We start from the raw sequence: 267,078 nt of genomic DNA, 5'->3' as shown, positions 1-267,078 counted from the left end.
GCACATCTGTCTCTTTTTGCCGTTCTATATAACCCCTTGCTTCTTATTACATATCAATTATCTGTAAATTAGACCAAAACTCCCACCTCTTCAACCATTCAGTGTGGAATTTGTTCTTCACACTCTGACTTAGAGGACAGCGAAATACATAATATATATGTCCTTGATTTCCCTGGTTCTATATAAAAACAGTGATCAGAGAGAGTACTTCTGATAGGGAGCTGAACAACTAGAAAGCTTTTCTGAAAATGAAATGCCTTGCAAGGTAGAGCCAAATACATGTGGCACATATGTTGTCCTAAGATGCATTAAATCAAGATGTGGCAATGGATTCAGACCACGCACATGGAAATTTTTATAGCTTTACATTGTACTGTGCAAATGCTAGGTGTTCCAAAACACTGTTGCAAAACCCTGGCCGCTTTCCATGTTAATAACTACTAAGGTGAGCATTTGTAAATAGCTGCTTGTCTGGGTCCTTCATTTTTCAGCAGAATCATAGAGTTGGAAGAGACCACAAGGGCCACCCAGTCCAACCCCCTGCCAAGCAGGAAACACCATCAAAGCATTCCTGACAGATGGCTGTCAAGCCTCTGCTTAAAGACCTCCAAAGAAGGAGACCCCACCACACTCCTTGGCAGCAAATTCTACTGTTGAACAGCTCTTACTGTCAGGAAGTTCTTCCTGATGTTTAGGTGGAATCTTCTTTCTTGTAACTGGAATCAATTACTCCGTGTCCGCTTCTCTGGAGCAGCAGAAAACAACCTTTCACCCTCTTCTATATGACATCCTTTTATATATTTGAACATGGCTATCATATCACCCCTTAACCTTCTCTTCTCCAGGCTAAACATACCCAGCTCCCTAAGCCGTTCCTCATAAGGCATTGAACTTATCTTACATGTTAACAGAAAATCATGGAGCCAATTCTTCATGAGCAGGACTTCTCTACGCCTGCAGGATAGGATGCCTCTCATTTTGCAAGTGGTTTTCTGGGCATATGACAGGTGAGGCGCGGTGGGATAGGGTTATATGAGGTATGGCTGAAATATGGATTGGAAAGTGCCGTAACTACCATAGCAGAGACATCATTGTCATCGCGACTGGAGGGAAATCGTCTGTAGCCTTTCCCCCTCAACTGGAAGAGCCGCCAGCATGTTGGGTATAAGCCCCTGGGGTATTGTGCAGCCTCATGGCATAACAGTTTGTGCTTTAAGACGCTTGGCACCTACCCTGCACACAATTAACAACAGATGTTTAAAGGGGTAAACAACACAAAGGAAGGGGAACGAGGTAGCAAAGGGAAGTTGGAGGGGGGGGGGGAGATAAATAACATAGAAGCCCAGAAAACTGCCACACACTGAGTCAGACCAATAGTCCATCTAATGCAGTACTGACTACATTGATTTCAGGCAGGGATCCCTCCTGGTCCTACCTGAAGATTCTGGAGAGAGAACCCAGGGCCTTCTACATGCAAAGCAGATGATCAGCCATTCCGTTAAGGCCCTTCTCCTTACTCCTTAAAGTAAGAGCACTCTGGAACGTCATTACAGTATTTGCATTTGATTTTTAAGGGCAGTAGGAAGGAACTGGCAGCTGTCTGGAGCTATTATTATTAGCCACTCTGGGCGGCTCCTAACAGAATATTAAAAACACAATAAAACATCAAACGTTAAAAACTTCCCTAAACTGGACTGCCTTCAGGTGTCTTCTAAAAGTCAGGGAGTTGTTTTAAAAAATTCCTTCCACCTTAAAGACCAACTAAGTTTTTATTTTGGTATGAGCTTTCGTGTGCATACACACTTCTTCAGATACACTGAAATAGAAGTCCCCAGATGCTATATGTAGAGAAAGGGTGGGGAGGGGGTATCACTCAGAAGGGTGGTGGAAATGGGTGATTGACTGACTGATAGCTGTTGATGACTGTAAACGACTGAGTGATGCGCCCTCTCCACCCTTTCTCTACATATAGCGCCTGGGGACTTCTATTTCAGTGTATCTGAAGCTTGCACACGAAAGCTCATACCAAAATAAAAACTTAGTTGGTCTTTAAGGTGCTGCTAGAAGGAATTTTTTAATTTTGTTTCAACTACGTCAGACCAACACGGCTACCTACCTGTAGATAGTTGTTTATTTCCTTGACATCTGATGGGAGGGCGTTCCACAGGGCGGCGCCACTACCGAGAAGGCCCTCTGCCTGGTTCCCTGTAACCTCACTTCTCACAGTGAGAGAACCACCAAAAGGCCTTCGGAGCTGGATCTCAGCTAAACGATGGGGGTGGAGATGCTCCTTCAGGTATACTGGGCCGAGGCTGTTTAGGGCTTTAAAGGTCAGCACCAACACTTTGAATTGTGCTCGGAAATGTACTGGGAGCCAATGTACCGTAGGTCTTTCAGGACTGGTGTTATATGGTCTCAGCGGCCACTTCCAGTCACCAGTCTAGCTGCCCATAATGACTGCTGTTGTGTGGCCATCCTGGCCGTCCAAGGCCAGTGCCGTGGTTGCTATTCCCCTCTGCAACCCAGCCCTAGCAAAAGTTTGATTCTAGGAAGGAGTATTATCAAAGCAGATAAATATAAATATACTGTATGTAATTATAACGTAAAGCACTGGGAATTCCCTGGCACAAGAGTCAGCTTTTGCAAGAAGAGACAGAGAACATCCAGTCCTGATAGTAACAAGTCAATGCATATTCATATGTCAACATAGATTAGATGCAACTTCTGAAGTGAAGTCACAGTGGGAACTGGGAAGAGTTTAAAAGAAAGGCCTTGCTGAAGAGGGGCACAGGGAATGTGCAGGGAGGGCATCCAAGCACCATTCAGCGTGAAGGAAGACCTTGTGTGATTAATCCTCATGAGTGTAAAATATCTATTCGTTCCCGATTTGATATCTGGCATGGGGTCCCTTAAAGAGAAACAGCTTTGACCCAGGAGACCAGCCCCTGGAGAGCCGTCTCAAAGGTGTGGTCTGGCTGGAGAAGTTAGCTTCTACTCTATGTATGCTCCAAAAAAAGAAAAAGGAGGGCAGAACAAAGCTTCATTTGCCATTAACTCAGCTCGTAGTGTGTTCATACCTAAACAACAGAAAACAAGACCTGTAAGAAGACAAGACAATTTGCCTGTTACGTAACTGTAACAAATGTGCTTTTGCTTAAAATGTGCACATGCTAATTTATGTGAAAAGATCCACATTTAGAAATAATTACCACAATTTGAATGGAAATATAATAGAAATACAGTTCTTCTCACTGTGGTGGGGAAGTCTGAAAGCCCACTCAGTCTGTTGTCCAGCTTCAAGGCCCCCTCACACTTTCCCTCCTTGTGACTCATTAATCTGACAGAGCACTTGGAAGAGATGGACAGCCTTTCAAATAGAGGAATGTCCTCTGTAGAGTAGGGCAAGTGTCCCCCTCCCCAACTGATAAGGAAAGTTAAGAGAGGCAGGAAGGTTGAGTGAGGAAACCATGAAGCTACAGGCAAAATGGTGGGAGGCCTCTGGTTTAAAACAATGGAAAATTGAACTAAAAAGGACTCTTGGCAAAAGACCAAAGGGGGTGCTTGAAGTTATTCATTTCAGTATGAAATTATATAAAAGAAGTCTATTCCTCTGAGGAATTTTCAAACCATTATTATTATAATAAAAAGTTTGGATAATGATTTGTGTAATTTACATTGGGTAGGGTGGAGAAGGCAGATCAGTGACATGGACACTTATTCACTGCTTTATTTGATGTTTGGGGGTTTTAAAGGCAAAAGCAACACAAGTTAAGATGTGTAATAAAGGTATAGTCTGAAATGAAAGCTGGGTTAAAATTAATGTTTTACCCCATTCTCTTAAAGGTAAAGATACCTGTAAGGGGGAGGGCTTATAGGGAACAGCCCCCCCTCATCAGGAGCAGCCCATCTCCCAGCAGTTATGAAAGCGAAGGGTCAGAAGGGGAAAGTCAGGAGATGGAGAGGGAGTGCCAGAGCTCTGGCAACATCCAAGAGCCACTGCTCCTCAGGCAGGAAGAGAGGGATGGGGAAAGAGAGGAGGGGACTCAGAAGGGCCGGAGACCTCCCCCCCCCACCGGAATTAAGGAGGAGGAGAAAGGGGAGGAGGTTAGCTGTCCCGCGACTCTTATGTTGGTCAAGGTCACGAAAAGGGGCAGTGCCGGATTCTGAATCGGACTGATGAGACATGAAACCAGCAGCTCAATTCACTGTAAATAATGTGCACCAATAAAAGTTCCTGAAAGACAAGCATGTGGAGGGTCGTTACTCAAGAGTAGTCACAAAAACCCTGACAATACCCCTGACCATTAGGTCCAGTCGCAGATGACTCTGGGGTTGCAGCGCTCATCTCGCTCTATAGGCCGAGGGAGCTGATGTTTGTCCACAGACAGTTTCCGGGTCATGTGGCCAGCATGACTAAGCCGCTTCTGGCGAACCAGAGCCATAGCTGCCAAGTTATCCCTTTTTTAAGGGATTTTCCCTTATGCTGAATAGGCTTCCTCGCGAGAAAAGGAAAAACTTGGCAGCTATGACCAGAGCAGCGCACGGAAATGCTGTTTACCTTCCCGCTGTAGCGGTACCTATTTATCTACTTGCACTTTGACATGCTTTCTAACTGCTAGGTTGGCAGGAGCTGGGACCGAACAACAGGAGCTCCCCCAAACCACCAACCTTCCAATCGGCAAGCCCTAGGCTCTGTGGTTTAGACCACAGCGCCACCCGCGCCCCTTCACCTCATTCTCTTACGTAGTGCTTAACCAGCAACAATGGTAGCATCAGGCATGGGGTCTCTTCTGCTGGCACAATGTCACACCTGTGACAGAGTATTGCAGAGTGCTGCCCTAACCCAGACCTGGTTCCCCGTTTAGTTTCCTTGCAGCCTCACTGCTGGCTACCCCTATTCTGGAAGTACCGTAGTATGCAGTCATCATGGCAAGTCGGCATTGATAGCCATACCCTTTGTGGATTTGTCTAAACCTCTTTTACAGTCATCCACATTGGTAGCCGTCACTAAATCTTGGAGGATTGTATAAATAAATCCTTTCTTTTGCTTGTCCGGAATCTTCCAACATATAGCTAGTCCCCACTGTGCAAGCAGAAATCCTTGCTCTGACAGGACATGGTAACTGAAGACCAACATGTTGAGGGTCTTTTAGCTTTGTTGGTCCAAGACAGCATAAGGAGTCTTAAATCACATTCAGGCCATATATTTAAAACGCCATTCTGCTACTTTAACAGTCAGGGCTACTCTCAAAGAATTGTGATGACTGTAGTTTGTTAAAGGTGCTGGGAATTATAGCTCTATGAGGCGTCTCTCAGCATTCTACTGTTCCCAGGATTCCTTGGGGGAAGTCATGGCTGTTAAAGTAGCAAAAAGATGCTTTAAATGTATGGTGTAGATTATATTAGTTTAAATTGTCAGCCGATGCCTTCAGTGTCAACGTTTAAGAAAGATATGTGGAACATTTCCAGCCCAGTTATATATACTGTAATGAGAGAGAGAGAGAGCTGTAAGGATAAAGAACACAGTCTTTGGCTGCATACACACCATATATTTATAACACAACTCTTCCCCCGACAGTGCTGGGAACTGTAGTCTACCCCTCACAGAGCGAATCTACAGTTCCCAGGATTCTTGGGTGAGCGGAGGAAATGTGATTTGAATGTATGTTGTGTATTGTGGATCCATATTTTGTAGAACTTTCTTTGGAGTTCCGTTTACATCAACGCTGTCTTCCTTGAATGGCGTTGGGCACTTTTTCCTACCATGCTTGGCCATGATGAACATCTCTAGCTCATTGCATTAAACCCGGCTACCCAAGAGAGCTCTCTGGTCAGTGGAAACTTCAAGAGAGTGAGAGAGCGGCATTCTCCAGAGGCAGGGGAGGGAAAGGGGAAGCCGCAGTCCCATTGGCTCTTGCGATGGGAAGAGCTGGCAGCACTTCGGAGTATCTTGTCCCGCTTGCTGCAGAGATTATTAAAGCCATTCTGTTGTGTCAGCAGATCCTCCATTTGTTAGTGCTAAATCTCAGCTGGCCATTGCCTGCCAGAAAGTGCAAAGGAAGCCTGCCAAACAGGCCGAACAAAAATGCAGCCTTAACTATAACAAATGAATCTGCATTTTGCTGTGGAAATGTTTTTATAGAAGGGGTGGGTCGGAAATCACATATATGCAGGCCAAAAACGCCATGCACTTGGGGCAGGGGCGGGGGGAGCAAGAGATGGTGGGAAGAGTCCTTGCAAGCAAATTGACAGTGTAGCTTTGTTCATCCAATGGCCAGTTTAAAAAATACGGCATTCCACCCATCCCAGATTGTACCCCAGGGAGTTTGGAATTTGGTCTCCCAGGCTTCTGCCTGTCCTCCTTGATCTGTCCGCTGCTTCTCTCCAATTTTCCTCTAGAATGTGGCATTGAACTTACAAGATCAAGAGGATCCTGTGAAGAAACAGAGAGAGATGGATGTAATCCAACCTCAAAAGCCAAAACAACAGCAAACAAGTTGGGAAATAAAATATGGATAGAGAAAAGACATCTCAAATACTGTACAACTAAATAAATTTTTACAACCATGTAAAACTCAAAACAAATACCTAGAGGCATGAAAATGAAAGAAAGCCACTAACAAACAAATGCTTATATATGATAAACACCAGTGTATAATAGAAAAGAGACAGACAATTTCCTTCTTTGGTGGTATAAGAGAATTGACCACAAGTCCAAACAGATATGTATGGATGAAGTAAACCTAGTCTATTAGCTTCATGTGCCAAATATAACCATGTAGCAGCGCTGTTACCACTTTAAAATGTCACATCCATATAATGGGCAAGTTTGAACACCACTGGAAATCCTTACATAATACAAAAATTTACACCTACACTCTCTAAGACACCATCGAAAATTCAGATATAGACATGGGCAGGCAGGGATCTCTTCAGTTCACTTTTATTCATGGTTGGAGAAGAAATTCATGAGAGAAGGTGCCACTACACCAGTGTGGTGTAGTGGAAGAGTGGAAGACTCGTAATCTGGTGAACCGGGTTCGCGTCCCCACTCCTCAACATGCAGCTGCTGGGTGACCTTGGGCTAGTCATACTTCTCTGAAGTCTCTCAGCCCCACTCACCTCACAGAGTGTTTGTTGTGGGGGAGGAAGGGAAAGGAGATTGTTAGCTGCTTTGAGACTCCTTAGGGTAGTGATAAAGCGGGATATCAAATTTTTGCATTCTGCATTTTTCAGATAATCAAAGGATCAGATAAACAGAAATGCTGTTTATGCAGGAATTACACTGGAGAGGGCCTTCAGAAAAGGTCATAGGTGAAATCTAGCCAAGCCAGAAGGCCAGGTCTAGCCCACGAGAAGTGCCTCTCATGAACATTAATTCCATGCATTTGCAGAGAGTTTGCAAGAGTATGGACACCTGCACTCATCCAGCCTGAGAAGAAGGGCCACTGTGATTGCTTCAGTCCACATTCTAACATTTTGCAACGGTGAGGTGAATCGATCAGATTTATGAGGCTTGGGTAATATGAGTTCCACAGGATTTCGAATCATTTTACCATGGAGGACACTAAACACACAGTATTTTATCTTACTTCAGTGACTATGAAACAGTTTTGTGGGCTTTTAAGCCAATGTTTTAGGAAATGCAGATTCATTATTCTTTTTTTAGAATCCTATATTTATTTCTCAGCAAGTAGTACTTGGGAATAGTTCTGCTATCAGTCTTTAATATACATCTGCTGGCTGGCAGCCAACTTCTCTGCTCGGTTTTCTGCTAGACGGCAAGAGAGAAACCAGAACTGCTGAGCCAAGAGAAGCAGACCAGGCAGAGATCTGAATACTGATCCCTCGGGCTTTCTCTAACCTTCTTGTCCCTGTTGTGTTATATGGAGCAGCAATGGGCTCTTACATTGCATGTTTATTTTAAGGGTTAATTCTGCTCCCAGTGTTAACTTCCCAAGAGCAGAGGGGTTTTTAGGGAAGCACAACCGGTTCAGCTGCACTGGGTGCTATGCTGCATGGGCACTACAACAATTCTGTAGAACAGAGCACGAGAAGCCGGGGGCGGCATTGAATTTTAGTGTTGTTCAGGGCGCCACTATAATTTGAGAGCCCAAAGTCTGCCACTGCCAAGGAGTGTGTGGAGGTGTTGCTTACCAACCAGGAGAATGGTATGATGCACACATGCTCTGGTTGCCTGTGCAGTTCTGAGACAGAGGATGAGATGGTTGGACAGTGTTTTCGAAGCTACGAACATGAGTCTGACCAAACTGCGGGAGGCAGTGGAAGAAAGGAGTGCCTGGCATGCTATGGTCCATGGGGTCACGAAGAGTCGGACACAACTAAACAACTAAACAACAACAACAATGTTTGTTCCAAAGTCTCTCCCTGCTATGTAGAAGGCCATTCTCCTCAAATTACACTCTGTGTCTTGTTGAGTTTTTCTCAGTAAAGTATTATCAGGATTTGTCTCTGGACTCCATCTGCTTGACTCTGCTAACATGAACTAGGGAGTTCAATCCAGTCCCGAACAGCAAGAGTGTCGTGTATTTTCAGTGTGGGACCGCAACTGCAACCAAATAATTTTACAAAATCTGGTCTGCAGAAATTGAACTGGAAAATGTCTGCTTTGCTGTTTTGAATCTGTCTCTGATTTGGTGAGTGGGGAGGGGGCATTCGAGAACTAATGTTCCAAATATAATCTCTTCCCCTAAAGCATCTACTTAGCAAAGATGCTAACAGCTTAGGCTCCAGTTCTGGGCCGTCACAATGGGAAAGCCCCCACCATGAAAGTCCCTTTACTTTAACAGTTTCCTTCTGTTCAGTTTTAAACAGCTACATTAACAAAATGTCATCTGCTTAGGGCAGCCCCGGCCTACTTTTATGCCCGGGGAGCGGACCTGAGGGAAGGCCTCAGGCCTCTGATTTGCCCACTTCTGGGATGGCTCTACAGACAGGAAAAAAGCTGCTATAAATAAGTCAGAAATTAGATCGTTATAACAAAGGGGGGGAGAAAACCCTATGGAAAATCGCATATAAAATTTGTTTTGCTCTCTGGCGCCATCTTGCGTTGCATGTTTATAGCGCATTCAAATCATTGTTTCTTTACTAATGTAGCTGAGTCCCAGTGTCAAGTATAGATAGATCATTCGATAGATCGATAGATCAATACTTTATTGTCATTGTACATAGTACAACGAAATTGAATGCCATCCCATAAAAACAAAAGCACAATTACAGCCACACATACACACACATCACAACTCCCCAGGATCATATTACAGTATTTAGTTACAGCATTTAAGATGGTTATAGCTCTTGGATAAAAACTGTTTTTTAATCTATTTGTTCTTGATTTAAGGATGTCGTGTTTGCTTTCCTTGTACAACAACAAAGAATGGAACTCCCATATGCTTGTGCCCAGTTTTCAGAACTGTGGCATTAAGCATGTTTTAAATACTCTAGATAATCTACTGTTCCTGGTTTTTCCTATTAGAAAAAGCTCCGTATCCCCACTCCGTCTTTCTAGTATGGTGAAGGGTTAGAATTTTGTATTGAAAACATTGGTACTCGTGTGTGTGTGTTTGTGTGTGTGTGTGTGTGTGATGCAAGTCCTAATTTTCTAAACTTCCCTCACCAAAGCATCAGTAATAAATGTAAACTATATGCTTCTTTTACAGTTGTAACAGTCAGCATATCTTACTTGCATTTAACACTGGGGTTTGGGGAACGAATGATTTTTGGCCTCATCAAAAGCTAAAACTCCCTTTACAGACTGTATTGATTTGGGAAGCTTCCCTGTGCTTTGTCATGGAAAGTACAAGGGCTGTATAATTCCTTTTCCCTCAAGGCTTCAGATCCACCCAGGCTTGCCTACAGTTCCCCTGGCATACAGCCTTACAAATCAGCCTTATGGTATTTGCTTAGTTTTGTCTGAGCTGTGATTGGTGTCCATGACTCTCCTCCTTCCAAGAATGTTTAACCTAATTGGGCTCCTTGTAATTATGAACTTTAAGAGGACTGCTAATAGCGAGGTATTTTTTCCGCACAGTAACAACATACTCACCCAAATGAACTTTTTGCATGCCACCTGGCGGGCATGCTAAAGTGAGCTTTTAAAGAAATGAAACTGTTCACATCACAAGATGACTGAGAACAGAACAGCAAAGTTACAAAGTGCCCTGCAGATTTTCTGGGGAAATAATCTCATACAGATTTGTTTTCCTTTTCAATAAAACGCCAACAGAAAGAAATATAATCGGTCCCAGGTTACAAATGAGTCAAATGGTCGGTGCTTGTTGCTAAACAGATGCAATCTGTGTGCGGATTCCTCGCATTTAGGACATATGGCTATCATTGTCTTAAATCATCATAACAACATGCTCTGTTCAACATGCCCATACCATCCAAATTTCGGGTAAACACTGTATTTTACACACCCCAGTCTGAAGAAAGTATATTGTGTTACTGGAGTCCTCTTTTTTCCCACACTTCACCAGCTGGAACGCTATAATTTAAACCAGCAAACCTCAAAACAGCTCAACAATCCATTGTGAAAGGGACGTGTTAACATGCTTTCTGTTGTGGTTTCTGCGAGAGAAAGAGTTTTAATTACACATTTATCAAAGGAGGTATGTACCAGGGTTGGCTGCCTGAATTATTTGGAACACTACTATCCATACTGCTACCACATTGGCTTGTATCCAAAAATGCTTTTGCACAAGTGAGGAGTACTTCTGTTCACGCAAGGTGGGGACCCTCTAAACCACCACCTATGCACAAACAGTAGCAACTCAGGGAGGATCCTATTGGTTGGGGCTTAGTGGGTAGCAGGGATCAGTAATAATCGGCAGCCTGCATTTTGCAAATGCAAGAAGGTGCTCCACTTCAGCAAAACCTCCTTTGGATACAAGCCAGTTCTTCACCAGCCACACAAAAAGGATTATTTAAATGTGTGTTAATTCATTGCTGCTTAATAATCAATGGAGGGCAGTAGTGTTCAGGCATCAACCAAATCAATGCTAGATTGCCGATTTAGAGCAGGAGGCGACTTCACTTTTAGGTGCTCTACTTCTTCCCCGCCCCCCAGGCTCCCAGCCCCCATAGCAGTGGCAGCTGGTACCAATTGGGACTGGTAGGGCAGGGACCCAGGTGGCGTTGTGGTTAAACCACTGAGCCTAGGGCTTGCTGATCAGAAGGTTGGTGGTTCGAATCCCTGTGACGGGGTGAGCTCCCGTTGCTTGGTCCCAGCTCCTGCCAACCTAGCAGTGCGAAAGCACGTCAAAATGCAAGTAGATAAATAGGAACCGCTACAGCGGGAAGGTAAACAGCGTTTCCATGTGCTGCTCTGGTTTGCCAGAAGCGGCTTTGTCATGCTGGCCACATGACCTGGAAGCTATACGCCGGCTCCCTCGGCCAATAATGCGAGATGAGAGCGCAACCCCAGAGTTGGTCACGACTGGACCTAATGGTCAGGGGTCCCTTTACCTTTAGGGCAGGAAGCAGGAAGACCAACAGTAGGGGGAGCCAGAGGCAATGACAGGCAGTGTCAACTATTTCTAATTTTGTCCTGATGAATTTTACAAGGGCTTGGTTCTTAGCAAGAAGGCGGGTAGGTAGAAGCTGGTCGAGGACAGACTGTGGTTGTTGGGGCACTGCTTATTTGCCCAAACAGATCAGCCTCTACTGCCTCAAGGTCTGATGAGGCAAGATTTAAATATTTCCCTTGCTGCACTCACAGAAACTATTTTGATTTTTTTCTCTTAAATTGTTGCATCCCTGTGATGAGCAGAGCAGGTCAACAGTGGTTGGAATAGTTTGAATCCAGTGAATACCACAGAAATATCTGCAGTGTTTCGAAAGCATTTTTGAAACCAGAAGATTGTATAATTTTGTCTCTCTTTCTTGGTAGGCTGAAACACAAATACAGTTCCAGTGGACAGGGTCCTCTGTTCCCAAGAATTACTGAGGACATGATGTCCTTCTGTTGTCGTACAGCAGGAGAAATTGGGGTGGGGGGGAGAGAGAGAAGAAGAAAACTATGTTTTAAAAGTATGTATTAATAACATTTCCCACAATATATATTCCATAAGACACATCCTTTAGGTATTTCAGGAATTAATGTCAGAATTAAAGCAGTCCAGATGCAATGGATGAATGTGCAGCACAGAGGAAAAAAGAGAAGTATACCAGGAAAGAAAACTTACTTACGGAATTATTCAGCTTTACTATAACATAGAGGTTTAAATTCTGCATCCTGTTATTAATGATCTCAGTCTCGCAAAATGGCTTAAAAGGAATGAAGGTCTACACAGAAAAAAACGCTTGCTACTTCATTCTTTCATTTACTCCGTTTAGAACCTGCCTGCTTTCCTATATACGTACAAATGTGAGGTGGCTAATGGTTGCTGCTAAGTGAGGAATGACTGGCTGGATGAGGCAAGCTATTTTTATTTATTATTATTTACGTCATATATATATATATATATATATATATATATATATATATATATATATAATTTTTATTTATACCCCGCCCTCCCCAGACATAAAAGAAAAGAAAACAATTAATTAAAATACAGATTAAAATACAATATTAAAATTTAAAATGCAGCCTCATTTTAAGTAGTCCATAAATCCAAACCATGAGGGAGGAAAACATAGGGGTCAGACTGAATCCAACCCAAAGGCCAGGCAGAACAGCTCTGTCTTGCAGGCCCTACGGAAAGATGACAAATCCCATTAGGCGCTGGTCTCCTGTGAGAGAGCGTTCCACCAAGTTGGGGCCAATACTGAAAAGGCCCTGGCTCTAGTTGAGGCCAATCTAGCCACCTTATGGCTCAGGATCTCCATAATATTGTTGTTTGTGGACCTTAAGGTCCTCCGCGGGGCATACCAGGAGAGGCGATCCCGTAGGTATGAGGGTCCCAAGCCACATAGGGCTTTAAAGGTCAAAAGCAGCACCTTAAACCTGATCCTGTACTCCACCGGGAGCCAGTGCAGCTGGTAAAGCACTGCTGAGGGTCTTGGTGGGCCACTTAATAACTTAACCTGCCCATTGTAGCAATTGGCATGTGCTATACTGTTGCTGTATGATTGCTAAATGTATTTTTACAGACAGGCCACGTACCATTTGAATGAAGCTCATGGGCAACTGATGGACCCCGGACCTCAATTTGGGAGCCCCTGCACTTTATGCACATTTTCTGGTTTTAAGTGTGAATTTTGAGGGATAACTGTCTTTTTGTTCATGTTACACCCATAAGTGTGTATTCAGTTTGTTTGTATTGAAATGTGAACCAAACTGAATTTATCCGCCATACCTAGTTGTTTGTTTGTATAATTCAACCTGATAGGTTTCTCTCTGTGTGTTTCTGTTGTTCCAGAATCAAAAAGGTTCTTGAAGTTAGCTTGCATCCTGCTGCTGCTTAGTCTTAGGGCAAGCAAACTGAAAGGTCACCTCACACAGTGAGTAAGTACTCTCCTCCATACAGTGGAACCTCGGTTTATGAACACCTCGGTTTATGAATTTTTGGTTTACGAACGCCACGGACCCATCTGGAACGGATTAATTCACTTTCCATTACTTTCAATGGGAAAGTTCGCTTCAGTTTATGAACGCTTCAGTTTAAGTACTCCGCGGACCGTCTGGAACAGATTAATCCACTTTCCATTACTTTCAATGGGAAAGTTCACTTCAGTTTATGAACGCTTCAGTTTATGAACAGACTTCCGGAACCAATTGTGTTCATAAACCGAGTTACCACTGTACTCACATCAGTAGAGGATACACTGAGAAGGAACATTCCCAAGCAAAATAGTCGTTCTTAATGCAGTGGTACCTCGGGTTAAGAACTTAATTCGTTCCGGATGTCCGTTCTTAACCTGAAACTGTTCTTAACCTGAGGTACCACTTTAGCTAATGGGGCCTCCCGCTGCCACCACCCCGCCGCCACACGATTTCTGTTCTCATCCTGAACCAAAGTTCTTAACCCAAGGTACTATTTCTGGGTTAGCGGAGTCTGTAACCTGAAGCGTCTGTTGCCTGAAGCATCTGTAACCCGAGGTACCACTGTATTTTGAACCTTCTTCAAAAGCCCCAACCAAATTGGAAATGTTTTTACTTTGGGATTTCTTGTGTTCTTTGTCTGCTTTTGTGTGTGACAATATGTGATATGAGGCAGGAGTTATAGGGATCTTACAGGGGGGAAATGGATATTGTTCAGAGTACTGTATGAAGCCAAGGAATTTCAGCTGCTTATCTAATAAGACAACACGTCTGAATGGTGTACGAGACTCATAATCCAAACACGCAACTATCTCTTCACTTTTATTTTTCTGTCTTTCTATTTACCAAGTAGTAGTTGTAGTAGTCTGCAGCAACAAAAACAAGTAACCCTGTGGCACCTTCAGAACCAACCAATTTAGTCTTGCGGACCAGAGACGACTTCATCAGACTCTACAAAAGCTAATATCATCATGTTAGTCTTCAAGGTGCCACAAAGAAATTTGTTGGTTTTGCTATTTTTCTTTGAGACTAAAGTTGTTTGAATCCATCCCTTTTGTCTCTTCATCTCTATCTAAAAGCTTGAGTCAGCTCAAGCATTGAATCTTGTTGACTACTTCACTATTCTGCCATAGATTTTGTACCCAGCAATTGATGTTATTCCATTACTTGAATGATGAGGTGTTGTAAGTAGCTCTTGCTAAACTGTTAAAACACATTCCCTCACTTGCCCCAAGCAGCTCTCAGATGTTCTGCAGGAACTCATTTTTAGGAGATGGCAAAACTTAAGAGCAGCAGCTGAATTAGCGACATTCTTTGGCTTCCTTCCTTGTTCAGGATTGGTCATCTATTCTAGACAAAACACCAGAGGGACTAACAGTAAGCAGAATGAGGACACTTTGGGCCCTGCCAGAGTGATGAAAATACCACTTCACCTCAAGACCATAACAAAATGGAAGTCGTGTCAGCAAAAGAACTTCATATATACAGTACAGCAACATCTGATTAGTACTCCAGTTCAGACAAAAGAAAGGGGAATTCAGAAAATGTAAACTCTGAAGTCAGCTCTTAGGAGGCTGTTTAGCACTGGATTGGAAATGTTAGTGAGCACAGTATTTAAATTATAGTGAGTGGTCTCTGGTGTCCTCTGAAGGCTGCTTCACACATGACATTTTTCCTATGCAAAGTCCATCTCCATATAGGGAAAGAAAACATGTACACCATCATATCTGAATTGATGGATGCAAATGTCAGTTTTGGCATTAATATATAGGTCAGGAAATCACACCTACTTAACTGGTACAAATTTGTGCATACTGCATTAGTTGCAGCTGCACTTAAAATACTGGTACCTCACAGCCCAGCAAGAGGTGAATCCATTTTAGGGCAAAATAGAAACTGGTACAAGGGATAGGTCTGTCTTATACTGAAGCCAGTGGGATCTGTGCCTATTTTATACCATTGCTAAATTAGCTCCCTTGTGGTTTCACAAAGGAGACATAAGTAGAAGCAATAGTTCGCAATCATGTTGTGCGTGATTTATTGCATCATTATGCTGAGGAGGTCGTTTTTGGCACCTTTCAAAAAACCTTTCACAATAGGGGAAAATGAATAATCTGCTGTTTGAGCAAACCATGCCCATCTGAGTGCAACTATCTGAAGAACAATGTTGCAGCCAAATAATTTAATATAGCTCCAGTTCTAGCTGTGCGGCAGTCAGAGTGAATGGCAGAAGTGTAAAGAAGAAGAAGAAGAAGAAGAAGAAGAAGAAGAAGAAGAAGAAGAAGAAGAAGAAGAAGAAGAAGAAGAAGAAGAAGAAGAAGAAGAAGAGTTTGGATTTGATATCCCGCTTTATCACTACCCGAAGGAGTCTCAAAGCGGCTAACAATCTCCTTTCCCTTCCTCCCCCACAACAAACACTCTGTGAGGTGGGTGGGGCTGAGAGACTTCAAAGAAGTGTGACTAGCCCAAGGTCACCCAGCAGCTGCATGTGGAGGAGCAGAGACACGAACCTGGTTCCCCAGATTATGAGTCTACTGCTCTTAACCACTACACCACACTGGCTCTAAAGAAGTTAGAAAGACTGGATACTTGATGCCCTCAAATCAAAAGCAGAAATAAATTAATAGTCAGAGACAAACACACAGTATGCAGAAGATCAGCTTTCCCCAACCTGGTGCCCTCCAGACTGGGGCTGATGAGAGTTATAATCCAGAACACTTGGAGGGAATCAGGCTGGGGGAGGATGCAATAGATAGTCACTTCATTCATCTCATTCGTCTACTGGATTAAATATGTATCACAAAGCCTACGTTTCAATAACTTTGCAATGAGATTTAATGAGATCAGGCACCATCAGTTTAGGATACTGTAGAGCAGGAAAAGAAGTGCAACCACTAGAGAAAACTGTTTTCATCAGAAGTTCACAACCTAGTCTAGCCAACCTGGCGCAACGTGGGGTGTTTCTAAATAGGCAAGTCCTGGTGAAATCCTTTTCCATTTTGTTTGGTGTTGCCTCATCAACTTGTTGTAGGTCTGGGAAATTTTAAAACACCAATCCAGAAATGGGAAAGTGTATGTGCTGGCAGGAAATCTGGCTGCCACCATTTGTGCCTATTTTTCACACACAATGGATGATATTATCCATAGAGAAAGTACCCTCAGGTATTTAGCTCTTACTCCATATGGGGTATGATAGCCTCCCGTTTCACAGCCAGACAGATGTAACTTCACATATAAAATACAGAAGACTTCTGAGCTGTCACCGAAAGGATGGTTCCCTTTGTGACAATCCCAGTTAAACAAGATTATGGCAGATGTTTTGGCCTCTTTTGCAGCAAACAACCTCTTGTCTTAAATGCAGTCAGCAATAGAGCTTCCTCCAAGTGCCAAGTCAGTATCCCTATGTTTTGAAATCGGGTGTTGTGGCAACATCACGCTTCATAATTTATCACATGTCTGGGTGCTTTTCAGAATTTAAGGAAATAAATAAGCACATGACAGAGGCTGCCTCTTTTCTTGAGATAGGAATGCCTACATGTCCCACTCGGGAGCTTACTGTTGGGGAAGATTGATTCCACTATTAATGCTCTAGTTTTTTTAGTTTAGTACAGAATCATAGGAGCAAAGGTCCTGTGCCAGCTCAGTTAAACTCAATGGAAGCCTAAGAGGAGCAATGCCTACAGCGGCACACACACAGAACAAGAAAAGCTGCTAGCACCTATGAATCTCTTGAAGAATTCCCCTCCCCCACACAAAATTGCTGAAAATTGTTCATCTGCACACACACAAAAAACACCCCATAGTTTGCTGGGTATGTGGAGGGTCACTTTCACTCAATTTGTTATTTCCATTTGTTCAAAGTGGGCACCTTGACTTTGTTGAGATATGTGTCTCGGGGGTGCAAGTGTTGTCCAACAGCTGCAACAACAAAATCTCATAAAGTAGGCAAAGTGTTTTAAAATTATAGCAAATAAAGACAAACAATAGCATAGAGTTATGTGCGTGTTTTTAGTAGCATGAGATTAGTAGCACCTCTTGTTTAGGCGTTTAGAGTGATACAACTCAGCCACAGACTTGGTTTGTTATGCCTTCATCAACTACCTTCCCTTGAGCTACTTCTGCAAATACTATTTCATGCGTACGTTGCAGAAGTGATAAATGATGGATTCCCTGATATCATATTCAGTTTTCCAAGTTATTTTCCATCCTTGGTTAGTAGAGTACTGTTGGGGGAGTTATTATACATTGGTGTGAGGTGGCAAAGACTAAACAACTGCCCTTTCCTTGATTTTTTGTTGTTCAAAATAAACACGTGTGGCATTATCTGGATGGAAATTTTGGGCTGGAGTCTAAATTGCCTTGACTAGTTCTGGGTTCTGGCTGGTACTGACATTCACCTTGAAACAGTGACAGAGCTGTAAGCAATATGAACAGTAGTCTTTTCCACTTGGTCTGTCAACTTGTGGGCTAGTGAGAATACTGGCCTTGGCCCACCAGTGAGAGATTATGCAGGTATCTCTTTAAAGCAAGTGTGCAGAAGATATGGAGTCCCAACTCCCTGAGAATTTTCATCCACTTGTTTTAATAGGCTTAAGAACAATTAACTGTGTTGGATTCTCTTATTAATGAGAAAACTTGGTATACTTATTTGTATAACATTATTCCTGTTTTTGTTGTTGTTGTTGTTCAGTCGTTTAGTCGTGTCCGACTCTTCGTGACCCCATGGACCATAGCACGCCAGGCACTCCTGTCTTCCACTGCCTCCCGCAGTTTGGTCAGACTCATGTTCGTAGCTTCGAGAACACTGTCCAACCATCTCATCCTCTGTCGTCCCCTTCTCCTTGTGCCCTCAATCTTTCCCAACATCAGGGTCTTTTCCAAGGATTCTTCTCTTCTCATGAGGTGGCCAAAGTATTGGAGCCTCAGCTTCAGGATCTGTCCTTCCAGTGAGCACTCAGGGCTGATTTTCTTCAGAATGGATAGGTTTGATCTTCTTGCAGTCCATGGGACTCTCAAGAGTCTCCTCCAGCACCATAATTCAAAAGCATCAATTCTTCGGCGATCAGCCTTCTTCATGGTCCAGCTCTCACTTCCATACATCACTACTGGGAAAACCATAGCTTTAACTATACGGACCTTTGTTGGCAAGGTGATGTCTCTGCTTTTTAAGATGCTCTCTAGGTTTGTCATTGCTTTTCTCCCAAGAAGCAGGCGTCTTTTAATTTTGTGACTGCTGTCACCATCTGCAGTGATCAAGGAGCCCAAGAAAGTAAAATCTCTCACTGCCTCCATTTCTTCCCCTTCTATTTGCCAGGAGGTGATGGAACCAGTGGCCATGATCTTGGTTTTTTTGATATTGAGCTTCAGACCATATTTTGTCCTGTTTATAAAACCCAATAGTAATAAAAACAACTAAAACTGTGTTGGATTGTGATATGTCCCTATACTACTGTATCTTCAGCAAGTAACAGTGGGGAAACAGAGCTGGTAGAGTTTGCTTACCTAGGAGTAAGTCCCACTGGGAGTAAGTAAATGGGGCTTACTTCTGAGCAGATAAGTATAGGATTACACAGTTAAATATATTACATTTGAATTAATACCATGGATGTTTTTATTTTGTTCTGTACATACCTGCCACCCAAAGTCATGGGCTGTTAAATGGTGCCTATGTGGCATTTTCTTCAATGAGCATCTGCCAAGTTTTCATTGCCATGATGTTTAGCCAAGACATGTAAAGGTCAGTCGCCATCTATGGCTAATATTAGCAGATGCATTATTTTTGAGCAAATAAAGCCATCTGCCTTACTGCTAGTCACAATGCAACTTTTTAATGTCCTATATATGTGGTGTCTCTCATTGTTGTTAGCATATGATTCATGAAGGCTGGTTCGCTGCTTAATTCCCTCTCCTGTTATTTCCAAAGGCTTCGTTCCAAATTGTTGCACCCTGTGCATTCCAATGTGTGGGCTAATGATCATTTTGTTTCCCTGTGGGTGGGTATTTAAAGTAAAAAAAAACACGCGGGCATTGGGGGTGGATGGGGAGGAATTTTCCAAGAACATTCCGATAATGCTCATCACGTACCAAGAAGCATGTTGTTTTTCCAAGAGACCACATGATTATGACATTTTTCCAAATGCCAATGAAATCCAAAGATTGCCCATGGAGCAAAAGAAGGTTTTAAAATCCATGAAAATATTTGTACTTTCAATGTCATGATGTGACCACAATGTATGGGCAAATTCATTCTAATGAGAAGATACCTTGGGGACACCATATACAGTGGTACCTCGGTTTATGAACACAATTGGTTCCGGAAGTCTGTTCATAAACTGAAGCGTTCATAAACTGAAGCGAACTTTTCCATTAAAAGTAATGGAAAGTGGATTAATCCGTTCCAGAGTACTTAAACTGAAGCATTCATAAACTGAAGCGAACTTTCCCATTGAAAGTAATGGAAAGTGGATTAATCCGTTCCAGACGGGTCCGCGGAGTACTTAAACTGAAGCGTTCATAAACTGAAGCATGGGTGTAATTGGTTCCGGAAGTCTGTTCATAAACTGAAGCGTTCATAAACCGAAGCGAACTTTCCCATTGAAAGTAATGGAAAATGAATTAATCCGTTCCAGATGGGTCCACGGTGTTCATAAACCGAAAATTCATAAACCGAGGTGTTCATAAACCGAGGTTCCACTGTACTATGAAATGGGAGGGCGAAAGGTGCATTGGGATCTACTCGGTAGGAGATTGCCTGCATATGCCTTGCTTAGCTTCAAAAATATTGTATAGCTGCATCATACCGGTATGTCTTTCTGTCCCCCAACCAAGGATAGGTCTATCTATCAATTTCAGTTTCTCATTTTTTTCCAATCTTAAATTGAGTATGCCAGATTTCCACATCAGTTTGTGGATTTCCCCCCGAAAACATCCTCATTCAGCATTTTACTGTGAATGTCTCCTAAAATACACATTTCTGCAAAGCAATCTGCCTAATATAATGCATTCTTATGTTATTTTCACTCATTTTTATGCATAGCTTAACTAAGCATATGGAGTTTTGTAAACATGAATTGGTTGGAGAACTGCATTGCAAAATTCTGAAAAGTGCAAAAAGATGGCTGTTTCAGCCTGCATATTGTTTCAGAAAGTATGAATTCAGTAGGCTTGCCTTTTAAAAGGAACTGAATAGAAATTTGCCCCATCCATATTCCCAATAGTTTAACAATAACTACATTTATATAAAAAATTGTAGACTGGCCTTGTGCGAATTGCTTCTTTGTCAACCCCTGTGTTTCTCCCTATAAAAGGCCTGCTTTTGGCACAGAAACTATTTTAGCCACCCTATATGATGACCTAATTGGAAGAGAGAGAGGCGAAATGTGTCCCTGTTAAGTTACCTTGACCCCTCAGTGGCTTTTGATACCACCGACCATGGTATCCTTCTAGAGCGGCTCCCTGAGTTGTGGGTGGGTGGCACTGCTTTGTGACGATTCCAGTCCTACTTGCAAGGCCTTTTCTAAAGGGGAATGCTCTGTGGAGCAGAGGGTGAAGGCTCTGTGGAGCCTTCAATGTGAGATTCCTCAAGGTTCAATTGTATTCCGCCATGAAACCACTAAGTGGGAGTTTTGGAGTGTCTTGTCAGCAGAATACTGATGGCACAGTGCTCTACTTCTCCTTTACATCTGCAGGTGTGGCAGTGGATGTGCTGGGCCGCTGTCTTGCCTCAGTAAGGGACTGGGTGAGAGCCAATAAACTGAAGCTCAATCCAGATAAGACTGGGGCACTGAGGGAAAGAAAGCACACATCACAGAGCAACTGTAACCTTGGAAGCAGTTTTCCACAAAAGGTGTATTTTTGTGAAGTTGTCAAGTTACTCTAGAGAGAGAGGACTATTGGCCTCATATCCTGATTGTGGGCTTCCTATGGGCATTTGGTTAGCCACAGTGGTGGTATACTCTACCAGATGGTTCTTCCTGTATCTTACACACACATTCACATCCAGGGTGGCGTGTTCCATTTCACTGCTCGAAGTGAAATGGGAACATGCTGCCCCCACCCCGCTGCCGCCCCCTAGTTGCTGTCCTGACAGTAGCGCCGTACCTCTCTTACCTGTGTTGCGTGGCACTGCCCGCGAAGCACCGGCAGCAGCGCTGACTTCCAGTGAGAACTTGCAAGAACTCGCCGGAAACCAATGCCACTGCTGCCGCTGCTTCTCTGCTGGTGGCGGAGGCAGCAGGATGGGCAGGAGAAGCGAGGCAGGCACCTCACCCTGCCTCATCAGTCGGCCAGGCCTATTTGCATCTATTATGTGCAGTAACTTCAGCCCCTAAGATGCTGAAGTGTAGTGACTTTGGCCAAAGTCACACAATGAATCAGTGGCAGACTACAGGAAAGTATCCAAGCAGATAATCCACTGTAAGAGCTTCCCCTGAAGCAGCCCCACTGAGATGGGTGGCAGCAAAGCTAAAAAATGAGGACATCTGAGTGGCTTGTGTTCCAGGTGCCATTAAACTTGCCCCAGTCTCTGTCTGCTGCTCTGTCAGGCTGCCTATAAATAGCAAACTGAGAGGGTGTCAGACATGTAGTGGCCTTATGAAAAGATATCGGCGAGAGGCTAGTGACCTTACATAACACCCAAAAGCTGTTTGGTATTCGGAGAAATCCAACCAGAACTCAGACAGAGTGCAGTAATTGATTCACTATATAATGTTGACTCAAGGGAATCATGCGCCTAATTGCAAAAGCTGATTCAATCTGTCTCAAAACTTACAGCCAGAGGTTTTATTAGCTGCTAGTCCTTCTTTTGCCTACTAATACACATTGTTGACATCAGGTTATCATGTGATAGCCATGCCATTTGCACGTGTTGCAACAGTGCATTTGACAAACTTCACAGTCAGATGGTTAGGTAAGGGGCTATTTAAGGTTGCCCTCCCTAACCAAATATTAACAGACATGAACTTTGCAGTCTTCTGTATAATGGGATTCCGCCCCCCATCCTTACTTGGTCAATTATCGGATTATTCCCAAAGTATTGCTGGCTAAAGAGCTGAACAATAACTTCACCAAAACCTGAGATTTCAGAGTGATACTTTCAGGTCAAGCTATTTGGGTAAAGAAAATCGTTTGTGTAGCAATGCCCTCCGATCAGTGTAATAATAATGACACGTGACACAGAATTTAAAGGTTAAATTGGGTGGTTCAGGCCACAACTTTATTAAATATGCATGTTGAGCGGAATTGGCTTAGGCGTTGGAACCTATCAGACTAAAACCGACTCCAACCCGTGTGTTGAAGTCCGTGAGAAGTTAACCACCAGTAAGGAACCCGGCGATGCCGATCAACCGGAACTCCTTCTGTGGCCACCGAACGGGGCGTGCCTTACGGCCCTGGCTACTCCCGGCTCTGGACCAAGCCTCGCCCCCGGAATCCTTTAACGGAATTACTTCTCCAAATTTGGGCAGGTGATGACGCAATCTGCCCCTCCTCCATCCTATTGTTATGCAAATTTCCAACGCCTAACCGCCACTCGAGCCCCCCCCAGGCTCGCCGCCAATCCGCTCACATGTTCTACCAACCTAGGTATTAATTTCAGCACAACCCTAATTAGAGGTTTTGCACTCTGTTAATTCGTCGTAAGATATTAATTAAATTATTACCGGGGGAGTGTGACCCTACTCTCTTATTCGCCTTCGTCGCCAGTGAAATATACTCGGAGTCGAGAGTGAATTTCATGCTCTTTATTCAGCTCATAGTCATCAAGGAGGAGAAGAGAAGACGAATACTCTTTTCCCAAAACCATCTGCTTATATACATTATTTACACAATGGGCCTTGCGTGATTGGCTACTGGCACCCCTTGTGGGCCGACAGTTCATGTTTGCGGTTTGTGTAGCCAGCGAATTCTGGCCCGGGGCTGCTGCTGGGCCATCCTCGCCACACCCAGTCCAGGACCCGGGAGATGACCCTATCTTTTGTGGAATGGTGCGCAACTTCTTGTGCCTGAATGGGTCGGTCGGGAAGCAGCTCCAGGGTCATAACCTCTTGCGCAGGCGCTGGGTCGGGGCCTGTTTCTGGTAGTGGTAGCCTGCTGAGGGCGTCTGCGTGGCCCATCGCCTTCCCAGGGCGGTGGATTAGTGCATACTGGTAGCCGGCAAGGAAAATTGACCACCTGAGGACACGTGGAGACAACACTTGGGGGGTCTGCTTCTCAGGGGCAAACAGGCCAAGCAACGGCTTGTGGTCAGTCACTATGGTAAAGGGCCGCCCGTACAAGAAATCATGGAATTTTTTTACGCCCTTCACGATTGCCAGACCCTCCTTGTCAATCTGTGAGTAGTTTCGTTCGGCTGCAGCAAGCGTCTGGGAGAAGTATGCCACCGGCACCTCTCTTCCATCCGGGAGTTGGTGTCCCAGGACAGCGCCGATGCCATAGGGAGAGGCGTCGCATGCCAGCACCACTGGCAGCCTCTCGTCGAAGTGTGCTAAGACCGAGTTCGAGACGAGCAAGTCCTTGACTGCCTGGAATGCGGCCCTTTGTCGCTGGCCCCACACCCAAGGGGCCCTTTTATCTAGGAGTCTGTGTAGGGGCTCCGCTACCGCTGCCTTATGGGGAAGGAAGGCATGGTAAAAGTTCAATAGTCCCAAGAATGACTGAAGTTCGGGCTTGCTCTTGGGCGCTGGGGCCTCACAAATGGCCCGTACCTTGTCACCGGTTGGATGGACCCCTTCTGCGTCCACCTTAAATCCCAGAAAGTCCACCTGTGGCACTCCCAGTAAACACTTTTCCCGCTTCACCTTGAGGCCCGCCGTCTGGAAACGGTGCAGGACGGAGCGGAGGCGGTCCTCAAATTCCTCTGGTGTGGGCCCGGCGATCAGTACATCATCGAAGAAGGGGGTGACGCCAGGAATCCCTTTAAGGAGAGAGTCCATTAGATTCTGGAATATGCCTGGTGCCACGCTAACGCCAAATTGCAGCCGCTTTACTCTGAATGCCCCTCTGTGCGTCACAATCGTCTGAGCCTCTGCTGTGGCTTCGTCCACAGGCAACTGTTGATACGCTTGGGCCAAGTCCAGTTTGCCAAAGATTTTTGACCCAGCCAGGGTGGCGAGGACATGGCTGACCACTGGCACTGGGTATGCATGGGCCGTGAGAGCCTTGTTTATGGTGCATTTGTAGTCTGCACAGATGCGGACCGAACCATTAGGCTTGACGGGTGTGACAATTGGAGTTTCCCAGGGGGCGTTGGGCACCGGCTCCAGCACTCCTTGCTCCACGAGCCGGTCCAATTCCTCGTCTATGCGGGGTTTCAGGGCGAACGGGAATTTCATGCTCTTTATTCAGCTCATATTCATCAAGGAGAAGAAGAGAAGACGAATGGCTCTTTTCCCAAAACCATCTGCTTATATACATTATTTACACAATGGGCCTTGCGTGATTGGCTACTTCAGGGCTACACCTGTGGGCCAATTATATTGTGGATTGACTTCTGCCTGCAGCCTGATTGGCTGCTCCTACAGGCCAATCAGGTAGCAGATTCACTTCTGCCAGCCGCCTGATTGGCTGCTCCAGCAGGCCAATCAGGTTGCGGATTCACTTCCACCTGGAGTTGGATTGGGTAGCTCCCGCTGATTCTGAATCCTATTGTTCTAGGATTCAGCTCAGTACATAACACCCCTCCCCTCTAAGTTCCAGTCCTGCCCAGGAAGTTGCATTCGTAGTCCCCAAGGTCTGCTGGCCGCCTCCGTGTGCGTTGTGGCCTGGGGTGTTCCTTGGTCAGGGGTTCTGGTTCTGGCTCGTGTTCCGAGGCTACTGGCTGTGCCGGGGCTGTCTGGTCTGGCGCCACTGAACCACTAGGTTGTGACTCTGGTTCCGGTGTCCTTCCAGCCTCGGGGCGCCCCTCTGTGCCTACTGCTTCTGCTTCCCCTGCCCACCCCTCTCGCTCTACAGGCCTCACTGCCCTGCTGTCCCCTTGGGACCCCTCTGTCCCGCTCTCCTCCCGGGTTCCTCCTGGGAATCGTCGCCGTAGCTGGTCGCAGTGGCGGCGCCAACATTGCCCCCCTTCCGTTAGTACCTCGTACGACACGGGACCGGTCACCTTGGTGACTGTGGCGGGTACCCATGCTGGGCCTGCCCCAAAATTCTTTGCATACACTGGGTCCTGGGCCACAAATGTCCGGGGGTTCCTGCCTTTCCCCACCACTACCTCATCCTGAGCTCTGTCAGGGTGAAGTCGGTCCAGTCTAGTTGCAAGGCGCCGGCCCATGAGTAGTTCAGCTGGGCTCCGGCCCGTCGTTGTGCTTGGGGTGCTGTGCTGTGCTAGAAGAAATGCGGCAAGGCGGTATTCCCAGTCCCCTTGTGTTATGCGGCGGAGGCTGTCCTTGGTGGTCCGCACCATGCGCTCCGCTTGGCCATTGGTGGCAGGGTGGAATGGTGCTGAGCGGATGTGGCGGATGGCGTTCTGCGCTGTGAAGGTCTGGAACTCCTCTGACGTGAATGCGGTTCCATTGTCCGAGACGAGGGTGTCAGGGAGCCCGTGGGTTGCAAACAGCTTACGTAGTACCCGGATGGCTGCCGCCGTAGAAGTGGACGGTACCAGTGCGACCTCCAGCCATTTGGTGTAGGAATCCACCACTATGAAGAATGTTTTTCCCTGGAAGGGGCCAGCGAAGTCCACGTGCAAGCGTGACCATGGATGTCGGGCGGACTCCCAGGGCTGGACTGGGGCCCTTGGGGGATCCGGGCGGGATTCTTGGCAGGTCTGGCAGTGTTGGACCCAGGCCTCTATCTCTCTGTCAATCCCCGGCCACCACACATAACTCCTGGCAAGGGCCTTCATCCTCACTACCCCTGGGTGTGTCTCGTGTAGGGCTGTGAGGACCCTTTTGCGGAGGGGCTGGGGAACAACAACCCTGCTTCCCCATAACAGGCACCCCTTGTGGGCCGACAGTTCATGTTTGCGGTTTGTGTAGCCAGCGAATTCTGGCCCGGGGCTGCTGCTGGGCCATCCTCGCCACACCCAGTCCAGGACCCGGGAGATGACCCTATCTTTTGTGGAATGGTGCGCAACTTCTTGTGCCTGAATGGGTCGGTCGGGAAGCAGCTCCAGGGTCATAACCTCTTGCGCAGGCGCTGGGTCGGGGCCTGTTTCTGGTAGTGGTAGCCTGCTGAGTGCGTCTGCGTGGCCCATCGCCTTCCCAGGGCGGTGGATTAGTGCATACTGGTAGCCGGCAAGGAAAATTGACCACCTGAGGACACGTGGAGACAACACTTGGGGGGTCTGCTTCTCGGGGGCAAACAGGCCAAGCAACGGCTTGTGGTCAGTCACTATGGTAAAGGGCCGCCCGTACAAGAAATCATGGAATTTTTTTACGCCCTTCACGATTGCCAGACCCTCCTTGTCAATCTGTGAGTAGTTTCGTTCGGCTGCAGCAAGCGTCTGGGAGAAGTATGCCACCGGCACCTCTCTTCCATCCGGGAGTTGGTGTCCCAGGACAGCGCCGATGCCATAGGGAGAGGCGTCGCATGCCAGCACCACTGGCAGCCTCTCGTCGAAGTGTGCCAAGACCGAGTTCGAGACGAGCAAGTCCTTGACTGCCTGGAATGCGGCCCTTTGTCGCTGGCCCCACACCCAAGGGGCCCTTTTATCTAGGAGTCTGTGTAGGGGCTCCGCTACCGCTGCCTTATGGGGAAGGAAGGCATGGTAAAAGTTCAATAGTCCCAAGAATGACTGAAGTTCGGGCTTGCTCTTGGGCGCTGGGGCCTCACAAATGGCCCGTACCTTGTCACCGGTTGGATGGACCCCTTCTGCGTCCACCTTAAATCCCAGAAAGTCCACCTGCGGCACTCCCAGTAAACACTTTTCCCGCTTCACCTTGAGGCCCGCCGTCTGGAAACGGTGCAGGACGGAGCGGAGGCGGTCCTCAAATTCCTCTGGTGTGGGCCCGGCGATCAGTACATCATCGAAGAAGGGGGTGACGCCAGGAATCCCTTTAAGGAGAGAGTCCATTAGATTCTGGAATATGCCTGGTGCCACGCTAACGCCAAATTGCAGCCGCTTTACTCTGAATGCCCCTCTGTGCGTCACAATCGTCTGAGCCTCTGCTGTGGCTTCGCAGTCAGATGGTTAGGTAAGGGGCTATTTAAGGTTGCCCTCCCTAACCAAATATTAACAGACATGAACTTTGCAGTCTTCTGTATAATGGGATTCCGCCCCCCATCCTTACTTGGTCAATTATCGGATTATTCCCAAAGTATTGCTGGCTAAAGAGCTGAACAATAACTTCACCAAAACCTGAGATTTCAGAGTGATACTTTCAGGTCAAGCTATTTGGGTAAAGAAAATCGTGTCTCCTCCTCCTCCTTTCTTAATGCTGTTGTGGATATTACCTGCTTTCAGCAGCACTCTAAAGCGCCTTTTCCAGCACAACGGCCTGATACCCTTTTGGGCAACCTTCTGTGTACTTCATGCCCATGGCAGGGAGGGTGAGAAGTATAAGTGAGGCACAGCAATGGATGTGACTCTTGCCATTGTATAATAGGCAATATTCCTGCTAGGCAAAAGCCAGAGATTTCTACACATCCACCTCCGCTTAGGCAAGCAAGAAACTATCACCATTCAGAAACACATTCCAGCCAGGCAAAAGGCCAGAGTAAGCCAGCGAGCAGGGCCAACGACGGATGAAGTTGCATACAAAACTCCAGAAGGGTGTTTACACACACAATACATACATTACATGATATAGCCACTGACCCTTCATGGCTTTTTTTAAAAAATGTTTTAATATATGCTGTAAGCCGCCCAGAGTGGGTGGGGAAACCCAGCCAGATGGGCGGGGTATAAATAATGTTGTTGTTGTTGTTGTTGTTTTTGTTGTTGTTGTTAGGACCAAGTACTTGAAGGAATGCCTTCCCTGGTACTACCTAACCCATGTTTTTCCATCTGCAGAGGAGACCCAGTTTGTGGTAGGCCAAGTAATATGGCTTGGGGGAGGTCACCACAACAGACCTCAGTGGCAACACCCAGGTTTGAAATTCCCTCTCTGTAGATATCAGAATGTCCTCGACTCCCCCACAATATTGTTATGAGTTTTTTTCTGGAGGGCAGACCTCCATACACGCATGAATTAGCTAACTTCCTCATGGGGCAGCCTGGTGATGACTCGCGGTGGGGGGGGGGATTGTTGAAGAAGTAATAGCAAGAAGCAATGGCATTGATGGCCAGCTATTAGCCCCTCAGTGGAAGTCATCAACCAGGAAGAAGGCTCTGCCAGGCACAGAGGGAGAAGTTGCCAGGCCAGTGTAACAGTAAGAGGGGGTTCAGGAGGCTTTTGAAATGGAGGTTACAGGGTGGTGGGGAAGCAGAAAGGAAGGAGTTGTTTTTTCTGCAAAGGCTGCTGGGAAGGAAGAGGAGGAAGAGGAGGAGGAGGTAGGCAAAAGTTCATGCAGGGATTGGAAGGCAGCAGACATACTGGCTGGCTGTAGCAGGCTGCAACAGAGAGACATGGAAGGTGCCTCTGAACCCATTACTGCACTTCCTGGGATGCAAATGCTGTGAACTTTCCCTCCATAAAACTCAGGTGTAAATATGTGCGGATGGACTATATTTCTCGAAGGTACTCGTGTCTGCTGGGCCTTATTTTTCCTAAAGAAACACAAACCCTGGTTAAGTGCCAGGACCCTTGGTAAATATTGCTACCGCTCGGCAGAGATTGGGGTGGCCTGTAACAACATTCATTCAGACAGCATGTTGTTTGTGTTTAGTCGTTTAGTCGTGTCCGACTCTTCGTGACCCCATGGACCATAGCACGCCAGGCACTCCTGTCTTGCACTGCCTCCTGCAGTTTGGTCAAACTCATGTTCGTAGCTTCGAGAACACTGTCCAACCATCTTGTCCTCTGTCGTCCCCTTCTCCTAGTGCCCTCAATCTTTCCCAACATGAGGTGGCCAAAAGTATTTCCCAACATGAGGTGGCCAAAGTATTGGAGCCTCAGCTTCACGATCTGTCCTTCCAGGGAGCACTCAGGGCTGATTTCCTTAAGAATGGATAGGTTTGATCTTCTTGCAGTCCATGGGACTCTCAAGAGTCTCCTCCAGCACCATAATTCAAAAGCATCAATTCTTCAGACAGCATCTTAAGACCTATTTGTTTCGGCATGTCTGTGGAGCACAGCACGAGTGACACGATTTATACAATATTGATTATCATTGTATGTTGTATGTTCTACTTTTCTTTTTAATCCTGTGTTTTTATGGTCAGCCATCCTTGGCACTCATGAGAGGATGGGTGGGGTTTAAATAGTGGTGATTATGGTGTTAATAATGAACTCCCTCCCCACAGAGGTATCATCATGCAGTTTCTGTCATACATTGAAAACAAACCTATTCACCCTGGCCTTTGGCACCTGAAATATATATGCTTAGGATCCACTCTGTTCTCTTGGTTGCAATTTACTTTAAACTAATTTTAAGATCGTATTTTAAAATTTTATTTGTTTGTTTGTTATAAGATTTATACACCAGTCTTCCTCAGAAGTTCTCAGGGTGATTCAGTCAGGTGGAAGTGGGAATGGAGTATCCAAAACAGAAATAGGTTCCACTTCTTCTACATCTATTCCCAGTTTGTCAAACTGTGTTTGTATCAATACAAAAAGGAACACTCACAGGGACAACGTGGATAATTCAGATTAGAGATCTTAACCATACCTCATGACTAATCAGACAGTTAATCAATTCAGTAGCACAAAATGTGTCTTAATATGATGAACTGCTCTGGCAAGAGTGGCAGCATTCAGTTTCTGCCACCTACACTCCCTGTCTGCCTTCATTTTGCTTTCCTGCATTTGTAGAAGGAATTTCTTTGCCAGCCATCAATCTGAAGAGGGGTAAAAATAAGCTTAAAAATAAGCTTTCTTTTATAATGAGACTTTGGCCTGAAGGAAGTTTCTTTTTATTTCTGTGGGTCCTATTCAGTGCTTTTTTATATATAAAAAAGGTACCCGTGCCAGAACTGTGTACCCTTGAGTCCCTCCAGAAAAATAAAAATAAAATTCCTTTTTTTTGCTTCGACTCAGACCAACACGGCTACCTACCTGTCCCTCCAGAAAAATAGCATTGGTATCACATCTTTCCATAGACTCCAGAGAGTCCCTTCTTCTGGTATAACATTTTCCTTTACAAAAGTCAATATACTGCTAACTTAATTCCAATGTTTGTGAGTTCTCCAGAATCACAGCTTCCTTCCCAGGAATAAAGGCACACAGTTCCTGTGTTTGTATCATTCCCACAGAACATGTGGTTGCCATCGAAGGGATTGCATTGGAAATAATGTAGCAGGAGTTTCCAAGTTTTAAGGATTCTCCATCCACAGGGAAAAACATCTAGCCCTACAAGTAATGATGAGAAACCAGTTCTTGGAAGAACTGAATAAAGTTCACTGAACTAGTTGAAATCTCTGAACTACATCTGAAAGCAATTATGAATTGCAAGATGAACTAAAGCTGAATTGAGTTCATTTTGGGGTAGAATACTGAATGAGTTCATCCTCACATTTATTCCCTTCTCCTTCCACTTCCCCACCCCCAAGCAGGAGGCCTTAGCTTTCATCTTAAAAAATGTTAGTCAAACATACATTTATAAAGAAAGTTAGAAAGCAAACCATGGAGGCAACAATCTATGGCTTACTAGGAAAATAAGGACGTATTGCTATTGTAAAGGACACAGTCGCTTAAATCTGAATATATTTTTCGCCACCATTAAATGATTCTTGTGAATAACTACTTGCTTTTGTGCTTATTTAAATGGCAAGTTATACGAACTTTCAAAGAAGTGTTAGCTTAAAATGTGAGTAGATGTTGAACCTTCTTGACATGAATGAGGTGTATATGAATTTGCATTTTAGGGAGGCTTTATAAAGACTATTGTAGGGACGTGGGTGGCACTGTGGGTTAAACCACAGAGCCTAGGGTTTGCCGATCAGAAGGTCGGCGGTTCGAATCCCCGTGACGGGGTGAGCTCCTGTTGTTTGGTCCCTGCTCCTGCCAAACTAGCAGTTAGAAAGCATGAAATACAAATAGATAAATAGGTACTGCTCCGGCGGGAAGGTAAACAGTGCTTCCATGCGCTGCTCTGGTTCGCCAGAAGCGGCTTAGTCATGTTGGCCACATGACCTGGAAGTTGTATGTCGGCTCCCTCGGCCAGTAAAGCAAAATGAGCACCGCAACCCCAGAGTTGTCCGCGACTGGACCTAATGGTCAGGGGTCCCTTTACCTTTAAAAAGACTATTGGAAATTAGAGAGATTACAGTTTGGAAATGAAGAGGAAGCAGAGTGCAGAAAAATAATTGATGAACCAAGAAATGAAAATTGTCAGGGAAGAATGTGAAACCAGAGTGCTCAGGAATAAGGGACGAGTGGCTTACTAGTTTATGGGAAACAGTTGTTTGCATTTGCTTGCTCATAAATGTATTTTAAATAAACAGATCACTTCCTAGTATAGGCCTTGGCGTGCAGCATTTTACGGTTAAAATAATAATAAAAAAGGAATATTAAGATGCTGGTATGTCAAATTTAACAAAGGAACAGCAAACCTTTTCCTGTTATGGAAAAAAACGGAAAGAAAATATTAAAGTTTCTCAAGAGGATGTTTTTTAGTTTATTTTTGTTTGAAGAAAAGACAACATGTGTTTGGCAGAAAATTAGGGGTTTTTTGCTTTCGTTCCATTTAAGAATGTGATGATTTAGGGCAATTATCACATCTTTGGGAGAGTGAAGGATCATAATTTGGGAAGCCTCTTAATATTTTTTTTTACATTTCAGACAATAAACAGGCACCAGGTCAACATGAATCTTAAGCATGTGCCAGATTCATAACACCGTAGACAATGGATCTATTAAAAGAAAGCCCCATTAAAGCATGTATTTGATTGCTGTACCTTGCTGAATCAGGTCCATGCATTGTTTTTAAAATTCCTGCAGAAAAGAAAAGACCAGAGGCCAATTTTATTCTGAGGTAAAAGGAATGCAACTTGAAGAGCTTTTCTGCCAGTGCTGAACTGACGCCAGAAATTTATATTGTCATTTCTTAAACCAACTTTTTATTCTATTCTGATCCATCCTTACTGCTGTTTCCATCCTTACTGCTAAATGTTTCAGTTCTAGCCCATTCACCAGGTTTGGTTCAGAGCTAAGGTAACAGGAATCCCATTGTCTTACTGAAAATGTTTCTGTGAAGTTTTGAGCTTATTCTGAAGCAACTGAACCATCAACGCCATAGAACAAACTAAGATCTTCCAATATTTAGGCATAACCTTCTCCTACAATGCCAAATTGTCAGCACACTTGAAAGCATCAGCTACTTCAGCAGGAAGAAGTGCAAATGCCATCCTTAGATTATTCAGAAGGAAAGGCGCCGGCTTCCTTCCTATGGCCCTAAAAGTCTTTCAGGCAAAATCTTTAGCCCAGCTCCTGTATGGCTCTCAAATTGGACTTTCTGGCAATCTTAAGACCCTTGAAACAGTACAATCAAAATTTTTAAGATCACTATTCAGTACCCCAAAGAGCACACCTAATGCAGTGTTAAGGCAAGAGGCAGGACTTCCCAGAGTGGAATTAAAAGTCTGGGAGCAAACAATATCCCTCTGGTTGAAAATCCATTATAATCCAAAGGGAATGCTACCTCATTTTCTGGCCGCAGTTCCCTATCCACCCTAGCTTTTGCAAATAACTAACAAGATCAAACAAATTGGCCTAAATCCTGAAGATCTTTTTAATGGAACTCTGAACAAGGCAAAAATAATTATTACTCAGAGACTTTACGATGTCGAATTACAACAAGAAGATGCCTTACTCCCGGAGAATTATAGATGTCTAAAATCGTGGCCTAATTTTACAGCTGCCCCTTACTTATCTAACATCACTAACAAAGCTTATAGATGGGCCTTCTCTAGAGCCCGCTTTGAGGCAATGCCCTCAGCGGTGCTGTACGGTAAATTTATGCGGGTATCAATTCATGAGCGCCTTTGCCCTTGCATGTCTAACAAGGTAGAATCTGTGACTCACATTCTTTTATTTTGTGAATTTTATAGTGAAGAACGAGCTCGACTTATTTTACCCCTTTTATCAAAATTTACACCCTTGCAATATTATTTGGAATTTCCCCCCGAACTCTTACGGAAATTCCTTCTGGAAGATTCCTCAAGCCCAGTGTCATATGACGTGGCTAAATTCTGCACTTTAGCTATGAAGAAACGCAAATCCCTTCTATTGAATGACACATTGCAAATTCCCTTTGTGTAATTCTTTTATTTCTGGTGATGTTATTGCTGATTTTCTTTTGTTTGGAATTATGATTTTCTGTATTGCTGGCTTTTGCTGTAATAAAAATTGAAATTGAATTGAATTGAAATTGCAACTGAACCATCCTTCTAGTTTCATAGATTTTATAGAATTGTAGAGTTGGTGAAAAATCTGCTCAAGGACTATTTATCAAATACAATTGCCAGGGCTCCTCCAGACTTGCTTACTGAGCCTTCATCCTGATTTTCTTGCACAAACATTGCATGGAGGTTAGGCAATGTCTAGTCTTTATTGAACATTCATTCGGATTTGTTCATGGGGAGGTACGTATGCTATCCTGATTTGCTTGTTTGGTGGTTGTAGGTCTTCAGTCATTTAAGCCACACTTTTTAGTGCATTTCCCCATCACTTTCCTACCCTTTAATCCATGTTAATTGCATAAACCTAAATTTTCCAAGATGTGATTGAATCCCTTCCACAATATAATGGCTGTCTGGAGGCAACCTTCTGCAAATGGGTGGGCTCCAAGGGCAAATTTAGATCACATGCAGCCTTTTAGAAAACCCAGTGCTATGTATTTCAGGTTTCTCAGTCTCGCCAAATTTGCAACCTCCAGCCCATGCAGCTAACAGTAATGCAGTCGGAGATCCTGGCATGTACCAATCACGCAGTGGGGACTGCATTACTGTCCATTTGTCTAAAATTGCCGCAAATAATGGCTTTCTTGCACCTTTTTTTAATGAAATGAGTGAAGATGGTTAGACACACAAGTTTTGGGGGGCTATTAATTACATATTGATCGGTCATAAATCCTGAACACCTGTCCTTTTGAAGAAGTTGGAGGGAAGAAAAGGATCAAGGGCAAAAGTGACAATGTCAGATTCCCATATTTCTGCAATGAGAAAGTGCAAACGAGGACCTTTCCCCCTCCTCACTCTGCTGCAATTTGTAGCATCATAACACCGGGCTACGCTGCTATTAACCACCTTCCATATGTTCCAAGTGAGGATTATAGCAGGCAGCAGAAGGGTGTTACAACTGACACACAGCAGGTTGGGTACATGACTTCAAAATGACACTGGCCTGCAGTTAAAGTCTAGTGTGGACCTGTCCCAAGAATCAAACATTCCTTTGATGTTGCTGGTTTTACAAGTGTAATCAGATTGAGGCTATTCCTGGAGTTTTGTGTGATATTTAATGGCATTCATTAATAAATAACTTGGCGTGCCTCACCTTGTGTTGACATTTTCAACAGGCTATAAAACGTTGGAACGGCTCTGCAGGAAAATGCACTCTTAATTCAGAGCCTTCTAACAAAATTTGCTAAAATGTGGACATCTAGTGGCTCCACCTATTATTGCAGTCTTCTTTCAACAGGCAACGTATTGACAATATTGAGGATTGATTTGCTGCTGGGAGTCTTTGATTGCTTGTTTTTTCCTCATTGGCTCAGTGGATAAGCAGGGTGTGGTGGTTATTATAGCATTGCTTGAAGGGCAGAAAGTCTTGTGCCGTTTAAGAACCGCCCTGCAAAACAGATCAATGCAACACATGGCTAATAATGTTCTAACAAAATATATGTAACCGCCCTGCAAAACAGATCAATGCTGCAGGATTATTATTTTTAATACTCATCTCAGAGATGTGCAAAGAGAGATTCAATGCCAAATGCAGACGCCCATTTATTAGCAGCAGTTAACCAATCACAGGACAAGGTTGTGCTGAAATAACAACAGCAGCTCCCAGTTCAGTTGCAGGCATACCTGGTAATTTAAAGTGCTGTTTTTAACCATTAAAGCCCTTAACAACTTTGCTCCAGGTGATCATAGCAACTCTGTTCCAGTGATGCTTGGTAGACCAGCTCCAACACTACTTTTAGGAAACTGATAAAACTTTTTTATTCCATCAGAAATTTTGGGGGAGGAGACAGTGAACCAGATTAAATTTCAATAATCTGAGGCCATTTTATTTGCCACTCAAATTATGATTCTAATTTTTTAGGCTTTGTTTTTCTGGCTGTTGAAGTTATTGTGCAATGTTGTAAGCCTTCCTGAGGACTCTGTAGAGTTATGGGGCGAGATATTTTGGCATATAAACTATACATAAATTATAGAATCTACACTTTGGAACTCCCTGCCTATTGACATTAGCCATGCTCCTTTGTGGTACTGTTTTGGGCACCTGCTTAAAACATTTTTGTTCACATAAGCCATTTAGACACACAGTTGTTGATGTTTTGTCCACTCTTGTTTCAGTTTAAAGCAACCTATTCTCATTCTCAGTCCAATTCAGTGTACATATTTCTATAGCCCACTGTAATAAAATTGGGGAAGTTAAACTTGTCAGATCTGACCTGGATAAGTAAATTCATATTTTATGCCTTCTGCCATTGAGAGTTCTGAAGGGGAATGTAATTACTCTTGACAATGGCTTTTATTACTTTGGAAGGAAGCAAACTCATGGCATAGAGGTCAGTGAACTGCTGTCAGCCTAAAGTGAATTTGTTGACACATGTCTATTTCCAGCAACAAATGGGCACTTAACATTTTAGAACTTACAAAATCAGATTAAATTGCTAAACTTACTGTATCTAAAACAACTCCATCTTATCATTTTCCAAGGCATTTCAACAATAGGGAGAAGGGTAGCTTTGACCTGTAGGACAACAATCCTGACACCTATTCAGAATGATTATCCCATTCTCTGAAAATAGCTAGTTGTTATTAGTATGGCTGCAAGTGAAAAAAATTACTTCAGGGTTAGAGAGAGAAAAGCCATGTCCTCATTTCCTCTTCCCTTCCCTCACCTACCCATTTTGAAAGCCTTTGCTTTTTTCAGTTTCACAGATTGATAAATTGCCAAAGTGGTAAGTATAACTGCTATTTTTCAGGGTTTTAGAGCGATGCGGGTCATATTCACATCACACATTTAAAGCACATGGCTTACCTCCCAAATAATCCTGGGAACTGTAGTTTATTAAAGATGCTAGGAACTGAAGCTCTGTGAGAGGTAAATTACTGTTGCATGCCATCCCAATCTCCAAGCAGTGCGAGATTCTAGGAGTTCCAGTCAATGACCCAGGGTTTGGTTTCCTTTGAATGAGGGACAGTGGAGACTGTGATCTTTAAGATACGTGGTTTATTTACCCCTATATACAACCTGAGCCAGGGACGCAGGTGGCGCTGTGGGTTAAACCACAGAGCCTAGGGCTTGCCGATCAGAAGGTCGGCGGTTCAAATCAATGCGACGGGGTGAGCTCCTGTTGCTTGGTCCCAGCTCCTACCAACCTAGCAGTGCAAGTAGATAAATAGGTACCACTACAGCAGGAAGGTAAACGGCGTTTCCGTGTGCTGCTCTGGTTTGCCAGAAGTGGCTTTGTCATGCTGGCCACATGACCTGGAAGCTGTACGCCGGCTCCCTCGGCCAAAAACGATAGATGAACGCCGCAACAAATTTAAGGAAGAATGGAAGATGTTTATTGCATATTTACAGAGGTTAATACAATGTACACAGGTTAATACATTAGCAGGGTTTTAAAATCACTTGTAATTTTGTTATAAATGGATAATAGGGATTTTAATAGGTTAAAATTTAACAATCGACATGCAGTATGTTGATAAATAATAGAACAAAGGAAGGGATTAGAGGGAAGTCAATTTGTTGTTTTGTTTTTGTATTGTTTTTATTTTTGGAAAATCAACAAAATGTTATTTAAAATATATAAAAAGGATTAAGTTTATCAAGCAGTAATACTATACACAATAGGAAAGTCCTATCTTGTCATAGAATCTTAAGAGTTGGAAGGGACCTCAATGGTCATCCAGTCCAACCCCCTGCGATACAGGAATCTCAGCTAAAGCATCCATGACAGATGACCAGCCAACCTCTGCTTTAAAATCTCCAAGGAAGGAGAGTCCACCACCTCTCGTGGGAGCCTGTTCCACTGCTGAACAGCTCTTACTGTCAGAAAGTTTTTTCGAATGTTTAGTTGTACAGTATTCTCCTATCTTGCAACTTGAAGCCATTGGTTCAAGTCCTACCCTCCAGAGCAGGAGAAAACAAGCATGCTCCCTCTTCCATGTGACAGCCCTTAAGATTACATATTTGGAGATGGTTATCCTATCTCCTCTCAGTCTCTTTTCCAGGCTAAACATACACAGCTCCTTCAAGCGCTCCTCATAAGGCTTGTCAGTTGCCCAAGAATCCAGAGAGAGGCCTATGCTGAAAAGCAGACTCCTCCAATAAGCAAATGTAAGAAGTGCTGGTTTTGTTTTTCATTTGCCCTGCACTGCACATTGTTCCTTAACCGACATGGTTGAACAGGTTGATGTGGAGGAAGAAGAGGGAACTCCCTTGGAAAATGGAGGATTCTTAACTTAGCTGCCACCTTTCAAAAATAAGGTCTGCCACTTCTGCCACGGAACGAGAGGAAGTGGGGGAGAGAAGAGGGGCATGAACACTGATGCTGCCATTCTTTTACACCCAGGACTGAAGAGCAGACACGCTTATCTACACTCACGCGGGAGCAAAGCCCACATGGCAGGCATGTGCCGCATTGGCCTAGCCAGGGACACTTTGGAATAATCTGCAACAGAATCCCACACTTCTCAGACGCAAACCCCACTCTCTTCAACGGGGGCTTATTCTCAGGTGAATAGGCGCTGGGGTTGCAGCCTACAGTCTTCAGACACCAAGTGGTGTCCCCTTTCCAGGATTACACAGCGCATGCGTTTTGTTTTCCCCACCCCCCGCCCTCCTTACGCGTGGCCGATTGGCTGCCTAGTTTTCGATTCGCCCTATTGCCACAGCCCATAAAAGCGCAACGAGCCAACGTTACGACGTTCCTTTATGTAGTCCTCCGGTTTCCAATCGCAGCGTGTAGAGTCTGCCATATGCGGGGAAACGATTGCGGGGATTAGCGCAAGAACCGAAGAACGAGGGGAAGGTTGACACCCTGAACGTTCTAAGGCAGGACTTTGGGAGAAACAGCTAGAGAAAGAGATACTCACTCAGTGAGCAGCACTGCCTAGATAAACATGATGATGATGACCATTTTACTTTAAAGTCTGAATTTATAGCTGCATCTCTTCTACCTCTTGCTTCGCATATGGAGGACGCGAGTAAGAACCGGAAGTGATGGTTACATGGCACGCTCGGTTTTATTTTAACCTCTTTGGAAGCGAGAGGCCTTTCCTCCTTCCGAGGCCCTTTCTGCATGTGCGGCGGGGATACAGCCGCTTCCATCCTTTCCGCTGCTCGGGTTAAGTTCGTTGCTAGTGACCAGAGAGGTGCTTTGGTTAACCTTCTTTGCAAGAGGGAAGAAGAGCCAGCCAGTTAACGGCGAGCTTTGTGCCGGGAACTGTCGAGAGCTTTTCCTCCCTCCCATTTGTCTCTTAGTCGCGTGGCAGAACTGGGGCTTGGCTATGCAGCCACCCGCTTCACAACCACAGTGTTTGAAAAGGCTGTGTGGAAAGCCTCCCACCCCAGTGCAGCAAGGGGGCTAGCCAGAACTGCCTCCCTTTTTGGGGGGGGGGTGCCGCAGTTAAGGGAAAGGAGCTGTGAATGTGCAGAGTCATGTATGGTTGAAATTCCTGCATTGCAGGGGGTTGGATTAGATGACCCCCAGGGTCCCTTCCAACTCTGCGATGCTATAAGGACTACACAAACCATCCCGCTTCCAGAACTCTCTCGTTGGGTGTGCTTGTACCGTGGAGGGTGTCCCTAGTGTACAGTGTCCCTCTTTGCCTTTTATCCTCAGGAATGGGAGAGAGGGACTCAAACATCCTGGGGTCCTTCTATGTCCTCTTTCTCTCTCTCTCTCCCCAAGTCCAAAGGGGCCACTGCTTTCTTTGTAATTTTTATTGTATACTTTAGAGGCATAGCTGTCAAGTTTTCCCTTTTCTCGCAAGGAAGCCTATTCAGCATAAGGGAATTTCCCTTTATAAAAGGGAGAACTTGACAGCTATGTTTAGAGGAGGCATTATTTTGTTGAGGTGCTCAACTTGCATGCCACTTTCCCACTTTAAAAAAGCCTCTCTGGGTGACTTACAAGGTAACTGAAACCATCAAGAGAATGAATAACATATTTTAAATTTCTGCACAATTTTGGAACTAAATTAGCACAATAAAAACCTATAGTTGGCAGATCTCAGAAATCTGGCAGAGCCAGTGGAGTGGGTCTGTCTTGGGAGAGAATTCTACAACATATTATTATTATTATTATTATTATTATTATTATTAATGCAGGCACAACCACAAAAAGGCAGGTCGGTCGTGCCCCAGTTGGTGATGGTGGAGGCATTGGCACCCAAAGAAGTGTGTCTCCAGCTAATTATTCAGGGAGGGGAAAATAATGGAAGACAGTAATTCTTTATGCAGCATGCCAAAATGTATTTTACCCATAAGCTCTCTTTGTGTGATAACATCTTTTGGGGGGCGTGGGTAAAGGCAAGGCAGGAGATGGAGCTTAAACTACCACCACTTTTGGGGACTGCCAGTCCCTGTTGAGAAGGACTATCAAGATACCCCATGCTGGAAAGTATTTTTCAGTGTAGAAACAACTAAATGAATACACAAAGAAAGCTCAAGAAAATGAGCTAAGAAGACACTTGGTACAGAAGAGAGTGTAAACATTCCCAGAGTCTTTCCCGAATATGTGTGTTGTAATTTTGTTTGGTTTTAGTACTTTGAGTTCCTGATAAAATACTACCTTCATATTCTGCCCTTTCCAGCTCTTATAGTCTTCCAATGTGTTAAGCCTTTTTGGCCTGTGTAACCCAAGGTGAACCCAAGGCCAGGTACTATCTCGCTGCTCACCCAGTAAATTGTCTTGCGTTAATCTGGAATAACGGATGGGAGGAGGCTGTTTCTGCAGGAATATTAAGACCATGAATCCCATGAGTTACTATGTATGTTTTAGAATCAAGGTATATATACAGTATATGAGTATATATATATATTTCCAGAAAGAGTTTGAGTTGGTGTCCTGCTTTTATGCCACTGAAATCAATTGTTCTGACCAATTCAAGGGAAATAATCTTACTTTAGTGGTTCATCAAGCATACCGTACCTAATAAGTGTCTGGCTTTAAAAAATATTTCACAAGTTTTCCTTCCTTTTCTGTTCTTTGTCCTTAGATGACTGTTGTTAAAGTAGAAGGATAATACAAAATGGCAGAAGCAATTTTCCATCCCCCAAGAAGGAAGAGAAGAGTATATGAATCATATAATTCTCCGTTTCCTATTTCTTCCACCGGAGAGGGAATTTACAGAAGAGATTACAAAATATGCCAGGCTGAAATTATAAATAACAATGTAATTGTGAAGAATCCTGAAGATATAGAACACCTATATAGTATGGTATTCTTGACTGTTTTGTTTATCTGTCTAATGCATGACGCTTCTGACATTGAAAAGATTCACCTTGGTTGCTAACACAGTGGATTTTTAAAAATGTAATTAATATTCTGAACCAAATAATTGTCAATCTAGGTAAAATTCTCTCTCTCTGTGTGTGTGTGTGTGTGTGTGTGTGTGAAGGTGTGAGGTGGGGAGGGGCAAATCAGTCAAATAATCACATAGGTCCTGTATTTCTATCTGGAATGGTTGAGAAAGCATCAAGAGCAAAATAAGGTTTATATTCATGAGCACTATACTGGATTGTGTGTTTCATAGAAACTTGCTAGTGTGGGCTTCTCTTTTAAAGCCATCCCCGCTGGTGGCCCTCAGTACATTTTGTGGGAATGAATTCCATAGCTTTTATGCACTATATGCATATCTATTTTGCCTACGCTCAAAGAACTTGTGTTTATTGACTGACTTTCATACATGCTGGAAGCTTTCTAGTTTAAAAAGATACGACAGTGCGCGTGATCAATAATGCAAAGAATATCAAATGCACAACTGTGGAACTGTTGGTAACACAGATGTCTCATTTTTCTAGGGATTTTTTGGGAAAGGTATTCTTTCCAGAAGTCGGCCAGAATACAATATTTCAGATCCTATGTTGGTTGCTAAGTGGCAAGGTAAGCTAGTCTGAAACTGAATTAAAGGCATAAAGTGTGCATAATGAACCCTTTTGACCTGGCTCAACGTTTGGTCCTTAAACCCTTAAGTGCCTGGAAAACAGTATTTGCAAACACAATATTGCAGCAAATGTTGTTTGGATTCCTCTTATGCAGAGAGGGTGGCCAGGAAGACAGATTTATTTTTCTGCAGGTATCTTAGTATGAATGCATTATTTGAAGCAAAATCCAAACTGTCAGTACAATGCTACCCCCCTTTCCACGTAGATAGCTTGGGGAGGTGGGGGGAACAGGGGAGACAAAATGGCCCATAGGTGTCTCTCCATCACTACTAGTGGAGATAAGCGCTGCTGATGGGACAGGGAGGGAGGCTGTGCCACAAGGGCTACCCAAGTTCCACCCTAGTGAATGGAAAGCTACCAGGGCTAACAGCTTTAGATCCAAAATTGCATGGATTCCCTGAAGGGTCCCATTTTTTTGTTCCCTTATCTGTGCCAGCCTGGAGCTGCTGCACAAAAAAAAAAGGAAATCTCCTTTCAGCCTTCTGCCCAGAAAGCCGCAGGACTTTGAATGTGGTAGTAATGGTGCGCTAGGGAACGGATCGCGGAGAGAAGAGCTCCGGCAATCGTGGAGTTCTAAAAGCAGACAAAGTACGCTTTGGAGGGGGTTGGCGCCTAAAAAACCCCTCCAAAAGAAAGGTGAGGGTACGGGTCCCTCACTGAAGTTGAGAAAAGCGGCGTGATTTTGGCAGAACTCGGCGGCGACACCTTCTAATGGTGAAAGTCGCTGAGAGGAGCCGAACGCAAAAGCTACACAGTGTCTGCTGCAGCGGCGCCCGAGAATCTCCGCTCCTAGAAGGCATCAGAGCTCTTCGACAAGATACATCTTAACGATACGCCGACCGTGAGTGTTACAAAGCTGATATAAAGACTATAAATTTAAGACCGCGGTCGTGAGGTTAAGTCGAAGGAGTCATAAAACGCATCGCTGTTTAATTGCGAAAGAGCCCTCTGACAGAATAAGAGCTGCTTACTGAACGGGTCACTTTTAAACGCGCCGGGGAAGTCAGAGAGACTGAAAGAGACAGGAGAACTGAGCGCAAGAGTAAAAACAGAATTTAATTGAATAATAGATCACTATTCCTCATTCCAAGATGGAGATCGGGAGGCTTGAAAAGCCATTCTGAAAAGGTTTTTTTTTTCGATACGAAGGGCAAGGAGAAGGAGGAGGAGGGGAAGCGGAGAGGAGGAGGAGGTGGAAAGGAGAGAAGGGAGATCAAAGACACCGCAGCTGCAGCTGTCGTATCTACGTGCCGAAGAGAAGAAAGCTGCAAGCTGCAAGTTGGCAGACTGCCAAGACATCGGAACCTAACAAACCTTTAAAGACCATAGAGCACCCCCCCTTCTTTTCGACTTCTTTCTCTCTTCTCTTTCCCTTTTTTTTTTGAAGAGACTGCTGTAAAGAAAGAGTGATGACAGACTGAAAATACAGAAGGATACTCCCAGAAAGGGAAAGAAAAGGGGAAAATTAGGACTCTGAGCATCTATCCTCAAAGAATAGAGGAATAAAATGCCCATAAGAAAATTTAAGGAGAATTCAGCTAGTTCCACTGCATTGGCAGGGAACCAACTAAGAAGGCAATCAATGTCAACTCCAAACCCAGAAAGTGAGTCTTTGGCAGACATAAAAGAATTGATAATAGGAATGAATAAAACTTTAAACGAAAAATTGGACTCAGTTGAAACTAAAGTGGACTCAGTTGAAATCAAAGTGGGTGAAAACACCAAGATGATAGCGGAGTTGTCTGGGCAGATGAGAGAGCTGTATAATAAAAACAAAGAACTAGATAAAGCGGTGAAAGATATAAATGTGAAAATAGGAAAACAAGAGGAGGCAATAAAAAAGATAGCCGCAGAAAACAAAGATCTGAGATCAGTAAAGGAGAAAGAAGATGAAACGACACAAAGATTGAAAAAGAAGCAAGAGGAACTTGAGGATCAGATTGCTCTCCTCGAGATGAAACAGAAGGAGCTGGTTTTAAGGATGAGGGGTGTCCCGGAGTCGGCAAGAGAGCAAATAGAAGAAAAAATGATCAAAGGACTGGCAACATGGTTGCAAGTGAGAGAAGAGGATTTGATGCTTGACATAGACAAGATTTATAGAGTAAGAACGGACAGGATAAAAAACTTCAAGGGACCGGGAGATGTGATGATTTTTTTGAATTCAATGCTCCTTAAGGACAAAATTTTGCAGAAGAAGAAAGAGGAGAACTTGGTGATAGAAGGAAGAACAGTAGCCATCTTTAAAGAAATACCGAAGAGATTTAGGCTCAAGAGACAAGGCTACAAAGCAGTGACAGAGACCCTAAGTAAAAATGGAATATGGTACATATGGGAGTATCCTGAAGGACTGACTTTTACTTTCAAAGGCAAGAAAAAGACCTTCAGATCGGTGGCGGAGGCGGAAAGATTTTGTAACAGGAACAAAAAGGAGCTGCTTAAAGAATCGGAGGAAGACAGAGAAGACGAAGACCCTCAGCCTAGTGGAAGCTCTTAAGGATTGCCGTATATATAAGATTTTCTGGGGAGACTGATCTTTTCTTCATTTTTTCTTAGGGGGAGGGGGAGACCTTTCTCCTTTTGGATTAAAATTTCTTCCCCTGCCTCTCCTGCCTCTCCCTTTCTTTCTTCCTCCTCTCTTCAAAAATAATAGGAGGAGAATATAAGATAAAGAAACTGGGATAGAGTCTCCCTGCATTCTCTCCAGAAGGAGTGGAGGAAGTGAAAAGTACAGACACACTTTTGCCAACCAGAACTCTCAAGTGGAGGGGTGGAAAATTTAGATTTTGGAAATAATTTACATATATTTAGCCTATTTTCACCCCTCCCTTTCTTTAATTCCTTTATTTCGGTTTTGAAGTTTGTAAATTTGCTCCCCATTTTATTTTTGTTCAATTGGAACGGATTTAAATAAAGCAATGGATTTAAGTATTATATCTTGGAACGTGAATGGTTTAAATAATAAATTGAAAAGAAACAAAATAGAACATATAATAAAAAAAGGCAACTGGGACGTTGCATGTTTCCAGGAATCTCATGTATCACAAAATCATGAAAGGGTATTGATAAACAAGAGAATGGGAAATGAATTCATATCATCAAACAAAAAGAAGAAGAAGGGAGTAATAATTTACGTTAAACAAAAAATTAAGGCAGAAAAGTTATTTCAGGATGAAGAGGGGAGAATGGTTGGGGTGCGTCTGTACTTACCAAAAGGAAATGTATGTATTGTAAATATCTATGCACCTAATGGATGCAAAAAGGAATTCTTTAGGAAATTGGGAGAGAAAATGGGGGACTGTATAACAGATGAAGAAATAGTACTCTTAGGAGACTTTAATGGGGTTATGCAAGGGGAGGTGGACAGAACAGGGGGGAGGAGGGGGAACAGGGGAAGATTGCCAGAGGTTTTTCGAAATTTGGTACAGAATTATAATCTAGAAGATGTATGGAGAAAAGAAAATCCAAATGAGAAAAAGTTTACTTATTATTCTGGGGCAAAAAAATCAGCCTCTAGGATTGACATGATATGGCTCTCACCGAAATTGGTACAGATGATGGGGAAAACCGAAATCCTGACCAAATCAATCACAGACCACAATCCAACAATGGTGAAAATCAAAGGGAAAGATATAAAAAACAGTAGGTGGAGAATGGATGAAAGGATATTAAATGATGAAGATTTTATAAAGAAAGTCAAAAAATTATTAAAGGAATTTTATGAGAAAAATATATCGGAGGAAGTAGAGCTAAAGACAACTTGGGATGCGGGTAAAGCCTTCATAAGGGGATTATATATACAGCAAAAAAGCAGAGTAAAAAAAGAAAGGGAACATAATATGGAAAAATTACAAAGGGAAATTAAGGAAAAGGAAAGGGAATTGGCGGATAATCCAAAAAATGAGAATTTGAAAATGAGAGTGAAGGTATTACAAAAGGAATTGTCTATATTGGTTGGACAAGAAATTGAGAATAAAATAAGATGGCTTAAACAAAAAACGTTTGAATGGGGAGATAAAGTAGGAAAATTATTAGCATGGAAATTAAGGGAAAATCAAAAAGAGAGATTAATTACGGAAATAAGATACAAAGGGAAAAAATTGAGAAGACAAGAGGAAATACAGAAATGCCTCAATCATTTTTATAAGAATTTATATGAGGAAAAGAAAATAGATAAGGGGAAATTAGAGGAATATTTTTCAAAAAGGAGGAAAGATAAAATAACAGAAGAAGAGAGAGAAATATTAAATAAATCAGTGTCAAAGCAAGAGATATATGAGGCCATAAATAAATTAAAAGTGGGGAAGTCACCCGGAACAGATGGCTTGTCGAGCCGACATTATAAAGTGTTCAGAGAAGAATTAGGAGAAATTTTACAAAAAGTGATGAATGACATTTTAGAGAAGGGAGCCATACCTAAGTCATGGCAAGAAGGTTATATAGTATTAATCCCGAAAGGAGAGCAAGAGGAAAGACAGGTAGGGGATTTTAGGCCAATTTCGTTACTTAATGTTGATTATAAAATATTTACGGATATTTTAGCGGCTAGATTGAAAAAAATATTAATTAGGATTATAGGGCAAGACCAACAAGGATTCCTACCGGGAAGAAAATTGGCAAAAAATGTGAGAGTGGTACTGGATCTATTGGAATATCTGGATTGGTTTCCGGGGAAGAGGGCAGCCTTTGTCTTTCTAGATATAGAAAAAGCCTTTGATTCTTTATCTTGGAAATTTATGAAAAGATCATTAAAAGAAATTGGAATCGAAGATAAATTTATGAGAGGAATTAATTCAATATATGATAACCAAACGGCTAAATTGATTTTGAATGGAGAGGTATTAGAGGATTTTGCAATAAAGAGGGGAACAAGACAGGGCTGCCCTTTATCCCCGTTGTTATTTATATTGTCAATAGAATTTTTATTGGTGGATATCAAAAATGAGGAGGAAATTGAAGGAATTAGTGTGAAAGATAAAAATTTGAAGACAAAAGCTTTCGCGGATGATATGATTGTAATGTTAGAAGAACCAGAGATTTCAATCAAAAAATTAGAGGAGATATTAAATCTTTTTGAAGAAATATCAGGATTAAAGATTAATGAAAAAAAGACAAAAATGATGCTGAAAAATATGGGACAATTGGACAAGAGCAAATTACAACAAATTTCAAATTGGGAAATTGTGAATAAATTTAAATATTTGGGTATTACAATTAGCACAAATAATATAGATTTATATGAGAATAATTATGGAAAATTATGGAGGGAGATAAAGAAAGATTTGGCGAGATGGAGGGGTTTAAATCTCTCCTTCTCAGGTAGGATAGCAACAATAAAGATGGCAATTCTACCAAAAATTCTATTTTTATTCCAAATGTTACCTATATTAGGGGAAAAGAAGATTTTTGAAGAATGGAGGAGAGATTTAAGTAAGTTTATATGGTTGGATAAGAAACCAAGGATTCAGTACAAACTACTCACGGATGTTAAAGATAGAGGGGGGTGGGGGGTCCCAGATTTGAGACTTTATTACGCATCGTCGTGTATGTGCTGGCTCAAAGATTGGCTAATATTAGAAGATGAAGAATTATTAGAGGTGGAAGGATTTAGAAATGTTGGGGGTTGGCATACATATTTATTAGAAACAGAGAAAGGGAAAAATAAACAATTTAGTAATCATGTGATTAAAAAATCAGTATTCAAGATTTGGAAGGAATTTAAAAATTTAATGGAACCAAAGATACCGTGGTGGGCCTCACCTTTCGAGATGACAGCCCTAGGGAGAAGGTGGAAAAAAGGAAGTTGGTTGACGTACCAAGAGATTTTGGTGAGTGAAGAGGGACAATGGAAACTAAAACCATACGAAGAGATAAAGCAATACTGCAACAGTTGGTTGCAGTACATGCAGATTCAAAGTCTTTTTCAGGAACATAAAAAAATAGGATTCACAATTGGAAAGTCAAAATTACAAGAATTATTAATAGAAAATAAGGAGAAGCCATTATCAAAAATATATAAATTTTTGTTAGAATGGGAGCTAAAAGATGAAGTAGTTAAAGAGGTAATGACGAAGTGGGCACAAGATTTAGGGAGGCCGATCTATGCGGCACAATGGGAGGGTATATGGAAAGTTTCAATGCGATTCACAGCTAGTACGAATATAAAAGAAAATATATTAAAACTCGTCTATAGATGGCATTTGACCCCCAGTAAATTAGCCAAAATTTATAGGAATGATTTAGATAATTGCTGGAAATGTGGTGGAAAAGGAGGAAATTTTTTCCATTGTTGGTGGGCCTGTGGAAAAATGCGTAAATGGTGGGACGAAATCTATGAAGAAATGAAAAAAATGTTGAGGTTGACTTTTAGAAAAAAACCAGAGTATTTATTATTGAGCATTATCCCAGATAATATTCCTGAGAATAAGAGAAATATATTCTTATATGCGAGTGTAGCAGCAAGATTAGTGATTGCTCGGAAATGGAGGAAAGAAGATCTACCCACAATCCAAGAATGGCAATTAAAGCTAATTGAATTCATGAACCTAGAGAGAATGACAGCAGCAATTCGAAATACCTCTAAACAGAAATCTAAATTGGAATGGGGAGTGGTAGAGGAATATTTTAAAAGAATTGGTGTTAAAACAGAGTTGATGATCTGTTTAAATTAGATTGTCATGAGGAAAATTAGAATTTGGAAAACAATAATATGATAAAATAAAATAAATCAAAATTAAGACAGTTATAACAAATGAAAGTAACGCAATTTTAAAATATATTCAGAAGGTAAGCGGTGGGAAATGACTCGGAAGGTAATTCTTTTATCCTTCCTTTTTTCTTTTTTCTGTTTATTCTTTCTTTTTCTTTTGATTAGGAATATGTGTATATAGTATTATATGTGTATTATAGTATTATATGATTCATATTCAATATTATGGCTTTACGATTTTAAATTGTTATGTTTTATGAAACCTAATAAAGATGCTTTTTACAATCAAAAAAAAAAAAAAAGAATGTGGTAGTAGAGCTGCTGATCCACTCCGCTTTGCTGCTCCCAGCCAGGATTTGGATTGCCATGTGTGTTAACTTTCCAATACAGTGGTGCCTCGCAAGACGAAAGTAATTTACTTCATCTTGCAGTAATTTCGTCTTGCTATGCGCGGTTTGCTGCTAGCAAAAAAAAAAAACGCCGAAAAACTTCGTCTTGCGAAGCGCGGCCATAGAAAACTTCGTCTTGCGAGTCACCAAAAACATCGCAAAACGCTTTCATCTTGCAAGTTTTTTATTGCGCAAGGCATTCGTCTTGCGAGGTACCACTGTACTTTGAATATTTGTGCAGAATCAATAGCTAACAATTCTGCTTTTATTGTAGATGTCGGGTTAAACATGCCGATAATCTCATCGAAAAAGTAAGTGCAGCACCCCCCTTTTTTTGCTGTGTCTGAAGCTTGAACTGCAGTTCCTTGGTACCAGGGAGGTTCGACTGGCGCCTTCATTATACACCTTTAGGTGCCAAGCGAAGATGTTCCTCTTTAACCAGGCCTTTGGCTGATTGACATCCAGTGCCCTTTTAAATCTGTTGTGGAAGGGAGGGGGGCGTTACTGTTCCTTGTTTCTGTTCCTATTTTTGTTGTGTAGTTTGTGTTTTCTGTATTGTAATTTTGTCCTGCGAACTGCCCTGAGATCTATGGGCATCGGGCAGTATACAAACTTAATAGTTATAATAATAATAATAATAATCAACAGTGAAATTGAAGTTTGTTAGGGGTGACTAATGTGGTGCTTGAGGGTGCAGTGGGCCTGCAAGGAGCCCTCCCCCTGCTGAAATTAAGCGCAAAAGAATCATTATTGTGTAGCCAACAGAAAATGTATTGGTGTGTGCTTGGTTGGGAGATGTCTTATGTGGTACCAAAAACAGTTTCTCCCATTTGCAAGTGTGCCCTTTCCAGGCTCTGGAAAGGTTGGCAACCCCTGATTTAAGTACTAGCATTCTGAAAGTGAGAAATGGGAGGCAAAGTTAAAAAATAAATAAATAATCTTGCCTGCAAAAACAAACAAATAAATTTGAGATATAATTAATAAGCTGGCTACTGCAAATCTTCTGTGTTTCCTTTTTTTTTATTCCAGATACCAGCATCATGTAGAATGGGCTAAAAGCCTCATGCGGGAGCAAGGACTGGATGACATCACAATTGATGCAGCCATTCTGAATTTTACCCAGCCCATTAATCTGAGAGAAGTTGAGCAAAATAGTGAGGCTGGGGAGACTATCAAAATGGAGACGGCTGAGGATGAGTCAAAGCATGTAGTGACTTCTTCTGAAACAAATGGGGATAAAGTAGCTGGCCTGGAAGGTGATCCATTTTTGGACCCACTAGCCGAGAATGACTCTAATGAATCAGATGCAACAGGATCTAAACCTTTAGCTAAAAGACACTTGGCAAAACTGTGTGCAGTCGGTGCGCATCACAGCTGCAAGCCAGAAGATTGTATTGATCAAGACTATAATAATGAGTATGTGTTAATTCAAGAAGGAGGAGGAGAAGAAGAAAGAGAAGGAGAAGAAACAAATTTATGTCTGAAAAAAGAGGTAGGAAATCACATGTAAGGTCACAAATTAGCCCATTGCTGTTTTTGGAGGGACAACTTTTGTTAACAAATTATTAAAATAACATTTTGCCTTTTCAGCGACATGTATCTGACATAAGCAGTAGGTGTCATCGTTTATACCTTTCTGCTGAAAGAAATCACTCAGCTGATCTGCATCAGCAAGGTGTCATTTGAAAGCCATTATGGCATCTATGAAGTAGTGACAGGTCAGTTTAACACAGGCATCCCCAAACTGCGGCCCTCCAGATGTTTTGGCCTACAACTTCCATGATCCCTAGCTAACAGGACCAGTGGTCAGGGAAGATGGGAATTGTAGTCCAAAACATCTGGAGGGCCGAAGTTTGGGGGTGCCTGGTTTAACAAGTAACATGTGAATCTTGGAATTTAAGTTCTAAAGTTTTCCTGCCCACGGCACATTGGGACATGGGAGAAGATAAGCCAATGCCATCAAATGAGGTGTGCTAAGCAGAGAGAGAATTTTTTTCGAGAACGAAGAGGCATGTCAGAAGGAGATTTTATGGGAGAAAAGGAATACAAAGTATCTTGCTGGCAGGCTCTTAGCTAGGTAAATAAATAGCTTAGAGTTGTGACTGCGTCTTTGTAACTTGGGTGTGCTACTTTTCTTGCAGTTAATCAAAAAAGAAAGGTTAGTGTGCAGAAGGAATCCATTTAGGATCCTAGAATATTTGCAACTCAGTCTAGAAGAGGTAAGTTTGGAAGACTGTCATACTTAGTAATTTGCCAATGTAAATATATAACTTTTTTAAAAGTCAGGAAAAAACCAATAAAATTCCTTCCAGTAGCACCTTATAGAGACCAACTAAGTTTGTCATTGGTATGAACTTTCGTGTGCATGCACAGTATTTGCATGGTTTTTGTTTTTAAGAAAGTATGGATAAATTTTGGAAGAGGAGAAATTATAAATTCAGTCTTGCAGAATTCTGACGTGATTGGCCTTTCCAGGTGGATTTGTACTATTGGGAGGGGGGGTCCACTAGAGCAGCCACATGATATTGCCCACCACCTGCTTCCAGTTGGATTCATATTTAATATAGCACATAATTCTGATAAACTGTGATAGCTGCTAAGGCTGTTGCAGGTCCTTTTTGACTCCTCCAGAGGCATTCCTTGATGGTGCTTAGGACGTCACTGCCCAAGTCCCTCCTCACTTCACAATTGATCATTTGTACCTCTCCTTTCATTTTGGAAAACTTGTTCCCTGCCATACTTGCCCTCCGCCCCCATTTCTTCAGCAGTCTACTCCTCTTACCTAGCACTAACGTACACACTTCCTGGTGGTGATTTTTCTTTCTTTTAAGAACTGCTTCCATCCCAAGGCTAAGCTCTTTTCCCTTCTGTTGCTAGAATTGACATGAAAAATGAAAGTCATATTCTATTGAAGGTTTTTTCCCCTCTCGAAAGATTCTGAATAATCTTGTTGCTCATGCTCAGTTCCTCTGTTTTCAGTGGAATTTATTTAGGTTAAATTATTGAAGGATTGTGCTCATTGGTTAGATGGATTGCAGCAAAATCTTTTGTCTGTCTCCTCAGAAGCAAGCATGTAAATGACTGCAACCTTGGGTGTAAATGGGAGGGCTTTTATTATTATTATTTGAGGATTCAGCAGTCCTGTTTGTACTGATGAGAACTTAGCTCCTATTATTTGGTGAAAAGTATGATTGTCTTTAAATATGATTTCCTGTGAGCAAATGCCTTGTTTGACTTTTCCCACTTCCCTTTCCACACACACACCCCACCCTTGCTATGCAGAACATGGCGGTGCCAGTACTCTCTAATAATATACTGTATATACCCAGTAACATACACAAAATAATTCTAATTACTGTTGTTGTTTTTTAGGCTTTTTTCTTGGTCTATGCTCTGGGATGTTTAAGTATTTATTACAATGAGGTAAGATGGTGCCTTTAGTCAATACAATACAAATCTTTATTACGGTCATAGACCAGCATAAAAGGGTGGGATACAGTCATTTACAATCTGAAAAGCATTTTGGAAAGCTAAAAGGTATTAAAACAGAAGGTGAATATAAAAGTCTATTAGAAATTAAAAGAATCTAAAAGAAGGGACAGGAGCATTGGACAGGTGTGGAAGGGCATAAAAGGTTTATTTATAAAAGACTTTAACTGTTAATTTACGGAGCACTCTGATATGTTCGTTAAATCTGGTTTGTGGCACAGGTCATCCTCCGACAAATTTTGAGCGCTGCTGTGCAGAATCTAGCAACATTGTATGTTGTAGCAGGATTGGTATCTGAGAGCAACAGGGAAGTATAGAATTGCCCTGTGCGCCCTGGGTACTTAAGTAGTAGTGGGGGAATCAGGCTAATACAAATGTCTCTGTAATACATGCACTGGAGAAGGACATACTCTGCCATTTCCTTTTGTCCCGAGTCACAGGGACATTGTCTCCCGGGTAGTCAATCTTCCTGTATTGACGTTCAATGACAGCTGAGGGGAGGGCATGACATCAAGCCAGGGTAAAAGCCCTTTCGGCGTTTAGGGACTTTGAGTTTAGTTAGATATACCATAGGGGAGGCAAAGTACCTGCTGGATTCCTTGGTAATAAAAGTTGGGAGTCCTGGCTAGATCCAATTGGTGGCTAGATCCAATTGGGTGCCTTTAGTCTGTAGTAGTAAGCTGTGTGTGAGTTAACCTGTTGCATGTTCATAAAACAACAAACACTTTGTAATAGTTTCCAAGGCAACTTGCACCATGGGTGTGTAATTTTTCCTTCTTGTATAATCTTATGTTCTAAATGTAGACAGTCTTTGGTTACAATTTTGCATTAGCTGCGTATGCCCTTTGAACTCTGTGGGTTTTAATTCCCTGTAAACATGCATAGCATTGGATTGTAAGTTCCATTCATTTCAGTGGGCTTAAGTGGGTATAACAGAACTCGGGATTTTGTATAATGCTATGAGAATAAAGCTTTATCCTAAACGGTTTCTGCATTGTGTAGTTGAGTATACCGTTTGGTGTTCCATTTCTGACTGCTGAGTTCCCTAGACTAGATGCCCTGGAACCTATACAGCTCTGAGGGTTTGGATAGCTTTAGCTACACCGCAGTTCAAAAGCTAGGTGGCATTTATGCTTAGACTTGCATGACAAACTTCACTTTTGGCTCCTCTCCTCTTTGTGCCTTCTCCCAACTTGAATAAAAGATAAAATACACTGCTCTAGAAGTGGCTAAGATTGTTTACTTAGCTGCCAATAATAGTAGGTTGCTTTTGTACACTGTAATTATAGAAGAGCATCTGGTTGTGTTTTTAGGTGCCTTTATCTATTCTGAAGCTATGGGAAGTTTTTAGCGAAGCACAACCCAAATTTAAGGCTACATACATGGCATATCACTACTTCCGTAGTAAAGGATGGGTCCCTAAAGTTGGCCTGAAATATGGGACTGATCTCTGTGAGTATTTTCCTTTCATTGATTATAGTTTGCAGCAGAGGCTGGTGCACACAATGCGGATCCTGTCCTTTTTATGGGGTGATGCACTGTCCCCTCCCATTTCCACAAGGACAGGTTTTCCAACTCATGGCCTGCAAGCACAGGCCATAAGTAGGGAATGGTGCAGTCAATTCCCCTGGGGACCAATTTTGACCTGCATGCGTTTGATGTTAGACATGCAGGCTATAATTAATCTGTGCCATCCTCATACTGACGTGCAGAAGCAAGAAAGTGTGCTGGAAAGAGGGGTGGGCAGGTACTTTCGCATTCCCCCTCCACATGGTCACTAGATTGCTATCACCCAAACCGACCCATAGATAGCCTTTATGATATCGTTTTTCCCATTATTTGATAACAAAGACCACTGGACCAAATATGGTTAGTACAGATTGCAGAACGCAAGAGAGGCCACACACTGGAACTGTGTGATGAAATGGATATTGCAATGATGAAAGCTGGTGGAGTTTTGTGGGGTGGGGGATTGACTCAGCTAATTGTCTTACAGTGCAGAAGAGCGCTAATGTCTTGGTGTTCCCATTCTTTGTTGCCTCCTTTGAATAATACATGTGCACACAGCAGTATTTTTTTAAAGAAATGTTTAATTGATGGCCTACTGTCATCTGTAGGAGGGAAAAGCTTTTTACCCTAGGCAAGAAAGAGTCTGGTAATCTCCTGGGGGTGTTTATTGTCTTGTGGAGCACATTTAATATACAGAGCTCTTTATAGTCATTCTTCAGTTCCTCTCTTCCAGTTGCCCTTGAGGCCTATGAGCATGGGGAGTGAGACCCCAGCCATTTACCTGGGCAAGTCCTGATGGGGATTTGCCTCCCATAACCTACCCTCACCACCTCCTGTCTAAGAGGAACAGACCCAGCAAGGTATTGGCTTGCCTGAGCATGCAAGAAGATTAATTACACCATTGCCCCTCTCTGAACGCAAATGATGATAACATAATGCAACATTTTAAGTAATTAGTTTTCCCAATAAAAGAATGTTTCACTTCTCTTTTAGTCTGGGGGACCAACTTGCTGTTAATTACGCTGGTCATCACTTGGCAGCATCAACTGCGGTCCATTGGTTACTGCTCCCGATTCCTCTTGGTCCACATTCAGTCTTTTGAGTGGAGCCAGTATGATTTGGTTCTCTGGACCATTGGCATCTCTCTTGAGTAAATAGCTCTGCACATTACATCCCCAAATGCTGTGCATTCAGCTGTGAACTCTGCGTGTGTTTTCCTAGACTGAGAACTTCATCTAGGAGCAGGTGCAACCTTGGTAAGATTGTTGGCAAGCATGGGAGCAGCCGGAGGCTGGATTTAATCCATCTCTCTTTGAATAGATCACTCTGTGGCTGTTTTTAGATCCACAATTTTTTCCTTAAGGTGGCACTGTACAATAGTCAAAAATATCTTTATTCCCAGTTACCTGATTAGGATTTTTATTTATTGTGAGCAGCTTCAGCTCCCAACTGTTGTTAGAATAAAAACAAACAAACCCTGATCCTATTATATTATGGTTTAGATTTTCAAAGCTGAGTAATGGGAAAGCGACACGTCCTACCTTAATATGATTCAAAATGAAGAAAGCATGATATTTCTAGTAAGCGCTTGTCTTGTTTCTTTTCTTCCCGTTGCAGTGTTGTATCGAAAAGGTCCTCCTTTTTACCATGCCAGGTATAGCATTCAGATTTGGATATTATAGACAGACAGAGAGACAGACAGACAGATGTATATGCTTAGGTATTATGCTTAATTCTTGCATCATTAGCACTGAAGGAAATATGATTGCATTGGGAAGGGACAGGAGATTGACATTTTTAATAAGCACTTTGGGGTACAAAGCAAGTTTGAGTACAGGTTTTCATTAGAGGACTCGTAAGATATCTAACAGAGTGACTCTGGAAAGGCGCTTTGAGTTGGGGTAACTTGATGGAGGGCTAGACAAAATAGCCTGCCAGGTGCCTGTATCTTGTAGTAACAGAAACTTTTGCTAAATGGTACACTTTAAAAGTATGGGAAATGCACTTGTTGCTCTTTTTGTTCACTCTGCTAAAGTGAAGCTTCAGCTCTTAAGTAAATTTTAGCTGAGGACTAGTGGACTGTACATAGTTTTTAAATGCCAGTTTCACCCCAGCACCCTAAAAAAGTTTCACTTTGCTTTGTCTTCCAGTTACTCTGTCATTGTGGAATTAGTTAACAATGACTTTGAAGGCTCACCACACAGACCTTTCAGCTGGAAGTCTTTGTCTGGGTTGAACAGGACTACAGCAAATGTTTCCAAGGTAACACATAGAATCAACTAAGCATTTCAAAGCTACAAGGAAAAGCATTGTGGAGCGAAGGAAAGGTGCTACAGTGGGGGCACAAAAAGAGATAATGTGAAGTTGTCAATTATAGCCATATTATTATTGTTGTTGTTGTTGTTGTTGTTGTTGTTGTTATTTATTTATTTATTTATTTATACCCCGCCCATCTGGCTGGGTTTCCCCCGCCACTCTGGGCGGCTTCCAAAAAATACCAAAATACATTAAAATATCACAGATTAAAAACTTCCCTAAACAGGGCTGCCTTTAGGTGTTTTCTAAATGTCAGGTACTGTAGTTGTTTATCTCCTTGACTTCCGATGGGAGGGCGTTCCACAGGGCGGGCGCCACTACCGAAAAGGCCCTCTGCCTGGTTCCCTGTAGTTTTGCTTCTCGCAGTGAGGGAACCACCAGAAGGCCCTCGGCGCTGGATCTCAGTGTCCGTGCTGAATGATGGGGGTGGAGACGCTCCTTCAGGTATATAGGACTGAGGCCATTTAGGGCTTTAAAGGTCAGCACCAACACTTTGAATTGTGCTCAGAAACGTACTGGGAGCCAATGTAGGTCTCTTAGGACCGGTGTTATGTGGTCTCAGCGGCCACTCCCAGTCACCAGTCTAGCTGCTGCATTCTGGATTAATTGCAGTTTCCGGGTCACCTTCAAAGGTAGCCCCACATAGAGCGCATTGCAGTAGTCCAAGCAGGAGATAACTAGAACATGCACCACTCTGGTGAGACAGTCTGCGGGCTGATGATCTCTCCCAGCGGCTTCATATAGATGTTAAAAAGCATGGGGGAAAGGACGGAACCCTGAGGCACCGCACAAGTGAGAGCCCAGGGGTCTAAACACTCATCCCCCACCACCACTTTCTGAACAGGGCCCAGGAGGAAGGAGCGGAACCACTGTATGACATAAATAAGATAAATGACACACTGATCAATTGCAGTTTGGTTTGATTGATCCTCCATGTGTGTGACCTATCCTGGGTTCAGCTGTGTTTCTTAATGTCACCTAGGCCACTTCAAGTGCAGTCACACCTTGGAAGTCGAACAGAATCGGTTCTGGAAGTCCGTTCGTCTACCAAAATGTTTGGAAACCAAAGTGCAGCTTCTGATTGGCTGCAGGATTGCAGCCAATCAGAAGCCGTGGAAGCCCCGTCGGATGTTCGGTTTCCAAACATAGTTTGCAAACCAGAACAGTCACTTCCAGGTTAGCAGCATTCGGGAGCCAAAACATTCGAGAACTAAGCTGTTCGAAAACCAAGGTACGACTGTATTTGCATGGGAAACTCTTACATTCTCGGCCATCTGCATCTTTTCTCATCCAGTGCTAGCCACTGATAAGAGTCAGTTCAGAAAACCTCCCAAGTTTCAGGGAAGAGAGAAGAAACGCCCAATTCCAATAATCAGGGTGTCTTAAGTCCTATGTTCATTTATCGCAAAGTAAGGCTCCAAAAACATAATGGGACTTGAGTCTGACCAAACTGGGGGAGGCAGTGGAAGACAGGAGTGCCTGGCGTGCTCTGGTCCATGGGGTCACGAAGAGTCGGACACGACTAAATGACTAAACAACAACAAAGAGAGGTGTAAGTAAGATTGTGGGGTTAGTGTACATACATACTGAATTTCAAATTTCTAGCTGACGGGGAAGTATTTTAAATACTTCAAGGGAAGCACATTCAAATTTCCATTTTAACACTTATATAGTAGCTGGGATGTGCTGGAATACTTGCTTATCAGTTCTCCACTTTTTATCTGAAACCTTAAACATTTTAGTAACCTATCTAGAACACACTTACTTATTTATTTTTGTCCTACACAGCATTCTTTTAATGGGTATGATCCTCATTATACACACTGGGAAGGGTACTTTTCTGGAATCATGCAACAGAGTAATAAGAACTGGAGATAAAGTACGTATGCCTAGTACTTCTGATTAGAGTTGCCCATACATACACAGTCATGTCCCATTGCTGCAGTTTCTTGTGAAATTTCACTTCACAAACTCGAGTTTGAGGCTCTTTGGAGCTCCCCCCCCCCCAATGCAGCAAGAAGAATTGCCGTAGGTAGGAATACAAATGGTGTCCACTGAAGCTTTCCACAAATGAACCCTGGTCTTAGAATCAGGGAGCAAGCGAGTGACCTGTACATTGCCATCCATCCAATAGCAGACCACACCCAATGTGACTGTGGTTGGATGACAATTTGAACCCAGAGCTCCTTGATCCACATTAAGCGTTATATTCATCGAAGCACACTTTGCCTTATTACCACTACAGATGTAAAGAGCAAATCTTACACTGCATGAATTTCGTACATTTTTAATGGATTTTTTTTAACCACCCAGGAACTCATGTTCTGCTATTTGATTCAGCCATCTGATATGACTGCAAAAGAAATGTTGTCACCAGAATGTCTCAAAAGAATTAAAGTTCAGGTATGCACGTCCTGCTCTGATTTGTTCTCTGAAGTCACTGACTGCCTCAAGGTATCCAGTTCTCTGGATAGAATGTAGATAATATTTTAATAATTTATTTTGTAACATTATTTGAACATTTCCTAATTCAGTAGATCTATGTAGTAACTAGAGCTGGGTATACCACACATGGCAATCTGATTTGAGAACCTAGGCTTAATATCTGGGAATGCAGTAAACATATTTTTGCTTGTGCCTGAATTGTTAAGAGTAATTGTTGAGCAATTGATTATTCAGGCTAATTTATATGTATCTCAAAAGAGCAGAATGAGATACAGGTGCATCATAATATAATAATAATAATTTATTACTTATACCCCGCCCATCTGGCTGGGTTTCCCCAGCCACTCTGGGCGGCTTCCAACAGAAACATTAAAATACACTAATCATTGGCCTAACTTATGAGGCTTCTTCCTATAGATGTTACAGGAGCGATGAGGCATCTAGTTACATCAATGTGCTTTCTATGCCATTTCAGTAGCAGGTGAATCACTAGTAAGAAGTAATGCTCTAGTGTGGTCAGAATCCTAGAAAACTACAACAAAATGCCCAGGATTTGAAGTTTCTAATCCAACACTCCCAAGGGAACTTCGGGCTTCTGGATCTTGAACATCAGCCCACTATGCCACATAATACACCTCTTTCACTGATATGGGAAAGATAGATAAAACACCAAAATCATATTGTACATGGCTCAGCTATTGGCATGCTGAAAACAGAAGGTATGCTGACGTAGAATCATAGAATTGCAGAGTTAGGAGGGATCCTGAGTGTCTTCTAGTCCAAACAGCTGCAATGCTGGAATCTCCATGATGGATAGCCACCCAGCCCCTGCTTAATCACCACTCGTGAGGCCACCACCTTCTGAGGGAGTCAGTTCCACTATGGAACAGCTCTTACCGCCATAAGGTCTTCCTGGTATTTAGTCAGAATCTCCTTTCTTGAGTTAGGGTTAGAAATGTATTGAAACAATAGAGACCAAAGTTATTTGTTTTTCCAATGGATGTGTGTGTGAGTGATTGAGGGAGAAGGACAAACAAGGGGAATGGGACTGGGGGTGCTACTGTGGTGGACATGCATGTACATTGATGAGCTGCTGCCTTATCCTAGTGGAAAGCCAAAAAAGCACTTCTGCTACAGTTAATTCATACTGGGTTAACTAGGGACAAGATCAGTGAACATACTTTCCCCCCATTTTTTCCTTTTTAGTCAATAATCAATGACTTTTTTTTAGGAATTGATTCTAAACCGTTGGGTCTCATCCCATGAACGCAGTGAACAAGAAGAGCTGTGATAAAATGGATTGCGGAAACATGACAACAAACTAAATAAAATGTCAAATGTTTACTCTTGTAGATCTGTCTGTGCATGTTGAATTACACACACACACATATACACTCAGGGTTTTTTTTAAAAAAAATTAAAACCTAGATGGATACTGAGTGATATTCTCTGAACCCCCAAAATGTATTTTCTGTAGTTAAGTTTTTACCTCTATCTTCAGTACATTTTATTTTATTGCTATGGCTAGTGGCTGATGCAAATAAGATTATTCTTCTTCTGAATCTATTTTGTCCATGGAGAACATTAAATTTGTGTTCTTGGTCTACCTTGTCTTGATATTTCTGTAAACCTTAGCCATTCTGCTACAGGTAATTAACCAAACTTAAGCTCAGGGATGGGCAAGTTATAGCTCTCCAGAGGTTGCTGGACTATAGCTGACTATTGGCTATGGTATTGGGGACCAGCAATATCTGTAGAGCTACAGCTGCTCCACCCCTGCCTTAACTCCTGGAAGATAGTGTGCATGCACACGAAAGCTCATACCAAAATATAAACTTAGTTGGTCTTTAAGGTGCTACTGAAGGATTTTTTTTATTTTCCTGGAAGATAGTTATAATTAATACACTGCACACTGGACTCCCAGTTTCACAAACTACAGAGCATCAAATTGCTTCTTCCTACTTTGGAAGCAAGAGATGTTTGGAGAATGCAGATCAATAATGTTCAGAACGGCTTAGAGGAATCCTATTATGCCTGTTTAAAGGTAAAGGTAAAGGGACCCCTGACCATTAGGTCCAGTCGTGACCGACTCTGGGGTGGCGGTGCACATCTTGCGTTATTGGCCGAGGGAGCCGGCGTACAGCTTCCAAGTCATGTGGCCAGCATGACAAAGTCGCTTCTGGCGAACCAGAGCAGCACACGGAAACGCCGTTTACCTTCCCACTGTAGCAGTCCCTATTTATCTACTTGCACTCTGACGTGCTTTCGAACTGCTAGATTGGCAGGAGCTGGGACCAAACAATGGGAGCTCACCCCATCACAGGGATTCAAACCGCCGACCTTCTGATCGGCAAGCCCTAGGCTCTGTGGTTTAACCCACAGCGCCACCTGCGTCTGTTATGCCTGTTTACTCAGAGGTAAATCCCAGTGATCCAGTGGGGCTTACTCCTAAGTAAGTGCACATAGGACTGTAGCATGAGTAAAGCTGTGTTTGTTTCGAATCAGAAACACACCTAGGATGGATTCTCCTCCCCCCCCCCCATTTTCTACCTACCATCCTTTGTAAACGAACATTGCTATAGAGTAAATATGCAATGAAAGCTTTTTCTGTTAATGATTTTGAAGGTTACTTGCAATATGCAAAAAAGGAAAAAAATCAGAACATGCAAGAATGCAGATAATGTCTTAATTTTATTTCATTATTCCAAATGTCATTGTTTAAAAAAGTAGAAGTTTATTGGAACAGTCTCAAGGTTCCATAGTCTTATGCAGGGGTCAGCAAACTTTTACAGCAGGGGACCGGTCCACTGTCCCTCAGACCTTGTGGGGGGCCAGACTATATATATATATATATATTAAAAAGAAGAAGAATGAATTCCTATGCTCAACAAATAACCCAGAGGTGCATTTTAAATAAAAGGACACATTCTACTCATGAAAAAACATGCTGATGCCCAGACCGTCCGGGGGCCGGATTTAGAAGGAGATTGGGCCGCATTCGGCCCCTGAGCCTTAGTTTGGGGACCCCTGGTCTTATGGATACTTGAGATTAATCCTCAATCTCTATGGGACCGCCTTCTGAGTAAATGTGCAGCAAGAAATATAAGTGCCTTAACATAAGGAATTTACTTCCAACGCTATCTAGTTCCCTCATTATAAATTCAAATGGCAGTGCCCTCCTGAGCAGGAAGGTCAACCGCATAGAAGCCATTCTTGCATATTTCCTTGTAGATGGTGATATACTTGGAAGCTTTCCTTGTTCGCGGAATCACAAATCTCTCTGTAAATTCACTTTTATTCATTTGCTGCTTCTTTTGGGCGCTAAGCACACAGTTAATAAATGTTAGTGCATAGGTGTAGCAGTTATGGAGATGTTCTTCATACCTATTAAAGAGAGAACCAGAAATGAGCATAAGAAACCAATGTGATACCTGACTTATTAAACATTTTATTAGATTACTGTATGATGATGGTGTACGCTGGCCATTATGCCAGAGCAATCCTTGACCAATGGAAACATGCACCAGCAGAAAATCATTTATGGAAGGGTTTTTAAAATGGCGGAAATTGGGGATGTGGTGGAGCAAAGCCACCATTGGTTAGTGTCTTATGTTTGCTGAGGTTAGTCACATTCATTTTGTCTATACCAGGGGGCCCAATCACCTTCTAAATCCGGCCCGTGGGCGGTCCGGGAATCAGCATGTTTTTACATGAGTAGAATGTGTCCTTTTATTTAAAATGCATCTCTGGGTTATTTGTGGGGCATAGGAATTCATATATTTTTTTCAAAATATAGTCCGGCCCCCCACAAGGTCTGAGGGACAGTGGACTGGCCACCAGCTGAAAAAGTTTGCTGACCCCTGGTCTATACAATGTTACACATAGAAATGATGGAAAGATGCAGGTGCTAATATCACCTCCCCACCCCCCACCTAGACAAAACTTTCATGTCATGACATGTGCCATGTGAGTTACATCACACTGCCCTCATATATATATATATATATATATATATATATATATATATATATATAAAACAACTACATAAGTGGAAACTTCTGCTTTCTATTTAAAGTTCTAAATTTCAGTATGAGGCTTAATTTTCCTTCAGTTATATTTGGTTCACCCATAAATTTATCTTGGACGTAGTTCTTACCACCTTTACATTTTACTCTTCTTGGAAAGCTGAATTTAGCAATAGCATTTAATCTCTTTTTGCATATTGCCATGTGCCCAAGATTCTACTTGTCCTGCGATTCTCCAGTGGGTAACAAAACAAGCATATATGGCATATGGAGCTGTAAGGAAGGATGTGGTTTGCATAGGCTAACTGAAGTGTAACTGAGGAACTCTGTAGTCAGGTTAACTTTGCAATGTGTTCCTCATTATTATTATAACAGTGCTGATTCATTAAAATTGTCAAAATACCAAAAAAAAAAATGCCAGGGAATGTCATCCTTGTATGATTTTTTTTTGTAAGTTTCTCACTTTGAAAACCTATTTTTCTAAAATTGAAAGTAAGTATTGAGTTAATTTTTATGAGATACAAGTTTAGGTTTCTTAAAAGGACAGAATGGCTCTGAATGCTTTTGCAGCCTATTCTTAGGCGACACACTACTGGGTGGGCTTTGCTTAAAACAAAAACAGATGATGGGCTCAACCGCAAATTTTATGACTGCCTGTTTAGGATCCAGAACAAAAAGGGTGGTTTTTTAAAATAAAAAAATAAGATTTATGTCTTTCTTTCCTTACCGAACTGCAGTAAAATTACAAATCTCATGGGAGACACATGCTCTCATCACCAGCATTTCTTATGTCACACACTCTTAGCAAAAAGAGTGCTGTAATTTTCAGAGTAGTGTCTTTGCCTGTAACTTTTCCATAGCTTGGGGATGCCAATGAGTCCCTTCTTGAATTACTTGAAACCTGCGCAAAGCTCTTGTTCAATTAAAGAAAGAAAGAATATATTCTACGTTTACATTAATTTTTTCATAATACCAGAACTTGTAAGTAATCATCAGGTCTTTAACATTTGTTGGTCCTTTTTGGTATTTGTAATCATCACTGTATATATTATGCTGGGTTGCAGAAAAATAGCTTGACTAAAGCCTTTATAGGAATGACATTCCTGTCCCTGGAAGTACTTGAAAAGCAAACATAATATGTTTTGTTTTCCACACTGAAACTGAAACCATAGGCTGTACTTGAGGGACTATTTGGAATATACTTCAAGAGAAATCAATCCTAATAATCATTGGATCAGTGAAAATGGACACTGAAATGTTGCTAAGGCCTAGATTAGTCTTCTGGTACTCTCTGGAAATTTTGGACTACAACTCCTATCATTTCTGACAATTGCCTATGCTGACTGTGGCTGATGGGAATGGTGGTTTAACGCAGCTGGAGAGCTGACATAAATAATGAAAGCAGCAAAACCTGCCTGTATTCAATTTTGGGTTTGTTTGTTAATCTTCCGACAGAAGTGCAATTCTGTACATGCTTACATCCCGTTCCCTCTTGATCAGTGTATCAAACGGTCATGTACATTCCACTCAATTCCTGTTCCTTATGAAACACATCTGACAACTTTGAACAGAAGTTAAAGCCAGCAACAATATATTTGGTTGCACAGATGAGCTTTAACTGAGAATAGGATGGAGTCCAGTGATAATTTATTCTGCAAAACCATAACACTACAAAGTTACATGGAACTGCTTGCGATGTCTCGAGTCACCTCTCCCTCCTAGTATTGTTCACACAATACATACTATCAGAATCTCTCAATTAAACCCAAAATATACAGAAATGGTTAAAGAAGGGTTAATGAAGATATAGGGCTCAGAGTGATTTTGTCTAAAGCCATTTCTCCAAATGACTACGTCAGATCCTTCTCTGAGTTGCCACATAGGCAGAGTCCCAAAACAAAGGATGTCTGGTTTAGCTGCCTTTAAACATACATGTAGTCACATCTGTCTATTGAGCTTCTTACCTGTGTGGAAGCCAGATTTCTGCCGCAGAGAATTGTTCTAGGTATTTATCCCATTGGTTAAGCAGGCCATACATGTCAGGCTGGACTAGTTGAACACTTACACATTGTTCCCATCCATGCTCAGCTATGTTAACTCCAGTTTCATTGTAATTATACACTAAACCTAAATACACAACAGCAGGACACATCAGAAATGCAAAATGCCAAGATTAGTTATGACATGTTGACCAATAGTAATTCATTCCATTCTGTTAATTGTTGTCACTTGCAACATCATTCCCATTTCTTTTACAGACCCCTCTGAACAGTAATTCTAAAAATCTTGGTTATATAAACCCTGAGTATGTAGTCCTATGAATTTCAATGTAATGGCATAATTAATTATCTAAATTGTGTAATTTCACCACAGCAGAAAGCAAGACAAGTAACATTTTTGGCAGAAGACAAACGGTGGTAGAATGGAAGCAGTGCTGCATAAAATCAATACAGGTGGAACAAAAAATTATGCCTTCTTACATCCCTAGGCACAACTGAAAAGAGCTCTAGCTACAGGCAATCACATATGTGACTCTCTCCAGCAAAAATGGTTGTGTAGACTTAGCAGAAAGGGGATTGGTGGTAGAAGGACTGCAGTTCACATAAGGAGCCTGAAATCTTAGAAAAGGAAGAGAAATCAAGGGCCAGAATGCCAGGAGGCTGAAGGGGGAGACATTGTAGGCAACAGGCAAAGGATGAGCAACCTTAGAGAAGGAAAGGAGTCCAATAGAAATATATGTTTCACATAGAGAATCTTAATTTAGAAAGTGAATTACAAATGTCTCTTACCATTAGTATTGGTTATTCCAACATGGAGATCAGAACTTCCATCATACCCTCTGAAAGAAGACATTTAATATCTTTTCATGTTGGAAAACAATCCAGTTATTGATGAGGGAAATGCTATATTTTTGCAATATAGAGAAATGTCCTGTTCCCTCTCTCTGCCCTGAAAAGACTGACTACAATCTTATCAAATGTAATTACTGTTCCATTTAATTAATTAAACTTCTAAATGAGTAGAAGGCTGCCTCAATCTGGCAGCAAATTAAACATAATATACAAACAAAAAAGCACTTATAAAAACTGCAGGTGGTTAGCACCATATTAGAAGAGGTATCAACAACAATAACAAGTTTATTTTGGGAATTATTTTTATCCTAATGCAAATGTTATTGATAGATTACTTAACTAAAACACATGCAAGTAATTGATCAATACTTTTCATCAGGTTGCACCCCATGTTCTGTGGGTTTTATAATTCCTCTAAACCAGGCATGGGGAACCTTTAAGCTCCCCATTGTTCCTTTGCAGCTATGTGGGTACCTGTCCCATGGCACCACATATGACCACAGATGTGGGATAGTTGGGTGTGGTTTGCAAGGAATGGCCTCATATATTGAAGGAGGACTCTCGTTGGCCCAAATCTGGCCTGAAGCACAAAAGGTTCCCTACCCGTTCTCTAAATCAGGGTTTCCCAAACTCTGGCCTCTAGCTGTTTTGGGACTACAATTCCCATCATCCCTGACCACTGATCCTGCTAGCTAGAGATGATGGGAGGTGTAGTTCAAAAACAGCTGGAGACCTAAGTTTCAGAAACGCTGCTCTAAACTGATTGTGGGATTTGTAACTCTATAAAAGTTGTTGTTGTTTGTTTTCATTTCTATACCGCTTTATATTTTTAAGAAAAAAATCTCAAAGCGGTTTATGGTTGATCACTAAATTAGACCTCCTGACCCGTCAATTTGGTTTCAAAATACATTTTGATTCACTTTAGTAAATTATGCAGAATTTACTCATTTCTACACCAGAGCTTAGAATAAGACCACATGGTTTGTCTGCAGACGGTGCCATGTTTATTTCATTTTTAAAATTTTACAAACCATTTAATCCAAGAACTCTCTAAGCAGTATACATAATAAAATTGTAGGTAATACAGCCGAAATCCACTATTAAGAAACATATACATGAAATAATAATTATTAAGACACAGGTGAAATCCATAGAACATCTAAAACAAATATAGGTAACTAAATCATATGTCCAGGTAGGCTGGCTAAAATAAAAACATTTCAGTGCATGTCCGAAATATAGTGAGGGTGCTGCCAAACTAAATGATTGACTCCTCGCAAAGGCAGAGCAGACATTACCGGTATATGGCACTTGTAAAAGTGCAAGTTCCTCAAGATCAAAGCAGTCAAATTGGCACACGTAGGGCAAGACAATCCCTTAAGTAAACTGGTCCCAAGCTGTTAAGGCCTTGAATGGCAGAACCTTGAACGTCGCCCAGTGACAAACTGACAACCAATATAGATCTTTGAGCAATGGTACCATCATGCTGGCAAAATCCCACTCCTCTATCAGTCATCATGCTGCAGCATTCTGCATGGCACCTCTAATCCTGCTGCCACATGGAAAGGATGAGAGAGAATTTAGCCCCAGATCTTGGGAAAACATTGCTACCCATCAGTGGACTGCGGCAGATGGACTGATCTAATCCATCGTAAGGTAGCTTTCATATGTCTTCTTTCTGAGCACACAATCAAGCAAAATGAACATAAATACTAAACATAACATTGTTGTGCAGAAAATCCTACCTCAGAAAGGTTCCTGTAGTAGGTTTAAGTAAAAAAGAACATCTTTCTCTGTGCCCATTAACAAATGGGCTGGGGATAGTGACAGGTGCTTCTTCCAGTTTCCTGTAGTACAGGCTCTGCCCACACAGGGGACAATGCTTGGGCACAAAGGAACCAAAGATGTCTCTCTTACAGTGGCTGATTTTGATTAAGCCCCTCTCCGAGTCCAAAGGCTGCATGATTTCTGCCTCCTCCTTGTGCAAATGGTCTTCTACCTGGCACAGGCTTATGGGTGAAAGGCAGAGCTTAACTACTGAAATGGGCATGGGAAAGTGGATGGGATTTGTTAGCTGTGCAGGTGAGAATGACAGATCAGAGAGCCAATTACTCCTCTAACAGAGAAGGAAGCAGAGAAGGGGGCAGGGAGGGAGGGTTTTCAGGTGGACATTCCCTTAAAGAGCCAGTATTCGTTTTTTCACATCATGATGAGGTTATTCTGCTGTAGATTCACATGGTATGGCAGCTGTGATTTGTCCACTCCCGTGGTCAATATTGGCTCAGTTCCTGCTAGCGGCTAGCCTTTTTTTTTTCTGCATATAAAACCAAAACCCCAAAGCTATGTTAACTAATGTTAAACAGAAAGTCCCCTGTATTTTCTCCTTTGCAGAAAGAAGACTGTGAATTGGACGTTTGGGGCTGGCACCTGCTTCTCCGCTACCATAGCAGTCGGGCAAACCTAGCAGCATAATACAGTAAAGCTGTTTTTACTGACCACATTCTAATATAACTGAAAGCAGCTCCAAACAAGAACCAAAGCAGTAATCAGAGCTAAAGGACCACCCAGGAATGCATCTTACTAGCTGCAGGAAGCAAGGTTGCTCTCTCCATGTGAGTTCTTGTGAGGAATTAGGACTCTGTTCTAGAAAACCCAGGGGCAGATCTACTATGAAACTAATGAAGCTTAAATTTCAGGGCCCCTAATCCCAGACAGGCCCCTTAAGTGACTTCAGTCCACTTTGCTTAAAAGTTTTTTGGGGGGTCTAGTAGACTCAAATTGAGTCACACGACTCAAACTGATTTTTTGTTGTATATATTTCAACAACACCAACGTTTAAAGTCTGTAGTGCAGATGCTGCAAAGGTCTTGGCAAGTTGGCTGTTCTGCTGAAGAGCACTTAAATTCTTTCTGCATTACTTCCGAGGACTACAAACCTAAGCACACTAAGCAGAGAATAGCCTTACTTCTGATTAAATCTACTTAGCCTTGTACATTGCATCTATATTTGGAGAGGCAAGAAAGCAAAAGAAGAAAATATATTGTCTCTCGACAGAACATAAGACCCTAGGGTCATGGGTTTGAGTCCTGTGTTGGCAAAAGATTCCTGCATTGCAGGGAGTTGGACTAGAAGATGACCCTCGTGACCCCTGCCAACTCTACAATTCTATGATCCCTGGTGTTTGTGACGTTTTCCGCCCTCCTTGCTAGATAGGGCGATGTGCAGCTCCCAAACAATTCGGCGCCACCGTGGATTGAGAACGACTGTCTGGTTCAGAGGCGCCGCTAGAGGGCACGCCGCCTCGCTCTCGCGTTGGCGCTTCAAGCGCGCGGCCGCTCTAGTCCCACAGGCCGGCAAGGCGCTTCAGCAAGTCTCCGTGGCCGCCGCCGGCCTCCATTTCCGCCACAGCCAAAAGCATCCGGCCTCTAATACGGCCGCGCGTACCTCACCTAATGCCTTCCGACCGGAAACCAGTTCCTGCAAGAAGAGGCCGGGTAGCTTTGGCAGGGCTCCCAAACAGCTCCTCCTCCTCCCTTCGCCCGCTGCCTTAAGCTCCTCAGGGCTCAGCGGAACCAAAATGCGAGGAGCTGCGCCGGGAGGGGACGCCGAAACGGGAGCGGAGTCGGAGGAGACATGAGCAGCACTAAGGACGTGACCTGCAGGTCAGAGCCGCCGAGCACTGCGACCTCTCCCCTCCCCTCCCCCCCCACCCGCCGCCCTACAGCGCGCGGGCACGCTCCGCCCCTCGCCGGGGTGGGGTCGAGAGGCGGCCGGGCTCCCTCCCTCCCGCCTCTGGCCCGTTAAACTCCCGAAATCCCCCTCCTCCTCCCCCACCCAACGGAAGGGGAAGGAGAGGCGGGCGTCGCTGCTTCTGCTTCCTACCTTTGTTCCATTGCCCTGGTGACAGGCGGACACTCCCGCCTGCAGCCCTGGTGGTCCCAAAGCCCAGCAAGGGGACCCTCGTAGGCCTAGAAGCCACTAAGTGTATAGGAGGCCCTTTAGGATCTGGTCTCCTTGCGAGGAGAGGTCGAGGCAACTTCTGTGATCCTGCCCCCCCCCCGCCATTCCCTACCTAGCTCGTCTCCGCGCGCGCCTGTGCGTATCTTCTTGTTTAGCTTGCTTTTTAGCAGCTGAAGTTCGCCCCAGTAGGGAAGAGAAACAGAAACTTAGTTGTGCGAGAGGGGGAACCCAAGAGCAGCCCTATTAGATCAGATCTGTGGCCCTTTCTGGTCCAGCATCTCGTTATCAATAGTGCGCAAGCGGACACGGAGCCATAATAGGAGCACAACAGCGCTCTCCTCACATGTGAATTCCGGCAATTGATATTCAGAGGCATATGCTGCCTGGGATGCTGACCTTCATGACCCTGATTGCTGGTCCTCACCGTGTTATGTGGCAAGACATTCCATAGTTTAGCTATGCTCTGAAAAGAAGCATTTCCAGAGATTTTGTATGTCCTGAATCTCCTTTGATTCAGCTTCATGGAATGTGCCAGTTTCTAGTATTACTCAAATAGAGAGAGAATTGTTGGTGTTTTTTTTTAAGTAAGCCTTTAAAAGAACATAATCTGTCAAGTGCATTTTCTGCTATTTATTTAGTCAGTTGCTTTATATTGCCCAGGGCAATCCAAAGATACATTAAAACCAAGAGGAAAAAAGAAATGCTTTAAAAACATCCCACCCAACTTCTAAAAGGCCACAGATAGTTAAAGGTCAAAGGCCTTGTTACAGAAGAACTTTTTTGCCTGGTGCCTAAAGCTATACAGTATAATGATGGTGCCAGGTGAACCTCCCTGGAGAGAGCACTCCACAAACGATGCCCATTCTCCTGTTGCCATTTTCCAGACCTCTTGTGAAGGAGGCATAAAAGAAGGGTCTGGGTTGGTTCATATGGGGAGAGGCAATCCTTAAAGTATTGCAGTCCTGAGTCATTTAAGGCTTTATAGGTCAAAAGCAGCACTTTGAACTGGGCCTGGAAACTAATTGTCAGCCAGTAGTGTTATGCCAGGATTGGTGTTATATGCTCTTGTCCTGTGATTCCCAAACTTTTTCTGACCGTGACCCCATTCCCGACCTTCTTTCCTCCTTGTGCCCCCATGGGTATAGCCAAGGGGGATGAAGGGGAGCAGCTGCCCCCCAAATCAGTAAAAATAAATACACATCTGAGGTTCTGCTCCCTTGCCATTTTTTCTAACTAAAAAGGCTCTAAATCTGGCATAGGCAACCTCGGCCCGCTAGATGTTTTGGGACTATAATTCCCATCATCCCTAACCACTGGTCCTGTAAGCTAGGGATCATGGGAGTTGTAGTCCCAAAACATCTGGAGGGGCGAGGTTGCCTATGCCTGCCCAAAATATTACTTTTCCTTATAGCATAGCTGCCAAGTTATCCCTTTTTTAAGGGAAATTCCCTTATGCTGAATAGGCTTCCTCGTGAGAAAAGGGAAAACTTGGCAGCTATGCCTTATAGAAGAGTTGCTCTACCTCTTGATTACTTATGTTTTTACTAAGTTCATTTCATTTTTGAAATTGTGCTCTAATTTCTGTCTCACTTTTCTGGTTTCACATTATGGTGCATGTAATAGTTGATGCATAATGTTTGCTACTTGATTTTTCGCTCATGTCTGAACAACATCAAGAAATAGCTTAAAAGCCTGTCATCTGTTGGTATTTTTTCTTTGTCACTGCAGGTATTTTATGCAAGGGGTATGCCGTGAAGGAAGTAGGTGCCTATTTTCACATGATTTGTCTACAAGTAAACCATCTACTATCTGCAAATTCTACCAGAAAGGCCAATGTGCCTATGGAACTCGCTGCAGGTATGGGCTGCTAGTTTTTAAAATAAAACATACAGGTTTTTTTGCAGGGGTGTGTGTGTCATGCCAATGATATTTCCTAAGCTGTTGATCCTCTAGACTTGAACAGCTTGTGGCTTGGCTTCTGTTTGGTTTGTAATTTCTAGATTTTTATTAAAACCAGAGGAAGAGCTTAATGTTCCAATATCCTGGTTGCAGCTGGACAGTTAGTTCTTAGAATCTGTGCTGCTGCTTGTTTTATAAAAAAAAAGCTTGCATGATTAAAGCTTGCATTGTGTGGAGCCCAGCTGGTTGATCTAAAGTTACAATCCCATATACACTTTCTTGGGTGTATATAGCATTGAACTCAGTGCATAGAACTGGGATGTTTATGCTGCAATCCTAAATATTAAGTAGAAGTAAGTTTCTTTTGAAATTGGCAGCGCTCTAAGTAAACATACATAGGATTAGGATCTTAGTTTTACTGTTAAGAGTACTTTCTGGGCTTAACCAGATGAGGGGTGTAGTCTCTCCTAAGGGGATTTTAGTTATGCTGTAGAACGATTAAAAAGTCAATTTAAACTGCAGTCCTTACCCCACTAAGGCCCATTGAATTCAATAAGACTTACTTCTGAGTAGAATTCTGCTGTAAGACTGCAACCCTGCCCCTCACTTAATTGAAATCAGTGGGACTTATTCTTGCATAGGATGGTACTGTGAATACGTTAAAAGTGCAGTAACTCGTACTCATTGTATGTTCAGTATAGATTTTGCTGAATTCATACAAGCAGTGAGTGACACTCATTCTTAAGAAGCCACTTGCTTTTAAACAGCCTGCCTATTGAAACAAGTCCCTTTTTGCAAGGGTGGCTAGGCTATCCCCCCCCAAACCCTACAAAGTAGGGTAATTGTACTAGCACAAATGCATTGAAATAAATGTCTTCTGCAGTTAATATTTGTGGTCTTTTTATTTGTTCTTAAGATATGATCATGTTAGACCTTCTGCATCAGGTGCCATAGTGAGTACTAGGACTCTTTGCGCTTCTGCACCACCATTCTACAGCCTTAACACTCAGCCGGAGCAAAATACACCTATAACAAAAAGTAAAGTACATGAGCCTGGAAAACGTGAAAAGAAAACATTAGTGCTCAGAGACAGAGGTAAGAGTAGGGGTTTTCTTTCTATTTTTCTAATTCTGTTGACACTTTGTTGTTTTGCTTATTTGCTGCTTTTTATTTGGTCCTAAATGATTCCAAGCATTTGTCCTTACATAAACAGACTCACACACTGCAGCCAACACACTAACATGTCACAATGCACAGTTTGGAAAGCTCTGGCCTACAGTGACCAAGAAACAGGCCCCAACTTTGGACTATGCAGATAGGAGCAGACTTGATTCTTAATGGCTGGGGTTTAAAAAGTTGGTTTCGAGTGTGTGTGTGCGCGCGCACACACACACACACCATGATGTTCCTGAGTGCACCTTTTTGCATTCTCCCATGTCATGTCAATGCATGGCTGCCATTCACTCGTATGGAGAAAGATACAGCACTGTACTTGGGGAGACTGTTGCTGTGAAGGGAGGGCAAGAGCTACTCAATCTTCCCCTCTAGGATCCTGGAAACTTGCAAGCCCACCCTTCATGCACACTGTGCCTGCTGCCATGACTGGCATTTTGTAAATTTGCAGTTATTTTTCACCCGTTCTTTAATTTTAGATGCATGTTTTTCTGGTGCTTGTTCCAGAAAGAATTGGCTGTGAGTAATTAAGGTGCATGACGAGATGATAAAGCTTTCTACGATCTTAAGATGAAAGTAGGTTCCCTGTGTTTAGTGGAGGCAAGTTGAATTAAATTACAATTTAGAAATGCCTGCCAGCTGCTTTATTACCTTATAATGGGAGATTTCATGAGCAGCTAACCGTAGCTTTTCTGTTTCACATGATCACATGCTATTTTTTCCTCTCCCAAGATTTATGTGGCTCAAATGAGGAAAGATGCGGCGCTCAGAGTGATTCAGCATGTTGCAGTGTTTCAACAGATGCTCTAGAAGCAAAGCCCCATTCATATTTGGAAGCTATCCGCAGTGGGCTTGAAGATGATTATGCTGAACCTGGAAGTTCATACACTGATGGCGAACAGTTATGTCCTTATGCAGCAGCTGGCATGTGCCAGTTTGGTGACAGATGTCTCTACCTCCATGGGCAAGTGTGTGAAATCTGTGGCTTGCAAGTACTTCATCCCTTTGACCCAGAACAGAGAAAGATGCATGAAAAGGTAAACATGACTAAAAATAAAACTAATTTCAACCTGATTCTGTATTTCTTGAAATGTCTTGTAGATCTATGTTATATTTGGTTTTTAGAGTCCTCCTACAGATCTAGCTAGAATTTATGGTTTGCTGCCATGAGAGTGAGCTGCAGTGAGCTTAGATCTCGGGTTCCCTCTTCTGCTCTTTCATGCCTTCATCAAGTAGACTGGAATCTTTGGCTTCTGGTTTGAAAGTAACCACCGCTCCCTGTGTCATCTGAACTTGGTGGTTTTGTTTATGCTGCAGCTGACTCTCCCCCCCCCCCCCAGATCCTGACTTGGTCTTGATAGGCATAGTTTGAACAAGCCACAGATCCTCAAGTTCAGACATTGTGGGGGACTGTGGTTAGTTGGAAAGCTTCCACTTTAAATTTACTCCATGTTGATTAATAATGTGATTCACTATTGTAGTAGGAAGCCATGATAATGCTATTCTGTCAGTGTAGCCTTTACATTTTTGCTAGCATATTTTGCTCTAGTTTATTGGTAAGCTTCATTTTAAGGTATCTACAAGTATGTTTTTGTCACCTTCCATGAGTAATCAAGTGGCTTAAAAATATATAACTTGAGTGAATTACTGCAGAAAGTATGGTATGTAAAATTGCATTGGAAAATAATACTTAAAATATAGTATAATCAGTGTGTGAAGCTATAAAATATAATTTTCAGATATATTAAAATATGTCTATTGTAGCATTATCAGAATCTAAAACCAAAGTAGGTGTTGAATGCATTTACCAGTCTCATGAAACTAGCTTTAGAATTCAACCTGCTGCTAAATTCTTAAGTGTAACTGATTAGGAGTAATGAAATTCCCTTGAGCTTCTCATAGGTATGCTAATGCCGTACTGTTATTTTTAGATTTGATTGATGCTTTAAAATTAATTGTCTTGTATTTCATTTGAATAATATAGTTCAGTAACTCAAATATTTAACGTAGAATGTATCTATAAATATTCTTGCATACTGTATTCTATACATTGCATATCTGGGAATGTTTCCTGTACTGTTTCCATTCTTCTTAAAAATGATTGATAGTACAAAACCATAGCCTTCACACTCTGCCCTTACTTACTGGGTTGTATCCAACGGTAATGCTAAGTGAATGTTCCATCAGCCTAACAATTTCTGCTTTCTCAATGGAATGTTCCCCCCTCTCTCCCTCTCCACATGCCCCCTTAAACATTTCTAGGAGTTCCCCCAACCCTCTAAAACAGATTTGGGAGAACGTGGTACATTCATGGAAGGAGGAAATGCCCTGTAGCACAAGCAGTAATCCTTGCACTGATGGAACGCAGTAGTGGAATACTACGGTAGTTCCATTCTTCTTTTTCTGGCCCTTCCTGTCTGATGGCTCCTACAATATGCTGTGCTAAGGCAACGGACAATCTTTGTGTTAGCCCAGTGCTCAAATGGGGCGGAATCCTATGCCACTTCTTTCCAGACAGAGATCATTGGGCCTGACCCAACATACCCCACTTCCTCTTTTGTCCCATGTTAAAACCAAAACCTACTTCCTCTCCCACCCCTCACCCTCTTCAGACAGATTACTCATCAGTATTAAATCAAATGGTGTTAAGTTCTCATATATCAAGACTGTTCAACTTGTGACCCATCATGCCAAATTCAGCTCACCAGCTGTACACTGTGATGTGATCACCAGGTGCTTGACAGCTAACCTACCCCCCACCTCCACCTCCTGGTCTGTGAACATAGGGCATTTACATAGTTACTGGTAGGCTTCATTAAGCTTAATGGGTCTGAAATTGTGTGGGCCTCATCTGTAAAAATTTACTGTCACATAATTGTATCCAGTTGCCATTTTAAATCCAAGGTCAGCTGCATGCTTAATTATAGCTTAATGCCAGTCCCTTGGCTGTCCAAGGCCTTTATGCTGGTGGGTTTGGTTTAGTTTAGTATTTATGGTCTTCTTTTTAAACAACAACAACAACGCAGCTACTGTGTTTTTGGTGAGGTGGTTCTTAATTATTGTTTGATACAAGTTTCCCTTTGTAATAAAACAATCTAGCAAGGGAACTTTTGTCCCTCTCCTCTCCCTCTACAAATCTGCTTTGGAGGGTTAGTGGAACCCCTAGAAAAAGCTTGATTTAATGGAACTTAGGCTGCAATCCTACGTTCCTGGCAGGTGGCAGTGGGACTTGATGGAGCAGCAATGCCAATGCCAGCACTGCACGTACAGGCTGGTGCTTGGGGCAGGAGGGGGAGGCAGAGAAAAGCTCCCTCTGCTGTGCCAGCTCCCAGGTTGCTGTAGTGAACAGGCCCACATCTGACCCATTTGCCATCACACTGACAACAGCATGGTCTGCAAAGAATCTAGTAGATCCAGGACCAGCCCAGTCCTGCTCCCTCCCACTGGCTGTCGCCATCTGGGATGCTGCTGGCAGTAACTTGCACCTGCTGTGTAAGTGGACATATTCAAGTGCTGCTCATTGGTGGAGCTCCTCCACCATCTGAGGCTGACAAAACCAGGCAGGACTGGGTGGAGGGAACCTCTACTCCCAGTGCAACCCCCAGCAAGGCATATGAGGGGTTTGAATTGCTATGCCAGTTCTAAATTGACAGGTTTAGGACTGTACTGTCAGAACATTGTAGTGGCTATACCTATAATAGTAGTCCTTCCCCCTGCTTCCTTTAAAAATATATAATATATCTTGGGCTTTTCTTTCATATATAGATGTGCATGGCTACGTTTGAACACGAGATGGAGAAGGCCTTTGCCTTTCAAGCAAGTCAGGACAAGGTATGCAGTATCTGCATGGAAGTGGTATATGACAAACCATCAGCATCTGAAAGAAGATTTGGAATCCTTTCCAACTGCAATCACACATACTGCTTGTCCTGTATCCGCCAGTGGAGGGGTGTCAAGCAGTTTGAGAATCCAATCATAAAGTAAGTTCCTAACAACCTTCACTTTTAGAATACAGTGCATGATATTTTTCTTATTCCTTTCCTTTGTACCTTCAAATGAGGTGTAGTATAGCTGAGGATTGACTAAGGAAAGTTTTGCTTACGGTTTTTTGTTATTGCAGTGTGTTACAGGAATTTTTTCGATTGATGGGGAAACGCCCATTTGTAACAACCACCAAAATATCTTAGGGAATATGTAAGGGGGTTATTGATGAGAACAGAATATCTTGTTTGTTGGCTTTGGTATGAGCCTCAGAAAATGAAGGGGTGTGTGTGTGTGTTTGTACAGAAAATGCTGAAACCTAGCATTTTAAAAAATTGGTTCCTTGGATAAGACTGATTTTTTTTGTTTTGTTATTGCCATCCCAACATTCAGCATACTGTAGCCACTGAGCATGTCACTGAATGCGGATAAAAATTAAATAGTGGGAAAGAATCTTGCCTGGATCAGCTCTGGAAGTGGGAGTGAAGGCAAAAGAGTGGGGAGTATGAAGTCATCTCTTTTTAATACAGTGGTACCTCGGTTTATGAACACAATTGGTTCCGGAAGTCTGTTCATAAACTGAAGCGTTCATAAACTGAAGCGAACTTTCCCATTGAAAGTAATGGAAAGTGGATTAATCCGTTCCAGATGGTCCGCGGGGTACTTAAACTGAAGCGTTCATAAACTGAAGCATGGGTGTAATTGGTTCCGGAAGTCTGTTCATAAACTGAAGCGTTCATAAACTGAAGCGAACTTTCCCATTGAAAGTAATGGAAAATGAATTAATCCGTTCCAGATGGGTCCGCGGCGTTCATAAACCGAAAATTCATAAACCGAGGTGTTCATAAACCGAGGTTCCACTGTACTGTGCTTTGAATTGCTGTGACCTGCATCAGCTTTGAGAAACAGAAGTTTGCATCCCAATTACTACATTGATGTGAGCAGAGAAGCTGAAATCTCTGCTCATATCAGCTCTTACTATGAAGCCCATCATCTCCCTAAATGGCCTCGGTCCAGTATACCTGAAGGAGCGTCTCCACCCCCATCATTCTGCCCGGACACTGAGGTCCAGCACCGAGGGCCTTCTGGCGGTTCCCTCGTTGCGAGAAGCCAAGTTGCAGGGAACTAGGCAGAGGGCCTTCTCGGTGGTGGCGCCTACCCTGTGGAACGCCCTCCCAACAGATGTCAAAAAGGAAAACAACTACCAGACTTTTAGAAGACATCTGAAGGCAGCCCTGTTCAGGGAGGCTTTTAATGTTTAATAGATTATTGTGTTTTATTCTTCTGTTGGAAGCCGCCCAGAGTGGCTGGGGAGACCCGGCCAGATGGGCGGGTATAAATAATAAATTATTATTATTTTTATTATTATAAGGGCAGAGGTTGAAACATCTTTTCACCCCAGTGTGAGATTGGAGCTCAACACTGCCCCCTCCTGCCCTGCTAGGTTTACTTTTTTTAAGCTCCCCCATCCTCAGAAAAAAACTTTTTTTAAGTTAGGTTTTTTAGGGTGGGGAAGTTTTGGGAGCTGCCAGAAATCACTTTGGGTCCTAGATATTGCTTCCCGCTCCACCGATTTGTACTTCAGAAGTGCTTGGTGTTGCTCTTGAATTGGATGAAACTGCTTCTTCTCAGCAAACTACACATATACTTTTTAAATTTCATCCAAGGTCCTGTCCAGAATGCCGTGTGATATCAGAGTTTGTAATTCCCAGTGTGTATTGGGTGGAAGATCAGACTAAAAAGAATGAGCTGATTGAAGCATTTAAGCAGGGAGTGGGGTAAGTATTATGATTATTATAATGTGAGACCAGAGTTGTTTGATGAGTAGTTCAATTAAATAATAATAATTAATAATAATAATAATAATAATAATAATAATATTGTGTTATTGTCTCAATCTAGAGCAGCATGCAGTATACAGAATACTTCTGTAATTAAAAAACGTTTCTGTGAATATGTCTATCAGACTATTAAACATAATAAAAGTGGCAATCGGTGGGATGAAATAGCTTCCCCCCCCCCCAAAAAAAATTAAAATAACTCCAGGATGTGTTGGTTAAGAGTTTGGTAACATGTCTATGCTGCTCCAAATAGTACTATTTTTTTCACCCTTTAGCACGCTAGTAGTTTGATTCAGATGAAAGGCAAAGTCCTGTTTTGCATGAAGACGCACCAGGCTCTCACACTCCGTCCTCCTATTATGGCCTTCTGTTCTTCATCTGTCCTTCAATTCTGGTTTGTAGGCAAACTAGTTTCTGCAAACCATAATTTGCAATTCTGTCTTCTAGGCAAAATTGGTTTGCCAGCAGAGCAGGTGTAGGTGGGGGTATGCAAATAGAGGCCAATGTGAGCCCACTACATGTTCCCAATCCTTTTGGTTTGGGGTTCTCGAGCAACATTTATGCCCAAATTGACCCATGGCCTTTGCACAAGAATTTTATTGATTTATTTAGTTCTATTTATAGATCATCCTTCACCAAAAGATCTCAGCACAGTTCACAAGATAAAAACGCAAGAAGCTGTGTGTCCTGTAGTGCAAGATTTGCGAGTTACAAGTGATCACTGGTGATCCACCTACCCCTATTTAGTTTTTTGTTTTACTAGCATTCTTCCACTTGGCCAGGCTCACACTCCCCCCCCCCTCAAAATGAAAGTGAGTATTGGCACCTGGAAAAGGCCATCTTTTTTCTTTTTTTTAAATGTACAGTATCTCATATTGAATTCAAGTGGGGACTCTTGATGATGATTATTTCCATCGAGCTGCACTTCAGGCCTCAGATAGCTTGGCCCAGGGACTTTGCTACTGTGTCTTTTTGGAGAATGCAGTTCTCGGGTTGCATTAATTTTCAATCTCATATATAGAAATTTATGGCCTCATTTCTGAGGTTAATGAAGTGGAATATCTGGAAATACTTGTTGACTATTTGCATTTAGGCTGTAACTTGGTAATAAGGTCAGACCACAAATCATTTCAATATCCATTTTCTCTAAAATTGCTAAAGGCCCTGATTTTTTTTACCCATGGTGGGGTGGGGAATACATCAGGAAATTTAAGAAGTCTTTTTCTACTCAATTACTTTGCCAGGACAACATTTTTAAGTGCAGCAAATCTAGAATGAAAGTGTGTTTTCAACCTTCTCACACTATTTTGATCAAACTGTCCCCTTAAAATTTGTGAAAACAAAACAAAAACCCACATGTGGTGAATAATTCATTTTATGTGAGCCAACAGTGAATTGTGTACATATCTTACTAATCTATCTAGCATTTGGTTAAATGCTTGTTGTAATTAACCAAATGCCAGCTGTGTCATTCTGTGACCTTCACTGTTGGTCTCTAATTGTTTACATTGTGTTGCTCTTTATTTATGCAGTGTTTATGCTTATCAGTCACATCAGGGGCTGTGCTATTAATACATCTAGAGCTGAAATCTGCAGCTGCTGATCAGAACAAGCAGTTTGAGCCTATGATACGGTGTTTTGTGTCTAAAGGCTATTAATTATATACTTCTGTGGAAAATCTAAGCATGACAGCTCCAAAAATGGACTATATGCAGGAAGGGAAAGCACTTGGCAGTAAACCTCCTGACTTTGCAGCTCTTTTATGGAACAAATCCACCCCAAAAAATCATTTTGGATTTGTCTTGATAGAGGAATTGAGAGGAATGGGAAAAAATACATAATAGCAAAGTTACTAGCATTTTTGACACGGTCTCAAGCTGAAATCTTTTCCGTCTTTGACCATCTTTTATAGAATAAGAATCATGGAATTTTAGTTGGAAGGGAACCCAAGGGTCATCTAGTCCAACCCCCTGCATTGCACAAATCTCAACTAAAGCACCCAAATAGGACTTTCAAATTGCAGTAACTGCATAACATGGAGTTTGAAAGATCTGCCCTATTAAATATAATTTGAAGCAAGTTGCACTCTGCCTTTCTCAGGACAATGAGCTTCCTTAATGCAGATCAATGGAAAGTACAGTTAATATGCTTTTGTGGTCTCACAGGCTTGGATGGTTGACCCATCTAAGTGACTGAGAATGTAAAATGATGTCTGAACAGAATTTTTTTGTCATAAATAAAACTGATTTTGTGAGTGGGTTTTTCTCTCAGAAAGAATCTATCCCCTTTGTTCTTGCTTCGGATTTTAACAGTTGAATTTAATAGCTTGTTAAAGTTACTGTGTTACGCTGAAATGTACATACTGATTTGGCGCAATATGGCTTCAGATTGTTCTGTCAAATTTTACTTAATTAAAGATTTTATAATAAGAAAACAAGTCTCCTATAATGTAACAAGTTATGGCTAAAGCCACATGTCTTACATTCTTGCCTACTTCCGTTTTGTTCTAGTAAGAAACTAAAGCGTGCCATTGGGTCAAGAAAGATCACGATTCCTTAACGTTGTCCTGAGCCTCTTTTACCACAACACTCCAGTGAAGCTTAAGTCTCCAACACTTTCCAGTGAAACTTAAGTCTCACATTGGTGTACTACAGTCAGAACAGGACCAGAAATAAATGCACACATCCACTGCCATATCATACCCACTTTCTTTCTTTGAAGATACATGGGAGAAAGAGTGGCTGCAAAGGGTTGGCGACCTGATCTTCACAGGGACTGTCATAGCCAGGGACTGTACATCACTGCTCTGCTCCAGTAGAGATTGATGGAGAAGCATTATATTCACCTAAATGCCTGCAATAATGCCACTGACCATCTCCCCACCCCTTGCATCAAAGTGTCTTAGGTGCCTTTACTTTGGGTTTTCATTCCTGTATTTACTTTTATTTTCCCTTGTTCTTAGCAACATTAGCCACCTTGAGATTTAGGGTATAAATGAATGTCCTTGTGTTTTGTGTTCTCTCTCTCATATGTTCAGGAGGAAGGCCTGCAAGTATTTTGACCAGGGTAAGGGGACCTGCCCATTTGGGGGGAAATGTCTGTACCTGCATGCCTATCCAGATGGGAGACGGGCTGAACCAGAGAAACCACGAAAGCAGCTTAGCTCTGAGGGGACTGTCCGGGTAAGATATCCAGCCATGTTTCTTCTCTCAACTAAACTGCAGCACTGGGCTTCAGTGATCCGACACATTCTTCCACTGAAGACTTTGACACTTTTATACATTCATAAAAGGCTTCAGAGTATCAGCTGTAGCATAGCTGGCCCGTTTGGGGAACAGGGTGCTCTTTTCCTAAGATCCTGAGTACTGCATCTCACATTGACAATGGAGTTCTTTCAATTTCAGAATCTAGTTTACTTGGCATTTAAAACACAAATGCTTGAGTGTACTTGTTCGTTTTTGCCTAGCTAGCAAGTGTGGTTTTAAATAGCCCTGAAAATTTCACATTTATATGTTTGGATCATCTAAGTAGGCTTCTTTTAGTAAAGGCTGTTGTATTTCTAATAATAGTGCACTTGTTGCTTATAACCTTTACGGTAAGCTTAATGGTGTTTTGTCAGATCAGTACAGATACCTACACAGCTAGTGCTGTAGCCCTTGCTGGCAGCGCAGGCACAGCAGCATGCTTTGAAGTCCTGGACTTCAGAGCTCTTTTTTTGTCTACTTTTGCTATGCAATTGGATAGGAAGGGAAAGTTTGCATTTTGTGTTTACATGCACTAGTCACTTGGTTTGAGCATGATACAGTTGCTTGGTACTGAATTCGTGCTCCACTACAGCCTCACCCCTCTGGCCATGCAGCACTCTAAGAGCCTCTTTGAACCTTATTTTTTCAGTCTACATGACAGAATAGACTCAGGCCATAGTGTGCATGAAAATTGTAATTGCTATTTTACCTCTCCAGCTGAAATCTGCACAGCTAAATGCTATATACTCTGTTCTGACTACTGATCACAATATGCCTACTTGTATTTCTGAGGGGAATTGTTGACTATTGGATGAACTGAACTGCAAGACACAGGTTGGCTTCAGTATTTTGGAACTGGCACTTTACTGTATTAAACCTATGCCAGCCGTGCTATTACTATGACATATGATGGTGCAGCAAAAATCCCTGAGATGTTACAAGTTGCAGTGCTGATGTAAGAGGCCTTAGGGTCCAGTGGGGATTTAGAGTAGTAGTAGTTACAACACACACTCCCATCAGCTAGACCCAAGAGCTGTAAGGTCTTGGAAATACAAAGGCCAAGATCACAAGCTTGTATTTACAGAAAGGCCCTTCCTAGGGCAAGCACTGATAGCTCACTGGTCAAGCACATGCTTGCACAGAGAAAGGTGCCAGTTTCAAGTGCTGTGAAAAATCTTTACCCGAGTCTAGTGGGTTAGATGGGCAAATAGGGGGACTGTAGCATCCAAGAAAAAGTAACTCTTCATACGCTTCAATGAAATTCTGGCAGTGACCCATGTGCCTTTCTACAGCTGGCATCTTTTTGGTACCAAGGGAAGTAGGCCTCATCATACTGCACTGAGGAGGATGTTGTTTTAGCTGCAGCAGTAGCCTGCTTTTCAGTTCAGGTGTATGCAGTATTTAAGCAGATACCTTCTTCGGTATGAGTCATTAGTGAGCACTGTATTGTTGTTTTTTATTCTAGTTCCTTAATTCTGTTCGCCTCTGGGATTTTATTGAAGATCGAGAAAACAGAACACTGCCAGCTGCTGACAATGATGTAACAGAGATGGGAGAGCTTTTTATGCATCTTTCTGGAGCAGATGCTGAACCTACTGCTCCTCCCTAAGCCACCACAAGATCTCTACCATGTACTCTTCTGTATCAGTCTTTCTGTTCCTTAAATAACTTTGTACTGTTTACCACTTTAGAATTACTGTGCCATGGAGACTGAAGTCCTGGTGAAATTCTAGTATGAGCCTGACACTGTAGAGCAAAACAATTGAAGCTTAATAAAATGATTGCTTTAAATAAAAATGCCAGTGTATAGTCATAAGTAGAAGAACTCGTGTTTTTCTGAAATCAGAACACCAGTATGTTCCCCAAAGTAAAGGAAAGCGTCCAGATTTTGAGAGGTGATTTTTCAGGAAACAAATCATAAGTAAAGCTAGGGGCAGGAAGTAGTGAACATCAAGCATCTTCATGTAACGTTCTGCCTGACTCAAACCAGCATACCCCAGTATAGCTTAATGTTGTTAAAGGTTGTTGGTTTGTGTGTTTTTTACAAGAAAAAAGGTTAGGAAAATTATATAGGACTAGTCAAGTGTTAAAGCAGTACAGTTGATCAAATGTTAAATACTAAATGGATCTTGTTTTTGAATGCCTTATTTAATGCTCTTTAAAATTTGGTTATGAGCAATAGTACAAGGCTCCATTTCATAAGCAATATAGATATTTTAAGAAAGTAACACACCCATCTATGCTACCATTGTTTTGACTGTACTCCTTTTACTCCTAATAATGGAAGTCCAGTCAAAATAAGCCAGCAGTTACATGCAGATGGAGCAGGCAACATCTCTTTGGTACAGAAATATCACTTATAGAATTTCTACACTACTCAAGCCACTGCACGTCTTAGACTATATTCTATTGAAATATATATATTGATTATATTCTATTGAAGAAATGACCAGTTCATAATTTTAATGGTAGGTTTATTGTAGCTGTGAGAGACAGAACAACAGGGAAAACCCCAGAAACCCAGAAGACAAAAGTCAGAGATTGATGTGCATTATAAAGAGTGAAATAAGCATTTGATCCCCTATCAACTAGCCAGATGTCAGGCTACCTGGTATTGTCACTGTATATGAGTAGAGATTAGAAGCACCTGCTGTAAGGGAGAGGTCTTACCTGTAATCCCAGCTTGTTACCTGTGCAAGATACCTGTCGACATAAGCAATCAATCCAGCAGATTCCAAACTAGCCACCATGACCAAGACCAAAGAGCTGTCCAAGGATGTCAGGGACAAGATTGTAGACCTGAACAAGGCTGGACTGGGCTACAAGACTATTGCCAAGCAACTTGGTGAGAAGGTGACAACAGTTGGTGCAATAATTTGCAAATGGAAGAAACACAAAATAACTGTCAACCTCCCTCGGTCTGGGGCTCCATGCAAGATCTCATCTCGTGGAGTTGTAATCATCAGGAGAACGGTGATGAAGCAGCCCAGAACTACAAGGGGGGAACTTGTCAATGATCTCAAGGCAACTGGGACCATAGTCACCATGAAAACAGTTGGTAACACAGTACGCCGTGAAGGACTGAGATCTTGCAGAGTCTGCAAGGGCCCCTTGCTCATGACAGCACATGTACAGGCCCGTTTGCAGTTTGCCAATGCACATCTGAATGACCCAGAGGAGAACTGGGTGAAAGTGTTGTGGTCAGATGAGACCAAAATCGAGTTCTTTGGCATCAACTCAACTCGCCATGTTTGGAGGAGGATGAATGCTGCCTACAACCCTCCATCAAACATGGAGGGGAACATATTATGCTTTGGGGGTGTTTTTCTGCTTAAGGGAACAGGACACCTTCACCGCATCGAAGGGATGATGGACAAGCAAACGGGCAAATTTAGCAGGGGATCAAATGCTTTACCCCCTCACTGTAACTAGGTCAATACTGTGCAGAAGAGTTCACAGCTCACTCAAGAGCAGGCATCCCCAAACTGTGGCCCTCCAGATGTTTTGGCCTACAACTCCCATGATCCCTAGCTAACAGGACCAGTGGTCGGGGAAGATGGGAACTGTAGTCCAAAACATCTGGAGAGCCGAAGTTTGGGAATGCCTGCTCAAGAGGCATCATGAAGATACTGAAAGGATACAGGGACCCCCTGCAGGACCACATAGGATTAATGGCATGATGGGGCAAACAGCCCTTGCCCTATCTTCTGAGAGCAGCTGTCCAATTCAAGCACAACTACTGAAACACTGCCTTCAAGCTAGAAGCTTGAAGGATACCACGATTTTAATTTTTATTAAATTTGTATACCGCTCTATACCCATAGATCTCAGGGTGGTTCATAACATGCCATCAAAGGCTACTGCAAGGTCCAGCAGAATGAGCAGGGGCACACACACCCCTGTGGTCCCCCTCCTTGCATCATCCATCAAGGTAATACGATAAAACCAGGTCTGCAATCGGACTGAAATTGGCAACCACATAGGGTAATTGAGCACCTTTCCAGGAAGGGACTATTAAGCAATGCTTGGTCAGCAACTACAGCAGTGACATTTGGGGGGGAAGGAGAGAAAAATGTCTGTTAACAGCAGCTTACCTCTTGGAGAGTGGCAAGAACTGCAGCAATTTCTGTTTCTGTGGTTGTGTGGTCCCCCCCTCCCCCAAAAAATGCTGCTTGGGAGGCCAGATCCATCTAGTCTAGCTACAATTTATTACACAGCTAATTGTTAAACATTTGAGTAAATACATGAATTTAATGTTACTAAATGTCAGCTGCACCTAGACTATCCTTACTTTATTGGACAAGGGAGTAGGAGATAACGGGAGAGGAGATTTCGATAAGGCCACCCAGAGCTACACCAGGACTCCCACCATCCACATGCAGCAGTGGGTCAACAAGACTAATCTGGCTTGTTACTATGGAAAATGTTATTCCTACAGTGTAAAATGTATTGGCATTGCTCTCTAACAAGGTTGGGAATAGCTTTAAAGAAAGTTACTTTACCAGCAAACGAGGCAAAATGAATCCCATAATTGCTATAAAAATAGCATTCATTTCTGGCTAAGCCAGACCGTGCTGCAGTGTTTTAAGGTGTGCAGTGTATTTGCAGAATGAATTACTCTTCCACTTACATTTATGTAGAACATGGGTGGGTTTAAATTTCAGATCGCATTTCTAAAACTGGAAACATGCCAGACTGTTGCTTTAAGTATCTTTTTTGAGTGGCATGCATATGACTTGCACTCGAGAGGAGAAACTAAAAGCTTAAAGCAGGCAGTAATTTTAGCTTGGACAGCAGCCAGTCGGGTTTCAGAGAAGATGAAGCAGGCTTTGCCCAGTCTGCTTCTGCTAACTCTTCAAATTCTCAAATTACACCTCCAACTTCCAGAACCTGAAGGAACTGCATTTTCAGTTTTTGCTTCTACATTACAGTATATATTTAAATGAAGATAACTCAGTATTTGCTAAGGGGCACAAAACAATGCTTTCCTTCTCTCCCCATCCTTAGAGAAAGTATCTAAATCCAACACACCATCTTATAGGTAGAGAACGTGTTTCCTCCTTAAAGGATGCCGAAGTTAAGGCACTCGTGTAATCATGTGGAAGCACACTAACTCTTTGCTTAAACTGTGACTTTCATACTAGTGTTGAAAGCAGTTTTACACAGTATCTCAGTACTCTTTACATCAAATATGTAATGGAAGTTTCATGGGTCAACTATCGCACCTGGCATACTATGCTGTGCTCACATTGCATGCTAACTGCACCTCAGCTTTAGCCCATTATTGCTTAGCCACTAAATAATGGGGCTAAAGTTAAAGCATTTGTGCCCAGAATGTAGTCCAGACTGTAAATCAAACGAATCCATGTGGAGATCTCCAAAGAAACCCAGAAGAATTCATTGCAGAATACCACAACGCAACCCACAATATGGACTGTACAGTTCAAAAGCTGGGTTGGATCCAGAAAGTCATGATGCAGCTACTCTAAGAATGACTAAGGCTGCAACTCTAAACCCACTTACCTGGGAGTAAGTTCCACTGAGGTCAACAGGATATACGACATGGTTATGATTGCCCCATAAATAAGGATCAAGCCCAAGGTATTGGGAGAAGGCAGAAAATACATACTGAAAAAAGCTTGCTTTTCATGCACTATACTTCAGTCATTCTTAACATATGAAGTTTGATCAGAATATGCACTTTACCAGGTACACTTTTCTGATGCTGTAATGCTAATGTAAAACACCAACAAATTCAGACTTCAAACTGTGTAAGTCTTATAACTGTATAATACACGTTCATTACAATACTGGGCAAGAACAAGTGCCAGCAGTGAGGAATAACAAGAAAGAATTTGAAAATCAACAGGCTTAAGTACACCCAACCCTGTTTAGGATTTGGATGCTGTGCGCACACTTATCCTCTCCATTGTTTACTCCTGAAACCCTAAAAGCACACAAAATGCATTAGCTTAACTCCAGAAACAAATATAACTCACTCAATATTTGCATTGTGATAGTGAATACAGAAGCGCCAAGCATTCAAAGCCACTGCAGTAGAGCTATTGTGGCACCTGAATACATTTATTGTAGGGGACATTTTTGAATGTGTAGCAGAAAATACAGAAAGGGTGGATGTTCCTTGGAAAGCAGGGGTGCTTTTCAGTTCCTTGGTGTTATTTCAGCTGCAGCTGATCAGAGGAACTGAACAGCTCAGCATGCACTACAAATGGCAGAGGCTTGCAAGCAGCTCATGGAAAGTGACAGCCAGTGTTTATGAACAGCAAAGGAACATTGGCACGAGGACAGTCTTCGCAAACTGAACTTAATACTATTAAGGAGAGTGCAAGCTGAAAGGCACGACTGAAATTATGTTAGCAGTGATGCAACGCAACCCAGGGAAATGACGTTCTTTACCTTTGCGTGGATTATCAATCAGAAAGTTACCTCTCACTCTTAATCCCTGAGCAGTTTTCATTCATCACTATTTCCTGAGTAACTGACATCCTTTATGCCTTAAAAAGAAAGCCTGCTGCATACAGCTGGTATACAACTTCCTAGTGAGTTGCCTAACATGATACTGTGTGAGATCAGTCAACCGGAGATCTAACACCCTCATTTATTACACACAGGATTGTCAATTCGCCTTTAAAAAAAATCTTAAACCCTATTCCAAAGAATCTGCAGATTTGACTACCGGTATGTCACCTCTATGAACTACCTCTAGGAATCACCTGAGGGCCAAACTGCATGTCTATAGATCTTTTAGTAACACAGCCAGTATAGATCCCCCCGCCCTCCCCCGGGAAATGCTAGCTTCAGGGGAAGGAAGGGTCAAATTTCCCTTCACAATCCCAATAATTATCAAGTGTTCACCCAGCTGATGCTATAAGCATCTTTTAAACCTAGAGTTAAATACAAAGATGCATTTAATATCATATCTAGCTTGGCTCTTTAGTGAACTCGGTTACTTCCATTCCAGGCCTGTGGACAAGAGGCAGAGGATGTATTTGCATGATTTCTTCTTTCTCTGTAAAGTGAGTCTTTCCGCCACTATGTAGAAATCCATGTGGAACTAGATAGTAAGGTTTTGCTCAATGTGTGGTGAACTAAATGTATTTATCTGAGAGCAACCCGCAACTGCAGATGCACACCTACACTTACAGTGGTGGAGGTTCAATATGGGAAATATAAGTCTATGGGTCAAAAAACAGCTTGCAGTACCTACATCTCCAAGGGGCACTTTGCTGTGCCTGAAAGTGATAAACTTGCTCTGGAAAACTGCGTCACACCTAAAGATCACTCAAAAGGATGCTGAAGCTACAAAGCATACTCTACAGAGAATATAATGGTACGAGGAAATACCGTGTTTCTCATATTTTAAGACGTGCCTATAAAATAAGCCATGGCACGATTTTCTGAAGCCTAAAAAATATAAGGCACCCCCCCAAAATAAGACATGCTGGACCCGGCATGAACCAGCAAAGGCAGCAGCCCGCTGGGCTGGGGTTTGCCTTCCTTGTGAGTCTGTTCTTTTACCTCTTGGCGTCACTATCACTCACTCACGTCAGTCTCTCTTTCTCCTCCTCTCTCTCCTCCCGCTTTGCGTCGGAGATCTAGGCTTCAGGGGCTTCTCCTCCAGCCGCGCTGCAGGCTATTGTTTCGCCCTGGTTCACCCCAGGGCTTTTAGGGGGTCGCTTAGCCTCGCGTTGCCCCTAGACCCCTTAGGCAGCAGCTTTGTGCATGGAGCTTTTCTCGGAGCTCCCGCAGAGCGCGTCCGATGCGAGCGCGAGGAAACCGGAAGTCGGCTCCCGCGCGCTTTGCCGAGCTCCAATGGAGCGGGAACCAGCGAAGGCAGCAGCCCGCCGCCGGCTTGGAGCTCGGCAAAGCGCGCGCTGCTGCCTTTGCCGGCTCGAGCTCCAAGCCGGCGGCGGGCTGTGCTTTTGCTGGTTCCCGCTAAGTCGGGGCTCAGCAAAGCGTGTGCTGCTGCCTTTGCCGAGCCCCGACTGAGCAGGACTGAGCGGGAACCAGCAAAGGCGGCAGCCCGCCGCCGGCTTGGAGCTCGAGCTTTTGCTGGTTCCCGCTAAGTCGGGGCTCAGCAAAGCGTGTGCTGCTGCCTTTGCCGAGCCCCGACTGAGCAGGACTGAGCGGGAACCAGCAAAGGCGGCAGCCCGCCGCCGGCTTGGAGCTCGAGCCGGCAAAGGCAGCAGCGCACGCTTTGCCGAGCTCCAAGCCGGCGGCGGGCTGCTGCCTTCGCTGGTTCCTGCTCCGTTGGAGCTCGGCAAAGCGCGCGGGAGCCGACTTCCGGTTTCCTCGCGCTCGCATCGCACACGCTCTGCGGGAGCTCCGATAAAAGCTCCATGCACAAAGCTGCTGCCTAAGGGGTCTAGGGGCAACGCGAGGCTAAGCGACCCCCTAAAAGCCCTGGGGTGAACCAGGGCGAAACAATAGCCTGCAGCGCGGCTGGAGAAGCCCCTGAAGCCTAGATCTCCGACGCAAAGCGGGAGGAGAGAGAGGAGGAGAAAGAGAGACTGACGTGAGTGAGTGATAGCGAGGCCAAGAGGTAAAAGAACAGACTCACAAGGAAGGCAAACCCCAGCCCAGCGGGCTGCTGCCTTTGCTGGTTCCCGCTCAGTTGGGGCTCGGCAAAAAATAAGACACCCCCGAAAATAAGCCATAGGCTTATTTTCTTGAGTTAAAATTAATATAAGACGTGTCTTAAAATATGAGAAACACGGTACAGTTAATAGCTCTACAGTTCTTTCCAAAATGGTATTTTAGAGGGGAATCGCTCCAGTATTTTCTTTGCTTTTATGCACATAGTGAACTAGATATTGCAGACAGGGCATCACGGCTACATAATATACACATTTAAGAACATGAGGCACACACATCAAATGTGGAAAATCGGTTAAAAAACCGACTGAATGACAAACTTAAATTTAATTTATTTTATTAAAATAAGATAATCAGAAGAACCTGGGTTTACAATAAATGCTTTTATCTGAGGGGCAATGAAAACAAAATTAAAACCCAAATCAGCAATGGAAAACCTGTATATGCCAAGTTTCTTTATAGTGCAGCTCAGAAAAAAAGTTTCAAAACAGACTTTATCTTGCAGAAATTTACTAGCAGAATTACTTATTTTGCCTCTTCTCCTCCCAAAAAACTATAGTTTCTTACCAGACCCTCAGGGCGCCGCAAGAAACAAGTCTGAAGTACCCAATAAGCTTCTTATGTTACTGTTAGATGATTGTACGAAGATTGTGCTAGCTTCTTTCTCTGGACAGTACTAGTTATAATATATTCCTTGCCTCAAAATTAGCATTTTCCACATGTGCAAAACTGTTTTGTGTTGACTTAATATTGGTGTTTAACGTTTCATGATCTTGAGAAATGCTTAGAAGTGGAAACTTTCCAGAGCTTGAATTCCCTTCTTCCCTTAAGTCTTCTTTGTGGATGACCATTTTAGTTAAAATTCCTCCAGCCTGAATGGCACAAAAGTCTTAGAATATCAGAAGAACAGCACCATCTGCATTGACTTTCCTCAAATGCTAAGCTATTATTTTGCTATAGAAAAATACCAGTCTATTTCAGCATAATGCAATTTCAAAGAAACCTGTTTTCTTTCTTTTTTTCCTTTTTCTGTTTTTTTGCATATGAGATAAAGTAAGGCTCAAGTGCATCTATAAAAAATAGTAATAGGACCTCTTGTATACTGTCTCTTAACTATTTCAATATGATAACCTATAGAAAAAGGCAACATGGAGTTTTTTGTCCCTGTAGGATTAGAACGGTAGAAATTCATAGCAGCTCATTCTCAAAACTGGCATCCAGCTGAATCCCATTGCTGGCTCTGCAATCCTGTAGACTGAGGCATTCAAAAGCACAACTGCTAGAACTGTTATTGGAGAGCAGTGGGCAGCACGCAAAGATCTCCTAAAACACAGGTAGCTTTGTCGAAGTCAACGTGCACGAATTTATGTCCTGTGTGTGAGTTGCACGATGCAGAGAAGGTTCTGAAGCACTTCGGTTGATTTTGGGTAAAGAATGCTGCAGCAATTCAATGGAAGACAATATCTAAAGTAAAGAGGGAAGGAGGGGGAAAGGAAATTATAATGGCCTGTCCAATTTCTGCGCAAAACTATCTTAATTACTGACAACTTCCTAGGTCTAGACAAGGCTACAAGTGCAAATTTCATGGAAGCTCTTGCCAGCCCCACCCACTGCCCTGTGACCATTTCCTGTTTATAAAATAAAGAGCAGGAGGACAGTGTTTATTTTCTGCCTTGTGAAAAGCGTGAGTGGCTCACATTACACACCCAAAGCACAAATCTATGTACAGGGATACCCACAGGTTCCTGGCAATAATAACTTGGGAGTTACAACGCTACAACACAAATACCCAGTTTTAAAACACATCCTTTAAAAAATCAATTATAGTATCTCAGCGTTACTGGAAAATAGTAAAGAAAAGTGAACATAGTTCTCTGAAAAACTGTTTCATTATTTCCCACTAATGAAACATTTTGGTCTTATCAGAGGCAGGAAATACCAAGAAACATAAAATTGAGAATTTTAGTGCCTCTCAGGAAACAGGTAAACAGAGATATAAATCTGTCTTTCTATAATTTGTGTGTGTGTGTGTGTGTGTGTGTGTGTGTGTGTACGTATGATTAAACATAATACGCCTGTCTCCCCTCCACCCTCCATCTGCCTCTCTCATAAATGCAAATATACACATGAGAGGATAAAATTTATATCTGTCTTGTCGTTTATGTATTTTATTATTACCTTCTCTTGTATATATTAAATCATATATAATATTATCTAGACACAGCTGTATAATGTGTCCATCTTGCCCCGAGGGAAGGGGAGAAGCAGCAGAAACGGGTTAGGAAGCTGCCAGCCCCATACTCCCCATGGAGACCTCTCTCCCCACTCCAAATGCCACCTGAGGGACTTCTGAAGAATCAAGAGGGATGGAGAAAAAAAAGAGGCAGCCTTTGCAATGACAGTTGCTTGTCCTTTCTCTTTCATCATATAATTTCTATCGACACTTATTTTAAAAATAATTTTATGTAAACTATTTTGTGAAGTCCATCTGATAAGCAGTACCTATAGGTTTTTGTTTTTAATTATTAAAGATTTTCCTCGTTTACAAAAGCACATGCATTGTCTTTTTCTTCAGGCTGTGTTTTCTACAGGTCAGTTACTTTTGTCGTGAGGTGTTATATGCAGTATAGGGTTGGGAAGAAAAGAAGGGGGCAGGAGAAAGGGGTGGGGTGGTAAAGCTTATATTATTTTACTTAGTGTATGTGTAGGGTTTTTGTGTCAGAGTCACTTGAGTAGGCTCTCTTTCTATTCGCTTGTTATGTTTCCTTGATGGTGGGAGAGGTTGAGGTAGCCTAGGGTGTGGTTGGTCGTCTTTGGTTGGCTGCAGTGGGATCTGTTTCTGTGTGTGAGGACGGTGTTGTTGGGTTAAGTTAATACATACCTATAGGTATACCTGTGTTTGTGCATGCATAGGCACATGCAGGCATGTCTGCATGCCTGTGTGTAATTCAGTCATGGAACTCATTGAGTCCCCTTGGACCACTCACTCTCTATTAGCCTAGCCTACTTTACTGAGTTGTTTGCAAGGATAAATTATGAGGTGTGAACCATGTGCTCTAATCTTGACTTCTATGGAGTATAAAGGTAATAAAATAAAGTAATAAAACATTCTCTTGCCTGCAGTTTAAGAGATTAGTTTCCCCATTATTTTTCACTATTTGAACCAACGTGTTCTCTCTCTCTCTTGCTTTATTCAAACACACACACACACACACACACACACACAAGTTTATTCGTTTTGTAAATCTCTAAAATCAAGCTTAATTCTTACCTGGGGGAAGAGAGGCCTTTCGTCCCTGACTTTCTTCACACAATCTGCTACGAGTCTCTTCATAGCTTTGGGGCAGTTTTTGTAGAGTTTGCTGAGGTCTGGTGATGCATAACCACGACCAACCATGAAAATGATCTAAGAATAGGCAAACAAGCAAACCTTAGAAGTTTAGAGAGGCAGCATCTATGTTGAAAATAGTTTTAATGTAAACTATTCACTGTTCTCATGGAAATATGGAGGGCAGCTGCATGTGGTTTCAAGGGGGAAGGGGACATCACTCATAAGTGATACCATGGAGGGCTGGGAAAGACTTCTGTCCGACAATCGGAAGGGCTATGGTTAGATGGCCCACTGGCCTGGCTTGGTTTAAGGAAGCTTCCCATATTCTCAAGACCCCCCACACTCTCTGCCAACTACCAAAATTAATTGCCAGAATATACGCACATGGAAGCTGCTTGCCAGATGGGAACCTCCTGCAGACTGGTGAGGGATCTGCATTGTAATAAACAGGCCATTTTATCTAATTTAGTACAAATTATAGCACATGTCATTGTATCTTCTTCCACAGTGCTTCCAAAGTAGTTGACTTACAAGAAACAAACATGTGTAACCTTCTAATGGCTCTATTTATCTCTTAAGTTGAGAAGCCAGCCCCAGAAGCCTTTCCAAGCACCCACCACCACCACCACAATCCTGTGAGGGAGAAAGTGGAGATGCACTTGTTGGCCTTAGCCCTTCTACCATGTTCCTGTTTGCACTTTCAGGAGGGTCATTTATGCAGGAAGCAGCTTCTCCTTGTGGAGGGAGGCTCACTGCACAATCAAAGCTTTCTGCAGGCTTCTAAATCAGCCATGAAGCCTCCAACCTTTTCTGTGAGAAAACTTCCAACTTCACCCAATGCTTGGCATTGCCAAACAGCAGTCCCCCTTTGCTCCCCCATAATAAAAAAGGGGGTGGGGGCTTGCCAATTTGGCTGCCTAACCACTCCCAGCATCCTTACCAACTTCAGTGCTGTGAGAGGGCTGGGACCACCATACAACTGCTGAGACATGTCTGCAGCTTCAAAGTTTGGCAGAAGGCTAATTGCCCACCATGCTCCCCAGAGGGTGGTGCCACACTTGCCACAGTGAGTGGTAACTGCCTCTAAGGTAGCACTGAGCACACACTACAGCTACTAGACCAGTTAGGAACCTTGTGCTTTCCACTTTAGCATGTCAGATTATTTTAAAGTTCAGGGCACTTCTTTCATCTAGCATATAACAATTATTTCCATCTGGGCAAATAGGCTTAAGAAACAATGAAGGCAGAGTTCACAAGCAGTGTTAGCCTATCCTGCCTTCGATCCTCAGGTTAAGGCTTTCCTAATGCGCAATCCAACCCTTGAGAAGACACAGATCGTTGGAGACCAATGGGAACTCCAAGAACACACAACCCAGATTTCACAAGGGAATTACGGTGATGCCTCGCTTAACGAATGCCCTGCTTAACGAAATTTCCGCTTAACGAAAGGATTTTTCGAGCGGAGGTTGCCTCGCTAGACGAATGCGTTTTACGAAAAATTCGTCTAGCGAATCGCGGTGTCCCATAGGAATGCATTGAAATTCAATTAATGCATTCCTATAGGCCAAAAAACAGTTAAAAAAATCAGTGCATTCCTATGGGATTCGCTAGACGAATTTTTCGCTATAAGAAAAGACCCGTGGAACGAATTAATTTCGTCTAGCGAGGCACCACTGTAGTTTATGAACTGACCCCTGTATCAAGTGTTAACAATGTAGTTTTTTTTAGACCTCTAGAACTCTGACTCAACATTCCAACCAGCCTGGTGCTAACGAACCCTGCACTAGCAAATAAGCAGTTTGGGCGAAGTACACATGATATTATACTGACATTTCAATGTTACTGCAAACAGATACCCTCTGCAAAAGCTTTTATATGGGATGCTTATCTGCTTAGATACACACAAGCCAAGATCTAATTCTATAATTTGCCATCTTTGCAGTAGACTGGATAAGGTGGAATATAAATTACATGGTTCCTTGCTCTGTAACCTTCTAAATAAAATCCAGAAACCCTGAAAATTTGGAAATACAATGCATTGCATTTTTAAAATGATCGTTTCTCACCTGGTCTCTATTGTTAATATGGGAATAAGGTAGCTCTCCGGTCATCAGTTCATAGAGTACAATTCCATAAGAATACACATCTGATTGGAAACTGAATGGATTGCTATCCTGCATTCGAATCACTTCTGGTGCCTTTATTTAAAAAACAAAACAAAACCAGATTAAGAATTCATACATGGAGGGAAAAAGAAAACAGAGTCTAACAGCATTAAGGCCACAATAAAAAAACAGAATTAAGCCACTGAATTAAATTTATTTCCTCAAACATTCAAATTGGTGTTGGAAACAATGGAATGAAAAATGTGGGTTTTTTAAACTCACCACCACCAGGCTGCAGCCTCAGCTTCTTAAAAGCTTAATATATACATTGGCCTAGTACAGAAACAAGTAACTATGGTTTGTCATTACAAGAATGAGCCTGCACACATCTGACTTCCTTGCTCCCGCTGCCCCCCACCACCACCTTCCTACGTACAAAGGAGATCAAAAGCTTCCATGTTCAGTTTGATATCCTGGCTTCTTTTAACTACCTAAAGTTCCCAAACTTTGGTGTAATTGGAATATGTGGTTAGTTCAAAAGCATATGTGTTTGGCTTGCCACCTCTGGTAAGACCTGACGTGGGGTGGGGTGGGGGGAAGCCTGAGGTTCACACAGGCTCATTCTCATATCAAACCCTAATTTGTTTTGAAAGGCCATGTATCCTGAAGTCTAGTCAAAAAGCCTATCTGCAGCACCTACCCACTCAAAGTTTGCCCCTCCCATGTTAAAAAGAAAACTGCAGCTCTAAAAGCACACACAGATATGCACCTTCTTTTGCAACACAGGAAGCAGCTGTGCCAATTGTAGAATAGCAGTACTGTATGTTAGTTCTCTGGTACTAAAGCAAGGATGAGGAACTTTTGGCTCTCTAGATATTGCTGCATTCCACTCTCCTCAACCCCGGCCAGCAGTCAGGGATAATGGAAATTGTAGCCCAAAAGCAATCCAAAGGTTCCCCACCCCTGGATTAAAGGATAAGAAACATGTTTTTGTCATATACTGCACATTAAAAACACAAGTTAAAAGGAATAACTTTAATGTCAGACCAGCTACAAGCAACAGCTCCGTTGTAAGTCACTTACCATCCAGAGAACGGATCCAGTAGGTTGTTCTACCTGTTGAGAACCACTCCACCTAGATTTGACTGTTGCCAGCCCAAAGTCTCCAATCTTTACTGTGCGGTCTTCATGAAGAAATATATCTACATAACTCTTAAGGAACACACATGGACAGTCACTTGAGTTACCAAACACAGTCATCCTTGCATCCAAGCCTGTTTCCAGAAGATATTCTACACTAGTTTTAAGAACACAAGATGGATCAGACTGGATCAGGCCAATGGCTCCACCTAGTCCATCACCCTGTTCTCACAGTGACCAACCAGGTTTATAAAAATATTGTAAAATATTCAGTATTAAAAGAAAGGTGGTAAGGCGCCAGACCCTACCTAGGTACATCCTTTCTTCTCCCACACCTTCCCCACTCCCCAGATTTTTATTATGCTCAGCACTGAGCTTCCATCTATAGGTAAAAGGGAGGTGCTTGAGTCCATCAGCAGACTGCTACTATTTTTAAGTTCTCTCAAAACACACAATTTGGTTTCTTTTAATTAAGTTTCTGTGTATCAGCTGCACTTTATAGGGTCCTGTCCACTGAAAGCTCCAAAAGACATTGAGCTTTCCAGAGACAGGACCTGTAAAGAATGCAGACCATAGATTATAAGGTTTGTTTTTTAAACAATAAAATAAAATTATGTGTTATGAATTTAGAGATCTTGAAAACAGCCCCCATTTTCAACTCAGATCTGCAAATGAAAGACAGCTAATGAATGCAGAAGTAACCTTCAATATTGCCATTAACTAACAGGTCTTCATATCAATTAATCACCAAAAAAACCTAGAAGTACTATGCCCCATGTTCCATATTGATCTAATGATGGCAGGCCGTCAGAATTCCACCCAGTAAGAAAAGGATACTATTTGATTTCATATCTCTGTGTATTATATTCTTCGCATGTAAGTAGCTGTAAACAAAATTTGAGACATGAAAACGTGAACATATTTACATGTCAAAAGTCAAGTTACAAAGCAACAAACTACATCCTTAATCAAACACAATGAAGATCATCATTTCCTCAGTAGTTATCTACTGTAGCTAGAAAGCTTTCCTTTTTTATCAATTTAGAATCAGACAGTGCTATTTTTGTATATCAGGAAAACATCTTTGCAACTTTCTCTACTTTCTCTGGAAGACTGCCTGATGTTTTTATATTTCAAGTTTTACAGGCACTATCAAGGTCTGCCTGGACCCAAGACAGCACTACCTTGATTTTCTCTAGCACTATTTTGTCTTTGGAGTAGTCAACGGCACTTCCATAGCTACAATTATTCAGTCCATTCTTTATTCAACAAGTTCAGCCACTGCAGGCAGATTACTCACTCCATTCCTTGTGCCGTCTGTCTTGCAATATCAATACGTTGTAACATCTGAAACTTGGTCTCCTGGACATGCAGGTGTTTATACAGACTGCTTCCTTCACACCACTGTGTGACGATGGCCAGGTTATCTTTAGTCATGTAGCCCATGAATAGCAAAATATTAACATGCCGGGTTTTCCTAACAGAAACAAACAGGAATCAACATATGAACACGGAGTGTGTGTTTAGCTTTGTAAGTTAAATAAACATGTGAAATTTAGATCTCCATGGATTTAGGGGAGTGGATTTTTTCCCCTGATCCAAAGCTTTCCGAAAAACTAGTACCTCTGAACCCAAGCTGAAGCTCAACTGCTTTTCTTTATAGCAAAGGTTTTGCAGGGAGATGTAAATTTAACAGAGAAAGAGAAATGTCTATTTATAGAAATAAATGTCTTTTACTAATGACAGAATAATGAATGAACCTGAATTTCCCTGTGCATATGTAGCTCTTTGAATTTTGGCTATGCGGTCTTTCCTGCTTGGATTTGAAGGTGAATTTGAGCTGCATCCAAAATAAACTGTGTATGTGCTTGCCGGGCGGGTGGGGGGTGGGGAGCTGTTCCTCTTTAGCTAGTTAGGCAAAAAACCCTGGAACACTGTTCTGAAGGCTGGCATATCCTATAGTGTAGACTGAGACACAAGCAGCTGCTGCCAGAAAGGGGATCGGGGGGGGGGGGAATCAGCAAACCCTTCCCTTTGCATGCAAAGGAGTGCTTTGTGCACACTTCTATACCAGTCTGTTGCCCAGTGAATAGCTTCGAGGACTAACAAGCAGGACTAACCCAAAACAGTTTGCTGTCTGAGGCAAAGGACAAGATGACACTCCCTTCACATTCCATACACAGATGCTGACTGGGCTGACAACTGGCTCTTTCTTCAAACTGGTAAAATGATAGCATCCTCCACCGCACTTGAGTCAGAAGGCTACTTTTTAGAGTGGTCAGGACATGTCATGAAGAATATATAGGCTTGCCCTCCAAAAGATAGGAATGATTGGGGGGTGGGGAGCATAGGGAGGAATGGCCAAGAGGCTGCTGCTGCCCCTCAGCATCTGCTACCTGAGGCAGTTGGCTTATGTTGCGTAATGGTAGGGCTGGCCTTGACAAGTATTGATCACAGCTCCAGCCAACAAGGAATTCTAAGCTAACAAACTGAATATTCCTGCCTCAGGATAGTCTACAATTTGGAGGCAGCAGCATGAGAGTCTGGTAAATCTTCCAGTTCTATTTAGTTTACTATCCTTGCGATAACCTCACACAATAAAGAGTTCTACTGAAAACACAGTGAGCCTGTGCACCCAGCCACTTTAGACGAGACAACTTAATAAAGTACCAGACAAGTATTATAAAGTCACCATATTGGCTTACCTTAGCACAGCCACTTCATTTCTGAAGGCCTGAAACTGCTCTGGGGTTGGGTCAACCACCTTTAATATCTTTACTGCTACGTCTCCTGCAAACATAACGCAACAATTGTGTCTCAAGCACCATGCCAACATTCTTACAACAATGACAAGTAGTCCACTGATGTCCGTACACCAATTACATGCAGGGAGGAACCAGAGCTTCAGCAGTATGGTCTGCATGCGGAAAAACCCAAGGGCAGACCCTGCCATAAGTAGGAACTCTGGGCCACTAGTTCTACAAGCCCAAAGGACTTTAGGATATGATTGAGTTCACCGTAGTGCTATTACGAACATTCTGTCAGCACAAGCATTTCTGCTTGCCACACAAACAATCTGCCTGTCTCGTTCCCCCACACATTGTTCTGGGGTTCTTCCTAAACCCCAGAGCCAATTTGGGAAGCATGGGGCATGCAGGGGGAGGAGGATGGAAAAGCCTCATTGTGCTAGCAGGACTCATTGCACAAGTTCTCACTAGCGCAACTGTTCGGCTCAATCTGGGCCACATTGTTTAATAAGCAGTAGGCACCCACACCCATCCTGATTATCACACTGTAAACCAGGGAACTCTCTAAAGGGTCACACTGTGGCACAGAGGTCTGTCTGCTCAAAGGGAAAGGACCAAGGCAGGACCAAGCATTTGAGTAGTTCTTTGAATCTTGGCCACTATTTCCAAATATCCACTTCCCTTCCACCAATGCAAACGCACCTTTTAAGAATAATGGAAAATGGAAAGAATAATGGAAAAGCTGTTTATAAACATGATAATAGTAAAGATGATGAAATGCGGCTTCTATAGTTTGCTCAGCATGGCGTGGGCGATGCCACCTCCTGACGAGCAGGACATATGGCTAGCCTTTCTCCAAATTTTGAAACTGAATGAACATGATTGTAATTTGATGTACTGGGTTGCTGTTATTTCATTCTGCAACTCTATACAGTATCTTTTTTCCTTTACTTTTTTTTTTACCTACCTGCTTTATTTTGGTGTCTACATGTTTTTGTACATAACAAAAATTCAATAAAAACTTGAAAATAAATAAATAAAATGACAATATTTCAAAAAATAAAAATGGAAAAACGAAACTATAGAGGTGAGAGAGGATGGTCCCTGCAGCTGAGCAGCAATTCCCATCACCTCCCCAGTTCCAAAGTTGGAATGAAGGGTTCTCTGCCCATATAGAATTATGGAATCAGTTCTTAGCAGATATCTATGAATCAGAAATATTAAACCTGTAAGGTAAAAGTAAAGGGACCCCTGACCATTAAGTCCAGTCGTGACTGACTCTGGGGTTGCGGCACTCATCTTGCGTTATTGGCCGAGGGAGCCAGCGTACAGCTTCCAGGTCATGTGGCCAGCATGACAAAGCCGCTTCTGGCGAACCAGAGCAGCGCACGGAAATGCCGTTTACCTTCACGCTTGGAGCAGTACCTGTTTATCTACTTGCACTTTGACATGCTTTTGAACTGCTAGGTTGACAGGAGCTGGGACCGAGCAACGGGAGCTCACCCCATCGCGGGAATTCGAACTGCCGACCTTCTGATCGGCAAGCCCTAGGCTCAGTGGTTTAACCCACCCGTGCCACCTGTACACAGGGCCAAATGTATATATTTTCTACTATGTTAAGCAATTTTAATATTGACATTTCTCAACAAGGGTGGTAGGAAGGCTTGATACTTACCGTGCCACTTGCCCTTGTAAACAGTCCCAAAAGAGCCTGACCCTACTCTGGTAGAGAGCATAACTTCACTTGCTTCTATTTCCCAATAATAATTTGAATCTCTCTGTCCACGAGATCTCTGAAAAGCAAGTAAATATTTACAATACAGACAGCATGGCCTGGAAACCAAGTTTCACAGGTTCAGATTAAAGCTTGCCGCAAGTATGATTAATGATATTTGGAAATAATCTAGATCTGACTACGCAATACATACACAGTTATAATGTAGACTTAACAAAATGTCAACAGGAAATATGTTTAAGCAAATTAAGGACTGAATGGGCATCTGTAGATTTCTAAATCTGGAAAATAATCTATGCCGTAACATCACTCCCAATAACTTTTTTCTATTTTATGACGATTAGATTTCCCTCTTATACAAATGTGGTCATATTCTCATCTCCATGCTAACAGCCTGTTTCTAATACTTCCTGTGCCAGCAGACAAGAGCTTACCAGCTGTAACAACACGAAGTCAGAAATCGTCTTTTAGAGGACATCTGAAGGCAGCCCTGTTTAGGGAAGCTTTTAATCTTTAAGAAATTAGTGTATTTTAAAATTTCTGTTGTAAGCCGCCCAGAGTGGCTGGGGAAACCCAGCCAGATGGGCGGGGTATAAATAATAAATTATTATTATTATTATTATTATTATTATTATTATTATTATTATTATTATTGTAATTTTTTACTGGTTCAAGGGGCTGATGTAAAGATCTAGGTGCTGTATTATGATACTGAGCAGAGTAATATGGAAGCCGGTGCTATTGCAAATTGGAGACTAAGGATGGGGAACCCATGGTCCTCCATGTTGCTAGACTACAACTCCCATCAGCCTTAGCTGGAACAGCCAATGGTCACAGATGAAGGAAATTGTAGTCTAGCAACATCTGAGAAGGCCCACAGGTTAGGCCACCTCTGCCGTAGACTTGCATTGTGTTTGTAGAATCAGGGTGAAGGCATTAGTGAAGAATATTGACAAACACTTGGGCTTCTTTTAGAAGCTCACACACTATTCAGCTATGGCAGCAACATAAAAAGTATGACACAGAATACATGCAAATCCTAGCAACAAGCTTTAATAAATCCTACTGCAAGATTTAATAAATTTGAAAATCACATTGTATACTCTGAGTATCTTTCGGCTGCAAATACTCTGATACATACGATTTTTTTTTCTTGCGAATTACATCCTGCAGCTCTCTCTCTTGGGGCTGGAACTGGTGTTTTAGGCTGGGACCACCCTGTTGGACTTGTATTGTTGGGGCTTCCGGATATAGCTGAGGGTGATGCTTCACATGTTTGAAGAAAGATGAAAGAGACACTTACTAACATTAGACAACCCCCGTACCAGAAGCAAGAAAAACACGCAGGAACTGGTATGACACCATGTTGTGCAAAACCCTTAAGTGTGTTTAACTACATAAATGATGTTCTGTGCTCCAGCTGCATGCTTATTCTAACATGGAAGCACTTTTTATGTAGAAAAGTTCGTAATATGAATCATCATAATTCAGTGGTAAGGCACAAGCTTTCCCTGCAGAAGGTTCCAAGTTCAATCCCTGGCATCTCCAGGTAGGACTGGGAAAGACCTCTTGATGAAACTCTGGAAAGCTGCTGCCAGTCAGAGAAGACAACATTAAGCTAGATGGTCTGAATCAACATAAGGCAGTTTCCTAAGTGGCCCTCCCAGTATCCCACATATTATTAAGTAAACACTCACCAGATTCACTCTGACTACGTATTGCATCCTGAAACAAAAAGAACAGGTATCAACACTTCAGCATAATTGGTCTTGAAGACGGAATAGAGCAGAAAATTTCTCGCTAACGAGAAACTGACTCAGCAGCTTTAATTGTAGACACCAAACCACCACAACATTTGGAGATGCTGGCCATTTAAAATGCAAGGAAACTTAAGTACTACTAGCTTTTAAAATGAAGTTGTCGAATTAATTGTTGAAGTATTCACAGGAGCATTCAAGTTAACGTTTCATGAAAGGCCACCATTAACCAATCAAGTCAGTGGTGTAACATGTATTTTGCATAACCTATTACATATAGAGCAAGTCCAGTTCCATCTGGTCATATTTAAACATAGCGATGAATTGAATCTGTAAAAGTGGAAATCCACACGGCCCCCACTGTACCACTGCTGCAGCTGAGCTCATTTCTCCTTCTCTCACTTCATGCCACACATGCTACCCTGTGTAAACATGCACAGCTCTGATATAAGGCAATTTTAGAATGGTTCCCATTTGTCCAGCATTATCCAGTGCACAGTTTGTATAGTGGATAGAAAGACACAAAGCAAAATGCAAGGTCAAAAGAAAGGCCAGAAAATAGCCAGAATGCAGTTTTTCTGCCAAAGCTAAACTGGCCTCACCCTGTGAACTGTCCATAAGTCAAATTGAGCTACTCTGAGCTCTTTGAAGGAAAAGTAGTGTGTAAGCACGTTCAACGAAATAAAAATAATGAGGATTCAGACAGATTTCTAGTCAAGACAGAAAACACACTGGGCAAGATGAAACACTGAATAAGAACTGTAGAAGTATAGCTCAGTGAGAATTGCTCATCACCTTTCATTCGAAGGAGGTTCATTTGGAAATGGGCAATTGGGAACAGTTCCTGGAATCCCAAGAATTGTGTGTGCTCACGCAAGAGAAGTGGGGTGGTGCTTTCTGCTTGCATTTCCTTTTGCCACATAAAATCCTGCTCCAACGGGTCTCCTGACCTTCAGAAGCAGCTCTACAGAGACACAAGTGGCTTCAGCAGGAAGGGAGGAGGATGGGAAAATTCCCACACAGGGGTATTCGGCACATAGGCCTTTGGATCCCTGCCAGCTAAGCTAAAATATGGACTTTACAGGAACTTTCATGCACTTGCTGTGGCTTGGATGTGGCCACAGAGGCACAGGCTGTCCTCTGTTTTGTTTTTTTTTAAAAAAACATAATCCAAATCCTGAATTTCTAAGAAGAAGAAAATATTCACTGCATTTCAAGGCTGGGTGTTCCCTCCTCACCCAATTTCAAATTAAATAAAGTACTCATCTCCACCAGGCAAAGTATTTTTGAAGTACTGCTTCTGCACTTTCTCCTATAATCACAAGCTTTCATTTACTGAATGCTTGCTTTATATACAGCTAAACTATTCAGATGTCTGTGTAGCTTCTTGTTGAGAACACACTTTAATCCACCAACCCTAGAAAGCAGTTTACAGAATGACATTTCTGGTTTTTTTTATAATAAAAAATATTCAACCAGCATGCCCATTTACTATTTTAACATACAACCACATCCATGGGGGCAATGCTGAAATGAACAGGTTTACTCCAGAAGCTATGGATTTTGCTCTGTACCACTGAATGCTTCATCTGTGTAGTGCAATTTCTATTTTGTATTACGAACTCTGGGTTTTAGTGCTTGTACTAAACAAACATGCCACACTGGTCTTTCCAAATGCAACTGTTAAGCTACAGTTATGTTAACTCACACTAATTTGGCCAACTCTCTTAGCAATCCTGTTAACTGAAGAAAGCAAAGGCATCCAGATAATACCTACTCTTCCCCTTAAACAGAATCGTCTGCACCAGGACCTGGGAGAAGCATTCAGGCTGTTATTCTAATTCAAAGCAATGAGAAATAAGAAGAGAACAGAGGAAGTAGTAAAAAAATAGTTTTCAGCTGCTAAAAAGGAAAGTAGTAACAACAAGGAAAGAAGACAACTTGAAAGAAAAGAGAGTTAACACATTAGCTATGTGAATGTTATTTTATATAGGAACTGCAGATTAAAACTGATGCAAGAGTGCTCAATAACACTTAAGGTTAGGCAGGCAGACATTCCATCAACCATGAAATATGCTCCAGGGAAAGTTTTCTAAATCATCTCTCCGCATTTTCAAAACTTGATAGTATTCCAGTTCTGTCATAAGTAGACTCACAAGAAAAGAACAGTTCAAGAGGGGCAATGAGATTCTAATCTCTACAAGGCAGATGTGTAGAGAATCTGATTATGCCTGATACTGATCCAAGCAGAGCTAATCTAATCAAACAGATTTGCAATTCAACAAGATGCTGGATGCCATTCTATACAAAGGGTTTATTATTCTAGGATAAAATCCAAAGAGAGAACTCTAGGACTCAGGAGCCTGAGATGCAACAACCACCACCACCACCACCATGGTTTTCTTCTCTCCAACTCAAAACACAATTCCAGGGAAGATTTCCTAGCCTGGTTTGAGACACCAAAGGTATTGCCACTATCAAAAACCTAAACTATCCTAAACGGTAAGTATGTACATAAGAATCATTGGGAGCCCAAAATAAAGTTCATCCCACTCATCCTATCAGAACATCCAATAAATTAAAGTGGGAGAACAGAAAGCTAGGGGCTACAGATTTCATGATACTTACAGATGAGGCAATGAACACCAGAATTCTGCAGCTAGGTAACAAATTTTATACAAATAAAACTATATTTGCATATATAAATCAAATATACCCATCTTACTTTGCAGAATTTCTTCTACTAACAATGAGAAAGGTCAAAAGCTATCAGAAGCACTCAAATCCTTCCTTTGCTCATTAGAAATCTTGCTCAACCTCTCACCATTCCTAGTCACTCAGTCAGTATCTGCAGTTTTCAACTCAGCACTTTCTGAATTTCATGTCCTAAACCAGCCTTGCCCTCTAAATGGCCACAGTAGCTGGAGATTATGAGAGTTGTCAGGAGGACCATACACTGGTGAAGGCTACTCTGAACCACTTTCTGAGATATCACACAACTGTGCAATCATGGGATAACATCCCTGATGAAAAGAGTGTTGCCACATTACAAAACTTCAGCTGGAAAATGGAGTTTACTTTCTGGCACACCGAAAGTCAGCTGGACCAGTAAGGGAACTCCAATAATGTAGGGTGGTTCTCTAAAAAATTCCTGGAAAAGAACTTTACCATCAAAGCTTTAATGACTCTACCAAGTGATTTTATCTTCAAACTAGTGATAAGCTCCAGAGTTCAAAAACAGGGGTAGGGGTAGGGGAGGGTCAAGCAATGATGTTTCCCAGCTCAAGAACCCGCAGGCAAGTCCATTACAAGTTTGGGTCCAGTTCTTAAAGGGCTTAGCCTAACACCATCCCTTGTAACGATCTGCCACTTCCTTTTCTATTCTGATTTACCAGCATGCTGGGGCAGGAAAGTCTCACTTTAGTGCCCCATTAAAATTTTAGCACTGCCATGGAACCATCCCTGGCACAAGGATTCATGGAACTCACTAGGATGATGAAATAAATTTTGAGGAAGGAGGTAAGAGGAAGAGGAGGTGCCTCAGGCTTGTCACATTGGAAGTGTGATGGAGCCTTAAACTGAGGATAAAGCATAGCTTGATTTGGGGTCAGTGTGACTCTGACCCAAACTAAATTGTTTGGTATCATTCCAAACAGAATTTGAGTGAGTTTATCCATCACTACTTGCAGCACCTACTCTGTGCTACATGTTATCAAGAACATACTAGTCACGCTGTCACCTACTATTTTGCCATACTGTCTCTGTAGGAGGAGAAAAAAAGCAATAGAAAAAAAAATATAGAATTACTGCTTATAAGGGGGGAGCTACACACAATGGAATCCTCAAGATCTTGATATTAAAAGAAATCTGTTTAAGGAAATGTGAGTGGATCTTTTGTTCTATTCAGTGAGATACTGTAAACTGTTATATTTTGTAGCACAGAAACCCACTGTTTTAACTGGATTAACTTTCCACAGGCCATACTTCTATGGAAATATTAACTGATTAACATAGGTGATAGCAACAGAAATAATGGGATGTCACTAAGTTGGTCACATATTGGCTACAAGCATCCTGTTCTCTGATCCTTCAAATCATAGTAAAGAATTGGTAACAAACTATGGGGAGTTAGAACATCAGCTGAGAACTGCTGTTTGGCAAACAACTGTGTTCTATGAAAATAGGTACATAAGGGAATGAGGAAGAACATGCAAAACAGCCCATTCCCCATTCTCCAATGAATGTAACAAAGGAATGCGGCCATTATAACCTGCAGTAAGTATTAAACCAATATATAATTCAGAAACAACTGGCTAAATACCCAGAAATAGGAATACCTCAATTATTCGGTTATCCACGGGCATAGTTGTGCTGACCATGTGGACATTTGGTGTTGATGTAGATCTCTGTCTTTGAGAAAGGGAGCCCTCCGGTGATGGATTTGATGTGCTGAATGTGAAGGCATGAGGTGTAGAATATCTGTGCTGAGAACTAAAGGATGGAAACAAACATTTTTAATTTCTGCTACTAGAAAATGGTGATTCATTGTTGAGCATCAGAAAAGCTGTTCTCTAGTAGATATCACTGCTGTAGAGTCTACTTCTCTTGAAATAAAATTCATATATGATCAGATTAGTCTGGTTCAGATGTAACTATCTCAGTTGAACAAACCAGAGTTTAAATGGACTGGGAACCAGGCATGTATGTGCCCACACTCTTCCATCTCATCCCTCCAGTCATTTCCTCCCACTTCTGTGCCTGGCTTTGGTAAAGCCTTCCCGGGTTCTTAAAACAGGGGTCCCCAGACTATGGCCCGGGGCCCCCCAAGGCTGTTTTATGCGACCCCCAGGGACCCCCACCGCCCACTGCCGCCACCCGCTCTTACCGGTGCAGTGCGGCGTGGCTGCCGACTTCTGACCCAGAAAAGCAATGGAAATAGCTTGTGAACATGCGCAAGCATCATTTTCGGTGTACTTCCAGATCGGAGGAGGCTTTTGCACATGCGCACAAGCTATTTCTGGCACTTTCCAGGTCAGGAGTGTGCCAGAAATAGTGTTTGCGCATGCGCATGGGCACACACAGCCGCGTGCTCCCGTTAGTGCTCCCGGGCATCCGGCCCAAAGCCGGTTAAGTTTGGGGACCCCTGTCTTAAAACAATGGTTTCCCATGCATCCAAACTGAGAAACCGCTATCTCTAAACCAAGATATCAAACCAGATCAGTTCGTTAAGTTTTCTTCAATTTGCCATCATTAAGTGCCATTCCAAATTACTACTAAGAAGCAGTTGCAAAGTGAGGAGGATTCGCACAACCTTTCCCAAAATCTCTGCATAATGTTGTCCATCCCATAAGCAGGCACTTAGCTTGCCTTCAGATGTGAGGATGATTATAGGAAGGAATTAGCCATCATTGAATAAACCCGCTGGATGAATGCTTCCCAACTATTGATCTGGTTACAGGTAGGTAGCCGTGTTGGTCTGGATCGAAGTAAAATAAAAAAATTCCTTCAGTAGCACCTTAAAGACCAACTAAGTTTTTATTTTGGTATGAGCTTTCGTGTGCATGCACACTTCTTCAGATACAGTGAAATGGAAGTTTCCAGGCACTTATGTAGAGAAGGGGTGGGGAGGGGTGGGGATGGGGAGGGGAGATCACTCAGAAGGGTGGTGGAAATGGGTGATTGACTGACTGATAGCTGTTGATGACCGCAAACGACTGAAAATGGTTTTGCATGAAAAAGCAAGGGTTGAGATGGCTGAAGATCGCTTATCATGTATAATGAGATAAGAACCCGATATCTCTGTTCAAACCAGGTCCCTCCATGGTTTTGAGCTTGGTGATAAGTTGCAATTCAGCAACTTCTCTTTCCAGTCTATTTCTGAAATTCTTTTGTAGTAAGATAGCTACTTTGAGACATCCCAGGACATTCTATACAAGATCTCAAAGTAGCTGTCTTACTACAAAAGAATTTCAGAAATAGACTGGAAAGAGAAGTTGCTGAATTGCAACTTATCACCAAGCTCAAAACCATGGAGGGACCTGGTTTGAACAGAGATATCGGGTTCTTATCTCATTATACATGATAAGCGATCTTCAGCCATCTCAACCCTTGCTTTTTCATGCAAAACCATTTTCAGTCGTTTGCGGTCATCAACAGCTATCAGTCAGTCAATCACCCATTTCCACCACCCTTCTGAGTGATCTCCCCTCCCCATCCCCACCCCTCCCCACCCCTTCTCTACATAAGTGCCTGGAAACTTCCATTTCACTGTATCTGAAGAAGTGTGCATGCACACGAAAGCTCATACCAAAATAAAAACTTAGTTGGTCTTTAAGGTGCTACTGAAGGAATTTTTTTATTTTATTCCCAACTATTGAATTATTGTATTTTAATATTTTGCTGGCAGCTGCCCAGAATGGCTGGGGAAACCCAGCCAGATGGGCAGGGTATAAATAATAATAATAATAATGATGTACTATTATTATTATTATTATTATTATTATTATTATTATTATTATTATTATTATTATACTATGAAATGGTATTGACAAAATACTACCGGTAACAGGTCTGGTTGTTAAGTCCAAGCACTGAGGTTACCGCACCTTGTCCTCTGTTCACACTATCCAGCTCCCAGTCTGAATTCTGGGTTCAAGAAAACTTTGGTTTGGTTTGCCCTGACTCTCCAAACCCAGATTTAAGACCATTGCTTGAAATGGTCTTCCAGTTCTCCTTTCTAGGATAAGCATGAACCACAGTTTGCTAATCTGCTTGTTACAGCCAACTATGCCATGCAGAGACCAGGAAGTGAGGGAGAGGATCAGAGTACATGACACACAGGACGGCCAAACCATAAATGTATGTGGATTTCTAAGAAAATTAACTAAAATATTAATAAATTAATAGCATTTTAACTTTTAAAACACTAAATCCTGGTGCTTAGCATGCAATAAGGAGAGTTTTGTCCAAGATATTCATACCAAGCTGCTTTTACACATTGCTACCCAGGCTATTACAGCACTACTGTTATGAATTACAGTCGTACCTTGGATGTTGAACAGAATCCGTTCCGGAAGTCCATTCGACTTCCAAAACGTCCAAAAACCAAATCACAGCTTCTGATTGGCTGCAGGAAGCTCCTGCAGCCAATCAGAAGCCGTGGAAGCCCCATTGGACGTTCAGGTTCCAAAAGAACTTTCGCAAACCGGAAGATTCACTTTGCAGCGTTCGGGAGTCAAAACGTCCAAGTTCCAGGGCGTTCGGGATCCAAGGTACGACTGTATAGCAAAACACAACAAAAACCAAAGTTCAACTCACTTAACAGGTATCCGGGACACGGACTCCCGCATTCGCCGAGTCGTTAAGGGAGGTAGCGCAGGGATACCAGTATCACCAACATTTGGGTGTGGAAACAATCTGAAATCAAAAGCATGCAGCTGAGCAAAAAAGAAAAAAATAAGCAGATTTTTACTATATTCAATAGGCCTTTATGTTTGAACCAGTGCACTTATTCTAATTTTAAAATAGCTGCATTTTAATTTTATTTTTAAGTTAAAAATAACTCTTACAAGAGTTGCCGGATGTTGCTCCAGTCCACACACATGGTAGGAACTTTTGTGCTGCAGTGTTCATGGAATTTATAACCGCAGGTTTGACACCGGAATCCATTTAGTAAAAACTTCTGGCAGATGTCACAGTATGCAAGCTTTAGAAAGGTCTTCCGTGCCTGGAAAATAAATTTCGCATCTAAGTTTGTATGAGGTAGCCAAATTATTAAGCTTCTTACACATTTGTTTCAAATTGCTTGTTACCACATTATCATTAAATATTTCACATTTTACCATTGGAATTAACCTTAATGAATAAAGCTGCAGCTTTAAACATGCTTTGCTCAAAATATACTGTCTCACAAACAGCCAACATTAATATATTTTAGTTTTCAAAACACAGGTGATTTTCAGCAGAAACTTTTTTTTGGGAGGGGGGAATTCAGATTATTCATGTTTTCAGAAATTGCTTTATTTTCACTTGCAACCATATACATTAGACTAGAAAGAAACCAAAACCTGGTATTTGGGTAAGTTTAAATGAGCGGTTTTGTAGCCACAGTGTTATTTGACCAGAGAACTACATTTATAGTTCATGTCCATAGGAGCAGAAAGCGAAAACAAACTCCTAATCAAAACTCACCTTCTCCATGAAAACTGTTCCTTAACCTTAGTTCTCCCTCCCAATTTAGACAGTATAGGCAAGTGCATTCGCTCACAGTGTTACTCTTGCTCTCCTCCCCTCTCATGATATTCCATAGTGGACCAGGTCATATGTCATGGGCAAACCAAACTACATTTTGCTGTAAACAAGCAAATATGCTGGTGTATGCTGCTCAACTCTACTCACCCATCCTGCAGGAAACAGCCCCCGGCACTAGTTTAGTGTCACATATGAACCGGCACTTATGCTTTATTTATCCCTCTTGTGGTTTGTTTAGAGAGAGGCAAAACACACAGCACTAAAAAAGCGCTGCGCTTTGTTTCCTTCTGGCTTGGGGAAGGGAGGAGCAGGACAGCCATGCTTTGAACAGCATGCACCAGCATGTTTGCTCATTCACAGTACAGTCACAGTTAGGTTTACCATGATGTGTGAACCAGGCCAAGAAAGGAGATGCTTTTAGTCTTGACCTCCCAAGCATTTGGATTCCTGATCTCAGAAGAATACCTCAGTGTCTACTGCCACAGGAGCAACAAAAGAACAAAAAGCTAAAGGATGTTAACTGAGGCAGCCTTTGCCAACCCAGTGCCCTCTGCATGTTTTGGACTACCATTTCCATCATCTCCAACCAATAGCCATGCTGGCTAATGGGATTTTGTAAAAAATAAATAAATGGAGGGGACTAGGTTGAGGAAGTCAATGCCATAATGGTCTGGACTGCTTTTAAAAACGCCATTGATTTTCTGCCAAGATTGGAAAGGTAAGAACACTTCAATATATTGCAACACTTGCTTTGTGTGCTGTTTTGAGATCAAAGTATTATGAAGCCTTTTGAGCACTACTGTTGTATAATTTCTTATAAAGTCTTGTCAGCTGCACTCCCATGAGGTGTATCCAAATATTTTATACATACAAAAGAGATCAACATACAAAGTTGTGTGTCGTAAGCGGAACATGATCCAGGAAATCCACTTGCAATTCCTCTCCAATCAAGGATGCAGCATCTGTACCCCAATCCAGCCGTGCTTTTTTACTGAAAAGGTGGAGAGTGAATATGCTGAATGAATTCAATTTTCAAAGTATATGAGAACAAAAAAGCTAACAGTGTGAACATAAACTAGTTTAATAAGTAGCAACATTGAAAATAAAAGAAAGACGTAGATACCAAAATTTTAATGGCAGTCTTAATGATATGTAAGTTTTTATAATGGATTTGAGCCCTAAAGTTGTCTGAAATTAACAGATTCAAGTGCAAAAATAAAATCTCACAAATAATTGATCCAGGACTGTGGCTTAATACCAGCCATCAATAGTGTGAAGTCAATTAAGTTACCTTCACTCCCTCAACTTGTTAAATAATCATTTGGTATTTAAAAATAGTACACACCTGGCCCTATAAAAAGCAGAGGGTGTGTGTGTGTGTGTGTGTGTGTGCGCGCGCATTCATTTATTAATGAATGAATTATTTCCTTCAAAGTTCAGAATAAGCAAAACAAATTGATTTCACTTAGGACAATGCAACCACTTTAAATACTCTGCATTCCCGCTGACTTCAATAGAACAGTTAAGCTTATACTGAATTCTCTCCATTAGAATCTATGCAACACCAACTTTGGTTGGTGTGCCCTTTGTGATTTTGTACTGTTTGAATCACTGAACATTATAAACATGAAGCAAACAAAATACAGGGAACACTATGGGAAGGAACTGCTTGAATAGTTTCGTAAAACGTGCTATTTCAGTTCTTACCCTTTGTGTTCATTAAGTAATCTAAAAACAGCACAGCATTCCGGCTGCAGGCCTCTGACTTTGAGTGCTTTCATGAGACAATCATGAAGGGTCATTCCATTACGCACATTCACCTGTTAAAAAAGTAGTAGTTTTAATTCTGAAACATTTTCATTCTTCAGTCATGGAGTAAGAATTAAAGTGTTGTTATCAAACTCTGGATGACTACAATTACACAGTACTATCATAACTGAAAATTGCCATTATGGAGTTTTACACTTGTAATGCTGCTAATTCTGTGATCAAAATCTGAAGCTCCACCTATGGCATGATGGATAACAGCACGTCAGGTGCAAGTAAACGGCAGGAAGGTAAACAGCGTTTCCGTGCGCTGCTCTGTTTTGCCAGGAGCAGCTTAGTCATGGTGGCCACGAGACCCGGAAGCTGTCTGTGGACAAACACTGGCTCCCTCGGCCAGTAAAGCGAGATGAGCACTGCAACCCCAGAGTCGTCCACAACTGGACTTAACTGTCAGGGGTACCTTTACCTTTTTACCTTTTTAATTGAAAACTAATAAACATTATTTTAAAAAACTGAAGCGAAGGGAATCAAGTCTCCAATACTTATTCACTGAAGATTCAGCCTACATTTTCCTTGTTTGCCTGAGGCTGCTGTCTTAAACCTAACACCTGGAAGTAAACCCCACTGACATCCACAGGACTTCATTCAGAGATGTAAATAGGATTGCACTGTAGACATGAATGGCATTGCCTAAAACAATTAGTCAGGTTTTTTAGTGTCACAGCTGCACTGGCACTCGTCATGGTTAGTTACTGCTAACAAGTGTTCCCATCAGTTGAAACACTGAATAAGTGGGAACCATGGTAAGGCAACAAGGAAGAATGTTATGGGCGGGAATTGGGAGTGAATCTGCTCCTACTAGTTTAATCTTGATAAATAAATTAGCAGCAATGTATCTGCACTGTAAACACTCACCTGGTAGACATATCCAACGTCCAGGAGGAAAGTGAGCAGAATGACAAAGGCTGCATTCTCCTATTCTATATCTAGCAAAGAAATCAAGCAGACTGCCAAGAAGGGAGTTTCCCTCCTATGCACTCAACATAGAAATGCAGCAGGCTGCTGGGGGGGGGGGGGAGTTCGAGCTCTCCATCCATCCTCTGCTAGTAGGCCAGTAAATGTTTTGTAGACTAATAATTTTTGTGGGCTTATTTACAAGGCCGGTGAAAGCAGTACCTTTAAGCAAGGACAGAAAGTCATATGATAGCCTTATCGAAACGTCTGACGGAATCCAATCTAGGCCTGCTGCAATTAACCTGAGCTGATGTAACTTGTGCTGCTGACATTTAACAATCTGCATATTGATTTTATGATTTTAATACAATTCTGCAAGCCTTTAGGCTACACTTATGAATCACTTTAAAGTCAGAAGCAAAAAGAAAACCAAGATGCTTTTTTCTGGCTAACACTGCTTTAGTATCCAAAATAATCCATCAGCAGAGGGTCTATTCATAAAAGACAGGATCACATATTCATTGAAGTGATACAAATCTCATTGCTCTTCCCAAAATTATGCATGTGTACAAAACATCACTGTATCCATCCTGAAGCATCTACATTTAAAGATTATTAGCCCACTGGGGAACTGGAATGTTTATGCACTAGTGGGGGGAAACAGCCAATCTTTCATCTTGCACAAAACAAGAAACAGACTCACCACTGTGCGTTGCTTGTTAGGCAAGAAAACACGAATGGTATTGCTTGTCTTGGAAGAATCTGAAAGTTTCCCATCATCAGATGCTCTACGCTGATAGCTGTACTGCTGGACAATAGTAGGTGAAATACAGTTGGATCCATTGAAGACAGAATCCTTTAATCCAATTCCATCAGTTAGAGCCTTCCAAGCCCCATGAATGTGGTCCATTGAAGCAGTCGAAGCAGTAAAACCTTTTAAAAGAAGTACAAACACATTCTGAAAACAAGTCTCCTTAAGTGCAAAACCCAAAACAGTTAGATTGTTCAACTATAAATGAAACATTTGTGGTACTCGGGTATAGGCCAATGAATTATAATTTGTACAGTCAAGGGCAAGAAAACCTTGTCAACAGCTATGCTTATTTTTCTTTTGTTAGTGTTCATATGCACAGATATACACCTGATTTTCTGCAACCGCATGCTGTGTCCATCAGTAAGGAAAACTGTGCAATACATATGTGACACAGCACAGATTCTTAGACTCTGCACGTTAGAAGCCTTCACTCACTGAACAGCTAAAGGGATGCCAATCCCGAGACGATGTAACTTTCTCTAACCCTCCATAGAATCAAACAGGTGTTCAGATATGTATATGAGAGTTAAATACTGTATCAATTTAATGTTTTATTTTAATTAATGTAAACTACTTTTCTCCCAGAAGTCTGCATTTAGCAGTACCAAGAAACATTGATTCACAACTACATTGTGAGCAAATTTACATATTTGCTCAATTATAACTCAATTAATGTGCTACTTGCATAAAGGGGTGGTCATGCAAGGTGTAACAGGGCCACACTACTGGCCCACCCCAGAGGTCACATGGCTTTGCTCAGCCCCACCCCTGTTATCCTCACATTAGGTGTGGATGTCTGCAGGTGGAAAGCCTACATATACAGATGTACACACCTAATGAATAGACAACCGGGGAAGCCAAACAAATTCAGAAGAGGGGTGGCAGTCAACAATGTAGCTGTGCTTTCACTTTAGTGTGTAAGTACACCTTCATATACATAGAGTGTCTATGTACAATATGATTGCAAATTTAGTAGGCCATCAAATATTTTTTAGACTGTGGACCTACATGCTTACAAGGTTAATAAGCCCACTGAACATAACAGGAATTACTTCTGTGCAATCATGCATAAGATTGAGCTGCCAGTTGACTAATTATTTAATTATTTAAGTAAGCCTGCATATAAAAATTTCAGGATACTTGTCCTTTTCCCGATGCTGGTCTAATTCGATTTACAACTTAACAGAAGTTCCCATTTACTGTCGGAAAATTATTGTATATTTTCTTTTTCAGTCCCTATTACAGTAACATGCTAAAATCAAACCAGACTAAAAAGAAAAAGAGCCTTTATCCCTCAACTGCGTCAATCAAAAATGGGTCCTGACATTTAACTGGTTAAAGCTGAAGTAGATTACGGTAATCAACTGATTAAACATATTGAAGCTAGCAGATGTAACATTTAGATTTCCCTCCCACTATTTATAGGGTGATAAATAAATCATTTAATTGTATTACCACAACCTATAGGTTAAAATTGAGGCACCATTATTTCCCATGGTCACACAATGAATTACATGGTTGATCTGGGATTGGTCAAACATATTGTATTAGATTCCAACTGACTTATATTGGAAAGTTTGGAGGAAATTTTCCATTTCAAAACATTCCAAAATGCACATACCTGTCCAGAATTACATAAATAAAATAATGAGGGATCCCTATCATGAGCAGAGGCTCATGAAGAATGCAGAAGAAGAATGCAGGCAAAGGGATACAGTTGGAAGGAAAAGAGGCAGTGATCTGTAGGAAATCTGAAGTGTAGTTCAGAGTTGTTGGTAAAGTTAGTATTTAGAACTCATTTTGTACATTTCAAGGATTCCAAATGCATCCAATACAATAAGCCATTAACTACCTGCATAAGAAATGTACAAAAAAAAGATAGAGACAAATAGCCGCCCAGAGTGGCTGGGGGAACCCGGCCAGATGGGCGGGGTATAAATAATAAATTATTATTATTATTATTATTAGTTGGTTCAGGCTAGGATAAATGTTTATCAGTTTCTTGAGAAGTGGTGTCTCTCTTTGGAGATTCATTTGGTAGATGCTTCCTTGTATTGTTTACTTCCTTAGAGAGACCAAGTTCCTGTGACAACAGAGCCAGCTAAGTGCAGTTTAAAAACTCCCTACAAACCAGAACTGAATCCAGGCACACAAGAAGAGGGCAAATTGGAGGGGAGGACATGCCTGGGCACAAACACCTTTCATGCACCAAGAAACCAGTCGATGGAGACAGTTTTCTTGTCCAATCAGGTACTTAATTAGGAAAGTACTTAATTAGGAAAGATTCAAGACGAAAGCAGCTATGCAAAATTTCCCATTGCCATGTTGCCACTTATGTTCCTTGCAATGCAAATCTCAGAAGTGTTTGCAGATCAAGGAACTTGTAAATTTAGATCAGGGTTTGGGAATTTGTGGCCCTCCAGATGCTGCTGAACTACACCTCCCATCATTCCTCACCACTGGGCATGCAGGCTGATGGAAGTTGAGTCCAACAGCATCTGGAGGGCCACAGGTTTCCCACTTCTAATCTAGATCCTGCACATACCTGCAAATTGTGTTTACTGGAATAGAAAACCAACTAGGTGTGTTTTTTGCCCTTGCCAGTGTCAACATTTCTACAGGTCAAAATAGTGGACAACAAACAGTAGTGCTTTGAACTGCCGGCTCTGACCACTTTCCTTATCAGGGTCAGCAACAGAGGTAGAACATTATCAATGTTCAAATGTCAACTTATTACTACAGTGTGTGAAGGTATCAACTCTATTTGTCTCCTGCTCCTTGCTTGTTTGGTAGATTCACATTCCATCTTTCTTTTAAGGCACTCACAGTGGCATACATGGTTCTCCCCTAATTTTATAGTTCTCAACAACTCTCTGAAGAAAGGTAGGCTTGGTTTCAATGACCATCATCTCAAGGCCATCATCCAATGAAAGGGGATTTAAACCCACATCTCTCTGGCCCTAGTCTTGAAACTCTAAGCACTAAATCATATTGTACCATTAATATTACAAACATAATTCCAGGGCTCCCGTCATATATGGGAATATTTCAATTCAATCTCAAAAGCCTAGCAGGTGGAGGGAGGAACTATTTAGCTTCATGGTTGTGCTGGCTCATTCAAATGTATGAATCTGCAGTTCAAATCCTGATTGATATAAAACCACTGGTCTGGGATTCAGAGTTGCCTTTCCTTCATGAAAGGGCCTTTGATGCAGCAGAGGTTCCCGTGGACAGGAGGAGGAGGTGGCAATTTTCACCAATACCCTTCCCACATACAACTCTCCCATACTAATCCAGAGGGTTCCCCAACCAGCCAGAACAAATTGGGGGGGGGGGTGGATCCATGCAAGACAAATCAGCAAAAAAGTATCACTTTTCTTTTACGATCTCTGGATTGAATCCACTGTGTGGCTTTTGGAGAAGTAACTCATAGTCTAACCGTCCTCAGTGGGCTGTTGGGAGGTTAAAACGGTATTCTGAGTCCCTAAGCGGGAGCATAGGACCCAAATGTAACAAAACACAGCTGAACAGGGATTTCACCTCCCTACTTGAAACATCACATACTCTGGATTAATTTAGCGATTACTCATCCATGACACCAGTTTAAATGGAGTCTGATATGCTATTTTTTAATACAACAGAATAATCAAGCAAACAGTTGGAATAACTTAAAGTAATGACAAGACAAAGAGTTAGCTGTAGTACTTTGTGAATCCTAAAATATGATTTTTGTTGCAATTGTGATGTTTAGCTTATTTTTAGTAGTTTGGTTAACAAGTGTTTCGTAGATGGTAATTGTTTTGATTATTTGTAATTGTTTTACTGGTTTGTTACTTATTCTGTATGATTTCTGCTGTATTTATGGTGCTTTATTATGTTACTGTTATTTATTGTTTGTAAGCCGCTTTGGAATTAATTTGAATGAAAAGTGGCAGAGAAATATAATCAAATATAATCAATCAATCAATCAAAGGTCTCAGACATAGTGATAGGAAAGCATTGACTGCTGGGCCAATTTCAATCTATTACAGACCGCAATCCACTGACGGAGGTTCTTTTCTTCATTGCCCACCTAAGTTCTACTCAAGAGTAAACCCATTGAAATTTTGCCAACTGGACTAACAAGCACCAAAGACACTGTATTTTCAAGTGGTGGTCCCTAATCTATGAAACTCCCACACAAGGGATGTGAATTGGCACCATCCGTTCTAGCCTTCAAAAAGGTTTTGAAGGCCTCTCTCTTAAATGGCCTTCAACCAAGATTATTTTATTTAGCTGGTGCTGGCTTTTAGACTATTGCTTGTTTTATTTATGGGTTTTGATTTTACATCATGTAACCAGTTTCATACTGTGTTATATTGTAATTGTAATTTTCTTGTGTTTTTTATTCCGTAAGCCACCTTCAGTGGACTCTGTCCTGAAATGCAGCCAATATATATATATATATTCAAAATAAATAAAGCAGACAGCAAGAACAGAAGGTCAAAAGAAGAGGGACAGCTACTTTCTCATTCATTCATGTAATCTTGACTCTTTTCCCCACAGTACTGCAGAGGGAGGAAGTAGATTAGCACAGAGAGTTATTGCTAGACAACTGGCATCTATAATTCCTTTCCCCATGCCATTTCTCAACCCTCCATGTCAGAAACTGTACCAAGGAAAGAAAAGTAAGATTAATCCATGCCAAGGGAGAGCAGAAGTTGCAGCAGCTACTGTGTGAGGAGGATGCTTGAGAACAAACTCACATTGAGAGTATGACACTTGGTTCTCCATCAACCCTACCCCTTTTCCCTGAGAAGCCAACCTACCAAGCTAGTTGTAGAGCAGGACTCCAATGTACTAAGAATGCAGAGTCTACTCCTTTCACTTATGAGTTTTCACCTCAAGCAGGCTCCTGTCAGTATGCACTTGGGAGACTGGTAATTTTTTTCAATTCTGCATTTAAAAAGGTTAGATAACGTCAATGTTGAGTCTTGTCAAACACACATGAGTTAACTGAGCACAATGAACGGAGCCAGGCAACAGTCCCCATAAGAAGTCATGCAAGTTCTGAAAAAAAAGTCATTGTAGCCAGTATAGAGGCAGTTCTTTGATCATTGCAATCTACAAGACTATGGCATCTCCAAGCATCAAGGCTACAAGCATCAAAGCTGCAATTTTCCTAAGACAAAAGCACATCTTAAAATGTTCAATCCTGGCACATTGTCTTGTTTAAAAACTTCCTGTAGACTACTAGTTTGGTTGCATTATGCAAAAGAAACTATTTCTCTTTTACAGTTCTTTGTGTACACCAGAATTTCCTTGCCACCTTTTCCTTTGCTACATTATTTCTTATTGTCATTTTTGTATGGTGATATGCCATATATAGGATATATTCCCTTTGAACTGCTACTGATATTACAGTGGTACCTCGGTTTATGAACACAATTGGTTCCGGAAGTCTGTTCATAAACTGAAGCGTTCATAAACTGAAGCGAACTTTCCCATTGAAAGTAATGGAAAGTGGATTAATCTGTTGCAGACGGTCCGTGGAGTACTTAAACTGAAGCGTTCATAAACTGAAGCGAACTTTCCCATTGAAAGTAATGGAAAGTGGATTAATCTGTTCCAGACAGGTCCGCGGAGAACTCAACCTGAAGTGTACTTAACCCGAAGCATGGGTGTAATTGGTTCCGGAAGTCTGTTCATAAACTGAAGCGTTCATAAACTGAAGCGAAGTTTCCCATTGAAAGTAATGGAAAGTGAATTAATCTGTTCCAGATGGGTCTGCAGCGTTCGTAAACCGAAAATTCGTAAGCCGAGGTGTTCGTAAACCGAGGGTCCACTGTACTAGCACTTCCAAGCAACCATGGGCAGGACTGGGATAAAATTTTAGCTAGTATAAGAATTGTTCCATGAGGGTAGCTACTGAGCAGAGTAAGAAACGTTTTATTGAGGAAGAATTATCCAGATTATTTATTACTACATCACAAATAAATTCACTCATTAGCTAAATGTAAAATAAGCTAAATTCTGCAATATTTTATAGGCAGAAATTCAAACTTGACCAATTTAAATTTAAAGTTTTTTTTATTTTGGTCATGTGTATTTTATGTTTTCTGTTTGAACCTTTAAAAATGCTTAAAAGTAAGAAGCAAAAATGACACAAGAGAACCTGACATGCATAAACAAAAAGACACCTTTGATTAGACAGGGGGGAAATCAAAGCACCCTGTCTTCCTCAGGTATATAAATATGTGATAATGACACATTCAAATATGAAAAATTTTCAGCCCTCCCTTTTTCTCATGTACCAAAAGAAAACTCACAGCACTTGCTCAACTCCATAATATGCCAATTAAACACTCCGAATTAGGACAAATGGTTGAGGAGTGCCCCATGGGCTGGATGGCAGGAACAAGGATCAGTGTGCTAAACCCAACATTTTAAACCTAAACAAACTTGCAAACAGAGCCAAAGAATGAACTAGCATTTTGTTAAGCCTCAAAATCATGCACTTTACACATAAAATATACACCACACAAAATACACCTAACAGTAATCCGATGGCTCTTTTAGAACAGAAAAACCTCCAATACACATACAGTATGGAGAAATGCCAAAGCAGGAAAACTAACTGGAACAAGGACAAAGTTAAACACTCCTGCCACTTTTCTGCTCCTGATCATTCTTCGAAAAAGTAAAGCAATTTCCAGCAGGAGTTCTGTCATACTTGCATGTAGTTTGGGGAAGCATGCAGATCTTCACTGGTTTAACTCTAACTGCAACACCTACAAGCTAATTTAAAAGATTTGTGGCGAGGTTTATGTGTGTATGTCACTGAGGTGTCAGCTAGCAATTCTACAGTGGGGTCTACATTGTAAAATACAACAAATATATTTCCCTAAAAGCTGTACAGAACTCTTATAGCAATCTTAGTCTCAGCTTACAAACAAACTATAAACAGAACTATAAATAATGACTAGTGGGAAGAAGTACTGGTATACATTTTATCCTACACACTCACACACACCCTTAATAAAACCACACCACCATCTCTTGAGAGGTACAAGTAGCTAACAAACAAAATCACTAAAATGAACAGACTTAAATGTGGCAGGCAATCTAATGAAATCCAATGACACTACTACTACGACTACGACTACGACTACAATTTGCATACAGTGCATAGCTGTCAACCCTCCTGTTTTTGGCGGGAAACCCCCGGATTTAAATCAGTTTCCCCCCGCAACCCCGGATTGCTAAATACCCTGTAAATTTACTGGATTTCCAAGGAAGCAGCTTCTCTCCCTCCTCCCTGCGGGCCAGGGAGGCTCCACTCGCCCCCCCCCCCCGGAGGGAGCAGCCAGCTGCCGCCTGGTAAAATGCCTCGTTCGGTGGCTGGCTGCTCGCTTGCTTGCCGAATGCTGCTGAAAATCGCCTCTGCCCATGCCTGGGCATGCGCAGAACCGATTTCTGGTGCCGTGCGGCTCTGCCCGTGTCTGGGCACCAAAGGAAAATCGCTTCTAGAAGCGATTTTTGGTGGCCAGACATGCAGACACAGGCAGCCGGCACCGGAAGTCGCTTCTGTGCATGTCCAGACATGCACAGAAACGACTTCTGGTGCCACGCCGCTGGGTGAGTCTGCTGATCCCTTATTTTTCAATGCAGAAGTTGACAGCTATGATTCAGTGGTATCTTGGGTTACGAACTTAATTCATTCCAGAAGTCCATTCGTAACCCAAAGCGTTCTTAATGCGAAGCATGCATTCCCTACACAGGCTTCCTGCGGCCCCGGAAGCAAATTGCGTTCATATCCCAGGGTAAAGTTCGCAACCCGGGACACCTACTTCCAGGTTTGTGGAGTTTGTAAACCAAAGCGTTCGTATGCAGGACTGTTCGTAACCCAAGGTACCACTGTATCACCCTTCATCCATATATCTCAGGGCAGTTCACAATATATAATTACAACATAAAAAACACAAAAACATAATAGGATAGGGTTTTAAAATTTGAAAGGTTTACTGTTAAACAGTGGAGAGAGGCACACTTACACACACACACACAGTTAAAGAAGGTGTGGAAAACAGGACAGTATGCAACAAGGTAGTTACCCTGTTTCTCCTATTTTAAGATGTAGTCATAAAATAAGCCATAGCAGGATTTTTAAGCATTCAAGGAATATAAGCCATACCCCAAAAATAAGACATAGTGATAGGCGCAGCAGCAATGCCGGCCACGGCAAGAGGAGGAGGGAAAAAATAAGACATCCCCTGAAAATAAGCCATGGTGTGTTTTTTTGAGGAAAAATAAATATAAGACGGTGTCTTATAATATGAGAAACACGGTAGCTGAGCAACAGAACTCCCTCTCTCTCCTTTCCCTACACCAGGCTTCCCCAAACTAAGGCCCACGGGCCGGATGCTGCCCGTGAGGCTCTTTTATGTGGCCCCCAGCAACCCCTGCCGCCGCCCGCTCTTAATGGCGCGGCTGCCCACTTCCAGGTGGCTGGAGCATCGGAAACAGCTTATGCGCATGTGCATCATTTCCGGCGCACTTCTGGGTTGGAGAAGCATTGGAAACAGCTTGTGCGCGTGCACAAGTGTCATTTCCAGCGCACATCCGGGTTGGAGGAGGCCCGTACGCATGCGCACAAGCTATTTTCAATGCTCCTCCACCCCGGAAATGCGCCAAAAATAGTGTGTGTGCGTGTGTATGGGCGTGCACTCCCGCACGCTCACTTGTCCTCCGGCCCGCCGCGCAATCAGCGGGGCGGGCACCAGCCCAAAGCCGGGTAAGTTTGGGGATCCCTGCCCTACACCTTCCCAAATTTTCTCCAGAGGGTTGGGGAAACCCCTGAACAGATTTAGGGGTGATGAAGGAGAGGGAGGAGATACTGGCTGTATAGCTCATTGTATAGCTGTATAGCTCATTGGATACTGGCTGTATAGTTCAAAGATCACATATAAACTAATATTGTATCTTTTATTGTAACCCCTGCATGTCAAAGCATAACAACCCAATAATTGTACTAAATTTTTAAACTCTCCTTCTTATGAACATGGCAGCACATGAAAACAGTTGAAAATCCAACACATGAAAAAAGCCCGAGTTCCTTTTCAACCCTCACTATATTCAACAGCTAACAAATGTTTCACAACTGAGGTAATAATTCCAGATTAAGGGCTGGAGTACACGTTACGTTTTGCCACTGGGATGCTGCCAAAACCATCATCCTGCTCATAGCATAGAGAAGTACTTACTGTGTGGACCTCCTCGATCATGTTATGAATTTCCATGCTCCTGTTTTCAGCAGCATCACTGCCATGGCAAACGTAGTTATGTGCTCCAGCCCTAAGAACACCAAATGCAATATGTCCATCATAACTAGGCTCACACCAGATACATTAAGTTCATATACTATAGATAATATTCTGAAAATATACAAGTTGGCTATATTCTTTAGCACATAATTCTCAATTGCCCTTCATGGTACATACAAAGCAGCCAAATTTTCTGTTATGGACTCATGTTCAATGACAATATTTGATAATCATCAGCACATAATGAAACACAGCTTAATTTTGATATATATGTATGACCTTAAGATCAGATCAGATAAGATATCTTTATTGTCATTGTCCCCTTGCGGGAACAACGAAATTACTCGGTTGCTACATCCACTCAGATAAAGCATTCCGCATAATCCAAAATTACAAAACCTAATTAAAAACAGTAAATATAATACAAATAACAAGTAAAATAAGATGACTTCAAAGTCCAGGCTTTCCATTTAAGGCCAGAATCGCTCTAGAGAAGAAACTGTTCCTGAGACGGCTCGTTCTTGCCTGCATAGTTCTATATCTCCGTCCCGATGGCAGGAGCTGAAACAAATGGTGACCAGGGTGCGTTGGATCTCTTGATATGTCTAGTGCTTTTCTTAAGCTTCATTAAGAGTGCAACGGGGAAGTTACCTCTATATGAATTTTTTAAAACGGTAATATGATAATATACCATAAAGAAGGCTGATCGCCGAAGAATTGATGCCTTTGAATTATGGTGCTGGAGGAGACTCTTGAGAGTCCCATGGACTGCAAGAATATCAAACCTATCCATTCTTAAGGAAATCAGCCCTGAGTGCTCCCTGGAAGGACAGATCGTGAAGCTGAGGCTCCAATACTTTGGCCACCTCCTGAGAAGAGAAGAATCCTTGGAAAAGACCTTGATGTTGGGAAAGATTGAGGGCACTAGGAGAAGGGGGCGACAGAGGACGAGATGGTTGGACAGTGTTCTCGAAGCTACGAACATGAGTTTGACCGAACTGCGGGAGGCAGTGCAAGACAGGAGTGCCTGGCGTACTATGGTCCATGGGGTCACGAAGAGTCGGACACGACTAAACGACTAAACAACAACAACAATATGATAATATACACATTTAGTTTCTAGATTCTAGGCAGCTCCATTTAACTAAGATCTTTGATATATGTCAAGATGTTATATCAAGAAGCTTGAAATAAATTTGCTCAGCTCTGGGGTTGCAGACACTTAACTGAAAGGGTTCCAAAACCAAACACAGCTAGAGTTACCATTTCCCACCTGAATCCTGATCAGACACACTTTTGGAAGATTCAAGGCCAGTATAGTGTAGTGGGGAACCAGATATTTTGGACTCCATCCCCCCCCCATTAGATATCAGTGACTACAGAAGACCCTTTGTATCCACAGAGATTTGTATCCACAGACTGTATCTGCATTAGATTTCAATTGTTTTCATATATGATTTGTTGAAAAAATATTTTTATAGATGAAATTGGTTTGCTTTCATCGCTGATGGGATTCCAGTCATAACGGTCAGTAATAGTCGATCAGAGCCAACGTACACAGCGATTAGGGTTGAACTAGGACCTGGGAGACCAGGGCTCAAATCCCCACTCATCTATGAAGCTCAGTGAGTGACCTTGAGCCAGTTACAATCACTCAGTGCAACATACCTCGTATGAGGCTGCTGTGAGGATAAAATGGAGAAGGGGGAATCATGTTCAACACCTTGAGATCCTTGAAAGAATGGTGGGGTTGTAAATGTAATATACAGTAAAAAATATTCACAGTCTAAGTGTATAAAAGTTAGCCTCACTCAAGCTGAGCCAAAGACAAAACATCCACACTGCCAAAGTGATGACAGATCCCTTAGTCACCTATTTGTAGGCTTTCAAATAAGATTTTAATAGATGCATAAATTAGCATGTCCAGAAGAAGTCTGGAGAAATTCTTTCAAATCCTCACTGTATACGCATACAACTATTCAGAATTGAAGGCCTGTATTTTAAATGTGGGACACGGGACAAAGCTTAGGGCTTGCCGATCAGAAGGTTGGCGGTTCGAATCCCCGTGACGGGGTGAGCTCCCATTGCTCGGTCCCTGCTCCTGCCAACATAGCAGTTCGAAAGCACGTCAAAGTGCAAGCAGATAAATAGGTACCGCTACAGTGGGAAGGTAAACGGCGTTTCCATGTGCTGCTCTGGTTCGCCAGAAGCGGCTTTGTCATGCTGGCCACATGACCTGGAAGCTGTACGCCAGCTCCGCTGCAACCCCAGAGTCAGTCACAACTGGACCTAATGGTCAGGGGTCCCTTTACCTACTGTATTTTAAATGTATTTTTTCTATAGAGAAAAGAATTGGTCTTAGTGGACAGATTTAAATATACTGTACAGTAATTCAAAGGTACTATAGAAGCCTTTCAGCACATTCACATTTTACATGCAACACTACACTGAAAAACTTGTATAATTCAATGTTTTACCGTGTTTCCCCCTTTTTAATACGTAGTCATGAAGTAAGCCAGGGCAGGATTTTTAAGCAGTTGTGAAATCTAAGACACCCCCTGAAAATAAGCCATACCTTGTTGCGTTCCTTTAGAGCGCAAGCGCTCGCCTGGCAAGGTAGAGTTACACGGAGGGATGCGGAGGAGGGAAAGCGCTCCCCCATCCCCCATCCCTGCCAGTTTCCATGTCCTGAGGCTGAGCGGCGGCGGGAGGCCCGCGGGTCCTTCCGCGCCGCCGGGGCGACGGACGCCGGCGAGAGCGCTGCTGGCTCCTTCTGCGCCGACGGAGTGTCGTGGGCTGCATGGCCCAAAGCTGAGCGGCGGCGGGAGGCCCGCAGGTCCTTCCGCGCCGCAGGGGCGACGGACGCCGGCGAGAGCGCTGCTGGCTCCTTCCGTGCCGACGGAGTGTCGTGGGCTGCATGGCCCAAAGCTGAGCGGCGGCGGGAGGCCCGCAGGTCCTTCCGCGCCGCAGGGGCGACGGACGCCGGCGAGAGCGCTGCTGGCTCCTTCCGTGCCGATGGAGTGTCGTGGGCTGCATGGCCCAAAGCTGAGCAGTGGTGGGAGGTCCGCAGGTCCTTTCGCGCCACCGGGGTGACGGGCGGCGAGAGCACTGCTGGCCCCTTCCGCCGGATCAAGGAAGCGGCCTGCCGGGTCGGTGCCCAGCAGCGCCGCGCGGAGCAGCAGATCGAGTAAGCGGCCTGCAGAGTCAGCGCCCAGCAGCGCTGCACGGAGCACCGCCTCCTCAATCCAGCTCGGGGCTGCTGGGCACTGACTCGATCTGGTGCTCCGCGCAGCGCTGCTGGGCACCGACCCGGCAGGCCGCTTCCTTCATCCGGCTGAAGGGGCCAGCAGTGCTCCCACTGCCATCCGTCATCCCGGCGGCGCGGAAGGACCCGCGGACCTCCCGCCGCCACTCAGCTTCGGGCCATGCAGCCCACGACGTTCCGGCGGCACGGAAGGGACCAGCAGCGCTTCCGCCGGCGCCCTGGTGGCAGGGAAGGACCCGCGGACCTCCTGCCGCCGCTCAGCTTCAGGCCATGCAGGCCAACCAGACCCAGTAGGCCGCCTCCGGGATCTGGCAGCAGCAGGAGGCGGCTTGCTGCGCGTCCCGAGCCCTGAGCCAGCAGGACCCAGTAAGGAGGTACCGTACTTATAGTAACAATAAAAAAGACACCCCCCGAAAATAAGCCATAGGCTTATTTTCTTGAGTGAAATAAACATAAGACGGTGTCTTATAATGTGGGAAACACGGTACTTCTCTAGAGTAATTTCCAAATAATGTAGTCATGAAAATATTTTAATTAGATTACTATTTCTGCCATAAAATTATGACCATTCACATCAACTTTACAATGAAATCCTAAACGTGCTAGACTGCAAGTTCCCCTCAGTTATACAGCCTTCATTATGTACAAGTATAGATTTTGCATTAGTTACTAATGAGCTAGCTATAATATATTTAAGGTTCAGAGGAATTTGTCTTTCCAAATCAGAATGAAAGATCCTGTATAATCCTGTATAAATATTTTTTTCTATATCATGTTATTGTAATAGTAACAATCATAATATTGCTAGAAACATATTGGGTTGCATCCTGTGAGCAGAACTCTGTTCAAAGGACACTTCTATTTAGGTGGGGGTGGGAAGAGGTAATTTTCCTCCTTTCCTTTCCACTCCTTTCCACAGGAGAGAAAGAATGAGGGACCAGAACAGCATGGGAGGTGGCATGGTGGGGAGCTGGGGGGCTGCAGGGGAAATCAGATAAAATTGCCTTCCTTCTCTTCAGCCTGCATAACCCTCTGCTGGATCTTTGTCCCAAGCCTGGATCCCTCTCATGATATTTATAAGGTGTGAAAGAGCCCTTGTTAGCAATAGCAATAAGGAGATGAGTGGGACAGCTTCATTGTAAATGCTACATGGAATGGCCTTTGCTGATTTGGAAAAGATCTACATCTCATAAAAGACTAAGGAAAGTTAAATATTACTGTTTAGCACAGGGGTCGCCACAATGGTGCCCTCTGGATGTTGTGGGCTACAACTCCCATCAGCACCAGCCAACATAACCAATGGTCAGGCATGGTGGGAGTTGTAGTTCACAACATCTGGAGAGCACCATGTTGGCTGCCCTGGATCTGGAGTACTTCCACCATAACCTCTTTCTTATGCCAGTAATGGATAGAAATGAAAAGTTAAGACATAGGCATTATGCCACTGACACCAGTAATTGCTTACCATGGCATTCCTGGTGGGAGACCCAATAAAGTATAAATAAATCTACTCTGTACTCCCTCCAACTAATATGGTTCCGAAATGCCCCAGATTTCTATCTTATATGTAAAACTGAGGAATAACCTAATCAGTAAAAACTCCTAAAAACCAGCACCACAAAATTCACACTCTTCATTCTGGCAAATTTTAACACTGGCTACATTGAACTTTCAATTTATTCACCTACCAGTTCTATAGGCTATTAGTGCAAAACATTTCCCCAGATTATTATATCTATTAGATCAGGCATTCCCAAACTGCGGCCCTCCAGATGTTTTGGCCTACAACTCCCATGATCCCTAGCTAACAGGACCAGTGGTCAAAGATGGGAATTGTAGTCCAAAACATCTGGAGGGCCGAAGTTTGGGGGTGCCTGTATTAGATCATTCCAGTTGATTACTGCCTAGTTGCCATTTGTGTTTAACTGTTCAATTGCCAAATACCATTGCTTTAGTCTTGGCAAAATTCACACATAACGGTAAAGGTAAAGGGAACCCTGACCCTTAGGTCCAGTTGTGACCGACTCTGGGGTTGCAGTGCTCATCTCACATTATTGGCCGAGGGAGCCGGCATACAGCTTCCATGTCATGTGGCCAGCATGACAATAACTGTTCCTTATTGCATACTTCCCCAAATGATTTCAACAATATCCTTGTGTCAGTTAGGGTCTGGGATAACAGAACCACATTGTCTGTGAATAGCAATACATTTAGTTTCCATGTGCCAACAACTGCTAAAAAGTTTGATTTATCAGCTAGTTGATCAATGATGCCATTCACATATATGCTGAGCAAAAAGGGGGCTAGTAAATTGTTTTGTCTTACCCCTCTGGTTGAACCAGTTTCCTCTGACAACTGGCATTCTCTGTCTACTCTGATATGAACTTTGGTGCCTGCATAAAAGTTTTTAATTAGAATCAACAGGTGTCTTGTACATCCCAACTCTCCATAAAATCTATTTATTTATCCTGTCAAGGACTGAGATCAGATCAACAAAAGCAGCATGTATATTTCCTAGGGCCACCTACATCTCTCTCTCTCTCTCTCTCTCTCTCTCTCTCTCTCTCTCTCTCTCTCTCTCTCTCTCTCTCTCTCTCTCTCAAATGACTAGTTACAGGTAGGTAGCCGTATTGGTCTGATGTAGTCGAAACAAAACAAAAAATTCCTTCCAGTAGCACCTTAGAGACCAACTAAGTTTGTCATTGGTATGAGCTATCTGAAGAAGTGTGCATGCACATGAAAACTCATACCAATGACAAACTTTGTTGGTCTCTAAGGTGCTACTGGAAGGATTTTGTTGTTGTTGTTGTTGTTGTTTCTCTCTAATGATTTAGAACAAAGCACTGATCTATGATTGGCTTCCCATGCCAGAAGCCTGCTTATTCATCCCTAATATTATTATCTGCCCAATCTTCAGCCTTGTCCAATAGATAGTTTGTGGGTAATTTGGGGAAAACATCCAAAAGGCTCACTGGGTGGTGACTGACTAGGAGAGGTTTGCCCCCTTTCTTAAAAATTGGGACCACAATATTTTGTTCCCATTCCTTTGAGCAATCTACCAGTGCAGTTAACATATGTAAGGGGTTTTGCTTATACAAGGGCCCATCAGTTTGAATTATCCAGAAACATCTCTGGCAGGAGCATAGCTTCCCCAGAGGTTTTGTGTCTACACAGGTAAGATATTTATATATATTTAAAATATATTTATAGAGCACTATTCTATAAAAAGGGGGACCCAGGTGGCGCTGTGGTTAAACCACTGAGCCTAGGGCTTGCTGATCAGAAGGTCAGCGGTTCGAATCCCTGTGACGGGGTGAGCTCCCGTTGCTTGGTCCCAGCTCCTGCCAACCTAGCAGTTCGAAAGCACGTCAAAATGCAAGTAGATAAATAGGAACCGCTACAGCGGGAAGGTAAACGGCGTTTCCATGTGCTGCTCTGGTTTGCCAGAAGCGGCTTTGTCATGCTGGCCACATGACCTGGAGGCTGTACGCCGGCTCCCTCGGCCAATAATGCGAGATGAGCGCGCAACCCCAGAGTCGGTCACGACTGGACCTAATGGTCAGGGGTCCCTTTACCTTTATTCTATAAAAAATATCAGAACATAAAACCATACAGTAGAAGCATATTAAAAAGTTAAAAATTGCCTATTCAGAGACACCACACTAAGTTATGCCTACCCTTGATTAATAAAACTTATGGATATTTCATCCAACAGAGCAACCAATGTACACCTCCCTAAATTCTGCCTAAATTCATTCACCGCCATATTATACTGAGATTGTAAACTAGCTGGGAGTGTAAGCCAGGAAGGCCACCCGCTCCACCTAAAGTTCACCTCAGTCATGATAGCCCTAGGGTGGCCTTGGTAGCCCACCATCTCTCTTGTAAAATTTCTGAGATAATGTATGCAAAGTATCTTGTATATTAATCATAATCCAGAGTATACAAGTGTTATAGCTTGGTCTTTAAACCTCTTTTGTTGTCCACCAGTACAGTGGTACCTCACAAGGCGAATGCCCTGCAAGACTAATTTTTCGCAAGACAAATGCGTCTTGCGATCTGATGGTGACTCGCAAGACGAATTCGTTTTGTGAAAAATCCATCTTGCGAATCGCGGTTTCCCACAGGAATGCATTGAACTTTAATTAATGTGTTCCTATGGGCAAAAAAAGAAATTCAAAAGCATTCCTATGGGAAACCGCGATTCGCAAGATGAATGTTTCGCAAAACAAATTGACTCGCGGAACGAATTAAATTCGTCTTACGAGGCATCACTGTATTTTGCTTTCCATTCCTGACTAGAGCAATGCCAGCACCCATTGTGGAAATATGTATTCTTACACCATGTCTAAAACAATCATGACAGACAGACATTGGATAATTTCCTTGCATAATGCTGAGCTCCATATGCCAATAGACAGCGAAAGTTTAACATTAATATGTGAAGGTATCTTAACCTAATGACTAACCAACCTCTCTGAAAAAAGTCAATATATTATGACTAATCAACCTCTCTGTTTCAGCAAGAGTAATTTCAACTGGGTTTTTATTTTTGACCTGCTTAACATAACAAACACATTCCATTCAAAATACCAAGTAGCAAAATTTACAAAAGGATAAAATCATATTCTGCCCAATCTGGTCACGCTGCTTAATTCTTTCTGCTTGGTACACACCTAAAAAGTTTGCCTAAAATAGCCTTTCCAATTATGCCCAGCAGCAGAAGACAGAATAACTCCATCTTTCACCCAGATTTCAAGGGACCCATAGCAGTATCAAGAGATGTATAGAGTGCTTTAGAATCCACTTTTTGTTCTTGACTCAACTTCTCATCATTCACAATACAGTCATACAGTACCTTGTTTTGCGACCGGGATCCGTTCTGGAGCCCTGGCCACTAGCAAAAAAGGACACAGGGTCTGCGCCTGCGTGAAGTGCAATTTGCGCTTCTGCGCATGCAGCAAACCCGGAAGTAACCCATTCCAGTACTTCCAGGTTTGCCACGGATGTTCACCGGAATGGACGCTAGACGAGGTGGACATTCACGAAGGTATTACTGTATCAGTAAAGAAAAATAATCCTTGGGGTTTTTTCCCCGGAGGTGCATGCCAGTAGCAGGCGTGGCCAGAGGTAAAAATGGATGGAACCAGAGGCAAAAGTAGGTGGGGCAACAGATGCACCTTGTGATTTTTACAGTAGGTTACACAAAAACCAGATGTTCCAACACACCACCCCCTCCCCTTCTCCATCCAGGCAAGGAAGAGGCACTATCACAGTTCAATAGCATATTCCAACCTGTTCAAGAAGGGTGTGACCTGGGGAAAGAGGTTGTTGCCAGGGAGAGTAGAGTCCCTATGACCAGATAGAGGACCAGAGAGCCACATTTGTGCCCCCAGGACTGAGGTTCCACACACAGGGACTAAAAGTAACACATCACAAGCCTAGCTCTATCTACTGTACTATCCCATGTTGCTGCATACCATGAGTGGAGCTTGCTGAAGAATGTGGTTGCTGGTACTAGGAAATAAAAACATCAAAACAAGGTCAATAGGACAGAGAGCTACATGCAGTACAACCTCAATTATAAAGTCCCTAGTCCCTGTCCAGCCATGCAACTAGTCTTCTTCTTGCTACTTAGAAGAAGCACAATGTCTGGTGGTCATTTATTACTGCAACAAAAGCTTCTTTAATAAATTCAGTGAAGCCTTGTAAGTGGGAAAATCCATTGATATAAGCAAGCCATCAACACTTAAAAGCTTTTACTTAGCTGTTGGATCATCATATTTCCCACAATCCTCAGTTAGAGCAGGTCTTAATGAGCAAAAAACATTCAGCATATGCTTATACTTTGTAGTTTTCTGGCTACCCCAGTCATATGGCAAAAGCCTATATGAACATATGGGAGACAGCATAGTGTGCAAATGTGCTCATTTATCTTTGAAGCTAAAGAATTGTTTCAGACCATTAAAGCTTCTAGAAAGAGACTACAAAACAGGTGTGTCTAATTCAAACAAATAAATGGTTCAACACAGATTAAAATAAAATACAGGAAAGATCTAAAGATAATGCTGGTATGTTCATTCTGTTTTTAAAGTTATTCCTTCTATTTAGTGTAAACCATAAGATATGGGATCTGCTATGGGTCCCAAATGCACTTGAGCCAAGTCCAGTCCAGAAATCAGTTAGGTGTTTTTAGAAGACATTCTGTAGCACTTGACTCAACTAAACTACTCATTCCTGCAACAGCACTCTAGACAATGAAATGTTTGGAGCTATGTACAGCATATACTATATGAGCACGTGATCACAGGGCATCCTACACAGAAGATCCATGCAGCTGTTCTCTTTAAACATCAAAAGATACCACACTCTAGTAAAACCCACTGGATAAAGTGAACATGCCTAAAGCTAGTATGAAATCAAAATAATCTTTCAGTACCTACCGAAAGCTAAACTGAACAGTTTTCCATAATAAATGAACCAGTTCATAAATGAACCAGTTCGTAATATCCCAAGCAGTGCCAGCAAATAAAAGTGTTCCTTCTTATTCCACAAAGTTTGTGCTAACTCACACAACAGATTTCTCCAACAACACATCTCATCTTTGACACAAGTCCTAGGGATAAAAGTAACAAGTGAAACAGGAAATCAAACTGCTAAAATCTGTATGATGAATGCAGCATTTTTTCTAACAGCTGCAAATCACATGAATTGCTGCCATCCATAAATATAATCACCCAACTTGTAAGCTGTCATCCATATTAACAAGTGGAATGACTGGGACCACACACATGTATGAACACTAATGTGCACTGCACACATTCTAAGGTACTGCTAGAAGGTCAACTTCTAATTAGCAAATATAAATTACAAGACACTCTTGGAAGGCACCAAGGTAGGTCCCATTGTTGATTGCATCTACAAGGAAATGAATTACACAGGGATATTAGATAACCACACTGCACAACTAAGAAAAAGAAAAGGAATTAAACTAATGACATATACAAGGAACTAGCTGGCAAAAAAAGAAGCTAGCTAGTATTAAAGCGGCAAGAGACAAGATTTAAGACAAGTCAATCCAGAAATAAATGCATCGCAAACACATTCCAAAATCAAGTCATACTTCAAAAGTCTCTAATTAATTCAATATTTTCATCCAACAGAGCAACCAATGTACACCTCCCTGCATGTCTGCCTAAATTCATTCACCGCCATATTATACTGAGATTGTAAACTAGCTGGGAGTGTAAGCCAGGAAGGCCACCCGCTCCACCTAAAGTTCACCTCAGTCACGATAGCCCTAGGGTGGCCTTGGTAGCCCACCATCTCTCTTGTAAAATTTCTGAGATAATGTATGCAAAGTATCTTGTATATTAATCATAATCCAGAGTATACAAGTGTTATAGCTTGGACAAGGATTCTTTTAGTGTTGCAGTACAATGCTGTTAAAACAAAACAGATTTCAAGAAAGTTATTACTAATCAACATGGTTAACAGGTAAAAAGGAAACACATAAATTATGTCAGCAACACAACAAAATAAAAATCATTTATCACTTTACATCGCCCTATGCAACGTTTACAGATATGAAAAGGTATTTAGTAGCCATATTCTTTTCCTCCTCTGTTTTTTTCTGGTTGCAATGCAAATAAAACTTAGTTTCAGTTACTGTCCTTTAGCTCAAAATCACAAGGACAGATCTATTGGAATAGGTAAAAATAGCACTACTGAAGATGCCAAAGGAGAATCTTTCCACTATATGGCCACTGCTTAGACTGCAACATCAGCTGGCTTTCTTTTTATAACCCTTTGGCTACATATACCGTATATATGAACTACAGCTAACACTGTAAATTTGTGAAGGTTGAGAAGGAAGACTCAACTCTGCATCTTCATTCAACTCTGCTCTTTATATTTTCCAAGATTAAGTCCTATTTCAGGACCCATTTGTTTGTATGATCTTTGGAAATAAACATGCATGTAAAAAAAACAAACCCGTGTTTCTTGTCTGATTCAGGCATACCATAGCTAAAATTCACTTCTACAGAGCCACAAGTGCTTCCAAATATTGATGAGTGTGACACCACTTGTGATCCTCCAAATTAAATGCAACTAAAGATGCACAATAAACTTTGTGTTTCTCCTAGGATTTCAGTAACAAGGGAGCTGTCATTCACCACAACTGGTGGGACCCATATATAGTTTGGTTGGGTGGGGAGAGGAAACTATAACTTATTCTACTGCAAGACATCAGTATGAAAGACAGAAGTAAAGGAAAGAGCAAAGTTTCTCCAGTTCATGAGTTGAGCATCCTCTTCCTCACCTACAGCAAGTTTCCCAACAGTGTTTCCTAAGAATATGGCTTTGGGGAAACTTTGTACCCTCCCAAATACTCATTGTATAACCACTAGAAATTGAAATAGTATCAAATCACACAGAATACAGTATGTAACAGATTTCTCATGAGCTACTAAGTATATTTGGGGGAAGGGATATTCCTCAGTACTGCTCCATAAATATGCCACTGTCATGTTTTCATGGTGGTAAAAACCAAAGCTATTGCAGCAGCTGAGAAATCAAATGCAGTATTTAGGATTGCTGGCACAAATGTGAGTCCACTTACTTGTATCCACAATTACCTAGGATAGATACATCTTCTAGCCACCAAAAAAATGTTTCTGTGTTTTAGCAAAAAGCTCTATGATTTACGGTATGCTGTGGTTAAGCCAACAGTAGAAAGTACACCTTAAGATAAAGGCTTTGATACCATATCTATACTATACCTCGTTACGAAATTAGTTTAAGCATGTAAAGAGAACAATCTCCTTGCCCTTCCCAAGCCACTTAACATTAAGAAACAAAAAGATGCAATTCTCCCTCTCCCTTCTTCTGTTTAGTTCCCCCTTCACCACTACTATTCAGCTAAGCAAAGTCAAGACTGATTTCAAGATTTTAGCTCACTCTCTTCCCTTTGAAAAATTACAAAGTAAAATGCCACACTGAAGCCCTTGGGTCTAAAACCCTAAACCAGATTTAATTACTGTTAGTACCACACCCATCTGGTAACTCAGTGAACCAACCTCACTCAGTTCACAATCTAAAAATATACAAGATGTCCCAAGTGTTCTAAAGTGATACTATGTGCAATGAATAGAACACATTACTTATTGATATAATTTTATTAGGATTTGCCAGATCTCAAGCAATTTTGGTTATACCACAACTGCACTGGAACACCAAGTTGCACACTAAGCAACAATACTGTCATACACTTAAAATAATTCATGCAGCACTGAAAAGCCTAACACACAGCAGCAGCAGCATCTAACAAAGTGACTCTATAGAGTAACCTAAAATGGAATATACAGTGACTGAAATGCCAATTATCCACAACTTTTCACAAGTTAAAGCCAGACTTATTTGATTTGATTTTGATCATATTTATATTTCCTGCTCCATCTAAGGAACAGTCAAGGCTTTGCCTTAAAAAATCCAAAAAAACGCTGCTCCAAAAGTACAGCAGCAGGACACAGCGTCACTTATAGCTGCAAACAAACTTAGGGATCCATTTGTTATTGCACTTCTCAAAGGAGCAGTGAGATATATTTGCATTATAATCAAAAACTTCAAAGATAACTTTTGCAATAAACCTCCAATGTTAGGTTGGCAGCAACAATATTCTGTAATGAAAATATCAGCTACTGTCAAAAGAGGTTATTAACCAATTCTCAACTCTGAAAAGGTATTCATCATACTACAGCATATAACTTCTCATGCTTAAGAAGGTTTTGGAATAATATAAAGTGGTTTTATTGCATAGTTCCAGTAAAATAATTTCGGCATGGTATACAAATCATCTAGCAACATCACATGCCAGTTACTGAAACATTTTACATCTGTATAGCAGCAGCTTTCCAAACAAAATAGCAATGTACAAAAAATAAATTATTCAAGAAGCATAACCAACACCACTTGAAATTAAAATCTTAACTATAAGTTAAATCTTAATTTTGGACCAGGATGACTAACCTATGGCCCTCCAGATGCTGCTGGATTACAACTCCAACCATCCCTGACCATTGGCCTGTTGGAAAAACGCACTTGGGGAGACGGCGACCCCCCCAGGACCATGCTGGCTAGGTTGATAGGAGCTGCGTCAAACAACCTCTGGAGGTACACCAAAACAGAAGTCACCAGACCCTTATATATAGTGAGAGGGTGGGGAGGGGTATTACTCAGAAGGGTGGTGGGAATGGGTGACCCATTCCCTTCTGAGTAGTACCCCTTCCTACCCTCTCACTATATATAAGGGTCTGGTGACTTCTGTTTCAGTGTATCTAAAGAAGTGTGCATGCACATGAAAGCTCATACCAATGAAAAACTTAGTTGGTCTCCAAGGTGCTACTGGAAGGATTTTTTTTATTTTGTTTCGACTACAGCAGACCAACACGGCTACCTACCTGTAACTAGAACCTGTGGAGGATCACAGATTCCACACTCAATTTCAAAACAGAAGAATACATGATTAACAGTGTAATTAATCCTAACTTTGTCTACTTAGAAGTCCTACTGAATTCAATGAAGCCTATCCCCAGGTAAGTGGAAATAGGATTGCAGGCTAATTCATGCAACGTTGGAATGTGCTACACAGTTAAGGACACTACAGCATGTATCAACTTCAGGCAGGCAAACCAATGGCCTAGCCTAGGACTATCTACTTTGGCATCACATCTACCAAGGTTTCTAGAAGAGATTTTTTTAAGCCCTTCTATCTAAGATACTCTGATCAGTGATTCCAGAGATTAGACTTGGCACTTTATATGCTTGTAAACTGCCAAGAATTCTATTTTGGCATTTAGCTATGTACAAAATAAACAAACAAATACGCAAAACATTTGATAAGGTATCTTCTGAAAAGCTATGTTCTCTCTTAAAATAGATGCAACACATTCAAAAATATTTGCTTACCTAGGATTGCACCATTTGTGTGTTTTAAAACTGGAAATTTCCCAAGTCTACGCTATTTCCCAAGTACTGTAGGTTACAATCCTATGGACACTTACTTGGAAAGTAAAGCCACTTTCAAGTAAACATTGATGACTCAGCCAATACTCATTAGAAATAGTCTGTAATAGACTACAGAAATAGAAATCATGTACTTTCCCACTCCAAGCCAAAACAACCACCGCCAACAAAAGGAACTCAAGACAACCCTGCTTATCACTGACTTGATTTGCATTACTTAACTATGTGAGATACACAAATCAATGCCAGTTCATGACAAAGAAAATCTAAGTAGGCTCGCATAAAGACTCCTTGTCTCCTACCTCTACAAAGATAGCCAGAAGACTGATGAAAGAAGTTCTCCCCAGGTGTTTATGTCTTCACCTTCACTTACCCGCACAGACTTAAGCAAGTAAGCTGTGATATAGCCTCCTCTTTTCCACCTTTCTTAAAGCAACCAAGAACACATCTAGATCACACACGGGGAAAATATGGGAATCCCCATTCCGCAACCTCTCCTCACTCCCTAGCGATGACCTCATTTCTGAAAGTTTCTAATCGCGCGTTTCAAATTATTTCCAATGCAATTCAGAGACTATCCAGGACGCAAAAGGCTCCGTCCAGACTCCAGAGGATGCTGCAGCTACGACGGAGGCAGGCAAACGCATTTCAAACCACACCGGCTCCGGATAACTAACCCACTGCCCAAATCGACACAAACTTCAACTCATGGCAGAAAAAGACGAAGCGCTGGCTACTTTTGAATCAGCAGGCGTTTTAGTCACAACAGGAGCCCGAAGACCCAGCCTGAAAGCATCAACCCGGCAAAAGAAAAGCACCGACTCGCTGACTTGCGCAGCGACGGCAGCAGCATCCATTCCTACCCTTGTCAACGTCGCGAAGGAGCCGCTGCTGCATCACATTATTGGACGCCAGCAAAAGAGAAGCCTGCGCTGCTTGCCTCATACCCCACACCCGTTCCCTGAAGGGGCAGGACAGCACGCTTTCCTCACCCGAACCAAATTTTTCAAAAAAAAAAAAATGAGGAAGGAGAAAGCAAGCGAGAAACAAACAAACTAAAAGTGGGTAGGGCCCGACAGTCGGGTAGCGTCAAAAGCTGACTACGGAGGCAGTTTTAGCAGCTGCAAACTGAGCGCCCCGTCTAAACTGCCGGAGAAAAGCGACGCCTATGCGAGCAGCGGGGAATGGGGAGAAGCAGCCCAGCGCCGAACCCGAGCGAGCGCGCAGCATCCCCGTCTCAGTCTCGGGACAGGCGGGACTCGCGGGCGGACACAGCCGTCCAACCTGGGCGGCTCCGTCCGCACAGGGATCCAGACGCCGAGCACAACGGAGGCTGCTGGAGCAGCTCCTTCGCGGCCGCCCCCTTCCCAGTGTCTCCGGGCTTTCCTAGCCCCCCGCTATACTACTCTCTCTCTCTCTCTCTCTCTCTCTCTCACTCTCTCTCACACACACACACGCGCCTCGACAAGACGGCGCCTTCCGCATCTCTTTGGACAACCTCAGCTCTTTCCCGGGGCTCCGGCTGCGACACTCCCGCCCTCCCAGCCGCGAAACCAGTCCGGTACCTGTCCGCCTCTCTCGGGTGCCTTCGCCGCCGCCTCCGCCGCCGCCGCCTCCTCCAGCTCCGACTGCTCTTCCCTCACTCCCAGCCGCCCACTCCGCTCCCCATCTAAAATGGCCGCCTTACTAACACCGAGACATTTATTCCAAAGCCATCCAAGCTCTCGGAGCTCGAGTCCTCGCGCCTGGAGTGCCGAGTCCTCGATGGCTGGAGCAGCCTCTCTCCCGGCCCAGCCCCTTTTCCTCCTCCCTAGGATTGTCCGCCTGTCTCGCCGCCGCCATTTGAAACGCGTGCTTTCAAATGGGCATCGCAAATGCCCTTGTGAGGCGGGGGGGGGCGGGGGCGGCTTCCCAGGCCGGGATAAGCACAGCGGATACACGGTGCTCTCCCCAGCCCCCGGAGTTGGATCCGTGGCATCTCCCCGGTCTTGTCTAGACTAGGATTAAGCTCTCCAGATGTCCCTTGTTTGCAAGGATTCCTCCTTCGGAGCATCCCAAGGAGCATAAGAGAGCGGAGCTTGCTATCGCTCTTCTTTTCTAGTTGAATTCAGGGAACGTACCGCTCCCTACCTCTGCATTATGTCTCCCCCTTAGTTTTATATCTGCTAAAAAATGGAAGATGTAAGAGAGCAGCGTAACCAAAACTGGCAAAGAGCTGAAGTGGGTATAGATGCAGAACTACTACTTAGCGCACCAGCTGAGTTTTTAATCAGCAAAGTGGCCCCATGCTGCGTTTGTCCTCCTGCGAACTCAATTCAGTAGCAAGATTCTGCTGATTCTCACCTAGACTAAAGAGGATAAGTGTGATCGGCCAGAAGGAGCTCTGAGTACAAAGTGTTCCCAGTCATGTAGAAGAGGCTATGGCTATAGAGCTCTCTTGACATCTCCCGTTATCCCCCTATATGTCCAATGCCCTTGCAGAAATACAGGAGGGCTCTTTCAGATCTCATGAACATGTTGGCTAGACTGCCAGCTCCCATCATCCCTAACCATTGGTCATGCTGATGGGAGTTGTAATTCAGCATCTGGAGAACTACAGTTTAGACATCCCTGCAGGGTTGCTGGTTGTATTGAAACAAATGCATGTAGGTTGGGCACAGAGCCTACCATCAAAATGTCATGTCTCTCCTCTATGTTCAGAACATTTGTAAGGAGCTGGTTTGAAGGCAGTGATGGGCCGCTAAGCTGACTTCTTCAGTGTCATACAACAGACTGTGGGGAAAATAGGGTTTCAACCTGAACTTTCCAGAAACATACTATACACTATTCCACTCTTCCTCCTGGACTGCAACTGCAAAGCATACATAAATAGCTTAACACAGGTTCATTACTCTATGTGTAATGTGTAACCATCATATACTTGTAGTCTGCCTATTGTCTGGTTGCAGGTGCACAATCAAGGATGTCAGTTCAGAACTCCACATTCCATTGTTAAATATGCATTAGCCTTTTCTTTAACCTATCCATCCTAATTGTTAGCTTTGGAGGTAAATAATCCACATCAGATTAATTTGAATAAGCACATGGAATGTTAAAAAGTGTGATAAAATGTTATGGAGATTTTTCACCTTCTAAATGCAGGTTTATGAGGAAATATCTAAATAGCACGTATTTTTTAAAAAAGAAAAAAAACATTTAAATCGATCTTTTAGCAAGTACTGTACAACTTTTTACTGCAGCCATGGCAGTCCACAATAATACGTAATTAAAGCAACACCAAGGATAGTAATCAACTAGGTTTTACTCAAAGTAGACCCACTGAAATTAATGAGCATGACTGGTCCACTAATTTCAACAGATCTACTCTGAGTAAAACTTAGTTGACTACCACTGCAACTTAATAACACATCAAAAGCTAACAATAAAATATGTGTCCTAGCAACCGACAGCAATGATTTATGTACACTAAATCATCAGATACTTTTCTAATTGCTAGACACCTGGCAGAATAAGAAAATATTCACCCTCTGAATCAATACAAGAACAAAACTAGAGAGGTATTCCTGCAGAGCAGGGGTGGGGAACTTTTTTCAAGGGCGGGGGGGGGGGGGAGAGAATGTGCAGGGAATGAAAAAGCCTGAGGAAATGTAAATGTCTTCACCTGGTGCCAAAATGATATCCAAGTAGGCTCCAGATGAACCTCCCTGGGAGAATGAATCATGGTCAAAAGTACCACTGCCACACCATGTGGTCCCTTTCCCTTGTAGCCACTTTGCACACTTAGAAACCCTGAGATTCTTCTGAATATAGAGTGATTAAGACATTTTCTAAATAGGTGAATAAATTTGAACTTGTTTAGAAGCAGATGCTTGGACCGGAGCTATGCAATTTCCCCCTTCATAGCTTGGGCAATGCCTTTTCCAGATATTCCTTGTGTTCTATAGCTTATCTAACAACTAGTTAACCCCAGTAAACTGACATCTTATTAAAAAACAGAGAGCTCAAGCATGTCCAAAATCTTGAAGAACTACAGTTTTGCATGTAGGGCACATTTTGCATCTTTAACTGGCCACTCAACATGGCTGTAGTTGGAGCCAGGTTATTTGAAGGATTACTTACATCCATATGAACCAGGCCAGGTTGCAAGTTTGTTATCAGAGGCCCCATTTATTGGACCATCAATAAAACCAGATAGCTTGGTGGGTGCAAGAGACATGCCTTTTCAGTCGTGGTCCTGGCTTTTAAACGGGCTTTGAAAGCCCATTTGTTTCAAATATGCTTTATCTAGTATGTGGGCTGGCTTTGAATTATTAATGGTTATTTTTATTAGCCTTAAATTGTGATCTTTAATTAATTTTAGGGATTACTAGGCTGGAATTCTTTTAAATTTTATCAATTGCTGGTTTACCTAAGTTTTAGTCTTTTAAAATATTGTTGTAAATTTCTTTTTATGTTGTAAACTGCCACAGGTTACGTGTATGATTTTAGATGATAAAATAATATCCCCAGTTTCCTTTTATTCTCTGTAATGCATTGTAAAGGGCTTTGGCTATATACAATAAAAATTGATTGATATTAATTAAGAGATAGACAAAAGTCAAATGTTGGACAATTTTAGAGTAATTAGTGTTTCATAGGTTTTTCTCCAACCAATGGGAAAGAAATGCAGAGAAGAAAGGGTATAATGAGTAGATCAGGAATATACTAGCCAGCTGGTATGAAATAAAAACCAAGATTCCAAAGATATGCTTGATAATTGTAAACTGTAAACTATCCTCACTAAAATATATACACATTTGATAATAATATTGAATCATTCCTACTTCAACAAGTAGAATGTTTCATTAATGTTTAATATTCAAGCACAGGGGGATGAGATATTTCACAATTTTCTATTTTCACTAAGACAGGAATGAATAACTTGTGGTCCTCTGGATGTTGATGGAATCTAGTTCCCATCAGTCCCAACCAGCGTGGTCAATGATGAGTGATGATGGAAGCTGTAGTCCAGTAACAACTGGAGGGTCACAAGCCATCCCATTTCATTCTTAGGTTAAGTGTAGGCAATACAGTTTCTGGATTTACAGTGATGTCATCTAGGATTGTTGATGGATGGTTATGTTTTGGCTCTCACAGTACCTTATGTAACTTCAGAAGTTGGTGGAAGGCAATGAAATATGTTGGGGACAGCACAAAATGTGCCTGGGAGCCTGTGCCATAAGTAAATATCACTATGCTTTCTCTAATACTATTTATCCCTAGTAAAGGACAGGACTCTTAAGCTTCCCATTGAATATACTAATTTGCAGATGGTATGGAAACTCTTATTGCTATGGAGTAAATAAATTCTTGCTCTTCCTTCTTTTGTTCTCCGACAACACATGCTTGCAAGGAGATGCAGGAAAGCCTTTTATTTTCTAGGCCCTGGATACGGCTTGGGAATGGACTAATCTAGATCCATTTCAGTCCGGCTTTCGCACTGGTCATGGGACCGAGACGGCTCTGGTCGCCTTAACAGATGATCTCCGTAGACAGCTGGATCGAGGTGGGTCGGGACTGCTGATTCTTTTAGATTTGTCAGCAGCCTTCGATATGGTCAATCACGAACTTTTAGACCACCACCTTGCCGACGTGGGGATTCAGGGCATGGTCCAACAATGGCTGCATTCCTTTATCTTAGGTCGGGGACAGAGGATGGCACTAGGGAGGGAGTTGTCGCCGCGGCACTCCTTGGTGTATGGAGTCCCGCAAGGCCCAATGCTTTTTAATATCTTTATGCGCCCCCTTGCCCAGATTGTCCGGAGTTTTGGGCTGGGTTGTCATCAATATGCTGATGACACCCAGATTTATCTGTGGATGGACGGCTGCCCTGCCTCAGCCCCGGACACACTGACCAAGTGCTTGGAAGCTGTGGCTGGATGGCTATGTGGGAGCCGGTTGAAGCTAAATCCTTCGAAGCCAGAGGTCCTCTGGCTGAGTCGGGACGACATGGGGTTGGGGGAGCCAACCCCCATCTCTTGCAGGGGCTCAATTAGTGCCAGCGCCTTCTGTCAAGAGTCTGGGTGTAACCTTTGACGCCTCTCTCTCCATGGAGGCACAGGTTGCAGCCACAGCTAAGGTGGCATTTTTCCATCTCCGCCGTATCAAGCAGTTGGTCCCTTACCTCTCTCGTCGTGATCTGGCCACAGTGATCCATACGACAGTCACCTCCAGGCTTGATTATTGTAACTCACTCTATGCGGGGCTGCCCTTGAAGCTGACCCAGAAACTCCAGCAGGTGCAGAATGCAGCGGCGAGGCTCCTTACGGGGTCCTGGCCGCGGGATCATATTCATCCAGTGCTTTACCAGCTGCACTGGCTCCCGGTGGAGTACAGGATCAGGTTTAAGGTGCTGGTTTTGACCTTTAAAGCCCTATGCGGCTTGGGACCCTCGTACCTATGGGATCGCCTCTCCTGGTATGCTCCGCGGAGGACGTTAAGGTCCACAAACAACAATACTCTGGAGACCCTGAGCCATAAGGTGGCTAGACTGGCCTCTACTAGGGCCTTTTCAGTATTGGCCCCAACTTGGTGGAACGCTCTTTCACAGGAGACCAGGGCCCTGCGGGATTTGTCATCTTTCCGCAAGGCCTGCAAGACAGAGCTGTTCTGCCTGGCCTTTGGGCTGGACTTAGTCTGACCCCTGTGTTTTCCTCCCTCATGGCTTGGATTTATGGACTACTTAAAATGAGGCTGCATTTTTAATTTTAATATTGTATTTTAATCTGTATTTTAATTAATTGCTTTTTATGTTTTGTTGTAATTTTATTGGTGTTAGCCGCCCTGAGTCCAGTTTTGAATGGGGAGGGCGGGGTATAAATAACATATTATTATTATTATTATTATTATTATATTAATCACAGTAACCTACCCTCCTGGAATAGATTCTGTGTGTCAGGAGTATGGGCAGGAGTCAGGCTCTGGGGCCTGTAGTGCTTTGCAGGACTGGGGCCTGCCTCAGCTTGTGCTGGAGAAGCAAGGAGTGGCCACTCAGGTGAAGACCTCAGCTTGTGCTGGAGAGGCAAGGAGTGGTCACTCAGGTGAGGCCACTTGATACCTCACTGCACCTGGTGGCAGGAGCTGGGAGGGATAAAAGATCAGCATTTCCCTTCAGCTCTTTGCCACAGCAACACTATCCCTGCCTGGTTGCCTCTGGCCTCTTGCTCCTTGGACCCTTGCCTTGCCAACGCCTTGCTCCTTGGACCCTCGCCTTGCCAACGCCTTGATCCTCGACCCTTGGACGTTCGCCCTGCTGATGCCTTGCTCCTCGACCCTTGGACCTTTGCCTTGCCAACGCCTTGCTCCTTGACTCCCAGACCTTCACCTCTGCCTTGCTCCTTGACCCTGTGACTGCCTGCTGCTGGACCCTCAGCCCTGCACCTGTTCCTGCTTCTACATCACCATCTTGCCTCTGGTCCCGACGTCCTCAGTCAGGGCTTCAACCACCCGCCGACCTGACCGTGACACTGTGACTTTGGATCCCAACTGAACAGAATAGAAGCCTACCTTGGCTCACTCTCTTCCCAAAGTCATTTGACTATCCATGACTATCCATATAGAACATTTGACTATCCATGACTATCCATAGTCATTTGACTATCCATGACTATCCATATAGAACAGTAGCCTCAAAGTTCACCTGTACAAGTAAATTGTTCACTCTAGCAAAAACAACTAGCTCTTAGCTCCCACTGAGGAAATGACCAATCATCCCGAACAATTAGCAATCAATCAATTTAACAAAGGATGGTTTCCCAGCAGCTGTAACTTCATATTTAGAACTGGGAAATAAACATGAGCTCTTTGAAAAAACGGGGAGGGATCCCAAAATATGCAAATGGATAGATTGATAAACATTAATAATCTATATCATAGGGTTATTTTGAGGATAGCTATAGCAAGAATTGCAAGCTACATTGTAAACATTACCTCTCTCTCTCTCTCTCTCTCTCTCTCTCTCTCTCTCTCTCTCTCTCTCTCTCTCTGTGTGTGTGTGTGTGTGTGTGTGTGTGTGTATTACTGTGTATGTATGTATATGTATGTGTATATATATTATGTACACACACTGTATAGAGAGAGTGCTATTCTCTCAAAAAATAATTATAACTGCACTGTTAAATATTTACTTATCTCATAACCACTAAGCTTAATGAACTATACATTTACAGCCCAATTGTATCTGTGTTTGCATGGAAATAGGTCCCATTATGTTCAATGGGGCTTGTTCCCAAGGAAGTGGGTTCAGGATTGCAGGCTAGGGCTGCAGTCCTATGCAAACTCCCATAGCAAATAGTTCCATTTAATCTACTTACTTCTAAGTAAACATATTTAGGTTCAAGTTACACATTGGTTAAAATATGTCATGTTTGCACTAGCTCATGATATGTGCAGTATCTTTAAAGCCTATTATATTAAACAAAACAAAGAATTGTAATGTACCGGCAAACCTTTGGTTCTTGAATCCAACTCCCTTTGTAGCATTTTGCCCACACCTCTCTAGAGGCATTACAATTAACTGCTCTGATATCAGGCAGCACAGTTTACATTTTGACAAATCTGAAAGCAACTGTGGCAAACAATGCCTACCGAAGATCATGTGAATTCCATGCAAGTTTTTATCACTATCAAAACTGTTATTTCAGTCGTTGCCTGATGAAGGCCTCCCAAATTGTGCAACAGTTCTCATGGAGCTGAGCCAGACTGTTCCATGCAGCTCCAGCCTGCCACATCAGCTCATCTCTCCATCTGGCCCACAGCCATCTTCCTGCTTCGCTTGCAGCATTCTCAGACCTTCAGTCCTCAGTATTGACTCTTCTGTTTAAATACAAAGTTTGCCTGCTCCACAGTCTAGTTCAGTCACTAGGTCTTTTCTTTTGCCCTGGGCATATCTATCTAGAACTAATTTTGTTCTCCAGCTCTGGCAACATAAAAAAAACCCCAAAGGGTTAGTTTTGCATTATCCATACTGTATATGTCACGGCTTCTGTGGGACTGGAATGGTACCAGAGATTGCGGAAAATGCATTACAATTCCTCCCCCCCCCAAAAAAAAAATTATTTCCCTTGCTGGGAAAAAAAATTACTTTGTCTCATGCAGTGTTGGTGTAACTGAATTCTTCCAGGAAGGCTGGGCTGTTTATAATCCTATTAACTGCTGCCATGTTCTGTTTCCCTTTGTTCTTAAAGGCATATGACACAGGATGGGTTACCATCAGCTAGAACGTTTTTATTTGATATTTGATTAATATCACTAAGCTTTTACTTTCATTTCTCCTCTTAAGCCAACAATATGTGTTTTTAAAACTCCTGTCCAGTGTTTGTTTAACTTACCTGATGTGATTGTCACATTCACTCTATGCTCATCTCAACAAAATGGTGTGCTGTAGTTTTTCTTACATTGGTACACTGTAGAAAAAATGCTTTGTGTGACTACAAAGAAGAGTTTTGTAGCACCTTGACTAATATACGATGTTTTGTTGTTTCTTTTTCTGCCTGCAACAGGTTAACACACAACTACCTTTTTGGATATCTTTCATGAAGCAGTCCTAAGAGAGACTGTGTGGGTACAGATTTTGCTCAAAACTGGTTGGGATTTGAGGATATATTATGTGACAACCTTATGTTGCTGTGGATCTCACAGTGTTTGTGTGTTCCAATGTTGCATCCTGGAAATACCTTATCTACTTGTATATTTCTACACAACTGTTATAATGCCATCAGTTTCCAATGCTTTTGCCAAAAAAGTTTTCCCTAAAATCCCTGCTTATCAGAGAATTAGTCTGCAAATAATGCTAAGCTATGGCTTTTTAAACTACATAGTTTAAACCATAGTTTATTTGACTGTCTAAATCCCAGTAGTTTAACTATGGTTAGCATGCTGTGAAGAAACTATGATCTCAAGCTATGGTTTGTTATTTGCATATGAACCATTGTTTGTTTTAACAATGACTTGGTGTTTTGTGAGAACCAAACCCCTTTCCATAACCATGGTTTGTTTGGCCATCCTATGTCACATGCTTGCCAAAGCAAGAAGCATGAAGCTAGGAACAGAACCGACCAAGCTCTGGATAAATAAGTCATGGCTTGTTTTAAATTATTTCTATGGGACAATCCATGGTTTATTAAACAAACCATAGCTTAGCATTACATGCAAACCAGGCCAGAGAAGAGGTAGAGCCAAACTCACACAGGTGAAAACTGATTTGGTTGGTTAGTGATGAGAGGTAGTAACACAATATTCCATCAGCATGGTATGCTGTTCTGCAGTACACACAGAAATTAGGCAATACCCCCACAGCAATACATTAATACTTCTTGTGACCTTTAGTATGTTTGTGTAATGTGGAACAGATGCATATTAACCTTCACCCAGAATATGCATTCTAATTAGTTGTGGGGAAGTCATTGCTCATGGTAGAGAGCTTATTTTTAAACACAAATGGTTGCGATTTATGTTCACCTAATTAAAGCAGACTAAACTGAAAATGTATATATAATCTATGGTAAATTGGTTCCCAGGATGACGACATATTGGTGGTAGGCTTGTACTGTAATTATATAACATAGCCAAGTATATGGGGTTGGACAGGGAGAAGGCGTGGTCTCACACCAGAGCTTGTTGAAGTTCAACTCAATGCCAAACCTAAGATTCAACTTCAGATAAAGCAGCCTCACTACCTCATAAAGTTATATATCTATATCTGGTATCCAGCACAGATAGAAAGGGCCACAAGTTGGTCCTTCCTTGTATAACTAAGATTAGTAAATAGGATAACTGTTTCTGCAAGTTTCTTGCAGGGGTGGCCTTTTATTGTTTCCTGTCCTTGTTATCACCATCCCAACTCCTATCCTGCTACCAGTTTCTGTTTGGACCCCCACCACATTTTTCCAGTTCTCATTGGTGCCCTGCCCTGCCTTCAGCTTCTTTTCTGTCTATAGGTTACTATTTTAACCCATGGTCTGTCCATTCACCCATAGTCAGGAATTTGGACTTCAGATATCACTCTACCTATTTTATAAGCCATTCAGACACTGTCTGGTCCTACGATCTAGATTCTGGCATGAAAAGCCTGGCTTGATATCAGTACTTACTGACTTTGGATCCCAATCTGGATCAAGCTTGCCTACTGCTAGTCCTGTTCCTGGCATGGCTGCCCATACACTCTCATCCATAAGGACAAAAGTGCAGATTCTGAGCAGGATTCACCTGGCAGCATCAAGAGATTGTACCAGGCACCAAAGCGGAGAGTGGAAGGAAAAGCCAAGGGAGGAGATTTTCACTACGGTTATCCCCACCACAGCACACACTTCTTTTCTCCTGTTTGTCAATCACCCCAGAGCTCTAGTATGTGTATGGGAGGAGGAGGAATCACATCCAAGTTTCATGAAGAAACACCAGTAGCGACAACAAATGGCAACCCTCCTATTTGTATGCATGTAGTATATAAACGGAATGCAGCAAATCAGAGGTGTGGAAACTATAGCCTCCAGGTGTCAGTCCCAGCCAGCATGGCCAACGGTCAGAGATGATGGGAGTTGTAGTCCAACATCATCTGAAGTGGCACAGGTTCCTCATCCCTGCAATAAACCCTTCTGCAGAAAACAGCTTATGTATGCAAGTTCATTCCGCAATACATTTTTCTTCAAGTTTCACCATAGAAACCAACAAAGGACAGCAATGTTGGTGTCATGCTTTTCTCCTGAACAATGCAATCAACTGCTTATCAAGGTTAAGATAAAAAACAAATCATTTGTTTTCTTTATAAATGGAAAACATGTGCAAGCCATTTTTTAAATCCCGGCTTTCTGTTTAGAATGTTGGTTACTTGTTTTTGTAGGAAGTGTATAGTTCATTAAGGAAAGTGCTAAGATGTTTGTTTTGCACTGTGAACTATGGGAAGAATTTGCAACAAAGCCAAACCAGGCATTTGCTGAAAAGTGGCATGGAACAGTAAATATGAAGGGTCAACAAGCCGCTAATAACTGTAGATTGCTAATCTTGACATCTGTCAGTTGACAAAGTGCTACCGTAATGTGGGCTGCGTCAAATACTAGCAACCCTGCTAGCTGAGAAGTATTTTTCTAACAGCAGTGGAAGGGAAAGTGGTACAGTACAAGTAACTCACCACTGTTATCTAGCTCAAGCTGTTCAGTAATCATAACTTTATCTACAGCATCATAAAACAGTGCCCACATATTTCTCGTACTGGGAGCCATTCAATGCCATTCTACGGCATGAGGCAATAGACCGAAGTGCCACAACTTTAGATGCTGATTTCCAGGGATATCTCATCCGAATCACACAAGATCTCATGCAGCTTGAGAGATCTCACAAAATTTCAGCGAGATCTCGCCAGAAATCAGTGTCATTGCCAGCAGCGGAGCAGGCGGCAGAACAGAGTGGGGCAGCACTTCCTGTTTGACCCCAAGCGACAAAATAGGACACGCCTCCCCTGTTTGGACCCAATGCAGCTTGACAGGCCCCAAGGAACTGATCCTCAATAACCCCCTGATGGCAGCATTAAGCATCACTTGCAGTTTTTCCAGCACTCTTCCATAGTAGTGTCATGCAGATTATAGTCCAACCTGAATGTGTCCAAAACGTGTGGAAGTGGATGAATCTGCCTTCTCCAGGAAAGACCACAGTTGGTACACTAGCCAAAGCTGTGCAAAAGTGCTCCAGGGCACAGCTGCCGTCTGAGAATCCAGACGTAAGGAGATGAGGAGGCTCAAACCATGTGTCTTCCAGAGGGAGTGCTACCCCATCCAGAATAGTGGATGCTACCCCATAGGGAGTGCTACCCCATCCCACCTATCCTCATGTGGACTTTCCTGCACCTGTCCAGTATGGATTAAGTCTTAGTTTCTAACCAGGCATAGGCAAACTCTGCCTTCCAGATGTTTTGGGACGACAACTCCCATCATCCCTAGCTAACAGGACCAATAATCAGGGATGATGGGAGTTGTAGCCTCAAAACATCTGGAGTGCTGAGTTTGCCTATGCATGTTCTTAGCCCACATCCAGCTCATCACAGTCTACACACACCAGTTCAGGGTCTTCACTCCCTCACTGAAATCTAGTAGAAAAGAAAAACAGAGCTTGGTGTCATCCACATGAACATGCACACATCAAACACATGGATGACACCTCCCAGCAGTTTAATGTAGATGCTGAAGAGCATGGAGGACAAGATGGAACTTTTCTGGATTCCATAGTCCAAAAGCCAAGGACTGCCGCCTTGTGGAACCTGCCCTCTGGGGAGGCCCCAAACCAGCATAAAACAGTGCCATCCAACCTCAGTACAACTTAGCTGTCCAGAAGGATTCCAGTATCAATGGTACTGAAAGCTGCTGAGATGTCTAGCAGACCCAACACGACTGAATAGCCCCTGTCCAGTGATCAGCATAAATAATCTACTGTGGTGGTCAAGGCTGTATCCTGAACCTCAATTGCACCTGGAGCCTCCACAGAGTGGCAGTGCTCCCCAGTGCAGAAGTGTACTTTTAGTCATGCTAGGGGCCAGGAAGAGTCATGCAGCCCCAACAGAGAGGGGCTAAACTGCTCAGCCCCACAACTCTGCTCTTCTCACTAGCACCCAAAGAGGGCTTCTGCTACCACACAACGAAAAATTCTCCATAGTATTTTGAAAAATGTAGCAGTAAGTGGATGCGCAGAGGACATAAGGTGATTCTGTGCAGATTTAAGCAGATGGATTGCAGAGTATGAAGGCAGTAACAATACATACATACATACTCTCTCAGAATTGTTTTCAGTCTGGACTGGTGGAAGAGAATGTTTGGCCTCATCAAGGTATGTATCAGTTTCAAACTGAAACTATGTTGGTGTTCTGTCATAGGGCCATAGTAACACAACAAACACAGAAAATTTGTGAGTGCATGTGTTAGGTCACTGCCTCAAATAAGAGACATTAGTTTTTTGCTGAACCAGGTAACTCACCTTCCTACATTCAAACAAAAACGTATGTTTATATTTTGAAAGAACATTTAATTTTCTTATGATGAAAGAAAACAGTCTCATAGCGCCTTAAAGACTAACAAGTTTATTATAGCACAATGAAGTGGATGGAATTCCATGAAAGCTTAACCACAGTCAAGTTGTTAAGTCTTTATATGGTGCCACAATAATTTTTGTTCTTTTTTCAAAGACCAACATAGTTATCCTCTGGAAGTTTGATTTCAGTGCAGCCTCTCTCAGTTTATGAATTTTTTTTTTTTTTTACAAAACCCTTCTAGAGTAGGAGGCCAATTGATCAAAACAATTTCTTGCATTTCAAAAACTTTTGGAAGCTAAAAGGTTTTGGATCATCAAGTATAAGGATGTGCTAACTTCAATCTTGTGTTATCTACATATTTGTTTGCTAGAATTCCCGTGACCCACTGTGGTGTTTATATTTATGAAGTCAGAGTGCAGACTGGGAATCCATTAAAGTTATACCAGAATCTCCTGTCCTCTATTCTCCTATACCCCTCACCCAAAATTCACTGTTCTCCTAGGTGTGTTTGAAGGTATCTTCAGACAGTGATAAAATGAATGGAATCACATAGGTGGTGTTTTGTCAGGTCATAGCCTCACTTCCAATATAAGATTATAAATGTAACCTTGCATAACAACTCAGGGCCGTCTTAAGCATATCTGGCGCCCTGGCGTGAAGATCCCTCCGGCACCCCCCCCCCCGCCCTGTTTCCCAGCGCGGCTGTCTGGTGGGCGCAGCGCCCCCCTGGCAGCCCTGCACCCTGGCACCCTGTGCCACCCAGCCTTGCCATATTTAGGGCCGTCCCTGTAACAACTTGCACTTATGTGTGGGCATCCATAGATCATAGTCCTTGCTCTTGGCAAAAGTTAATACTCAGAATATAGAATTCGGCACTCAGAATATAGAATTCACCAGGGCAAGACAGTTTGAGCATATGACACCAATCCTGGCCCAACTGTCCTGGCTGCCAATTAGTTTCCGAACCCAATACAAACTGCTGGTTTTGACCTATAAAGCCTTAAATGGCTCAGGACTGCAATAGCTCAAGGACCACCTCTCCCTATATGATCCAGCCTGTAGCCTGCAGTCACCGTCTGAGGCCCTTCTTTGTGTACTCCCTCCATGAGAGGTCCGGAGGGTGACAACACGAGAACAGGCCTTTTCTGCAGTAGCTCCTCATTTGCGGAATGCTCTACCCAGAGAGGCTTGCCTGCCACTTGCATTACATACCTTTAGGTGCTGGGCAAAAACATTCCTCTCCAATCAGGCCTTTGGCTGATTGAACAATCTATGGCTTTTTAAATGTGTCCTGCAGGAGGGTGCTTTTTGTTTTTTGTTATTATGTTGCTTATGTTGTGTTTTTCTGTTGCAAACTGCCCTGTGATCTTGAGGTGAGTGGCAGTATATACATTTAATAAATTTAATCATACATATTTACAGAATTCAGTTGTAACATTTGCTAGGCGATCTTCAGCCGTCAACTCAAGAAAATAGTGGCTTCTTAGCATATGGCTTTCTATAATGATTTCTAAGTCACACAACTCAGTGTGGAAAGATCAGAGAAGCGCATTTTTGATGCTGGGCAACGTGGAATATTTTCTGGTGATGCAAATCCTGTTGATGCAACTCTGGGGGTTGTGAAAAGCCACCATCACTCCTAAATACACTCAAATGGCACGGAAAGCAATGATGTCACATTCTGTGCATAGTATCATTTTCCACGGGCGGGAATAACGTTACAAAATTGGCCCACACCATGTGTCAACAGCATTGCAAAGGATGAAAACCACAAATGCTGACAGAAAACCAGCTGTTCCAAAAGATGAACACAACAGTTCATTTCTCTTTCTTTTTGAATGGGGAAATCAACATTGTGTGTTCCTTCATCTGAACATTCTTAGGTGTCACCCGAAATATGGTACAGCTTATTGATTTAAACTTAAAAAACACGGTGCAAAGCCTTGCATCATATATCACATACACTAATGTCTTCTTACTTAAAATCTAGTCTCTAAGCAAGCAGTCTCAGCACCCTTGATAGTTAACGCACCCCTTTCCTCAATGTCCCCCTCACCACTGAAAGCAACAAAATAGTCACCAGTCTCCACATGAACCCCACTGATGCACAAACCTACTATACTGGCAATCCTGTCATCTTAAAACATATAAAGAAAAACACCGCCTGCAGCCTGGCTCTCTGGATCAAACACATTTGCAACAACAAAAGATAAATCAGGATCAGGGAATTTAAATAACAGTTTCTGCAAAGAGAAGCTAAGGGTGTTGCCCACTTACGCACATTTCATTTATGTGGGGGGCCCTGGAATGTTACCCCCCTTAAGTGGGGAGTTGCCTGTATATGTTCATGGAGTTTGAACTGGTGGTAACTTCCCAGGAACAAGACCTTGGGGTCATAGTAATTATGTGATGCTGGACTAAATGAGCTATTGGCCTGATCTAGCAGGTTTTTTATTATGTGCCTAGACTCAATGAGGCTCTTCAATGAGGCTTGTTGTTGTTGTTTAGTCGTTTAGTCGTGTCCGACTCTTCGTGACCCCATGGACCATAGCACGCCAGGCACTCCTGTCTTGCACTGCCTTCCGCAGTTTGGTCAAACTCATGTTCGTAGCTTCGAGAACACTGTCCAACCATCTTGTCCTCTGTCGTCCCCTTCTCCTAGTGCCCTCAATCTTTCCCAACATCAGGGTCTTTTCCAAGGATTCTTCTCTTCTCATGAGGTGGCCAAAGTATTGGAGCCTGAGCTTCACGATCTGTCCTTCCAGGGAGCACTCAGGGCTGATTTCCTTAAGAATGGATAGGTTTGATCTTCTTGCAGTCCATGGGACTCTCAAGAGTCTCCTCCAGCACCATAATTCAAAAGCATCAATTCTTCGGCGATCAGCCTTCTTTATGGTCCAACTCTCACTTCCATACATCACTACTGGGAAAACCATAGCTTTAACTATACGGACCTTTGTCGGCAAGGTGATGTCTCTGCTTTTTAAGATGCTGTCTAGGTTTGTCATTGCTTTTCTCCCAAGAAGCAGGCATCTTTTAATTTCGTGACTGCTGTCACCATCTGCAGTGATCAAGGAGCCCAAGAAAGTAAAATCTCTCACTGCCTCCATTTCTTCCCCTTCTATTTGCCAGGAGGTGATGGGACCAGTGGCCATGATCTTGGTTTTTTTGATGTTGAGCTTCAGACCATATTTTGCACTCTCCTCTTTCACCCTCATTAAAAGGTTCTTTAATTCCTCCTCACTTTCTGCCATCAAGGTTGTGTCATCTGCATATCTGAGGTTGTTGATAATTCTTCCAGCAATCTTAATTCCGGCTTGGGATTCATCTAGTCCAGCCTTTCACATGATGAATTCTGCATATAAGTTATTTTTTTTTTAAAAAAAAATATTTTTATTAATTTTCCAATTAAAACCAATTATATCACATTCAATATTTCAAATTATACACATATATATATCAATCAGACCGAATGTTATGCCAAATCATCTAAAGAATTTTTTATTTGGGTTCCCATGCTTCAAGAAATTGGGAATTCCTCGCAACTGTCCACTGCCGTCTTTTTTCTAAAGTTCAAATCGTCCTTCAAGTTCATAATAATCCAGATCTTCCCCTTACAGTCACATAGATGTTTTCCACTTTCACGATTGTTTCCCAGCTGCTGATATAAATATCAAACAAAGTCTCACAGATGTTCTTTCTCCTGTGTGAGTTAATCAGTCCAGCCTCCCCATAAATCTTCTTAATGGAGCTCCTGTTGCGTTGAAGCAATTCGAAGTAGCGCCATCTTAAAAAGCTCAAATCACTTTCGCTTTCCTCTCATGGCCATGAAAATTTACGATCATTATAGAATTTACAGCTTTTCCAGGCAGGAGACCCAAACATCAAACCATAGACTCTTGGTAAATTAATGGATCTCCTTGCCCTATAGCTGAACTTAGCTTCAGGTCGCTGCTCCAATTTAAAGTGCGTCACAGCTCATAAATCCTCCGAACGCATTCAGAACTCCTTCCGTCCGACTAGGGGGGGGCTTTTCTCATCGGCAACTCCACATCTTTAAAAAAATATGCTCAGTAACAACAGTTATAAGGTTCAACTCACACAGTCTTTTGCTTCTCTTTCACTCCAAACAAGCCAGGACATCGCGTCCGGGAAGGTACGAGGCAACAATATGAAGAAAAAAAATAAAATAAAAACTCACTCCCCTTATCGCTCCGTCCCCATCAATCCTTCTTCCAGATGCAGTACAATCTTTGACTCCTCTCACTCGGCAGCATAAATTTCTCAGCAGTAAACAGCGCTTCTTTCCCTCCTTCTGAAGTATGTCCATAGATTTAAGCCTAATTATCTTCTTTAACCATGGAAATCCCCGCCATGCAGATTAGCGTCCGGGAGTCCTGGCCCTTGTAAGTGCTCAGCCCAAGCTCCCCCCACTCCAAAAACAGTCGGAGTGGGTCTGGGGGCATCGCGGGCCAGCGGCCCCTCTCCGTAACCCCCGGAGAGGGTAGGGGGTTGCCATTTACTCCCCTAGCAACCGCCAAATTCCTTACAAAGGTCAGAGAGATGGAAAACAGGTCCGCCATTCCTGCAGGCGGAAACCGGAACCCCTCGAATTCTGCATATAAGTTAAATAAGCAGGGAGACAATATACAACCTTGTCGTACTCCTTTCCCAATTTTGAACCAATCAGTTGTTCCATATCCAGTTCTAACTGTAGCTTCTTGTCCCACATAGAGATTTCTCAGGAGACAGATGAGGTGATCAGGCACTCCCATTTCTTTAAGAACTTGCCATAGTTTGCTGTGGTCGACACAGTCAAAGGCTTTTGCATAGTCAATGAAGCAGAAGTAGACGTTTTTCTGGAACTCTCTAGCTTTCTCCATAATCCAGCGCATGTTTGCTATTTGGTCTCTGGTTCCTCTGCCCTTTCGAAATCCAGCTTGCACTTCTGGGAGTTCTCGGTCCACATACTGCCTAAGCCTGCCTTGTAGAATTTTAAGCATAACCTTGCTAGCGTGTGAAATGAGCGCAATTGTGCGGTAGTTGCAGCATTCTTTGGCACTGCCCTTCTTTGGAATTGGGATGTAGACTGATCTTCTCCAATCCTCTGGCCATTGCTGAGTTTTCCAAACTTGCTGGCATATTGGGTGTAGCACCTTAACAGCATCATCTTTTAAAATTTTAAACAGTTCAGCTGGAATATCATCACTTCCACTGGCCTTGTTATTAGCAATGCTTTCTAAGGCCCATTTGACTTCACTCTCCAAGATGTCTGGCTCAAGGTCAGCAACCACACTACCTGAGGTGTACGAGACCTCCATATCTTTCTGGTATAATTCCTCTGTGTATTCTTGCCACCTCTTCTTGATGTCTTCTGCTTCTGTTAGGTCCTTACCACTTTTGTCCTTGATTATGGTAATCTTTGTACGAAATGTTCCTTTCATATCTCCAATTTTCTTGAACAGATCTCTGGTTTTCCCCATTCTATTGTTTTCCTCTATTTCTTTGCATTGCTCATTTAAGAAGACCCTCTTGTCTCTCCTTGCTGTTTTTTGGAAATCTGCATTCAGTTTCCTGTATCTTTCCCTATCTCCCTTGCATTTTGCTTGCCTCCTCTCCTCCGCTATTTGTAAGGCCTCGTTGGACAGCCATTTTGCTTTCTTGCATTTCCTTTTCCTTGGGATGGTTTTCATTGCTGCCTCCTGTATAATGTTACGAGCCTCCATCCATAGTTCTTCAGGCACTCTGTCCACCAAATCTAAATCCTTAAACCTGTTCCTCACTTCCACTGTGTATTCATAAGGGATTTGATTCAGATTGTATCTTACTGGCCCAGTGGTTTTTCCTACTTTCTTCAGTTTAAGCTGGAATTTTGCTATAAGAAGCTGATGATCTGAGTTACAGTCAGCTCCAGGTCTTGTTTTTGCTGACTGTATAGAGCTTCTCCATCTTTGGCTGCAGAGAATATAATCAATCTGATTTCGATGCTGTCCATTTGGTGATATCCATGTGTAGAGTCGTCTCTTGTGTTGTTGGAATAGAGTGTTTGTGATGACCAGCTTGTTCTCTTGACAGAACTCTATTAGCCTTTGCCCTGCTTCATTTTGAACTCCAAGGCCAAACTTGCCAGTTGTTCCTTTTATCTCTTGATTCCCTACTTTAGCATTCCAGTCCCCTGTAATGAGAAGAACATCCTTCTTTGGTGTCATTTCTAGAAGGTGTTGTAGGTCTTCATAGAATTGGTCAATTTCACTTTCTTCAGCACCGGTAGTTGGTGCATAAACTTGGATTACTGTGATGTTAAAAGGTCTGCCTTGGATTTGTATCGAGATCATTCTGTCATTTTTGAGATTGCATCCCATTACAGCTTTTGCCACTCTTTTGTTGACTATGAGGGCCACTCCATTTCTGCTACAGGATTCTTGCCCACAGTAGTAGATATGATAGTCATCCGAACTGAATTCACCCATTCCCTTCCATTTTAGTTCACTGATGCCCAGGATGTCGATATTTATTCTTGTCATCTCATTTTTGACCACATCCAGCTTACCTCCACTCATGGTTCTTACATTCCAGGTTCCTATGCAATATTTTTCTTTACAGCATCGGACTTTCCTTTCGCTTCCAGGCATATCCGCAACTGAGCGTCCTTTCGGCTTTGGCCCAGCCGCTTCATCAGCTCTGAATCTACTTGTACTTGTCCTCCGCTCTTCCTCAGTAGCATGTTGGACGCCTTCCGACCTGAGGGGCTCATCTTCCAGCGTCATAACTTTTATATGCCTGTTGTCTTTGTCCATGGAGTTTTCTTGGCAGGGATACTGGAGTGGCTTGCCAGTTCCTTCTCCAGGTGGATCACGTTTAGTCAAAACTCTCCACTATGACCTGTCCATCTTGGGTGGCCCTGCATGGCATAGCTCATAGCTTCTCTGAGTTATTCAAGCCCCTTCGCCACGACAAGGCATTGATCCATGAATGAGGCTTATTCTCAGGTAATTGTGCATATGGGCTGCAGGGCTGCAGTTAACATCATAGTGAATAGCTCAGTGAAGATGTTGACCCAGTGTGAAAAAGACAAATTCCATGCAAGGGATGATTAGCAAAGGGATTTAATATAAAACTGTTGATATCACAATACCGTTACATAACTCTGTGATGCAAGAGAACCTGGGAGTTCTGTGTACAGTTTTAGTCACCTCACCTCAAAAAGGCTATTGCAGAGTTCAGGCAAGGGCAATGCAAGTGACCAAGGTGATGGAGCAACTTTAGCGTAAAGGAAACTGCTTCCCACAGCCACTCCAAGAACAGGATGCTGGACTAGATAAGCCTTTGGCTTGATCCAGCAGGTTCTTGCATTTCTTCCCATCTCTAAGAAAGCAGGAGTGGCAAGAAGCTATAACCAATGGACAATAATTCATTTCCAAGGGTTTTTGTGCAGGCAAAATATTTCTTTCTGAACGGATATTGATTTGCTAAAAGCAAACAAACAAAATGTTTGCTGATCAGATTAGGCTTCTAATCCTACACACATTTATTTGAATTCTGTGGGACTTACTTGTGAGTAAAGATGCATCAATAATATGCATGTGGAGGCAAAGGGACAGTAATTGAAGGAGGGGTTCTCCCCAGATATAATGACCTCTAACTTTACATTAAATGCATGTTGTTGTTTAGTCGTTCAGTCGTGTCCGACTCTTCGTGACCCCATGGACCAGAGCACACCAGGCACTCCTGTCTTACACTGCCTCCCGCAGTTTGGTCAAACTCATGTTCGTGGCTTCGAGAACACTGTCCAACCATCTCATCCTCTGTCGTCCCCTTCAAGTGTAAACAAATTTTGATACCTGCAGTCTGTATATGACTAATCACTATTTCTGAAGGAGATAAATGATAACAGAATTGCCATTCGCTCAATGAGCACATTTCACATTGTGTCTAAAAATAATTGTCTTGTTTGCCATTACCCTCAAGCATTGCAAGTTTTATACCGGCAAAAACAAATGAAGAAGAGAAAAACCTCAAAGACAGTCATCTAGTCCAGGCATGTCCAACAGGTAGATCGCTGGGTATTCCTGGTAGATCTCTGGTCCCTCAACTTTGCCTTTCCAAAAAAAAAAAGCTCAACAACTCTGGCTTCCTAAAAAAGGCCAATAACTTTGGTCCATCCAACAACAATGGGTAGATCACTGCCATTTTTTTATACTGTGAGTAGATCGCAGCCTATTGGGAGTTGGACATCCCTGACCTAGTCCAACTCCCTTTACTGCTGGAATCTCAGCTATATCATACATGCCAGATGGCCATCCAACCTCTGCTAGGAAGGATAGTCCATCCCCTCTCTTGGGAGTCTGTTCCACTGTCAAACGGCTCTTACTATGACTGTTTAAAGTAGTGTTTTAAATGTATGGTGTTTTAAATCATAGTGTTTTAAATGTATGGTGTGAATGTTGCTTGGGTCTTTGATAAAAGTGCACCTGAGCACACAGGACAGCAGTAGGTCCATGAACTCAAATATGGTTCTGCTCCATTCACACACAAAGCAGGAAAGAGTGAAGAGTGATTTCATAGAATCATAGTACTGTAGAGATAGCAGGGACTGGAGGGACATCTAGTCCAACCCCTGCAATGCAGGAATCTCAACTAAAGCATCCATGACAGGTGGCCACACACCTGTCCATTTAAAGTGCAAAAGGACTGCACAGGTTATGGGAAGTACTAACCATTCCTTGTTTTTCTTTCAACCAGGCTCACCTCCGGAGCCCAGCTTTGAGAAAGCTTACAGAAGGGGAATAGACTGCATGGAGGGGGGTGGGAGGAGGTTCAGCAAAACACACACACCTTTTCTGGTTTAAATCACACTCTACCACACCCTTCGTTACATGTGATAGGGGCAGGCCCACATCTGTCATCATCACATGGCTTTACCTTTAGTACTGTATAAAAGCTTTCCTCCTATTTTTCTATAGTTTGCTCCTACTCATCTCTCTGTGTCAGCCCTTTTCTGATTTCTCCTCCACTGGCTGGCTTATTCACACCTTCTGCCATGCTTCTCCCTAGGCAGTCACAGGAACTTAGCTTCTTCTCCTTGTTTTAAAACCTACTTCTTCTGCAAAGCCTTTTCTTTGACCATTATCATCTCATCTCTTTATGCAATGTTTGGAAGAAGGGTTAAAATCGGCAGCAGGGTCCAAGGCAGGAGATCCGTGACTGGATTTCCTGCATTGAAAAAACAAAGCCCAAACTGGGTCTTGGTTCTGATGCCATGTGAAGGCCTTTCCATTATTGGTCCCTGAAGGTGCTACCTGCTCTACAGGGGAAACAGTATCTTCAGGATAGGAAGGAAATGGATTTAGATTGGTGAAAGGGAACAGAGGACAATACCCAATATTCCACCCACCCCCAACTATTTGTGATGTGCAGAAGACCACATCACAGAGCTCTCACCCTCTCTTCTAGTTTGACCCTTGCCCTTTCTTGACCCAACTCTGACCCAGTTGAATCAGCACACTAAACCATTGGTAGATTAACAGAAGACAGACAAATGTAAACATGTTTGTATGCAACACATAACCTGGACCTGAGAAAGCAGAGGAAAGTGAGTGGAATAAGCAAAGGCCTTATTCACATGGCACATTAAACCACAGGTAAAAACATGGTTTCGTGTGAACATACAGCCTGCTTCTGCATGCTGCTGAAAAGTTCTCACTCTGCTCCCTCCCCTGCTTCTGCCCAAGAAACAAGCATGGCTTGACTTGATTTCCAAACCTAGGCATGTGGTTTGTTTCTCTCCCCCAAAAGACCTTGAGCAATAACCAAGGTTTGTTCTTAGCTTATTACTCAAGGTTTGTTTAGAGAGAAATAAACCACAAGCACAGGTTTGGTTGTCAACATGACAAGTCAGACTCTGGCTTGCTCCCTGGTAGTGCAGCAGCAGTAAAAGCTGGGGGGGGGGGGAGCACCGGGAGAACTTTTCAGGAACATGCATCAGAATGTTACACATTCACACCAAACCATTGCTTGTTTTTAACTATACAGTAGTTTAATGTGCCATGCAAACAAGGCCTCTCCTTACTGCATTCCCTTTCCTCCTCTTTCTCCGGCCCAAATTATACGTTTCGTGAAAACATGTTTACATTTGCTACAAGGTGCTACAAGACTCTTTTTGTTGTTTTTGCTGCAACACTAACACAGTTGTCCTTCTGGAAATTGAGACACATTTAGGAGTGGTTTAGCCCTTACTGGGTCTGTACAAAAAAAATAAGAAAAGGATTTTGTTGAATAACTGAACATATAGCTGTGTACCCAATGGTGGGGAATTGAGAGATAGTTCCCTTGACAATCACCATCAAGGATGCTTTGTTCAGATCCAGCAACTGACTTCATGAATCTTTTCAAAAGCAGAAGTTTATGCTACTACATGCTCCCTGCTCCTAGTGCTAGAATGCAGTCACCTATTTATTTATAATCATGATTGCACTACCCTTACACCCACAGAGCAATGAGCAATTAACAAGGTACAATTGAAGGGAACATGAAATCAGCAATATGGGGCAGGGTGAGGTGGGATGGTGCAAAAACTGGGGCTGTGGTAGGGTTGCCAGTTGTGCAACTGCCATTGTGACTTGATCTACTACAGACATTAAAGGTAAAGAAACCATTAGGTCCAGTCGCGGATGACTCTGGGGTTGCGGCGCTCATCTCGCTTTATTGGCCGAGGGAGCCGGCGTACAGCTTCCAGGTCATGTGGCCAGCATGACTAAGCCGCTTCTGGCAAACCAGAGCAGTGCACGGGAATGCCGTTTACCTTCCAGCCAGAGCAGTACCTATTTATCTACTTGCACTTTGACGTGCTTTCGAACTGCTAGGTGGGCAGGAGCTGGGACCGAGCAACGGGAGCTCACTCCATCACGGGGATTCGAACTGTCGACCTTCTGATCGGCAAGCCCTAGGCTCTGTGGTTTAACCCACAGTGCCGCCTGCGTCCCTTACTACAGACATTAGCAGATGATATAACACTTCTCCTCTTGACTGTGTGAAGTAGGAGGCTGTTGAGAATGCTGGTATATTTGATTTGAGGGGGGTACTTATTTAACTTACAGTACTTGCAAAAGTCTATACCTGTGCCTCAAAAGTTTACGAAGTGCAAAGAGTCTTGCCTTAAGAATAAGGCTGAGAACTTGAACGATGGTGGGATACCTTCCAATTCTAAAATTAGATATGCTAATGATTGCACCTAATTTGCACAGTAAGTGATGGGCAGAGTTTTTAAATTTCATTTAAGCATAATCCTGTGGTTGTTTACATGTAAGTAGGTCCCACGGAGCTCAAGGAGGCCAGCACCCAGGTTCAGTGGCTATAGGATTGTATGCAGCCTTAAACCTTTAAAACAGGGTCACTGACTTCTTTTTGTACCTTCTCGTATGGTTTTAACAACAGCCTAAGACAGAGGCTGTGCACACATTACTAGCTTACAATGCAGCTTGGTTGTTTTTTATTTAAAATTTTGATTGAAGCTGGTTTGGGGAAAATGCATGAAAACACAGTATTTCATAAGAAACAACAGGACATATAAAAGACAGATATAGATTGTGGTCAAGTCATGTATATACTGCTTCACAAGCCAGTGGTGGGGCACACAGGAGTGCATAAACAGCCACAGACATTCAACTAGTGAAGCTTTTCCCATCACTTTGTCTTCATGCCAGACCACACACATTTGGTATGCAAGCAAAATTGTGTCTCACTCTTTTAGCGATTTTTAAAACTTATTTGTAATGTTGGTTTGTGCCTTGTTATACTGTTGGGCAGTGTTGCTGTTGTTTTTAAAGTGTTTATTGCAAGCTACCTGGACAATACATAATGTTAAAAACCTGGAATATAGGTTAGCCATAATGTTTTGTTTCCACTGCAGTACTAATTAACTGCACAAAGGAGACAATCTGCCACGTAAGGAGGAGACAAGACAGTGAGACAGACCTGCACGTACCACAGCTCAGAAAAACCACACTCACATTCCATAAAACCTGTAGTGGCTGCAAATACCTTGCCACTACAAGTACAGTACTCTAGATCCACCTCTAAACGTACCATTCCTCTTAAATGTACCAACTTTGTAGCTGTTTTTTTCCAATGCAACTTGGATTTATTATGCTGACTCAAGCGAGAAAAGGCTAAACTGTGTTTTGCTTTCCCCAGATGCAGTAGCAACTAAACATCTGCTGCCTCAGTCAAATCTTTAAAAAATGTTTCTTTCATTTCAAAACCAAAGCTCTGCGCAGAACACGTTTACAGCTCTCACTGCCCCTCCTGTTTCTTCTCCTGGAATTTGCAACAGAGCCAAACTTCCCAGAATGCTGTTCAGCTGGTTTCAGTGCGACTGATCATAATGACCTGATCCAATTATGCTGCATTTCTTTCCTTTTTGAATACCTTAACTAACCTGTAATTTTTCCTCTCACATGTCCAAAGCTAGATGAAGTGGCCGATACACCCAAAGAATTCCTAACCTACCACTGTGGACTAGATTGGGGAGTTGACATCACCTAAAATGACTACCGGAGGGCTGTAACTAGGCTTCAGATTTAGGTTAAACAAGGCTATTCAGGTCATAAGAGAATACAGACATATAAGGTTGCCTGCCCATTAATGTACTGACACTGTAAATCAGTATTTCTCTAACCACTTAAGCTCCTGGAATGGCTGCAAGAAAAGATCTCATCAATTTTAAAATGTAGCTGTAGAGGCTTAAGAGGTACTTGATGGATTTTAATGCAGTACTTCAATAATGACTTATTGGGCTCAATGAACAGTAAACATAAGATGAGAAATTACATACCGGGCAACTTAATGTAATTTAGTTTCCATGCAGAGCCTGAGCCTGAGTTATCTCCTCCACCAAGACTGGGGAACTTTTTTTTTTTGCTCAGTGGGCTATATCCGTATCTGTTCCCACCCCTGAGGGCCAACTTTGACAATCCACCTGTCAGTCACCTCACATCATTTTGACATCAGATGAAGGCTTGAAGTCACCTCTCACCAGCCCATGTGCAGCAAATCCAGTTTTATCTCTATGGTGTCAGGTGGGCATGGTTTGAGGAAAACTGCCTCACAAGCCTAAGTGGGACGTGTGCTGGGCCAGACTGGGCTCATCAGCCTGCTGATGTCAGTGGACATTCAGTGAATATGGTTAGGATTATAGTCCAAGTACAGGATAGTCAACTTGGGGCACTCTAGACGCTGCTGGACTCCAGCTCCCATCAGCCCGAATCACTGGTTATGCTGGCTGGGGCTGATGGAAGTTGGAGTCTGACAACATCTGGAGGTCAACATGCTGGGTAGGCCTGCGCTAGGGTGTGATTCACATCCCTTGGCACCTACCTAGATGAACAGTTAATTTACTGACAACTAACCTTCACTGAAATTAATTTTCGTTTATCATCTTGAGACCATCAAAACAAAGATCCATGTAGTCCAGCATTGCATTTTCAACAGAATCCTACTTTACCTTTGCTTTTTGCTTTTTCTATTACCTTTCAACAGAATCCAGCAGGTGCTTTTGACAAATCCCTTGCATCTGGATCTTAGATATAAACTATCTCTGAAAGTGGAGGTTTCATTTAACTATCATGCATAATACCCATTGATACATTTCTATTTCATAAATTAGGGAAATCCTCTAAAGCAAGGTTGGGGAACATTTTCCAGCCTGAGGACAACTTTAATATCTGGGCAACTTTCCAAGGGCCAGTAGTGGGTGGGAACAAGGGCAAAAGTGGGAGAGGCAATTAATGCAATTTTTACCTTTGTGAAGTGGGTCTTAATTTAGGCTACCAAAGACTGTACATGTGCCTGGCTCCAGTATAAACAGTGGAATGAATTGCTTATAATATGAGAGGTGCCCAGGGTGTTTCATACTAGCACAGACCTACTTACATTGCTATGCTAGCAATGCAATCAAGGTAAGAAATTAATCTAACTCCACCACCCTGTTAACATGCCTGTGTCAATCCCATGCACAAGATATATGCACTCAGGTGAAAAATCGATACCCTCGCTCCCATGCTACACAAACCATAATGATGGAGAAATAACCTGGAGTACTGATTTCAGGATTACGATTTCCAGCCAATATAAAGCAACAACAATAACGATCGTGATGGTTTATCGAGGAGGAGCCTTCTGCAATGAGAACTGAACATGTAAAGGCTGCTTTACATGGAGGTCCATACTAAATGTAATGGTGGCAGATCCATGTGTTATCCACACACACGTTATTGCCACCTATGGCTTATCTATCACTCTGCAGAAAGGCTCCCCCAAAGAGATTTCAGTTCTGATGCTAGACTAGTTGGGAGAAAATCACTCTGAGGACAGATGGCTGCGAAGATTCCAGAGTATTCACCAGACTTTTTAATCTCCATTATGAACTGCCTGCATTATGGGGAGAGCCATAGCTTAGTGGTAGAGCACACACTTTGCATAGAAAAGGTCTCTGCTGATGAAAAGAATGAGCTCTGCACATGGTCAGACAAACTTCATAAATGCCAGGGCTAATCACATAAGTTCAAATTCAATTCTGTTGATAAAAGACAATTGGTTTGCATCAAGTGATCTCAAGTGACACTGGTGACCTATAATGTTTGACATAGTAAGTTGTAAGAACAAAGCTATAAAAAGCTGAAGAAAGCTTTCCCTTCCTTCTTCATGTACATTCCTGCAAATGTAAATGTTATGCTCTAATTATTAGCGATGCATGAAATGTAAAAGCCAATCTAATTATCATGCATGAAAAAGATTCCTCCTCCAGAGGAACAACTCAGCAGTTGAGCCTCTCAGAAGAAGTTGATTGAAGCCCTGGTTAGGGGAGCAGGACGGTGAGAAAAGAAATGGCTCAAATAAATAACGCACCCAAATCCTGGTAGTTATGATAGCATAAGGATCACACTGGGTGAAAATGTGCATTCCACCAAAATTAAATATACTGATTTCCCTCCACCCCCAAAGAGACTAAAACCTAATACATTGCACAATGGTCACATAATGTGTTGCACAAACATTGCTACATAGTTTTCAGACTTGTTTAATTCAGAGCTAATTATCCACAGCAATAACCCCTGACATGTAGTGTTTCTAGACAAAATTTACATTTTGCTTTTCACAACCCCAGAAAAGAAAACCCAAAACTATACAAATCACTGCTCTACTGAGACTTACCAACAGCAGTCTTGAGAGCCTATTTTCTCTTGATGGAGAACTAATAGGAACAGGTTCTTAAGACGGCATCTCACTTGCTTTGAAATCTAACAAACTAGCTCAAGAGAATAGGCAGATTTGAAAACAAGGTGCAGCTGATGTTGACTCTAAGCAGGAGGATGGGAGGAAGGGCCCAAAACTGACAGCTCAATTTGCCTTTCCCAGCTCCCCATGCAGATTAGTTGGAGAAGCTCAGGCAGATCACATGGCTGGTACAAACTAAAAAGGCAGTAAAGCCACAGCCTCAATTTAAATACCATCCAAGGTATTCAGATTTTCTCTCTGGAGCTGCTGCATGTCTTTCACAATCCCTCCTGCAATTCTTTCCTCCCTACTCGCCCCCCTCAATTTTAAAAGCTGGCTTTCTTGGAATTTGTGCTTTTCCCACTCTTTTATTTTTAGATTGTCAATGTAATACAGTGGCTTGCAGAGGCTGCATGACACCAGCAAATGTAACTGGATCCCAAGTCCCCGAGTGCCAGGAATTGTGGCCTTGACAGCATGCTGCTGCTGAGGGCACCAACGTGAAGGCACTGGGAAAAACAAAAGCATTGACAACCTCCATTTTACATCTAGGCCTAGAGAGAAAGAGATCAGGATCAGTAGAAGAGGAAATAGCTCTAGACTTTAGGATTTGCTGGTGGAAGAGAGAAAAGAGAGTTCCAGCAGGAGAGCAATCCATGTATGCTGAGTATTGGAACTTGCACACATTTTGATTTGTTGCTATACTTTTAATGTGGTTATTTTTCTTTACTTCTCTTTTAAATCTTGGAATTTTCATATGGTATTTCATTGATTTTATGTAAACCACCTTGGAATGTATACACCTTAAAAGGCAAGCTAGAAATGGGTTTATTTTACCAGACCAGCAGGAATGAAGTTGCAGATAAAGGACGCTGCAAGTCTCTTAATCATAGCATCTTTAGAAGATGGGGGTGACACAGAGGCTGTGAGGTTGCTGGAGCTTCACATCCATCAACTGCCTGAAAGGACAATGAAGGAAAACAGTTTGGAGGATATATAGCAGGGTGGGGAGTCTTTTTTTTAACCCCAAGGGTCACATTCCCTTCTGGACAACCTTCCAAGGCCACATGCAAATTTTATAATTGGAAATTTTACCTTGGTTCAGTAGGCTAGCTTCTAGACATACTCACAGGCCCCTTTCTGTTCTCCATCCAAGCAAGCAAAAGGCATGCTCAGAGTTCAAGGGCACTTTCCAGCTAGTCAAAAACATCCAGAGTGCAAAGCAGGGGCAAGGATGGGTGTGGCCTGGAAAGAGTGTGTGTGGCATACAGTTTTGAGGGCCGGACAGGCCTGGAAGAGGGCTGCATTTGGCCCCCGGAACCTGAGGTTCCTCATCCCTGGCAAGGCTGTTAAAAGCAATTCAAGGTTGCTTTTTCATCATCACTAGTTCAGGGCAGCAGTGATCAGATGAACAGAGAGATACCAGGATGTAGGACTTGCAGCAGACCAGAGCAAGTCTGGGTGCATCTGTGTGGCATGCTGAGGTCAATTATGCAGATATAAGGCTACGTTGCTACCCAATCTGGCACAGAAAGAACTCCAAAATCAAACCAGAATACCTCGAAAAGCATTTTAACATTCATCTGGTAGCAGAACAAAATAGGTGCATATACATTTTCATAAGGATGGTGCCAGCTAGTAATTCATCTTAGACATAGTTCTCCTGGATAGTTATAGTGGGCAGTAGCTCACTGTTGTAGTCTCTCCTACGGTACCTGAGGTAGGAGTTGCAAACAAAGCTGGAGGTGTGTCTTTCCACCTTATCAATGACCATGAACAAAATAAGTCTGCCAGGTAGTGCCAAATTTAGGGGCAAGGTCAAATTCTGTTCACCCAGCAACACTCATCAGTAGCCCATGGTAGAAAGAGTTCCACCAAATCTTAAAGCACCACTGACAGGAAAGGCTGTGGTCTTTGATTTCCTATGGATTCTGTGATCTTTGGGTTCCTCTGGGCCTACTCCATCATTTCCTTTTCTTATGGTGACCTATGCTCTTGGCAAACAGGTCATCTGAACTACTCACCATAAGCAAAACCAGGCATTTTGCTCACCACCACAAACCTTCCAGATGTGAACAGGCACAGCACACCAGTGGGTGACCCAGCCTTGTGTATTCTGCTTGTGGTGAGTGATTCAGATGACCACAAGCAGAAGAAAAGAAGAAGCAGATGGTGAGAATTGGCCCTAATTCTTTGGGAGTTAAGCAAACCCTTCTTTAGATGTTTTGGCTGACATTATCTCTTTTCCGCCAAATGCAATCCCATTTAGAAGCCAAAGAGGAAAAACAGAAAGGCTGCTTGAGCTTCTGCTGTTATATGTCATCCCGAGCCAGGGACCTATGCACATAGCTCCCTCATCCAGAATACATTCTCAATAATTTCAACGAATGCAGCCATGCAGAGGGATTGGTCCACATGGATTTCTGGATCAAAATGATAAAGGCTGTATACACACAGAAGAGAGAATCAGGATGACTGTAACAGATTGGAGAACTGGGTCCAAACCAAAATGAATTTCAAATAGGACAGATGGTTCTACGCTTGGGCAAGGAAGAACCAGCTGCACAAATATAAGAGGGGGAAATGCATGGCTTCCCAGTAGTACATGTGAAAAGGATCTAGAGATCTTAGTAGTGTGATGTAGCAGCAAAAAAAGCTAATGCTACTCTAGGCTGCAGCAACAGAATATAGTGTCCAGATCAAGGGAAGTAATAGTACAGCTCTATTCTGCCTTAGTCAGACCACACGTGGAATACTGTGCCCAGTTATGGGCACTACAATTTAAGAAGGATGCTGACATGCTAGAAAGGGCAATTCAAGATGATCAAGAGTCTGGAAACCAAGCCTTATGAGAAACAGATGAGGGAGTCGGGATTGTTTAGCCTCAAAAAGAGGAGACTGAGAGGAGCCAGGGCTGGCTCTAGGTAGACCACCGGTGGCGCAGGGCACCACGGCGCCGGCCCGCCAGGAGGGCGCCGCGAGCTGCGCCCGCCCGCTGGCCGGCCGGTCCGCCGGTTTGACAACTGCGCTGTGCTTGCCCACCCGCCACGGCGCCGCGCTGCGCCCACCCACCGCACTGGGAAACGGGGCGGGGGGGGCGTCGGAGGGATCCGTCACACCACGGCGCCAGGAGCGCTTAAGACGGCCCTGAGAGGAGCTATGATAGCCATGTTCTAATATCTAAAGGGCTTTCACATGGAGGAAAGAACAAGCTTGTTTTCTCCTGCTCTGGAGGCTAGGGCCCGAACCAAGGCATACAAGTTACAAGAAAGGAGATTCCAACTAAACATCTGGAATAATTTTCTGACAGTAAGAGCTGTTTGACAGTGGGACAGAGGTTGGATGGCCACCTGTCATGTATGCTTTAGCTGAGATTCCTACATTACAGGGGGTTGGACCAGATGACCCTTGGGATCCCTTCCAACTATAATGCTATGATTCTATGATCAATGGAGACCATGCACTTGTTTTTTTCTATGTAGTCCATACACAATCTAAATCTATTGCATATTTTTTGCACTTCTTGAGAAACTGGTTTCATTCTGAAAATAAAAGCTCATTGCATATTGATTCTGCGATACCCTTAGTTGTGATTCCTGTATTGCAAGGGGCTGGATTAGATGACCCTTGGTGTCCCTTCCAACTCGATGATTCTATGTGTGTGTTCATCTGAAAACAGATGTAGGTGGTCCCAGCAATGGGGGGCAGGGAGGTGTCCACACCTGCCCAATGACATTGTGGGTGGCCATAGACCAAGACTACAATCACCACTTCCTTCTTAATTCACTTGTGACATGTGCCAGGAGGCAAAAGGCATGGATAACCTCATCAAGGGGAAGGTTTTCAAATGTGTTATCAAGTAACTACACTCACCCTTGTGGATGAATCTAGATTGAAAGCAGCATGCTGAGGACAAGCACAAATGATTCCAGACTGAGGAAAACTACATTTTTGGATACAAATGAGTTAGTGTGTACGCAGCCAAAATATGACTTCTAAAATGAACGATTCATTACACCTCTGCTCATAAATATCACAGTGTGGTAAAACGATGAGTGAAGCGGACACCCACAAAGCCTGTAAACACTGGATATGTAAATATTTATAATTATAGTGAATCTTGCTCACTGGTGTAAACACCAGCTCTACTGCTGTACGGCAAAGTACAAGTGTGTTTTCTTTAAGGCCCCCATTTCTATGGGCTGTGTTATCTCTTCCAATAAACAGTGCCTTGCAACTAATCTCTGTGAAAGATTGTTTCCCACACTGTCAACTCTCTTACATTTGTAAACAGATGCAAAGTTTTTCCCATAATGACTGTGCTCCTCTGTGGGCAGTGTTAAAAGTAAGAAATTGGAATTATATGTTTTTAGGTAAAAGTGAAATCATTATTAGGATGACAGGAGTGTCGGCTGGATAGCCTCAGTGAAAAACACATAGGAAATGTGACCCAGGCTATACCTTTGATTAGTCTGACTGTGTTGGTAGAAGAGGACAGGGCAGGGCGAGCTTTCACGTTGGAGAGATCTCTCCTATTTTAAAAGCTGTCATCCGAGATGCTTTATCCCTTCTCCATTTAACGGCTAGACTCGCAGGCTCCGATCTAGATATAGTTTCACATAAATGCAGTCTGAAACAGTGGTTAAGAATGCATATTCTTATTTATTTATAATATTTGTATTCTGCCTTTTCAGGTTCAAGACAGTTTACATAAAAACATAGTAACATTTAGAGCTATCTTTAAAACAATAAGCAATTAGAACATTAGAACAAAATAATCCAGCTCAGTAACTGAAACATAGTAATGCAGAAAGCCCCCACTACCAGTCTACAAAAGCGCTTTTAAAAGGTCATAAAGGGCACCTGCACTATACATTGAAACAAGTATCATACCACTTTAAACAGACGTAGCTTGCCTCTAAGAACCCTGAGAACTTATTGTTCAGGGTCAGACAGCCTTTTCCAGAAACCAGAGCCTCATGAGGTATATTAGGAGCAAGAATTGTTAGGTAAGCCTAAATCAGAATGGCTCTCAAGCCACAGCCAACAGGCCTGTTGCATTTTTTCTTGCAGTGTAGTCCAATCCAATGCATGCTTACACAGAAGTCCGTTCCACAGAGCTTAGTCATGCAGGGGTCAGCAAACTTTTTCAGCAGGGGGCCAGTCCACCGTCCCTCAGACCTTGGGGGGGGGGGAGACTGGTTTTTTTGGGGGGGGGGAATGAATGAATTTCTATGCCCCACAAATAACCCAGAGATGCATTTTAAATAAAAGCACACATTCTACTCACGTAAAAACACTAGGCAGGCCCCACAAATAACCCAGAGATGCACCTCTCTCTCTCTCTCTCTCTCTCTCTCTCTCTCTCTCTCTCTCTCTCTCTCTCTCTATATATATATATATATATGTTCCCACTGCGTGAGATGAGACAACCTTTCACCGTAACCGCTGAACCAAACTGCATCAAATTAGGACAAAGCAAATTAGGACAAAGCAAATTAGGACTTTGCCCATCAGTGAGGGATATTGCATAATTTCCCCCCAAAAAAGCACACCTTTCATACCTAAAATAATGATTAAACACAAAAAAGTGGCACCCAAATTAGACATCACCAGCAGAAGCTCTGAAGACTCCAGCAGCATCCAATAGAAAGGCAGATCGCGAACTGTCCCCAGCAAAAGCTCTGAAGGGTGGCACCAAATAACGACGTCATCAACTGAGCAACTGAAACCACCAAGGCAGCCATTACCAGACAACACACAGAGTCAGGCCGGGGCCAAGGAATGGTGATACAGGGCGGAGGCCTTGGCTTGCATTTAAATACTAGCCCAAGCCAAGGCCGACAGACTAGACCTCGGCTCTACTTTAAAGCCTACAGACTGGCCTCACCTCTACTTTACAGCCTACAGACTAGGCCTCGACTCTACTTCACAGACTAGGCCTCAGCTCTACTTTACAGCCTACAGACTAGGCCTCGGCTCCACTTTACAGACTAGACCTCAACTCTACAGCCTACAAACTAGGCCTCTACTCTACTTTAAATACTATCCCGAGTGGAGCCCTGGGTGGGAGGGTGGGGGTAGGAGGGGCCCGAATAGGTCATGGGCTGATGTAGGGTGGGGGGAGCCATAGGGTGGGGGAGGGGGAACGGGATGCCTCATGGGTCGCTACAGGATGGGAGTAAACACAGGGATGAGACACAACAACGGGGGGGGGGACACATAGTCCAGGGGGAATTGACACATGCTCCCCCTTTCCTGGGAAACAAGGACCCTGAGTCAGGCCCAGCAAACAATCATAAGAAAACAAAAATAATAAAAACAACAAATCCAAGGACAAAGTTCATACATCAGGAAAAGCATATTACATCAAAACACTAACCAAAAACAAGTTATGCAACCATTACCATTCAAAACACAAATGACATCAATACTCCCCCAAAAAATAAAAAACCCACAGCAACGCGTGGCTGGGTCAGCTAGTTTTAAATAAAAGGACACATTCTACTCATGTAAAAACACACTGATTCCCAGACCATCCGTGGGCCAGATTTAGAAGGCGATTGCACCGGATCCGGTCCCCGGGCCTTAGTTTGCCTACCCAGGGCAAAGAGCTTTCAGCACTGACAATGCACTAGCTAACTGCTTAGTATGGTCATCTGATTCCAAATGTGGACATCCTTTGGCAGACTATAAGCAGCAAGTAAGGCAGAGTTGCAGATGAGTGTCAAAGAGTAGGGAGACTCAGGGCATCTGCTTTTTCCCAACCCTAGGGGTGCCAAAAGAACAAGCACAGAAGCCGCTTCCCTCACATTCCTGGTATTGGGACAATTATATGCAATCCTGCTTTTAGCTGTGCCTGCAAAAGTTTTGGGGCACGCACACTGCTTTGTTTCCGTCATAACTTTCTGCTACAATTCTGTAACTTTTTATACCACAAATGTTTCAGTTTATTTTTGATCCTGCTTTTGTTGGCCGAAAGGGCTAGAGTGCCCCTCCAGAAAGAAATACTTAATGCAGTTACTGTAAGCGTTGCAGAAAAATAAAGCAGAATGTGTGGACAGCGGTATAAATTCACAACTAAGGCATCATTATTGCTTCAATGACATGTTACAGAATACACACATACCTGAACAACAAAAGCGTGTCGGGGCCTCAAGCGTTTTTGCATGTCATGATTAGATCTGCTGTTGGTCCCCATCAGAAACAAAGCCTAATTAAACCTATCCATGTAGGGCAGATCTACATCGGACATCTAAATCACTCCATGACTTCCCCCAAAGAATCCTGGGAACTGTAGTTTATCCCCAGATCTACAATTCCTAGCACCCTTAGCAAACTATAGTTCCCAAGACTCTTTGGGGGAAGTCATGTGTGTGGAATGTACTTGAAACATATGGCGTGGTTGCTTGCATTTTATTTTATTTTACTTTGATTTTGGTTTTATTTGATTCTGTGAACTGCCCTGAGACCTGCGGGTAAAGGGCGGTATATAAATCCAATACTGTAAATAAATAAAAATAAATAAACCCATCTCTGTCTCACTCTAGGTCGGGTCCGGAACCAAGAGGACGTCTTCCTGCCGCGCGCTCCCTTAAATACAAAGCTAATCCGCCGGGGAACGTCCTGATTGGGTGAGCCAAGGGAGCGTCGCGGCAGTGAAGGAACCAATGGGCTGGGGGGAATGCTAGCCATTCCCCCCGCACGAGAAGGACTCGTGGGCCCACAACATCTCCTCCCCCCGAAGAGGGAAGAGATTTTATAATAACAGGTTCCCTCGCTAATCAAACCCAACAGATGAGTCAAAAAGGTACTTATTAAATGTTTTGACAGAATTTATTTCTATATTATTGCTTCTATATCACTTTTTATGCCAATAGTGGTCCCAAATAATTTTCCAGCCCAATTAAACAATACCAATACTACAATACATTTTTTTAAAAATGTGCTTTTTAAGAATTACCGGTAAGCACACTTTTAAAAACAGCTTAAATAAAACAGCAGCTGACAACAACACTAAGAACAGAGCTAATTTAACCAGCACCTCCAGTGACCTGGGAGAAGAAGAATGTCTTAATTTGGTGAAGGAAGGCCGTCAAGGATGGGGTCATCATTGCCTCCAGGGGAAAGGAGTTGCACAGTCTGAGTGCAATTACCAAGAATTTAGTAGACATTATTGTTCCTGAAGTACATAAGTACTGTACGGCCTAAGTTGTTTAACATTCGATAGGTCAAAACAAAGACCATGAGTCATGCTCAGAAAACCAGTGCAAATGCTGGAGCATTGCTAGTATGGCGTGTTCTTGGTAGCCCATCCTCATCAGGAGGCAGGTTGCTCCATTCTGTCCTCAGTAAAGCTTCTGAGCAACTTCTGTCCATTACACTTGTCTGTTTTGAGGTTATAAAAGCATGAATCATTTTGCCAGGTCTGAAATGTCAAAAGAGGCCACAACCTTCTTGCCAGATGAAGTTGATGAAAGATACTTCTAGACACCTATGTATCATCACTAAAATATGGGTCTGTTTACAGGTAGGTAGCCGTGTTGGTCTGAGTCGAAGCAAAATAAAAAAATTCCTTCAGTAGCACCTTAAAGACCAACTAAGTTTATATTTTGGTATGAGCTTTCGTGTGCATGCACACTTCTTCAGATACTCCTGTGTTACTCCTGAAAGTGGATTTACTAGCTGTTTCCCATTGGCTCAGCTACTCTGATGTCATAAAGGGCCTTGCAAGCCTGGAGCCACGCAGTTGCTCACATAGGGTTGATGTGGGAAAACTCAGGTCCATGAGCAATTTATGTAAAATTAGAATTATTGCTGGCACAACATTAGTTGTGTTATTCTGAGCCTTTTGAGGAATACCAAAATAGCACTTTTTGCCTAAGATCAGATGGTTTCTCCTCAGGAAATCTATCATCACAAGCACCGTTGATAATCTGGCGGAATATTTACTGCAGCTTTGTCACTTGCTGACAGGTTTTTGTTTAAATGCCATAGGTACACTTTGTACTTCCTTATATGAAATTACACAACTGAAAGAAAATTAACAGCATCTGCTAAACAATTCCAACTGGTTTGGTGATCAGCAAGAGGATGATACTGTACTGTATATGCAAAGAGCTATTTACTACAATAATACCAGGGGTCTACAGCTATGTGCCATGCAGCATTCCAATCTATTGACATTCATCTCTTTCATGATCTTTTCCTGACACTCTCCTTAATCAAAGCACTTTCCTTGTTATCCTCCACCTTCTTGGCACAGTGCAAATTGTCTTCATCCTTCTGCCTCATTGCACAAAGCTAGCATGAGGTAGTTTGCTCATTTCAAACAAGGGACGAGTAGGGTTGGCAGTGACGTAGCCAGGGTGTGTGATGGGGGTGGTCCACCCTGGGTGTCACCCTGGAGGGGTGACACTCAGCATGCGCCCCCCCGCAACTCCCAAGCCAAGCGGCGCCGCTCCAGCGCCATGCAGGGATGGTGCCGAGGTCCTGTGCTTGTGGCTGCCACCGTGACTGGAGGGTCCTGGCGCCGTCCCCACACTGCGCTGGAGCGGTTTGCCGGCGCCACCGCTGCACAGTGCACAGCACCACATGTGTTGTGTGTGGTGATGTCGCACATGCATGCTGCGTGGCAACGCCCCGTCCCCGGGTGCCGCTCTGGGTGCTGGAGCGGCTTCCTCTGCCCCTGGGGGTTGGAGTACATCCAGGCACAAAACAAAATGTAAGTGGCAGCCCTGCGAACTCAGTGGAACTTATTTCTCAGTGGCCATGTTCTAGGACTGAGCTGTAAGGACAATATCACAATTTTGTTAAGGGCACAATAAAAGAAGATGTAGTGACTAGGCAAAGAGTAGGAATATAGTGCAGGGATGATATGCTCCTTCCCTCAATGTGGACAGTATCCCTTGTGCATGGCTTGTGAATCTTTGTGTCACCAATATGGACAGATAACCCATGGATATTTTATCTGCATGGATGCCATGCAACTTTCAATGTGTTGAGATGCTCTAAATCAGGTGGGGGGGGGCTGTGATCCTCCACATGTTAGAATCTAAATCCCACTATCATTGGCCATTAGCATTGCTGGCTGGGGCTGATGGAGTCCCACAACATCTGGGGAGCCCTGCTTCAAGTGAAAATGAAACAAGTCTGCCTACTTTGTTCTTTCTGGGTTTATTGAAAATGAGTTAGCAGGAGAAATTGAATCTAATCTGATTTACAGATCATGGTACTAAGGGATAAGTGGATGTTTCACCTTCTAAGTCCAAGTTTAGATTACACCATGAGAATGGTGTAACTGTCTTCCTGAGCTAGAACTAAAGCACTTCAGCATTGCTGTGTGCCTATCAATAGTAGGGCTATTAAAGAAGACAGTACGTGACTTACAGAGTAAGTATTAAAGGAACTGTACGTGACTTACAGAGTAAGTATTAAACTGGCATTATATGCAATATATGCATAAAACCAATAATTTAATGCAATATATGCATAAAACCAATAATTTAATGCAATATATTCATAAAACCAATAATTCTAATGGGAGCATGCTTTCTTTATTTTCAGCCGATTAATCTGTACAATTATTAAAGTTGTATAAGTATTAAGAGAAACAGCAATACATGTGTTTTAAAACCAGGAAGAGATTTCCACCGCCCCCTCTTTATGTGTATTTAATATACGTAAAGGAAAACAGACCTACTCAGTCAGAGTCACACGCACACCTCAGAGTCCTTGTCGTATGACCTTTCTTGTGGCAGCAGTTGGGACTCCTGCCTAGCCAGAACTCTCCAGCTCAGCAAGGCAATATTAGGAAGAGAGTGGAGGTCCCCCTGTCCGGGTCTGGGTTGAGAATGTATGCCAGCTGGGCACAGGGCAGAGAGCAAATGTGGCAAGCCAGAGGTGGTACTGGATTTCTCTGCCATGGCGTGAGTTGAGATGCATGCATGTCACTGCCAGGAAGAGACAAGAGGACTCTCTTGTCTTAACATGAGTTGAGACACATGCACAATAGCACCCCTAGGAATATTCGGGGTGGGGGGCTATCTCAACATGCCAGTGTTGACATTTGGGAGAGGCTGGGGTGTGGGACCTGAGCCTTAGCAAGAATTATGATGAACAAGCACTAGCAATGAGAAGGCCAAGGGGGCAGGGAGCTGTCTAGGGGTGCTTTTGTCAACAAGCTCTAGGCTCTCGCTGTCAACTTGAGATGAAGTGCACATGCAACAGCACCAAGAAGAAATGTGGGGGAGGGAGAAATATATGTCCTGTTGCACAATAGGATGTATGTGCAATGCTAATAGTAACACTGCATCAAGTGTAGCCCAGCTGTGCTTACTTCCTGTCAGAATTCTTTACACTCTGGATATCAGAAATACAAGTAGAGTAGGAAAATCTGTCACTAGAGATCCACAAGTTATGCATCTCTCAACCAGATCTAATAAGGAGGCGGACCCTCATGATTTTTTACCTCCATGTTGGTGCAAAGCATTGAATCGGTTCGGCGGCAGCATTTTAACAACACAAAGGTATTTAACTGATGAATCAGTTGGATTAATTGACTAACTGTTGTTGCCCTATTTAATTTTAGATGATTAAGAAAGGGGGAAGGCAGCATGGATAGCCCAATGGCAGGGGGAGTCTGCCCTGATAATTTCCTAGGACTACTCTTTAGGGCCACATCCATACCATACATTTTATACCACTTAAACCAGGGGTAGGCAACCTAAGGCCCGTGGGCCGGATGCAACCCAATTGCCTTCTCAATCCAGCCTGCGGACGGTTCAGGAATCAGCATGTTTTTACATGAGTAGAATGTGTGCTTTTATTTAAAATGCATCTCTGGGTTATTTGTGGGGCAAAGGAATTTGTTCATCCCCAGGCCTGTCCTAGCCATAGAGGCTAGTGGCGCGGAGAACCACGGTGCTGGGCGCTGGAGGGCGCTGGAAGTGAGCGCAGGGTTCCGGCGATCTGACCAGGACTGTGCTCCACGAGCTGAGAGGCTGCGCCACGTCTCTCTCCTTCTCCAAGGACTCTGTGCTGCGCCTCCTTCTCGTTTCCCCAGCGCTGGGTTCCGCTCAGTCGAACTTCGCCACTAGCGCGCGCACAGCGCCCAAGCAGCTCTTGCTGGTCCTGCGGTGCGCGCGCTGGTGGCGAAGCTTGGCACTCCCGCGCCCTTGGAGAGGCTCTGGAGGGGGGCGCTGGAGGGACCTTAGCGCCAGGGCGCTGGATGGGCTTAAGACGGCCCTGTTCATCCCCCCCAAATATAGTCTGGCCCACCACATGGTCTGAGAGACAGTGGACCGGCCCATGGCTGAAAGGTTGCTGACCCCTGACTTAAACAGTCACGACTTCCCCAGATTTCTGGGAAATGTATCAATCCAAAAAGGTGCTAAAAGCTCCAATAAATGTCAAATGTTTACCAATACTTTCCCCCTCTGCAAGAAAAAAGGCAGCTTAGTTTATCTGATGTGCATCTATGGTTTAGTTAAAGATGGGTGTTTTTTTGGATTTGCTGACTCCAGATAAATTGTACATTTTAAATTAGTTTAGATAGGGAAACTACAATTCTGAGTTGTTAGCACCAAGCTGATAGAAGACCTTGAGCAATGACACCAAACTTACATAATTTATGTTCCCCACTACTTCCTGGTTCCCTCAGTTGCATCCATCAACACATCACTTTTCAACTTTTGCTATTCCTCCCCCCAGTGTGCTACATGATACCTCTTCTTCTGTTTGGAAGTGTAATATCTGGGATCCACATCCTTCCAATTCCAATTCCAATTCAATTCCTGTCCAAGGTGTTGATTTTTTTTTTGCACTATATTGCCATTCATTTGGTACATAAGGTCCCCCCAGCAGTGATCAATAATTTCAAAATAAGCACATGAAAAGTTTGCATTGAACTTTGAATTGTTAGCTGAATGAGTCCGTCAGTGAAAACAACTTTTTTAAAGCTGTTCTGTAGATTGCCTGGCTAATTGTTTTGCTTCCTCGTCACTGCTTAGCTTGCCCATGAGATCCTGATTATACCATACATTCATATGTGGGCTAGACAAGGAGCTAATGCAGTGTGTTGTTTGAAGGCTAAAAAGAGCACCCAGATTGTGAATGCTTTTGCTCAACTCCAAAGATTTTAGGTTTCATTCTCTCATTATATAAAGCTTAGAAGCATGTGGCTCTCAGATAATGATAGCAACATAGCAACACCCTAGAACGTTATGGTGAAGGGGTGGGGGAAATAAATACATAAATAGTAATGCTGATTTTGTTCATGGAGAATAATAATAATAAAAAAGAAAATCAGCTCAGGGCCTAATTTTGCCAAGGCCATGATAGCAAGCAACTGATAAGCAGTATGATCCCTGCATTATCAACCCACTCCTGCCTTCATAAAATATACTCATGTGACATCTTCAATCAGGATTAATTACACTAATTATAAGGCAATAAATGTGAACTTGTTATATTTGCTGTGGGTGACTCAAACTATCATTCCTCAAGGCACTAAAGCATTATATTTGCTATGAGGTAAATTATTTTCCTCGGTATTTGACCCTGTAGTATTTTGACTCTGAGAAAACACACATTTCCCTTCACATTCACTGCGAAGGGAAGTACAGTGCTGATTATGGTTGCAGAAGTGGTTATTCTCTGAAGAGTGCGGGCTTCCCTTCTCTGGCACCGCAATACAGCACGCATTTCCTTTGATTATTATTGTAAGCAGTGAATAGAGCCCTACTCCGTTGCAGCCCTTGGCCTCTCCAGGTAGGGCGAAGAGAGAAAGGCCCCTGGCTGAAACCCTGCAGTCACTGCCGATCAACACGGACAATACTGAGCTAGATGGACCAATGTTTGGCCTCGGTGTGCTGGGCAGCTTCCTACATTCTTAACATTACCCACCCGCTTCTCTGCAGGCATTGTCAGCCCAAGCACAACCGTAACACAAAAAAGCTGGCCTTTTCGGTCATCAGGAAAGTCCCTAGCAGCAGCGTTTTTCTTTTTTTACCTAAAGGGCACTTGGGAAATCCCTCATTTAAATTTCAATCGTTTGCCAGGTTTCTCATTCCATTATCCATTGTTCAGCGCAGTCTCAATTTATCTGACATGGCATTCCAGGGAGGTTAAGTGGATGTCAGTTTTCTTTAAGGGCACAGTCAGGTATTTTAAAAGACAGGGAATTAACTGAGTCAGTGGAGAAAGCTGCATGAGGTGATTTGATGGCCCCTTTCCAGAACAAATATAAATGATTCATTGACGTTACCTCAATATTTTTGGCTATTTTAAGAAGGAATCTAGGTTCTTGATGGCAGGTCTCTCTCCCTCTCTCTCTCTTATGTAACTCAGTATCTGCATACAAAGTAAAACAAGCCAAGCTAGTTTGCATACTCTGCTGCTCTTTTGGCCTGCCTGTAACAGGGCCAAGCGGGCACTGCTGACTCAGTACTGGTGCAGCAGCAGCAGCACTTAAGCTACAATTTACATTTGGTCCCATTTCATATGAACCTCTCTCTTTCTTTCTGGCATCCTGAATCTTTGTATTTCTCAAACTAGGCAGGCACTGCAGAAAGAGGACTGAAGATCTCTTGGCTTGCAGCAGATTCAAATCTGTCTGTGGGGAAAATAAAATGTGTCCACCATTTCCTTTTAACACTGCAGCACTGGAGAGGTTTGAAATGTACCGTACCTTTCTTTCCTAATAGCAATTAACAATAAAGGACTGAGCTGTGCCTGCAAGGAAATGCATTCTACACCCAACCTATCTCTCTCATCTCTGATGTCTGGCAAAGGAGTAGCTCATCACCTCAGGGAAAGCCTTCAAAATGTGGGTTGGGTGAAGAAAGTAATTTAAACTAGTTACAGTCGTGTCCCCCCTTTTGAAGTGGTACAGTCCGTACCATGCTCCTGAGTGAATGAGCTGCTTTCCATTTTGGATGGAGTAAGAAGCTAGATAGTATGCAGAGTAGTCTATAGATTTAGCAGCAAAACAGGTTGGGGTCTCTAATCTTGCCTCATTGGCTCCCAGTACGTTTCCGAGCACAATTCAAAGTGTTGGTGCTGATCTTTAAAGCCATAAACAGCCTCTGCCCAGTATACCTGAAGGAGCGTCTCCACCCCCATCATTCTGCCCGGACACTGAGGCACTGGCGTAGCTTCATGCTCTGTTACCGGGGGAGGAGAGCAGGCGGGGGTGGGGCTGGCGTGCGTTTTGGAGGCGGGGCAGGGTGCCCGCAGGGGGCGTGCGCTTGGGGGGCGGGGCGCCCAGCGCGGGCGGAGGGGTAGCCACCATGGCCACCTTGGGATCGCACGCTGCCCGGGGCTATGCACTGAGCTCCAGCGCCGAGGGCCTTCTGGCAGTTCCCTCACTGCGAGAAGCAAAGCTACAGGGAACCAGGCAGAGGGTCTTCTTGGTAGTGGCACCCGCCCTGTGGAACGCCCTCCCATCAGATGTCAAAGAGATAAACAACTACCTGACATTTAGAAGACATCTGAAGGCAGCCCTGTTTAGGGAAGTTTTTAATGTGTGACATTTTAATGTATTTTTAATCTTTGTTGGAAGCCGCCCAGAGTGGTTGGGGAAATCCTGACAGGTGGGCGGGGTACAAATAATAAATTATTATTATTATTATTACTCAGCCTCAGCTCAGCAAGCTAATTGTCTAGATATGAAATTAGGGGAAATGCTGCAGATAGAACATACTATATGAAGATCAGTAATTACTGTCTGGAGTTTTCCTGATGTTAAGGTTATGTTACTTTGGCTATATATAATACTCAATGTTACTTCAGTTTTTCATAGGCATTCACTATATCACTTTGTATGTGTTAAATAAAGCAGTAGCCTTGGGAAATAAGAATTGGTGCTGGGCACAAATGTGGCCTTTTCTTACAATGCCTGCCAGGAAAAACAGTGGAATGTAAACTTATTAATTTCAATATGTGCATCTTCTGTTCAAACCTGTTTATGATATATTATAATGTACTTCTTACTTTCCCAAAAATAAAAAAATTAACCTAGTTGGCCACAAGCTAAATTTCCTTCTCCAGAGAGTTTATGATGTATATTTTGATAGAGGAAAAGGTGGAATGGGCAATTTCAAGACAGAGGGCAGATTTACATTCTTCTTTCTGCAGTAAATCATAGCTACACTGGGCACACACCTGACAAAATCAAGCCTTAGTGAAGTCCCTAATGGGATCATGCAAAGACCTGAATCATGTGACTCTCCCGCCAATCCTGGGAATTGTAGTTTGTTAAGGGCGCTGGGTCTGTGAGAGATAAGCTACAGTGCGCAGGATTCTTTGGCGGAAGCCATGTGCTTTAAACATTTGGTTCAGATGTGGCTGGATTTCTGGAAGCACATTTGCCCCACTTACTTCACAGCTTGCAGAAGGATTCTGGGCACAATTCAAGATGAAAATTCAAAAGATTGGTCACAATAAATATTTTGTATTTATCCATTTGTCTGGAAAGATAGGGTGTCAATTTATTTTTTTTCTGCTTTCTCTTAATTTCTTTGCACTGTCTTCTCTTATAAATCAAACCTTAGAGATGTCGCAAAAACTTAACACTAGCAAAAAGATTTAAGGTCTACTACAACAGTGGTCTTCAACCCCCGGGCCACGGACCGGTAGCGGTCCGTGGATCAATTGGTACCGGGCCGTCTAAGGATCATTAAATACAATTAAATTAAAATTATTAAATCAAAACAATCTAAATAAAATATAAACAATAAACGCCCCCCCCCCTCAGCGGGCCACAGTAAAATTATCAAACGTTGACTGGTCCGCGGTGATAAAAAGGTTGGGGAGCACTGTACTACAACATGTTGCTGGCTCCCTCTTGTGGCCAAAGCACACTCTCAGCTTTTAACGAAAAACTTGTCCAGAAGTTCATGACCTCTTCCTGGCGGGAGGAGAATTCTATGCCAGGAAAAATCCCTCAGGGCAGGCTGTTCTCCAGCACCTTTTACTTTGTGATATATATGGTTCAGCCACTGCAACACTTGTCTACAAGCAGTCTGCGAGGTAAAGGTAAAGGGTAAAGGGACCCCTGACCATTAGGTCCAGTCGTGACCGACTCTGGGGTTGTGGCGCTCATCTTGCGTTATTGGCTGAGGGAGCCGGCGTATAGCTTCCAGGTCATGTGGCCAGCATGACAAAGCCACTTCTGGCAAACCAGAGCAGCACACGGAAGCGTCGTTTACCTTCCCGCCGGAGCGGTACCTATTTATCTTCTTGCACTTTGACGTGCTTTCAAACTGCTAGGTTGGCAGGAGCTGGAACCAAGCAACGGGAGCTCACCCTGTCGCGGGGATTCGAACTGCCGGCCTTCTGATCAGCAAGCCCTAGGCTCTGTGGTTTAGATCATAGCGCCATCCGCACTGTTTAGGCTAAAAGATAAATGGCATTTGCAAAGCCACTTGGAGACATTAAGGGTAGAACGGGAATTTTAAAGGGGAGTCTCCCATGTTTATTCCCACTATTCCCTGTTCCACAGTGACTCTTAGAATAGCACTCCCTGAAGAAGAACACATGTCCAAACCAAAGATAGTCTTATGCTTGATTCATCCTTACAGGTCATGAATAAAAGATGTCACACATCCATTCACACTAATAGCATGAGGTCTCCAATGTGTGCATGAGTACTGACCCCTCATCCTTTACCAAAAGAAGAGAACTGCATTGATGTAAATGTTTTGGTTTCTATTTCTTACTGTCATGGTGGCCAAACAGATCAGGGGAACATTTATAGTATAGCCCTATGCCTGTCATCTCAGAAGCAAGTCCCACTGAATTCAATGGGTCTTACTCCCAGGCAAACAGACACAGGATTGAAACCTTAATTTTATATGTTTTATCCAATTTTTTCTCCCAGTACTAAAGTGGAAAGCGTCAAGACTGCCCATTATTAGTGGACATCTCAAGGGTGCTTTAGCAGATTGTATTAATTCTGAGGCCAATTTTACCCACATAAGCCCCATTCTAAGGTACTGAGCGAAGAGGAAATAAGCTTCTAAAACCAGTCAGTGATACTTCCCTGCGTTTTCCCGATGGCACTTATTTTTGCATAGCCCTCCATCAACAACAAGCCTTTCCTCAGTCAGTGTATCCAATATTCCTGCAATGCCACCTCAGAGATTGCTGGAAAGTAATTCCTTTCCCATTTTCTCACCCTTGCAGCTGGAACATTCTGACATTTTGGAAACATAAAACTGCCCCAATCAGGAGTGTATTTGGGTTTACACACTTCTTCCCTGGCCCTTCCCTTCAATTTTGGTGTGTCACACCTGCATCAAGGTGTCACTAGACTAGGCTTGCAAAGCTGCTTGCACCCATGCCTGCAAACAGGTTTGGTGCCAACTATGTTTAACAAAAATGCTGGTACACTTCAAACAGAACTGTAATTAGCTGCAAAACCAAAAAGGGGAGGATGCTATCCTGAGAGGAGAGTGGAGGAAAACCTCAAGCTTTGCACTGCAGGGTGTTCCTGATTACCTAACCATGGTTTGGAGATCAGGCAGCAGCATTTACATCTGCACCATGCCTAACCTGCCTCTTCACTTGGAATCTGGTGCAATGGCATTAGGCTTTCCCAGGAAAACTGTCCTACAATCCAAATTGTGATCAATAGGTAAGCTTCATTCATATATATATATATACATACACACACACACACACACACACACACACACACACACACACACAGTGGTCCCTTGACTTACAAATTACTCGACATCTGTAGGTTTCGACTTATGAACGGGACAAATGGCCACACGTTTACGAATTTTTCTACATCCGAACGGAAACAGTTGGCGGCTTTAAATGCGGTTTTTTCGACTTACGATTTTTTCCGAATTTTTTTTCCTATGGGAAACCGCGTTTCGACTTCCGAACTTTTTGACCTACGAATGTACATTCGGAACGGATTAAGTTCGTAAGTCGAGGGACCACTTTATATAATAATACAGTGAGTAAAAAAAAAAAGTAAAAAGTAAAGGTAGAACAGCAGAGAGAATGGTGAAATGTGTACAGTGGTACCTCGGGTTACAAACACTTTGGGTTACAGACTCCGCTAACCCGGAAGTAGTACCTTGGGTTAAGAACTTTACCACGAATTAAGTTCGTAAGCAGAGGTACCACTGTAATCTCTTCGATATGGATGCATAAAAGGTGGATATAGTAAACCCCTGCTCAGTTACAAAGCTCAGTGGGTGGCTCTGGCAAATATTCTCTCTCACTGGATCACTCCATGTGATTACTCCATGCACACCACTAAGGGCTTCTTGGAACAAGGATAGGATTCCAGTTTAATAAATATTAATAAACAAACTCATGGTCATTTCTAGGACAATCTCCAGAGTTACTGATACATACCTACAGGCCGCCTGCCACAACTGACTTAGCAGAGACCAATGGTAGTGCAACAGACATGAACGCCAGAAGCTGAAATAGTATTAACTTGTAATCAGATCTGCAGGAATGCCACCCATCCTATCCCACACGTCAGGGGAAACTTCTAAGGCGGACCTTGTGCATTCTGTATTTCATACTACACTGAGCCACAGTCCCGTCATTCCCATATGGCTCAGCCTTGTAATTGTTCAAATATAGAATGGTGACAGCTCTGTAAGTGACTGCCCTTGGAAGCACAATGTCCAAAATCATTGCTCATGCCAAAGCATTCAACATTTCTGAACATAATACAGAAAGGCTGATGCTGTTGAGCAACCAGAGTATGACAAACTTAGTTGGTCTCTAAGGTGCTGCTGGAAGGAATTTTTTTTATTTTGTCCAGAGTATCAAAGTAAAGGTGACTATTTTGCTTCATTTTTTTTTAAGACATATGTGTAAACATTGTACCAGACACAGAGATTAGAAACTAGCCTAGCTAGACAGTTCTGTCTCTTTATCTTAGGGCTGCTTCTCACATTACTGTTTAATGTCAAGTTTTTAAAGCTCCCCTTTCTCTTGAAATGATATGCAAGGTGTCATGAAAGAATTAGCTGCGGTATCTGCTGACCTCCAGTTCTGTTCAGTTCATGCATCCCATGGGAAGGGAATCACCTTTGTCATTCTAAGTCATACATACATATTTATATTTATATTTGCCTCAAATATACTACACACACACACACACACACACACACAAGAGTGACTCACTGGAGTCAGCTCTGCTTTTTAAATTGTAACACAATAAAGCTGCAGTCAGTAGCCTGAGTTAAAGGACTGTCATTTAATGTGGATGGCAAGCTTCCTGTACCACCATTAATTCTTAAATTTCCATATGACATTCTCCTCCAAATCATTGCCTTCCCACACTTTTCCCTTCCTCAGTCCAGATACTCTCATACCAGGGACACTTCCAAAAGGAGGGATATGAGGAAATATGGATTGAGGGATAATGAAGTGTGAGGAGGCAGTGATTAGGATGAAACCTGCTTATGAACAACAGATAATTGAGGTAGAGGTAATTTACTGTTACATTAACTCAATGAAGTGCTTTTTTATTTAAAAATGTTTATGGGTACTCTCGTTTTGATGCAAGAAATTTACCATTTTATAGTTCAAATCGGGAAAAATAAATACATTAAATGGACAAAAGTACAAAGATTCACAAAATGTTTAGGGGGTATGCGTACCCCAGCCCCAGAAAAAAAGCACTGACTCAATGTATGGCTGAACCCAAAGTTGCAGAGAAACACAACAGCAAAAGGGAATGGGGTGTATAAGGCAGAAAATGATGTGTTTCTCTCAGGGCAAGGCATGAGGCAAGGTGAGGTGACCACCTCAGGTGGCAAGATCTACTAGGAGCAGCAGATCCCAATGTTGATGTTTCTTCCCCATTGTTCATGAAGTAGATCAACCCTCTTTCCTGGTGGGGAGGGGGCATGATTTGGGGATCTGCCTCAGGTGTATTGGGTTTCTCTGTTATAACCTTTGCAAAACAATGCAAAGGGAAAGGGAAAATAGCCACTGAGAAGTAGCTGCATGCCTTTCTAAACCAAAGTGTTAATCAATGGTCCTATAGCTTTCTAGGCTTCCAAGCAGAGGGTGTGCATGAGGAATATGACCATGCATTTTAACCAAGAATATTACCACCCATGCTTGCTTTGATCTTGAAGTATATCTGTTGGTTGAAGGAGCACCCTGAAAACCTTTTGTGTAAGCATGCTATTGTGGTTCATTTGCTTGTATAGTGAATGCCTATTCTAGTCTTCATCTCACAGAGGCCTGCTCCTTTATGAATTCACGTGTATCACCAAACTACACACTTGAAAGGAGGAACTAGGCATTAAAGGTGCAGCTATTATTTTAAAGCCTATCCCAGTGCCAGGTTATAGGCTGAGCAAAATGCATCTCATAAGTCCTTATTTAGACACAGCATTGCTATACAAAGCCAAGTTTACAGCTCTATAGCTATGTTAACTGAGAGCTCAGTCAATTAATTTCAATGAGTATTTCAGGTAAGTGGGCTTAAGACTGCAACAGGACTTGAGTCAACTCAAAGGGATTCTAGCTTGCTTCTGGACTGCCCGTTTGATGAGCATTCGGACTGAGTTGTTTGTGGAGAGATTACACAACTTTCATCTATTTAATGAGCATTCATCCTATTTGTTTGTGGGGTGGTGAAACAACCTCCTGCCAAGCATTATCCCACACTTTCCAGTGCATTTTCTCATCACTTTCCTTATTGCAAGAAGTCTGATCTTTTGGGGAAGCAGATTTGTTTTGCAAGAGCTCGGAATTAGCTTTCATTGTGCGGGCTGGCTTTGGTGGGATGTGACTGAATAGAGCTTCCCTGGTGGGGGAGCACCATTCTGTGGTTTGCTGTTACTCTTCAGCAATTGTTGAATTACAACTCCATTGGCCCCAGGCAAATGTCCAACAGTCAAGGATTATGGAATTGTAGTCCAACATCGGGAGCGCGATAGGTTCCCTAACCCTGAGGTACAGGGGTGTACCTAGGAGTTGGCTAGGTTGGCCCCTGCCAAGGGCACAGGCCAGTGGGGGCGGGACGACAAAATCATGCGTCTCCACTCTGGCTTGGAGTGGCTATGAGCCCACCTGCCTGCGCATTCCCTGGGCTGCTCCTCCGCTGCTCTGGGCAGCTGGGCAAGGTGTGCAGGCTCCTCTGGGGGCCTCAGTGGAAGAATCCTGTCACTGGCATGGGCTGTCACAAATAACAGGGGGCACCAATGCACCTTCTTGCCAAGTGCACAAGGGAGCCTTGGTATTCCTCTGCTAATGTAAAGGCTGTATTTCTCATTGCAGTTTAAAGGTTACACCCATACCTGTTGCAGTATGTGAAGAATAGTATACAGTTTATATACACTGCCTTCACGGCAATGGCACCCTCCCTCTGGAACGCCCTCCCATCAGATGTCAAGGAGATACAGAATTACACAACTTTTAGAAGACAACTGAAGGCAGTCCTGTATAGGGAAGTTTTTAATGTTGGACATTTTACTATGTTGTTTATATGTGAGCTGTAAGGCACCCAGAGAGGCTGGGAAAACCCAACCAGATGGGTGGGGTATAAATAATAAAATTATTAGTGATCTTGTTGTTATTAATTGTGACAAGTGTCATGCAAATGGAAAAGCTCCAGAAAAGGAGGGTCATATGTGAGGCATGCTTGAGAGACACTGAAAGGACAAGTTTACTGTTACCTGGGACACTGATTTGCTCTGCGTCACTACCTTTCGTAAAAAATCTGGCAAGTGAGCTATAACATGCAACAACATGTCCTTTGAAATGCTGACTACCCTTTGCATTCCACCTGAAATATGTGACATCTTAATTTTAAAGCTGATGCTGGCATATATAGCATCAAGTTCTGTTCTTCCAAGTTGATAAGCTGTTGGGCAGTGTTCAGCTTCAAGATGGGATGTGCACCCCTTTCCACTCCACTTGCTTGATCCACTGGGAACTTTGAGAGAAAATGCTGAGTAATGTCAATATGATTCAGAGTGGAAGTGCACGGAAACATTAGTTCTTAATTGGTTCTTAATCTTTCACATTAAAGTAACGGCAGCATACTGTTTTCACTACAGCCTGTTTACATGATTTGCACTTCTTCAAAAGATGCTGGTTCTAAAACTTGATTTATTGTTTGTTTGTAGGGGAGGGGTGAAAGGAAGGAGTCAACATAAATCCATGCTCAGAGGTTTACTAAACCCATTGGATTGGCTGTCTTTAAATGGCTTGCATTAAATATGCTTGGCAGGGTCCCACTTAAGCTACTATAGAGGCAGAACTCTGTACTCAAATAGCTTTACATCACACCTCACATTCCCCGTAAGACACCCCTTGTGATTCCTGTTGGGCTCTTTTCTATAAGATTTCCTGTGAGTGTATAGGAGGGGAAGGGGGCAAAGTACACATTGGAAGCTGCATCCATTTAAAGCCCCAACAGCAGCCACTTTTTGTAAAGAATAGCAGTTTGGGAAGTGGAACATTTGGGGTGGAGAAGTGCCAGAGGCGGAAGGTGCTTAATTCTTTCCTTCAAAATGTGTAAACGTGCATCAGGAACCTTGGGGGAGGAAGCAATTTTGAGAGGGAAAATGCTTGCAAGAGAAGAATTAAGCATCTCCTTCCTCACCCCTTCTTTGCTCAGAATTGCTACCTCCTAAATACCAGAAAGATATGGAGGTCTCGTACACCCCAGGTAGTGTGGTTGCTGACCTTGAGCCAGACATCTTGGAGAGTGAAGTCAAATGGGCCTTAGAAAGCACTGCTAATAACAAGGCCAGTGGAAGTGATGATATTCCAGCTGAACTATTTAAAATTTTAAAAGATGATGCTGTTAAGGTGCTACACCCAATATGCCAGCAAGTTTGGAAAACTCAGCAATGGCCAGAGGATTGGAGAAGATCAGTCTACATCCCAATTCCAAAGAAGGGCAGTGCCAAAGAATGCTCCAACTACCGCACAATTGCCCTCATTTCACACGCTAGCAAGGTTATGCTTAAAATTCTACAAGGCAGGCTTAGGCAGTATGTGGATCGAGAACTCCCAGAAGTGCAAGCTGGATTTCGAAAGGGCAGAGGAACCAGAGACCAAATAGCAAACATGCACTGGATTATGGAGAAAGCTAGAGAGTTCCAGAAAAACGTCTACTTCTGCTTCATTGACTACGCAAAAGCCTTTGACTGTGTCGACCACAGCAAACTATGGCAAGTTCTTAAAGAAATGGGAGTGCCTGATCACCTCATCTGTCTCCTGAGAAATCTCTATGTGGGACAAGAAGCTACAGTTAGAACTGGATATGGAACAACTGATTGGTTCAAAATTGGGAAAGGAGTACGACAAGGTTGTATATTGTCTCCCTGCTTATTTAACTTATATGCAGAATTCATCATGCGAAAGGCTGGACTAGATGAATCCCAAGCAGGAATTAAGATTGCCGGAAGAAATATCAACAACCTCAGATATGCAGATGACACAACCTTGATGGCAGAAAGTGAGGAGGAATTAAAGAACCTTTTAATGAGGGTGAAAGAGGAGAGCGCAAAATATGGTCTGAAGCTCAACATCAAAAAAACCAAGATCATGGCCACTGGTCCCATCACCTCCTGGCAAATAGAAGGGGAAGAAATGGAGGCAGTGAGAGATTTTACTTTCTTGGGCTCCTTGATCACTGCAGATGGTGACAGCAGTCACGAAATTAAAAGACGCCTGCTTCTTGGGAGAAAAGCAATGACAAACCTAGACAGCATCTTAAAAAGCAGAGACATCACCTTGCCGACAAAGGTCCGTATAGTTAAAGCTATGGTTTTCCCAGTAGTGATGTATGGAAGTGAGAGCTGGACCATAAAGAAGGCTGATCGCCGAAGAATTGATGCTTTTGAATTATGGTGCTGGAGGAGACTCTTGAGAGTCCCATGGACTGCTAGAAGATCAAACCTATCCATTCTTAAGGAAATCAGCCCTGAGTGCTCCCTGGAAGGACAGATCGTGAAGCTGAGGCTCCAATACTTTGGCCACCTCATGAGAAGAGAAGAATCCTTGGAAAAGACCCTGATGTTGGGAAAGATTGAGGGCACTAGGAGAAGGGGACGACAGAGGACAAGATGGTTGGACAGTGTTCTCGAAGCTACGAACATGAGTTTGACCAAACTACGGGAGGCAGTGGAAGACAGGAGTGCCTGGCGTGCTATGGTCCATGGGGTCACGAAGAGTCGGACACGACTAAACGACTAAACAACAACAACAACAACAAAAGATGCTATTCCTTAATTATAATAAAAAATAAAAGAGGCCATTGTTACTCACAGTTATGTGTAATGACCCAGTAATGCCTCTAAAGCATTAAGCATAGGGGTGAGGACCTTTCTCAGCCTGAGAGCCACATTCTCACATAAGCAACATTCAAAGCTGCCAAGTTTTCGCTTTTCTCGCGAGGAAGCCTATTCAGCATAAGGGAAAATCCCTGTAAAAAAGGGATAACTTGGCAGCTATGGCAACATTCCAGGGGCCACATGCCAGTAGTGGGTGTGGCAAGAGGTCCGTCCAGACAAACAAACTTAACTATAATTACAGTTCAACGAAACATTCCAACAAGGTAAAATATTGCAGAAGGGCAGAGAACAGGGGCATTGAGGGGTGTGGCCCGGGCCATTTTGAGGGCGTATGGACGGAGACCTATGGAGAGCGGCATTTGTCCCAAGCCTGAGGTTTCCCACCCCTGCCATATTCTTACCAAGTTTCTACATTTCTACCTTTCATCAGGGCTGACTCAACAAAGCTAATGCCTCCTGGATTATTACTCATGGTGGGTGTGACCCCTAATTCCATAACCCCAACTCTGCATAGCTGGTGACCTACTTATGGAATTGATCTCATAATCCCTGGCTTCCTGACCTTCTATTGACAGCATTCCTTGTAATAATAATTGCTGAGGTCAGACAGTCTGATTCAAGTATCATATTTTCTGTTTTAAGAACAAGGCAGTGGCTCCTAGCAAGAGAAGAAGTGCTCCTCCCTAGGAGCCCATTTGCCATCACCCACCAGAACAGAAGGGAACAGGTAAGATTTGCTACAGTTGTAGAGTCTTCAATACTTGCTGACTTTCTACCTCTTGGCTTCTGCTTTCTAATCTCATGAGCCTTATGGCTGGTTGGTTCCCAAATTATTTTTCCTCACTTGCTCAGAAAGTGAATGCTGGGACCTGAAAAGAAACAGGTCAGGTGGTTCAGTGATAGCAGCTTCTGCAAAATCAGTTAAGTTGGAATAACTCATTTCTTCTTGTTCATCCTGACAATCCTGTGTACACAAACACAAACCCTTTCCCTTTTTACTGTTTTGCTCTGTCTGGCTAGCCCACACCTCTTTATTAACTGGCAGTCTATGAATATGAGTGCCAAGTGGGGAGAAAGGAAATTGGAAGAACTTTTGCCAGAAGTGGATTTAAAAAAACACACATTATTTGGACATGCTGGTAGGTATTTTGAACTTTCTGTACTTTATGTAGTTTGTCACTTTGGGCAAATGTCCAGGTCAGGAATTCAGACATTAAGCAAGAAAGTCACTCAAGAGATCTGTGACAGGTTTATATATATTTTTATTTATCAAAATTTATACACTACTTGATTGTTGTAAAACCTCTAAGCAGTTTACAATAAATATTTAAAATATCAATGAAAATTGTTTAAAATAATTAAAAATAACTGAAATTAACAGTAAGAATTTTTAAAACACATTGACATGTACATGCTTGGATAGACCAGGGGTCAGCAAACTTTTTCAGCAGGGGGCCGGTCCACTGTCGCTCAGACCTTGTTGGGAGGCGGGCTATATTTTTTGGGAGGGAAATGAACGAATTCCTATGCCCCACAAATAACCCAGGGATGCATTTTAAATAAAAGCACACTTTCTACTCATGTAAAAACACCAGGCAGGCCCCACAAATAACCTAGAGATGCATTTTAAATAAAAGGACACATTCTACTCATGTAAAAATATGCTGATTCCCAGACCGTCCGTGGGCCAGATTTAGAAGGCGATTGGGCCGCATCTGGCCCATGGCCCTTAGTTTGGGGATCCCTGGGATAGACTTTATTAAACAAAAATGTTTTAAGCAGCCACCAAAGAAATTAGTCCCTGTGAACAATGCTGGATCAGCACTGGTGGATCTGAACTTACATCTAAATTCTCGTTTCTCTTACATCCCTTCCTGCAATTTCACCACTTTGTCATAAAGAAGCACAGAGGAAAAGTGTCTGTTGCCAGCTTTGTCATAAGGAATGGCTTTAATTGTAGGGTGGAGAAGCTTAAGGTACCTTCCCAGGCTTGTGTAATTGGAACAGCTGTATCAGCAGCTGTGTGGCATATGCAAAGACATATGTGTACCTTCCCATTTTAGTTTCATTTGATATCTTGTCTTGGACAACTTAGTTGTGATTAATGTCGTAAGAGCTGAATGATTAAAGTTTCCCACCCCAAATGCTATTGTTTTATTTTGATGGTTTTGATGTAAATCACTCCCAAGATTTTTAACATATTCTGTGGTACAATTTCATAGGCAGAAAGCATATAGTCAAACTGCAGCAACCTTATTCTCCTATTTTATTTTTTTAAAAACTTTGTGAGTAGGTGGTTTATAGTGCAGCATAGCAGAAACGGTTGGGGTGTTTAAGGCTTTATCCAATTCTCTACTCTAAATGCCCCAAACTACTTCCCACCCTTTATTTGCTCTCATAAATGTGCTTTTAAAATCTAACAGGAGTCAAAGCAGCAGGCAGGCTTGGAATAGAGAAGCTAGTAGTACCTCCTCCTACTTCTTGGCTCAAAATCCACCCCTTTAGAAGTGCTTTTACCTGGGAAAATAAAAGGAGCATGGGATCCTGTGACCATGGGTCACAAGTGTGTATGCAGCTCCCAAACTGTCTGTTGTTCCACCACTTGTCCTTTATTTCAGCCCTTTTATTCTGTACTTAATTTGTATCATCATGTCGGCAGCCATGCATCTTAATCATTTTACCAATTCCAGCACAAGCTATGCACCCAACCACACATGATGTGCTAATTTTAAAAAAATTATGACAGGCAAACTGGCCTAGTTTAATATTTCAGTGGGCTCCAATCAGTTTCCTCTCGGTAGTTTTTGTTTGTGTACAGATGTACAGGATTCAACATGTTTTCTTTTCTTTTCCTATGGAGCGAACCAGCTTTTCCTGCCTTCTCAACACATGTATTTATCATCTTATTGAATGCTGATCTTAGTCATCTATCTTCTGTCACCAAATCATCAGGCAGGCCCTTTAACTTGTTTATTTTGTAAAGTGTAGCATGAAGTATATTAATTAAACATTGGTTTGTGGTTTTTAAAGGGGGGGATTCATTTTTAAAGGGTTGCAAAACAACTCCAAAATTGGAGGGAGAGAATGGCTGGTTCTTGTGGCATCACAAACCTATTAAGTCTTGTGCACAGCTGATTTCTGCTGCAAACTGGCAGGACTGGTATTCCCTGAGTTCAGCCATGGACTGGGTAATGTGAAGGAACCAAATATGTTTCTTAAGTGGCTCCACTGCTAAACCAATGCATATTAGCATTAATCCTTTGCCTTATTTATTTAATATCAAAGTATTTAGGAACATAGGAAGCTGTCTTCTACTAAGTCAACACTAGCAGGCAGGCCTCTCTTTTGTTTCAGACAGGGGTCTCTCCCAGTCCTATCTGGATATGCCAAGGATTGAACCTGGGACCTTATACATACAAAGCAGATGCTCTATCACTGAGCTACAGCTCTTCTATATTATACCTTTCCTTTTTGACTGGAAAAAAAAATCAAGATCGCTAATACAAGGGGCCTTGCTGCTTCTCTCTCTTGGTGTTGCCTTCAAAGTGACAGAGTATATAAACTTTTAGAGCATGCGCCCTTAAGAAACAGTGGACATGCAAACACTTCACACTGACTGAATGTGCCAATGCCATCTAGCATTATTTTTCTCCATATAGTCATGCAAAATGTCTGAAAAACCGCAACACATTGAACCTTCTCAGAGAACACTATACTGACCATAAAGGGCCAAGTATGACTATTTTCCAAAGCACTAGATTCAGAAGCATTAAAAACATTTCAATTGCAAATTGTCCCTCTCAGTTGCTTTCCCCCTCATTGGGGGGAGTAGGGAATACAGGAAGGGAATTCTATCAGAAAAATGGAGGAAAGATACACACAACCCTTTCCCCACTACTCCTCTGCTACATATCACCCCCTCCTAAAGTTTCTGTTACACACACTTATGTGCAATGTGTAGTTAAGCCTCCAAAAATAAATATAAACTTGGGTTTGTTAATGGTTTGTTGACAGCTTCCCATACAGCAAACAATGCATCTATCAGCAATACTCCAGCAAACTTCCCGCTCCTCCTCACCCATCAAAACATAACCCACCCTTCTTCCTTAAAGAAACAAAAATAGAAATGGAAAATTAAAAATACTATTATTAATAATAGCAACAATAGCAACAGAAATATTTCTCTGTGTTCCATGCATACAATTATATACATCTGTATATGAATTGAAGTGGCCACCCTTCTGCATTTTACCAGATGGGACCCTTTTATGAGCAACCAGCTGCAGGAGATCGTACTACAATACTTGGTGCCACTCTAAATTTTCAGTGCCTCAAGATTATTATTTTAGCTGTCAGCACAGCTCCGCTAAATAATTCCCTCTGCCAGTCCCCATTTATTTGATACATAGACAGCTATTGCGTTACAGGTCAACTTAACACTTTGAATTGAGCTAGGGGAAAAATTGGCAGCTTGTTCAGTTGTGCCAGAATTCGAATTCTATGTTCAGACTGCCCTGTCAACAATCTGGCTACCAAATTCTGCACCTGCTGCAGTTTCTAAACCATCTTTGAAGGCAGCTAAGGTATAACAAATCCAACCTAGAGGTTACCAGAGCATAGACTGGACTTATCTGCGACGCTTCCCCTCTGCAGGGAGGTGGGACTGATTCGGATGGTCTGCCCTGGCCACTTAATGGATCCAAATGGTTTCCAGAGAGTGGTAGGGGATATTTTATCCCACGTTGATGGCCTTTCAGCCGATTCCCTGGTGATCCACTGGAATGCGGAGTTAACCAGACAGCCCCATGGTTTTCCCTGGAGCTGAGGGCAATGAAACAATCGTTGGGACGGCTAGAGCGCCGGTGGTTAATTTTATTGTTATTTTTAGATTTTAAAATTTGTTAACTTTTCCCAGTATGTATTTGAAAAGTGGTACTTTTTAAAATGTGGGACCCATGTGGCGCTGTGGTTAAACCACTGAGCCTAGGGCTTGCCGATCAGAAGGTCGGCGGTTCGAATCCCTGAGACGGGGTGAGCTCCCGTTGCTTGATCCCAGCTCCTGCCAACCTAGCAGTTCGAAAGCACGTCAAAATGCAAGTAGATAAATAGGAACCGCTACAGCGGGAAGGTAAACGGCAAACGGCGTTTCCATGTGCTGCTCTGGTTTGCCAGAAGCGGCTTTGTCATGCTGGCCACATGACCTGGAAGCTATATGCCGGCTCCCTCGGCCAATAATGCGAGTTGAGCGCGCAACCCCAGAGCCGGTCACAACTGGACCTAATGGTCAGGGGTCTCTTTACCTTTACCTTTTACTTTTTAAAATACAAAAACGAAGTTTGAAATAATTATGTAATTAAAGTTCTTCTAACCCAAACTATAGATAATATTCACATAACTTTTTAATCCGCTACTCACTTCTACAGAGACCTCCACTTTTTAAAACTCCCAGCTATGCACCCTTTTCTGATTCTGCTACTAACCCTCTGCTTGTGATTTCTCATGCTCCTAAAATGAGACCAGGACTATTTTTAGTATATAAAAGTATGCAAGGCACTACAGCTCCTCAGCTATGCTGATAGAGGTAAATTGTCTTTATATTTTTATTCAAATGTATGTGGAAATTTAGTAACATGAGGTTTAACTAATTTATTTATTGATAATCTATTTGAGTAAATCTTTCTTTTGGTGATATCATTTCTGTCTGCCCAAATGTCATCCACATGACTCACTCCCTAAAACTGCATACTATCCTTATATAGAATTCAACAGATAAGTATAATCGCACTGAAGAGGGCTTTTTAAAAAAAACAACAACAAACAAGCACCGTCCTTTACAAAATGCTTTAAATCTTTCTGCACTTTCAGAGAATCACTAGGGCAATAAGGGGACCTTAAGGTGCAGATTAGCTGCTCCTCCATGCACTGTACTTCTGGTTGTGTGCAAGTTTTTGCTGCAGCCAATAGAACTGACAAGCTCTTGCCTCTGTATTTGAAACTGCTCTCCAGTTCAACTGGTTGATTGGCTACTGCAAAAATATCCCAAACTCTTTATCCATCCATGATAGTCTAGGATTGCAGCCTAAAAGTGTTACAAATGTTACTCACTTGTTCCACTTAGTCCACATGCCTTTCCAAAAAAAGGAAACAGATAAGCTGTACAGTAGTGGCAAAGCTAAGACTTTGCCTAACTGCTGTTTCATATACAGTACAGTATTATCTGGCAGATCTTGGCTTTGTCAACAAGTTTTCACTGGACGTGGGAGTCTCAGCTAGAATCCTTTGCCTTTTCTATATTTTATTATTACATTTTTTTTACCGCCCTTCACCTACAGATCTAGGGCGGTTCACTAAGACCCACTAGGCTTCCCTGCAGATAAAATGTTTGAAGGAGTGCAGCCTTCAGGCATCCTGAGGGGAAATTTTAAAGTAACGCGAAGAACTATGGAGGCCGCTCCTGGTGCATTTTTGTACGCTGCGACATTTTTCAACAACCCGGCCTGTGGGGCGCCTGCCGCAGCTCTCAGAAGTGCGACGCCGCACTAAGACGGCGAGGCGCCGCCTTTCCCAATTCAGGTACGACAACAGGGCGGCCGGCGAGCAAGCGCCTCCCGTGGAAAAGCCGAGAGGCCGAGAAAGGCAGCGAGCGGGAAAAGCGCCTCTTCTCGCGCTTCCCTCCCACCCACTCTCTTTCTTCGTCCCTCCCCTCGGCTCACTAGGAGAATGAACGTAGGAGATTCCGGTAGGCGGACTCCTCCCCCCTTTTCACGGTGCTGATTGGCCCCTTCCAGCCCTGTCGTCGATAGGCCACGCGGAAGAATCGGCGGGCGGCCATTGGCCGGGGTGATCGGAATTAGGGAGCCGTGCGCACATCAGCAGGGAGGGTGCGCGGGGTCGTGTGCAAACCGCGTGTGGCGCAGCCAGCAGGGACTCAACGGCAGCGGGTGGAGGAGAGAGAGAGAGGCCAAGTCGCGCGCACGCGGAGCAGCGGAGAGGGGGGCAGGAGAGGGGAGAGTCCATTGCCGCGCGGGGGAAGTCCAGCTTCAACCGACAACAGAACCGAAATCGAGAGAGGTAACCCTCGGCGAGGTAGGCCGACGGGGTTGGCGTAGTTTGGGGGGGGATTGAGTGAGGAGGAAAGCTCTCTGGGCGGGGTGAGGGAAGGAGGGCGCTGGCTCGTTCCGGCCTACTGCGCGGGAAAAGAAAAAAAACACCGTACTCGGCCGCGGTCATTTCCGAGGAAGACGGGAAGAAGGGCTCGCTGAGGGCGCTCTGTGGTCGACCCCCTTGCGGGACGGCTGAGGCGATTGCAAGTAGGTGGGCTCCTCGTTCCCGCCTTCTGGGCAGGGAAGGAGACGGGGCCACCTCCCGCGCTCGGGAGGGAGACGGAACTGGCAGGTCCTGCCAGTCACGAGAAGCGCTCGTTTGGTCTGGGCCCTGTGCAGGCCCTGCGCGCCTGCGCGTGAGATTTCAAACGGGCCGCGAGGGTTGGAGGTGGACGCGGACACATCGTGAGGCGGAGGGAGAATAGGCCTTCGCTCAGCACGCGAGGCTGCTCTCTCTTCTCCCCCCCCACGGCCTGCTCCCTCTTCTCCCCCCCCCCCACGGCCTGCTCCCCATAACAGTGTCGTCGTGGGAGTGTGTCCTCGTGGGGAGGCTCGGGACCTCAAAGCGAGGCGTTCCGCCTGGGGCCTCCCTCTAGCTAGTTCAGGAAAGGTGCCCGTCTCCGATGCCGCCGCCGCCTTCTTCCCGCGCGTCCTCCACGTGTTCGGCTGAGTAACTCGCAAGAGGAGCCAGCTATTTAGCCGATCCATTGTAATTCATGGCCGTGTCTGTGACGCTCGAAGATGGCGTGTGCTGCTGTCCGCCCATTGGTGAGTGTGGCGCGCTCCTCGGTCGGGGAAAGGCGGCGCGCCCGACCCTCAGTTGGAAAACAAGCCGCGCTGGCTCCAGTGGGACTTGATCTCAAGCAAGGCGGATATGCTTGCAGCCTTAAGGCGTGTGTGAACCGCTGGTCATTCTGCGAAAGTGTGATACAGTACGCTGCTAGGTGCTTTAAGTAACGTGGGGGACAAGCACGATGCTTGGCGGACTTGACAGTTTAAAATCCAGTGCAGACAGCCAAGGACTTTATTGTAGTATTCTGTATCACTTGAGTACTATTTAAAGGAATAGGCTGAGGAAGAGTTCAAATGAGCCAGGCAGTCTGTGTTCTGATGGAGAGGTCAGTTACTAAAGAACAATCTGGGAGGAGGAAGCCTGAAAGAGCAGGTGACTTTAAAAGGGGCACCAGAGCATTATTAACCAGAACTACTTCTAAAGTACATGGAAATATTGCTTGTTGATTCTGTTGCTACTGCTTGGGTAGATCATAACTAAATACCAAATTCCCACTTGAATCCTGGCTGAAGCAGCTTTTTGAATTTTGTGTAACAGATGCTCTTTACTACTTGGTAACTGCAGGTTGTCTGAAAGTAAGGCAGTGGCATACTTGTGTATGTCCTGATCTGGTAGCTTTATAGTGCTCAAGGAAGTTTATATTGATGCAGGTCTCAGTTGCTTATGCTACTATAATTTCATTTGCATTTAAAATGTTCTAGGATTATTACTTGTTTGTAGCAGGTTGACACTGTTGCCCTTTAGGAATTTAACATATGTTTACTTTGTCATTTAAGGCATTTTTATGCTGCCTCATAGCAAAGTTATCTGGGTGACTTAAATTGCTTAAATAAGAGAAGAATTGAATACAAATAAGGAATGGAACCATGAAATCAAAGACAATGTAAATATAACAAACACAAGTTATTGCACCCCCAAAACAAACTGATTTAAGAACAGATGCCCAAGCTACATCATTTACTTAAAAGCCTTGCCTAGTTGGAGTGTCCCTTTGGCTGAACTGTTAAAGCTAACTATTAATTAAATATACTTGTCTGAGCTCCTAAGCCCAGGGGTCAGCAAGCTTTTTCAGGACTATATTTTGAGCGGGGGAAATGAACGAATTCCTATGCCCCACAAATAACCCAGAGATGCATTTTAAATAAAATGACACATTCTACTCATGTAAAAACACACTGATTCCCGGACCGTCCACTGGCCAGATTGAGAAGGTGATCGGGCAGCATCAGACCCACGGGCCTTAGGTTGCCTACCCCTGTCCTAAGCTGATCTGGGTCTTGACCTTAACTTACAGAATTGAAAAATCTGGGCAAAGTCTACTGTAATAAATGTGGGACAAAAGGTGGAAAAGAATTGCTTCATGGTGACAATAAAGATTTCATCAGAAAGGTATCAATTTGTGTTTATAATCATTTTCTGGTAAATTTCTCTTCATTGCCTTCACACTGCATTTCAGAAGCATTCTGAGTGCCTCTCACCATAGTGTGAGTTGGAAATCTGATCCTGTCTATTTCCCATCTTCTCCCTGAGTATTAGAGAGCATATTCCTGTAATGTAGGAGTAGTTCACCTAAGGGCCACATGGGTGATTGGTGAACAGTTAAGCCACTTGCCATTGGATATGGCCGAACGCAGTGTAGGGCTGGGCTATTCTCACACACCCTCACTATTTCTTGATTGTGATGGGGAGAAAGGCATCTTCCTTCTCCTACAAATGCTCCCTGCCATTTACAAGGGGTAGAAGGCACATGAAGATGATGCTTCCCATCACAATTGAGCTTACTCCCCACGATGGGGTGAGCTCCCATTGTTCAGTCCCAGCTCCTGCCCACCTAGCAGTTCGAAAGCATGTCAAAGTGCAAGTAGATAAACAGGTACCGCTCCGGCAGGAAGGTAAATGGCATTTCTGTGCACTGCTCTGGTTCGCCAGAAGTGGCTTAGTCATGCTGGCCACATGACCTGGAAGCTGTCTGTGAACAAACGCTGGCTCCCTCGGCCTATAGAGCGAGATGAGTGCTGCAATCCCAGAGTTGTTTGTGACTGGACTTAACTGTCAGGGGTACCTTTACCAAGACAGCAGCAATAGTAATAATAATAATAATAATAATAATAATTATTTTTTATTATTTATACCCCGCCCATCTGGCCGGGTTTCCCCAGCCACTCTGGGCGGCTTCGAACAGAAACATTAAAATACACTAATTTGTTAAACATTAAAAGCCTCCCTAAACAGGGCTGCCTTCAGATGTCTTCTAAAAATCTGGTAGCTGTTTTCCTTTTTGACATCTGATGGGAGGGCGTTCCACAGGGCAAAATTTGATGGTGGTCAGGAAATTTTGGGGGCAGGTGCCTTGGGCACCTGTGATCATTGTTAGAAACTCTGATATATAAGCTATGTGCCAAATGGCTCCTTAAATTACAGTTACAGTCGCCAAAATGGAATTCCTAGTTACCATTTTGGGGCCCGACTGCTCTAAAGTCATATTTTTCAATACAACATTTGGTTCCTGAAATTCATTCTGATTCTGCAGATAAAGTATAATACATAGAATTCTGCAGTATGTGTTGCTGGTGTGTGAAAACAGTCAATATCCAAGGATCCCCCGGCATGCACCTCCAGATGGTGGAGGTGCCTGGGCATCTTCACATGGTCGCGGGTGGCCGATAACCAGGTGCAAAATACACCTGATGAATTTCAAACACTGCCTCTGATGGATCACATTGTTAGTCTGTGAGGGCTGCATGTGGGACATGACCCATGAATTGCCCAAGTGCTAATGTACACTAGTTGGGTGCTGACAGCAGCCTATGTCATATTTCAAAACATTCTCACAGGATGCCTGCTGAAAGATGGACATCTGTACCCCTGAGTTCCGGCAAGAATGTGCCAAATAATTGATAGGAAGGAGCTGACTCTTAAAATGAGACAGGAAGGGCTTAGGTGCTAATATTTGATTCATATTAGTTGTATTGGCTATTCAACCCTGCTCACATGCTGCTCACATTGGTAGCATATAAAGGTCTTATTGGGTGGAGAAGAACCAGGTACATCTCCTGGGAATAAAGGGAAGGGTGGAGAACTGTTAGATTGCTTGGACTCCCTATATGGAAGATGAGTTAATGTCAAAAGAATGATGGTATGTAAATAATGAAATTAGCACATGAGCAAAGTCAGATAAAGGAAAGTGAGGTTCACAGCATGAATTTGTAACAGGTAGAGTTGGATATTATCCTCCATGTTAGGTTTAAAGTATTGTCATTGGAATTAATATACTGTATTGTTAGAAATTTTGGGTTAAGTTGTGTCAGTACTGTGAAAAATGAAAGCAGTTTACATTTGAACAGTATAGGTAGTTTACAAGTTGGCATCAAGCACTTCAGTTCTTGTAAATATTGTGAAATAAATACATTATTCTAAAACAACATTTTCCCTCTTTCTTAGGAAACCTAATTGCAGCAATGAGCAGCAACGAGTGCTTCAAATGTGGACGTACTGGCCATTGGGCTCGGGAGTGCCCTACTGGAATGGGTCGCGGGCGTGGAATGCGAAGCCGTGGCAGAGGTATTTCCCCACCCCCAAAGCATCTGTACAAATTAAAAGTAAACATTAGTTAGTCTCTTTTAACAACTCATTTGGTAGCCTAGCCACAACCGCTAGGAATTCCATGTAGGTGAATAACTAGATATTTGGAGGGAGGGACTGATCACCTAGTCCTCTAGGTTTTGAAACTAGCTACAGAGGAGGAAAAGTTTTCCTCCCAACACAATAATGGAAATGCATTGGAGGGGCGAGCAGAGTAATTCCTTCTCTGCCAGTATCTCTGGGAGATTTCATGATTGGTTTTGTTTTTTTACTGGCTGACTGGTTTTTTGTGGCTTATTTACACAGCTGCTTTAATTTTATTTACAGTGCAATAGAGTGAGCAAAAATAAATTGGTATGCTCTTTTTTGTCCCATTATGTGGTTTAATTATGGTACATGTAGTACCACCACTGAATTGTTAAATGGCTTTATCTTTCTAAATAGGCTTCCAGTTTATGTCATCATCACTCCCAGACATCTGTTATCGCTGTGGTGAATCTGGTCATCTTGCCAAGGATTGTGATCTTCAGGAGGATGGTAAGTATTTCTAAAGTTTGCATGGGGAGAAACATTGCCAGTTAATTATGGGACGTAACACAATGTTAAGCACATATTCTGGAACTCTCTCCAGGTTTTATAGTCTTTGTTTGTCTCCTTTTTCTTATTGTGGAAGCCTGCTATAACTGCGGTAGAGGTGGCCATATTGCTAAGGACTGCAAAGAGCCCAAGAGAGAGAGAGAGCAGTGCTGCTACAACTGTGGCAAACCTGGCCACTTGGCTCGCGACTGTGACCATGCAGATGAGCAGAAGTGCTATTCTTGTGGGGAATTTGGACACATCCAAAAGGACTGCACCAAAGTGAAATGCTATAGGTAAATCAACAAATGTGAATATTAATCCCATTATGCTGACCTTTAGGTCTCTTATAAACAAATTGTGTATTTACAATAAAATATATGGGGTTAGTTAACATTTGGAATTTTTTTGCAACGGTTTCTACCGTAATAAAATTTGTTTATTGATTTTCTTTCTGTGTCCCATTAAATTATTTTGTGCTCTTATCATAGAACTCGTGATTTGTAACTTCTCAAGTTGCTAATACCTCAGTGCTCACTTGGGTGTTCTCCAAAAATTTTAGGGTCAACTAGGTTTCAGTAAGGGTATGACTGTACAAGTGTAGAATGAGTTTATTTTGTGAAGAAGCTGAAAACATGGGACATAGGAATCATGTCTGCAATGTCCCGAATACTATACAGTAGTGTTTCTATGGATGTACTATGTGTGTGGGACTGAAGTTCTGTCCTGTCTGATTGCAGGTGTGGTGAAACTGGCCATGTAGCCATCAACTGCAGCAAGACTAGCGAAGTCAACTGCTATCGTTGTGGCGAGTCAGGACACCTTGCACGGGAATGCACAATTGAGGCTACAGCTTAACTGTTTTCCTTTGTCGCCCCTCCTTTTTCTGATTGATGGTTGTATTATTTTTCTCTGAATCCTCTTCACTGGCCAAAGGTTGGCAGATAGAGGCTATTCCCAGGCCAGTGAGCTTTACTTGCCGTGTAAAAGGAGGAAAGGGGTGGAAAAACCGACTTTCTGCATTTAACTACAAAAATGTTTATGTTTAGTTTGGTAGAGGTGTTATGTATAATGCTTTGTTAAAGAACCCCCTTTCCGTGCCACTGGTGAATAGGGATGGATGAGTGGAAAGAGTTAAGTCAGACCAGCAAAGCCTCCCTGGGTTCCATGGAAGTGATCATATGCAGGAGGAAAACAAACTGGAAGTAGCTGAACTTCCACAGTAACTAATTACAATAATGGCCTTGGATTATCTGACCTCAATAACTGTTATAACACCGAGTATCTGTATCAGGCCTTACCTAGAGCGTATAGCTAAGTGGGATAAACAAAACAATGCACATGCTTGTTAATGGCCACAAGAGTGAGGGAGAAATCGAGAACTGAAGTAACAGTAATACAATAAATGAATGTCTAATATGAGATAACAAGGTAATGGGAAACATTAAATATTTCAAATTAAATCAAACCCAGAACATCAGTGCTTTAGAGCATACACAATTTGGAGCTATTCAGGACTTGCAAAGAAATGCATTTTCACAGAAATCAAGATGTTATTTTTGTATACTATATCACTTAGACAACTGTTGAGTTTCATTTGCTTGTAATCAGTTTTTAAAGTCAGATGGTAAAAGCAATTGAAGTCCTAGAATATAGAAATGTAATTTTAAACTATCAATAAAGCTGGAGGAGGAAGGGGAGTTTGGCTGAAGTTTTTTGTTTGGGGTTTATTTTTCAGATACATAGTACAAATTAACATTACAGAGGCAAATGTGGAAGAAAAAAAGCTGGACATTGACTATTGTACCACAACTGTATTATACAAAGTTAATTCCTGTATCATTTAAACTGTAGAATTGTTAAATACATCATCACTTCAGCAGCAATATTTGCATTCTTTTTTCTCTGCATAGATTGACAAACCGCAGAATTAGGAAAACGATTTTATATATAGTATTCCTAAAGATACTATCCAAGAACATGATTATATATCTTGTGTTAAAATCCTGTAGTCTTTCAAATTGCACATTAGAAAAACTACATTATGGACATAGTACATTTTGTGGTGGAGAAAGAAGTATGTGAAGAGTACATTTCATTCAAGTAATCACATGGATCTAGCAGTGAAGGGGCAAACTTGTAGGTGTGTGCCCCACCCTAGCATATACCTGTGGTACCAAAGGTGGCTTATATCAAACCAATAAATGCTGTCAGCTGATATTGCAGTCAAACAGGCTTGCATGGAATTTCTGTATACTCCAAAAGCAGCAATTAGTGCTAGAAAGCATGTCTAATCATACGTATTGAGACAATGACATCTAAAATAAGAGGCATAAAATTTCATGTGGAAAACTGCTCCTTGTGTGACCAGCTCTTCCTTGGGAGAAAAATGGAGCAAGCAAGAGCCTACCTTTGGCCATTGTCTGTATGAACTAGGAGGAGTGGGAAATAAGTATGTGCACCTTCACCCTCTGATTTTGCAGGTATGTGATGTTTTACTGTTGGAAAGTGACCTAATAGGAAGTTGACAGGGACCCATGCTCTGGTTAAATGATTTACCTAGCAATTGATATTTATGTTAAATCTTTATTCTATCCAACTGCCCATCACATTAAAAGTTTCCACTAACGGGAGGGGGGAAAAAGGCAATTCTTCAGCCTTTATATTAGAAAAATTCACTTAACTGGTGTGCTATTGGAGACCATGTAAGGCAGACAAGAATATAGGGTGTAGTTGAGATTGACTAAATATGGAAGTAGATTCTTTTTACCTGCTGGGGAGAAGATGCATGGATAAACAGCAAAAAATCTGGTAACAAGACTGATTGATCTATATCCCTTTTAAAAGCTTATTGCTAGAACCAGGACTCTGCCAATGACAACTTCTATGCAGTCATTTCGGCTCTGAAACATCAACTGGATTTCAGCTATGTGGAGGCTAATGAGACTTTGTAAAATTTGTTCAGTGCACCCTAAGAGCTGAACATATAGCACTGGGGAAAGGAAGATTCTGCATGGCCAATAGTATTCTGTGACAAGTACAAAAAATGCTCTGTTATAAACAAGGAAAGTACCATACGTGTGAGACCCTCTTAACCAGCGTCCCATTCTTTTTTTTTTATTTGGTGCAATACAGTGGAAAGAGCCAGCAAAGTGTATTTTGTCAGTTCCGATATAACACAATCATTAGCTGAATGAGTAATGCAAGTCTGATGTGTTCTGAATACAGACTCATTTTGCCATAAAAATTTGTACACACATTTTGATACTGAATGCACAGGTAGGGTAATGCTGAAATGACAAAACTTTCAAAAGAAGTTAGTAACTTTAGTCTTATGTAAAATTAATATAGCATATGTAATAATGACCTTAATTGGGTGATAGCAGTGTCAAGAATAGATACAGTGGTCCCTTGACTTACGAATTACTCGACATCCGAAGTTTTTGACTTACGAACGGGACAAATGGCCACACACTTACGAATTTTTCTACATCCGAGCGGAAACCGTTGGCGGTTTTAAATGCGGTTTCCTCGACTTCTAGGGTGATCTCAGACAAATCTACCATAGGAAATATGCATCTTGATCGCTAGTGAGAAAGACTAGATTCCAAAGACTAGAACAAAATACAGAAGCAGACAAAACAACAACTCTTTAGGGGTACAGGGATTACTATTCCCTGGTGTTCAAACAAATCACTTACCAATCATCTGACATCATTCATTGGCTAAAAACAGTGATGGGAGCAGTCAGGCTGGCTCATTTCATAGAAATCACTTAGGTGAGTACCTGCCAATTTTGCTCCATAACATTGTTTCTAGGGGGGTCTTGAGATTGACTGTAAAGAAAGCTCAAAGATTGGGCCCTCTGCCTGGGGGCACTAACTTCGCCAGCTTAGCAATGCTTGGACTAGCATATACTGGGCCAGAGAAGGGCTGCTAACTGAGCAGTCTTTAAATATCAATAGAAGAAGGTGCACATTTGACACCTCCCTGTCAGAAGAATGGAATGTTTTATATGTAGGCGCATGGGCTGGGCAGTAGGTGTGCCTGCTCAATATCTGCTTGTCACATAGGCTTTGGAAACGCAGAACCTCCCCCCCCCCCCCCGTACCAAATAATGATGCCTCAGTGGCTTGGTTTTGCAATTGTGGAGAGCAGCCACGGTGCTTTTCAAAGCACTGCAACTAGGATTTTACTCTCTCTGTGCTTTAAAAAAAAACGACGTAGACCAGGCTTCCTCAACCTCGGCCATCCAGATGTTTTGAGACTACAATTCCCATCATCCCTGACCACTGGTCCTGCTAGCTAGGGATCATGGGAGTTGTAGGCAAAAAAGTTTTGATAAAAACATCTGGAGGGCCGAGGTTGAGGACGAAAGGTCGAAATTCAACAAAGCGACGTTTATAATCTCTGCCTCTCCATCGGTTGAACTTCCTCTGATTACAAGGGGAGCACGTAACAAAAGTCGCTGCGCGGAGCGCTCCTTTTCAATGCTCTTCCATGACTCACTGAGCAAGCTCGGTCTTCCCTGGTCCGTGTTTTCCCAGGGCTGGCTCCGAACGGAGCTCAGAGTCTGCCTGGGTCCGCTGCCTGCTGCTAGGAAAGCAAACCGAAGTAAAAATCATGCAGTATTAAAAGCCCTGCTGCGGGGTGGGGAATCAAGCGCTTTTGTTGTAAGAACTGCAAAAGGCGGTACACCAGTTCAATAAGTACTGAGAGCTTTCTAGCCCGTACTCCGCTTAGCTGTTGCCTCATCAATTTCTCCTATGGATTCCCATCGCTTCTCGCCCCGCATGAACAGGACCCTGCGAACTAGAGCCGGAAGTTGCCGCAGGGAAGTTGCAGCGATGGCAGCAGCCCCCGCGCTCCCTTTAAGGCCAGCCTCTTCCGGGGCGGTGTCCCCTGCGCGCGTGCGCCGCACCGCATTGCCGCCAAGGAGCTGTTTCCGCCTCGGATCCCGCGATCGGCGTAGCTTTACGTTTCTGCGGATCTTCCGCCATGGTGAGTGAAAGGGCGGGCGCTCTCTCGTGTTTTTATTCGCGCGCGCCCTCCCCCGGCGCCTTAGCCAAGCCGGTGCTTTTCTGGGCATCTTCCAGGGGCTTCATTCCCATTTCCTCTGTTTCTCTTTACAGTACTTATTTCACAACAGTAGCTTGCTATGTCCTTTTTTTTGCTGCATTATTTCGGTGTTGTTGTTGTTTTAAAAAAACAACTGCTGCAAGCTGTCCTGAGCGCTACAAATGCAGTGCAAGGGTGGGATATCAACATTTTAAATAGACAAAAATTGCTGTAAGACCATTTCATAGCTTGTTCCTGGAAATGATGCTGAACCTGTTGCATTTCTGCCTCTCCTGAGTATTTGCCATACTGCTTTGTTTTGGAATATTAAAACGGCTAAACACGTTACATACATATTTCCCCATAGCTGTCATCTCTTGGCTCTGGGTAACTTCACACCATCAATTCTGCTTCATTCCTCTTTATAGTGACACTCGAACCCATCATGACCAAACAAGTTTTTCAAAAGCAACAGACAGCGGGGTTGTACTGGTGTGGCTAAAAATTGAGGGTGGTATCAGTATTCAACTTGCAAACAACACATTTTATAGTGGGAAGTGCATAAATTTCCATATTCTTCAACTGCTTAGTTAACTTTAATGATTGAACGATTTCTACCCTGTGTCTCAGCTTCATATACTGTATGGTGTAAACTTTAATACCTCATCATTTTTAATATATTCCAAAAACAGCTGACTGGCTCTCTCTCGTTTTTGAAGACCTTAGCAGCTGCTGGGACTTGGTTACTGAAGCAAAAAAAGTCCTCACACTCAAGTGAATGGTAACATGGTCCCATTCACATGTCACAAGCAAATTTTGGCTATGAGTTGGGATTTGATGAGAATGAGGCCAACTGTGGTCCTTGGTTCAGATGTAATAAAAAGCCAGAAATTGTATTTGTTTTCTCCCAGTGTAAGAAGGAAGGAGCAAATGATTCCTTTTAGAAACATTCACATTGATCTATTACAGGGGTCAGCAAACTTTTTCAGCAGGGGGCCGGTCCACTGTCCTTCAGACCTTATGGGGGGCCGGACTATATTTGGGGGTGGGGAATGAATGAATTCCTATGTCCCACAAATAACCCAGAGATGCATTTTAAATAAAAGGACACATTATACTCACGTAAAAACACCAGGCAGATCCCACAAACAACCCAGAGATGCATTTTAAATAAAAGGACACATTCTACTCATGTAAAAACATGCTGATTCCCGGACCGTCCACGGGCCCGATTTAGAAGGCGATTGGGCCGCATCCGGCCCCCGGGCCTTAGTTTGGGAGCCCCTGATCTATTAGCTATAGTTCATCACAATGTGTAGGTGGCATTATTGAGAGGGTTGTCTAATTTGATATAATATATATTAATGTGGCTTAGATGCTGCTGCACTATAAAGTTTATATGTAATAATAAGGCTCTATGGGAAATCTGACCCTTTTACCATCTTGATTGGCCAGGTTTCTATAGTTATCTTTGCATAATATTCTCTAGACTTATGCTTTACTGGTATTCAGTTCTCAAATAAAGCCTATTCTCCCACTCTCTCATTTTAGGCTCGAAATGCAGAAAAGGCCATGTAAGTAGTCTGAATATTGATATTTTGTCACTGAGAATATTTTCAGCATATTCTAACAGTTAAACTGCCTTCTGCCTTTGATCCATAATGTTTTAAGAAATGTTACTTTGCACTTCTGCAGCTTTCTTTGTATTCTCTGCCTGTGCTTATTAGTTACATTTTGGGCATGGTGTTTCAGACTGTGACAAAGTATTCCTAAAACACACAATTTTTATCTTTTCTCCATTTCTTTATAAGGCTTATGTTTGGTTCTTCCCATGCTAAATCGTGTAAATCTATGATACATAAATTATGAGTACAGTGGTACCTCGACTTACGAAGGTGATCCGTTCTGCGGTGCTCTTCGTAAGTTGAATCCTTCGGTTGTCGAAGCGTCCATTTTGCACATGCATGAAGTGTGATTTTGCGCTTCTGCACAGGCGCTGACTGCGCGCGTGGTGAAAAGACTTCTGGGTTTGCCGACTTCGGAAGTCGAAACCTTCGGAAGTTGAGTCATTCGGATGTCGAGGTACCACTGTATTATGATTGCATATTGTCTGTTTGACGTGGAACTTTCTTCCTTTTAGGACGGCCTTGGCGAGATTTCGTCAAGCTCAGCTAGAAGAAGGAAAAGTTAAGGTAAGGCAGAAAACCAGCTTGGCTTCTGAGGAGGAAGATTAAAGGAGCAGTTTCTAATAATGTAGGGGTAGATCAGGGTTTCTCAGACCACTGAAAGTCGTATGCAACCATAGCAGATAAACTTTTCTAAAACATTGGAACAGATGCATTAATACATGACTATTGACCTGGTCATATGTTTCTGCTTATCTTTCATTATTCTGCAAAGTAAACTGGAAGTGAGTCTCCAAACTTTTGCCTCCTTGATAATTGTCTTACTAGAGAATCAACTATTGAGCATTTTGTTCTTGGCATGATTACGAACTCGAGTCTTCCACATGATACCATGTTGTACCAATGGACAGCCATGTGATGTCTCATTTTAACTTTTACAAATCAATGCCTTTTCTATCTTGTAAAACAATAGAGCTGTTACATTTTGTTTTATGTTTGTGTATTGTGTATTGTGTTTGTGTATTGTTGCACTCGACATGGGTGGCGCTGTGGGTTAAACCACAGAGCCTAGGCTTGCCGATCAGAAGGTCAGCGATTCGAATCCCCGCGGCGGGGTGGGCTCCCGTTGGTCGGTCCCAGCTCCTGCCAACCTAGCAGTTTGAAAGCACGTCAAAGTGCAAGTAGATAAATAGGTGGGAAGGTAAATGGCGTTTCCATGTGCTGCTCTGGTTCGCCAGAAGCGGCTTAGTCATGCTGGTCATGCTGTACGCCGGCTCCCTCGGCCAATAAAGCAAGATGAGCGCCGCAACCCCAGAGTCGGTCACAACTGGACCTAATGGTCAGGGGTCCCTTTACCTTTACTGTTGCACTCACAAGCTGATGACAGGTTGTGGCATAAAACAATTTTTTTAAAAAAAAACCTGTCCTGCTAAAAGTGACAAAGGGAGTGATGGGGCAAAGGAAGATTAACTTTAGGAAAGGCAGGAAAACATGAGTGTAATCCTCTACCAAAAACTGTAAGGAAGATTCATTCATCTTCTGTAGCCCTGTTTTTTCCCCTTTAGATTTTAAAACAGTGATTCCTTTCTCTGTCCCATTCTCATTGAATCCAGAATGTCTATTCCATGAATGGAAAGGCTGCTCTCTTCTCCAGTAGACAACAAACCAGTTAGATGAAAGGGAAAGAGGTGACTTTCGATAATTCCACCTTTCCTTCACCCTGCAAGCTCCCTTTGCCATCTTCCCCCACTGTCCAACTGTCTGGAGCATTTTGGGGGCAGGGAGGGTTATGGAGAGAAAGAAGAGCTGACCAGAATTGCTTCCTCCACTTGTACTTGCAGAAGTGTCCAGAGTTCCACTGCAGGCAAGACAGTGCAGTTTCACCTAAATATTAAATACTTGTTCAGCTGTCAAGTGTCCCCAATGGCGTCTGTAGTTTGGTTGTCCAGACAAAAACTACAGGGTAGCAGTGGTGGCACCTTATTCATAAAGCAGCCTTTGGCATCTCTTCTGACAAGAGAACGTAGTAAGGCAATAGCAGCAGTGCAAAATTAATGGCTGCCTCTATTGTGACAGAAGAGCAAACATGATCTATTGCAGTGGGGAAAGGGGTATGGTAAATATTTTTGACCCAAGAATTCACTGATATTTTGTTTGCCTACATGAAACTTATAAGCTAGGGATGATATAAAGCAGGCATCCCCAAACTGCGGCCCTCCAGATGTTTTGGCCTACAACTCCCATGATCCCTAGCTAACAGGATCAGTGGTCAGGGATGCTGGGAACTGTAGTCCAAAACATCTGGAGGGCCGAAGTTTGGGGATGCCTGATATAAAGTGTTAATCATACTTTGAGTAGTTGGATATCGCCTAGGAAAGGTTTTACTACATGTTAAAGCTCATAAAATAACTTGTAAAAAATATAAGTGGGAAAGCAGTGTAAAACCGAAAACATGTATTTTTCAATTTTCAAAATAACAGCTAGAAAGTCAAGGTGGCTACCAGAATCTGAGTGTGAGACACATGGAATTATCTGCCCCCCCCCTTGGGGTTGAAAGAGGAGGGAGAGAAGCTTCAATCCCAAGAGAGATATTTGGAATAAGTGCTCCCAAAATGTTGATGGACCCTGATGCAGTCTTATTTAAGACTTGCCCTGTATCTAAGAGATGTTTGCTACCTTATATTTGGTCAACAGCAGCTTGACCAGAAAAGCGTTTCCAGTATTCCTGGAAGCTTTGACTTGCAAAAGGAAATTAATTTCAGAAATCCAGAGCAGCCACTGGTAGTGCCAGACTGTGTACTGGTTGTTTGTATATGGTGTGCAAAAGGAGGAACCAATATTCTAACAGCAGTGTGAGGCAAAGGAAATTAGACTCATACTTTGTGCATACTTGGAACTATTACAGAGATGTGGAAAGTATCGGGAGTGAAATGTTGAGAGTTGCATTGGCTGCATGTACAGACTGAAAATGCAGAAAGTACACAAATCTGAAGATACCACAATCATATTATATTTCTTTGTTTCAAACAGGAGCGAAGGCCTTTTCTTGCTTCAGAATGTAATGAACTGCCAAAAGCTGAGAAATGGAGGCGGCAGGTATTTGCTGTTGTGGATTCTGAATAATAGGTCCTCTAAGTACATAAATGAACCCCTGATAACATAGTTCCAGCTTCTGTTCATTTATCGAAAGACAGTCGTACCTTGGATCTCAAACGCCTGAACGATCAAAACCGAGAAGTGAGTGTTCCGGTTTTTGAACGTTCTTTTGGAAGGCGAACGTCCGGCGGGGCTTCCAATTGGCTGCAGGAGCTTCCTGTAGCCAATCAAAAGCTGCGCTTTGCTTTCCAAATGTTTTGGGAGTCGAATGGACTCTGGGAATGGATTCTGTTCGACTTCAAAGGTACGACTGTAGTCATGTATTTCTCTGCTTTGTCACGGATGAGGAGATGGTAAATGAAAATGATGCAGCAGTCGACAGGCCTGCAGGATTTGGTCTGCATATGGGTGATAGCAGCAACAGGTGGGGAGGGGGAGCTGTGGCAAGGAGGAGCATGCTCTGTTGCTCCTCTCAGTCTGCCACCTGAGGCAAGGGGCTCACTGGCTAGTGGCAGGGCTAGGCCTATGCACACCACGGCATCATTGTGTTAAACTACAAACCAGCTGTTGTAGTTTAACAAAACAGTTCCAAAGTTTTAAACCTATGAATTGTCAAAATTGGCTGTCTGTGAAACTATTTCTAGGTCATGGGAGAGAAAATGTTGGAAATGCTCTTTTTGAATAATGATTGTATGATGCAGTACCTTAAATAAATAGCTTTAAAATTATTATTCATTAAACAAAACCTTTTCAAAGGTATGGCGTCATACAGCCTTAAAATAGATGCCGCTGATTTGTTTGAGGAGAAAAGTAATTGTTGTATAATGTCTCTTTTTAAACAGATTATTGGTGAAATTTCCAAGAAAGTGGCACAAATTCAAAATGGTAAGTTCCTAATGCAGGGGCAGTGTTCATATTCCTAAAGGAGGGGCAGTGTTAATATCCTTATGAGCCTGCAGATTGCACTTTTCATTAACATTTCTGACACTTGAGACTTATCTGACCCTGAAGAGCTGCCACTGCTCTGAGGTCTAGGCTTGTGATAGTGAACTGATAAAAGGAGCTACTGCTCTGGAGCCTTAAGAATCTGCTTTTGTTGGAAAGGATGCTGTGATATCTGAATTGTGAATCTGATATTCAACAAGCCTATCTAGCCAAGCAAGTCGTGGGTCAATCTTCTTGATCCTGATGTGCTTTGAGTCTTTGGAATAATAACTGGCTCTGGTGCTTTTGATACCCACACATTAAAAATTACTTTAGTAAGAAGCCTGCTATAAAAAGCTGTCTAAAAGCAGAGGGATTGATGTCTTCATGTGATAGAGAGAAATACAGCAATATGAATGAGCAATATTCTACAGCAATGCTACTCAAAGTGGTGGTCCATGGATTGGTGCTGGTTCATGAGCCATTGGCTGTTACTCTGCGGTAATTCCACCTCAATCCAGGTTGGGTAGGGCACTTCAGGGATCAAATACAGCACTGCTCCCTGCCTGGCACATTGGGGTGGAAAGAAATTGCCAGTCTACCACATCAGATAGTTTGAAAAACACTGTCCTACAGTACCTGGAAAAATTCAGAATCAATGACTGAGACAGCTATTCTCTCTCTCCCCCCCCCCCATTTCCTTTAAAAAAGCTGGCTTAGGTGAATTCAGAATCCGTGACTTGAATGATGAAATTAACAAACTCCTAAGAGAAAAGGGTCACTGGGAAGTCCGGATAAAGGAGCTGGGAGGACCCGATTATGCAGTAAGTATATAAAAATTATTAGATCCATATGTAGGAAAGTGCAAACACAATACAAATTTATCTGTTATAATTTGATAAATAATAACCACTGCCTGGTTCTTATCGTTGGCAATCTAAGGTGAGATACCCACACAGTGGCTCTCAATACCATTCACCACACAGAAGTAGAGAAAGGTTCAGATAGTATACTGTTGTAGAAACAGTAAAACAGTAAAACAGTTCTGGACATGGATAGATACAGCTTGTGGGCTTTTCCAGATACTGTACAGAGACCTACAAGTCAGCAGCCCTGTTCAGGGAAGTTTTTAATGTGTGACATTTTAATGTATTTTAAATTTTTGTTGGAAGCTGCCCAGAGTGGCTGGGGAAACCCAACCAGATGGGCGGGGTACAAATAAATTATTATTATTATTATTATTATTATTATTATTATTATTATTATTATTATTATTATTACCTCATCATGGGGTGATTTACACTCATGAAGGAAATTAACCCATTCTCATAACCAGTTACTCCAATACTTGTATAAGTGGCTATCCACATAGGTAACTCAATAATTCAAATGTATTGTTGGTGCTTCCATGTTATAAATAGTTCGTGTGAAGTTCTCCAGATTCGACCATGCCAGTCTCGGTCTGCCCAAACCACGTGAAACTCTGCCTGTACTCACAAGTTCTGTCTAATTAGTCGCACAAGAGGAAATATTAAGCATTGTGGCTTTTACCCCTTTCTTCCCCCTCAAGAGAATTGGTCCCAAAATGCTTGATCATGAAGGAAAAGAAGTTCCAGGAAACAGGGGTTACAAATATTTTGGAGCTGCTAAAGATTTACCTGGTGTCAGAGAGCTTTTTGAAAAAGAACGTAAGTATTTTTTTTGCATGTGGCATATGCATTAAAGAAATTAAATCTTTTAAAAAGTTTTTATTTATACTTTTCAAATTTATACATTTCATTAATTTTACAATCATTTTAACATTTCAAAGTTTGACTTCCTTCCCCCTCTTTCTGTGGTTCCTTAAATTTATTTTTTTAAGATCTTATGCATATCAAAATTCATTTAATTTGCTCATTTAATTATCTACTTTGAATATATACTCTTATGAAACTGCAGGTTATTACAATAATCCTGCCAATGTTTTTATCTGTTAATATTCAATAAACTATTTCTATTATTTTATAAAAAGTTTGTTATCTTGATTTCTTACTCTTCTGGTAAGTTTAGCCATTTCTGCATATTCCATAAGTTTTTGTATCCATTCTTCCTTTGCTGGGACTTCTGCATCTTTCCATTTGGGGGCGAGTAGCATTCTTGCTGCTATAGCCTCATACATAAATAAATTTCTATACAATTTAGGTAGTTCTGTCCTTATAATTCCCCAAAGAAAAGCTTCTGGTTTTTTGTTTTTTTACAAAGGTTATTTTAAACATAATTTTCAATTCATTATATATTATGAATAGAGAAATTAAATCTAGTGTAAAATTTTACAGAGTAGCACACATTTTCCCGTAAGACATGTTGGGAGTTATTTTCCTGTAGTTTCTTCTCAGTTTAATGCAAATGCTTAGAGGAGAAAATACATATGCAACTGATTGCCCTGCTCAGTTATTGCAGTGCAATTGCTACTGTTTATTTTTATTTAAAATTTACCATTTTAATTTAGAAACATTGATGGAATTGTCCCTGGCATATCCAGATAGGCTGGAATTTCCTCTTTCTTACAGTCATTGCTGGCATGTTTTCTACGGATGCCTTACCCAGTGGTTTGAATATACTGTAGGTGTCCTAGGCTATTTGGTTGAATCTTCATGTCTACCGTAGCTAGTCATAGCAGGTAAAGCTATGTGCTTCCATTTTCTCTTACTTGGGTGGAGAGTGACTTTGTGTTCGTTCCTTCAGCCCTTCCTCCTCCCAGGAAGACACGAGCTGAACTCATGAAGGCTATCGATGCAGAATACTATGGCTACAGAGATGAGGATGATGGTGTCCTGGAGCCATTGGAGCAGGAACATGAAAAGAAAGGTATGCATGGTCAACCTCAGATTGGTTGTTGCTTTGCTTAGTGTCTTTTACAGGAGACCCCACTTCTAGTTACCTGTAAGACAAAGAAGTACAGTGGTACCTTGGTTCTCAAATGCCAAAAGCCTGGAAGTAAGTGTTCTGGTTTTCGAACGTTTTCCGGGAGCCAAACATCCAATGCGGTTGTCAGCTATTGGTTCCAGGGCACCTTCACCAATCAGAAGCTGCGCCTTGGTTTTCGAACATTTTGGAAAGTCAATTAGACTTGTGGAACGGATTAAGTTTGGCGCTTTTGTTTTTGTGACTGCGTGGAACCCAGTCCAGCTTCTGATTGGTTGATTGTGTGACTGTGGAAAGTATCATCAGTGCAGGTAAGAATTTTTTTTTAATCATCTACAATACTGCCTTATTTCTTTTATAGTACAGCACATTGGTCTTATTAGATGGTAAAATTCATGTTAAATTGCTGTTTTAGGGGTTGTTTATTAAAGTCTGTAATGTATTAATCCATTTTTTCATTACTTTCTATGGGAAAGCGCGCCTTGGTTTTGGAACGCTTTGGTTTTGGAATGGACTTCCGGAACAGATTAAGTTTGAGAGCCAAGGTACCACTGTAAAACAGTTCAGTTCTTTTCAAAGGATCTTATTTCTGCTTCTTATTTAAGAAACGGTAGTGGGCATGTCGTTGAGGGAACGTCTTCCATTTTGGCATACGCTGCACATTAAATACCTCAGTAGTGTTGCTTCTTTCTCTCCATGTGGATTCTTGTGTGGCTATTTGTCTGTCTCGTCCTGTACTGACTGCTCTGAATGGCAGGGTCTGAGGCACAGTCTTTCCCATCACGTGCTACTTGATTTCATCCCCTCCCCACTCTTAAAAAATAATAATTAGCTGCCAGGGATCTATGAATGTGGGACTTTCTGCATGTGTCACAAAGGTATGTCCCCTTCCCCAAACGGAGATTCGATTAAGATCTGTTGACTGAATATTTGCAGATCAATTTAGAAGCCAGTTTTAATCAAGCTTGTGTTTACCTGTTGTTCACGTTACCCACTTTTTTATACTGGATAAAATAACCTTTTGATAAGACCTTTATATTGCCCTGAAGTCAAATGCCAGAGGCGGTTATTTTACAAATTTTGTCTGACAATTCAACTAATTTTTTTGGCGCTTGCTAACAACACTCCTGTTTAAGACACGCCTACGCAGGTGCTTAGAAAGCTGAGGTAATTTTAATCTGTTTTACTGTTTTAACTCTTGTATGTTTTAAAACAGGGTTGTGATTTTTGTTCTTGATTTTACAGTTTTATCTTTTGTAAACTGCTTTGAGGGTTTTTGTTTTTTTACATAAAGCGGTGTATAAATTACTAAATAAATAAACAAATAAGAGTTAATCAATATTGGAGCTTTTCTGCTACAAAAGTGCAGGTTTTTTCTTCTTCTAAAAGGCAGTCAGATGTCCGTACTAGTGATATTGGTCTTGTTTTATTCAGAAAATAGATCTGAAATTTATCTTTTTCTCTCATCTGGATCTGCTTCCTTGGCAATTCGCTCCCATAAATAGAACTTCGATTATGTTGATGATAATCACATGGGGGCAGAGGAAATTAATTCAAGTCTTTTGGAAAGAAACCAGCCTCAAGAAAATTAGATGAGCTACTAGAAGGAAATAACTAAGCTGCTGCTGTTGATTATGTCAAAGCATTATAAGTTGACATGAATTATCCCCCAACAGAGTTGCCTTCTTGCCACCATTCTGATACTTTTAAATAAGATAGATCTTCTGCTGTTCTGCTTATTGAGTTCAGAAGATTGGTTATTGCCTTTTGAAAAATGAATACGCTACTAATTTTACTTAGATTGTTTTATTAGAGGCTTTTCATTGACATACTACGTTACCTGGGGTTTGAGGTTTGCAGGCTGTACATTATGATAATCTGGCTTGCTATGCTCTATAGACTTTATTGTGGGGAAGAGTTGTACATCTCTACAGAAATTAGCAGAACTTCTTGAATTACTGTTACATATCTAAGAGTATAAAATTCAACACCTGTTCAACTAATGACGAACTGGTATATAAGTGGCACATGGTCCTGAAAGTAGCATTCATCAGTTCTCCACAGTAAGTCCATGCCTTTCCCAAGTGTGCTTTGATCCTGCACCATGGCTATATCAACCCTCCTTTCATTTCCTGAGACTAAGCCCCAGTGTTCAGCTAAGTGTCATTCTCACTTCACATTTATGAGCTTTGCTGTGCTCTTCTCATTTCAGCCTGTTGCTGTATCAAATGATGATTCAAGCTGTCTGAACTTGTGAATATTTACTTGGAAGTAAGTTCCATTGGTCCCAAAGACACTTACCTCCAAGTTAATTTGCATAAGTTTGTGAACTACAATTTGGTATTGGTAAACCCATTGTGTTTTCCAGTAACTTCTTCACTTTTTTTTCTAGACGCTTGCATTGTTTGTACAGAAGGCATATAGAACAACAGGTGTGATTCAAGGTTTTTTTTTTAAAAAAAATTACATACATAAATTTTAAGATACCTATATTGTTCTTTTTCTCCTTTCTAACTATGGTCCCTGGTTTTGAAGTGTCTTTGTATAGTTTGCTTGGAAGATTTATTTTGCCAAAGGCAGAAATGATAATCCAGAAAGTAAGAACATTTTACTGCAGCTAAAGGAGAGAACAGTAAATTGTGACATGTTTGAACAGGTCTCCTTTAGGCAGTTCTGAAAAGCTAGATTTGGCAGCAAGTTCTGGAACACCCAGTTATGGAGCTATATAGCAAAGTTTGGCAAGCTGGAAAAGATTCTCTTAAATATGCAGGGGCTGGTTTTGGGTAGCTTGTTTTCAACAGCACTAATTTCTAGTTTTTCCTCTGCCTTTTCCTCTGTCCTGGTGCTCCAACGATGGTCTCAAGCTTGCTTGTTGCCTGATTCCTGGCCTAGATGGTGCTATGAATGCAGGAAGCAGGGAAGTTGAAACTTCCTGCAGCAAAGTATTTTCCATCTTCAAATGAACATAACACTTAGAAGTTCTGGTCTGCTTGAGGGAACCAGGAAGATGGTGGAAACAGTAAGATGGGAAGATGCTCAGCTTTTATGGGGCATTCTCATATACATTCTCTTGAAGTGTAATATTTGGTGTAAAGAAGGCTTGTTAAACAAGTTCATCTTCAAATGCAAAGGGCTGCAAATGCTAAGCACTTTTGCTCCAGTCCCCGGAGGAGGAAGAGACCTCTGAAGGTAGTCACAATCGGTATTGTTAAGCCTACAGTACCCACCCAGTGAGGTTAAGAAATGGGTTGTAGTGATATCATACAGTGACCTACTTTGAGGGGAGACTCAGCAGAGAAAGGGACAAAACATCTCTTGCTGATACCTACAGTTCTCAGTTAAAATATATACCGGTGCATCCCTAAGGAACCTACATTCCTTAAATTTATGATTCCTTTGAGCAGATCATGGGAAGTAGGCAACCTCACTTCCAATCAGTTTCCTAATTTGAAGGCTTTTTTAATCACCCTGTTTCTCCTACTGTATAAAAGTGTGTCATGTTTCCAGGCCACTTCATACATTTGATAAAATAGACTGGAGCCTATGGAAAGCTCCCATCACAGTAGGGCTACATTCTTTTGACCACTTACCTGGCAGTAAGTCCCACTGACTTCAGCTTCCCAGGGCATCTAACTTATTTTATTTATTACATTTCCATACTGCCCTTCATCTGAGGATCTCAGAGTGGCTTACAATACAGTATAAAAACACAAAAATACATAACATAGTTACAAACAAACAAAAATACCCCCAGTTTAAAAGGTCATAATTAGCCAAAGAACTGGGAGGGGAGGAATGTTTTTGCCTGGCAACTAAATATATGTAATGCAGGTGCCAGGCGGGCCTCCCTAGGGAGAGCATCCCACAAGTGGGGAGCCACAGTATTCATGTTGGCACACTGTGGACCTCTTGCAGAGGAGGCACATGAAGAAGGGCTTCAGATGATGATTGCGGGGTCAGGGTTGGTTCATGTGGGGAGAGGCACTCCTTGAGGTATTGTGGTTCTGAGCCATTTAAGGCTTTGTAGGTCAAAACCTACAACGATGGGGTCACGAAGAGTCGGACACGACTAAATGACTAACTCATTGGTAGCCAGTGCAGGTGCGCCAGGATCAATGTAATATTCTCAGATCACCTTGCCCCAGTGAGCAACCTGGCTGCTGAATTCTGCAGTAGCTGAAGTTTCTGAACCGTCTTGAGAGGCAGTGCCATTGTAGTAATCGAACCTAGAGGTTACTTCATTCCTTCATGAGTTGTTAAAAATAGTATTCAAAAACTGAGCACATACAAATGTATGCTAGTGATGTCAGCCTAACAGGAGTCACACCTCATAAACCTGAAAGAATTCTTTATGTATACGGTACAGGGAAGGCAAACCATTTTAAAGTATAGTCAACCCATTTTAAAGCATAATAAAGTTCAGGCTTTCTCAGAACTTATCGCGGCACTGGGTAAAAGGTAAACAAGGTTTAGAGGGAGATATTGTCAGTTTCTATCTGGATAAAGGTGAGTAATGTGTGCTGCAGACTTGAATCAAAATGGGGGACAAGGTGCCGGGCAGGAGGGATGATTCCCTTACTGTTCAGCTGACAGAAGGCTATCAACTGAGTGACACTCTTGGATACCTGCCACCCCTATTTCTAGCCCAATCTGTTGTAACTATAGCATGAGAAAACCCTGCCCACAACTCCCCTGCCCGCAACAGTAGGATTGCCGTTAAGTTTCTGCTAATTATACCCTTCTAAATGCCTTCTCCAATGCTCCTGTTCCCTTCTCAAGGAAGGAAAGTCCAAACAGTGCAAGTAAAAACTGATAAATACATTTGTGAATTCACCGAACGTTGACTCTTATAATTGACTCTGAAATGAAAGAGCTGGTGCTTTTTGAATTGTACTTGGTCAACCTCTTAAAATCCAAATATAAAGTACTACCTTTTTTTTTACTTGCCCAGTTATTGCAGAAGCAGTGGAAAAATGGAAAGCAGAGAGAGAAGCACGGCTTGCAAGAGGTGATAAAGAAGAAGAGGAGGAGGAAATAAACATCTATGCAGTAAATGATGATGAGGTAGTGTGCTGGTTTCAGTTCTGCTAATAACAGCATGTCATGAATGTTGAAGAATTCATTAACAGTAAACGGCAGAGTGGCATAAACGTTAGCAAACGTGGACAGGCCTGCCCATTTCAGTGTCTGTGCATTTCAGTGTCTTTATGTATGTGATAAGTACAATTTCTTTTCTATGTGGATAAAACAGAAGCTGGGGTGTGTTTCTGAATTTGGAATGAAACATCAAGGTGAATCAAGTCTTAATTTAGGCTGTACTTCCTGCTGCGTACTGGCTACACACAGAGCATGCATGAAGCCTGCTGTGGACTTATGGCTGTGTGTTTGTGTGGTTTAAAGAAAACACTTTGGCTTTTTATAATGGAACTTGAAAGCTAGTCAGTTTGCATTTGACCAAGTTAGGAAATGTAGTTAACAGGAAACCTCACCTATTTTCTCCCTTTCCAACTTTGGAGAAATCTTACTTTTAAAGCAGCTCAGCCCAATGTGTGTTGTCTGAATATGTATAAAATGGGTGCAGCAGGAAGATGTAGAAACTCCCCCCCCCCGTGCTTCTCAAAGTTGGGAGTGGGGAATGAAGGGGAGACTTCTTTTCCTTTGTTTACTTCTCCCATGCATGCACTTCACCTTCAGCATCAGGGCTGGAAATGAGAGACGGGGGGAGGCTTTCAAAGCCCTCTGTGATGTATTCCATTCTCCTTTGCACCTTGACATTGGGGGTGTAAAGGAGAGCATGGGGAAGATTGCAAAGGGCTTTGTGATCCCTGTGTTGGAGGTGACATCAAAGAACAGCACAGGGAGCAAGAAGCAGTTCCCACTGAATTGAAACTGCTTCCCTTTCTCTGAGCAAGGTGCACTCCTATCTACTGCCCAGCACCTGATATTCTTTCCTACAGGACAGTTGATGCTCATTGGCTTTGTGGCAGGAGTGTGGACAGTCCAGCTAGAACAAAAGCAGGCGCCTGTGAAGCAGTGACTTTTTCTTCACTGCATGATGCATGTGGCTGCATAAACTGAATGTTTTAAATGTATTGCAGTCTGATGAAGACAGTGGAAAGGAAAAAGAAGGAGAGGACAGTCAGCAGAAGTTTATTGCTCATGTCCCAGTGCCATCACAACAAGAGGTAAGGAACAAATAGAAAATGAAAGTTGTACAGGTACATAGAACTTCCAGAGGAATAGCTATGTTGGCCTATGCCAGGGAAAAAAGTTTTGTGGCACCTTTTTGCGGCTACTGAGTTTTCTCTGTCATTCCTGATTTCATTAGTGCATTTTTCAAATTTATGTGAAATAACTGAAGCAAACATATACAGTTTAGCTGAAAAATAAAGCCAGACTAAGGTTCTGAAAGTGTTTGTATCTCAGAAGAGAATCATTTTGCACTTTGATAACTATAAAGGGGTTTTTCAGACATAACCATGCGGAGCCACGCTTAAGTATTACAAGAATGAGCCTTGGGATTCCATTGCTTCTCCCACTCGGTAAATTAGAACTTCTGTTTCTGGGCTGCAGCAAACCATAATGTGCTTGTTGCAATGAAACAGTAAACTGGTTTTCTGCAGCCCCAATTCAGAAGGTTCTGAGCTCATGATGTGCAACGAAAAGGAAAGTATAGTGCTGCTGCACTAGTGAGAGTTCTTGCCCTGGCTTCTACCAGCACATCTGCTTAGTTGAATACACCCTTACACCTCAGCATCTTTGCAAGGAGAGTTTGTATCAGTTCTGAAAAAGTGGTGATACAGCATCCTAAAAGCCACTGGCAACTTAAGCCAAGGAACATCAGACTTTGGCCACAGCAATAATCTTTCTTCAAAGCTTTCATTAGATACCGTAGTTCCTTTTCATTGCCAGCATGTATAAGCTATTTTTACGAAATCATTTGCAATCTGTGAAGTTTCAGTACTTTATTTTAAGGCTGAATGTTTTTAATCTGCAGATTGAGGAAGCTCTTGTCCGAAGAAAGAAGATGGAACTTCTTCAGAAGTATGCCAGTGAAGCTCTTATGGCTCAAAGTGAAGAAGCTAAGAGACTTCTAGGACTGTAGCGTGTGTTGAGACAGTTCTGTTTTATAATCCATCCTAAAGCATCCTGGGAGCAGTTGCTTAAAGCACATTGGTTCTGCAAAATTAATGTATTTACAAATGCTGGAAACGAAGGGTGATTTCTTTCCCTAAGCACATTTCACTGCAAGCATTTTACTCTGTCCTATTCTGTACAATTTTTTGTTTTCAGCTTCAGTAGTCAAAACTCAAAATAACTAGCCAGCTTGCCTTTGAGTCGGCCTTTTCTAGCTACTTTCCTTTTTGCTTAATTTCTGCTTTATATGGCATTTTCAGTTGCTCTTAAATTAGAAATTAGCATTCCAGTATACTTCTCCAGCCTCAGTAAAATACAACAGCATTTAGATGCTCACCCTTATTGCCTGCAAATTTGGAACAGAATTGAAGGCAGTTTTTGCAGTGATTTTTTAAAAAAATGTTTGACTTCACAGCAGAACTGAAACGCTCTGCACAACTAATACAGCTTTATGCAGCATGCTCAAAGCTTGATGTGAACACCCACTTGGTTGGATTTCTGAAATGCTGGATATTTCAGCAACTAATATTGTAAATACTGTTTCACCTTTGTAATAACACTCGGATCTTTTCAGTAAATAATTTTTATGTGGACACATTTGTTCATAGTTTTCACTGTGGCTTGAAAATATGTCTATTTCTTTATGGGAAAGTCATGAGACTAAAGCCTCTTAGCTGCCAGAATCTGCTTTATCACATGAGCGAGGGAGGTTTCAATAAACTGAGAATCAAGAAATGTTAGGACTCCATAAATCAATAAGATCATTATCTGAAATGTATGTGCATGGAAACCATTTGAAAGATGTAATATTGCAGGTGAAGCTGGTACACATTTTTATGGGTAATTTTCCCAAAGGAATATTACAGTGCAGTCACTGTGTCTGTTTGTGTCGTATTAGTCTAATTCACAGGTAAAGCATGGGATTTATCTGTTGTGACCTACTTTCCTAAAATAGCTTTTACAAACAAAAAAATTATGTAACCTTGTATGGCCACTAGTAGTCATGTGTTTGCGTGCTTATTGTGGCTGTGAAAGGGAGTTGAACAAGATTTCTATTAGGAAAAGTCAACCAAGGAAAAGTATGGGTTGATTATCCCTGAATTCCAGTGATTTGGCAACTACCAGCGCCTAGAAGACCATTTGTATAAAATGAATCCCCAGTGTTATTTTCAGAACTCTTAATTCCAATGTCTTCAGTTTGCTTTATAGGCTTGTTATCTAGAAATCACTCATCAAACTTGCTCAGGGGATTGTTTAGTATAGCTTCATTATTTTCTGTTGTAAAGAAAACTCAAAAACAAAAAGCGTACAGTAAGAAAAGTAGCATTTGAAATGGAATGAATGAATGGTGTCCCAAACATCTTAGTCCCTGCTATATAAAGTCTCTCTGTTTTGAGGCACATAGCCAAATTTCCTACATGTATTTACCCTATTCTTGGTTGTAATGAATTTAACATTAGTCCTACACATTAATAGTTGCCTTATACTGATTCAATCCCTTGGGTCACAGTGCTTGATTGATTTACAAGTACCAGTTTGGTAATGGAAGCTTAGCCACCGGTCCCTTTTCACTTGGGGCAACTTGTGCTTGCTAGCAACATTATAGTAATATATATATATATATATATATATATATATATATATATATATATATATATATGTATGTATGTCATTCCAAAAATCCTTGAAGGAGATACCAGAAGGTTAGAAAACAGTTGTGTGGGTGTGGAGGAGTAATGTAAGTTCTGTAAGGCTATCTTTATACAGCTGCCTGGAAGCAAACTATTATTGAACACTGGGTTTGTTTTTTAAAGAAATACATCAATGATCTTCAAGTGGTGGGGCCCGGATCCAAGGTGGGAAAGGGAAAGGATTAAGAAAAGGGCCCCCAAATGCATGTATGGGTTAAATGTGGCCCCGGGCCTGTAAAGGTTGACGATTTCTGGTATACACACCTAAGATTGGGCGTAAAATGTAGATTTGCATGGTCTTGGACCAGAGATGCCCTTGCCTTGCTGTTGCACGTTGCCATTACTCCCATTTCTCCCGCTGCCGCCTGCCTTCCTACTCCTTTGTGTCAACTATGTGCAGTAGTTTGGCGAGCTGGAGGGAGAGGACAAGGTAACCAGGCATAATCTATATGAGCCAGTTAACCTGCTGCAGCAAAAAAGAAAAAGAAAAAAAAGAGCCAGCATGACCTAATGGTTAGACTGACCTGGGGGAGACGGAAGTTTGAATCCCCACTCAGTGTCATGAAGCTCACCTTGGGCGGCTCACCATCTCTTAGCCTTACCTCCCTCACAGGGTTGTTAGGAGGAGACATACACCACCTTGAGCTCCTTGGAGGAAAAAGGTGGTACAGTATAGAAATAGAAATGTAATAAAATGAATAGGAAGAAACGCGGGCTTGGGGGGGGGGGCGGAGAAAACACTGCCTTACACTTCTTGGAACTTTTGCCAAGTGAGGGCGGCGCTGAAGAAGACGCGCCCTGGCTGGCGAACCGCGGAGGCGGCGAGGAAGCTCCCGCGGGGCAAGTCGAGGCTGCCGAGCAGGCTCCACCCCGCGAGGTTGCAGCGTAGGCAGGAGGAGGGGCCGGCGGGGAATAAGGCGAAGCCGGTGTCGGCTGTCGCTGCTGCCCGGTGCGGCGCCGGCGCCCGACTGGACAGTGGCAGGAGCGAGACCCGACGGAGGGGCCGCAGCCGGGCTGGGAGCTCCGTCTCCGCCATGAGGGGAATGCTGCTGCTGCCGCCGCTCCTCCTCAGCCGGCCTCTGCGACCTCCGGGGCCGAGAAGGCTTTGCAGCGCCGCCGCCGCCTCGGCTGCTCCTGCCGCCTCGGCCCCGGGGAAGAGCGAGGCGGGCTCGCAGGTACCTGGCAGCACTGGGGTGGGGGGTCTGTTTCCCGCGGCTCCCCCGAGCTGCTCCTGGGCGCCGGGCATGGGATGGGGCGGCCTCCCTCTCTCTCCGAGCTTCTTTTTTGAGCAGTTGATGGAGGGGGTTGGACTGCTTCAGTTTCTTAAACAAAAAGGAAAGAAAAATGAAAGAAGCTGATGAGGGAGGGGGAGGGAACCGAGAAGTTGGGAAGAGGAAAGAAGAGGTCTTGTTTCTTTCCTTTGAGACTTCATGGTCTTTGCTTAGTACTGTATTAACTTTTAACCTGAGCTGCTGCTTTGTTTGTTTTGTGCTCTTGGTCTGCTCCCTCTCCTCCTCCTCCTCTTTCGTAAGTTCCTTGGGAATGCTGATTGGCCGCTGAAAGGCACCTTTTTTGTGAATTAACGGATTGGAAATTTTTGTTGTTTTGGGGTAGGACATTTCATTAATCGTTCATTCTTTTCAAGGTACATGCCTCTTCTTTTTGCCTCTTTCTCCTTCCTGTCTGTCTGTCTGTCTGTCTTTCTGTCTTTCTTTCTTTCTCTTTCTTTCTTTCTTTCTTTCTTTCTTTCATCATAGAATCACAGAGTTGGGATGTACCCTGGGGTCATCGAGTCCAACCCCCTGCAATGCTGGAATCTCAAAATGCCCACTTGCTATGCAGTTTGAAACCATAATGGAGCCTGCTTAGCTTTGCAAATGTGATAGCAGTTTTATTGCTGCACCACTAGGACCTCTCGTTTCATCTGCCCACCCCCACCCCCACCCCACCCGCTGCTGCACACTGGGGGTGCAAATCTTCCTCCTAGGGAAGGCAGATTCAACAGAGGTCTTCTGTGCTTCTGTGTTGGGTCTGTCAGACAAGCATGGGCAGCAACTAGAGGGAGCAGAAAGTGTGTGGTGGGGTCCTTGAGCCCACCTCTGCTACTTGCTCACCTGGCTTAGCATCAGGGACAGGTACAAAGTGCACCTTCTGCCATCTCTACACACTCTTTGGGCAGGCAGTGGTTGGGATTGAATCCCTCTGTGCTGCTTAGATCTAGATGGTGAATGGAGGCTGCCCTGCTCATCTTCAACATTGCTTGCTTTCCTGCCTGCTGAGAAGCAATCACTGCCATTTGGTAATCAGTGCTGTCATGTGCAGTGGTGAGTTCTCACAATGTGCTAGGGCCTTCGCAGTTGCCTAATGGTGCACACCAGCCTACTTCCCCCCATTTCTGGTTTCTTTTTTAAAATTTACTCTTCTCTTCACCTGTGGTGTCAAGACTGGTCTTAACAATGTGAAGGAATGAGGAGTCACCCCCCTGGAACATGTTCTTTTTCTTCTTAGTGCTGTACTTCTCAATTCTGGAATGCGAAAGTGACATGGTAGGAAAAGGGTTGGTTCCAGTTCCTGTCTTCTTGGTAGATTTTCTGTATGAGTATACAGTATATACTAATAGGTTGCCATAGCGATTGCTATGTAACTCTTGCAGTTAAAACACAGTCTTCTTGCTGCACAGGAGCATAATCCAGAATCTTTGGACATGGAGCACTTTTGCTTTGCAGAACAAATGGGAAATTAAGAATTAGTGGTTGGTGCAGCCTGCCCTCTACTTAAGGACGCTGAGCATGACCACATACAGTACTTAAAAAATAAGTACTGTATGTAGAACACTTGCTTAGTAGCTACATAGTATTTAACTTCTGAATAAACATGCAAACGGCTGTATGTTTCTCAGCCAATGTTATTGACCTTATGCTCTGCAAAGCACATGCTGTGCTACCAAGCTACAGTCATTTCCCAGTGGAGTTTCCTTGTCAAATGCATGACAAGGATATTAAGTGCCCATGCTACTTGGTTGAAAGTCTAGATACTCATAATTTCAACATTAGAATACGTGACCTAGATATGTCATTCTAATAATGCTTGACTTCAGTAGTCATACATTGTTTCTTTTAATTTGTTTTTTTTTGTTTTTTTACATAGAACAGCAGGGTTTTAACACCCAGTGGTTGCCATAGCTGCCAAGTTTTCCCTTTTCTCGCGAGGAAGCCTATTCAGCATAAGGGAAAATCCCTTTAAAAAAGGGATAACTTGGCAGCTATGGTGGTTGCTGGAGGGTCCTGGTGTTGGATTTAAGAGTACACGAGTGAAAGCTTTAATATGTTTGCATTACATTCAGGTGTCTTTTTAAAGGAAGTTATCTTTTTTTAAATAAAAACACACAGATGATAACCAAATAGTTTAAACATTAAAGTGATTCCAGTGTAAATAAGACAAAATATCCATTATGTTATTTGAGTACGTGCTGCCTTTTCCATCACCAAGAACAGCTATTTCTCTTGTCATGCTATTTCTCTATTTAGAGTATAGCCACAGAATCACAGACTAACATTATGTAGAAGCAACCCCCAGCAGCTGAAGAGGCTTGCTTATGCAACAGGTTAATCTTTTAATAAACACTCCCTTAGCTTGCTTCAGTTTTATTTACATATGCATGGAGTAATCCTGAAGAGAAAAGCAAATTTGGTATATGTTTGCACCTGCAGTGATTGCTTTAGTTTTATTATTCAAGCTGGGCATTTGAACTGCAGACTCCTGGGATTTTCAAATGCTCTGGAATAGCGCTGGTTTAAATGCTCAGCTTGAATGGGCTTGGTTGCTAACAATTTCTGGAGGACCATAGGTTCCCTGTCTCTCTTGTATACCTTGCAAGAACTGATGGCCATATACTGCATTTCCTACAAATAAATCTTTGTTCAAAGCAGTTCACATAAAAACAGTGTAAATGCAGAAGTATGATAATGATACATTATAAAAAGTATAATATCCCTACAACAAAACACTGAAAAAAAATCAACAATTAAAAAGTTCATTTAACATAAATCAGGGTGACATGTAAAGAGTTTAAATAAATAAGCAATCTGAATGCTAATTTGTATGAAGCCTGAGTTCAGATCTAAAAAATTACAGGCAGCAACCATTTCATGTGGGGGCTCTGTTCCTGGCCCCTGCGTGTGTTAGCAGAGTGTTCCACCGCCCTGCCCCACACCTGTTTCCACCTCTATTCTGCCTTCTTCTGGGTCCAAAAGGACCCACACACCGGTGATCATGTGTCAGTTTGATGTGCCTAAAATGATCGCCACCTGTAAACAAGAAACTTAAGAAATATAAAGTGTGTAGATTGATGGTGTGTTGAGATGTTTCGTATGTGACATTTGTGGTGCTGATGTTGGGCGACAGGGTAGGGTCCTGCCTTATTTCACATAAGCCTGTATCATGAATTGCAAAGTAGACACATCAGTAGGTCATAGACTCCCAACAGGAAAGACATAATGTACTCACACTTCTTAAGATTCTTTCAACTTCTATTTTTATTGAAAGCAATAAGGTATTTCAACAAAATGATGAATATTCATATTGGGCATTAGCTTCATCTGTTTACATTTGTAGTATTTACCTTCCTTGAGGGTGGTTGGGTAACCATTGAAACACTCTTATTAATTGAAATGTTATTAAAAAACACAGCTACTTAAATTCAGCCACCCTTGTGAACCGAACCCTTGTCTCCTTTGTGCATCTGTGTGGCACGGCCACAAGCACTGTGGCATTAAACTTGAAAAGGGATGGAGCAGACAGGTCCTGGAGGAGTTTCCTTTGTCGCTGTGAGTTGCAGATTGCAGTAACGACACAGTGGTGTTTACAACTGTGAATACTTCCACCTTCCATAGCTTGACGTTGTAATGTCAGACAGGGACAAAATGTTCAACCTCTCACCTCACCACAACCAAATTTTTGAAAATATTGTGACAAACTCAGAGCTATTGATGAGGCATAGAAACCTTTGCATGAACAGATGGTAATTTACTGAATTATTCTAGCGGCAGTTGGCTCTGCAAAACTACAAGCTAATGTCTGTTAGTATATTTGAAACCTGTCCATACCTTGTTGTCAGGGAAAGTATCACCTTTAAAAATAGCCAGATTTTAATTTGAATACCTGTACTTCCTTAATCAGATGTTTTAAATAAAGTTTTAATGTGTACACTGTGTTTGTACTAGTCTGTTCTAGTTGAAATTTAGTGATTTCCCCCTCTAAGCTTTTCATGGCAGAGGAAAATCGGCTTATGTTGCCAGAAAAGTTAAACTTAATTTTCTTTCCATTTTGATTACACTATTCTGAGGAAAGAGAGACTAAATCCATAAGATCTGCAGATGGTGTTGCTCGCTGACTGTATTCCCAGTAGAAGTTAATCCAGGCTACAATCTCATTAAAAACTGTTCCAAGACTTTATGCATTCACTCCCTTATTAGAAAATGGACAACACAACATGAGAAGACATTTTCTAGAATCAGATTTGACCATATGGAAGAAATGGAGACGGAAACTTTTACCTTTTGACAGTGGCTGAGCATATGCCCACGTTACCCAGGGTGGGCGTGCTCCCGAGGGGTGCGGGGTGCGGAGGGTGCCCTCCCGCAACTCCCACACCTACCATGAGCCGTCAAGGGAAGGGGGAGCTGCTGCGCCGCTTTGCCGCTGGCACAAAGGGGGGTGACATTCGGCGTGCCGCCCGCCCGCGACTCGGTCTCCCACGCCTACCGCGAGCAAAGCGTCAAAACGGTGTAGCAGCTCCCCCTTCACCCGACGGCTTGCGCTGCTTTGCCACTTTTCTCGCGGTAGGCGTGGGAGTCCGTCGCGCCAAATGTCACCCCCCCTCAGGGATGACACTTGGAGGAGTGCACCCCCACCACCACCACCTTCCTCTGCCAGTGCCTTTTGATTCTCCTTTAGTCCCAATAATACAACACTCTTCCTTTCACATAGCAGCCAAATCATCTCCTCCCCCGCCCCTCTGATCTACCCACAAGCACACAGAATGAATTCTCCTGTGTTTTGGGCTTTCTGGCCCTTTTTTTTTTTAATTTTTAAAAGAATCTTTATACCTGTGGAAATCTCAGGGTCCCTCCCATATCTGCTGATGCCTTCGTTTTGTCTGTGGGTGATGCCATGTCAGCTTTGTAAGCAACTGCACACTCACCCCCTTAACATTGGAAACAGGTTGATTTTAAAGATGAGGTGCAGGGCCATCTTAAGCATACCCGGCGCCGTGGTGCGACGGATCCTTCCGGCGCCCCGCCCCGTTTCCCAGCGCGGCGGGCGCCGTGTGGAGCGTGGCTGCCGCAGGCGCAGCTGCACTGCACCACGCAGCCCCTGCGCGCGGCGGAGGCGGCCCCAGGCCCGCGCACCTCTGGAGAGCAGCCTGAAGCCGCTGAACAGCTGAGAGGCGCGCCTGGGGCAACCTCAGCCACGCCTCTCAGTGGGTGCAGCAGCGCCCCTGGTGGCCTGCCGCCCTGGTGCCCCGCGCCACCAGACCCGGGCCTAGAGACAGCCCTGATGAGGCGAGACATGATTTTATATAGAGAGAAGATTTTTCACTATCCTAGGAAAACAAAGTATATTTTTGCAAGGAAACTCCAAAGAGGGGCAGTATCACTGAGCTGGTAATTTCCTTTATGCATGTGAGAATGTGCAAGCAGTACATGTAATTACGTATTATCCATTTCAAAGGAGCAGTCTTCTCAACACCGACTCTGGAGCTGCTTTTTAAACTTGTACGAGTCTACATACTGCTTGGCCTTAGTAACATCTCAGTGTTTGTTTGGTGCTTCCTTACTCCTGGAAGCCATTAGTGGAAGATTTGCTGACTGACCTAAATAAATACTTTGTTGTTGTTAATTTCTTGCCAACTGTGCCCATTCTAACAGTACAAACTGGCTTAGAAGGAATAATATATTATTTGAGTGTAGGTTGAGATGAAGCAGATCACATAATTAATTTAACTGTCAATATGTATAGCTCATACAGCATTTGGCCTCTGGCATTAACCCCAGCTTAATTGTTCTTGGGAATGACTTTATCTGAGATGCACCCGTTTCAATTCTTCAAACATGTCTTAAAACATGGGTAGGCAAACTAAGGCCCGGGGGCCAGATCCGGCCCAATCGCCTTCTAAATCCAGCGATTTAGATTTAGATTTGGGAATCAGCATGTTTTTACATGAGTAGAATGTGTATTTTTTTAAAAAAATGCATCTCTGGGTTATTTCTGGGGCATAGTAATTCGTTCATTGTTTTTTCCCCAAAATATAGTCTGCCCCCCCCACAAGGTCTGAGGGACAGTGCTGAAAAAGTTTGCTGACCCCTGTATTAAAATGTTGATTAACTAAATGGCTCTTAATGGCCAAAGAATGTTATTGCTAAACCTTAGAAGTTACACCAATGTGGGATTTACGGTGGTGGTGGTAGGGAGAAAAGGCAGGAGATACATACCAAATGAAAAATAGTATCATGAATGCAAGCTTTCTTTCATTTCAGCTCAACATACAACCTACCTTTGGCTTTCTGCTTGACATTGATGGAGTATTGGTACGAGGAAAGACACCAATTCCAGGCGCAAGAAAAGCCTTTCAAAAACTACTTAATTCTCAGGGAGAGTTTTCGGTTCCTGTAGTATTTGTCACGAATGCAGGAAACTGCCTTCGTCAGAAGAAAGCAGACCAGTTGTCTCATATTCTTGGAGTGCCAGTGAGTAATTTTAGTGCCTTTTGTATGTGGTGTTTTTTTAAAAAAATAAAAAAATAAATCACATGAATAATGAAGGAATATTTCTTTTATAAATAGTCCACTTAGTTCAGTAGTTCTTGTCTTGCCTTCATAAAGACAGCAACTTTAAATCTCAGTTCCAAATCTTACAGGTGTCTTTTAAAATAGATGCAATATGTTCCAAAACATTTCAAGGGTTTCTCTTAGGGGATTAAGATGCTTATCAGCTTCATGTTTTACAGGGCAAATTGTGTGTACTTCTATCCAAGTGACATTAACCTCATGAATTGTAAGCTGCTTTCTCATTATTGTTTTGCTTCAGAATTTGTTTATGGTTAAATTTAAACCTTACATCTGAAACAAGAATCGGATGCCGCGTGTGGAGAGAGACTGAGGCAAGAACCATTTTAAGCACTGGTTGTGTGCTGTGAAAACAGAAATCTGATCTGAATTAATTTTTCAGTACTATATTCATGAGCAAAGATGTCCAGGGTAAAAGAGAGCATATTAATTAAGGAACTGATCTCCCATTCTTTCTCACACAGATTTCCCAAGACCAAGTCATGATGTCCCACAGTCCTTTGCGAATGTTCAGACGTTACCATGACAAATGTGTTCTTGTGTCTGGACAAGGGCCTCTTCTTGATATTGCTAAGCAGTATCCTTTGGAAAATGTGGATTATTCCAAGTTATACAGAAAAAGCTTTTGTTTTTTGTTTTTTTCTTACAGTGATTAATAGGTACATCTTGTAGTTTATGCTGTCCATGAACTCTGATGAAATCAGTCCAACTCTTAAGTGTGGTCTTGAAATAAATAATGCAGCAAGGGAAATGAGGGGCAGGCAATGAAGAGGAAACATTTCCTATTTTCTTTATTAACCTTTCCAGCTCCTGGTTGCTGCCTCAGTTCCTCACTCTCTTTGAGCAGGCCGTATCTGGCTTAGGTAGAGAGGCTGCCACTAACAGCTGTCCAGTCACTGTTGTGGTTATGCTGTGTGTTTGTGTGAAAGGGAGCCTGCAAGCTTGTTCTGAAGTCATTGTGGATTCTTGTCTTGGCTGCAGGGAATGAATACAGCAGGAGTAGTTCAGTGGATCCTAAAATAATAGGAGTAGGAGTAGGAGTAATTCTTGGTTGTGTGGAAAAAAAGAAGTTACTGCCAAATCAAACTTATTGCTTGTTTCATAAAGCAGAAATGTACATTCCAGAAAAATATTGTAATAAAATTGTATTGTTGTCCATAACCAAATACATTGCTAGTGTTGGATTTTGTCGGCCTATTACAATCGACAGGCTGCGAGAAAACTTTCCCTTGTTGGACATGGTTGACCATAACAGAAGACCTAAAGTTTCAGTAAGTATATTGTTTACTACATTTCTCTTAATAATTGATTTGAGAGCTTTGTATTGTCCTTAACAAAAATGTCCTACCTAACAGCCTGGTTTGGCCCTTGAAGTCTCTCTGACCACTGTTCATGTGCTCATAAATTTAGGATGTTCTACTAGCTTAACCCCACAAAATATATTTCCAAGCAGTTGTTATATAGACAAATGAAAGACAAATTTAATTGCCTGTATATTGTCCACAGCATTTAAAAGGTTGTACAGTTTGTTCTGAAGGTTACCCAATATTGACTGATCTCACAATAGATTAGGCTGCAATGAAAAGAGCAGAAACATGAGGAAATGTTTCCAAGAACTAATGAAAGCATTGCCCAAGTATCATGTGAGGTTGCAGAGGGCAGGAGGGTTCTACTGAACCAGACTATTTCAGGAGGAAAGGGCTGGGACACTGACCAGCCCTTTAAATACCTGTACTTCCTCGTTTCCTTTGTGGAAATTAGCCATGTGTGGTTGCATTACTCTGTGCAACTTTTTTTTAGGTTGCTCTTTCTCAGGTGTGTGTCCTTTCTTCTTTATCTGGAGTGCACAAGCACATGTTAAGATATCTTACTCACGAGTAGGACCCTGGCAGAGACACATGCCCGACTGGCATGTTCCCTCCCTCCTTGTCGATTGTTTGCGAGCTTCAAAAGTTTTCTTCAGCTCGAACATCACAGTGACTGATGCCAATAAACATCAGCACACTTACGGATCCGCAGAGCTTGCGCAGTTGTGTAACAGAACTCAGCAACTCAGCATTTTGGCTAATCTACTTTTATTTACATATAAACACACATGGAGCACTGCAACATGGCTCCCTCTCTAGCATCAGGCAGCAAAGAGAAAGAACAAAGGACAATAGTCCCACTTCAGGAAACACAGTAACGCAAACATCCTGTTTCCGTCACATCCAACTCTGTGCAATGAAAACATACACCATCATGTGATAAACAAAAATCCCATGACAGCAGACACAGGGAATGAATCTTCAACAGCGCACACATCCAAGTTAGTTTTGGAGGAAGGCAAGGAAGTGGAAGAGGATGATCAAATTTCATGGGGTTTCTATAATAAGTTAATTTGTCTGGCCTGCTTTGAGGATGGTATCGCAAGCCTTCAAGGAATAATCAGATGAAAAGTGTCTGTTGTATGCTGGAATCCCATCATGAAAATTGTGAATTTTAACTCTGAAGGGAGTGCAGGATTTTTGTTTCTGTTGACAACAAAATGAATTTGATTGTTATTAAAATATTTTCTAAAAATAGAGAAGGGAATGAAATGCATTACGGAATCTTCCCACACCCCAGTGCTACCTCATCCTTACAGTTAGGGTATTGTGTTGCTGAATATTGTGCAAAGGGTAAAATCCATTTGGGCACAATGGTAATATGCAAACGTCCTGAGCATGCAAGGCAATGCTATACTAGACCCAGAGGAGGGAAGTGTTCGTTTTGAGACAATTTCGCCCCCCCTAAAACACATAGCAGGGGTTTGCATTAGTGAGTGAAGGGACTCAAGCAATTGTTTTGGTTGGTATGGAAGCACAATACGAAGCCAAACCAACAACCAGCAGCAAGTACTTTTCAACGACACAGGTGCCATTCCAGTTCCTTGTTGCTGTAATAGGTATACGTTTATTTCTTAGAAATGTAAAGAATTACATATGAACAGGACTTGTGTGCCTGTCAGAGTCAAAGAAAAACCCCAGGATGTTTTTCTTAGTAAAGACAGCTTGTTTTTTCCCCCCTCTGCAGCATCCGCCTGAAGTGGAACTTCCCAAGATTGAGGGTCAGTATGTCCTGCAGCCCATGATTTCTAAGTGAAGTAGAATGCATAGTGGCTTTCAAAAAACATACTACTTTGATACCCTCAGGGGCCGGTTGTGATGAACCTGACTGGTAGGCGCATAGCACTTGGCATGTAGAGTTTATATTCCCTTGCTCTTTAACACTAACTTACCTATTTGTCTCATTTCAGTAAGTTCTCTTGTAACACTGCCATTCTAGGCTAAGCCATCATTCTGTCACTGCTATCTAAGTCTTAGCTTTACAATCCCTATTCCAAATTAGAACTTGAAAGCAAGGGGGTCGACCCTATGACCTGTGCTGGTTGTGTCACTAGTTGACTAGGCATTAGCTTACTAAACACCCACCCACTCCCTGGCCAGAAAAAAGACGGATACTAAAAAACTGCTGTATAAAACAAGCTACATACACAAACAAATTTTCCAAAACCATATTCCATACTACAGAAATTACCGTCGGCATTATTTATTTCATTTATGAAGCGCTTGCCATGTGGCATTCTGAAGTGATGGACAAAATCTTAGCTAGGGATGTGCTTACGTTACATCAAAGATGCACCTTTGAACAATATTCTAGACCTGTTCAGGCATTCAGTACGTGTGGGTACCCAACACATAGATGGGCCTGTGGGAATGCACAGTTCTAGCCCTGCCCCATTGATAATTGACACACCTGTCAGCCATATCCCCAGGAAATATGTGGTTGGTGTCAATCTGAAGGGGCAGATTCCATGCGCATACAGGGTTCCCATCCTTGAGAATATCCTGTATGTTGAAACCGTGTGTGTGTGTGTGTGTGTGTGTGTGTGTGTGTGTGTGTAGAAGCAGTCCACTTCAGACAGACACTGATCAAGCATTAGTGAAAGAATGGAATGAAGGTAACAATGGACCCTGGAGTTGTACTATGCATTTCATGAATTTCTGAAGAAGAAAGTTGATTGAAAACAAGACAGCTGCAAATAAGTTACTACTCAGTGGAATTCTGCTCTATTTATTTCGGGCTTTGTACCATCTCATGGTGCGTAGCAAGGAAAGAATTGTTACATTGTGGTAGCTGTGTAGAATTGTGTACCTAATTTGTGTCCCTGTTGATTGCCTTGTAGCGATTGTTCTATTTGGTGAGCCAGTGAGATGGGAAACAAACCTGCAGTTGATCATAGATGTTCTTTTGACAAGTGGCTATCCTGGGAATCCATATGCTCAGGCAACTCACCCACATATTCCTGTACTGGCTTGCAACATGGATCTAATGTGGATGGCTGAAGCCCAGTCTCCAAGGTAGGGCAAGGGCAGCGAGTGCTGGGTGCATTTTTCAAGAACTGTACAAGCAGCAAGGGAGAACTCTTGTTATCTGAAGAGTTCACCAAGCATATCAGCATAAAACCCCGAAAATGTATCATCAATGTCACCAACATTCATAATTCCTTGATTCGAAGAGTGAGCCTTGCTGATCTGTAATGACCACTCCCCATCTCAAATGGGGGGTGCTTTTTGCGGGGTCATATGCAACCACCTGATCCTACACAATCCCTGGCAGTTCAGCCTAGCTTCGCCTCCCCAAGCTGGATACCTGGAGGTTCCCGCCTAACCTCAGACCCATTTTGATTTGTAACTGCGCTTGGAATTAACTGAACTACTGTTTTCTGATTTAGGGGTATAGTTTAATTTGCCATGTTCATGCGTGAGGGGGGGTTTCCTCACAAAATATATGCAACTACAGTAGTGGATATTCCCAGAGCTGCCTGGGATTTTTTAGAGACCAACAAATACTGCTTTTTAAAAAATGGATAGCGTAGTGTATGTGTGTTAGCTACTCACCTGCCTATTTATGTAAAACTGAACAGAATTAATTCAGCCTTCACAATCTACCTCACTAGAAGCTGGACAAATGGCTTTGTCTTTTTATGTGATATTTTGTTTTTATCCTGGCTGACCATTCATCCTCGCTGACTAAGCTTTATTTCTGTATGTTTTAGGTTTGGGCATGGAACATTCATGGTTTGTCTGGAAAACATTTACAAAAAGATCACTGGCAAAGAGCTGAAATATGAGGCTTTGATGGGAAAGCCTAGTGAACTGACCTATCACTATGCAGAATACCTGATCAGGACACAAGCAACTGCAAAACAATGGAAGAAGCCTATTCAAACCCTCTATGCCATTGGGTAAGATGTTTCTCATTGTAAAGTATTCCTGTTGCAAACAGGAACTCATAAAACTTGTCAAAATGAATGAGTCAAAACTCATGATTTGCCATTCAGTTGAGAAGGGGAATGTTTTAGGTAGGCTATTGTTACGAAGTTTAAAAGTGGTAAGGGACTGGAATAAATAAATGTGATTCTCCCCCTGAAAAACCTATTCAAAACTTATCTAGTAACATTGCAGATTGTCAAAACCACCCTTCCCCTTTCAAATTCAGCGAGGCAGCAAAGAAGTGAAAGAATCTGCTAGATACTTGTTCATATAGTTGTACAATGTCTGGCTCCTGGTGAATCTGAAACCTCCTTTTTCAGATCTTTTCATCAGTGGTCAGTAGCAAGCAAAGTCACCTGCTTCTGTCTGCTTAAGCAGTTACAGACTATTTCTCTCTAATTATCTGCATAAGCTTGTCTTTTAGTTCACGTGGTGTTGAAAGATCATGGGCCAAATCCTGCTGATTTCACCTTGGGAGGACTGCGTCACAATCACTTTTGGTTATGCCTTTTTGATTAATCACTTATGCTGGGATACTTAATCAGATTTGAGATGGTTTTGAGCTTCAATTTGCTTTCCATTAATGAAGTCGCAATTGCATCCGCTCTGTACTGAGAATATTTCGGCTTGCAGTGGAGTGAAAGAAGCCCATCAGAGGAGAACAGTGCTGCTATAGAGAGCTCTGGAGGATGCTGAAGCTTTGCTCTCAGTCACTGTCAGCCCTTCTTTTCCTCACATCCTGCTCATGCTTTTCGGTCTTCACTCCTGTGACAAGTTTTTTTGGGGGGTGGAGGGTGGGGAACACCTTTAAAATATTAAGATTCCGAGATGTCAGCTTCTTGACTTCTGTTGCCATCTGGTAAAATATATGCAACCTTGGCTATACTGGTTCAGTGTGGGGATGTGTGCGAAAAGTATGAATGGCTTAAATGTGGTAAAATGTGTGAACCTGTAATATGTTCATGTTTCATTAATATTATAGTATTTGTTGGTTTTCACACCATTCCTCTTGACTAGTTTGGATGTACAAAAGATTCCATGAGCCAGGTTGAAGTGTATTTACCCAAAGGCAAAGAGAAACCCTCTGAGACACATTTCATTGGGCTTTGGATCCACAGAGCTGCTAGACCAGGAGTGAGATGTCCAGAAAGGGAGCTTAGATGTGTGCACTTGTAAAGCCCGTAGACTGCAGTATGCAGATGAGAGTCTGTGCACTGTAATAATGGAAATAGCAAGCTCTATCAGCAGATGCATTGCCCATATACCCGAAATATGTTTATGCTGATGTAACTTTCTTGACTCCCTAGGGATAACCTAATGACAGATATTTATGGTGCTAATCTTTACAACCGCTACCTTCAAGAAAAGAACTCGAGACGAGGTTCCAAGGCACGTATCCAGGCCAAAGCTGCCGGCGGCTCAAGATCTGCCACAGTCACTCAGGAAGAAGAACATGAAAACACTTGGGAAAGTGAATTAGCGACTGCGACTGCCACAAGCTGTAGGTCTGTCCTTGTTTGCACCGGAGTTTACAACCCTCACACAGAGGTGCCCTCTGACACGAGGGAGTGCATAACTGAGACTGTGTTTCATGGGCACAGGGATTTTAGGTTTGATCCTGCTTTAGTAGAACCAAACCACATTGTTCCAGATGTTGAAGCTGCTGTCGACTTAATCTTCCAGCTAGAGAACTTTGTACCAAATGAAAATTACAGGACTCCTTAATGACTTTCTTAACATTGTGTGTTCTGTGTACTTGTTCTTCCTGAAAAGCCAAATGTAACCACTTAGTGGCATATCCTTCCTAACATGTTTATATTTTTATATGTAACACTTCTAATACACTCCTGCTTGTTCTAACAGCACCTTTGATATCTAACTTCGGTTTCTGTGCTCTGATAATTCCTTTGCATCGTCCAACACCCTTGCTATGGACTGCACTTTTTGTATGAATTGTTTTCTGCATGCTGACTTCACTATTTAGCCACGGAGTTAAATCTAATGCTCTGAACAGTGAGGAAGAACATCAGCTGTGTTCAGCAGTCAAGGCAAGTCTGTTTTAGATAGTGTGTAATGAACTCTATGCAGTTCCGAGTTTAAAGCAAGAGTGGCTAACCTCCCAGATCCTGTTGTACTCCAGTTCCCATGAACCCCAGCCAGCATGGCTTATGGTGAGAATTGGTGGGAGTTGTAGTCCAATAACGTTTGAAGAGCCATAGGTTAGTCAACCCTGATTTATATGTTTATTCCTAAGGGATTACTGTGTTCCCCTCCATAACATCTTGCTTTCTTTTGCTACAAATTCCATAAAAAAATATCACTGACTCATTGTACTCTTTTTTCTGTTTCCTTTATGGAAAATAGAATCTGCACTTCAGGGGAAACGTTGTGTTCAGTGCTTTTCTTTGGATTTCAGCTCAAGCTCGACTAAAATTATGGCACAAGTCATAAGTTTGTGCAAAAACCAATGGGCTGAATGGGTTTTGAGCAGTATAATATTTTGCTCAAATCCCGTTCTAAAGAGCTAGAAGCTTCTGGTAGGCTTTATCCCTTATCTGTCTGGATTTATCATTAAACTCTTAAATACACTCAAGTTTTATTATTAAACACGGTGTTTCTCCTGCACTGAACTGCAGAATGCACAATAGCTGTTTGAGCTACTTTCTTAAAACCCGAAACTCCAAACCACAGTGGCGATGTTGAACATGCTCGTGAGGTTCCTTCCCTCTGCAAAGTATCATGTATCTGGTCTTTAATGGCCATGTATCTCATGGATGTAAAGTTTTAAATAATAACTTATTTCTTATGCTACCAGTTTTATAAAGCATTATGTTTAACAAAAAACAAAACAAACAAAAAAACCTAACCCTGTCCAGTAAAGTATTTTATATTTAAAACGGCCTACAGATCTTTCTTTCTTTGTGCTTTCTGTATATGTCGTATGTCTGACCCCTTTCTTAGTGAAGATGGCAAAGAGGGTGATTGTGGAGCTACTGCAGGTATTCCTGGTCGAGATTATCTAGATCCACCACAATCTGAGTTCAGATCTGGTATTGGAACTGAATCAGGCTTGATCAACCTTTATTGTGAGAGAGGGGCAGGAGTGTGACCCCGTTACTTCTGCTTGATCTCTCCATGGTTTTCAATACATTGACCATGGTATCCTCCTAGACTGATATAGTGAAATGAGTATTAGAGGCACTGTTTTACAGTGGTTCTGTTTGTATCCTCAGGGTTGTGACTATAGAGAAGCACTGGGTAAGCATTCCTCAGACCCCTGGCACTTGTCCTGTGGGGTTCTGCAAGAGTACTATCCTCTACCCAGTGCTATTGAGCATTTATATGAACAGGGCCGTCTTTCCACGGGGGTGCAAGGGGTGTGGGGCACCTGGGCGCCGAATTCTGGAGGGTGCCAGGTGCTCACCGCTGAAGCCGCCTAAGCTCTTAACTATTTACCTGTTATCCTATATAATAAAGTCCAAGTTGTCCCTGCGTCCAGTCCCGTGTGTCCCTGGGGTACTGCGCATGTACCCCAGAGACACAGGGATTGGACGGAGAGACAACGGCCAACCGCCGCTCCGCCAACCGCCGCTCCGAAGCCCAGTCTCATGCTGGAGGTGCGCGGTGAGGCGGCGGGGGAAAGAAGCGCTCCCCCCGGCAGCCTTGCCACGCACCGCCGGCATGGGACGGCGCTTCCTCGGCGAACACAAGCAGGCAGACAGCCCGCCTGCTTGCCTTCCCCGAGGAAGCCGAAGCGGCAGCGGGCGCCGAGGGAAGCCAGCTTTGGCTTGGCGGCGGCGGGAATAAGGGGAGGAATTCCTCCCCTTTTTCCCGCCGCCGCCAAGCCAGTCCCCGAGCCGAAGTGCGGCGCGGCGGGGGCTTTTCGCCGTTTGCCTTCCCGGAGCTTGTTTGTTTTATTTTTCTAGATGTTCTTGTCACATACCTTTGTAGCTCAATAAAATCTGTGTAGGTGTGGCCATGGTTAAAGACAGGTGCTGGGTTTGCTCATAACTCCATGTCACAGTTAAAATAAATCAATATTTGTAAGCCAACAACAAACTGTGGCTTCAGATTTTTAAGGTACTGGGCAAGGTTAACACATGACCCAAAGGCATGGTCTAACCATGGCTTTGCATTATGTGTGAACCAGCTGTGCTGCGACTGAAGAACATTTAAGACAGGGGTCCCCAAACCTATGTTGCCGAGGGCTGATTGCGCTGCGGGCTGGAGCGTGCACCCATACGTGCACACACACGCGATTTTCGGTGCACTTCCGGGTCGCTGGAACACCTGAAATAGCTTGTGTGCATGCGCATGGGCCTCCTCTGGCATGGAAGTGCACCAGAAATGATGCTTGCGCATGCGCACAAGCTATTTCTGACACTATGGCAACCCGGAAGTGGGCAGCCGTGCCGCACCACACCGTTAAGAGCAGGCGGTGGCAGTGGGGGGTCGCTGGGGGCCGCATAAAAGAGCCTCGCGGGCCACATCCGGACCCCAGGCCTTAATTGGGGAAGCCTGATTTAAGATCTTGAGAGTGGAAGAGACAAATATGCTAGTTATTCCCTCCATTATCCATTAGAGGGCAGTAGAGCAAAACAGCTTGTCTAACAGCTGTTCATACTGCAAGCAAACAGAACTTTATGCCATACAGTATTTAATTATCACTTTGGTTCTGCTAGTATAGAGCTGCACTGTATTGTACGTTGCGTTTGGCTTTTATTACCATGCTCCACCGAGGACATGACAAAATATGAACAACAGCACCAACAGAACAACATCCAGAACTGATTTCTTAACAAGTGTCATTCATATTCAGCTCAGTGAGTGGAAAGTTGAAGCAACAGAAGGGCAATATGGTCCCAGGAGGACTAGGAAGTTTCACTGTCGTCCCAGCAATTGCTGACAGAAATCAGCCATGTTCTCCAAATCATTCTCCCTTCATTATACTCTGCCCTTTATAGGGTGACACCAAACTGATTCATGGCATCCACTTCTCTCACTAGATGTAAGCATCACACAGATTTGAGGTATATCGAATGAAAGATGCAGCTATTTCCTAATGCCCACATTCTGTTGCATTTATTCCTAATTGAAAGAGTCCAATGCCCGCAAGTTCATGAGAAGCTGATGGCCGCTTTTTGTTTCAATGGGGTTTTTGTTGGGTACTTGGGAATATATGATTGAAGATAGTAGTTTTGGAAATCTTGGAGCCTTAATCTGGGGTACTGCCACGTGTCCCTAGCTTAGATGTGATGTGATGAAACACATCATAGAATCAGAGTTGGAAGGGAACCCAAGGGTCATCTAGTCCAACCCCCTGCAATGCAGGAATCTCAACTTCTTTTCTTCTTCTTTGGCGATCACTCGTAGCAGAGTAAGATTGTCTTCCATAAACACGGTTTTAACAATGTGTAAGTGACTGTGGAGGCCAATTCTGGATCCACACGTCCTTCCACAGTGGGGACATTGGTTTCTCAACTAAAGCATCCATGACAAATGGCCATCTAACATCTGCTTATAAACCTCCAAGGAGAGTCCACAACCTCATGAGGGAGACCGTTTCACTGTTGAACAGCTCTTACTGGCAGAAAGTTCTTCCTGATAGCACACCGAGTTGGTGCCAGCAGGACTGTACCCAAACCGAGAAACAATGCGATATTGATATGGTCAAGAATTCTGAGGTTTTAGAACAGGTGTCACCAACATGGTGCCCATGGGCCTTCCCTGGCACCAGCCGGCTCCCCCAAGCTGCACTTTGGCCAATGGTTGCAAAGTGTGATTGTGTGTTGCCTACACGTTTCTTATTTGTAAATATGAGCAGATGCCCCCAAAGGGTAGCAACCCCCGCTTTAGTGAAATACAAATAGCTCAGTGCTGACAGAATGCCAAATCCGTTGAGGGAAATAAAAGAATGAAGGGGCAGGGGAGAGAATGTGTGTCCTAGAAAAGGGCATAGGTAGCTGGCACTCTGGACAAGGAAATTCCACACTGTAACATTCTGTTTGTGATTAATCACTATTGACAAATGAAACCTGCAAAGACAAGACTGACCTTTCAGAGTCAGATGTAGTATGCCAGTAAATACCAGTTGCTGAAGGGTGAGAAAGTACTAATGCCATCCGGCTGTTTTGGGGAGCCTCTGTGGGAAGCAAAATGCTTGACTAGATGGATTCTTGGTCTGAGACAGCAGGACTTTCATTATGAGGTTACTAGGAGGGAGTGCCCAGCAATGTCTGGGAATTTTTGGAAATCAAAATATATCATGATTTTAAAATGGATAGTGTAATTTGTGAGTCATGCCAAAAATCAAGCAAAGTCACATCTTGGTCCACCATCTTGAATCAAAATGACATCGGCACCCAAACAATAATGAAGACCCTCACCTTGAGAACCTTCATGCCATGTTTGGTGGTAGTATCTCAGGAGATGACCAATAAATAGGCATAGCTAACCCCAAGTCACATTTCCGTCTGTCATCTTGATTCAAAATGGTGTCTGGCACCCAACCATCGACAACCCATGCCAAAAACCCTTTTGCCGAGTTTGGCAACATTAGCTCATGAGGTAGCCAAACTCATGCTAAAAAATGGGCAAAGTCACACCAAAGTGATGTTTTGGTACACTGTCTTGATTCAAAATGGCATCCAGCATCTAAATTCTGACAAGGACTGCCACCCCCACTTTGGGAATCCTTGTGTCGAGTTTGGTTATATTTCAAGAGGTGTCCAGTCGTATAGAAAACAGATAAACCACTTTCCAAAATACATAGTAGATAACGGAACAGTTCCTAGACCTTCTCTTCTTTAGCATATTTTGGATGCTTGCTGTTTTTTTGAACAATGAAATTGTGAGAGAATCTTGCTGTTGACCTGTTCTGAATACAATGATAACCATCTGCTTAATTTATGCTTGGAGGTGGCAGCTGACTATGAATGTGGCAAGCAGCTGAGCCATAGTAAAGCCTGCTTCCACTGTAGCTATAGCAATCTAGCTTCAGATGCAGGGACGTTTGGACTCTGGGAATCACGTTGTTTCCAATAATAATTTCCTGCAGATCTACAAAAATGGGCCCTGCTCCAAAAAAACAGCACAACTCAAATGCCAAGCCATGCGAATTTATATCCAACTGTAGGTACACACTTTTAGGTTTCAGCAGCTGTGGACAGGCCAACTTCTCAGATTTTAAAAGTTGCTCTTCTTCTCTGGCTTCTCAATCTCAATACTGGCTTCTCAATCTCAACAGAACAGTATAACTGCCCCATTTGTTCAAAATTCTACTTGGCCCTTGCACGGTTGGTTGGTTGGTTGTTTGATTTATTTATAAAAAATACAAAACCCACATCTATGACTCTCCTGCATGTCTAGATTATTGAGTCCAGCCAACTTTGCAAGGACCAAGTGGACTTTTGAACAGATGTACATACATATGCACACTCAGTCACATTCTGACCAACACACTTACCGTGTTTTATTCACTCCTTTTCCCAATTGCCCTTAAAATCTGATCTACACCTGCTGAAGAATGAGCACTCAGCACTCAGGTTACAATTGTGGGGTGTCCCCCTTCCAAAATGTAGCACCTTGAGGAGAAGGTTCTTAAGTCTTAAAAAATACGAACAGTTCCTTACAATGAAGTAGCACAGTCCTTTCTACCATCTCATTTCCACTTCTCTGTTACAGATGTAAAATAGGGTTAAGTCGTTGGACTATTCAGCCAAGCCAATGGAAAGAGAACGTTTCAGTTCAAAGAAGCTTGAACCCTGTGTGCCAAAGAGGTACAGAAGTGTCAACAGCTGCACTGCATTTACAATATCTCCATTTAAGCTCCTTCTGGAGATCTCCTGGTGAGCTTAAAGTTGGGGTGAAAATTGAGAAAACTACTTTTCTGGGGGAGGGGGAGCAAATCTGCGGTTTCTGTTCAATACCTATTTTGCTTTAGGTGTTGAGTGAACGGTGACACTGTGGTTATATGCAGTTAATGAAAACACACACACACAAATTAGCCAAATGCTCATTTTTATTATACACATTACAATGCATTTGCTACAGACTTTGCTAAAATTTACAAAAAAGTAGGTTTCATAGTTTTTAAAAATAAACTTCTTTATTTTATAAATTCATAAATAGGTGACAATAAAACGTCAAAATTGACTATTGTACGCAAGCTTTGTTCCCTTGCCATCTTGCATTCCACCCCACCTGGTAAACATTGTGCTAGGAAAAGCAAGACAGTTGCCGGTGATCAGAAAGATGGGCTCTAGGCCTGTTCCCAGAAACCTTGATTATTACAAGCAATAAAACTTCTTTAAAAATGCAGAACACTTCAGTTTACACCGGAGTTCTTCAAACCTTTTAAAGTCCTTTTTGGAATGAAGTGAATGAATTCAATATGAATCAGAACTTTCTCCCCACTATGTATGTAAGCCAGGCCTTTTTATGGCTAGTGGAAGCTGCATGTCCCTGGGACATGAGATTTATTTTTTTAACCACACAACCAACATCTGAGGCACTATTACAGAATAGGAAATGCCACTGACAACACAGAGCACATGAGGAACCTCCAAAGAACGTGTCAGTATTCATCACTAAATATTTCCCTAAAAACCACTTTCAAAAGTAGTGCTGGCATTATCTCTATCACATTCCAGACTGTGCCAACACCACAATCGCAGACTTGCATTTCCATCCCCATCCCCAATACCTGAATTTATAGCCTTGTGCTATCTTTCTACAGATTCTACCATCAGACTATGACCTGATGGTCAGGTTTAGTTGCCAAAAGCAACTAAGTGTGATAGCACACACACAAGACAAATTTCGCTGCACTTAATAGGTACTGACACAACTCTGTATCTGCCCCCATAGATGGGCAAACAGCTGCAGGAAGGGCAAGCTTCTGAGCAGAGATGGGAGAAAGATAAAGGTTAACTTGTTCTTCCCTACTACTGCCCAAATCATTGTAAGTTATTTTAGTTGGTGTACGGAAATTGAACTAGAGATAGTATTTGGATTAACCTGCTCACATCAAACTACTGATTCTCATAAAGATATGCAATTTCGGTACAGAAGAAGTTGTCCTTAAATCCCATTAATCTCAGCAGGACTTAAAGAGCTGTGGCCCAATACATATAACTTATTTTACCCTGGCTATAAAAACAATCCAAATCATGTATACTTAGTAGGGCCAATGGATTTCTATGGTACTTATTCCCCAGTGCACATGTGTAGGATTGTAATCTTAGGCAAGGCTCCAGATTAGGGCCACTATGTTCTTCTATTACATCTCCTGTATCACTGTGGATGGGGACTGGAGAACACACATCACAATGCAGTTGCACAATTGAGCTAATTTGCACGTGGGTACCAATTAAGTAAAACTGTGTATGGAAGGCTGGACATGCATGCAGGTCTTTCTTGTGAGATCTAAAATTTTGGGAAGGTAGGGAATAGTTCTCTAAAGCTTGAGAAACTCTCAAACATCCGCTCCCCGCCCCCCCCCCCCCCGCGCCAGGCAGAGTGCTTAAAAACAAAAACTTCCTTACAGTTTTGTATACCACAGTACAAACAACCAGATTTTATAAACTGCAAAATTATTAGCATCACAATAAGAGGACTGTGACCAACAGCAATATATTAAGAGCATGCACGTGTCTCACTCATGCACTTTTTATTTTCTCAAAATACAATCAAAGCAGCTAAGGTAGTGTGTAAGCACCATAGGCAACCATAGTATCAAACCATTCCAGATTGTCTATTTACTATACCCTGTAAATTTCTTTCCTAGTTGTACAAATTAGAAGGGATTCAGGATTGCCGTGCAGTGAGGTAGAGAGCTTACACACTGGTCCTAAATACAGAGAGGTCCCATTCCCATGGTATTTCCTGGTACCCAAATTTGGGACCAAGGGGAAAGTTTTCATCCACTAAATCACACCCATAATACCCAGCATGATTTCCTTACACTTCTCAGGTTCCAGGTTTTCCACACTTCTGACAGCTCTGCCCATCTGAGCAATTCAAAAGTTGCTGTCACCAAGTCCTTAATTCTGATGCCGCCACCTCCCTGTTTATTTTAAAAGTTGAGAATAAAAGTGCAAAGCAGAGCCATGACCGTAACAGGCCCAGGAAAATGTCAGGGAGGAGCAGGAAGAGGGAAGGAAAGCAAAGCAAACACAGATGTGAGAGCAAGGCAGAAGGCATTTTCTTCTGCTGTTGCTGCCTGGATGATCGGTTTTTAAAGTAGGGAAAGAGGATTCAGAGAAACTGGTGCTTTGTCTAGTATGACTCACCATTTTGTTCTGAAGCAAAGATTGTATTTATTTAGACTACCAGGGTGACTTTGCACATTTGAAAAAGAGAATAGAATGGAAGAGAAAGTAGGAACAGCTCTGCCAATTCCTCCACCTCCTCTTTCCATGAGAAATGTACGAGTTACTCCTTCAAAATTACAGAGTTAGTGAAAAGAGCAAAAAGTGTGACGTCTCTTCCTACACTTTTAGGTAATATACAAAGTCACTCTGGCTGCATGATTGATTGTATGTGTGCTGTATTACCTACTATGGTGGCCGATATTTGCTCCCACATACATTCTGTTAGCGCACAAGTACAAATGTTTGTCAGCACAAGCATTTCTGCTTGCCCAGTGGAACAATTTCCCCTCTTCTCTCCTCATACACTGTCCTGGGGGTTCTCCCAACCCCCACAGGGCAAATTGAGAGGGCACAGGGAGGAGGAGAGAGGGGAAAGCCCTTTTGTGGGCTTCCACTGGTGGGACCAGTTAGTTGAATCTGGCCTTTTACTTTTAAATGTATTGTAAGTCACTTGAAGACCTTTGTGTCTAATAAAGAATAATCCAATCTCGTACTGGGTCAATGATAAACATAACTAGGTGCAAATATCTATATATATGGTCCAACATTACCTAATTTCAGATGTTTTGAAAAAACACAAAAGGAAGGCACTGTACTAAATTCACATCTTAGATTAACAAATATTTGCATAGATTATGCATTAAGATGGAAATTGCCAATAGGTTGGTAAGGCGGGCATCAAAAAAAAAAAAAGCTATGCCATTTGGAAAATATTTTTGTGGACAAGTACTATCCTTATAAAAGTGGTGAAATCCATAGTACTTATAAGCTATATTTTCCTTGTTGTATAGCAAAATTCATATTTAATCTTGCAAGCCAGTAAAGGAAAAAAACAACTACAAATAACAGTATTTTAAGGCTGATAGCTATTGCTATAAACAGAAAAGTTTTCAAAACTATGAGCTACTCTTTAAAAGGTCTAGATTATGTTCCAACTACCAGGAAACAGTTTTCAAAGATTTAGGCCATAAACTCTACTCACAGACCAAATAATCACACATTTACTCACTTCTAATGCAAGATTTAATGTACTCACTTCTAATGAAAGACTTCCAAGTTAATTTGGACACAAATAGAACTCTATTTTAGTAAGTGTTTGTACTTTATTTTTAAAATGCTCTGCTACAAAAAGAATCCAATTATAAATGGTAAAATGCATGTCTGGTGCCATCAATTGTGAAAGGTACATATGTGCTTAACTGGCCAGGCAGGTTTAGTAACAGCATTTTTTGTGCAGAAAATATGCCACAAAACATGCTTTCTGTGTAACAAATGTGGCACATCTGAAGCACCCAAACTCTAATTGAGAATTGTCTTTAGTACAAATGATTATCTATTTAGTATCAGCATCAGAATCTTGTGTGTGCTCTATGTGCTTCTTCTAGCGATATATGTGAAATCTACCTATGCATCTACATTCTATGCTAAACTGATTTTGGCAAATCATTTCCCTCTTCTATTGTTTTGTGTCTTTAGCATGAAAGTGTGTTTTATTCTGATGTAGCAATGTTGAATGATACAAGACAACTTCATTCATCTAAGGAAGTTGTACAATATTTTGAAAGAAAAAACTGGATTTAGGCAAAGCAATTTGCAATGTATTTTTATATAACCTCTGACTGAGCCAGACAAACTCCAGAGATCATTTGCATGGTGGTTGAGGGCCAATGCCCATGATCTGGGCCAGTGGCAAAACAACTAGAGGACTGCCCCTCCACTGCCACTGCTAAAGTAAAATGTGACTTAGACCTGAGTCTTGAGGGAAAGAAAAGAAATCCTAGGCAGAAAAATGCATTAATTTGTAGCAAAGAATTCTTGTTTCCCAGTGTCCAAGATGGGTGATTCTTTCTATATTGTACTGGAAAGCTTCTTTTGAGAGATGCATTTTTCTGCCTGATTTAAAGATTTCCTACACAATAAACTTGTGGGAACGAGCTATTGGTTGTACAATGGTACCTCGCTTTGCGACCGCAATCCATTCCGCGGATGCGATTGCTCGCCGAAGCGGTTGCTCGCCGAAGGCACGCTTCTGTGCGTGCGCAAAGCGCCGATAGAGCACTTCTGTGCACGCTGCGCAGATCGCATCTGCGCATCCAACGCCGCGGAACCCGGATGTAAACACTTCCGAGTCCGCGGCAGTCGCTCACTGAAGCGGTTGCTCGCCGAGGTAGACGTAAACCGAGGTTTGACTGTACTAAAAAGACTGAGGAAAAACAAAGTGCTTAGTTTCTTTCCAGTGATAAGAGACAGCTCCAAATGTTTTCTCACCAAGTTCCCCCATTAAAAGACCAGACCAAATGGTCTAGAGATACAATCCTGAATTCTACCTTGCAGTACATTCTGCCATCTTCCACAGGAGATCCCTAGGACAAGCAGCACTACATGCCACTTGAGTACAAGACAAGGTCATTGTTGTCTCTATATATGGATGCATCTCTGTTCCCACCTTCCCAACCACAGATAAGCCCCTATTACACATTCACCAATCCCCAAGTAATCATTGCCACCAACTCCATCTCCTGGTAGGGCATCAGGTTTAAGCACTCTAGGAAGGGAGGGATCACACACAAAGAGTAGCTGCTTAGCCATCCCATCTGCTGCAACCTCATTACCACTTTTTCAATGAAACACTTGCAAGCACACACAGATCCACAGTGATACAGGTGGCTTGGGCAGCTGCCAGTTGCTTGCACTATTCTGTTAACAGCTGATGCCCTTTTACTAGGCACTGGCTCCAAAGGGTGTCAGAACACTCTGTAAATACGAGATAGGTTCGTATTACTCTTTAAAGTTAGGTCTCAAATTTACCTATGTTAGTGAGGAAACAACAAGCATTTGTTTGTAACAAAAGCCAGTCCCTTCACAATGTTTGGTGAGCTACAGTACAATCTTATCTGTATGACTGGCCTGAAAAAAAAACTCAACTTGTAGCAAACTCAGGGCTATTCAAGGGCTACAAGAGGAGGCTCACATGGAACCCAATTTGGAAAAGTATCCATTGTATTCTGTTCTTTCACTCTCAGGCTACATCAGAATATAAAATGTCAGACAACACTAACAGCTGAGTTCTGTGTATTCTCAACATACTTGCTATAAAATGTGCATAGATCGGAGGGAGCAGGTCAATTCTGAAACATTTGGTGGTCCCAGAAAAATGTCTTGAACTGGGAGCTTGTGACTACAATCTTGTGAGCAGAGTCCAACAGGATCCTGTTCACTTAAATCCTGGAAATCTTATATAGATCACACCCAGAATGTAGATTTAAGGATCAATTTCTAAAATCACCATCGTCATCATCATGGGAGCACCATCATGTCAGAATCCATCCAAAGTGATCCTAAAGCTGTAATGGCATCAGTTCATCAAAGAGTTAGCTGGAGGAGACCCTTACAGCCCTCAGTTGATTGAGACCTGGCTATGATGTAAACTTTCCTGCACAACACAGGCACATCAGTTTAGGGCTTGGCCTAAGGGGGATGGATCCAAGTCCACTAGGCACAGTTGCTAATCAGCTTCCAGTCATTTAAATTATGCAACCAAAGTGCCTGGAGGACTGTACTCACAGTGTAGAAACATTTGTTTGATACCAACAATTAGTTAAGGTAATCACTGGAGTTTTCTGTAACTCCAAAATACAGTGATTAGTTACTGCTGGGCAGTCAGAGCTTTTTAAATTTCTGGATGCAGTGGACCTGACGTCTCCTGGTATGAAGTCCTATTTAGAAGCAAAACTTCTCTGTTACACCTCACACTGCATTTCTATGTAAAACGTAGTTGTGAAAACTATCCCTAACAGAAAGTAAGGCCTCTTTATTTATTATATCTAACACACTTGAAATCAAAGCCACTGCTCTCAAAGCTACAAGCAGAAACACAACAGAACCCATTTTGGGTTAATTTTTGATCGGAAAAAGTGGGATGAGTTTTTTAATTAAACAAATTTTACAGTCAGTTACTTTGTATGACAAAAACCAAAACAGACAGAAGATGCCCTTTTTTATATAGATATGGGTGGATTTTCTGATTAATCATATCAATTTCTAAAAATGATCCAAGATTCTTCTTCTTCTTTAATGCTAATTGAAATAATCATAAATTGATGTTTTTGAATTATAATCTGAATTTACAATATCCATTTTCCTAACACAAATCAGGGACTTCTGAGTGTCCAGGTGCAAGGACCTGCTTTTCAGAGACTTTGCTCTGAACTGAAGGCCCTTTAATAGGTACAATGCATTAAGCACTGAAAAGTTGGCTTAACAGCCTGCAGATACTTTGGAGTTGAATCCAAAGAAAAATTTACTTTCTAGCCCCTCTTTCCATAGCTGCCAAGTTTTCCCTTTTCTCGCGAGGAAGCCTATTCAGCATAAGGGAATTTCCCTTAAAAAAAGGGAGAACTTGGCAGCTATGCCTCTTTCTTCTGACAGCCCCCCAGCCCCTATTGTATGGAGTGGGATGTATCATGGGGGTGGGAGTGGGGATAGCTGAGAGGAGATCCCTGAAAATCAGGTGGAGACACCTTCTGCAAGTGGGAAAGTCAGCTTCCTTTAGCCCCCTTTGGTGCATTTTTTCTCTGGTTTCAATCCGTTATTCATCCTATTTTAGTTTTAAGGTGCTAAAAAGAGAAAAAATGTGGGCAACATCTGCACATCTAAACTGCAGGCATAACTTTAACCTGAGATGAACATAAACTCTCCGTAAATTAAATGTGCTGCGCAGAAACAGTCACATAGTTTCATTAATACATTGCAGACCTACAAAAAAAGAGATTTTTTTCCTCTTACAGAAATGAGAAGATACAATTTAAAAGAAGGTGCTGTGGCATTAACTAATAGTGGCAGGGGCAGGGGGGGATCCACAAGAGAACAGGCTCAATTATTTAACCACAAAATGTGTCCCATATTAGGAGTTCCTGAGCCAATTTATGACATGAGAGCAATTGCTTCATGATTTATAGGGGCTCCATAACATGGGTGGACATTTAAAGAAAATTAGCAGGGATCACCTATACCTGACTGTGCAGTTTATAGACACTTATCAATTTCTTAACAAAACTGGCCCAGACAATCTTCACGAGGAGCTGATTTCATGGCACAAAAAATAAAACATTACTTGCAATTTCCTCCACAAATTTAATATCTAAAGTTAAACAGGAAGAAGCTCTAGCTGGATGACATCCTATGGAAAAAATACTCCAGGAACAACATTAATGATCAGCATGTGTAACTGAAACTAAGCTTCAATAAAAATGATTTGATGCACTGCAGCAATTAAAGAAGCAAAGGGTAAAAAAAACAAAAACATTATCTTCTTTTCATAGGTACTGAATATGAATTTTAAATGAAAATAATAACACTGAATATTAGAGGTACACGATATTATCTTCAAGAAGGGGGCTATAAAATGTGCAAAATATATGATGAACAAACCTTAATATTGAAATTACAATCCTAAGCCTATTTACTCGGAAGTGAGCCTGATGAATTTTCAAAGGCATTTACGCTCCAAGAAGGTTCTGTTGAAATCAGTAGGACTTCCATTCAATGAAATGTTTTTAGGATCAAGTCTTCCAAGATGGAAATAAAGAAAATAAATTAGTGACCCATGTGTTCAGTTCAGTTCTGCTCATACTGGTTTCTCTACTTGTCTGAAAAATGTGATACAAAAATCTTGTCCAGCTAGCTTTGCACCAGCAGCATTAATCAACCCTCGCCACATGCTACATTTAATGTCTAGAAAAACCTATCTTCTATTGAGGTTCCTCATTTTGAACAAATGTTAGCTGATTTGTCCTATATAGGAAACTTTCAAGTATTTCATACTTGAAACGTCCCTGCAGAGAAACTGAATGACACTGTGTGGTTTCTGATTATTTGTTTCTTGGAATGCTGAGAGTTTAAAAACAGAGGCAGTGTTAAGACTCACTGACCTAAAAGCAGAAGTGTCATCTTCTGTACAAGCTCCCATGGTACAGGGATTTACAACAGGTAACACAGTAATTTCTTGTTCAGACAATTTCATACAAAGGGATCCCAGTGGCTTCCTTCTGTGCAACTTAACTTTCAAATTGCACAAGTTCCTCTGAAAAGAATGTGGTAGAAACTGCTACAGAGTAACTGCTGTGGAAGGCTAACTTTTAGATCTACAAAAGAAAGCCCCTTCATATTTAAAATTATCCTGCAAATGTTAATGTCTAACCTTACAAAAATATTGGGCTTGCAGGAAAAGGATACTGCTGCTTTGTTATGCAGCAGAGTGTGTGTGTGTAATTGTAAGGGAAGGGAAGGTACCCTCGTAATTCCAGTAAAAGTTAGAGATAACATAACCTGCATCAGCAGCCACACCCCCATCCTTCCACATCCTTGCTGTCAAGTTTGATGCTGTCTGTGTTTTGCTCACTGAACATGGGGCCTCCATGCCTCATCATTAACTCTGTTGCCATCTTTACAAAAGCCTCCTCCACGTTGCTGGAGTCCTTTGCAGAAGTCTCTATGGCACAGGTGATGTCATAGTGCTCAGCCAGACTCTGAGCTTCCTCTAGCTGAACCTCCCGACGGTCACTTAGGTCAGACTTGTTTCCTGGCGGGAGAAAGTGGAATTGTTTACAGATTAATTTTGTAAATGCATCTCCTACGGTCAGGGAAAGTGTTCAGCCATGGGAGGGAGGGGAGAGACACAATAGCAGTGACTCGTGGAAAGGTGCTTGGAAAGCAGCAGGATCGCACAGGTGAAGGAAGTAGGCTGGAGATGAGATGCCACTTACATCTTGGAGATGAGAAAGAGCAGGTGAAAGCAGAAGCTGATAGAAAGTCTGTGGAGGAAGGACGAAGAAATCCGAGCCACTATAGGTTTATAACATTTTGCACTCTGGATTGTGGATTTTAAATTTAATTTTATCCTGTTTTGATGCTTAGAAAGCATTCACCTTCAACATAGTTACCGTGCTTTGCCTAATTAAAGGTTATAACTTCATATTCCTTATTCTGTATTTCATTGGCGGTGTTTGGACATCGCAATAAACCATGGTTTGTCTTGATTGGAATGTCTAACCTCCAACCAGGCTCATGCATTCCCCAATTCCCTCCTCTGGCGCAGCCACAAGGGTAAGACTGAAAGCTTTCGCTTCCATTTTTTATTAACTGCAGCTTATCATGTCATCCAAAGCCAGCTAACAGTGGTGAATCTTAACTGGAGAAGGTGGAAACAAGCCAGTTTCAAACCATGAAACTGGCTTGTTTCAAACAATCTGTAGTTGAGATTCACCACCAAGGATGTAACATTAAACTGTGGTTTAAATACAGCTTTTATCTCTGGAAGTAATTTGATTCTGAATGTCTACCTACAGTGCCAGTTCTAGACAAACATTGTATATATAAACTGCAATGAAGAGTAAAATATATCCTTAACAAAGTACATTTGGCATCTTGGACATAAGCTATCGTACTAGCCCAGTAACATATCATTTAGAATACATCTGATTTCAGAAGTTGTTTATGCTATTCAGTTTAAAGCAGGGCTTCCCCCCCCCTCAGGTGGGCGCCATTGCCATTATAAGAGAACAAAGGTGAGTTCCTCTTTTTCTAGAAAAACAGCACTGGCTTAAAGTATGTTGGAGCTTTACCATATATTATAAACTATAAGAGTCAAATCCCAGAGGAGCTGAAGGCACAATAGTGCTTTGCTCAAATAATTCCTAGTATTTTAAAATATATTTTTGAATTTGAAAAAGCATAAAGGCTATAGAATCCTAAACCAGCTTTTCCCAAAAGCAAACAAAAATGCATGATGTGGAAATGTGAACTGCAGTAGGAACCAAAAGCCAAAGCTTTCCAAACTCTCAGAATAAATGTCTCTTCATCTCCAAGATATCCAGGAAATAAAGAAAATGTCTCTGTACTGGCTGCGGTTGTCCTATGAAGTAGAGGCATAGCAATTTGTATTTCTAGCTCATTCCAAAATATACCCCACACTCACCAATCAGCAACTGTACTATGTTGGAACCTGCATACTTTCTCACATCCTCGATCCAGCGAGGAATAGACTGGAAAGAGCCTCTCTTGCTGATGTCATAGGCTAGAATAGCTCCATTGGCACTTCGATAGTAACTCTGGGTGATGGTCCGAAACCGTTCTTGACCAGCTGTGTCCCAGATCTGCAACTAAAAAATAAATAAAGAAGTTGCCAGGTCTTACAATATATTGATTGTATTTCTCAGGCGATATGCAAAATATGGTCTGAAGCTCAACATCAAAAAAAAAAAAACAAGATCATGGCCACTGGTCCCATCACCTCCTGGCAAATAGAAGGGGAAGAAATGGAGGCAGTGAGAGATTTTACTTTCTTGGGCTCCTTGATCACTGCAGATGGTGACAGCAGTCACGAAATTAAAAGACACCTGCTTCTTGGGAGAAAAGCAATGACAAACCTAGACAGCATCTTAAAAAGCAGAGACATCACCTTGCCTACAAAGGTCCGTATAGTTAAAGCTATGGTTTTCCCAGTAGTGATGTATGGAAGTGAGAGCTGGACCATAAAGAAGGCTGATCGCCGAAGAATTGATGCTTTTGAATTATGGTGCTGGAGGAGACTCTTGAGAGTCCCATGGACTGCAAGAAGATCAAACCTATCCATTCTTAAGGAAATCAGCCCTGAGTGCTCACTGGAAGGACAGATCGTGAAGCTGAGGCTCCAATACTTTGGCCACCTCATGAGAAGAGAAGAATCCTTGGAAAAGACCTTGATGTTGGGAAAGATGGAGGGCACTAGGAGAAGGGGACGACAGAGGACGAGATGGCTGGACAGTGTTCTCAAAGCTACGAACATGAGTTTGACCAAACTGCGGGAGGCAGTGGAAGACAGGAGTGCCTGGCGTGCTATGGTCCATAGGGTCACGAAGAGTCGGACACGACTAAACGACTAAACAACAACATGCCTTATCTCAACCGGGCGGGGGGGGGGAGAGATATTTACTACAGGAGTGTACATTTCTTTTTTGTTTTAATAAAAAATTTAAACTTGAGAGGAGAAATGGGTATATGTGGACCATGTCTACAGATCAGAAATCTCATTTCAATCTGCCACTGTGTTTTCAAACTCTGGGCTGTCATTCTATCTGAACAGATTAGAGTTGTAGAGTTGGAAGGATCCCCAAGGGTCATCTAGTCCAACCCCCCTGCAATGCAGGAATCTCAACTAACACATCCATGACAGATGCCCATCCAACATCTGCTTAAAAACATCCAATAAAGGAGAGTCCACCACCCCTTGAGCAAATCCATTCCACTGTCAAAATACTGCCAAAATGTTATTTCTGAAGTCTAGTTGGAATCTCCTTTCTTGTAATAATATTTTAGGTAACCTGCTTACAAGCTGTATAGGGTTTTTGTACACCAGTACCAGCACCTTAAACTTAGGCTGGTAGCTAATTACAAGCTAATGCAATTTGTTCAAGAGTAGAGCAATAGGATGGGAATATTCTGTCCCAGTGAACAGTGAAGTTGTCTAATTTTGCACAAGCTGCAGCAGCTTCTTGGCAAGCCTTGAGGGCAGCCCCATATAGAGCACATTGCAGTAATCCAATCTGGAGGTTGCCAGCAAATGAATGACAGTGGTCAAGGTACCCTGGTTCTGAAACGGATATAGCTGTCTTACCAACTGAAGCTGGTAAAAGGCACTCCTAGCCACTGAGGGACTGGGCCTCTAGTGACAGAGATACCGTAGATTGCACCCCCAGACTGCAAAATTGCTGCTTCAGGGTGGAACTACAACCCCATCCAAGTAAGACAATACCCACAGTGTCTCCATCTTACTATCAATCAGTCAATTAATAGTATCAATTACTATCAATATTGGTGGACTTGGTCCAGGGCTTGCATAGTTTCTCCAGATTCAAATGTTACAGAGAAGAACTAATGACACCACACCCCAAATCTTCCAATTACCACCGCCAACAGCTTCATTTAGACATTAAACGGCATTAGGGACATTACAAAAGATTAGATTTAACAAAACAAATATCAGATAGCCCAACGGAAGGTTCATTTAATAAAATAATTAATAAATCAATGTCCTTACAAAATATTTGCATAAGCAACACATGGGATTTTTTTTTAATTCCTTGTTGTAAAATCAAGTGCTGAGCCAAGGTGAGCAAGTTACTAAAGTACACACTAATTTGAAAAGTATTCAATTTCTGCCCAATTAATATAGCTAATTTGTGGAAGATTTATGAATGGACATCTCTTCAGGGTCAAATAACAAAAACTACAGATGCTCTAAGGTCACACTTGATTGACTTTGATGGGCAAATCTTGTAGCATCTGGGGTTGTACTAGCAGCCCCTGTAGTTTGCTTTCATGGACCTACTACAGCAGGCATAGGCAAACTCGGCCCTCCAGCTGTTTTGGGACTACAACTCCCTAGCTAACAGGACCAGTAGTCAGGGATGATGGGGATTATAGTCTCAAAACATCTGGAGGGCCGAGTTTGCCTACAGCATGATTTGCTGTTCATAAGAACACAGCTACCCAGTTTCAAGCCGCAAACTAACCAACCTTGTCAGGGTATTGCTTCAGGCATTTGCATGAGTAGAACAAAAAGATCTATTTTAGCATTCAAGATCAGGAAATCCTGCCAGATGCATGTGAAATAGAATGAGAGTTAAGTGTCAACATGGAGCAATCTGATAACTACCATAGCTGCAGTGATCTGCAAATGCTATCTCCTTCTTCCTTGACCTTCCTATCACAGTAACAGCTTTTTGCAGTTATCTGTTGATAAAACAATGGCTTATGCAGAGAAGTCTTGTATTCTCTCAACTTGCCTCAAGGAAGTACTTCTGATGATGACACTGCACTTTCCCAGTTCAAAGCACAAAGTTACTGCTGTAAAGATGCTAGTAGGCCACAGTAATTTGGTGTGCTGTCTAGATTGATAATATAAGTGCCAGCCACACTTCTGGATAATGATTGTAACACTGCTGAGCAATATAAACCCCTCTTCCCGCATGCCCAAACCATATCCTGAATCTAACCACTAGCACTCAACGTCCAAAGAGGAAACTAAAATGGGAACCAAAACTGACCAGTCTCCAGACAAAGGGTGGATAAATCCCTTGTCAGTTCTTTTGTTTCATACACAAACTCAGTCTTGAGACATTAGCTGGATGGTCCAACAAAGCTAATAGAAGTTGGCAAGTCAGAATTCCAGTAATTCTGGCAAGTAACTCACAGGAGAAAGGACCTTCAGGCTCTTGCCCACCAAAGCAATTATGGGGTGGGGGGAGACAACAGAAATGACTCCCATCTTGATTAATACTACATGTATATGGGGTGAGGAGTTAACCTGCCCTTCCCATGCAGTAACACAGCTTAAACATACTGGTGATAACAGCTGTGGGAAGGAGGGAGGCAGGGAGATTTCAGGAGTAGCTGCAAAGCAAATGGGGGCACTGCTCCTCACTGTGACGCCTGGGAGAACAGGGATGTTGGGTGGATTGCTCCTTGTTATTTTCTTTGCTTTACCAACTATTTTGCCAATTCCCTCTCTCATATTCAGTTCCCACCCTCATTCTGTTCTGGAAGGTTGGGGGATGCTACACGTGCCATGTATTCAGTGAGACTGAAATGCATTGTGGTTAATTAACACATCAACTATCCTCACCGTCTTCTGCAATTAAGAACACTATCCTGATTTACCTCTTAAAATAAATACCTTTAGTTTTTACTGAACAAAATAAAACTATGGTACCCCTGTAATCAAGAAGAATGTAAATGCAGCGTGCAGTATTTTTCTCAGAACACAAATTCAAGCTTATGGAAGGTTTTGAAACTTGTACAAAACTGCTCATTTGACAATGGTTTTATGAGAGGAGTAAGCAGATAAGACATTGGTCCCATTTTATCTTCCTCCAACATGAGTGTCAAAGCTCCACATATGGGAAAGCTCATTTAAACCAAGCCAAGTACTGAACACTGCTAAGGAAGTCTGAAATGTCGTTTGAATTTCTCAAATGTTAGACTATCCAAAATTAGTTCAAAATGCCAAAAAAAACCCCCACCAGTGTACCATCTACTAGTGGGATCTAAAAGCAGACTATGTGTATTGTATCTAGTTTCTTCTACAGTAATGTGTAACTGCCAATCACAGAAAATTTATTTTTATTTTATGCCACATGTAAGAAGTCTTTTTTAACTTTTCAGCTGGCACTGCTCTCTACTCCAAGAGCCCTTCAGAGAGACACCTGGTACTAGGTGGAGTCCCAGGAAGGAAAATATTTGCAATTCATGTGTGTGTTTGGCATATAAACTTGACCAAGCTTCAGTCTCAGAGGAAAAATGTCCCAACAGCCTTTTTGCTGGGGGAAAAGGAAAAAAAAGAGACTAAAAATATAAATGTATATTTAGATAAAAATAAAAATAAACCTCTTCCAACACATAAGGTAAAGTAAAACTACCATGTTTACTAACATTTTTCATTGCACCCCCACCCCAGCAGCTTACATAGCCTATATTTAAAAGCAGATACATCTACCACACAGGAAATCAGGAAATCATGTACGCCTCTCTCACACACATACTACAGCACAGCAGGGAAGCTGTGGCCCTCTAAATGTTGGTGGGTTCCACTTCCCATAATCCCTGACTATTGATCACGCTGGCTAGGGTTGAAAGAAGTGGAGTCAAGCAACATCTAAAGGGCCACAGCTTCCCCACCCCTGCACTATAGCCTGACAATGTTAGTTAATATTCCAAGGCTGTATCTGATGAAGTTGTATTGATAGTGCAAGGAGTGTCTTGAGTTCAAATCCTGGTATGGACGCATTCTGCACTGCACAGTCATAACAATGTTTATGGTAATGAGCATTTGCCCTTGGGAAAACAGTATCGCTCTGCTATTTGTTTCGAAACCAAGATGGCATCTGGAAAAGCATTTTATTTACTTTGCTAGTACTTTGGACAGTTTTCTAAGCCACTTTAGAAAGCTGAGTCAGATGATAAAGCAGTTGCACAACACGCATGTTGATATTTGTTGCAAGCCTATTCTTAAACCTGTTTAGCACGATCTGAAGCACTTTTCCAAACCTGCTTAGAAAATCCTGGTGTGATGCTGAAGAAAAGGATACAGTCATAACACCAAACATATCTGAGGCTCTCTCCTATTACTTATATGCACAGTGCATTCTAGGTACTGTACATGTCACATTGTGGACAGGGAGATTCAAAAATGGTTTTTAGGGTGATCCTTTAGCTACCATTCCTCAGTCAAAAAGGGGGAAATGGCATTTGCTGTGAGGTCTAATAACGTAAGAGGCACAAATAGCCTAAAGATATGTTAATTTTTTAGAAAGGTACTGTGTTAGCATGATGTAAAATGGACATTAGACAGGCAAAAACAAAACCTTAGGGTTACGAGGCTGAAATCACATTTAAACTGACTTGCCAGTCCCTGTGTGTGTAGCATTAACATGTAAACACAGCAAACACATAGGCTATGAATCCTAAGTCTGTGTGTAGCAACAGAAAAAAAGAAATAAAAGAAAAAGCTTATTGCAGCACAAGCCTTTGTAGTTAACAGCAGTCAACAGATGTTTGACGTGGACTGTTGGGAGCTTTATGGCTTAAAACTAAGTTGACTAGGTGATAACAGAACACACCCTGATAATTGGAGCACTGTGTACTATATCCTGTACATTTTATTATCGCCACTGATGTGATGGCGATTTTGAACAGTTTATGTTCCTTTGGAAGTTTCCTTTAGGTAGGTAATAAATGCTCCAACTGAGGTTATCTTGGAGCTTCCTCATAAATAACTTTGGAAGTATTTCCAATTCATAAGCAACTGCAGAAAGGCATACAACATTCCCAAAGGGATTTCCATACAAGGCTATGTATACACATAAGGTTTGAAATGCACAGGGGACTTTTTTTGCAGAGCACTTTTGTACATAGCATTTTTCAATTGTATATCCTTTTTTACAATATTATATGCCCACTCAATTGCTTCATTCTGAGGAACTGCCACTGTTGCAAGTGCCACATAATCCTTGTTCAACACTTGTAAGAAAGTGATCTTTCATTGTGGTAGCCACCCACACTTTGGACCTGCCTCCCTACTCACAGCAGACAGGTGCCTTCACTATACTCTTTCCGAGGCTTCCTACAAACATGTTTATTTAGGCAAGCCAATGCAGACATAAGAAGGTTGACATGTGTTTTAATCTCTTATTGTTTATTTCTTTTAAAAAAGTTTTAAATAGTTGTTTTTAACAGATTTTTACTGATTTTTTAATTGTTGTTGTTTTTTGTAAACTGCTGTAAGGTTTTAGTACAATCAATGGATCTATAAATATTTTGAAATAATCAGACTTTGCCCAAAACAGGAGTTACTATCCGTACTATCGGCACATCCAGATAGGCAGTTTCCCAAGTGGTGTGCATCAATGTTCTCTGCATCCCTCTGCCACAACAGGAAGGGGCCTAAAAAAATTCACTGTATATACATGACAGCAACAAGCGCCTGAGAAAACATCCTTGGCACAAAATGGATTAAAACCATTCCTGCAGTATGCTCTTTAGATCGACCAGCAGTGTGGGCCAAGGATGACATTGTGCATCCAACGCTGTACAGTGGTACCTTGGTTCTCAAATGCATTGGTTCCCAAATGCCAAAAACCTGGAATTGTCCTGGTTTTCAAACATTCTTTGAAAGCTGAACGTCCAATGTGGTTGTCGGTTATTGTTTCGGGGCCGCCTGCACCAATCAGAAGCCGTGCCTTGGTTTTCGAATATTTCAGAAGCCAAATGGAATTCCGGAACATAATAAGTTCGAGAACCAAGGTACCACTGGATGTGTGTTATCACACGAAGTGCACACAATCCAAACTTTCTCAGCTACCATACCTGATGCCCTTACCTTTTGGTCCAGGGACGGGACCAAAGTTTGTTTGTTTGTTTGAAATTAGTATAGTGCATTTAGGGTAAAGTTCTAACACAAACCCTTCAGCAGTCTGTTGGCAGTGAATTGAGTGCACCTGTGTGGAAGTCAGGAGGAGGACAGAGGGGTCTGGTGTCACCTAAGCCCCCTTCCCCCACACCTGTTACCTGCCTGGCTAGTGGGAGTGGGAGGAGCAAGAAGCCCCTTCCCTTGCAAACTGGGGCGGGGGGGGTCGTGGCGAGGGGCGGGCCAGCCAGGCCCCCCCTTGTCACCCTCCCTCCTCTCACACTCGGGCCAACCCCCACCTTGACCCGCTTGCCCTGGATCTCCAGGCTCTTCATGGTGAAGTCCACGCCGATGGTGCTGCCCTGCCTCTCGGCGAAGGCCCCAGTCTTGAAGCGCTGCACCAGGCACGTCTTGCCCACGCTGGCGTCGCCGATCAGCACCAGCTTGAAGAGGAAGTCGTAGCGCTCCTCCGGGTCCAGCCCGGGGGGCGCTCCTGCCGTGGGGGGACCCGGCATGGCGGCAGCGGCGCTGGGGCACCTCTTGCCGCTGCTTCCTTTGGCCTCCTCAGCTCCACAGCGGCGGGGAGCTCCGCGGCGCCGGGCCCGGCCTAGCGCTGAGCTCGCCTCCCCTTGAGCGCCTGTCTGGGCCGCGACTGCGACCGCCTCAGCATCGTCCCCGGCCCCGCCAGACCGGGTGACTGGGCATGCGCCGTGGGAGCCGCAAGCTCTTCCTCATGCATTTGCCAGGAAGGGCGGGCAAGAAGGAGGGGAGCGTCGCCTCAGGTGGCGGCAGGCGGGACGAGGGGCGGGGACCTGCCTTCACACTTCGCGCTGAGGGCCGGCGCAGGCAGCGCAGGAATATACCAGCCCGAAGCCGCGAAGGGAGGGGTCGCGCCTCATATTTCTGGAAAAGAAAGACGCTTCCCTTATATTGAGGGCGGGCGGGAGGATTTGCCTACCACGTGTACGGAACCTTAA

General features: G+C 42.6%; 8 protein-coding genes across 35 annotated transcripts; 5 read left to right on the top strand and 3 right to left on the bottom strand.

Moving 5' to 3' along the window:
• Positions 1-38,979: 38,979 nt before the first annotated feature.
• On the top strand, positions 38,980-60,092 carry TSEN2 (tRNA splicing endonuclease subunit 2). 7 transcript variants are annotated; one of them, XM_035106228.2, is made up of 12 exons: positions 38,980-39,089; positions 40,938-41,159; positions 41,743-41,824; positions 49,256-49,292; positions 50,011-50,473; positions 51,123-51,200; positions 52,354-52,404; positions 53,784-53,922; positions 55,597-55,633; positions 56,130-56,241; positions 58,609-58,698; positions 59,972-60,092. In XM_035106228.2, the coding sequence occupies exons 2-12, from the start codon at positions 40,971-40,973 to the stop codon at positions 60,029-60,031; spliced, it is 1,338 nt and encodes a 445-aa protein (XP_034962119.1). In that variant the 5' UTR covers positions 38,980-39,089; positions 40,938-40,970; the 3' UTR covers positions 60,032-60,092. The 7 variants fall into 7 exon arrangements, with proteins under 7 accessions (XP_034962119.1, XP_034962120.1, XP_034962121.1 ...); XM_035106229.2 differs by having other exon boundaries at positions 38,986-39,061; XM_035106230.2 differs by lacking the exon at positions 38,980-39,089 and having other exon boundaries at positions 39,099-41,114.
• Positions 60,093-61,623: 1,531 nt separating this feature from the next.
• MKRN2OS (MKRN2 opposite strand) lies at positions 61,624-69,031 on the bottom strand. The gene is made up of 4 exons (XM_035106235.2): positions 67,363-69,031; positions 65,555-65,604; positions 64,730-64,892; positions 61,624-62,124 (listed from the first exon to the last, which is right to left on the bottom strand). Exons 1-4 carry the CDS (start codon positions 67,665-67,667, stop codon positions 61,902-61,904), a joined length of 741 nt encoding a protein of 246 aa, XP_034962126.2. The 5' UTR covers positions 67,668-69,031; the 3' UTR covers positions 61,624-61,901.
• An 81-nt stretch (positions 69,032-69,112) lies between these two features.
• On the top strand, positions 69,113-83,513 carry MKRN2 (makorin ring finger protein 2). The gene is made up of 8 exons (XM_035106233.2): positions 69,113-69,279; positions 71,306-71,434; positions 72,393-72,571; positions 73,382-73,686; positions 76,415-76,629; positions 78,298-78,408; positions 81,509-81,653; positions 83,182-83,513. The coding sequence occupies exons 1-8, from the start codon at positions 69,251-69,253 to the stop codon at positions 83,323-83,325; spliced, it is 1,257 nt and encodes a 418-aa protein (XP_034962124.1). The 5' UTR covers positions 69,113-69,250; the 3' UTR covers positions 83,326-83,513.
• A 7,139-nt stretch (positions 83,514-90,652) lies between these two features.
• Positions 90,653-167,944, bottom strand: RAF1 (Raf-1 proto-oncogene, serine/threonine kinase). Of its 16 annotated transcripts, none has more exons than XM_035106241.2 (21): positions 167,785-167,944; positions 124,175-124,265; positions 119,741-119,867; positions 114,822-115,051; positions 113,105-113,217; positions 112,286-112,388; positions 110,716-110,873; positions 110,465-110,563; positions 107,485-107,638; positions 104,925-104,984; positions 103,088-103,115; positions 102,532-102,656; positions 101,331-101,448; positions 99,614-99,698; positions 98,209-98,385; positions 97,746-97,792; positions 96,852-96,970; positions 95,730-95,861; positions 94,048-94,095; positions 93,604-93,738; positions 90,653-91,796 (listed from the first exon to the last, which is right to left on the bottom strand). In XM_035106241.2, exons 4-21 carry the CDS (start codon positions 115,026-115,028, stop codon positions 91,656-91,658), a joined length of 2,049 nt encoding a protein of 682 aa, XP_034962132.1. In that variant the 5' UTR covers positions 115,029-115,051; positions 119,741-119,867; positions 124,175-124,265; positions 167,785-167,944; the 3' UTR covers positions 90,653-91,655. The 16 variants fall into 16 exon arrangements, with proteins under 16 accessions (XP_034962132.1, XP_034962135.1, XP_034962131.1 ...); XM_035106244.2 differs by lacking the exon at positions 167,785-167,944 and adding an exon at positions 140,090-140,394; XM_035106240.2 differs by lacking the exon at positions 167,785-167,944 and adding an exon at positions 138,468-139,380.
• Positions 167,945-200,042: 32,098 nt separating this feature from the next.
• On the top strand, positions 200,043-206,919 carry CNBP (CCHC-type zinc finger nucleic acid binding protein). 7 transcript variants are annotated; one of them, XM_035106262.2, is made up of 6 exons: positions 200,043-200,225; positions 202,345-202,439; positions 204,492-204,611; positions 205,077-205,169; positions 205,303-205,504; positions 205,949-206,919. In XM_035106262.2, the coding sequence occupies exons 3-6, from the start codon at positions 204,509-204,511 to the stop codon at positions 206,064-206,066; spliced, it is 516 nt and encodes a 171-aa protein (XP_034962153.1). In that variant the 5' UTR covers positions 200,043-200,225; positions 202,345-202,439; positions 204,492-204,508; the 3' UTR covers positions 206,067-206,919. The 7 variants fall into 7 exon arrangements, with proteins under 7 accessions (XP_034962153.1, XP_034962152.1, XP_034962151.1 ...); XM_035106261.2 differs by having other exon boundaries at positions 200,043-200,240; XM_035106260.2 differs by lacking the exon at positions 202,345-202,439 and having other exon boundaries at positions 200,044-200,225.
• A 315-nt stretch (positions 206,920-207,234) lies between these two features.
• ISY1 (ISY1 splicing factor homolog) lies at positions 207,235-226,545 on the top strand. Its single transcript, XM_060271463.1, has 12 exons — positions 207,235-208,987; positions 210,010-210,209; positions 211,818-211,840; positions 212,407-212,458; positions 214,922-214,987; positions 215,830-215,872; positions 216,623-216,735; positions 217,482-217,599; positions 218,636-218,758; positions 223,767-223,879; positions 224,914-225,000; positions 225,813-226,545. The coding sequence occupies exons 2-12, from the start codon at positions 210,207-210,209 to the stop codon at positions 225,918-225,920; spliced, it is 849 nt and encodes a 282-aa protein (XP_060127446.1). The 5' UTR covers positions 207,235-208,987; positions 210,010-210,206; the 3' UTR covers positions 225,921-226,545.
• A 1,953-nt stretch (positions 226,546-228,498) lies between these two features.
• On the top strand, positions 228,499-244,261 carry LOC118080677 (haloacid dehalogenase-like hydrolase domain-containing 5). Its single transcript, XM_035106266.2, has 8 exons — positions 228,499-228,818; positions 235,182-235,391; positions 235,955-236,067; positions 236,668-236,761; positions 238,545-238,578; positions 239,698-239,872; positions 240,571-240,759; positions 242,095-244,261. Exons 1-8 carry the CDS (start codon positions 228,678-228,680, stop codon positions 242,510-242,512), a joined length of 1,374 nt encoding a protein of 457 aa, XP_034962157.1. The 5' UTR covers positions 228,499-228,677; the 3' UTR covers positions 242,513-244,261.
• Positions 244,262-248,789: 4,528 nt separating this feature from the next.
• RAB43 (RAB43, member RAS oncogene family) lies at positions 248,790-266,824 on the bottom strand. The gene is made up of 3 exons (XM_035106267.2): positions 266,401-266,824; positions 259,136-259,319; positions 248,790-257,740 (listed from the first exon to the last, which is right to left on the bottom strand). The coding sequence occupies exons 1-3, from the start codon at positions 266,614-266,616 to the stop codon at positions 257,493-257,495; spliced, it is 648 nt and encodes a 215-aa protein (XP_034962158.1). The 5' UTR covers positions 266,617-266,824; the 3' UTR covers positions 248,790-257,492.
• Between the last annotated feature and the right edge of the window lie 254 nt (positions 266,825-267,078).

Source organism: Zootoca vivipara, chromosome 2, assembly GCF_963506605.1.
Source record: "Zootoca vivipara chromosome 2, rZooViv1.1, whole genome shotgun sequence".
Taxonomy (NCBI): domain Eukaryota; kingdom Metazoa; phylum Chordata; class Lepidosauria; order Squamata; family Lacertidae; genus Zootoca; species Zootoca vivipara.
The sequence above is the reverse complement of the archived record's forward strand: the minus strand, read 5'-3'. Positions and strand labels throughout refer to the sequence as shown.

Bases quoted from the DNA above. Each gene is read 5' to 3' on its own strand.
- TSEN2 (XM_035106228.2), top strand. From the start codon at position 40,971: ATGGCAGAAGCAATTTTCCATCCCCCAAGAAGGAAGAGAAGAGTATAT. The intron at 53,923-55,596 runs GTGAGTATTTTC...TTCCCGTTGCAG, and splicing joins GAAATATGGGACTGATCTCT to TGTTGTATCGAAAAGGTCCT. The intron at 55,634-56,129 runs GTATAGCATTCA...TTTGTCTTCCAG, and splicing joins CCTCCTTTTTACCATGCCAG to TTACTCTGTCATTGTGGAAT.
- MKRN2 (XM_035106233.2), top strand. From the start codon at position 69,251: ATGAGCAGCACTAAGGACGTGACCTGCAG. The intron at 69,280-71,305 runs GTCAGAGCCGCC...TTGTCACTGCAG, and splicing joins ACTAAGGACGTGACCTGCAG to GTATTTTATGCAAGGGGTAT. The intron at 73,687-76,414 runs GTAAACATGACT...TTTCATATATAG, and splicing joins AGAGAAAGATGCATGAAAAG to ATGTGCATGGCTACGTTTGA.
- RAB43 (XM_035106267.2), bottom strand. From the start codon at position 266,616: ATGCCGGGTCCCCCCACGGCAGGAGCGCCCCCCGGGCTGGACCCGGAG. The intron at 259,320-266,400 runs GTGGGGGTTGGC...TTTATTTTTTAG, and splicing joins TCCAGGGCAAGCGGGTCAAG to TTGCAGATCTGGGACACAGC. The intron at 257,741-259,135 runs GTGAGTGTGGGG...TTCTCCCGCCAG, and splicing joins CATAGTACAGTTGCTGATTG to GAAACAAGTCTGACCTAAGT.
- CNBP (XM_035106257.2), top strand. From the start codon at position 200,974: ATGGCCGTGTCTGTGACGCTCGAAGATGGCGTGTGCTGCTGTCCGCCC. The intron at 201,026-204,491 runs GTGAGTGTGGCG...CCTCTTTCTTAG, and splicing joins GTGCTGCTGTCCGCCCATTG to GAAACCTAATTGCAGCAATG. The intron at 204,612-205,076 runs GTATTTCCCCAC...CTTTCTAAATAG, and splicing joins AATGCGAAGCCGTGGCAGAG to GCTTCCAGTTTATGTCATCA.
- MKRN2OS (XM_035106235.2), bottom strand. From the start codon at position 67,667: ATGCCCATTTCAGTAGTTAAGCTCTGCCTTTCACCCATAAGCCTGTGC. The intron at 65,605-67,362 runs GTAGGATTTTCT...GTCTTCTTTCAG, and splicing joins ACTACAGGAACCTTTCTGAG to AGGGTATGATGGAAGTTCTG. The intron at 62,125-64,729 runs GTAAGAAGCTCA...TCTCTTTAATAG, and splicing joins GAAATCTGGCTTCCACACAG to GTATGAAGAACATCTCCATA.
- ISY1 (XM_060271463.1), top strand. The intron at 214,988-215,829 runs GTATTTGCTGTT...CTTTTTAAACAG, and splicing joins CTGAGAAATGGAGGCGGCAG to ATTATTGGTGAAATTTCCAA. The intron at 218,759-223,766 runs GTATGCATGGTC...TTACTTGCCCAG, and splicing joins GCAGGAACATGAAAAGAAAG to TTATTGCAGAAGCAGTGGAA.
- LOC118080677 (XM_035106266.2), top strand. From the start codon at position 228,678: ATGAGGGGAATGCTGCTGCTGCCGCCGCTCCTCCTCAGCCGGCCTCTG. The intron at 228,819-235,181 runs GTACCTGGCAGC...CTTTCATTTCAG, and splicing joins AGAGCGAGGCGGGCTCGCAG to CTCAACATACAACCTACCTT. The intron at 239,873-240,570 runs GTAGGGCAAGGG...TGTATGTTTTAG, and splicing joins GCTGAAGCCCAGTCTCCAAG to GTTTGGGCATGGAACATTCA.
- RAF1 (XM_035106241.2), bottom strand. From the start codon at position 115,028: ATGGACCACATTCATGGGGCTTGGAAGGCTCTAACTGATGGAATTGGA. The intron at 96,971-97,745 runs GTATCCTTTTCT...AGAGTTATGTAG, and splicing joins CAGAGATATGAAATCAAATA to ATATATTTCTTCATGAAGAC. The intron at 91,797-93,603 runs GTAAGAATTAAG...TCTTTACTTTAG, and splicing joins AAAGGCCTCTCTTCCCCCAG to ATATTGTCTTCCATTGAATT.